Source organism: Drosophila serrata, unplaced genomic scaffold (genome assembly GCF_035046125.1).
Source record: "Drosophila serrata isolate PLE 108 unplaced genomic scaffold, ASM3504612v1 contig_359, whole genome shotgun sequence".
Classification (NCBI taxonomy): Eukaryota; Metazoa; Arthropoda; class Insecta; order Diptera; family Drosophilidae; genus Drosophila; species Drosophila serrata.
Genome location: NW_028257257.1, coordinates 2,281,214 through 2,549,696, shown reverse-complemented (window position 1 = coordinate 2,549,696; position 268,483 = coordinate 2,281,214). Strand labels below are relative to the sequence as shown.

Below are 268,483 nucleotides of genomic sequence, written 5' to 3'. Positions count from 1 at the left end.
CAAAATAATTCTGCATTGCAAAGAACTGTAGTTAAATAAAATAATGAATAAAAGAATAATTAAATAAATACGGAAGAGATAACAAATTTCTATTCAAAACAAAAGTATTATTGTTTGGACTTCGGAATGTCTGTTCCCATCTAGTATTTTATAGCAAAAACAGGGTATTCTCATCTTAGTCGGGACATTAAAACACATCGAAGGAGTCATTTCCGACCCTATAAACCATATATATTCTTGATCAGCACAAAAAACTACGTCGATCTAGATTGCTCCGGACGAAAAAAAATTTTTTCAGAATTTGGCCAAAAATTGAAAAAACGATAAGGGGTTACATCATTAAAATTTGCAAAAATTGACAGAAAATTGAAAATTTTTACATGTATAACTAAGTATGCAGATTTGTTAACATTGTAAAAACTAGCACAGAACAGCTTTCCGAATTGAATTTAATGCATTTTTGGCTGAGCTATGAGTTTTTTAAAATTTGATTTGTCAACAAATTTGTCATTTTTTTAATATTAATAAGAATCCATTCAAATTATGTTGGTTTTTGGTTCGAATTTGACTACAAAATAATTCTGCATTGCAAAGAACTGTAATTTCATAAAATAATGAATAAAAGAATAATAAAATAAATACGGAAAAGATAACAAATTTATATTCAAAACAAAAGTATTATTATTCGGACTTCAGAATGTCTGTTCCCATCTAGTATTTTATAGCAAAAACAGGGTATTCTCATCTTAGTCGGGACATTAAAACACATCGAAGGAGTCATTTCCGACCCTATAAACCATATATATTCTTGATCAGCACAAAAAACTACGTCGATCTAGATTGCTTCGGACGAAAAAAATTTTTTTCAGAATTTGGCCAAAAATTGAAAAAACGATAAGGGGTTACATCATTAAAATTTGCAAAAATTGACAGAAAATTGAACATTTTTACATGTATAACTAAGTATGCAGATTTGTTAACATTGTAAAAACTAGCACAGAACAGCTTTCCGAATTGAATTTAATGCATTTTTGGCTGAGCTATGAGTTTTTTAAAATTTGATTTGTCGTCAAGTTTGTCATTTTTTTAAATATTAATAAGAATCCATTCAAATTATGTTGGTTTTTGGTTCGAATTAGACTACAAAATAATTCTGCATTGCAAAGAACTGTAATTTCATAAAATAATGAATAAAAGAATAATTAAATAAATACGGAAGAGATAACAAATTTCTATTCAAAACAAAAGTATTATTATTTGGACTTCGGAATGTCTGTTCCCATCTATTATTTTATAGCAAAAACAGGGTATTCTCATCTTAGTCGGGACATTAAAACATATCGAAGGAGTCATTTCCGACCCTATAAACCATATATATTCTTGATCAGCACAAAAAACTACGTCGATCTAGATTGCTCCGGACGAAAAAAATTTTTTTCAGAATTTGGCCAAAAATTGAAAAAACGATAAGGGGTTACATCATTAAAATTTGCAAAAATTGGCAAAAAATTGAAAATTTTTACATGTATAACTAAGTATGCAGATTTGTTAACATTGTAAAAACTAGCACAGAACAGCTTTCCGAATTAAATTTAATGCATTTTTGGCTGAGCTATGAGTTTTTTAAAATTTGATTTGTCGACAAATTTGTAATTAATAAGAATCCATTAAAATTATGTTGGTTTTTGATTCGAATTTGACTTCAAAATAATTCTGCATTGCAAAGAACTGTAATTTCATAAAATAATGAATTAAAGAATAATTTAATAAATACAGAAGAGATAACAAATTTCTATTCACAACAAAAGTATTATTATTCGGACTTCGGAATGTCTGTTCCCATCTAGTATTTTATAGCAAAAACAGGGTATTCTCATCTTAGTCGGGACATTAAAACACATCGAAGGAGTCATTTCCGACCCTATAAACCATATATATTCTTGATCAGCACAAAAAACTACGTCGATCTAGATTGCTCCGGACGAAAAAAATTTTTTTCAGAATTTGGCCAAAACTTGAAAAAACGATAAGGGGTTACATCATTAAAATTTGCAAAAATTGGCAAAAAATTGAAAATTTTTACATGTATAACTAAGTATGCAGATTTGTTAACATTGTAAAAACTAGAACAGAACAGCTTTCCGAATTGAATTTAATGCATTTTTGGCTGAGCTATGAGTTTTTTAAAATTTGATTTGTCGACAAATTTGTCATTTTTTTAATATTAATAAGAATCCATTAAAATTATGTTGGTTTTTGGTTCGAATTGGACTACAAAATAATTCTGCATTGCAAAGAACTGTTATTTTATAAAATAATGAATAAAAGAATAATTTAATAAATACGGAAGAGATAACAAATTTCTATTCAAAACAAAAGTATTATTGTTTGGACTTCGGAATGTCTGTTCCCATCTAGTATTTTATAGCCAACACAGGGTATTCTCATCTTAGTCGGGACATTAAAACACATCGAAGGAGTCATTTCCGACCCTATAAACCATATATATTCTTGATCAGCACAAAAAACTACGTCGATCTAGATTGCTCCGGACGAAAATTTTTTTTTTCAGAATTTGGCCAAAAATTGAAAAAACGATAAGGGGTTACATCATTAAAATTTGCAAAAATTGGCAAAAAATTGAAAATTTTTACATGTATAACTAAGTATGCAGATTTGTTAACATTGTAAAAACTAGCACAGAACAGCTTTCCGAATTGAATTTAATGCATTTTTGGCTGAGCTATGAGTTTTTTAAAATTTGATTTGTCAACAAATTTGTCATTTTTTTAATATTAATAAGAATCCATTCAAATTATGTTGGTTTTTGGTTCGAATTTGACTACAAAATAATTCTGCATTGCAAAGAACTGTAATTTCATAAAATAATGAATAAAAGAATAATTAAATAAATACGGAAAAGATAACAAATTTATATTCAAAACAAAAGTATTATTATTCGGACTTCAGAATGTCTGTTCCCATCTAGTATTTTATAGCAAAAACAGGGTATTCTCATCTTAGTCGGGACATTAAAACACATCGAAGGAGTCATTTCCGACCCTATAAACCATATATATTCTTGATCAGCACAAAAAACTAAGTCGATCTAGATTGCTCCGGACGAAAAAAAAATTTTTCAGAATTTGGCCAAAAATTGAAAAACGATAAGGGGTTACATCATTAAAATTTGCAAAAATTGGCAAAAAATTGAAAATTTTTACATGTATAACTAAGTATGCAGATTTGTTAACATTGTAAAAACTAGCACAGAACAGCTTTCCGAATTGAATTTAATGCATTTTTGGCTGAGCTATGAGTTTTTTAAAATTTTATTTGTCGTCAAGTTTGTCATTTTTTTAAATATTAATAAGAATCCATTCAAATTATGTTGGTTTTTGGTTCGAATTTGACTACAAAATAATTCTGCATTGCAAAGAACTGTAATTTCATAAAATAATGAATAAAAGAATAATTTAATAAATACGGAAGAGATAACAAATTTCTATTCAAAACAAAAGTATTATTGTTTGGACTTCGGAATGTCTGTTCCCATCTAGTATTTTATAGCAAAAACAGGGTATTCTCATCTTAGTCGGGACATTAAAACACATCGAAGGAGTCATTTCCGACCCTATAAACCATATATATTCTTGATCAGCACAAAAAACTACGTCGATCTAGATTGCTCCGGACGAAAAAAAAATTTTTCAGAATTTGGCCAAAAATTGAAAAAACGATAAGGGGTTAAATCATTAAAATTTGCAAAAATTGGCAAAAAATTGAAAATTTTTACATGTATAACTAAGTATGCAGATTTGTTAACATTGTAAAAACTAGCACAGAACAGCTTTCCGAATTGAATTTAATGCATTTTTGGCTGAGCTATGAGTTTTTTAAAATTTGATTTGTCGACAAATTTGTCATTTTTTTAATATTAATAAGAATCCATTAAAATTATGTTGGTTTTTGGTTCGAATTTGACTACAAAATAATTCTGCATTGCAAAGAACTGTAATTTCATAAAATAATGAATAAAAGAATAATTTAATAAATACGGAAGAGATAACAAATTTCTATTCAAAACAAAAGTATTATTATTTGGACTTCAGAATGTCTGTTCCCATCTAGTATTTTATAGCAAAAACAGGGTATTCTCATCTTAGTCGGGACATTAAAACACATCGAAGGAGTCATTTCCGACCCTATAAACCATATATATTCTTGATCAGCACAAAAAACTACGTCGATCTAGATTGCTCCGGACGAAAAAAAAATTTTTCAGAATTTGGCCAAAAATTGAAAAACGATAAGGGGTTACATCATTAAAATTTGCAAAAATTGGCAAAAAATTGAAAATTTTTACATGTATAACTAAGTATGCAGATTTGTTAACATTGTAAAAACTAGCACAGAACAGCTTTCCGAATTGAATTTAATGCATTTTTGGCTGAGCTATGAGTTTTTTAAAATTTGATTTGTCGACAAATTTGTCATTTTTTTAATATTAATAAGAATCCATTAAAATTATGTTGGTTTTTGGTTCGAATTTGACTACAAAATAATTCTGCATTGCAAAGAACTGTAATTTCATAAAATAATGAATAAAAGAATAATTTAATAAATACGGAAGAGATAACAAATTTCTATTCAAAACAAAAGTATTATTATTTGGACTTCGGGATGTCTGTTCCCATCTAGTATTTTATAGCAAAAACAGGGTATTCTCATCTTAGTCGGGACATTAAAACACATCGAAGGAGTCATTTCCGACCCTATAAACCATATATATTCTTGATCAGCACAAAAAACTACGTCGATCTAGATTGCTCCGGACGAAAAAAAATTTTTCAGAATTTGGCCAAAAATTTAAAAACGATAAGGGGTTACATCATTAAAATTTGCAAAAATTGGCAAAAAATTGAAAATTTTTACATGTATAACTAAGTATGCAGATTTGTTAACATTGTAAAAACTAGAACAGAACAGCTTTCCGAATTGAATTTAATGCATTTTTGGCTGAGCTATGAGATTTTTAAAATTTTATTTGTCGTCAAGTTTGTCATTTTTTTAAATATTAATAAGAATCCATTCAAATTATGTTGGTTTTTGGTTCGAATTTGACTACAAAATAATTCTGCATTGCAAAGAACTGTAATTTCATAAAATAATGAATAAAAGAATAATTTAATAAATACGGAAGAGATAACAAATTTCTATTCAAAACAAAAGTATTATTATTTGGACTTCGGAATGTCTGTTCCCATCTATTATTTTATAGCAAAAACAGGGTATTCTCATCTTAGTCGGGACATTAAAACACATCGAAGGAGTCATTTCCGACCCTATAAACCATATATATTCTTGATCAGCACAAAAAACTACGTCGATCTAGATTGCTCCGGACGAAAAAAAAATTTTTCAGAATTTGGCCAAAAATTGAAAAACGATAAGGGGTTACATCATTAAAATTTGCAAAAATTGGCAAAAAATTGAAAATTTTTACATGTATAACTAAGTATGCAGATTTGTTAACATTGTAAAAACTAGCACAGAACAGCTTTCCGAATTGAATTTAATGCATTTTTGGCTGAGCTATGAGTTTTTTAAAATTTGATTTGTCGTCAAGTTTGTCATTTTTTTAAATATTAATAAGAATCCATTAAAATTATGTTGGTTTTTGGTTCGAATTTGACTACAAAATAATTCTGCATTGCAAAGAACTGTAATTTCATAAAATAATGAATAAAAGAATAATTTAATAAATACGGAAGAGATAACAAATTTCTATTCAAAACAAAAGTATTATTATTTGGACTTCGGAATGTCTGTTCCCATCTAGTATTTTATAGCAAACACAGGGTATTCCCATCTTAGTCGGGACAGTAAAACACATCGAAGGAGTCATTTCCGACCCTATAAACCATATATATTCTTGATCAGCACAAAAAACTACGTCGATCTAGATTGCTCCGGACGAAAAATTTTTTTTCAGAATTTGGCCAAAAATTGAAAAAACGATAAGGGGTTACATCATTAAAATTTGCAAAAATTGGCAAAAAATTGAAAATTTTTACATGTATAACTAAGTATGCAGATTTGTTAACATTGTAAAAACTAGCACAGAACAGCTTTCCGAATTGAATTTAATGCATTTTTGGCTGAGCTATGAGTTTTTTAAAATTTGATTTGTCAACAAATTTGTAATTTTTTTAATATTAATAAGAATCCATTCAAATTATGTTTGTTTTTGGTTCGAATTTGACTACAAAATAATTCTGCATTGCAAAGAACTGTAATTTCATAAAATAATGAATAAAAGAATAATTAAATAAATACGGAAAAGATAACAAATTTATATTCAAAACAAAAGTATTATTATTCGGACTTCAGAATGTCTGTTCCCATCTAGTATTTTATAGCAAAAACAGGGTATTCTCATCTTAGTCGGGACATTAAAACACATCGAAGGAGTCATTTCCGACCCTATAAACCATATATATTCTTGATCAGCACAAAAAACTACGTCGATCTAGATTGCTCCGGACGAAAAATTTTTTTTCAGAATTTGGCCAAAAATTGAAAAAACGATAAGGGGTTACATCATTAAAATTTGCAAAAATTGGCAAAAAATTGAAAATTTTTACATGTATAACTAAGTATGCAGATTTGTTAACATTGTAAAAACTAGCACAGAACAGCTTTCCGAATTGAATTTAATGCATTTTTGGCTGAGCTATGAGTTTTTTAAAATTTGATTTGTCAACAAATTTGTCATTTTTTTAATATTAATAAGAATCCATTCAAATTATGTTGGTTTTTGGTTCGAATTTGACTACAAAATAATTCTGCATTGCAAAGAACTGTAATTTCATAAAATAATGAATAAAAGAATAATTAAATAAATACGGAAAAGATAACAAATTTATATTCAAAACAAAAGTATTATTATTCGGACTTCAGAATGTCTGTTCCCATCTAGTATTTTATAGCAAAAACAGGGTATTCTCATCTTAGTCGGGACATTAAAACACATCGAAGGAGTCATTTCCGACCCTATAAACCATATATATTCTTGATCAGCACAAAAAACTACGTCGATCTAGATTGCTCCGGACGAAAAATTTTTTTTCAGAATTTGGCCAAAAATTGAAAAAACGATAAGGGGTTACATCATTAAAATTTGCAAAAATTGGCAAAAAATTGAAAATTTTTACATGTATAACTAAGTATGCAGATTTGTTAACATTGTAAAAACTAGCACAGAACAGCTTTCCGAATTGAATTTAATGCATTTTTGGCTGAGCTATGAGTTTTTTAAAATTTAATTTGTCAACAAATTTGTCATTTTTTTAATATTAATAAGAATCCATTCAAATTATGTTGGTTTTTGGTTCGAATTTGACTACAAAATAATTCTGCATTGCAAAGAACTGTAATTTCATAAAATAATGAATAAAAGAATAATTAAATAAATACGGAAAAGATAACAAATTTATATTCAAAACAAAAGTATTATTATTCGGACTTCAGAATGTCTGTTCCCATCTAGTATTTTATAGCAAAAACAGGGTATTCTCATCTTAGTCGGGACATTAAAACACATCGAAGGAGTCATTTCCGACCCTATAAACCATATATATTCTTGATCAGCACAAAAAACTACGTCGATCTAGATTGCTCCGGACGAAAAAAAAATTTTTCAGAATTTGGCCAAATATTGAATAAACGATAAGGGGTTACATCATTAAAATTTGCAAAAATTGGCAAAAAATTGAAAATTTTTACATGCTTTACTAAGTATGCAGATTTGTTAACATTGTAAAAACTAGCACAGAACACCTTTCCGAATTGAATTTAATGCCTTTTTGGCTGAGTTATGATCAATTGCGTGTTCGCAAAGTTAGCTTCCGTTTTTATTAAAATTTATATTGAACAGATTTGCAATTGAACTCAATTTCGAAGGTATCATTACATCGGCCCTCCTTCGTTGCCCAAAACAGTATGCTAGCATTGAACACCATCATAATATTTTATGCACCGCAAAAGTATGCAATTAGAAACGAAAGAACGGCCAAATTGTTTGGTCATATAATGGTGCATCTTTTAGGCTGAATTAAATAGCAATAGGCGGAAGTGCCAATACATACTATTGTAACGAGCTTTACATTTTTTTTTTAGAATTATAATTTTTCACCGTGTGGATCATAGATTCCGCCACTCCATGGCAATATCCAAACAATGATAAACCTCAGGAGCCGCTCACTCGTGATGTGAAGAGGACATTGACAGAGTCTCGACAGGGGCTCATTTGTAATTCAACTCGGCCGGGACATTGATGTGTGAGTGGCAGCCTTGCACTTGGCATTTTCCTGAGTGTGAGTGCATCTGTGAGCGGTAAATATCCTTGCAATCCCTTGTCAGCGAACAGCACGTGCCACCGAGTAGCTAGTCTAGTTCTTCGTTGCACAGAGAAACCTAATGGCTGTGGCGCTGGCTGGCTCTGTTTCAGCTCGGCAAGGATGCAGTGCCTGCTTAGCATGTGACCGACCAGGACCCAGTCATGCATAATGGCTCTCGATTCCTCAAATCCTTGGGAGACCATTATTCCCCTCCCAACCTGAACTTGCGGTCGTTTCAATTCGTTGCAATTACCTTCGGCTGCCGTTTCGCATAAATTAATTGCACCCGTACCATACGTACTTGATATATGCGACGTATTAAGGCCTCGTTGCCACGTAATTAAAATTCTGCAATAGTAAATCAAGCTGATGTGCGATGTCGGAGCGTATAACTGTCGCTACGTGGAAGTGTAAATGTGTACAAGGCAATTTAAGTGACATTAATGGGTTGCATGTATAAGATTGATTTTAGTTGAGGCTTTGCCAGGCCTTGGCTCGGTTACATTTCCAATTTAAATATAAAGGTATATATTAAAATAATGCTTATTACCTGGGAGGATATATAAAAACTTGCAAACAAATAAATTCTTTAGATTTCACACAGAAAAAAAAGAATGGTTAATAAATGTACAGAGACATGAGGTTTTTTTATAATAGGTATATGTACCACTTTCTTGATTATGTTAAATTCAAATAAATATATATAAAAAATTTACAATCGTTAATTATATAAAAAACATTACACATTTCCTCTCTGTACACTCCCTTTTGCTGGCCCCAATTGGCATTTGGCTGAAAGCGAATTTCCATTGACGCCAAATGTCAAATGAATAACCAAACAGCTTAACAAATAAATTCCAAGAACTGCAAATAAAGAAAGAAATAAATAAACAAACAGGGCGAGGGCCAGGGCGGCGTAAAAAAAATAGTCCCGTAAAAATAGAAGATTTCCTCAGACCAGGCAACATGTGGAGCTGCAAGCTGAAAGGCAAATAAAAAGCGGTAAGCTCTCTCTGTAAGCTGAAATCAGAAAGTGAAAAGTTGTAAACAAAATGCGTTGTATTAACGGGAAACAGCGCCCACTTACCCAGCAAAAATCGAAGGGGACAGATTCGTCTTCTATGGGTGCCAAGGCACATATGTATGTACGCACACTCCCCGAAATTTATGTGCAATCAACCCGACACGTATGTGCTACGTGAGTGTGCCTTTGCTCCTGCCACGCCCCTCCAACGTCCTGTTCGACATTGACACCCGCAAAGAAACGGCCAACAACAGCGAATGCCACTAAAACCAAAAACCCAAAAATGCCAGTGGAAAAAACAACAAACATCGGCCCCAGACTGACCTTTACAACTAAGATGGTGGGCGTGGGTGGAGGCGAACTGGGCGGAGAAAGGGGCGTGTGTGAAGTGTGCGAGTGGAATTGTTAGGCATACATACCAGCGGACCATTCCATTTGTCATGTGTTTGTGTTTATTTTAGCAAACGCACATTACACTGGACAGCAGGTGATGCGGTATTTGATATATTTCAATAAATATTTTAATACTCCGTATTTTAATATTCAGATAGCAGGAATATTTAGAAATCAACAATGTTCTTAACTAGATTGAACTGAAATGGATGAATTATCTGTAGAATATTAAAGAGTACATATACATATATACATTCTTCAGAACTTAGTATAGAACTGGTATAAAAGCTGTGCAAAATAATCGGCGTTAGGATTAAAAAATCCATAAATTCTACACCATTTCAAGTAATATATTTTCTAAAATCAGTTCAACATCCTGCAGTTCAGTGTCTCTATAGAATTTGGTTGGCGCCTTTTTGCTCAGGCCATTAATACAATTTTTATGGTTTTTTGCTCTGGTTTTCGTTGCTGTTTCCATTGTTGTTGTGGGTACTTTTACCCCAAAAGCTGTTTGCTAATGTGCTCGGCATACTCGTGTGTGTATATGACAGGACCCTTAAAAGTGCGTTCTTTGGCCCTGTTCGCCGCCTTCTATCACGTTTAATACGTTCTCCATTTCGGCGTGCAATTAGCAATGTTTAAAACCTTGCGAACATTACGCATACGCACCGTGGACGGCCTGATATGCCGAATGGTAATTAAACAACCGCAAGCTGCCGCTTACCCGCACACCCACACACGTCATATCGAGGTCCTCCATTTACAGTCAATTATGCAAAATAAGCACATCAATATACACACACACATACACATAAACACACCACCTCCCTGAACTACTGAGCTCTGGCCGCGTGAATGTGTAAGCGAGTTCTCCCCCCAGCCGCACTCCTCCCGCTGCTCGAGAGCCTGTGAAATTGGTTTGTCCATAATGCAATTGGAAAGCCAACCTTGTTGGCCTACAGGGTTGGCGGGAATGGCGGGGCTTGATCTTTGTATTAACGCCCATAATTAATGAACCTGCTGGGAGCAGATATGAAAATCGATTAGTCGTTCCAATCTCCTTAATCGTTACATTTTCTTAAGTTTTTAATTACTAAGCAGCCTGGGGGAAAGGTCTTTAAGTTCTGATGACTCGTTTTAATTCTGTTCTTATTATTATTTACATTAAGAGCTATTTTATTTATATTCTTTTGTGTACTTTGGTTTTAACAAACCACTCTTCTTGAGCTACCCATTTAAAGATTCCCTTTTTAAAATTTAATATCTCTTTACACCATCCCTTGGCCCATGAAATAATTATGGTAGAAACAGTACTCAAGCTTAAGTCAACCTCAGCCACCTCCTGTCTGTCTCCTGAGTTTTCATTTATTCATTTATGGGCCATGGCTGAAGCTCGTTTATTCAAAAATGCTCACTGGCCTGCAGTTGAGTTTGGGTTCCCCAGAACACCTGGGGAATGCAAGTAATGTCCGGCAAACAATGCGAACAATGGGACCCACCTTTGCATAAATAAAGTAGGAGGCAAGGAGAAGGGCGAATGCTGAATTTAACATCGCAGAGCGAAATGTGGTTGGGCCAGGACATTCAGGACATTCCCCACCATGCGTGTGCGTGGGCAAACATTTCACTATTTGAAAATTAAATGGATTTCTATTTGGCTTCGCTGTCAGGGCGAGCCAACTACTTGATGTCTGCCTCTTTGGCCAAACACTCAACCACTTTCCGGCACTTCCTCCCGGTATGGGGATGGGTTAGAGTGCGGTGACATATAGTATAGTATGTGCCCCATTTTTTTCGAGGGTTTCTCTCCCCAGATAAACCCTATGACAGCAACAGAGCTACTATCTAAGTATACCAGGAGTATGTATCCTGGGGCCTGGTTCTTAAGTGTTCGTAATGATTGTGGCAAGTTCAGCTTGCAAACTGAACTAAACTAAACTAAACCCAACTCGACTCGACTCGACTTGACTTGACTGGGAGCCAGTTGTCAGTGTCATCGTTGGTTTAACTCCGGGCAATGCCACCCCAAAGTAAGTTGCCCTGCCCGCAGGCTCTCCCTGGCATCGTCATTTTGAAGCACCGCCTAGGGAAAATAGTGTTAATGATGCTGATCTCGGAGCACACGCGCCGCATCCTCGAGTGCTTTAATGGCACTACCCAGACCACTTTACTCCTCCGTCCTTGTTTCGCGTGGACTCTTTTTGTAGTTTTAAATTTTTATGACCATGTTGCGCACTTCAACTGGCAATTGTGTCCTCCTCGTGGTCGCAGCCAAAGCGAAAGTTTTGTGGTCACATGAAACCGAATGGTCTTCATCAGACTGCGGCCAGCTGGAATGGCTTTCGTTTCAAAGGGTTAAGGCTTTGCCAAATTGGCCAAATATACATTAAATCTCTGGGAGACAAGCTTAGCCGACAGTGCTGGAGCAAAAGTGGAACTTTGTGCTGAGAATTAATAATATATATTATAATAATAATAATATTTATTATTTGGAATTCGGAATGCCTGTTCCCATCTATTATTTTATACCCAAAACATGGATTCTCATTTCAGTCAGAAGCTTAAAACACATCGAAGGAGTCATTTCCGACCCTAAAAACCATATATATTCTTGATCAGCACAAAAAACTACGTCGATCTAGATTAGTCCGGAAGAAAATTTTTTTTTTCAGAATTTGGCCAAAAATTGAAAAAACGATAAGGGGTTACATCATTAAAATTTGCAAAAATTGGCAAAAAATTGAATTTTCCTAAATTTTATTTTCAGTATGCAGATTTATTAACCTAATAAAAACTAGCTCAGAAACTCTTTCCGAATCAAAATTATTTGATTTTTGGCCAAGTTATGAATTTTTTAAATCGTGTTTTCCTTATTAAATTATCTGATTTAGATATTTATTAAAAGCTAATGCCAATATTTCAATTCATCTTGATGGCTTTAGATGATCAAAGAGGACATTTATTATCGTAAAACAAAACAAAAAAAACAGCTCTCCGTATTGTAATTAATGCTTTTTTTATCAGTCTCCCAAAATTAGCTTCCTTTTTTGATTTTTTATTGAGGCTTGTATTGTAAAGTTCCAAAAATAAAGAGTCGCCCTACCCATCTCTAGAATCTGATTAAATATATATACACAATGCATGGCTTTAATTTTGCCATATGTTTGCTTGGCCAACAACCTTTTCCATCGATTACGCCGCATCCTTCCCTGCTGACTACGGCATTGTAATAAATTGCTTTTGTGGAACTTAATTGATTAGCCCTGATCAGCTGCGCTCCAGGAGCAGGACATCGTGGGAGGAGCGACAGGAGTCGGCAAACACCTCGAAAGTGGCAGTGGCCTCCAGTTGGTCAGTTGCCCGCGCCTCCAATCTATTTATTCATTCCCATGTTTGCTCGGTCGCCCTGCCCGGCCGTTGACTGATGGTTTATTACTCCCAATATATGCTATACATATAAATATATATACATATATATATCTCGAGGTGGCCAGGATGGAATAAACAAGAAGACATGGACGCGAATCGGCTCATTTTGCTAATAGTAAAAGTAATCACATAAGCGGAACGAGTCCGGCAAGGTGGCGACTCCCTGGGGCTGTGATTAAGTAAATTGGCAGGGAATATATATTGCAGAAAATGCTCACCTGAATAAAGTAATATATTTCCCAGAATTCCTTGACTTATGATGGTTTTACTAATCTTTATATAATTATCAAGAGTTAATTATAGGTTGTGAGAGAAGTTCTACAGGAAAATAGGTTTAGGAATATTCAAGGAAATTTCATTTACTTTGTTACCTGCCAAATTAAATTTTGTTTATTTCAACCAATTCAATCAAAAAGATTATTAACTTAAGCTTGGGGAAACTTAGTTTCCTTCTAATTGCAAACTACTTAATCATTTATCCAATCACAGTCAATGGACATAACAATTGTTAAGATACTGCGATGGTGGATGAAGATCCCAGTGACTTCCGTCTCCATTCAATTAAAGTAGTTTCTGCTGATGCTGCGACTTTGTCCATTGCCCTAATGCAATTGAGCCACATTGGAGCTGAGTCCGTTTAACTAGAGCACAGAACGGAAATATATTGTTAAGAATTTAATATTAAAATAATAGAGAAACAATTCACGAAGTTAACTCTCATAACTTGTACCTAAAATAGCTCATTAAGAAGTTTGTTTAATCGCCAATCTTGATTACTTTGGAGCTGAGAATTCCTATAAATAGTTAATATTTTTCTCACAGTGCACTGGTATCTCTGGCCATGTCCATCGACCTCGACTGGGGAGCATTTGACAAGCGTGTCGTGTTGCCAGCGCCTTATGCCTGTCGCTCTGTGTGCTGCATTAGCCTGGCTTTATCCAAGCCACTCACTCCGAGACACATATGCTGATGGCGAGTGTGAGATGTACGAAGATGTAGACGAGGATGAAGAAGGCCAGCCTGGAAAAGCTGGAAAAGTCGGGCAGCCATTGCCAGCCTTGTCACTTATGCAAAATCCCCTAATGGAGGCATGCCGAGGTGTAAGAAAAACAACAAAAAACGAAGCATGGCAATGCAGGCAGGATGCTGTTGCTGCTTTTCACTTCCTTTTTTTGTTCGTTTTCTTGCCATTACATACAAATGCTCTTTAAGCGGATTTCGTAGCGTTTTACTTGTTTGCCATTGTTAAACTGAGTGCTCAGCATAAGGCTGTGACTCCCTGACGACCGCCGGACCAGCAGGGATACTCGTTAAAGCTGAGCTCCGCCTGCGCTTCTCTACTCTCCTCTGGTTTCGGGCTCTTTGGGGATGTGTGCTCACAGATGGGCAACGGAAGAGATTAGGATTGGGGAGGGTTTCAGGGGATATAGATACCATATAAAAAATTAATATACAAAGCATAAAAAACTACAATTTCTAGAGTTCTTTGAAGAACATTAAGTCCTTTCAAATGTTTACAAATGAAATACAACCCACCTTTTATAGGATATCTTTCAAGTCTATCAGAAGGACTCTCAAAATGACAAATTGGATTAAAAAAAAATCAAAATTCGACCAAAAGTGCTTAGGTATATTTTTCTTTTCCATTTTCTTTTTGGGTCCTTGTGGGCCGGAAAAAAAGACAGAGGGGAACACAGTTGACAAACCCTTTTAATTATGCCAGAACATGCGCAAATATTTTCCTTATGGCCGCTTCGCATTAATTAATTCTCAGCTTAGGAAGGACTCAAGTGTGTGTGGATATTTGGCCTGCTAACTTGGCAACCGGAAAAGTCAACGCTAAAGTTTTTAATTAAATTATACAAAGTATATTTGCCTTATTTCATAAGGACGGGAAATTCAAAAAAGTAAAGTCTAGAACTGTTTAAGATATATTTCCGTTTCAAAAATCTATATTTCTATAACCATAATTTTATTGTTTGCTGTTTATACTTAAACTTATGTGGCTTGGCGTCTGCTACGCGTTAAGGATTCTTATGCCCAACAAGCCTATGAATTATTCCCCATGTTGATCCCTGTGCTTCTTCATCAATAAGTGGCGCAAATCAGGCGTCAACTTCCACCCATGGAAATCAATCAAGTATGAGGAGCAGACGTTTGCGATTTTACGAGCATCGTAACGGCATCAGAATCAACGCAGAAAAAATAACAACAAAAGAAATGTCATAAAACTTATTTACTTAGCACCAGCAAAATGGTCCTTGCAGAAGTCGAGTCCCGTCCTTAAACAAAAGGCGGACATAAAGCGAAAGCTGCATAAAATCAAGTTGAGGAAAAGCAAAAGAACTGAAGGAAACCAGCGGAAAGCAAAGTCAAGTCAAAGAAAATGGGGCTGTCAATAATCATAAAATTCGTGGCGGAGTGGGTGAAAAGCAGGAGGAAATGTACTAAATAGGAGAAAGGAAAACCGATGAGAAATGAGATTCAAGGCGATGCTGTGGGAATTTGTTAAATTGCCTGTGAATGACAAATATTGTGTTATAATTTCTATTAAGAAAATTAAGCAGCGGGACCACATTGCGTATGCGCATTATTTAATTTGTCTAAGTGTCGTCGCCATGAAATTCATGCTTTTCTTACGATTTAAACACAACACAATTCTGTGAAAAAAGAGAGAAGATGAAAACAGGAGAGATCTTAAAGGCCTCCAACGGCGTCTAATGGACAGTGACATAAGACACAGACTGACAGCCGGGCTCAGACAGCTTTCAGCCCAATCCCTCTTACCAGCGCCTGCTGCCCTCAGCAGTGCCAACTTGGCCGAGATGGCCTAACGTGTTTGGACATGGCCAAGGAGCGTAGACAATGGCCGACACAAAGCGGCGTCAAGTGGGTGGCACAACATAAAAATGGTTTTCTTTAATTTCATGTGGCTCGACGACACTTTCCCCTCCGCAAAGCTTTATGAATTTTATATACAGTCCGAAAAGTGCGCTACACGAAACTCGAGATGTTGTGGCCGAAAATCAAAATGGCAAAGTTCGGTTGCGACACAAAACGAATGGCCAACCCTCAGGCTGAAGCTCTAAATGAAATTGATTCTACATCAGATTGCCACCTAAGTGATAATAAATGCTAAGAATAGTTTGTGTCACGAAAGATTTTATTTGTCATCATCAGTCAAGCCATTCCCTTGGGGCCAAAAACTCTAAAATGTGACAGAGTGACTTATTACTTGCTTGGCTTTAAAGTTTCTCAACACATTTTCATGTCTCAGTTTTACAGCCTCTAAAAGTGAGAAGGGAATGTAGATAATCCAAGGATTTTCCAGCTTTAAAGTTAAATATTACCTTTTTGAAACCTTCTAACCACTCACTGAGCTTCTCTATAAATTTAATAAAAAATTCTTGATAATACTTCTAAAGTACTCAACAATTTAAAAATTTCTTGTAAAATATATACTGTAACTAGAAATTTTAATTACACATTTTTCTATATTTTACTGGCTGCAAAAAAATGGAGAATAATATGAAATCAAGAGTCCGCAATGAATGGCCCTATGGTTCGTTGGCTGTTCGTCGTCCCGACTCATCAAAATGAGCAGCGGATACTTAATCTGATTTACTTGCCTCAGTCGAGTCGAGTCAGAGCCAGAACAGGATGGCAGGCGAAGCTCTGGCAAACCGAGCAAACAAGCGTCTTCATAAAAGGCGACATCTCGGCCAGGCCAAGAGGAATGGCCCTGGGAGGATGAGGTAGGACCTGGAACAGGAGCAGGAGCAGGAGCAGGAGCGGCGAGGAGACTGGTGGCGGGGACCCAGGACTTTGGCTGCCACAGGCTTCTCATAGTTGGCGTTCTACGGCGTTGTGTACATCATAAAAGTGCGATAAGATAACCATACCCAGCGACGACCGACCGTGGCACTTGACTGCTCCAAAGCCCTCAGTGCCCGATGCTCTCCCTGCCTTCATTAGACAGCGTTTAGATACTCTATATTTGCAGACTCGAATTGAGGCTGTTTAAATAAATAAGAGATGGCTTAATTTTATATTAAACAGAGTCATGTTACTTTAAATTAAATATAAAGGTAGAACCCGTTAAAGAATAATTAAGTGTCAAAGATTAATGTAATTAAATTACATTTTGTTACTATTTAAAATGTTTTCTAACGGCCTATGGTATTTTAATGATAATATCTTTAAGAAACATTATTAATTCTTGTACACTTCCTTCAATAAACAAAGAGTATTTCAAGATTAGTGACTATTTCAAGTAGCTCTATGTATTTGATTTTCATTGCCCAACGGCCTTGGCCCAACAAGGACCAAGCAAACAACAACTGCCTCCTCCTCCTCCCTTTCATCTCCTTCCATGAGTCCTGTTTCCAGTTCGTCCTGCTCCTCATCTCTGGCTTCCTCTTCCAGTTTGGTTTGGTTTCTGAGCTGCCTGCCAGCATCTTTAGTGTGATTTATTTTGGCAGAGCACAATGTACTTTCGTTTCAAATAAATCATAAATTTCAACGCATTGCCATGCAGTACACAATTGTTGTTGTTGTTGAGGAGGAGATGCCCCAGATACAGCTCCAACCCATACTCCCCGATTTTCCTCTGTTTTTTTTCTTTTGGGGGTCTATGGCCGCCTTGTGACAGCAATTGAGTTATCCAACAAAACAAAAAAAGGCTATCTAAACAGAGAGGAAGATGTATATGCGTATAGATATTTCACATTATATTTATTGTATTTTTATGGCACTTGGGCATTTGGCCTAAGCCGCCCAGCGTTTTGTTTGTCCTGTTGAAAAATGTAAAACGGATCTCGGCCCTCTGCAGGGCCGCAGGGAGAATTATGAGCTAAACGCGACACGCATTGCTAAAGGACATGGAAGTGGGTAAAAGTGGGTAAAAGTGGGTGAAAGTGGCTAGGACTGGGTGGTGTTTCTAACCCACTGAACTGACCAAGCTTGGTCCAAACGCATGATTTGTGAGCGCTTTTGTTAAGCCAACAAATCAAGTGAGATTTACTTGGTAAGGTTTAAAGTCTTTAACATACTTACTACTTTAAATCTCTTCAATTATTTTTAAATTCTTGTAATATATTACTTTATAAATTTAACTACATTTTCTTTTATTAAATTTATCACAATTCTTTGCTACTAACACTCTCGGCAGGTCACTCAAATGCGAGTGATTTCCTTCTCCTTGTTGACCTCATCGATTTGAACCTGAATGGGTGTGCGGTAGGCACTCTGAACCATCATGGAAACCAGGACCATTTCCACCAGAATCAGAATGTTGATGATAGCTGAAGTTACCAAATAAACAACCATTAAAATATAATAATATTGTATATACAAGATACACGACTCACTTTGCTTGTAAACAGTATGATTGATGGGATACTCCCCACCCATCTTGATGCCATCCAGCTGATCGTAGAGGACAAGATACTGCAGTTTGCACAGCATCACCACCAGCTGGAGGCAGAACATCTTCTTCCTCAGCTGGTAATCCCCTCGCAGTTTTGTGATCATTCTCACAGTGATCTGCAGTGACCACGCACCCAAAACAATTGAACAAACGATGAATGGGATAAAGAAGTACATGACCTGCCGATATAGCTGAATGTCACGATAATAAAGGATATTCATAACCAGCATAATGGAACCCTGCCAGAAGGGCATCTGCCAGACCATGTACCGCGAGATGCACAGCTTCGCCTTGGTGGGAATCACCATCGGCAGGCACACACAGCAGCAGCAGCACGGAGGCGTATTCAGCTGCACAGCCTCCATGCTCGTCTCCTTCACGTAATTCTGCTCAGAGATCACGTAGCGGAAGAGCAGAGTGCGGAATACAGGTCCACCCACCATGAACATCACGTGCATGACCGTGTGGCAGATGAACCAGGAGTAGGGCACCAGAATGGTCACCAGGGCGGCCACCGAGATAATGGGATACAGCGACACCATTATAATTGAGGGGCCAAGCAGGGGCTTGTTCAGGTGACGCCTCAGCCGCGAAACTGTCGTCGAGAAGATGGCGATGTTCAGGATGGTCAGCAGACTGGCCACGAAAATGGCCAGGCTAAGGAAGGCAGTCATGTCTGCGGGAGAGAGATTCGGAAAAAATATCATTAGAGGAAAGCAAGTTACAGAAACTTTAAGCCAGGATATAAATTGTATAAAAGATATAATGCTATCTCTTAAATTCATCATAAAAATTCTTCAAAGTCTCTAGAGTAAGGCGTGCTAGTTAATATAGAGATGTTAATCATTTCAGGTAACACCATTTGTTGTTATAAGTAAGCTCACTTTTCGTTGTGAAATATTCAAAGGTGATAACCCATAGGAAACTCTAGAGTTTACTTGTTACAAATATGTTTGCAGATTATAAATTATAGTTCTTAACCTTTTCAGTAAACTCACTTTCATAATACTCGGCCACAGTGGGGTGTGTCCGTAGGTTCATTGTGTTGTTCTTCTTTAGATCCAGGACCTGTGATATCTCCTCCGTCGTATCCATGGATAAATAGTCCTCGTTGGCATTCATGATGCGTCCTTTATACTTATGGTGTTAAAAATTTAAAACTGGTGGCAAGTTGGTGCAATACTTCCTGGTTTCCTCCGCTATCTCGCTATTTTTCACTTCACATCTTTATCATTGTTCACACTGTGCCAGTTAACAGACTTTGCAGTTTATTAGCACTCATAAATGTATCTTAAAGTTTGCCAAAGCAGTTACACGTATCTTTTGTTGGGGGTGCTGGTCAAGGGAAATAGGGAGATACTTTGTTTACAAAGCCAGGTGAAAGTGCGAGAAGTGTGTAGTATTTTTTATGTTATATATTTTAGTTAGAAACGTATTTTAATTTTTGCAATGCACTTGGCGGCTTGTTTGAAGAAATGAGTGGTTAATATAACTTAATTCATGCTAACCAAAAGTCTAGACGAAGTGTTAAATACCCTAAAGCACGATCACAGGAATCCGTTAGCTAATTACTGGGGAAAGGAGCTTGTGATGAGACATCTTTAAAGGCAGATTTACCCAAGAGACTATCAACCTTGAAAGTTTCAAAACTAACTGAGAAGAGATAGGCGTTTCACTTGATTTTTATATCAAAGCACTCACGTGACAGCAAACTCAATCAAAGCAATAAAAAATACTCAATGATCTGCACATAATTCGTAGACAATATTCAAATGAACAACTATGGGACACTGACACAGACAGTCACCGATCTTCTGCAGGGCATTAATAATTCATAAAAAACAAGAAAGTATATTAATTCAGGGGAACTGAAGTTTATATACCCTTGCCGATTGGAATTGGATTATAAGATCAAACTGGGAATCCATCATAACTAAATATTCGCGTTCCTTAAATTGATAATTAACAATATTTGTATATGACAAGAGAATAAAAACAACACACAACAAAAGATGAGAAATTTTATAATAGACAGGCAACAGAAAACTGTAGTTAAATGTGTCCTTACTTCATTATATATTTTATTATTTAATTTCATAATTTACCTTACAAAACGTACTTAAAAATAAGGTAAGTCTAAAGTCTATATATTCAGCTTTACTTTATAATTTTTAATTTTTCCAAATAACCCATTATTTAGTTTTGCTTCACCTGCTTCGCTTCGTTTCTGTCCACTTATTTTAACTATTATTTGCAATTATCATTATAAAATTACCCAACAAATTACGCTTTATTTAGACCAACAAGAGAGCATAGAAAAATCGTTTGGCCGAAACCAAAAACCAACATAAATCAACTTAAAGGTTCGCAACGATTCCGAGGAGACGAGCACGTGACTGAGGCCTTTGGCGACTGAAGAGAGCTTGGCCACTTTTTCAGTATTTTTAACTACAAAGCGAATCCCAAATAAAAAACAGGTTTTCGAAAGCATAGGCAGGTAAGAGTCCGACGTCCGACTACCGACCGGCCATACTAAAGCAATATTTTACGGGTAGCTTGCCTCATTGCATTGCATTATGTAAGCTCTTTTGTTATTGTTTATTCCCAAACCAGTTTCGTATATGTATATTTTTGCACAGTAATGTCGTATGTTGCAAGTGCCTGTAAAAGGTATGTACTATAAACATGATTCCACATCTCTTAGCGCCAACGGGGGCGACCTTCAGATCTGCTCCGAAAACGTGTCAAAGTCCCCTCAAAGTCTCTGACCTCAATTAAGTCACCGAGTACTTCCGAAGTAAAACCCGTACTCGAACATGTCTTATCACCAGAAAAGCCAGAGATCACAATTCACCATTCGCCGATCCAATTTCATCAGATGGGAAGCAAATTCATAATTTTATTTACAAAACCGCCAGAAACCATTTCTTTCCAGTAATTAGCAGCAAATTCGCGGATTCGTTTTTTGTATTTAGCACATTCTAAGGTGCGTAAAACAAACCGCGAAAATAAGCGTCATAAATATTATAAACGAATATTCATGAAGCATATTGAAATTGTTGAGCTTGATTTTTTAACGGCTCGCAAATGGGTTTAGCACGTTATAAATAAATTAAAACAAAAAAGCAAATGCAAATAGCTTCAAATTATTAAGAACAGTTGAAACGTGCTCTGAAGGAATCTGGAGCGGAATCTTAAGTATCAGAAATATTACCAAAGTTATAATGAGATAGGTTTAAATATATTTTTTAAGGCGGGGTATTTCCCTCTTTAATAATTTCATTATTTTTTGCTGATTCACAGTAACTCTGCTAAAAATAATAATTCATTTAAACTCCTTTCCCACTGAAATTGCCACAAAGACTTGCCGAAATGAAATGTAAACATTGGCCAAAAGTGAATCAAGTTGTGCATTTTGATGTTGGCACATTTTTTATTTTGATGTGGAAACAATGTTAAATGTTGTTGGTACTTTTTCTTCGCATTTTCATTCATTCATATTTTTGGTTGAGGTTTGGTTTTTTTCTTTCTGCAGACTTTGTCAAAGCAGCTGCCCAGTCATCGTTCGAACGGCCCTGACTCTTCGATAAATTCGTCTGCCAAGTTATTTCCGAGCTTTTTGCGGCTAACAAAATTTAAATAATTCGGCAAAAGACACGACCTTACGCAATGCGAACATATTGAGTAAAAGCGGAAAATGCTTGCAAAACCAAAAATAAAACAAAATAACAGCGATAAGCAAATGTAAATGTGAGTGCAATGCCTGGGCAAAAATCAAAATCAGAGCTCGGACCGCAAAATGTAATTTGCTTTTCTGGTCGAACATAGAAAATCATTTTCCATCTGTGAAATTCCCAGGGAGAGGAATTTGCCCCAAAGTGAGCTGTGAGCAGATTCAAAGAAATTTTCTTCGCTCAAGATACCAAGCAATTCATTAGACAATGTGTCAACACAAGCAACCAGGAAAGACAAGACAAGACATTTTGGAATGCCAGCTAACTAGATAAAAGTTTAATTAAATTCCCTGTACGATATCAAGGTTGAACTCTCAATTATCACATATTTTACAAATGAATTGAATCAAAACAATGTAAGCCTTTGAAAGACAGTTTAAAGTCCATTAAGGTTGAGTTATTATCTGATGAACTGTTAAGAAACATGTCAGATAAGCTCAACCCAAGGAAAGTTCAATGTTTATCAATAAATTCAGCGGGATCTCAATGAGTTTTTAATTACCGAAGAGTACACTAATTAAAATCGTTTTAAAAAAAATTTTGATAAAATCTATTTGAAACATTGCAACCAGAAACACTTATTTCCTTGGCCTTGGCCTTGCACTTGACTGAATAGTTTGTAAGCATTTCAATTAATATCATATGCATTTCATTCATTTAATTCCTTTTGATTGCCTTCACATCAACGAATGAATACAAGTAATTATTCATTAGATGTTCACACTGTCACTCATACATATTGAATGGCTATTGTATAATGCAAAGGGATCGATCACAAGTTAAGCAATTTAAGCGGTAGAAATCAATGGGTAATTTTTAGGCATTGCACTTGAATAGTTGTATTTATTTTGACACTTTTCTCTTGGCTTTTCATTAGCTTGCTTACACTTTTCACTCTCCCTCTCTTTCTCTTTAATTTTCTCTGAGTTTTTCGTATTTTTCTCAATATTTTGTGCACTTTTTAACCGCGAGTGTCTTATACGTTCGCGCTCCGTTCAACAACTGAAACTGAAACTCAAAATATTGTAGTGCCCATGCCGATCACGAACATGAATGCGCCCATCTCGGGCTATATGGCTATAGGTCTGTCTATATATTCAAGTGTGCACAGGTGTTTGTGTGGGTATCTGTGTGTTTGTTGGCCCAAACAGAAAATAGCAGTAGCAATGGCCACAACCAGCTGACGATGCGATGTGCTAATCGTCATTTGTCGATTTCAAGCGCCGATGCCGGGAAAAGTTTTTCATTTTGCTTGGTCTTTGCGGAAGTCGGTTAACTCGTATTTGCCGATCAAAAGTGTTTACTATGGTCAATTGAAATGGCAAACAGAAAGACAGAGAGATACAGAGGTGGTCTTGATGTGCTAACACGGTGGTAAAAGAGTTCCGAAATGGGAAAAATCAACTATTAATGTCAATGACATAAAAGAATATATTAAATTATAATTATTCTTTGACTGCAGGATATTATTAAACACTTTTCTTATTCTTCAAAACTTAAATAATTACCTTTAAAACCCTTAGACACACTTTCTTTCTCCTACATAGTAATTCAAGTCACGTTATACATACTATTTTTCACACACTTTAATTCCCTCTTCACCCACAGTGCAATTGAGAAAATTACAATCCTGTCTTCCGGCTTGACCAACCCAATTTTCATCGGCATTTAGCCCTAGCACTTAGGCTAAAAGCCAATTTGTTTAAAGATGTTCCATCAGTTTATTGGAAAGTCCAGAACTTATGGTTTCCATAGCAAAAAAACCAATTACCATGTCTAAGCAGGGTATAATTTATATCCAGCTATTCCAATACAATCCCCAGAGACTCTAAGTTAGGGAGTGTAGCGTGTTCAAGTGCTCATCAATCAACTTTTAATTTCCATGCCCTCCAGCGCATAACTTAAGGTGCGATTAAGCTAATCAAACACCAAAATTTCCACATGTAATTTGATATTCAAATTACAACTCATTAAAAATACCATTTTGTTCAAGTGGACTTTATCGCAGACCGAGTACATATAAAAAAAAGCGTAAATCTAAGGCACATCCGCTCACTAATTTAATGAGCCGCTCAATGAACTTTTTTTGGGGTTTTCGCTATCTTTTTCGTAAGCAATTTAAAATTAAATGCTAATTATTCAACCCAAAAATTATGCAATAAATTATGTCTCGAGTGCGAACTGCCAAGTTGGTACGTTTTTATTGCATAAGCTGCGGCGGTGCGGTCATAAAAAAAAATTATGATGGCCGGCTGCTCCCTTCCGCCGCCCTGCAATTCAACTTATAATTTGCAAATAAATCTAATTGTGTAAAGAGGGTCAGAAGTGATAAGGCCAATTAGAGAGGGGAATATTGAGCGGTGAAGGAGGGTAATAAATAAATGAAAAAAAAACAGAAGAAAAGGCAGTGAAAAACCGAAAGAAGGCAAAGTTTGCCAACTGGTTTAATGTAACAAGTTGAAAGTTGTGGCAGTATTATTATTTGCATTCAGTTCAGGATATATCTTGGAAAGACAAAAATAAGAAAGACTTTAATTGAATCATAAATTCAGAAGCAGATTTTAAATTCAACAAATATAGAACAATTTACATTATATTCCCAATTATGGTATATGTATAGTCATATTATTATTTATATTAAAAGACATTCCAAGCCTGATTTAATATCTAAATATCCCAAACCTTTATGAGTTCCTTGAAGAAACCTCAAGAAAACCCCTCATTTAACTCCTTATTTGCTTATGTCAGTGATGATTGCTTGTCTGTTATTTCTTACCTGCAAGCTCGGCTCAAACCTCCATGTCTCCTTCAAGCTGGTCTCCTTTGAATCCAGCCTCCTTTGAAATGAAGGCCAGCGGCTAAGCCGCATCCTCTCGCCTTTTTTTCAAGAAAAAAGAAAAGATAAAAATTTTGTCGGGTGCCCGAGGGTGATGCCGCCTTTGAAGGCACCGTCGCGAATTCAGCGCCTTGCCGGTGTGGTTTTCCCCTGTCTGTTTTCATTTTCTCGCCGCTGTTTATTCGCCGCCTTTGGTGTTTTTATGTTTTCTTATTTTGCTCATTTTTTCGCGCTTTCGCTTCTCTCAAAATAAGGCAACAATGCAGCCGCCATTTGAATACGAGCAGAAAAGGACGTGGCCCAGGGCTGACTTAGCGTTCATTTCTTGGGTCCTTTATGCCGTCCTGATTCATTCAACTGTCGCTGTTGTTTCAATTCCAGTCGGCGCCTTCATCCCGCCGCTTTTCGTCAGTGTTGTTTGCTGTTTAACGAAGCAAATCAACAAATTGTAATGATGCCAAAGTCCTTTTCTGCGCTGCTTGCACTTTTCCACCGACATCCTTTAAAGCACAAATTTGTATACCCTTGCAGGGTATGATAATTTCAGTTAGAAGTTTGCAATGCAGTACACAGAGTATATATATTCTTGATCGTAACATAAGATATTTTTCTTATCTTATTTAATTAATATTATAGAATTTCAATTATTTAAGTTTTATGACAATCAGAATACTATATAATATAACTGCTAGAGAAACGGCTGTTAAATGAAAGTAAGTATCTATTATCTGTAATTAACTATGAGCAGTAAATAAATCTTAACAGTAAGTATATATGACCAGAAAGTAACTATGATCAGTAAGTATCTAAGACCACTAAGTATCTATGACCAGTAAGTTACTAACTTTGAACACTAATAAACAATGACTTGCAACTTTTGTAACACAACACATATCTGAGACTTGGCTGGCAGCAGTCACTTCGTTCCGGGGATGTTAGAACTAGTTGAGAATCATATGCACAGTGTGCGAAATAACTATGAGCAGTAAGTAACTCTGATCAGTCACAATCAATGAACATTAATTAACTATAATCAGTAAATAACTATGATCAAGAATTAACTATGAGCTATATGTAACTCTGAACAGTATGTATCTATGACCAGAAGTAACTATGATCAGTAAGAATCAATGAACATTAAGTAAGTATGATCACTAAGTAAGTATGATCACTAAGTATCTATGACCAGTAAGTAGGCATGATCGGTTTCTAACTTTGAACACTAATAAACAATGACTTGCAACTTTGATAACACAACACATATCTGAGACCTGGCCGGCAGCAGTCACTTCGTTCCGGGGATGTGAGAACTAGTTGAGAATTATATGCATATGTGCGAGATGTTTTTTGGGACAAATTTAAGAGCAAGCTATTTGAACGAAAACAGGCACTACTTGATTGTTTTGTAACATAAATATATATAATTTATATTGCATTAATTCCCAGTGATCGAAGGGTATACAAACTTCAGCGTGCCGAACTTAGATTCCTTTCTTTTTTGCTTTGTTTTATATATTTTTTTGTTGTCCCAAAATGGAGGTCCCAAACCCATTCAGATCAAGAAGGATGATAGAGTTGGAAGATTCGAATGTGAGATACCCGGTAATCAGAGCAAAATAATTTGCATGAACTTTGCCATAACATCTTACTTCAAAATATTTATAAAAGTCTACACCCCTAGGAGAAGTTAGTCTCTCCCATTAAACAAGCAATAAAAAGCTGAATATTTGAAGACTTCTTTTTAGAACTAACATAAATATAATTACCTTTCTAGAAACACATCAAGCTCTTTCATTCTTAAGCATACCGACCATAGAAACCCATGGCCCAAAACCCGCATTGGCAGCCCTTTTTTGCATGGCGCGCTCCACTTGAGGCGCAGTGTGGCGTAAAATGAATTGAGACATTCAGTCCTCGCATAGGAGAGAGACAGGATTCGGATTCATGGCCCCCATAACCCCACCAAAACCGCAGAGGTCGGGCCCGTCTGTCCGTCGGTGGGTTGGTCCTTTAGCAACAACTTTTGGGGCTCTGCACCGCACTGAATGCAAAAGTGGCAAAAGTTTTTGCACCACTCGGCCTGGCCCCTCTCTCTGCTGTGCATTCAGGTGTTAAGTTTTTGGCCGGCGCACCAAAGTATGCTACAAATAATTAAATCATGCAAAGGTTATTGTGCAAGTGTTGGTGCTGGTGGTGGGTAGGAAGAATTGGCCGGAAACAAGACTCGCCCCTTCCTACTCTCGGCTAGACAAGTTCAATGCCGCCTTGAGGTCCTTGTCAGCCTGTCAGCTAGTTTGATATTAACAAATCGATACTTGTATTCCCTGCTCCTCTTGCGTTTACCTTAGGTTTCTTTTTGTTTTTTTTTCCACGTGAATTGGAATTTGCATATGACACAGGCATAGTGGACAAACAAGACGAGAAGGGAAGTAAGAACATTGCTAGCGAGGCTGATACGAAGCGATATTGCCAGTGGCAAAACACGCTGGCCTCTTCCATCATGTCGGTTTACTTTTTGCAATGGCCATTGCGACTGCCGGGCATTTCCGTTTCCGCTTCGAAGGCACACTGAAATGCCACTTAAATAATTTGTAACATACGAACTGAACTTTTCATTGTTATGTTAACTATTTCAAATGAACTAAAATTAAGCTATTGGTTTTGAGGAACAAGTAAGATATATTTATACATTTGAAGGGTATTTTAACATATTTTCAGTGAAATATTCATTTCCGGCCCTATGAAGCGTATATATTTATGTTTAGCACAAAAAACTGCGTCGATCTAGATTTCTCCGGATGAAAAAAAATTTTCAAATTTTGGCCAAAAATTGAAAAAAAAAAAAAAAAAAAAAAAAAACGGTAAGGGGTTACATCATTAAAATTTGAAAAAATTGGGAAAAAACTAAAAAAATTTTACATGTTTAACTAAGTATGTAGAATTGTTAACCTTGTAAAAACTTGCACAGAACAGTTTTCCGAATTCAATTTAATGAATTTTTGGCTAAGTTATGCTATTTGTTAACTTTGAGTTGTCAAGAAAAATGTCATATAATAAAATTAAATGACGAACAAGTCACTTATCAGAATCAAATGTCCACTATCAGAATTTTAATTATTTAAACCCAAAATATTGTGTATAATTTAATTTCTCAGTGCAATCTCTCCGTGTCATAAGATTTTGTAAAAAACATTCCTTCTCTAGATAACTCTAAGCCCCTTCCGGTAGAGTATAAAAATCGTATCGCGGCTCAAACGCTCGGCCATCGCAACTACCAATAAAGAACAGCCAAAAAACCAAAACTCACGTCGAGATAAATTGAAGTTGATTTGCTCGACTGCTGCTGGCTACTGCAGTTTTTCAGCATTTCCCTCGCTTTTCCTGCTGCAATACAACGTGGAGCTCGTCTCAGCTGCATAATTTATGAGCGGGAAATGATTTGCATGCAGTTTTTCTTGCACCTTTGCTTCTTGTGTTTGCCTTCCTGAACTCTGCTTTCCTTTCTATTCGCATCCTGCAGGATGAGACATAAACCTCAAACTGGCAAGAATGTGAAATGTTTGTGTTTGCATTTGGCTTCGATATATTGCACTTAAAACAATTGACAGCAAACTGAGAGACGAAGGTAAAGGGAAAGGACTCTGTCGATTTTTGGTCGAAACTCATGTGAAACTGGTCGAAATGTGCCTCTCTTTTTTCACATTTTCCTACTCTCAGTGAGGAAAAGCTTTGGCGGGAAAAGCTCCGCTCGGATTTTCCTTATAAACGCAACGCACTGATAAAACCTCGACAGTTACCGTTTCGGACGCGTAACGATAGCAGCCCCAAGGCGAAAGCTGCTAACGTGGCTAAAATTCAAACACAATACTAACAACAATCGCTGAAAAATAATACTTCAGCAGAGACACGAAAATTGCCGGTAAAGTGTGCGAATAAACAAATAGCGAATATAATTATTTGTGTACCAGAAAAACCCAAAGAGAAGAAATAAAAAAGTGCAAGCAAACGGAAAGGTGTTTTTCCAGTGAAAAGTGTGAAACGAAAACAAACTTTGTAATTGATGAATTAATAAATTAGAAGCCAAGGCATAAGGTAAGAGCAAAGTGCACTTAAGAACTGTAATTAATACAGACAGTTAAGGATTAAGGGGAATAAGGCAACAACAAAAAATTAGCTTACAAAAAAGGCTAATTACAAAAGGTTTAATTTAATGAAGGCAACAACAAAGCATAAAAAAGTTTTAATGCTGCACATTGAGATAAAATCAAACAGATATGTTAAAGGTAAACAAAAAAAGGAGTAAGCTAAAGAAACGCTTTAAAATAAGTTTAGGAGTGTGCTAAAGGTCCGTAAATAAAAGTTAAAATTTATTTAATTAACAATATGTTTATATTTATGAATAAAACCATTATAACCACGTAGCCAACGTTATATAATTTATGTTAGATTAGTTTTGTAAATTAATCAGTAGAATATATTCTTCATGTGCAGTAATAAAATTTAAAACAAATCCCTTCAAATATATACAAGGAAATGCATACGTTCAATATAATGTACTACTTTTGAACAATACTTCAACAACATCAACTCCAGCCTCTTTCCAATTTCCAGGACACTGCACTCTTGTCATTTTGATTTTATTTATTTATTATATCAAATACCTGTATCATTCAAATGCTGATATTATTGCCTCCAAGGAATCCAACCCTTGATTCACCTTCAAAAATCTTCGAAGCACACCAGACGACACACACCTGCTGAAATCACTCAAAAATGTTTTATTTCGTCTGTGTCGCTTGACAAAAAAAAAGGGGAAAAAAAAAAAAAAATATACTTATATATATATGAGAAGCTCACAAAACTCCCGAGGGCTGTGGCCATTTAGCGGCATTTTGTACTCAGACAACCTTTAAAGCCCTGTTACAGACTGTTTTTTCGCCCACCCAAAAAAATTAGTCGTTCGAATTTTCCACCTACACAGAGTTTGTGGAACGTCTGGGCTTAGGTTAAGCATACACAGGAGCAACGTTGGGTTGAAAAAAAAATATATATATATATAATAAGAAAGCGAGATACCTACGAGAATTCGAAGTTTGTATACCCTTGCAGTTACTTCCTGGCTATCCAGATGTATTTCATTGGCCACGTCATATTTTTGAGGCCGAAGATTAGTCACTATCACTATCACCATCGATCTTATCATGGGATCGAAGAAATCTTCCTGGTCATCATCCGGATGTATTCCATTGGCCACGTCATATTTTTGAGGCCGAAGATTAGTCACTTTCACTATCACCATCGATGTTATCATGGGATCGAAGAAATCTTCCTGGTCATCATCCGGATGTATTCCATTGGCCACGTCATATTTTTGTGGTTCTAGAGTAATCACTATCACTATCACCATCGATGTTAACACCAGGTACCCCACGGACAGACTGAGGCGCGCGGGCCGATAGCGCCTCTATTTATACTTCCCGAGCCAAGAGAACAGAGAAAGTGAGAGCGAGAGTGGGAGGGAGGGTTAGAGAGCAAGAGATGTCTCTATAGAGAAAGGCATGGAGTATTAGGCATACCAAAAAAAGAGAAAGCGAGAGAGAGGGAGGGAGAGGGAGGGAGAGTCTGAGTTTAGAGAGGGGGAGAGAGAGAAAGCTATTATATTTCTATTAATGCTGATCAAAAATATATATGTTTAATATGATCGGAAATGACTCCTTCACTGTGTTACAAACTTATGACTAAAATTATAATACCCTGCAAGGGTATACAAAAGGAGGAAGGGAAAAATAAACCAGAATTTCAGAAGAAGAAAAATAAAAGCGATGCTCAAGTGGCTCAGCGCTTAACACAAATTAGACGCACTTAATTACAGCGCAAACAGTCACAAGGAGAGCTCGTAAAATATGCACAAAAAATATAATAAGAGCCCACAACCGAGTCAACCTCAGGCATAAAAAAAAATATATATTTCTATATATTTAAGCAGTTGGCTCTCCAAAAGACATGGCCGGCCGAGTGGTTGGAGGCGACTTTCAATTTTGGGCATTCAAAAGTTGCGGCTTAAAACTCAATTAAACGAATTGGCAAAAATTTAATTACAATTTCAGTTTCATTTTCATTTTAAAGGAGAGAAGGAGACAGAAGGGGAGAGAAGGGTCAAAAATGGAATAAGAGTAGAACGAGTAAAGAGTGTGAGAGGAGAATTGTTTTGCCAGCTGTTGGGCAAACTTTATAGAAAACTAATATTAATTTAAAGCAAAAATAATGAGCTGCTTTTATGAAATGAAAATATAAAACTTAAAGTAAATCATAAAATGGAATATTTAGATAATAGAAAAATAGTTTGAATGTGATGATTATAGTTTGAATTTAAAGCGGAAAATGAGTAGATAACTCTACAAGTATTTGGTTCGTTGGAAATATGCGAACTGGAAGTTCGGCAAAGGATATTCCACGGTTAATAATAAAGGCTAATACAATAAGAAATATAATTCCTAGAAAACTGTCCAGTTCACAAAATTATAGCCAAGACCCAGCTAGAGCTACCAACTAATTCTAATTTCATAGAAATGCCTGCAACTTCTCAATCGTCCCACGTACACTCCACGCCTCCAAAACTTTTGCATGCCCCCGGGGGCTGAACCCTTTCCTAATGCCAGCAACAACAGCAGCTATTTCCTGTTCCTGTTCTGGGACCTCCCTCCCGTCCAGAACTTGGCCACGTTTTATCTGCCAAACAATAGGCTCATTAGTGGAGCAGCCCACCGAATGCCACGCCTCTTGAGCAAACTTTTCCTAATATCAACGTTTGGCTCCCAACGAATACAAAAAATACATACATAAAATAATATTTTTGTTTGCAGCAACTTTTAGGGGCAATTAACTCGGGGGCGCGGAAAACTTTAATGGCCAGGAAAATCCCCAGAAAATCTACGCCATTTGCCATAACTGGAAATGAAAATATTTATTGAATTATTCAAAAGGGCGAAAATGTAATACGCCAGATATTACTACAATTTCCGCAATGAACCTCTTATTAAGGCAGAAATTAATTGAAAGCGAGTCTAAGGCTTGGAAACTATTTTCGCCGAGAAGGGTTAGCTCTCTCAGGGTCCTTGGACCGAAAACTTTTCCATCAACTCAAGAGTTTGGCCCCGTCAATCGCAATTTTCAAGTGGCGACAAAGTAGCGCTGAATGAATATGCAAAATGCTCCTTTGGAATAGACTCGACTGTCAACTCTGGGCAAGTCCTTGCCATTACCTACTCCTCCCTGCTGTTCCTGAAACAAGTAATTCCACTTTATTTAAGTTTTTTTTTTCTTCCTTTTGCCATAAACCGCTTGCGACCAGAAACGGATGCCAATGCGTTTAAGTTTAAGTTCAGTTCAGTTCAGTTCAGTTCAAAAAAGTAAAATAAAATAAAGGAGCGAGTCAAGACTGCACAAAAATGGAAATCAAGAAAAATGCTCGGCGCACTTCCAACTTTACTTTTCCCACTTTGGGCCACTAATAAAAATAGCGAGCAAAAGTTTCATCTGCTGCATTGCTTTGCACTGAAGTGCAAATCTTTTTCGGAGGTCTTACAGCATCCGAAAACAATGTAAAGGGATTTGAGAATCCTTGGCAGGCAATACGAAACGAGTTCGAGCCAAGAAATACAAAAATGGAGCAGGCTAAGGAGTATTAATCGACAAGTTAGCTGAATGATATATATATTGGGTTGCTGATAAAGTAATTAAATCACTAAGGAAATCATTTAACATCTCAGTAGTTTATATGATTATTGGTATTGAAATGCCTTACTTCAATACCACTTTAAACAAACCCAATAAGTTTATTCACAGTGCTCTTTCCTACCCTTACTTTATCTTTAGCAAAAATAGCTCAAAAAAACTATAAAAAAGCACTGCAGCTGCAATCTATAGAGCGAAAGTGTCGGGATCTCAACTTTTGACAGCACTTTGCACACTTAACTTTGCCCCAAACTCGGGCAGTGCTAAGAACGTTACGCATACGCCGCGTGTGCCAAACTAGGGGGCACAAGGAGCAATAAACATAAAAGCCCTGGCGATGAAATGCAAAACAATAAATAATGAAATAAAAAGCTAGCCAGGGCTGGGGAAGGATGGCCACCCCACCGAATAGAGTCCTCCAAAATTAAGGAAATTAAATATTTACGTATGAAAGCAGTCAAGGAAATTACGCATAGTAAATTATAAAGAGAGGAAAACAAAAAGAAAAGCCAACACGCTGCCCAAAGGGGAAGTGAGTCCATGGGTCTTGGCTTATTACAAACACCCCCTAAGGCAAGGCGAGGCATTACTTTGTCCTTGTGCTCCTCACAATCACACACACACACACACACGCCTTGGCCATTAATTTATTTTTATGCCAGGCATAATCTTTTCTGCTTGCGGTATTTTGTTTGTATTCATTTGCATCTTCTACCCAACTCTCATTCCCAAGAGCTGAGTGTGCCACACACAACACACAACACCACCCCATCGATAGTGTGCCAAATATCTTGCGTGGCGACAAACCAGAGAAACACAAACAAAAGGCAAATAAGGGGCCAAAGGTGCACTGAAAGAAGGATGTATATAAAAAATATATTGATAAAAAGGTGGGATTTTTATTCCAAAGGTTTATTAATTGAAAAGAATAATTCAATATATTTTTAACATCATCTCTGACCTAAAATGTATTTATAATATTCAAAACCTCATATATTAGATTGCAAAACATCAGCTTTGCAGTTAGTCTCTTATCAAAACTAATGACTACACTTATTATAGTCTTATCGTCATGTTTGTGGATCAAACTGATTTACGATAAGTAGTCAGACGAGAGATAATGTTTTTGATAGAACTGATAATATTTGTTAAATATTCACTCAATATATTATTTCTCACTGTGCCCTAACGAGTCCATGAGGAGATGTGAGGATGGGAATCGACGTCTTTAATGATTTGCCTTTGCCCACAAAGAAGCTGGAGTGGCTGAAATCGTCAAAGGACAAGGGCGGTATTGGGAGGTGTGGAACTGGAAAAAAACCAAAAATCTCTCTCTTGGGCATACACCGCCAGCCCGACTTTCAATATCTCTGTGTATATTTCGGCTTGTGAGCCATTTGAATACGTATGCATACTTAATTTGCCACGGCTTTGCCTCTGGTCCAGGCTCAAAGGGCGACGGGCTCCGGCAGAGACCGGGGATAGCCGGATACGCCGAATGGCATACTACATTATTGATTGAATATTTGTGCGGGAATTTAATAAAATATGCAAATTCCCCTCTTTTTTCGGCCGCACTCAATCGGAAGACGAGACGAGCCTCCGTCAACGATTGAGTGGCTCTTCAGCTGGAGAGGATTGAGAAGGTCTCAAATGTGGAAGGATGTGCCAGTTGAAGAGTTTTGGGATTAATTAAGAATCACTCGGGGGATATCGAAACGAAGAAAAGGTCAAGATTATGGGCTACTCAAAAATCGAAAAGGGAAATTTAAGTGCTAACGAAATCAATCAATTGAAACTCTGCCTAATATCATTTGAATTTTCTTTGTCTTCCAAGAAATTGGTTCAAATATAGATTTCTATGAAATAAAAACCCTTTTCCTGGACTTTTATAATTCCCAAACTTCCAATCAAAGGAAATTTCCATTGAAGTCCCATCAAACCGCTGATGGATCGATGACATCGCTTTTCGCTGGAAATCCAATGAGCATCGCCCATTACGTATGCGGAAATAATTCAATTTTCTTGCCGAAAAATTTCCACCAACAGATGCGAAGCATTTCCATTTCAAAAGCCGACCAAATCTAGGCAGGCATCTCATTCTTTTAGATTTTCTGCGGGCCGCTCATAAAACAAACCCATTTCTCCGACAAGGTCATCAAATCAGGCGGCGGACCCGCAAACAAACAAGGCTAAAAAAAAAAAAGTAAAATACGCCGCAATTGTTTCACAGCAACATCAAAAGAAGACGTCAAATACACCGAAATGTCTTCAACAGCCGAAACAGAAACGGAAATAGCAACAAAAATGGCAACAGAAAAGATGGCCAACTTGGGTGACCGATGGCTAAGATGCTCTTTGTCTTTAAATAAAATTTGGTAACCACACTTTATGGTTTTAAAGCAGAGTTATTCTGTTAAATATACAAAAGGAAAGGCTTAGATGTTATTAAGAGATTAATTAAATAAAATATCTTGCTTGTACATTAAAGAAGCTTAAAAATATTAAATAGTACGGGCTCATAGGATTTATGTAATGTTATTAATTTGTTGTCTTACCCACACAACTAGTTCAAAGTTAGCTCAAAACCCTTTCATTTGGAAATGTGTAAATAAGATTGTTAGTCACATAATTAAAAATAATTTCAACATAATACATTTAGTATTCACAAAACTTAGATGGAAGAAACAAAGTTTCAGGCAGCATAAGTCCCATGTTGTCTTTGTCTCAGAGTATCGGGGGTATCAAAACATCAAGCAAAAGTAACAATAAAAGCAACGAGGCTAAGAGAACAGGCAACTGAACAACACGTGGCCTACATAAAAAAAACAACAAAACTTTTGAGCCAAAAGCTGAGCAAAACTTTCGGGTAGACGACAATTGCCTGCAGCTGCAGTGCCAGGCAGGGGAATATTTACTTGTACATATAATATATATATATATATATTTATGTTATAGGATCGTAAAGAAGGGAAATCAAATACTCACCCACTTGACTCGACTCGACTTCATCGCACTTAATCAGTCAAATTTTTCCGCTGCGAGGAAAAGCAGCAGCTGACGGCGAACAACTTTAATTGGCTTTAGCTCTCTGAAATTCAAATGTTAGCTATGCATAAATTAAAGCATAATCCAAATTTATGCAGAATAAGGTTCGCTTTTTTTTGTACTACGGTTTTATGCTTTTGCAATTAGTCTAAGTGGACTTTAATATGTCAGTTCTGGGGGAAAAAGCGCTTCAAGTCATTTTTGCGGCTAACGAAAAGTTCCCCAGAACTCAACTCAACTCGACTGACTAAGCCCAACTTTGCATTTGGCCCCCGGAAAAGTTGGCAAGTACAGGGACACAGAGGGTTAAGGCTGCAGGGGGCTGAAAACATCGGTTGACAGTTTCATGAGCCGGCGCGTCCTTGTCATTCTCTAGTTTTGTGGCAAATTATTTTGGCTCTGCTTAGGCCCAACTTTTTGTCTTGTCTCAGAGTTTTTCTTTTCTTTTTTTTATTTTTTGTAGTTTTTCTTGCCCTTTTCTTTTTCTAGCCGTGCTCAAGTACATAAATTTGCGGCTTAAGTTGAGGCTAAATTTGATTTGAAGATGATGAGGCAGGTGATTTTTGTTCAGCTTCTTGTCCACAACTCTCCCAAGAAATTTAATTAGATTTTGTGGGGTCAAGCTGCTGTGGATTAAGGAGCCATTATCTTATTGGATTTCGAGAAAAGGTATCAACTTGTTGGTTAGGTCAATGCAAAACCACTTGGCCTATGACCAGTAAGTAACTATGATCAGTAAGAATCAATGAACATTAAGTAACTATGATCAGTAAGTATCTATGACCAGTTAGTATGTATGATCACTTACTAACTTTGAACACTAATAAACAATGACTTGCAACTTTTGTAACACAACACATCCCCGAGACTTGGCCGGCAGCAGTCACTTCGTTCCGGGGATATTATAACTAGTTGAGAATCATATGCTCAGATGTGCGAGATTTGTTTTGGAACTTAAATGGAATTTAACAGCAAGATATTGGAATGAAACTATGGAGTTATTCGTCTATATAAATTTACTAATATATACATAAGTCGGAGCATAGCGAATCGGTGGACTATATATAAATATTTATTCTGATTATTCTTTTAGTAACCAACTTTGCCTAAAAGATTTAATCAAATTTACTTAAGATAGAAGTAATTTCCTTAGATCACTGCAAGCCCATCAAATTATTATCTCCCTACCCCCTACCCCCTACCTGTTGCTATTACCAATTTCACTCTTGAGCTTACCCATTCCCACCGAGCTCAATTTGTCAACAATACCGTTTACCTTCTTACCTTTTCTTCTCATTTTTTCATCTTATTTTCTTATTTGCCCAAAAAAACCCACACAAGCACAAACATATATTGTACAAGGCATGCGGCTTATGTGGCGTATGCGCAATTTACTAACTCAGACAGCCTGGCTGGCCTAAATGATAGCAATGTGCTTGGCTCGCCGGCGAATTATGCAAATGCTGTCTTACGAACATCGTGGCATATGAGCAAGGAATATTACGCATACGCCGAGTGTGCCATTAAACGCCCAAGAGGAGCGGTGTGAGTTACACGACGGCCCAGGTTGGGGCGTGCCTAATCGCAATTGCTCTGAAGAATGGTACAAGAACTTGCACACATTTTAGATTTGTTTTTTTGTTTTTTTTTTTCATTTACCAGGCAATCAATTCGAATTTTTAAGAGCTTCAATTTAATATATTGTAAACGAAGGTTTTACTTTCATCTAAGTTTCATTGAAGCTACAATACTGTTTCTTATCATAAGCCATTTTGGTTTACTACTTATTTAATTATATAGCAGATTCCTTAATTATGTTGAGCCGATTAAATAGCTTCCTTGTCAAATAAAAATATCGAATCAAAGCATTCGAATAATTTTAGCATAGTTTTGATGAATTTCCCATTATTTAATTGCAAACTTCAAGTATTTACAAATTTGGGTTCTCAAAGATAGTTTCCTTTCATGTTTTTAATTCAATTAGAACGAAATATTAAATTCTAAAAAAATAAAATTTTTAATAGGCTGCCTATTGCAAATATTGTATAGTATTGGTTTTTATTTTCTATATTTAAGCAAATCAATTTTTTAATTAAATTTGCTGCAATGTATTCCTCCTTTTTCTACCACCCTTTAATGCCTAGAAAACTCTAAACAAAATTGTTTAATTAAAATGCTTCTCACTTTTATTTATACATTACATATTCCCATTTAGCATAGCAAATTTAATTTATTTATCTTTTAAAATCTGCTTCCTTCGCGCCAGCAAATTATCCTTTGGCATTTTTTCCCCCTGTCTAGGGATAGTATACATGTCCCACGTTGTTTATTTTGTTTGGCTGTTTGTGCGAAAAAAAATTCCTAAAATTGCCGGATTTCCTGTTACCCACACCCACACACACACACACACACCACCCCCCCGGTGACCTTAGTGCACCCTTACACCGCCCCTTGGGCCCATCACCTAATCGAGTGTGCGTGCGACGGCAAATCGCAAAATGGCGAATGGCGAATGGCAAACGGCGAATGTTAAATGGCAACCGGCAGAGGAGCACAGTCAGCGATGGCGTCTAGCGAGTGTTTGGCTTCATTTTGTTAACTTTCACTCGTTTGCCGTGCTTACAAATTTAAAAATTTGTTTGTGTTTACTTGCCCTTGCGTCCTGTTTTGGGGGGGGGGAGTGCTGTGGCTTCTGTCTGGAGGGAGTTTTCCACGTCCCATCATAACTCGTGTGCCAGGACTTTTAAGGAAATTGTTTTTTCTTGCAAAAACCCGCGGATGGCGGCCACATTAACCTCTGAGAGAGAGAGGTGTCATGACATTGTCTTTACCTTGCCTAATAAATGGTTTCATTTAATCAAAGGGCCTTTATGGAGCACGCATCCTAGGATTTATGCCTGTTTATCTAAGATGACGGCGGGCAAACTGGCTGGCAACCGCAAGGAAACTTCCATGACTGTTGATGATCCAAGGATTTGCGTTGGATAAACTTTTGGCCCTTTTTTTTTTGGTTGGGATTTTGGGGCCGTGCGTCTGCGGTTGACATAAATCAGCATTAAAGCTTGATGAAAAGTATTTTTGGCTCATCTGTATAATAGGTTATATCCCAGGGTTGGCTCTTAATGGGTCTTAAAACTTTCGTTGCTCGCTTAAATTCTGGTAATTATATTTTACACAAATTAAATGAACAGGGGACGTTTAAACTAATTAATTAGCAATTTGTAGCCGTTTCCTATATATAATTATTATATTTTAAATATTACGATTCTCCTGCTCTCTCCAATCAGCTTCACTTAATTAAATCCCTCTTTCCTCCAAATTTTAATTCATCTTAGCCTTATTCCCTCATCTAAGCCATAAAGCTTTTTATGCTTTCCCTTAAACCAGCAGCTTATTTCATTTCCATTACGTTGCCTTGTTCTATTTAATTTTTCTTCAATTTTAAAGGAATTATCTTATATACAGTCGTATCAAAATGAAGCTAATAACATCAGAAGAAGGAAATAATCAAGGCCATAGCTGACTTTATCTGGCAGTTGGCCAATGTTTGCCCAACTATCTGCGGCTATTTTGGATTTGGCTTTGGGGTCTAGAGTTTGAGAGAGACTATCTCGGTTTTTGTGTGTTTCTGTTTTGTGTATTTTGGGTGAAATTTTTGTTTGCCATTTTAAGGCTGTGAACCAAATGAGATTTTTCTCACATTTGCTTCTGTCACTTTTGCCAGCCTTCTGCCTCTTGCCTTGTGTGTTTGCCTATCGCCTTTGGCTTTCAAATAGTAATTTTCAGAGGGTCATCGTCGGCTTTTCCAGTGTGTCCAGTGATTACATTCCCAGCCTGGTCCTGCAAGGGTCCATAAGTAATAATCAAGTTCTGGGGAAGCCAGCGGAAAAGGTTTCTTATGACAGTTCTTTTAGCAGAGTTCCGAGCACAAGAAAAACAAACAGAAAACTTCAATTACAGGGAACAGAAATGGTTGGAAAATTGAAAGCAACAACGAAGAGAGGAAAATGTGAGGCATCTCAATAAATGAAAACTTTCATTTCAGGCCGGGGAAAATAATGTTTAAGGGAAAATAACACAGCACAGAATAACAGAAATGCTGTAAGCCGAGTGAAATATATACTAATAAAACAGAATAGATGAATTCTTAGGCTCATATTTCATTAAAATTATCAATTAATGTAAATTTAAGTGTTCAAAAATAATGGCTTCTTACTAAAATAAAAACTTTTCCTTAAGTCCTTCCTCTTTTCCATCCACTTAAACTAAGTTAATCCTTTGCCATGGCATTCCATTGCCTGTCCGGATTACAAGACCAAAGGCTTGCCAATCTGTTCCATTATAATTCCCTTCTGTATCTTTTCATAACCGGGCTAAGAGCCAAACCTTTTGGCTCGGACATGCCATGTCTAAATGCTGAAACATTAACTCAACTAAAGAACTTCATTATTGGGCCCGGTGGCAATAAATCTTTTGAGTCGTTCTACCTTTTGACTCCTTTGCAACCGACAATGAATCATAATGAGTGCTCGACCCGGCTGTAAGACAAAGGGCCCCCCCAAGAAATCAACATTCACACAATCATACGCCCCGTTGTACTACCAAAGGAGGAAAGAGCCGAGCCAAACAAAAGTCGGCTAAGAAAGCTAAGCTGCGGCCAAGTCGTAACATTATGGCGTGACGGCAAAGTAAGCAATAAGGCGTAGCATAAATTAGCCAAATAAACAGAAATGAAACAAAAGGGGGCGCAAAACAACTTTAATGTTTGTTAAGCAAATATTATACCCCTCCTATGTTTTGGCTCGTGGCATGGGAACCTATTAGAAGTTAGCCCCTCTGGCTATTGTCCCACACGTATTTGCTGTTCCCACTGCCCAGCCCCTAACAAACAATGAAATGTCTTTATGTGACGATTATCTGAACATAACCCAGGCCCAATGTGCAATTAACTTTGCCATCCCGATGTCAATGGGCCTGAGGCCTTTATCCATTCCCGAATATGACACAGACGGAAATATATGGCCAGAGATTTACGACAATGAGTTTGAGGAATATGAGGGAGAGTCTGTATTTCGAAAAGAGTTTGGCTGTTACACCAAACATTTGAAGAGGTTTAGAGGTCAAGTTGGGTCGGGAAAATGTTATATTTATAAGCATATATACAAAAAATACAAAATAAAGGAAGCTAACTTCGATAAGCCAAAGGGTGTATATCCTTCAGTTACCAATAGAATAAATAATATTTTTTTAAGAATATCAATGTTTTTCAAATATCATAACTAAGCCAAATATGCATTCATTTCAATTCGGAAAGCTGTTCTGTGCTAGTTTTTATAAGGTTAACAAATCTGCATAATTAGTTTATCATGTAAAAATTTTAAAATTTTTAGGCAATTTTTGCAAATTTTAATGATGTAACCCCTTATCGTTTTTTCAATTTTTGGCCAAATTCTGAAAAAATTTTTTTCCTCCGGAGTAATCTAGATCGACGTAGTTTTTTGTGCTGATCAAGAATATATATGGTTTATAGGGTCGGAAATGACTCCTTCGATGTGTTTTAAACTTCAGACTGAAATTAAAATACTCTGCTAGGGTATAAAATAATGTTAAAAATATAACATTATTTATTATTTTGTAAGCTGTTTATGGAAACTAACTCCAAAATCACATAATAGTCAATCCCTTCAATAAAATATCAATTAAATTCCGACACAAAACACACACATTACACACACTACACCCAAGGACACAATATAATGTCAAAAATGCAAAACCAATTTCGTGTGTCGCACACAATCTCTCAATTATTTCTAATTTATGGGCATTTTATGAACAGCATATGGACCGAATGCAGTAGATCTCAAACACCAAAACCCAAACCCCAAAAAAAAAAACAACCCCACCCACATAAACCCCATGGAAATCGAAATATCTCCCACACATATGGAGATTGTAATGCGCTTAAAGGGAAGCCAACAACCGACATAGTCGAGTCATTTCTATGCATATAGGCTTCGCCTGAGAGGCTTATACCTCCCCCCGATTTCCACTGAAAATGCCGAAAACGAGACTATTTTCTCTTTTTTTTTTGAATTGGTGGAGAGGAGGAAAAAAGTAAATATGATGTGAGACGCTTATTGAATCGAATTTGTTGACTAGAGTTTCAGTGGAGCGCCTCTACCCACCACAAAAATCCTTCAACGCTGTCACAGCTGCTGTCGCACACTGCAACGCGAGTGTGTGTATATTTTTTGTTCAATTTTTTGTTGTTTACTGACTGTGCTACGTGTAGTTATGCAACAATTTTCGTGCCTAGAAGGACGTTACGTTGCGTGTGTCCCGAAATCAATCATACGCCAAAATCGACACAAACAAAAGAGAAAATAAAAACAAAACAAAAAATCAACCGAAACAAAGCCCGGCAAAGTAATGCGATATTTTTTATTGATTTTCATTGTGTGTGTGTGTGTCTGTCTCCCCTGGGCATTGGTACCACGCTTTTCGCGGGGGTTTCCCGGCAGTGCCGTTATGAAAAGCACTTGATGTTGGCAATATGCGTGCCCACTTGACTCCGAGCCAATGCCTTTCAAATGCAAAATGCAAAAAGCTTTTTTAAATTGCAAGGCCCTGGCGCTTACAGTTCCATTAACAAGTGGCTTAAAAAAGTGTAATAACTGGATCTGGCCATAAAGCCAAGAAGCGAAGATAAAGGCCAATTTTAAAAGGCCATTAAAAAATGTTAATATACATTTTATATAGCTAACCATTTTTGTATTAACCAAGAACAATATATATGATATTTATAAGGTATTTTTATTAAAAAGATGTGGCTTTAAATGCAATCAAAACAAAGATGTTCCCATCACTTCTTTAAATACTTTTATGGATATGCAAGAAAGAAAACGCATCGTTTTCTGCATTGTTCTCTTATTGTTTCTGTTGGCCTGTTTTCTTAGCTTTTTTCGACTTTTATGCGTGACCTTTGTGTGTGCCACTGGTTTCCCATTTGTTACTGATATTTTATGACACTGTAAACATTTTACAATACGAACTCAGTTTCTGTGGAATGAGTTCTAGTTGGTACACTGGCTGGCTGTGTGCGCGGTTCTGTGGGTGTGTGTGTATGAGTTATCCTTTCAATATGCTCAGCAGAGCATTACATGTTTCTATGGCGCTGTGTCCTTGCAAGTCCTTTTTCGACCCGCAAATGGAAACGGAATGTGTGCTTACACGAAGTGAAATGCGGGCGCAAAACTGAAAATTTTTCTATTTTTGAGGTCAATTAAAAGAGGCTTGGTAGCATTTTCAGGGACCTTCTAGCAAACTATCAATCATAGTTCGTGTCTTTCTTCTTTTTTTTTCCTGCGTCTCCTGTGTAATTAGTTAAGCAGCAACTAATTGAAAACATCTTAGAGATTTGTTTTGGCGTTGATTAAGTGAGATTTTGGACAGGCCATCAAGTGATATTTGTCCAAGAACTGACAATAATGTGGCGGCCCTTGCGTGTCTTCCTTTTCCATCATTAATTACCCAAAAGAAGCTCGACGAGAATGGCTTGAGTTTCTCATGTTTGGCCTGTCAGTTTCATCGGACAAGTGATGGCGAATCACTCGTGAGTCCAACGAACACGAAAACATTTGCTGGAAATGCTGAAAACTTTGCCACAATGAACGCCGGCAACTTAAGTGCCATTGAGAGAAGAAAAATTCATAAAAATCAATAGTTTGATGATTGAGAAGATTGTTTTAAAGTGGTTATGCTACAAGTATTTATAGTATATAGTCTAGAAATATATGATAGATTGGGGAGCAGTATACCAAAGAATTTATTGGTGGCCTTAAATTTTATTCTTGCTTGATAGATGGTTCAATAATGAGGATAATGTTTGTATACTTTGTATGGCTTTAGTTTAATTTTTTACCCTTTAAAATATACGTATGTTGTATCCTTTAAATTCAATTTTTTTGCTTTAAAATTTTACCCTTAAACACAAACTTACACAGCTTAACGCTTTTTGCATGCCACATTCAACCAACTATTTATTTTTTTGTGCTTTGAAACGAACACAAAGTCCTTTGCATGCAATCATGAGATATTTACACTGCCACAGCCATTCAAGTCGAGCAAATTGTCACACATAAAATGCAGAAATAAAATCATATACAAAAAAAAAATAAAAGTGCTCAATATTTAACGATTGATTGCATTTTTGGGGCAAAAGCGGAGAATAAATAAATGCCTTGCTGCATACGAAAACATTGCTCACACAATTTATGCGAATGACTTTTAAAATTTTCAATTTATCTGGCTATTTTTTCAGGCGGACTATTTTTTAATGGAAGCCTCCAGAGCCGCAATAATAATAACAAGCCCGGGGGAAGCAGGAAAAGCAGCAGCAGGAGCCTCGACATCATCATGATCGCCACCATGTTGTCAACGTAATGAAAACGAGACCCAAAAGCTTGTTGTGCCATTGCTGAGCGGAAAAACCAACCGAAAAAGAAAAAATATTATAAAATTGGGAACATAAAATGAAGTCTGTCATCCTATATCCATATGGACCGCTAACCGGCGGCACACGTTGCTGTCGCATGTTGCATGCCAAAAATTTGGCCATAACAAGTGCAATTTACACAATTGTAAGTGTTTGCGGGAAATAAGAGGCGGTCCCATGGGGCGTATACGCAATGTGGACAAGTATATAATTTTGTTCTCGTTAGTTTGAAACAAGGGGAAAAAAAGAACAAGAAATTCACGAATAAAAACAGCAGCACGAAATCAGTAGTTGTTGCCGCGGTATTATATTCGCCTGTTAATTGTGGCATAATTAATAGACAAGTGTCGTTGGAGAGAGTTTTTCTGCAGTCTGTTCTGAATGGGCCATGGCATACCTCTCAACCTCATTATTGTAATGAAGGACGCGGAGAGCGGGAAGGCAACCGCAAAAAAAAAAATATACCCCCTTTCCTAGCGAGGTGTATTCAGGGGGTTTTGAGAAATTGAAGAAGGCCTAGAAAGCACATACACGTAAATAATTAGATCAATCAAACTTTAGCTTTAAGCAATTAATAACGAAAAAGGAAAAGAAACTATTTAGGGGAGACAACGTTTATATATCCTTGCAGTTTGCCATTGATTTAAAGGATCGAATTGGGAATCGCTCATAACTAAGCTCAAAGTATTCCCATTATTCATATCGATATGAAAATTGTATTGAAATTTGTTCCATAAATCAAAATTTTTAAAGTTTATAACTAAGCCAAAAATGCATTAATTTTAATTCGGAAAGCTGTTCTGTGCTATTTTTCATTAGGCTGACAAATCTGCATACTTAGTTAAACATGTAAAAAATTTCGATATTTTTTGCTAATTTTTACAAATTTTAATGATGTAACCCCTTATCGTTTTTTAAATTTTTGGCCAAATTATAAAAAAAAAATTTTTTTGTCCGGAGTAATCTAGATCGAAGCAGGTTTTTGTGCTGATCAAGAATATATATGGTTTATAGGGTCGGAAATGATTTATTTACAGTTTTTTATGAAGACTTTTAGCAACTCAGCTCTTTTGTTAAATCACTGGCAACCCTGTGATATCAAGCAAGCCAGTTTAATTAACATTTTGACAGCTCATTTTTTATGTCATTAAATAAATACATTTACCTGAGAAATCAGCAAATATAGAAATAGAAAGTAAAAACGGCATAGAAATGGTAAACACCGGGAAACAAAACATGCAAAAGCCGATATTATACTTCTTCATTCTTATAGAAAATACAAGTCAAGAAAAAAGGGCAATCGGCGCCAAAACGAACAAAAAAGAGCACTGGAACCTCAGCCAACCAACTGAAGAAGCTAATAACTAATTCAGAAAAGATTCCAGGTGCAGCTCAATCTCTAAGCGTATCAAATGGTTTGAAGAGATTCCCCACTCTACCCTTCAAAAGGATTAATTCAAATGGAGTTGGAAAGAAGACGGAAACCATCTGGCATATGAGAAATGTGAAACAGACTTTGAAAGTTGATACTAAAAAGATAACTCCAGAAGATACGGAACGCTCGCGAACTATCAAAGCGATCAGTATGCGTCTCCAAGATATTGATGTGCCGGAAATTACTGGTATCATACAGAATCCAGTCTCCTTTGATGAAATCTTTGATGTCCTGGGTCTAGATGAAGCGGGGGAAGAACGAAAGGAAAACCAGTTGGATACCAATGTCTCAGAAGTTAAAGTAGACTTACCAGACTTAAATGTGCCAGAGGAATCCCTATCTTCCGATACTTCACTGAAGTTCAAGAACTAAGAAGAGAACCTAAAGTTCTCCAAATAAATAACGATCAAACAAAGTACTGCTGATTTTCTCACTTTAATAATTTCTTAAGTAATTTTTTAATCAACCCTCGGAGCGAGCTCTATAATTTCGCCAACCCCTAGGAGCCTTTGCCAAATGGATAGACAAACCGAGAACGACTTGCACTCGTTCCTCTCATCTTTCGACTTGTGGCATGTATAAATTGCAATTACATGATGCTCGTTATGGCTTTTAATTTATGTTAATGGCAAAATCGTGCTCGGGGTATTTTTTTTGTGTTGTACAATTTTTGTATACTACTTATGAGGACAATGCAGGGCTGAGGACAATTACGAGCATAAGAAGTATATAACGCAATGCAACTTGGTGGCAAGACAATAGACACATTATGTCCGTTACCAACTTGTGGCAAGTAAATTAGTTTTTGTTTTAAGGACGAGAACTTAAGTGTTTTGGCTTCTGCAATTAGTGCCACATTTTATGGCAGTTTCGGGGATAAGAGGAGCAGCCAAAGCTTACGTGTTTAGCATAAACCTGACCTGACCTGGCTAACTTAGAGGGGTTATAGCTGGGCTTGGGGTTGGGGTTTGGGGTTCAAGGGACTCGGGAGAAGTTACACCTGGGAGTGCAGTCACGAGACATAATGGATGTATCTTAAAAGCACGCCATTTTGCATTTATTTATCGTCGTTGTTGCTTATTTGCTAAATACCTGGGGGAAATGTTCTTCTGGAAATTAGTTTCTCAGTTATTTATAAGCTTTCCTAAGGCAAAGTTAAATTCGCTGCAACGGACTTTAATAAATTATTAACATAATTTTAGTTTGTTTTCTGGAATCTGATTTATAAAATGCAAAATTTCTGAATTACCTAAATGAGTCATTAAATGGAAAGCGAATTTCCCAAGTTTAGTACCCATTTCCGCAGAGCAGCAAAACGACAACCGACACGAAAACATTTTCACGGATTAATTAGCAACAAAAATCCCCAGCCAACACCTCAGACCCTAAAATCAAATTGAGTTCAGACCCGTTTAAAAGTAAAACCATGTTATGAAAAAAAAACGAGAGACGGAAGGGGTTAAGAGTTGGCCATAAAAGCGAAGGAAGTGGCGGAGGAGAAACATGAGGGCGGAAGTGGATGTGAATGATGACCCCACGAGTTTATATACGGGTGCACACTGCGTATGCGTGTTATGTACATTTCCCATTTCCCTCTGGTGGCTTATTTTATCTGTCTTTTTTTTCCTTCTTTTTAATCCCATGTCACTCGTAGAATATATCGCTTTTAATCGTCCTGATATACTCTTGGCGCATCAATGTCAATATGCACAAGTCGGCCGACCTGCAGGATGTCTACTACGGTAAGTTCAAAGTTCAGGCCAATTTTGGGCTGCTAATTAAACTCACTCACACATCGAGCCAAAGCCCAAAGCGGCAATAAACCCGAAAGCCGGGAAACCCAAAACGACAAGCAGCCACATAATAAATAAAGCCATTTTAATAAATAAATTAAATGTGAATGAGGCTGGAGCTGCCCACAAAGGAAGTTGAATGTATGAGCTCTGTTTGCCAGAATTTTGACTGCAACAGAAGCTTAATACTTTATATTTTTGCTTAATGATATCCAAATGAAACCCAAAGTGGTATTATTTTACGTTCAAATTACATTTTTAATTACTGGCTTATATCATAAATTTTAATATTAAATGGCAACTAATTTATGTGAGGCATAGTCTGGGTTTTCATTAAACACAAGCATGAACAAGCTTTACATATTAAATAAAATATATTTATATTGATATTCTGACTCAAATTTTCATATATCTTCTAGATATTAAGTAAAATTTCAATATAAAATCCTCTTTACATATTTACAGGTGTACAAATAGCCTATTTTGCCATAATCGGCACACAAATGTCCATGATATTGCTGAGCATTGTGTTAATTTTTGGAATTTGTCGGGTGAGTTTTCCTGTTTGATTAAAGACTCTACGCATTTAGCAATATTAAGCGAAGCTATCTCCTCCCTTCACCACCCATTCTATACACACACACACACTCCCACACCCGGAATCGAACAACTCAAAGTCAAATATCCGCAAATTATGCGCATTGTGCCTGAGCCTCTGAGCCCCGGAAATGTTTACGGAGAAAGCCAAACAAAGCACAATTCAAATGTAAATTACGTAAAGCGCTCATACCGCGTGGTTGCCTTCTGAAAATTTGAAAAAAAAAAAAAAAAAAAAACATACAAATTCTCTTCTCTGTTTTTTTGGAGTGCGAAATTTGACACGTGGAGATAGCAAAAAATGTGCACTACGAAAAGTTGTTTTTAGGTAAAAAAAAAAAGCAAGAAAGGAAGCTTATTTTGTCAAGACGAAGTTTGTATACCTTTTCACGGAAAATAGACCAGAACTCCGCCAAAAATGCATTAAATTCAATTCGGAAAGCTGTTATGTGCTAGTTTTTACAAGGTAAACAAATCTGCATACTTAGTTAAACATGTAAAAATTATCAATTTTTTTGCCAATTTTTGCAAATTTTAATGATGTAACCCCTTATCGTTTTTTCAATTTTTGGCCAAATTCTGAAAATTTTTTTTTTCGTCCGCAGTAATCTAGATCAACGTAGTTTTTTGTGCTGATCAAGAATATATATGGTTTATAGGGTCGGAAATGACTCCTTCGATGTGATTTTAGCTTCGGACTGAAATGAGAGTCCCTAATTTGGGTGAAAAATAGCTTCTGATCAAAATTAAAATAGCCTACAAGGGTATAAAAATGATAACGATAACGTACAAATTTTGGAGTAAAAAGCATAAAATGAAAATTTATTACATTTATTTATTATTCTTTTTAGTTACAAATATTCATGTTTATTCATTTTAAAATGAAAATATATGATTGTATTTACCTTAAAAATGTATAAAGTTTTGTTAAATAAACGAGTTGGGGCACATTTACTACACGGTGCAGTGTGGTTCTCTTCCTTTTTTGTAGTCAGCTGAGTTGCTATACTATACAGTTTTGAATTTTTAATAAAATTAGTATAATCAAAATGTAAATTAATTTAATTTAAAAAATGTATATGTTCCAATATGAATAATCTAGGGTGCTGTCAAAAATCACTAGAGTTTATAAAACTCTTCAAAAGTTGCAGCTTTTGAGGAACCCAACTCAGTGTAAATTTGTTCACCCAGAATTTATAATTATTTGTATATTTATATTATCAGAATTCCACCCATATGAAGAGTATATAAAACTCGGACTTTCCAAAGCTACCACCAACCATTGTTTGTTTATTATTCTAACATATCTCGAACATATGTATGAAAAAGAGCCCCTCTAAGCCCCCTCTTAAAAAAAAACCTCCCATTGACAGCGGCATAAAAATGTAGACAATTTGTCACACAATTGGGAACCCCAAAAGCGAAAAGCAAGGACACACTGTATGGCGGACTAAACTGAACCGGAATGAGCTGGCAGGACACATGCCGAGGATTACAGAGCCCCAATACAATTCGGGTTTATGTTTGCTGAGCAATTGTGCCAGCTACATTTTGTGGAATTTTTTAATTTCCACAAGCTGAAACGCGATTTTTGTGCCAGAATTTTCCCCGTACAGTCGGGGCAAAATGGATATGTTTCCTAGTCTCCATATATTGGTCAAATTCATTGCAGTTGCGCTAATAGGCGATGCCCCCATCCTTGGCTTGGCTCCTTGGCTCCTCGAGCTGAGAGCGCCGGCAGCTGATGTCCATTAAATAATGTATAGAGCATTGGTTCTTAATTAGGCTAAACGAGTATTTAGACAACGAATGTGTGAGTTTTGTGTGTGGAGAAACATGCGAAAGTTGGTTGGCAGCAATTGAGACTGATGGCTTATACAACAGATAAATACATTTCATTGTTTTATGTATACACATTAGTTTCTGCCTATTTTGGTCTCTTAATATGGACAGTAGTTCATTGCTAATGGTGTTTAATTTAAAGAAATAATTTGTGATTAAAATAGCATGTTATAAAATGTTTCTCCTCTACAAAATTAAGTGAAACTTTATACCGCAGAGTTATTTCCATGAAATGAAATGTTTATTATGGGATTATATACATATTCATAAATTAGACAAGCATCATAGCCCAAATTAGAATGTAATCCGCGGTGGAAAAATACATTTTCCATGGCCTCCACTGGGAAATTGCCATGCAAAAACGCTGCGGCCAACAAACTGTCAGCTGCACATCAGGAATTCCCAACATGCGCTCAGCACACAGTTTTTCTCTCTTCTTTTTTTTGGCTAACAAAAAATCCAATCAGAGGTTTTACCACCATGGCGAGATAAATTACACCGCACACCTCACACCTCCGCTCACCTGTTCACCTGTCCACACCCTCCATATTTTATGGTGCGACCATGAAATCAATAGCTTCAATTCGCGGCCCTTTTTCCTTAATTTCTCTAATGGTGGAATTTTATTTCTTTTGCGTTATTTCCATAGGAGAACCCCGGTTTAATTGTACCCTGGATAATTGGCTATATAACATTTATGGCCCTGGAAGCTGTCGCCATGGTTTACTCTAATGTTTTGCGAGATCATGTTAATAAGGTGAGTACTACATTTGTGCCATCCTCCCAAAAGGTTCAATGGAATCCCTGGTGTCGGGAAAAAGTGTTTTTAATGCATATTTAAGATTGTTTCACTTCGATCTCTGCTGTGGGGAACCATTTGTTTAATGAAAAACATCACCCACAAAGGATTCCAGTCCTTGTGGAATATCAGCGGAATATCAATTGTGCCGCTGCACGGCATAAATCAATGGGCAACGACAAACAAATAAATTACAAAAAAACCCTCTACGACAACAAATCAAACTGAATCCGTTACATATGTAAAAAGTTGCCTCAGCCTTCCTTTATGCTAAAATCAAACAAAAGTAGTGGGTTGTGTGCGGCAGCCATGGTCGGAAGTTGGCGACAGTTGGATGCATTGCCATTCCTGCCACTGGGAACAAAGGATGGAGTTGCCAAGTAAATGTAAACACAAACCGACGTGCAACAGGCTGGGAATTAAAAGAGAGGTTCTAGGGGATACTACAAAGATAGAAAAGTATATAATCTAAGGTTCCGGAGAGAGGGGGAAAATGATTACACAACGGACCACAGATGTTCAATTTAGGAAAAAATCAAAAGAAAAACTCAATGATTAAAAGTTGGATAGATGCAGGTGGGAGTTGGGGGGTTTTTAGGGTTTGAAGTGTAGATTTTGTAACTTTAAATAGGATTTTAAATACGTAAATAATAAAAGGTATGTTTTCAAGTTCATGGGTCATATTAAATGCTAATAATAATATGAAATTAAAGCGAGTCTAAATTCAACAGATTTTCTAGATGTATTATATACTTTTATTTTAGCCAAATTAATTCAACTTTCCTGCATATTCCACAAGCTTAATCTTTATAATTTTTATAATAGGTCTCCTTATAAATTAATAAACCCAATAAAACTCATGAAAATATATACTCACAACTTCCATGTTTACCTTTGAGAACCCTCAAACCTTCCTCTTGACTCGCTAACTCCTTTTTTAGCCCAATTCTGCCGCAACCAAAGTGCCTTCTTCAAACAAATGAAGCGCAGAAGGCCCAGGATACAAAAAAAAAAAAATGGAAATAGAAAACGAAAACGAAGGATATAAACAGCGAGGGGCTCACAGGACACACAGACAGCCAGGACCAGACAAGGACCCACTGCACACACGCACTCAAAAAACAAGCGACAAAGTCAAAGCGGCACAAAGGACGTGGGTCCAGCGGGAGGGAAAAGAGCGGAAAAGCTGCCTGAATCGGAAAACTCAAAGACCAGACTCCCACACTCACACTCAAACACACAAAACGTATCTACATTTAGGCTGGGGATATGGAATATAGGGGGGATCTAGTTCGTCTACACATATGCAATGAGTTGGGCATTTTTCTGCACCATTTTCCCCCTAGAATTTTACATTTGTCTATGTCGTTGCTTTGCCTTTTTCTATTACGAACGTGTTTCTGCTTTTCCATGCTTTTGTTTTGTTCCGTTTGTTTTTCCGCCCTTAGCCGGGGGACATGGAACAACGAACGAACGAACGACGGCTTTCTTTTTTCCTCCCGGAAAATTGTCACCTCATGCATAATTTATTGCAATTCAGAAGGTAAAAAAATTCATTTTTCTCTTTTAGTTTTTTGGGCTTCAGAAACTTTTTCGCTGTGGATTGGTATGGAGATTTTTATTAATTTGTTCGTCATGAAACTTTGGCGACGCTTCCCCAACGTTTGAATTCATTTTTCTTTAAAATATATAATTGATTATTGTTTTGTAAAGCCAAGTTAATTTGTTAGCAATTAAAAATAGCTCAGAATGGTTTCCACAGTAAATCTAATTTATCTCGTGACCCTGGGTAAACCGCCTGAATTAATTCAATCTGGTTTGCTTCCAAGTCGAAACTTTCCATTTTCATGCGGAAAAACTTTCCCTTCACCCTGGCAAATTGCTTTCCAAAACAGAAGGCAGCTAACAATTTACCAACTTTATTAGTAGTTGTTTGTTTGGTTTTTGCAGACCAACTACTCGTGAAAATAATTTAAGTATAATTCATATTTAAACAATAACATAAAGTATGCATTTTAAAATTGTTTATTTTCAGCAATTTGATGCCATGTGCAAGGCAGAGGTGGCTTTCTTTATCGCAAGAGCTTTAATTAATGTAAGTTTAACAATATATTTATATATAAAGTTCTATAGAAATTGCATAAAAATAAATTCACACACAAGTATTTATGCATTATTGCTTATCTTTTGACACTTTGTAATTTGTTTAAAGATTGTTGCAAGGTTTAGTTTGTATGTTTGAATGAAAACGAAAAAATAGAACAATTAACAAATATTTATTGTATTTAATACATGATAGCTCCATATACTGGCTTATCCTTTTTCTGAGCAGTGAATACTGCCTGAATGGCCTTATGAATGATACAGGTGTTTAGGGCATGAAAGGTTAGATTTAACATGGTCCCATAACGTGATCCATCCGAAAATCCCAGAATAAAGTTTTTAATGGCACCGATCACTTTTAAGATCATTAAAAAACCCTGTACCAAGAGCCAGGGATACATGTGAGATGGTGATTTCTACAAAAAATAGAATACATAAATCACTAAGATTACAAAATCTATCTAAAATATTTATAAAATAACTTACAAAGATAGCAGCATATATTAAAAGAGCCCAGGCATTGGCTTGCAGAAAACGCTTCAACAAATCGAATCTTCTGACCAATGGCGGTGGAATTGGAAAGAATCTTAGATTATCCCAACGGGAAGGTGGATTTACCTCTTTCGAGAAGTAAATCAACTTAAATTGATATATATTGTACATCTAGGGGGAACCCATGAAATTATCATAAATAGCTTTCCTCATTTCTCTTGACTTACCAAACCAATTAATCCTAATATCAAGACGAACCATAAGTAATAGAAGCTATCGGCATAGCCACACCAGAGTTTACTCCATGGCAGTCGAAAATCCATAAAGGTGCACTCTTTATCCTTACGTCCACAGGCATTTGCTATAAAATCGTAAGAACTTCCAAGATCACAGAGACGTCTCTCAATTGGTATTAGTCTAAACATGACTGCATTTACTTCTTATAAAATCCGCATGGATAGAAAATACAAATACAGTCGTATACTGTAAATTTTAGAAATTATATGTGAACCAATTTGTCACAATTTGATTAGAGAAGCAAAGCTTAGAAGCTACAAGCCTGTTCAGCTTTTATCCCCCAATCGAGGCTAATTGGTTTTTGCGCACATCCCATCCCGGCCGGGGCCTAATCGATATATGTAATAAATAATTTAATTACTAGCTAAGTCCATTAGTCCCTTTACGCAGCATAAAAATGTTAGCTCGTGTTTCTACAGAAAAGAAAACTGAATGTGTGTGTGTTTCTGGAGTGGCATTTTATCTAATGGAAATTTATGATTCTCCAATTTTTTCTCCCTCGAACTCGAACAGGTGCTAGCCATGTGGGGAGTCCTCCGCTTCTACAATTTGGTACGTTCAGGCATTACATGGCGCGGCCCAGAGGTAAGTCAATTAATCATCACCTTATGGCCAAATGGGGAGTGCTAATGGGAATTATGATTTATTTTAGTTTGATCCAGACTACACAAAAAAAGGCATAGAAAACTTTACAAACGAAGCCTGAAATGTATGCGTATTTTTATTAGATTTATTGTAAAAGAAGTAAAAAAGACTTAAGGACACATCAAGGCAAGCCATAATAAAGCCAAAATATAACCATTACAATTTCAGTCAGAAGCTTTAAACTCGGTCAAGGAAGCATTTCCAACCCTATAAACTATATATATTCTTGATCAGCACAGAAAACTGCGTCGATCTAGATTTCTCCGGACAAAAAAAAAATTGTTCACAATTTGGCCAAAAATTGAAAAAAAGCGATAAGGGGTTACAGCATCATTAAAATTTGCAAAAATTATCAAAAAATGAAGTTCTTTTTAGTGTTAAATTGAATATGCAGATTTATTAACCGTAAAAAATCGAACACAGAACAGCTTTCCGAACTAAAATTAATGTATTTTTGGCTAAGTTATGAGATTTTTAAGCTTTGATTTGTTTAAAAAATTGTCATATAAATATTGGTTTAAAGAATACAAGTATTTTCAGCGTTTTTATCTGATTTGCTCCATTTCTTTTCTATATTAATATAAGGGGGAATTGAATATTAATCTTATATATTTCACACAAATTTACTTCATTCCCTAATTAATATGGTTATTATCAATTATCAATAAAATGTGTTAATTAAATACCTTCTTTCCTTTTCTATCCACCTTCAGGCCAAAACCGCCATTTTTGCGCCCATGTACAAGAGTGTTAGTGGCCACAAGCCGCACACATACACCTACAGCAAGAGATCAAGGCGTCGTCATAGCATCGATTCCACTTCCGGCGGATGCTGCGCCATCTTCGACTTTGACTTTGAGTACGATGATGATAACGATGATGATGACGACGATGAGGCTGCCTTCGGCGATGGTTTGGACACGGAGGACGAAGTGGGTTACGATTATGATGACTACTATGATTATTACGATGATGACGAGCTGACGGAGCAGCAGCAGCTGGGAGCGCAGCAGGATGATGCTGATTGCAGCATGTTGGGAGCGCCAAAGACCTCGAGGTCCCGGCCAAAGCCCCGATCGGCGGTGGTCAAGGTCAAGGGTCAGCGTGGTAGTGGTCGCAGAGGCCGTCATTATAACAATATCCGGAGCGTGCTGATCAATAAGCGTCACAATAAATACAAAATCGCAAGGCCCCAGACCCAATTGGAGGTTATCAATGAGTCGGAGAGGAGTGCGGGGAGTGGCAGCGATGAGAACGATTCACTTTTGGTGGCCTATGACAGCAGTTCGTCGCTAGCGTCGGTTTGACATTGGCCGCCATGCAAATCGGGGGCCGGAAATGGAAATGCAGCCATTGCGGTTGCCGGAAAAAGTGATAAGTCCAGTGGTGGCAGCCACTGCAACTGCAACTGCAACGGCAGCCATGCCACCGGAAGCGGAAGTGACGGCAACACCAACGACAATGACGACGACGACGACGGCGATCCTGACGAGAGCCAGCATCTGGAACCAAAGTGGACGAAGTGTTGTGGTCAGCGTCAACGCCGACGTCCACTGCGACGCGTCTACTGCGCTGTGAATCTGTCCATAATGGGTATCCTCGTGGCCGTGGAGATATATGCACAGATCGCCATATTCCTGTAGATCTCTGAGATGAAACCGGGGTTCTTCCAAGGCCAAGCGAATGTAGTTTTTAAACACCGAAAAAATTCCGAAACAACATCTCAAATGCCAACAAAAGATTACAGCTTTAAATGTACATAAAATACCAAGAATTAATAATTAACAAGGTGGAATTTAAACAGCTAAAAAATACAAGCAAAAATAGATTCTCTAAGGCTTGAACTAACTCTTCAAATAACTTTAAGCAAACTCATATCGCTACTCAGATATTAAAGAAAATGTATAAATAATTCGGTCTTAAAATAAATTCGAAATTTCACGAATTTTTAAGTATTAAATTTAAATACTTTTCTTTGAAGAGGATATTTCCTCTGTTCGTTTATGTTTTACCTTATTTTAAAACCTGTTCTTTGGTTTTATACTAATTTCTTCTTTGATTTCAATATAGATTTTTTGGAAATGTAAAAATTCAGCCAACTTATTAAAATAAACATTTCAGTACCAATAAGAACAATAATAGCAATAAATGTAAATGTAAAACTCAAATAAATAGTATTCTTTTCTATTCAAAATTAAATCAATACAAATGTAGCTCTCAAAGAGTTTAGAAACAAGAATTTTGTGTTCCAAAACCAAAAAAAAGCTTTAAAATTAATAAAAGATTAAAGTCGTAATAAATCGCTTGTCTAACCAAAAACAAAAGCCCAACAAATGTAATAGCAACAATACAAAATAATCGCAAAAAAATGCTTACCAATAAACGTTTAAAATGTTTATTAAGTGCTTAGGAGATTACTTTGTAAATACTTCCAGCCAAATCAAGTTGTTATCGGTGACGTAAATATGAATGAGAAAAAATAAATATAAATAACAATAACCATATCTATAAATGTTGTATGTGTACATATAGTAGGTAATCTTAAGTACAGTTGCGCCAAAAACAAAACAACCCGAAAACCAGCCAGTTAAAAACTAACCAATAAATGTGAGTTTGATGTATACCTTACCATAAAACCAATAATAATAAACAATTGATATTTGTGAGAAAAGAAAAGAAAACAGCAAATGATCATTTCGTAGATAGCAAAACGTGCCGGGCACGTGAAGGAGGAAGAAGGGTCTTCATCCGGTTCCAGAGCATTTAATTTGGCGCTCCACTCAACCACACGGGAGCAGAGCCTAATCACGGCTGGCCAAAAACTAATTAAATGATAATGCTGGGAACGGAGCACCCGAAACTTGGAGGGGACACGTGAAGCAATCAAAGCATCAACAAGTGGCGATACCAACCACTCCAAACATGGCCACAATCAGGGGAATCTAATCAGAAATCGATGGGGGTTTATAAGCACTGGCCCTCCATATGGGGCCAAGCAGTTGCAAAACATGAAGGGTCTAGTGTTGATTGCCTTGAGCGGCCTGATCTTGGCCAGTGTCCAGGCCAGGATTCTGCCGCAGGAGGAGGATCCTCTCCTTTGGGAGTTGCCCGAAGCTCCGGAAGAAATTAATGTGATTGAGCCCAAAGCAGGTAAGTTGTCCTGGTGTAAGACAAGGGGCTCCTTACGAGATTCATTCCTTTCTTAGCTGGCTGCTCGATCAAAATCCGTAGCTCTGAGCTGAAGGATCCCCAGCCACTGTTGATCAAGACCGGAACCTCTGAGATCATTGGCTTCTCCGACACCGGCTATGTGGACGTGGCTTACGACAAGGACCTTGAGTTCCATTGCACCAGCAGCCTGGCCTCGCCTCTGTCCGGGAAATCGGTGACTGCCAAGTGTGTTGGCGGCACCACCTTCAAGATCAATGGCAAGGACCATGATCTGTCTGCCATTAAGTGCACATCCTGGCCAGCCTTTGTGGGCAAGAAGTCCGGTTCCAGCTGCAATGGCGGCACCACTCTGATCAATGTGGGCTTTGAACTCTCTGGCTCCCGTTTTGCCAAGCAGTACGAAGTGTGCTTCAATGAGGATGAGGAGGTGACCCGGTATGTGTACCATCGCCTAGAGCCCGGTAACAACTACTATGCCACTGGAGTGGACAGGATTACGTTCGGTGCCGGCGGTTACTTTGCGGGCAAGAACGTTGATAAGCTGTACACGCAGGCTGTCCAGAAGGAGACCATTGACAAGGAGCTGGACATGGACTCTTCCCGCTACTTTAACTCGGCAAAGAACGTCTTCCTTGCCCGCGGTCATATGGGTGCCAAGGCTGACTTTGTGTTCGCTCCGGAGCAGAGGGCCACCTTCCTGTTCATCAATGCCGCTCCCCAGTGGCAGACCTTCAATGCCGGCAACTGGGCCCGTGTGGAGGATGGAGTCCGTGCCTGGGTGGCCAAGGAGAAGAAGCATGTGGAGTGCTGGACGGGAGTCTGGGGTGTGACCACGCTGCCCAATAAGAATGGAGAACAGAGGGCGCTGTATCTGTCTCACGATAACAACGGCAATGGTCTGATCCCCGTGCCCAAACTTTACTTCCGCGTTGTCATCGAGCCATCGACCAAGAAGGGCATCGTACTGATCGGTGTGAACAACCCCCATCTGAGTCTGGAGGAGATCAAGCGTGACTATATCCTCTGCACGGATGTCAGCGACAAGATCAACTGGATTAGCTGGAAGAAGACCGATATCACCGCCGGCTACTCCTATGCCTGCGAGGTGCCCGAGTTCCGCAAGAAGGTCGATCATCTGCCCCAGTTCTCGGTCAGCGGCCTACTGGTCTAAGTAACTCTTTGACATAGAAAATAAATACAATGAAATTATACACCATCTCGATTTAGAAAAATAGTTTTTGCCAAAACTGTCATGGAACATATAAATATCTTAAGTTTGCTACTCCTTTTGCTAGTCACCTGTGCAGCAAATCGCTTTCAGAATGAATCGGAATTATCCCTCAACCGGACTCGTCGCCTATCCTTTGGCATGTTTAACGAAGATACCCTTCGCCTGGCCAAATTTATGGTGTCTATAAGGACCCGATCAGTCCGTTATTTTTATGGAGAAAATCACTTTTGTGGAGGCGTCATCATTGCGCCACGATACGTCTTGACATCGGCACACTGCCTTATTATCCGAAGCACGAGAGTCATTTATCCCGCCTATGTGCTCCTCATTGTAGCCGCGACACCCAATAGGCTCAGATACCAGTCGGGAATCAGTTTCCACTCGGGAGTGGAACGAATTTACGTTCCCGATAACTTTACGCTCCGGAATGAGCAGGATATTGGAGTCTTGTTATTAACAACTAAGTTTCCCAGAGATAACAAAAACATCGCCATTGCCAAATTGCCCTACAGACCCGTCCAAATGGGTGCCATGTGCAATGTCATGGGTTGGGGTCGAATGTACAAAGTAAGTAGATCAAACCAAAGGGATCTATTATATTCCACAAAGCTTCATTTGTGCTTACAGAACGGACCGATTAGCGCAACAATCCTACATGCTCACATAAGAATACAAAATCCAAAAGTTTGTACCGACCTGCTGGGTATCACGAAAAAGGATTTGCTCTGCGGAACGGATGAAGACAAGGATGTGCAGCAGCATCCGTGCGGTGGTGACCGTGGCTCTCCATTGATGTATAATGACCTGATCTTTGGGATTGTGAGTTATCTGGTAGATTGCGGTGGCTACGATTTGCCATCTGTGTATACCGATGTATACCAGAGCATTGGTTGGATCCGAAGGATATTAATGAATAATAGCAATGTATGCCATGTTTCTCTTGTACTACTTTATGGTGCTATAGTGTTAAATTTCTTGTTAATTAATTAACGTTTGGCAAAACAATTTCGTATACAATTTGTAAATTAATATAAATGAAATAAATAAACGTAAAATAACTCTGGAGCAAAACGTAGCTAAGATATACTGAAAGCATAAACTGTCAAATTATTGAATTTCTCTAGAATGGTACAAATTAAATATAATGTATTTGGAAACTATAGCAGGTTGCTCTGGCTTGTGCTGCTTCTCCTGCCAATCCCCGATGCTGGAAATCCTATTGAAGTAAACCCATATCACCGTCGGCGGATGAAGCGCCTCTCCAGTCCTCGTCTCGAACAGAAAACCTTCGAACTTGCCAAATATGTGGTCTCCCTTCGATCCCGCACACCCAGTCTTTGCTTCGGGGATAACCATTACTGCGGCGGTGTTATTATCTCGCCCATCTTTGTCCTGACCTCCGCCCACTGTGTCATGGAGTAGGTATTGCTCTCTATATAGAAACTATCTTAAAATGGATGTACTTATCCGAAAACTCTCTTCTGATCCAAAGTCAGCGCAAGATCTTGCATCGGAATCGGTATTTGGTCATTGTGGCTGGTGGATTCAATCGTCTGGATCATAGAAATGCGCATGTGGTTAACTTGACTGTAGCTGGGATCTTTGTGCCAACCGATTTTACGGCTTACAATACCCACAATATTGCTTTAATAAAGTTGGGCAAACGCCTGCCCCTCGACAATCCAAATGTGGGTATTATCAACCTGCCAAAGGCCGAACCCGAACCGGGTCTCAACTATACGGTTTTAGGCTGGGGCCGGATGTTTAAGGTGAGTTCTCATACCTAGTTCCCAATTAAATTCGATAAGTAATAGGTCCTTATTTACAGGACGGTTTCATGGCCGCCCAATTAATGAGCATCGATTTGAAACTACTAACCCAAGAGAGCTGTAAAAAGAAACTAAACACTTACATAGATGAGATGATGTGTGCCGGAAATGAAGATGTGGATGAGAATGCATGTGCTGGTGACACCGGTAGTCCCCTGATTCTCCAGGAGACTGTCTACGGCGTGGTGAGCTATAGGATCGGATGCGGATCCAAAGCCCTGCCTTCGGTTTTCACCAATGTCTTTAAACACTTGGAATGGATCAATGAGGTTATGCAAAAGAATGGAGCGAATCAACTGAAATCTCTGATACACCTTTTTGTGATGACTCCCATTGGCTTGCTCATTGGAAATAAAATTCTGAAAGGTTTTACACTTTATTTGATCACCATTTAGACGAGGAGACCTCCCTTGGCGGTCAGAGCAGGCAAATGCTTGACGGTCTTCAGGAAGTCGGCAACCTCGCAGGCGTAAGACCAACCGGCCTTAATGTCCGTCTTTTTCCAGTTAATGTAGGTAACCTGGTCGCTCACATCCGTGCAGACAACATAGTCCCGCTTGATCTGCTCCTCGGTAAGATGGGGATTATTGACGCCAACAAACACAATGCCCTTATGGCTAGTGGGTTCGATGACCACACGGAAGTAGATCTTGGGCACAGGGATAAGTCCGTTGTTATTACCATCCTTGGCCAAATACAGGGGAGTCTCCACACCCTGCTTGTTGGGCAAAGTGGTCACACCATAGACACCAGTGTAGCAGTTCACATTGATCTTGTTCTTGGAAACCCAGGCCCTCAGACCATCCTCGACGCGAGCCCAGTTGCCGGCATTGAAGGTCTGCCACTGAGGAGCGGCATTGATGAACAGGAAGGTGGCCCTCTGCTCGGGAGCGTAATCAAAGTCAGCCTTGGCACCCAAATGACCGCGAGCCAGATACACATTAGTGGCAGTGTCAAAGTACTTCTCCGCATCACCGCCAAGATCATTGTTAATGGTCTCCAGTTGGGTGGCCTGGGTGTACAGCTTGTCCACATTCTTGCCATTGAAGTAGCCGGCGGTCTGGAAAGTGATCCTGGCCACTCCAGTCTCGTAGTAGTTGCTACCGGGCTCCAGAGTGTGGCGAGTATAGCGGGTCACCTCCTCCTCCTCGTTGAAACAAATCTTCATCTGTTCGGCGAAGCGCGATGAAGTGATCTCGAAGCCAACGCGGATCTCAATACCACCATTGCAGGTGCCACCGGTCTTGACAGCCTTGAAGCCCGGCCAGGACTTGCAGTACAGATCCTTGAACTCAAAGTGGGTTCCACCCACGCTGAAGGTAGTGCCGCTCACGCAGTTCGCCGTAATCAGATTCTCCGAATGAGTATTAAAGCCCGAAGGACACCACAGCTGCAGGCTGCCACCCGACTCAAATTCCATGGCACCGACATCCGAGAAGGGATAAAAGTCCTCGGAGTTAGTCTTCAGATACACGGGCTGGGGACTGGGAAGACCACCGCGAATCGTCACACTGCAGGCTATAAAAAAATCAAGGTTTATGTGAAGATCAGGAGCAGTACTTGGTAACACACTCACCTCCTGCACGGCCAACGGGTTGGGGAGCAACAATGATGGGTTGCTCGATGATCTCATCCTCATGGACAAGTGGCGGTAACTCCACCTCAATGGGATAGGGCACACGACCCCAGGCAGCCGGAGCTGCCAGGAGGCCAATGAGCAGGAGCAATGGCAATCGGACGCACTTCATTTCAGTTTTAACACCCTAATTGCTCCAGAGGCATCTTTAAATAGTCCCTCCCGGCCATATCGCGCCAAATTAATGAAAAATGGTTAATACAAAAAAAAAAAACCTTCCCTAGTCCTATTATCTTTGTCACAACAATAAAGTATCAGGAGGCATCTTATCTATTTTTACGTGGAGTGGCGAAGTGTGCGGATTCGATGTCGTCTTACGTGGGTTCTCTCATTCATTCGATCTTAATTGGTTCCGAGGCACTTCGTTTAGATTAGTTTGTGGACGAGTGGGAAATATACGGGAATTACCCAGTCAGGCGATAATTCTGTTCAACAAAAATAGAATGTGTTCGTCCGTGGTTTATCCAAATAATGTATCTTTAACGCACTTATGATAGAACTAATTGTATCTTATCCGAACATGTTAAAAGATAAAAGGGTTCAGTTTGGATTTTATGATATTTATTTCTAAAAACCGAATAATGCAATATAAATAATTTTGTTTGTTACAGGATATATTTTAAAATTCCTGTACCATAATTGTAGTCTTATTCAAAATTGTTAAAAATTACCCTAAACATTTGTTTCACTACCTCAAAAATTGCTTTGCTTATTGTTTTTTTTTTAAAGGTTTTATAAACCCAAGTGATTCCTGAAGCTCCCTAGTTAGTCTCTCTTATGATATTCTAAGACAACGTAGTATCTACTCATAGATTCATTATAAATGCCTAGTCAGCTCTCCATATTCACCCATCCCATCCTCTGCTCCAATCAACACTCATTTGTGTATATATTTCCCATCCAAACTAGTAGTTGATGAGCTGCGTAGACTGGCAGGAGGCCTGCTTTCCGTCTAATTGAGTTATTTAATCAGCTGCCTAGTCGAGTGGCCGCCCATTGCCGCTCGAAGCTGGCTATAATTTATAATCAACAAGTAATTAAGGCTTATGGCCGCAGCAGGATTCAAATTTCTAGTGGCGATGGGAGTTGAGTTCCCGGGGCCTAACCATGGACACCGGCAGCAATTAGAAAGTATGAAATAGAATGCCCGGAAATGGCCATGACCACGAATCCTTGTGTCCACAAAACCCTTAGGAAAGGGCTCATTAATCATTTATCTAGCGCCCTTTGGGGTCATTTATCTATATCGAATCAATTAGCGAACACCTTGAGGCCTGCGTTGGCGGAAAATAACTGAAGGAAAACGGCATGGAAACACCTTGCTTCCTTCACCTTTGTTCGGATTTCCTTTTTTCGTCCTTTGCTACGTGCCAATTTGGTTCGTTTTTATGCGCTCATTCGTAAATCTAAACAAATCATCAATTTTCACAAATTATACGCGATAGCCATCGCCATCGCCATCGCCACCCCACCGAGCTGTGTGTCCTTCGCATCCGTATCCGGCTAAGATCCTGCTCCTTTGAGCTTTCGACCTAATTGCCCGACTATCTGCTTTCCTGCTGCTGTTCCACCACTGTTCATTTTACATTCCATTAATTAATGTCAATGGCCGGCGAACTTTGACATATTGAGCTTTACTTTACAATCGGAAAAAAAGGAAATTTTGTGGTTTAATCTAATGGCGCATTAGGGAAAGTAAGGGAAATTAAGGTAAGTATTATGGGTTGTTGGAAATCAATGGGATTACATATTTTCGGGTCATTTGTGGACCTCTTATCAAAGCGGATTAAGTTGTCAAATTTTAAAAGGATATAAAGAGTTTGAAGTGCATTTAATGTTTGTAAAATCAATTGAAATAATTCCGTATAATATAAATAAAGCTCAAAAATTTCAATTGCCAAATATTTATTACTTCTTTTGATTCCATTCCTAAAAATCCCTTTAAAATACCCAGTAATTCCTTTAATTAACTCAAAAGTACATACATTCGGGTCTCAATCAAAAGGATACCCATAGATTTATCTTCATTTCCACACAACATAAATTATCCCACCAAATTTATGAGTTGCCAATCAATATTAATTGCCTGTGATACACATCGCAGCCCATTTCATTAGCCACCTGACACGCCTGGAGAAACGATTTAACTTAAATCGCTTTCACCACACTCCACAGGACCTCCGTCTAGCACGACAAACGACCATAAAATACTTAAATAAAAAATATTAAGGGGAGACAGAGAAAATCGTGCAAATAAAATAAAAATGAACAGGAGGCGCACAATTTAATCCGAATTTGACTCGATCAGACACATTGCATTGAGGAGCTTCGCGCCATTCAAGGATTCAACGGGTCCCGGCCCTTGATAAATGGCACCCCATATTAATAACATATGTGTGGGCGTGTCCTTTATCTCTGTATCTTCTTCCGTCGTGGGTGTGTTCTCCAGTCCATATACATACACTGAGATACCTTTGATTGATAAGGCTGCCTAAGCGTGTTTGCTCAACAAGGGCAGGACTAAGGACGACGAGGGCTAAGGGTAAACGGAGGACGAGCTAACGAATGAATGAGCGATTTTGCACCTTTTCAACAGGTTTCTCGGGGCTCTCTTATGTTCAGGCAAATTGAAAACGGGGAGTCAATAAAGCTGTAGACAGTCAGACATGGCCAAGGGCTAGGCCGGTATCCTTTTGAATGGATATATGTTACATTAGGGTGGCTAACAGGATTTTCTGACACGTGCTCGTGTATTATTATAAAATATTTATTACAAAAAATATGATTTAAATATATAAAATGATCCATTTTATATTCGCTTGCTTTTAGTATTACTTCTTTATCTTTATTTTATGTATTTTATTTAACTGGTTGTATAAATAAACACACAATTACCAAGGCTTACGTGTCGTATACGTAATATTCATGATTTTAGTATATACAATTATTTATTTGTTTAATAAAATTCGATACATATCCATTTATTTGTACCTATTTTTTTTATTTTGTATGCTTTATTTAAATGATTCTAAAAATAAAAATAAAACTACCAAGGCTTACGTGTCGTATACGTAATATTTATAATTTAAATATATATAATTATTTATTTGTTCAATGAAAGCTTATATATTTGTTTTATTTTTGGTAACTCTATTTTGTATTCTTTACTTAACTGATTTTAGAAATAAACATATAATTAGCACAGCTTATGTGTCGTATACGTAATATTTATGATTTAAATATAAAAAATTACTTAATTGTTTAATAAAATTCTATATAGTTGCATTTATTTGATCCTATTTTTCTTTATTTTGTTTGCTTTTGTTAACTGATTGTAGAAAAAAAGCATACAATTACCAAGGCTTACGTGTCGTATACGTAATATTCATGTATTTAACTTTATTTCAGCTTTTAAGAGACCCATCTTAACCCTAGAAGGTCCATCCTATTTCACATTCTGCACGTGTGTCTGTCCAATGATGGATTAAATGTATTTCAAAGGCGTGAAAGCCAAAAGGTAGCACAAAGTAGCACATTGTGGTTGCATAATAAACATCAAGCATACTTCAATTTAGCTTAGCCAAAGGCTACACAAAATACGACACAACAAAGAATAACAGGACCCTCTTAGGGATGCCGACAAAAAAAGGGTAGCAAAGGTTACAAAAAACCCTCTATAAATACTTACACTAATTGTCAAAGGTTTTTCGGCCTTTTGTACCTTATGCAAATCACACATAACTCGCCGCAAAACTTGTGCAGTCAAGTGAAAGATCTCCGATAATTGCAATGCCTTCAAAGGATAATCCCAATGGGGATAAATGGGTCACCAAAACCCCTTTCCGATTCTACCTACAGATTTGCATTAATTTACGCTCAATAAACCCGACAAACAGCAATTTGAAGTACAGGATGAAAGCGAAAACTCACTTCATGTGCGAGAAGCAATCATAAACTTTTTCATCCCCATACGGATTACACGAGTACCAAAACCCGCAAGTACTACAAGTAAAGTTATAAAAAATTAACTGACCAAGCAAACACACAGCATAAAAATTATAAAAGTAGTTCAACATGACAGCCGCACGTCCAGAAACATGAACAAAATGATTAATGGCCAGGCCATCATCTAACAACGGCAAATTACTCACTGCAAAGTGAAAAAAGAATGTTCCTTATTTTCAAGTTTAGGTAAGTCTTAGCGCCACAGGATAACATACTAAAAAATTACAGGATTTAGGAAATAAAGGGTATTAAAAACACATTAAAAGGGTGCTAAATTTGTAGTAATATTAATTTGCATTAAGTTAAACCATAACCATAAATTAATTGAATGGTATGATTTTGTAATGCTTCTAGAAATAAAATACTTATTTATTTCTTATTATATATATATTCTCTAATGTAGTTCTCACACCCTTTACATTGATTTCTTTTACATAACTTGTATTACAGATATATTCCCTCGACCCAATTAGTATCGAATATACTTATTATATATATTCTCTAATGCAGTTCTCACACCCTTTACATTGATTTATTTTACATAACTTGTATTACAGATATATTCCCTCGACCCAATTAGTAAATCAATCTAAAATTCAGCTACCCTCTTCTAAATTATCTTCAGTTTCCTTTTCAAACTTTAATTGATCCGGAAAATGTTTTCAGAGTGGAAAAACTAGCTTGTTCCTGCTCGTTTTCGGTGGATGAATGATTAGAGTTGGCCGGCAAAAACCCCCTAAATCTTGATTCGTCCTTGGCATGTCTCGCCACTCGCCGAAATCTGTGTGCGATAATCTGGTGTTGCAATCAGCGCTACATATAGTCCGGGTCCAATGCCACTAATGGCTGCCACTTTGTACGGCCATTTTGCAGGGCCTTCCTTTCCGGTCTGCCTTCCCTGTCCTCTTATTTCCGCTTTTCCGGCCATTTGTTTTTCCTGTTGTTATTCTCCGACGGTTTTTTCCTTCTGGCTGCGCTACGCTTCAATAACTTTTATCACTTTTAATTGGATTTTTCTTTATAGTCAACGCATGTCTTAGGAGACTAACACATGTTCAGATTGTAATTGTGTTAATGTCGTATGTGTGGGCCATACGTGTTCTAGCCATTGTTTTTGTTATTGTTATTGTCCTTGTGACATCAGGCTAATACCAGTTTCTTTTTGCCGGCGTAATGTGTGAGTGTGTTCATACATATGTATGTATGTGTTTCGGCCCCAAAGTTTGGTTAAATTTGCTTACTTTTTTTGTTCTCTTATTTCCTATTCAATTTTCTTAATTGCTTCTTAATGCTTGTGCTTTCGGCTGAAACTTTTGCTCTTTAACTGATTTTCTTCTGCTTATTTAAAGTTGGTTTTTAAGCCGGAAAGAAGATTTTGTATGCACAATTTAACCCGAGGAGAGAGTTTGTTTAAAAGTAGTTTGAGTGAATGTAGCATGAGTTGAAAATTTGTTAGCGAAGGAGGAAAATGAGAACAATTTGGTAAGTTATATGCTAAAATTTTAAGGCCTTTATGCTGAAATATGTAATTTCCAAAAACCTTTCTAGAATTTAAACAATTAAGCTAAAGTCATACCTCAATCCTAAAATATATGCATTTTTATATGACAATTTATTTGGCAAATTACATTTTAAAAAACTCATAACTAGGCCAAAAATGGATTAATTTTAATTTGGAAACCGGTGTTTCGTTAATTTTAATTAGGTTAATAAATTTGCATAGTGTATTTAAAATTAAAATTTTTATCAATTTTAACAATGTAACCCCTTATAAAATTTCAAAAAATTTGTAAAAAAATTTCTTTCCAAAGAGGCCTAGAAAGATTCGCCTGCTCATTCTGATCAAGATCCTTCAAACCATTACAAGCTCCTGACTAAAATTATAATACCCTGCTTGGATATAAAAAAATAAAACCAAAAAACCCATCGAATACAGAGAAACTTTCGAAATCCGTTCACTAGTCTCAAGACACATCCGCAACCTGGCGACCATGAAAGTTACGAGTAGGTGATTATCCGAAAGCCAAAGCCAAGTCCTGAAACTCTCTGCCGACTTTCTCCATTCCCCGGTTGTCGTTGACACGTAATTGACTTTGTCCGCACTTTCCACGAGGACAATTTGTGCGCCACTTGCTTGGACCAATTAAACGCCATCGATGACCAATTGCAGTTGTCGCGAAATTGCTCGCGAAGATTGCCCAACGTAATGACAGCAGATGGGGGGATTGGATTTCCAGCACCGAACAGTGTCCAGTGAACCGTAATCAATGCATAATTTTTAATGCAATTTCTTGAATGCAATTACAGTCGTGAATGTCTTTTGGCTATAAAAGAGAACAGAACGGGACCAGAGCGACAAAAAAATACGAGTCCTGCCGTGCTGGGGAAAATGCAAAAGCGAATGGACAGCAACTCGTTAATATTCGGAGTGATGAAAGTTCAAGTTATCCTCCTGCTCCGTTGGCTACCCCTGCTATTTTTCGTCGCTGCCATCAGTGCGGCGGGGCCACGTGTCACTGGCAGCTGGCGGAGCGAATATTCCCTGGAGGATCCGGGTCCAAGCTCGAAAACACCGTGGGGCAATCAGTTGCCGGATATGCTAGTCGCTTACTATCGCCACCACGGCGTTCACAGTCTGATGCTGGTCGTTTGTCACACGGACATTGGTGAATTAACCCACTGCATGCAATGTGCTTTTCGCACAAATTTATGACCCAACAATGCACTGGAAAAAAATACAAGAATAATAAGAGATATATTTTTAAGAATTCTGCAAAATATTTCATTTTAAAGAGAGTGTGTGCTTGTTGTTTTTAAGCCTTTAAAGCTCTATACAAATTCTTCAAATTAATATTTATATCATGCACTAGGAATACTCACAAGTTTTGTTCTCTATTGTCCTGTTTTTTTCCTTTCTCAGCGGATGCTCGCCTTTGGACGCTGTGGCAGCACTTCAACCTCAATGATTTCTATGTGCAGGTCAGTACAGAGACATCGTTGAGGGACCTGCAATATGTCGATGTCCTGGATGAACTGGAGGACGCTCCACCCCCTCAGACTTTCCAACCCAACAACTCCACCCACTGGGCCACATCGTTTATACTTCCCAAGTCGTCCTACAAATTGGGTATCCTTTTGTTGGAATTCCGCAGCGAGTGTGCCTTGAACCTGCTCCGTTGGTCAGCGGCATCGGAACACAATTACTTCACCACCAATCGGTTTTGGTTACTTCTCACTGAGGATGAGGCAGACATTGATCTACTGGAGGATCCTGAGATATTTATACCGCCGGATAGCGAATTGAGAGTACTCCACCATGAGACCACAGATGGTAACTTTTCTTCGAGCCTGATTGATCTGTATAAGGTGGCTGTCTGGAAGCCCCTGAAGAGAACCTTGGTGGGTAAGAATATCCGAAATCCGAGGCATATTATCCATGCCCTGCAGCACTTTGGTTCGGCAATAACCTATAGGCAAAATCTTGAGGGGATTGTCTTCAATACGGCCATAGTTATTGCCTTTCCTGATCTCTTTACCAACATTGAGGACTTGTCGCTTCGGCATATTGATACCATATCCAAGGTTAATCATCGGTTGATGCTGGAACTGGCCAACAGGTTGAATATGAGGTGGGAGAACATACAATTATACAACTATAAATTATTTAAATTAATCAATCCCATTTCAGTTACAATACTTATCAAACCATCAACTATGGCTGGCGACAAGCCAATGGTTCGTTTGATGGCTTGATGGGTCGCTTTCAGCGATACGAACTGGACTTTGCTCAGCTGGCCATCTTTATGAGATTGGATCGTATTGCTCTAGTCGATTTTGTGGCTGAGACTTATCGCGTACGAGCTGGAATTATGTTTCGACAGCCTCCGCTATCGGCTGTGGCCAATATATTTGCCATGCCCTTTGAGAATGATGTGTGGGTCTCGATCCTAATGCTGCTCATCATAACTACGATTGTCTTGGTCGTGGAACTACTCTTTTCACCGCATACCCATGATATGTCCTATATGGATACGTTGAACTTTGTTTGGGGAGCTATGTGCCAGCAGGGATTTTATGTGGAGGTTCGGAATCGATCAGCTAGGATCATAGTCTTCACTACATTTGTGGCAGCCCTTTTCTTATTTACCTCCTTCTCGGCTAATATAGTCGCTCTGCTGCAGAGTCCCTCGGATGCGATTAGATCGCTTACTGATCTGGGCCAGTCGCCCCTTGAGATAGGTGTTCAGGATACGCAGTACAATAAGATATACTTTACAGAGTCCACTGATCCTGTGACCAAGAATTTGTATCACAAGAAAATTGCCTCCAAGGGCGACAATGTCTATATGCGCCCGGTTTTGGGAATGGAAAGAATGCGAACTGGGTTATTCGCATATCAAGTTGAACTGCAGGCTGGCTATCAAATCGTCAGCGACACCTTCAGTGAGCCAGAAAAGTGTGGATTGATGGAGTTGGAGCCATTTCAGTTGCCCATGTTGGCCGTTCCCACCAGGAAGAATTTTCCCTACAAGGAACTCATACGAAGACAGTAAGTAAGAATCCCAAAATAGCCGCAAGATTTACGCACTTTTCTCCCCCAGATTACGTTGGCAACGGGAGGTGAGCCTGGTGAATCGCGAGGAACGGAAATGGATACCACAGAAGCCGAAATGCGAAGGCGGAGTGGGTGGCTTTGTCTCCATTGGCATCACCGAATGCCGCTATGCCCTGGGCATCTTTGGCTGCGGAGCTGCCGCCAGCTTTGGTCTCTTTCTCTGCGAGTTAATCTTCAAGCACTTTAAGTTAGTCTATGGCATTCTTAAAGGATATCGAGAGATGCAGCGCTAAGACTGCACAAGACAATATATATTTTATAAAATAAAAAAAGAAACTTAGCTTAGATAGGGATGGACAGTTCCCGGACAACAGCGCGCAGCGTCTCCGGTGTTTTGAACTGCCAATTTTGGATGTTCTTGCTGACGCGACACCATGACTCGCCGTGCGTTGGTTCTGCGGCAATACAGCGATCCAGGACTTCCTTCTGTTGCTGCTCCGTGCCGTGAAGCAATTCAAACTTGTAAAAATACGCCCAAGCATCACCTAGATCTGGATCAATTTTAACCTGTAACAAACCAGCGGTTAGATTGACTTATACTTTATAAGAAACTATATATCATTACTTACCGTTCGATTGAACCAATCCCTGCACTTTGAGAACTTGTGTTCCGACCAGAAAAGCTTCGACACAGCCAACAGCACATGGGGATCGTGCTCGCACTTCTTGAGCGCATCCACAGACTTGGTCTTGCGCTGAGGTTTCGTTTCCATAAAGATGGCCTCTGCCCAGAGTTCCCCAGCATTGGGGCATTCCTGCAGTGCTCGAGCCATCATGGTGCTGGCTATCTCCTTTAGACCTGCACGCAGTTCTACCCGTATGGCCTCCAGCCATAGAACAGCCACCTTGGGATTACGTAAACGACCTCGCTCAAGGATGGAACGCGCCTTGGTCAACACTCCCTTGCGCTCCTCCAGATTCGCAGACAAAATCCACAGCGGAATGGACGTTGGGCACTTCTTCAGGCCCAGCGTGTAGGTGGCAGCCGCATCATCTGTTCGCCGCTGTTGCTCCTCAATCTGACCCTTCATCATCCAAAGTTTTGGGAAATCGGGGAATACTTCCACAGCCTCTTCAAGCAACCGCAGTGCTTCGTCAAATCGCTCCAACGCCCATTCCAAACGAGCTGACTTCATCATCACTCTTGGCGTGGGAGCCGATCCTCTGGCCTTGGCTAGCAAACGCCGCGCACGTTCGTATTCTGAATTCTCCGACTCCAGCTTAACGGCAGCCAACCAAATGTCCTCTGAATTGGGATTGGCCTGGAAGGCCAACGAGAGAATCCCTCTTGCCGCAGGCACATCACCGGCCATCCATTTAGATTTCGCGCCCATCAGCCACAGAATCTCTGATTTGGGACAATGAGCAACAGCACGTTGCAGCAATGCTTCCAGGGATTCGCGTGTGCCGTGGTTCTTCTCGAAGTAAGCAGCTCGTAGCCAAATACTCTTCTTGGAGGGAAACACCTGCAGGGCATGAGCGAAGACTGCCCGGGCACATTCAAAAGCATTCTCCTTGGCGCACTACAAGATGGATAAATATTATTATATAGGAAATATAGAATATATAATATAAAATATTTTTACTTACAAAGTCCGCATCATCAATCCAAGTCTGCTTGCGATCCTCCTCCTCTACTCCTATGCCAATTACTGCCTTCACAATGGCCTGACAGCAGTTGACGGCTCCCGATTTCTCCGACTCGATGGCCTCCTGGAACCAGTGATCGCGATTGATTTCCACCCCATTGACGGTAAGCGAAGTCAGCGAACGATCAATGATTTTCTCCACCATGTGAATGTTTCCATTGGCTTCCTCTAACTTGGCAGCTGTTGTCCAAATCTGCCGATCCGTTGGTATATTCTCACGAGCTTTGTTCAAAACCTTTCGGGCATTTTCGTAGGTTTCCAAACGGGCAAGGGCCAACCAGAGTTCCACACTGGTGTTACAGCATTCCACAGCTCGGGAAAGTAGAATGCGGGCATCATCTGGATTCTCCAGCTCCACGGCAGCTTTCCACAGACGGACAGAGTTAGGGATGTGCTCCAAAGCCTTGCGAAATACGCGGCGCTTGGCTTTTGTTTCTGTCTCCAAATCGGCAGCCTTTATCCAAATTCTAACAGATGTTGGAATATGACGAGCAGCTTGTGCTATGACCGCCTTTGCCGTATCCGGGGGCTGAAGGCGTGCTGCCTCCAGCCAAAGATCCTCCGACTGGGGATTCATTTCGCAACCTCGCATTATTAGATTTCTTGCCATCTGAACCTTGCCAGTGACCTCCTCCAACCGGGCAGAGGCTATCCAAGCGGGCGGATGGTTGGGATTCGTTTCCCGAACACTCTTCAGCAGCAAGCGGGCCTTCTTAATGTCATTGATATCGCCGCCATAGGTGGGAATCATACTCTGCAGGTCGGTGAGGTAGCCCTTAGGATCCACCACCGTTTGGCCAGTTACGGAATCAGAAACCTGTGATAACTTCACATTCATCAGGGTATTACGAGCCTGGCCAATCTTTCGCAAATCCAAATCTCCTGTGGGTGTTAGCATGCCTGGTGTGGCTACTCCAGGTACCATAGAGGCTAAGCCAGACGAGGGATCCAACGTGGAGGATGATTCGCCGCCCAGACTCCTCGATAGCACACTGTCCGGCAAGGGAGTAAACTTCTCCGCCCGGGGATTCCTTTGCTTTCGGTTGCGACTGTCACCTACCTCTGGTATGGTGGACCATTCCTCTGAAGTGACGCTGGCCAGGGAGCGTTTGAGGTCACTAAATTGCTGCTGGATCTTTGGTCGCTCCTGGCGATAACGCTCCAGATCCTCACGCAGCCTCCTGTCACGATACTCCTTACGCTTCTCGTCCATGCGCTTGTCTATCGAATCGTAGATGGCATCCGCCTCCTCGTCATCCTTGTCGTACGGATCCTTGGAGAACAGGGAGCCGCTGTAACCACTAAACTCGTCATAGTTTGAGTCGTTCAAGTCTTCGTCCTCCTCTTCTTCTTCGTCTTTTTTCTTACGTTTGGTGGCCGGCGGAGCGTGCCGATCGTCGGACACATCGTTGGCATCACGGGCTGGACCAATATCGGATCGGGTGGTGAAGCCAGTTGCTCTGAAATTATATAGAAACCATTAGCAAAGTTTGTTGGTGAAGAACGCACAATTTTCGGAACTTACCCGCGACCAACACCGGCCACATAGCCCAAGGGAGCGGGAACGCCCAGGAAATGCTTCTTATTACGGTTGGCTATTACCGCTGCCGTTATGTTCGACATATTGATATGGTTTTATTTTTATACTTCTACCGTTTTATTTACTTTATTTCACAAACAATTGAAAGTTTATCACTGCGTTGTGCCCGTCTTCTTCTTCTTGTCTCTGGGAAAACAGTGTTTGAAAGTACTGGTAGATATCGATGCAGTCAGCTAAGGGTGACCAAACAAAGTCACAGTTACGAAAACTGTGATTTTGTGCTCTCTTCTTATGTTATTTATTTATTAAATATATTTTTTTAGAGTTTTATTTCAAAGTCTACATAAAACTATTTTGAACAGTTTTTTATAAGTACACAAAATAAAGATAAAACTAATATTGGTATTTGAGAGTTGAATATACTTTTTCTCGTGACTCCGATTGTCCCATCTCCAACTCGTGCCGGTATCGATGCGAAAAATTGGAATCATTTGCAAATCGGAACAAATAAATTGACGGAACGAGAACTTAAGAGAATTTTTATACGCAAATCGCCGCAAGATGCCCGTCCTGCCGATTCCGCCACTTATGCAGGTGAGAATAGTCATCAGACTACGCCATAGATCGGTTATTTCATTACTGACAATTGTGTATTTTGCAAACAACAGAACGCTGTGGAGCCGATGCAAGTGGATGCGCCGCCCAACGAGGACAATGAGAACAATGAGGAGCAGCAGATTGTGGTGGAGAATCCGAGCATCGATTTAGAAGTTTACGCCAATCAATACTCGGGAATCGTGCGGCTTGATCGTCTGATTTACGTTGCGGACGTTTGCCCAGTCTTGGCAGTGGAGGCCCTGAAAATGGCCATTACCTATGTCCAGAGTACCTACAACGTCAATCTCTACCAGGGGCTCCACAAGCGATTGGCCGATCTGAATGCCGGAAATGCACCTGCTCCGCCGGCTGTCAGTGATCAGCAAGCTGCCGCTGCTGCAGCAGCTCCGGCCGCTGCTCCCTTGCCGGATATAGCCGCTCAGCCAGTGGCCCAGGCCCAGGGACAGGCTCAGCCCGCCGGCGAGAAGGATGCCTTCGCCTATGACGCCGTTTGGGTGGACACTAAGATGAAGAAGGCTGCTCTAAAGCTGGAGAAACTGGACTCTGATCTGAAGAATTACAAGTCCAATTCGATCAAGGAGAGCATACGTCGTGGTCACGATGATCTGGCCGATCATTATCTTAGCTGCGGCGACCTTACCAACGCCCTCAAATGCTACTCCCGGGCCAGGGATTACTGCACCAGTGGCAAGCATGTGGTTAACATGTGCCTGAACGTCATCAAAGTGTCCATCTATCTGCAAAACTGGGCCCACGTCATGAGCTACATTTCCAAAGCGGAGAGCACTCCCGATTTCGCCGAGGGCTCCAAGGAAGCCAACGCCCAGGTGCACACTCGGTTGGAGTGCGCCGCCGGACTGGCTGAGTTGCAGATGAAGAAGTACAAGGTGGCTGCCAAGCACTTTCTCAACGCCAACTTTGATCACTGCGATTTCCCCGAGATGATCTCCACCAGCAATGTTGCAGTCTATGGTGGACTTTGCGCCTTGGCCACCTTCGATCGACCAGAGCTAAAGCGCTTGGTCATTGCCTCCACATCGTTCAAACTCTTCTTGGAACTGGAGCCGCAGCTGCGGGATATTATATTCAAGTTCTATGAAAGCAAGTATGCCTCGTGCTTGACTCTGCTGGATGAAATCCGAGACAATCTGCTGATAGACATGTATATAGCGCCCCATGTCTCCGCTCTCTACACCAAGATACGTAATCGGGCGCTGATCCAATACTTTAGTCCCTATATGTCCGCAGACATGCACAAAATGGCCATGGCCTTTAATTCATCGGTTGGGGATTTGGAGAACGAGGTCATGCAGCTGATATTGGACGGACAGATCCAGGCGCGCATCGATTCGCACAACAAGATCCTGTACGCCAAGGAGGCGGACCAGAGGAACAGCACCTTCGAGCGAGCTCTGATTATGGGTAAGCAGTATCAACGCCACGCCAGGATGCTCATCCTAAGGGCTGCCATGCTCAAGAGCCACATCCATGTAAAGAGCATCTCTCGCGAGGGAGGAAGCAATCATGGCGCCGAGCTCTGCGTCTCCGCTGGATCCTCTACAACAGCTCAGCTGGCCAGGATCTAATTTCGTGACCAAGGATTTTATAAAATGTCAGTTTTGAAGAGGATATAAAAAATGATTAATTAGTTTATTGGTGGATTGATTTCACGAGGAAAGTCTCATCGCCTGGCATGATAATTCCGGCCGTCTCTCTCCCTTCTCCTATCTCTGCTGACGGAACGAGAGCGTTCTCTGGACCGAGAACGATCCCTGCGATTCCTTTGCTCATCCCTTCGTCGGTGGTGACGGTCCTCAGCATCCCTGGATCTATGTTGACAGCTTCTCTTGTCAACTTTGTGATTACTTCTGCCATTGTCTTCACTATCCGAGGATGAGGACGATGAAGACGAGCTACTGTCACCAACTGAAGATTTCCGCTCCTTTTTTCCTGATTTTTCACTCTTAGATTTTCGTTTCTTTCCATCCTTCTCATCTTTATGCTTTTTGGCCTTTTTCTTTGAAGATTTCTTGATGGCTTGGTCGCCCTTACGCTTCATGCGCTCAATCTTCTCCAGCTTTTTCAAGAGCTTCAATTTTTGCTTCTTCGAAAGCGATTTAAGAAAGAGAAGCTCTGGGTTCTGTGGTTGAGAGCTGGCTGCCTCCTCCTCGCCATCGCTGGGCACTAGTTGATGCTGCTGGCGGATAGCGTGAATGCTCTGTAGTTCCATTGCCGATCGCTTCATCATGAAACCGTCCTCTTTCATCTGCTCTTCAAGGACGTTCTTGGACATTATATCGGTGGCCTCGCTCTCTGCGTGTAATTTTCTAGCTTCGCTCATCGAGATGCTGTACATACTGCACTCTTTGTCTGTGTTGATGTGGCCCCACTTGTGGCACTTCAAGCAACGAACATTGCGCACTTGGATACCGAAGGGCTGGTCCCGGATCTCTGTGTCACCCTTGCAATATGACTCTCGGGGAGCATTGTATTTTCGCTGCCACTCAAACTTGTACTCAGGCTCGTTGTCGTCCTTTTCACGTTCTTTTCGCACTCCTGGAGGTGGCTCGTACATGAAGTTAACACTCAGCTTATCCTTGCTGTCCTTGCTCAGCATAGCCTTGTTCTCGTGCAGATTCTGTTCCTTTTCATACTGATTTCGCAGCTCCTCCTGCTTCTTTTTGTACGCCTCCGCCTGCTGCTCTGCCATCCATACCTGCAAGAGGATTCCGTATCATCATATTGCAACTTCATTGAAGAAAATCTCAATTTCATCAGAGGAATTAGTACATACCCTTTTCAGATTGTCCCTGGAGGCGGGGTGAAAGAATTTCTTGCACATGTAGTTGTTGAATCCCTTGCCCATCTTGCTGCCGTTCTTCTGAAGCTAGTAAAATGAATAAAAATTATTTATTTCACTTTTTTTATAAATATTTTTCACAGCTGCGATGTTTATAGATAGATAGCAGTGCTGGTCAACGGCTACAACAAAAAAAAAACTAGAGATGAACGCTGGGGCACGCTATGCAATACTTTAAATAAATATCGTTTGATGCAACATTGAAAGATGCAAGTTCAATGAAAGTAAAATTAAGTAATACACAATTTAGGAAAAGCAATTTATAATTTTCACAGAATATAAATGCCCAGATAAGAAATATTTGTTTCACACGTGACAACTATCAGACGGCTATTAACATTTAATAGCACTAGAATTCCAAGTTCGTTCGCTTACCAACACTTTATCTGCAAGAAGCGCGAGGCATAAACAAAAAAACAGCAACGCGAGATTCGCATCTATTTTATTATTAAGCATGGACTGCGATGAATCAGATATGGTATACTGCCCGTACAACAACGAGCACAAAATGCTGCGCAAGAAACTGCAACAGCACATTCTGAAATGCCGTGAGTTATACAAGGACCAGGTGAATCTAATGGTCTGCCCCTTCAATAAGGGGCATTTGATCCCAGAACCAGAATACTATGTAAGTTAACCCGAATATATTAAGCATACTGCTCCTAAACCCCATTATTTTTATAGTCACATCTCAAAACCTGTGACGACCGCAAGATAATAGTCCAGTATCAGACCAGTGCGGCTGCCGTTTTGAGCGAAGACACTAAGCACGCCAAGATCGAGTGCGAGGAGAACTGGGATGACGACGACACACCCGATTACGATCCTCAGGCCTATTGTGCCAGCGCCAACATAGTTAGGGAGCCCCCTGGAATGTTCCCATCGCAGCGAAAGGCATTCATTAAGGAGGAAAAGCAGCGCAAGTTGGGCGAGGACTACGAGGAGAAGCCGAAACCGGCGAAGGGCAAGAACCGCGAGGTGAATCGTCCCGGTCCGTACGATTCCAACAAGCAGCGCTCCGGACGCCGTTACTGAGGATGTATTTGATCTTGCTAATGCACAACACAAAAACCAAAGCCATAAAGTGTCTTCTTATATATAATAGATATACATATCTGATAAAAAAGCTCGAATACAAACAATAAATTTATGTTAATTTTCCTAAATCATACAATCCCTGTTCGTTAAGAATCTTTAATTGTTTATAGAAATGGAAAAAACTATTTAACGATTTAATTTAAGACAATCAAGCATGAAAATATAGGCAAGGCTGAAAGCCCAGAAGTGAAGATTTAGAATTTCACGAACTAATCCTACACTTTTCTTTCACAATTTTATGTTTATCAAGAAATCTTTTCAACCAAAACAATTGAGAAAACAATACAAAACAATTCACTTGCTTATCAACAAAATAATGCAAAGCACACTAGACTCCTAGGTCGCCAAGTCAGTTCTTAAACAGCTCAAAGATTGATACATTTAAAAGGAAACGAAACATTGTCAATTTTTTGCGAAAAATCAACTGTTCTTTATTGTAAAGAATAGCGCCATTTTCACACGCGATTTTTAGTTGTTTTTTACACTAATCGTTACGGTAAAAACAGTAAACAGTGACGTCACAGAGGCGATTGCGATCCAAACTGTTTGCCGGTAATTTACGCGGTCTCCATAGGCTGGGCAGCGGCGGTCTCCTCAGTGTACTTGCCCTTGTCCTTGCCGAGAGCAGCCAGACGTCCCTTGCCACGACGCTCCAGGATGGCCTTGCGGTCCTTGTCGAGCTTCAGCTTGACAATCAGCACGTTGCTGGGGTGGATGCCCACGTAGACGTTGGTGCCGTTGGCGTTCTCGCGCTGGATCTTCTCAATGTAGACGACGAACTTCTTGCGGTAGGCCTGGACAACCTTGCCCACCTGGTTAGTCTTTAAGTGGCCGCGGATGACCTGGACCTCATCGTCCCGACGAATGGGCATCGAGCGCACGTTGTACTTCTGGCGCAGCTCCTTCGACAGCGGGGCGGACATGAGCCGACGACGGATGTGGGAGGGAGCCTGGAAGTGGCGCTTGCGGTTCTTCCTGCGCGACGACGACACGAACTTGTTCAGTTTCATCTTGCTTGTGCTGCGAACTGTAAACAAAATGGGTGCACTGCATTAGTTTACGTTTCTCGGAAATTCGAAATATTTACTTTATCGAGTCTGGCCATGCCTTGCCTCCCGTTTTTCATTGTTTATATGCAATAATATGCAAGGATGGCAGGCCAAAAACGAAATTAACCACGAAAACGCACTTACCGTCGAAAAACAACGAAAAGAAAGAAATTTGACAGCTTAGTGGTGGCAAAACATTGGGCGCTATCGATATTTTGCACTATCGATGTTTTGATATTTTTCTTTTTTAGTAATTCAAGGTTCAAAATACAAATTTTTTCATAATTTTTATTTCGATTTTTAGTCTTTAATATTAAGATAATAAAATATAATTTCTAAATGTAGGATTTTAGGTTTTATATTTGCAATCCGATTAGTATCGATAACAACAAAACTTACCAACACTTGATGTCAGTAATAAATGTCAAACAGGTCTGGTAAGATTTAGTATTTAAATTTGAATGCTTGTATTTTACATATGATTTTAAAAAATATATATCTAAACTCATTAAATACTTTATAAATATATATCTAAACTCATTTAATAATTTATAAATATTAATTGATATATATATATATATATATATATATATATATATATATATATATATAATATTTATTGCTCCTGTGCTAATTTGTACCCTTGCAGGAGATTATAATTTTATTAAGAAGCTTGTAATCATATGAAGGAGTCATATATATTCTTGGTCAGCATTAACAGTAGAATCGATCCAGCCATGTAAAAAATTAAATTTTCATCTTTTTATTCAACATTTTATAAGGGGTTACATCTTAAATCTTTAAATAAGTTTGCACAATTATTTACCTAAAAAAAAACTAACATAGAACAGCTTTCTGAATTGAAATTAATGCGTTTTTGGCTTAGTTATGGAATTAAACAAAGCTAAAAAGCTTTGGTTTGTCTGAAAATAATGCAATTAACAGACCTTAGGAGTTTTCTCATAGATTCAATATACCTAGGGCCGGACCAACTAATCTTTGATACAGATAAGTTAAAAAAAAGCCACAACAAGAATCCAATCAGCAACTCAGCTTGCTGTGTTGAACTCAACTGGTGTGGTGAAAAGCTTGCATTTGAAAATCTTCTTGCTCTTCGGTGATCGCCGCTGCTGCTGGAGAATGGAAATTTCAGTCGCGTTTGAGCAACTGGTTGCCGTTGTGTTGTGGATCCGGTCCTAAAAACTTAAGAAAAGTCCAGTTTGGCCACTTGATTAAATTAATATTGCCACCACACAATCAAGATGATGAACAGCCTGAAGAAACTGCCTGTGCGCATGGTGAGTGTGTGCCACGCCCCCTCAAAGCGACACTTTAACTATATTAATTTGTGCTTCAATTTTATATTATTTTTTTGATGTTAGCTGGTTAATGCTGCGGCACGTCAGCAAAATGCAGCAATGTCCTCGGCGACTGGTCTTCCTCCCCCGCTCACCTTCCTCACCGACGACGAGAAGATGATGAAGGAGACTGGTGAGTTACCCTATGAACTATATAGATGTGAACTCTACATATAACCCCAATTTGATAAGCGTTTTTTACTACCTATACTGAAATTTTGAGATATTTTTTTTATGGTGTTTAGTTTGTCTTGGTTGTTACGTAACTCCGAGCATCGCATATTGATGCTGCCTCTGTTGTTATTTATTATTTATTTTCAATTTTCCTTTATAAAATGGACTACACTGATATAATGTAGGTAATACTATTTTTCGAGTATTTATTCTTTTTTTTCTGCTGATAAAGCGTGTTTAGTTAGGGAGCCAGAGAGTGGAGGGACAGTTTGCTTGCCAGATAAGCACATTTTTATTTTGATAGTGGAAGTAAAATGTCATTTAATATCAGTCGCGGCAGGTTTAGAGGATTTTCTTTCTGATATTGGTATATATATTAATTTCTGGAAATTTTATTTGTTACTTGTATATGATTTTCTTTATTATATGCCCTTCATTGATTTGACTGGTTTTTGGGCAAAAAGTTAATTGAATTAACTTGTCTGGTGTGTGCACAAAAATTATATAATATATGTTATCGTATTTAGACAAACTCATGTACATATTAAGGAAATAAAATAGGCTTTAAGGATAATGTTATCCTTCTAAAATTAAAACTAAAGTAGTACTAATAAAATGTAAATTTTTCAAAGGTTTTAATTACTCATTTAAATAATAATTTTGATTTTTTAGAGAGAATTAAAAATATAAGAGTGAAAATAATTTGTTTTTAACTAAAAACATAATTTAAAAACATATAAGAAATATTACATATTTTATTCTATTTTATAGAGTGAAAACAATTCAAATATAATAGCTCTGAGGGAGGTCAGATTGTGAAAGAAGAAAGTTCATAAAGAAAGTATTGGCTTCCAAAGATATTAAAGATATTTAAAAATATTATATGTTCTTTAAAAGCTTTATAATTATCACCTTAAAATGCTGCCAACTAAGCAAGTTCAAGGTCTACCTTTATCATAAGCTTTTACTTGACACCTAAATTTTTCCATTGCTCTGTTTTACTTTTCTCCAATTTGATTTATTTTATACTTTATTAGGCAGTTTTTAAATTATACAAAAAATCGTTTTCATAAAATAATTTCCACTAAAAAAGGGGGTGGGTGGCGTGCACACACACCCGTACAGGAGCGAGCATACACACACACGTGGTCTAAAAATAGCTTTTTTGCTGCCGCCACCGCTCAACCACGATTTTCGTTGCTGCCTATGCTTGCCAGGCGTTGGCGTTGCTCGTTGAGCTGCCGGTAAATTAAAGAAATATAAAGAAATACTCCCCAAAGAGCGAGTTCGAAGCCTGGCTTATTTCTCCAATGATTTCCAGTCCTTAAAAAAAAATATAAAAAAATATTAATATTAAAAAAAAATTGATTTAAATTCCCTCTCCGAATTTTCACAAGTCAGTCAGCTGTTCGGTTTTGGTTTTCGAATGTCAACCGGAAAGCGTTACACTTGTGATAGAGCATTTAAATGCCACTGTTTCACGCCCTCCGCCCACCTGTGATCACTGTTCTAGTGATCATACCGGGCAACCGGGGGCGTGTCTCTTGGTGGCGCCCTTCCCTAGAGAGTTGAATTGTCTGAGCGGAAAGGACTCACCTCCTTATCGCAAATCCAGACAATTCCTAGTTGGGAAGGTTACATTTTTACCTCAAATTTTAACATTTTTAAATTCTGGCAAATAAATATTCCTTTGTCCCCGCTGCCTATCAATCATTAAGTTGGTCTCAATCTATATGGTTTCCTATATATATGTATAGAAATAATTCCAGGTGAGAGTGTGTGTGTGTCTATATGGTCCGATGGTTGCGTAATCTGAGCTGAATGCAAAGTGGCTAAGTGCATAAGGTTTAACTGGTTTTTATATATATATTATTTCAAAAACACTTTTAAGTAGAGGTACAGAGCAAATGAGGAATTATCTATTTTAGGATTTTACAAGAATTTTTAAATTTAAATAATCAATTTATTAAAACTGGAAACAGAAAATGGTACAGTTTCCCACAAAATATTCCATTAACTAGTACAGTCTTCTCCCTTTATAAAAGTTAATCAATTCAGCAAAATACTAAAAAAAAAATTTACTTAAAAATTCAGCTAACTTTCCTTTGAATAAAGCAAGGACTTTTCCATTTTGCCAAAACTAGGACATATAAATTGTAACATTGTATCCCTTGGAACACGTCACACCTGTCTGAAAATATTCATGTCCATCGCACATATGGCCAAGAAAACTAAGTGAATATATAAACTAAATAAATTATTAAAGTACTTCCCATGATAGAGGAAGAATGCAAAAAGCAGGAAGGTTTGTAAATATATAAGGAGACAAAAAAAGGACCATGAGGGTGTGAGAAATTTAGAGGGTGTGCCAGTTGGTGGCCTTTTAGACAGACAAAAAAAAACAGCTCAGGAAAAAATAAATGCTTTAAAAAAGATCAATAATAAACGCGCTGCTAGAATAATAGAAATTGAAAGAAAAAATTGGCTGAGAGAGCCCCACGCGATCAGAGAATAACTTTGAGGAGAATCTGCTGATAAAAAGACACACACTTAGCACCCACACATGGAATTTGTATCCAATATATGTACAGCCACATAGGAACATGTTTATATAGAGACATACCCCAACTTATACAGACATAACCCCCTAACAGCAAAGACATCGGGCCCCTTAGAAGAAAAAAAGGCAGAACAGAGTAAAAAATAAATAAAAAAAAAGCTCTTAGACTTGTTTTTTGAGCGATTTGTAGTCAAGAAAACGTGCAGTTAAAAGTTTTTTAAAGCTTTCGAAGAAACTTAAGTTAAAGCTTTTACTTAATGATCATGATCATGATTTATACCAACAGAACTTTTAAGCTTTTAAGCTTTACACTTTAACAAATTTTTCTAATAATTTTTTTCTATATATTTATAAACTAAATAAACAATTTTCTTTAAATTTCAGTTGCCAAACTGGCTCAGGATCAGATCCAGCCTCTGGTCAAGAAAATGGACTTTGAGCACAAATTTGATCCCTCTGTGGTTAAGGCCGTCTTTGAGAATGGCCTGATGGGTATTGAGATCGACACTGAGCTGGGCGGCAGTGGTTGCAACTTCATGACCAACATCATTGTGGTTGAGGAGCTCTCCAAGATCGATCCCGCCGTGGCCGCCTTTGTGGATATCCATAACACACTGGTCAACTCGCTGATGATCAAGTTTGGTAATGCCGAGCAGAAGGCCAAATATCTGCCCAAATTGGCCCAGGAGTATGCTGGTAGCTTTGCCCTCACCGAGCCCGGAGCAGGATCGGATGCCTTCTCCCTGAAGACGGTGGCCAAGAAGGATGGTAACCATTATGTGATCAATGGCACCAAGATGTGGATCTCCAACTCTGATGTGGCTGGAGTTTTCCTGGTCTTTGCCAATGCCAAGCCAGAGGATGTAAGTAGCACAGAGTATTCGATATTACAAAGTATTTTAGAGTTATAGTTTGTTTTCGATAAGTCAAGGTGATCTATAATCAGATTTAACTGCTCATATTATTTTTCTGAGCCTAGTTTTTACTTTTTCACATCACCTTATCTCGATCTTATAATATTTTCCATAGCTAATCTTTATGTGGGTTTAAATAATTGCCATCTTATCGCTATCAGATCAAAGTTCAATCTGTAGATTATTAATTCAAGAAGTGTGCAAATGTTTTATAGTAGCCAAATCTGGAACAAGGAAAATTACCTTTCAAAACTAATTATAGATGTTTTTAAAATTTCTTTCAGAAATACCGTGGCATCACCACCTTCATTGTGGATCGCGAGACACCTGGTCTGATTGTGAACAAGCCTGAGGATAAGCTGGGCATCCGGGCATCTGGCACCTGCATGCTCACCTTTGACAATGTCCGTGTGCCCGAGGAGAATATCCTGGGAACCTTTGGTCATGGCTACAAGTACGCCGCTGGCTTCCTGAACGAGGGACGCATTGGCATTGCCGCCCAGATGGTGGGTCTGGCCCAGGGCACCTTCGATGCCACCATTCCGTATCTGCTGGAGCGCAAGCAGTTCGGTGATGCCATCTATAACTTCCAGTCGATGCAGCATCAGATCGCCACCGTGGCCACAGAGATCGAGGCTGCCCGCCTGATGACCTACAATGCCGCCCGTCTGCAGGAGCAGGGTGTTCCCTTCCAGAAGGAGGCCGCCATGGCCAAGTACTATGCCTCCGAGGTGGCCCAGAGGGCGGCCATCAAGTGCGTCGACTGGATGGGTGGTGTGGGCTTCACCCGCGATTTCCCCCAGGAGAAGTACTACCGTGACGTTAAGATTGGAGCCATCTATGAGGGCACCACCAACATGCAACTGAGCACCATTGCCAAGTGCATCAAGAAGGATTACTCGGGCTAGGAATATTAATCCCTTAAACTAATCCAAGTCCCCCACACAAGCTGAGATATCGTACGTCAGATACGTCAAGTGCATTTATGTGTGAGAGCCGCTGGAAATATTTGAACGATCGTTCGATTAAAGGTTCTCTCCGTGTTACCTTAGCATTTACCACATAGTTCTTTCTGTTATATTGTATCAAATACAATTTTAAATATATATGTATAAATATACTTTGAATATAATTATTAATTGTTCCTTTAATGGGCATTGCCATCGGTTGTGGTAAAGGCTGCCAGCATTATATTGATCACTGTGATCATGAAAACTCCCATTACAAGAAGATCATTTGTTCTCTCGTAACTTTGGCTCTTGATTCTCTTAAGGCGTCTCTGGTGGTTAGATTTTATATATAATATTATATAATTTTTATTTGGGATAATGTCTTACCTTAAAGATCAGCATTATGCCAACTAGAAGTTGAAGGACCAGGGAAAGTATCACCATTATCATGCTGTATATATAAGTGGAGGCCTTGTCGTTGTAGGTTATCAAAAATCGCAACTGATTTGCATTGGCTGAGAGTAAAGCTATATCCATAAGACCTGTAAAAAAGTAGGATTAAATTAAAGCTTAAATTAGGTAATTTTAAATTAAATTCCTACCTTCAGCCACATTTTTGTTTGTGGCATAACTATTTCCTCCTGAAAGTTGGCTGGAGCATTTCTTCTTTGTATTCTTAGATGTCTGCAAATCACTGGAGCTTCTCGAGGACATGTGTTCCTGTGGCTTATCCTCCTGCTCCATTTCCAAATCGCTGGCTAAGCCACAACATGGTCCACTTGTGGTACTGGCGAAGCTCCCCTCGGAGCTCGGGGAATCCTCCAAAGATATTTTCACCTCACGGCTGTCCATAGTTCGAGTGTTAACCAAACAATAAGCACTTAAAGTATTCTTCTTTTGAAGAATGCAAAAAGCTTTTCATGTTTTTAAGTAAACATTTAAACTTTTGCGGCTTGCGGTTCACAAAATACGATAAAAAAAGAAAGAATGACACTGACCCCACTGGACAAGGCAGTCCCTTTGAAAATAAAAAAAAACTGGGGCAACAACTGACCCGAAAAGTATCTGACGGTTGAGATACTCACTATTATGAGGTAGCCTCAAAGTATGCTCAATGAAAATTTAAAAAAATATGCTATGTAAAATGAAATATTTAAGTTTACATTAAATTTTTAAAGAGTTTTCACTCAGTTTTGTTTGGTTGTTTGCCCTCAGAACCCCTTTTGACTTTATGCTCTTTATGGGAAGTCATAAAAAAGCCACAAAACCTGAATAAACAAGGCCCACACCAACTCTTAAATGTATCTCTGAGATACGTAACCACAATTTGCAGTTACTTTCAGCTGATTCACCTAATTACATGTATTACACCTTTCTTTGCTCCTCCCTCATTCTATATTTAAAGGACTTTAAAGACTAAAAAATTGACAGGTAAATCGAATTAACCTTTTACAAGTACATATGTAATTATAGATTCTTCGACAATAAACTTTTTAGCTCGACAGACAGCTGTCGTTGTGGACAGAAATAATATGGCAGTCTTTTGCTGCCTCAAAAGGACGAGGGTTGTTTTAAAAATTAGCGCAAAATAAATTAAAAAGGATTTTAATTTTATTAAAAGTGTCTTTGAAATATTTAATAAAAAACTAGGGTTCCAACTTGATAAGTTTTTTAGCATATTTCAAGAAAAATAAAATCTATTCTAAATCTCTAATGATTTTTGTGTACTCTCTAATGAGTTTAAAATATTTTAGATTTGTTATGCATGCATTTTCAATATTGTAAAAATATCTATATATTATTATTAAATTGAAGTTTCAAAATCATCAATTTTTCGTAATGGAAACTTGCTTAAATTAATCAAATTTATTAGTAACAACATGTCCTATGGTTATTTATATTTTTATTCAATTTATTTCCATGATATAATTTAAAATATATAAGAAATTAATAACAAAAATTATTTTCGAACTAAAAATTTCTCCTTACAAGTGTTTAAAATATCTTAAAATGGCATGAAACGTATAGATCCTTTAAAGTCTTGTGTCCTCCCTCGCAAAACATGTCGCATTGCAGGACCTTATGGAGCAAGTGCGTCACGCGAGGCAAACCGCTTGTCCCTCTCCCCTTGTCGTTGCTCCTGGCCATAAAAAGTCAGCCGTTTGTCTGCCGCTTCCCAAGTTCCCTGGCACCTCCTTGCCCCCCCCTTTTCCCCCCCTGGAACTGTTATAAGAACAACCAACCAGACACAATTGCAGGCTCCCACGCTCGCTCGCTCGCTCTCACTCTCTCTCTTAGCAGCCGGCTTTGGGGCCTAGCGAGCACCTTGCGCTCTCTGCCACACCCTCGCCCCACCGCTTCCCCTCTCCCGCTGACAGATTTATATAGCACGTGTAGTTTGTTTGCCATTTTGGCCGTTGTTTGTTATGACTGGAGCTCGGTACTCTCTCCCACATGGGGCCTCTCTCACAATGGAGCTCTCGAACACTGTAAGAAAAAGTAATTCAAATTTATATATAAAATCTAAAAAATAAATATTTTTAAATTAACTGAGATCTAAAAGCAATGTTTGTTAGTTTCACTTTAGTTAATTTTAGTAAATTATATTAAATAAAAATCTCAAATAGTATATAGTTTTCTCCAAGTGTACTATAGAAAGCTCTCTGGCTCTCTCTTCAACTTTTCCCTGGTCTCTCTCCATGGCTTCATTCATGCGATTACTGTTGTTGTTGTTGTTGTTGTTGCTGTTGTTGTTGTTGTTGTTGCACGCATGCTCAAAACGGAGACTCAAACGGCAACGGCAACTGAGGGACTGGACTCTGTTTCCAAGTTCCATCGCCTGGCAGTTCTGTTTGGAACGTTCGGCCGCAAAGTTTTGTAGTAATTTTTTCAGTTTTCAGTTTTTTGATGTTCCGTGCTCGGTTCTAAGACTATTTCCTCGCTCTCTTTTCGAGCCCCCCTCCGTCTGTCCGCCGCCGTAGCCGTCGCCGCCGCCGCCCCCCACAACGACCCGGTAAAAAAAAAGAAAACACAAGAGAAGAGGAACCCGCGAGTGCCGAAACGTAAACTTTTCATTGATTTTCCCAGGCTAATTTAAGTGTATGCCTAAAATATATAAATACATATACCCGACAAATGTGTTTCATCTACAAGTAGTCCAGATTTTGTGGTAAGATCATGTGTATATAAGTAGTAAAAATCAATGACCAAAAAAGAAAAAAATGCATGTGTGCCCGCCTTGACCTCCGTAGGCTTCATTTTGATTCTATCTCGCTCTTTTACTATCCCCCTTTCGGTGCCCCATCTTCTACATCCTCCTTTTTATTCTCCTTTATCGTCACCTCTTTCTCATCCTGTACCTCTTCTCATTTGGGCAAAACCTGATTTGACCCGGCATATAAGAAAACTGTCTATAAAATCAATATATGGCCTAAACTCACTTATATTGTTGCATAATGTAAGCACGTTTCCCTTTTTGTTTTTTGGGACACACACAAAGGAGCTGAATTTATATATTATATTTCGATTTTTCTGACCCTAAAAAGTAGGCTACACCAAAAAAACAACCTGCATATGATGGCAAGATGAAAATCACCTTGAACTGAAGATATAAAATAAAATCAGGTAGAATTGTTTGATTTTTAAAAAGAAATTTTTTAAAATAGTGTTTCGAAAAAGTATTTGTTGTTATAATTAGTTGAGAATTTTGGCATCTACTTAGGCGGTATTACTCATAGGGATGCTGTGGAGCCTAATGTACTTATTTATACAAACTATGTTTGCTTTGTGTACAAAAGTAAGATAATGTGATAACGTTTTAACAAAAACAACTATTTATCTACCACAAGTAAAAGAATTTGGATGACGGCATTAAATGATTTGAATTATATAAAAAAGGTTCAAAGATAACCCAGAAGACAATGCTTTCTTTGTTCATAGAGCAATTTTGAAAGAGTTTCTTTGTAATTTGTTGATTTTTTTATACTATTAATTTAATTTATTTGTTTAATTTATTTTCCCTCAAACAAACATAATTAATATCAAACATATTTGACATAAAATCATGTTCTATAAACGAAACTGTGCTAAGATCGGATTTAAACACTTTGGTAGCATGGCATAACGCTAAAAACTATGCAACATTTTTACTATTAACGTTACAAATGGCCGAGTATTTAAAAGTCGGTTAATTTTTGCATTGTCCAAAGAGTAATAATCTGCTTAGTGAGACGCCGATGGCCTCGACCAGATGTCTGGGTGCAAAGTTTCACTCCCGGACTGATAAAGGCTTCCCTGTTCTTGTTGCCTCTTCTTCTGGTTGCGCCGTCCAAGTCTTATCAGCCATCCAAAAGCTCTGTGGATGCGCTCCACTGGCCCCTTGTGCATGTGGGTGAAGTGGGTCGGTCTGTTTGGTTCGGCTTTTCCACAAAAGTAGTCGGGAAAATGCTCAAGTGGCAAAACAAATCGGATTAAGAACTCTCAGTGATGTAAATATTATTTTCTTCAGTTCAGACAAGCCATAAAAGTCATATGTTTAATATATCAATATGGTAAATATTAGTATTTACTAGCTTTAGTTTCTATGGTGACATGGACATAAAAATTATAAATATAAAGATATTTGCATAAAACAATAGCTCTATATGACCTCCAACAACAAGTTTTTTATGTCGGGATAAACCGACATTGAACAAATCTCACTTATGATAATTTTAATCACAACAATTTCCCAATATAGAATGAGAATATTCTCATGCAATTGAAAACCAGTTTTGGAATACTCTCTAGCATTGCCGGGAAATTCCCTGCTAGTTTTGTGCTTCGAAAAACTAAAGCAATGTATTTACATTTCTAAATGGGAAATTCTAGAATTAAATATTCAATGTTAGGAAACCAGTTTGTGTATCCAAAAGAATGCAGTTTATAAGGCAAGGGCTTGTGCCTGAAGTTAAGTAAGATTACAAATCAAAGTCAGCCAGCTGACGGAAGCGCCTTCATTCCATAATTTATAAGTCAATGGGAAATGTTAACTTGAAAATAAATAGATAGAGCTAAAGTCCAGCTTTTACATAAACAATTTTCTTTCACGTTTTAATTGCTTAAGGTTTCATGAATGAGTTAAACATATGAACTTTGACTCGTATAAAAATAAGGTTGTGTGGGTCATAGAGCTTGTGATAAATATGAAAAATATTTACTAAAGCATGTATTAACAAAAAAGTGAAGTAAACAATTAAAAATTAAAGCGCATAAAAAAGTCTTTAGTGCCAACCTTAATCTGTTTTTACTGCTCGGTTTTCAATTGCAGTTCTCAGTTGGTTTTTTTTGCAAGTGACTGATAAGACGCCTTTAAAACATAGCAGATAAAGCCATAATCACTGATGGACAAGTGTTTCTCTGTCTGTCCGAAATCGTTGTATATATATTGTACAATTATCAGACCTAAATTCTATATAGAAATTGATCAGTGAACTTTGACAAATGATTTTCGTTGCATACATTACCCTTCTCATATCTCATCCGTTCAATCTACCCCAAAAAAATATGTAGAACTAATGTAAGCCAATTTAAATAATCATTCTACAGTGAAGGCAATTTAATTGTTGTCACTTGACTTGTCAAGGGGGCCCAATGGCATTTATCTATCGATAAAGATACCCATATCATATATATATTTATGTGTAGTTACGTGCCTCTAATTAAGCAGAAAATTGAGGGTGTACTTTGTGGTTTTGGCCCATGGTTCAGCTTGATTGCAGTCTGTGAGCATGGGAACTGAGAAATATTTACAAAAACAAGTGCATTGTTTCTCAAAACAAACCTACAATTACAAAATCTATATCTACTTGTGTAATATAAATACCAAACAGAAAAAAAAAAACAAACTGATGTTTGCACTTTTATTGATTATTTTCCAGGCTATCTTTTGCGGGCAATCATTAAGCTAAACACGTAACATTCACTCAGGTAGCAAAGAATAACTACAACAACTACAACTGCAACAACAACACCAATATAACAACAATAATATTAGTTAAAAAGAACGAACAGAAAAACGATGACGCCGGAGAAATCGGTTATGGCCTACGTCAATCATTTGATAGTCAGCAATTTTTCATATTTCTGTAAGTATTCTGTTTCACCTTGAATTCGAAAATTGTTTTAAGTTTTACATATTTTTAATGGCTTTGGTTTAATGGTTGATGAGCTACATTTAATATTATATATATAATATATTTAATTGCTAACATTAAAATGTACTTTGAAAATATCAAAAATAATATAAATGCTAATGGATATTTTGTTTACCATTTTAATGTCAAAATATTAAGTTAATTGGTGAGGTAGTGAAAATAATAACTTATACTTGATGATTATTTAGCTTTGATGGAGATTTATATTAAATATTTAACAAATGTATTTACTAACAACTCATAATGTACTTAAAATTTCAAGTTTAATGATTATTTTTTATTGAAAAATTCTATATTATGAACTATATTAAATATTTATTCTTTAAAGATGGGTATAGATTGCTTTAAAATATTTTCAAAATATTTATTTAAGTAAATGTTATCATTAATGATTTATTTCTTTGTTTTTTTTTTTATTTAAATACTATCCTTTTTAATACTATCCTAGTTATTATTTTAATCTGATAACCAGTTAAACCTGGTTTTCTGGTAAATTCCTTTAATTATAGCTGTTTTTCCTACTTGTTTTTCTACTATATTAACAATTTATATTTTCTTTTCTTGAAGGGGATGAGATCGATGGCTATCTGTACTATCTGGGAGGCACTTTGGGCACCTTAACCCTCAGCAGCCTGGCAGCAAGTGTTGCATATTATTTTGCAACGAGACCCGTGCCGGAACGACCGTTAGTGCCTCTGGAAAACCAGTCTCCGATGCTGGAGGTACGTTTTTCTTAATTATTCAATTTCAATTTCATCAATTGCATCATTGGGGAATTGTTTGTCTTAAGAATTCTTGTTTTCTTTCCGCGTTTTTCTCGTTTTTTTTCTTTGGGCCTGTTCAGGTTTGTTCTATTTGAGGCAGAACAGCATCCCGTGAAAAAGAAAAAATGAAAAACCTTTGATGTGCACATGTCCACAATCACGCTGAGTGCGATTACGATTCGGATTCCCAGATACTAATTCTGTTTCGTTGTTGTCGTCACATGATTTTCACACATTTTCACAATTTTTCCCCCAATTTTCGGTATTCATTCTCGCCTTTGTTCTTTCTCGGACTTTTAGCAATGACGTCTTCGCCACAGTGGTGCAGAAATGATCAGAAATAGAAACGAAACGAGCCTCATGCTCTAATTGAGTGGCCACAATATATGTATATTTTCCTCTTGCCAAAAAGTGCAACATTCTCTTGCTGATAAATTATCGAATGACAGCGGCACGACAATAATAAATCTTGTCATGGCTCGATTGGCATTTTCCCCTAATTAGTCGACCTGCTCTCTCTCTCTCTCTCCCTCTTTCAATTTCAATCTATGCAAAAATGCTTTCCACCCGCACAATTGTCAGGAGCAGTTTTTGGCATTTCGTTTGTTAACATTTTCTCCGATGAATTTTCCCCAGAGGCTGGTGTAACGAACTTTTCCTTTTGTGTATTGATGTCATGTAAATAAACAAATATTATTGACACAATACCATATTTTGTTGGCCAATATTTGGCATTGCCAAAATGGCAAGTGTAATTTTTCATTGGGGTTGAAGGTTGCGATGGCACAGTGGTGTTTGAGCTAATTTAAATTGTTAATTAAATCATACTAATTCAATTAAAAATTCAAAAATTCAAGTAAAAAGTAAAATCTACTCATTATTGGTTAAAATTCGGACACCCTTTGGTTCGGATTATATAGCTTTACAGGATATAATCAATTTTGAAACCAATCTATGTAGAAATAGCATGGAAAATTAAGGATATCGTCAGAAATATTTATTTAATAATAAAAATAATTATTTTAAATGTGTGAAACTAAAAAGGAATACTTTAATGTACATATATGTTGACATTTTAAAACAATATTATAAAATAATTTAGAGAAGGTAGGCTTCTTTTTAGAATTACCTGAACTTCTCAAAGTATTAAAAAATGATTAGTTTTATTGTAGAAGTTGGGTAATTTATATATTATTTCTAAATTCGAAAATGTGTAATACATAAAATACCTAATTTGCTCACCTAAAAATACAAATTCATGAAAATAATGTTCAATAAAAATAACAAACAATGAAAGAACAACAAAACAATAAGGAAATGTCAAACTAGTGACATGACAGGGACAACCTGTCTGCTTCTGAGCAGGTACATGTGCATACTATATATATATTTATATATATATTATAGTTTACATAATATATTTTGTGTGTGCTTGTAATTATGCAGTTCTCTATGTTAGTCAATGTTTTGTGTGTTTGTTTATTTAGTCTGCTCAGCAAAACGCATTTGTAAGTGCACCAACAAGTATTTGGCAGACTGTATATTGAGTGTTTTCCAATATAACATTTATACTATAAACACTAAAATTTGCTAATGAGTGCAAATGGAGGTGCAAATGACATGATGAATATGCGAGAAGGTAAACTAAGCTAATGTTTAATGCATTTATTATGTCTAAATAATGTGGTGGCAATGAAATATTTAATTTAACTAACATAAACTCTATTGCAAATGATTGGGATTAGTTTAAAAGTAGAAATTAAACTAGCTTTGATTGTAATTATAAATGGTTTTAGTTTGTTTTGGATTTTTACAAGAAATTTTAATGCATTTGCTAGTTTATTCTTTCCTTTAATTTAATATAACCTAAAAAATCAACAAGTTTTTTAAACAATTTATATTTTAAACCAGCTAAAATTGTTAGTTAAATAATGTGTTTATGTATTATAAGTATCCTTTGGTTGAAATTATTAATTTTATTTTAAATTATGAATTGATTATTTATATTTCCCTTGGTTTAGTGCCTTCATATTTTTGTTAGTCATAACTTAAGTGGTTTCCTTTTTAATTTCATCACCTACCCAAAATTTTTCGGTTATATCCCAAAAAGTAAACAAATGTTTTCTATTTTCATGGCATCAAAAAAGTGGGCGCGGTTTTGGCATATGAATCATAAATCATGTTGGTTATTAAAGAGTTGAAATTTAGCTGTCTTCCCAATCAAGAAATTCCCTCCAAAAAAAAAAATAGATATAGTCACATGCCGTTTTAGATCGCGTGTAATTACAGCAGGAAAAGGCGGGGGAGGTGGATTTTCCGACAGGCGGACAACTTGATCGGGGAAAACGAGAAAAAAAATTAGAGCAAAGCTGTAGAAGAATGGGCAAAAGACGAGAAACCGTTTAATATCAAAATAAGAAAGTATAAACGAATAAAATTCCTAGCCGAGCGAGCCTGCATTCCTCCTCGTGCCTCCCCCGAAAGTCCTCAGAAGAATTCTTCTCTCATCTGAGCAGTCTCTCTCTTTCTCCCCGAAGAAAATGAAGATTCTTCGGGCCGGCCAGAAGAATCATTTTTAGCCACCTCCAATATTTTTACTTGTGCCATTCAGTTCGAAATTAAACATCGTGTCGCGAAGATCGCGGCGCGCTCAAATCCCCTCTCAAAAAAATATATATTTCAAATTAGAATAATCCCAAAAAGCAAATAACGAAAAAAAAGAAACCAACAACAGCAAGCAGGAGCAGCATAATGTACATATCGCAGATTTATATATCTTTGAAACAAACGTATTTTTTATAAATAATAGCTCGTGTCTATATACTAAACAAAGCGAAAAAAACGCACGACAATTTGCAACAAATTGACAAAAATACAAGCGTTTAATCTCATTACGTAAAGCACAAAACCGACAAAAAAAAGAAAACTCAAAATGCTACGAAAAAGTGGAAAGAATATATCACTAAGAATATATTAAAATAAAACATTTTCCCATGGAAATCGATTTGCCAAAGTGTCAAAGTGCCGTTGCCTTCGTCGTCGTTGTGAACTCAGCCCCTCAAGTTCAAGTTCAAACATTTTCTATACATAAAAAAGCAGACATCTTAAGAAAACTACTTATAAAATTAATTTTGACATGATTTTGTTTCTAATTTGGTCTGATGAATGTATTCGGTTTGATTGGTTTTTATTTCCCCATTGTAAACAGCTTAACTTGAGTTGATTTTTACGATGTTTTCCCCTCAATGGCTATAACATTTTATAGTTGTTTTTGTGTTTAAAGAGATTGAGTTGTTTCTGTGATTTTTGCTACCACAAGAATTTTTTTTGGGCCATGTGGACTTTTATAATTGTAAATTTCCGTACTTGTTCTATACTAAAACTAATTGATTTTTGTAATAGATTTAGAAAGCAATGATTATTAAAATAGTTCCAAAATAAATAGTATCTCATTAGGTAATATTGTAATTGAATTCATTGATCCTTAAATATATTATTATAGTAACAATATAATTTTAATAAAATTACTCTCTTTAAGTTCTAAAAAAAGTATATATTTTCTGTGATATACTTAATATATATCAACTAGTTCTCAATCTTAATCAGTCAAGCTAAATGTCAGGAAGCAAAAACCAATTACATCAACAAAGTTAAATATAGTATGTGTTGCTGTCTTTAAACAATTCTATATTATTGTTATTCTTTCTTCAAATTTTCCTGATCAAATCAGATGGCTTATACTTTCAGTTTAAATAAGAATCATAATAAATGTCAAGATAAATGAAGGGGGGATAACTATAGAGTTGTGCGAATTTTAAAAGTGAAAACTTAAAATAAAATGTAAAAACTAAAATATAACAAAAAATGTGAAAGACACCTGGAAAATAATAGAGAAAAACCAATTCCCAGACGACCTTGAAATTCCCGCATATTTTGCCTGGGTTTCTATTATTTTAAAGAACAAAAGAAACTAAAAAATGATGCAGATCCTAGGGAAATTCTTCCACCATTTCAATTCATTTAGATTTTTATCCAACCTTTTCTCTGGCCAATAGTTTATGACCGATTTTATGGCAACCACAATTACCATAACTCAAAGATGAATTGCTCATTGAGGAAAATGCTAGCCAATTGCCTCAAGGCATTCGAGAAAAGCGTTTCCCCATGAGTCAGTTGTCGAAAAAAAAACAGAGAGAAATTTCCCAACATTTACCTAACATTTGATTTGCAAAAAAATCATGTTCAATGTATGAGAATATTTCTTTCTCTAATTCTCTGATGTGTGAGAATATGTTTTGTTTTTTGCTTAATTTTTATTTCGTGGTCGGTCTTCTACATAGATAACAACAGAGTGGAACGTTTTTACCCCCAAACGAACTATTTATAAATTAATTTGGGGCAGGCCAAGCGAAAAGCAACGAAGACGCCTTGTCGATATTATTTGTTGGTAACAAATTCTCTCTTCTCATTTCTTGGTCTTTTGTGCCACCTTTTTACACACATAACCCGTTCTCTTAGCCCATTCTGGGGCAGCAGCTGCCAATATTGAAAAATTATAAACAAAATTGAATGGGACTGCAGTTGCCAAAAGTATGTAAGGCGTCATAATTATGCTTTGGTTTATTTTGAAAGCGGAATTTTGAAAATGTTTTTGGGGAATTGGGAAAATTTTTGGTTTTTGGGTCTCATTAGGGTTTCATAAAATGCAAAGTGATTTAAATAATTGAAAGCTAGAAATATTTAATTTGGTTTCTGTTTGATATTCATTTAAAGAGAACATATTATTTGGTAATAAAAATAATTAAATACGTAGAACTCTCTGTAAATAAAATGCTTCTTTGTTTGGGTTTAATTACAAATTGTTTAAGCGAGGAAAAATAAACAAATAATAGATATTGAACAAGAAAATGTATAAATATTAAATGGCTACGCTATCTAAATATTTATAAACAGTATACAGTTCCTAAAATTAAAGCAAACACACCCTTCAATTACAAATCGAAAAGTATTTATTTTCGTACCCGCTAATTAGCATTTAAGCGATTTTCAAACGATTATGAAATGCTTCTAATGGAAATAATTAAAATAAGCAAATATATATATAAATCGAACGACAAACGGCAGAGACATTAAATGCAAAATGGCCAATGAAATGTGTGAAAAAATCAAGATAGTGTTTGTGTTTTTACAGTCGCTTGGAAAATGTGCATATTAAATGCCAGATGAAATCTGAACGATCCATAAAGGAAACCAAGAGTGAAAAGAGTGTCCAATAATCTGCACATAAAAATTAACAAACCAGAAAATAATAGAATTTAAAAAGGAAATCATGTCCTGTTGCGGCCAAATAACCAGTATACGAGTACCCATCGAGCTAAGCAATCAAAGTGATGTGCTGAAGGTAACTCTCGAAGAGGAAAAATCCAAAAACCTAGAACCTTAAATAAGAGTCCACCTATTAACTAACCCGTGACTTAACTAAGCAATAAATACTAATACAAACTTTATTTTTTTGCTTCTTCTTTTTTGTTTACTGTCTCTTACATTTGCCGGTGGGGGATAGATCAAATACGATCATCATCTAGATATCCACCACAGGGTAGGCCTCCTCCTCCTCCTTATCCTCCTCTTAAAAAATTATTCCTCCTTTAGATTTGCGTCATAAAAAAAGATCCATTTAAAATATAAACAAAAATTGATTTGGCAAAAGCACTTTAAATTGCGGAACAATTATTTATGAAAATACATTTCTGCATTTTGCTCATTAAAATCTATGGACAGCGAAAATAAACAAACTAACTTTTAAGATTTCCATATACATACACTGTACAAAAATATATTTTTTCCCCTACCCATTGTCGAGCGTATTTTGATATTCGTTTTCGTACATCAACACTCTTGGCCATTGCGGGAATTTCTTTTGGCAGCTGTTTACCATAAAGGAAGTGCTCTAATGGCTATATCGAATCGATTCCCATTGCTATCTACTCTTGGGCGCCAAAAAAGTAAAAAAAGAAATTCCAAAGAGTGATAGGTTTATGTCTTCAGCCCCCAAAATAAACAATATATCATAAATTCAAAAGGTTATTGATTTTAATCTTAGAATTGGGTGTGATTTATTGTTCGAGAAGCCCAAAATAAACACACAGGATAAGTAAATATGGATAGATTGATGGCTGACCAAAGGCTAAAGGAAAGAGGCTTTTAAAGTTTACCAATTTAATAATACATTTAATTAGTTCCACGCTTTTGTGTGCTTTTTAAATGGAATAAACACAAATAAAGCTTTGATCTTTACAAGCAAATTGGGAATTTTTTAAGAAATTTATTCAAAACCATCAATAAGTTATAATAATTAGTATTTACTGACTTCAAAACCCCTTTAATTTCACAGCTCAAGACAAACAATTCATAAAAAGCATTCATATATATGTATGTGTAATATTCCCAAATAAATCGGCTTACTTACCTCATTGATAAACTTGATTGTACATATATATACTATATATCAACGTCTCCACTCATTGCATGTCCTCGATTTCTATCTCTCTCTCTGTTTCTTTTGGGGTCACTTCACTCGCATTGCAGGGTCCAGAACAAATACACGTCTCCAAGTTCTACAAGGAGTCCAAGAATGGCAAATTCGTGTCCTATATCACAGAGAACGTAAGGACTTTATACCAGACGTTCCGTGAAGGTGCCTATGCCTCCAATAATGGACCATGTCTGGGCTGGCGTGAGACATTGACATCGCCTTACCAGGTGAGAAAAAGAAATTACTCTTACAAAGTTTTCTTATAAAATATATAATATATCTACCTTCTTTAGTGGATCAACTATGACGAGGCCCTGCTGCGTGCCAAGAACTTTGGTGCCGGCATGTTGGCTCTGGGTGCCAGGCCCAAACAATTGATTGGCATCTATTCGCAGAACCGACCAGAATGGATCCTTTACGAGCAGGGTTGCTACTCCTTCTGCTTGGTTGTGGTTCCTTTGTACGATACTTTGGGTCCCGATGCCTGTGCCTTCATCATCCGCCAGACAGAAATGTCCATTGTGGTCGTTGAGGATGATGGCAAGGCGGCCATGTTGCTGGAGAAGGCACCTCGGAGCCTAAAGATCATTGTGGCCATTAAACCCATCCGCCAGACGACTCTGGAACGAGCACGCAGTCGAGGCATTCAGATATTCTCCTTCATTGATGTGGAGAAGCTGGGCGCCAAGGGTAACCATCCGGAAGTGCCACCAACGGCGGAGGATTTGTGCACAGTGTGCTATACCTCTGGAACGACAGGGAATCCCAAGGGCGTTATGCTCACCCACGGGAATGTGGTGGCCGGCGTCTGTTCTGTGATCCTGCAGATGGGCGATCATCGTATCCGGGCGGGTGATGTAATGGTTTCCTTCCTGCCATTGGCTCACATGTTTGAACGGTGCTGCGAGAATGGAATGTACTATGTGGGCGGCTGTGTGGGTTTCTATTCAGGCGATATCAAAGAACTAACGAATGACTTGAAGATGCTGAAGCCCACGGTTATGCCGGCGGTGCCTAGACTCCTGAATCGCGTCTACGATAAGATTCAAAATGATATATCTGCTTCGGGATTAAAGAGGGGCCTGTTCAACATGGCCATGAGGGCCAAGGAGAAGGAGATCGCACGGGGTGTCCTGCGAAGAAATGGTTGCTGGGACAAGCTGGTCTTCAAGAAGGTACATCAGGCCTTTGGCGGTAACCTGCGTCTCATGGTCGTCGGTTCAGCTCCACTGGCGGGAAATGTCCTCACCTTTATGCGCTGTGCCTTGGGCTGCCTGGTTCTCGAGGGATATGGCCAGACGGAGTGTACGGGAGCCATTACCCTAACAGTTCAGGGAGATCATGTGCCCAATCATGTGGGTCCGCCGGTGTCCTGCAATGCTGTAAAACTGGTGGATGTGCCAGAGATGGAGTACTTTGCCAATCAAAATACGGGGGAGGTGTGTGTGCGAGGATCAAATGTGTTCCATGGGTAAGTCACAAGTTTTAACCTTAGGAATGGAATTTTAATCTTGATTTATATTTGCAGTTACTATAAGGATCCCGAGAAGACGGCAGAGGCCATCGATTCCGAGGGCTGGCATCATACTGGAGATGTGGGCATGTGGCTTCCCAATGGAACCCTGCGAATTATCGATCGGCGCAAGCACATCTTCAAGCTTAGCCAGGGAGAGTATATAGTTCCGGAGAAAATCGAGAATATCTATACACTCAGTCAATATGTTAATCAAGTTTATGTTTATGGAGAGAGCTTAAAGGTGAGTGTTTAATATAATATTATTTATATGAACAATATTTATTTACATTAATGCGTTTAAGTTTGGTTCTTTGGCTTCAAAGTTTATTACTTATACGCACTGTTGTAGTTAAAAAATAATCGTGTGACTGCAAATATATATATATATATATATATTTTATTTATTTAGCTTTTGTTTTTTTTATAGAAAATAAATTCATAAATTTAAAATAGACATTTTTTAAAAAACAATTTTACAATGGCTTACATGTCGTATGAGTAATATATAACAACTTAAAAACTTTGAGATCGGAAATTAGTTTTTTAAATTATATAGTAAAATATAACATAATTTAGTCCACATTAGAATTAAGTAACGATTTTCTGGAGTTCAATTTGAAATAGCTTACGTGGCGTATGAGTAATATATCAAGAAACTTAAGCACTTAAAAATTACTATAAAAATAAACAAAAAAAGAAATTAACTTTGAGAATCGTTGTTCGTTATTGATTAAAATTTTAATTGCAAATAGTCCAAAATTAAGTTAAAATGTACTGGAATAAAATTCGTACTGACTTACGTGGCGTATGAGTAATATTTCAAGAAACTTAAGCACCTAAGAATCATAACTATAAACAAAAACAGGAAGCTTACTTCGGGAATCTTTTATTCTTTATTGACTAAGATTTTAATTGCAAATATAAATATTTATGACTTTTAGCATATATGTACATATGTATATTCTAGATATATTAAATCGATATTTTTATATGCTATTTTTTTTGGGTAAATCAAAGTTTTTCAAATATCATAACTCAGCCAAAAATGCATTAATTTTAATTCAGAAAACATTACTGTGCTAGTTTTTCTTAGGTTAACATATCTGGATACTGAGATTTAGAATTTAAAAAATTCAATTTTTTGTAATTGATTTTACAATCTTAACATCTCAAAAAATGTGGAAAAAAATTATGAAACAATTTTTTCTGCCAGACATAGCTAGATCGATTCGGCTTTTCCTGCTGATCACGAATATATATGATTTATAGGGTCGGAAATTACTCCTTCGATGTGTTTTAAGCTATTAACTGAAGTTATACCCTGCCAAGGGTCTTATAATATAGCAAGAGTTGGGTCAGTTTTGAAAATATACATAATTAAGTCAGGCTGTTAACTTTGAGTTCATAAATATCATTAATACAAATTACTTTATAACTTTAAATTAAAATTAAGCATTGGGTCCGTGGCAATAAATGAATAATTCGAAAATAAGTGAAGAGCTAGCACATCTTATTCTACACCTAGCCCTGATCACTCCTATTTATGTATATAATTCTAGACCTAGCCCTGATCATTCCTATAGCATCTGTTTATCTATATGATATAATATTCATGATTAAGACTTACCGCTGTAGGGGACTTCTTCGTCATTGCTTAATTCCTTCCAATTGTGGTGACATCAATTAGAGTTGTCATGGCATCGGAGAAATCTTCCTGGTCATCATCCGGATATATTTCATTGGCCACGTCATGTTTTTGAGGCTGAAGAGTAGTCACTATCACTATCACCATCGATGTTATCATGGGATCGAAGAAATCTTCCTGGTCATCATCCGGATGTATTCCATTGGCCACGTCATATTTTTGAGGCCGAAGAGTAGTCACTATCACTATCACCATCGATGTTAACACCAGGTACCCCACGGACCGACTGAGGCGCGCGGGCCGATAGCGCCTCTATTTATACTTCCCGAGCCAAGAGAACAGAGAAAGTGAGAGCGAGAGCGCAAGGGAGAGTGAGAGTTAGAGATGGAGGGCAGAGGCATAGAAATAGAGAAAGCTCTTACTCTCGCTACAGTCAGAGAGTAAGGGAGTTTTGCATGTTTCTCCGATCGTTTCTCTGCAAGCTATATGTTATATTGGTCTGATCCTATAAAATTTAAAACTGAAATTATAAAATAATACAAAAATATCTATAATTAAATTATGCAAAATTTATTAAAAACTGCAAGAGTTATTATTTGCTTTCTTAAAATTGCCCCCAACGTTCCCATGACAGATATATGATATATAGCTTATATAGTCATTCGATCCGCTTTCGGATTTATTTATTTATTTTAAAAAATAACTTCATTTAAATAATATTAAGAAATAAGCAAAGATTTTCTAGAAGAAAATGTTGAATAGATTACGTGGCGTATGAGTTATTTGTATGTATCTTAAAAGAAAATGTTTTAATTGATAATTAAATGAATTGCACCTCTAAATCTACTATGAATATAGGAAATTTTGATTTAATCTTAACAAAAATTGAATATTATATTTTTTAAAATGTTTTTAGAGCTGCATTATCGCTGTCGTTGTACCTGATGTCGATGTACTGAAGCAATGGGCCACGGAGAACAATGTACGCGGCACACTCTCCGTCCTGTGCAATAATAAGAATGTCAAGGAACTGATCATGAACGACATGCTCAACTGGGGCAAGCAGAGCGGACTCAAGTCATTCGAACAGGTAGCTATTAAGCCTAATATTTATAAAATTATCCCATTAAAAATATGGTTAAATTTAGGTAAAAGATGTCTATCTGCATCCGGATCCCTTCTCTGTGCAAAATGGACTGCTAACACCCACATTCAAAGCCAAGAGACCGCAACTAAAGAGCTACTTCAAACCTCAACTGGAGGATATGTATAAACATCTGGATTAAAGCAATATATACATACATATACAACGAATCGAACTCAAGAATCGGGGGGAAAGCATTCATTCAAAAATAAAATATGCCTATACCATTTTTTAAACTGATGATGATAACAAAGACTACAGATACAGAAATACAGATATGAGAGAACAAACTGGAATAACAGTCTAATTTTGTAGTTTCGTCAATTCTTAGCAAGTAAGAGAAGCGCAAGATACAGATACAAGATACCATTTACCAGATACAGATCAATTTCACACTCAAAACTGACAAGGATAATGAACCTTTTGACAGCCGCATTTTTTTATTAAATAATTTAATCGAGAAGCGAGCCCTAACCAGAATATGTTAACTATATAGTTCCCTTACACACTTATGATCTAGTTCAAAGCGAATATAGAATGGCGTAGTCTGAACCAAAACATATATAACTAACATATTGAGCAAAAAATATTGAATAAAAAATGAAAGCTTTAATGAACTATCGTATGTATACTACACTCAGCGTTAGTTTGGATAACCGAATTGAAGAGTAAACTTTTAAAAATATATTTATTAGAAACGCTAAACTAAATTAATGGGAACGCAATTCGCTGAGGGAATACAATAATAATAAAAATAAAACCTAAACCGAGAAGATCAAACTTAACAATAAATATGATATAAAGATCCACTTCTTTGGACTGCACTGTCTGCCTTACAAACAAAAAGAATACCAAAATGAAAATTTATCAAACAACAAATAAATTGCTAAACCAAATTCATTCTTAAGTGCTAAATACATAAAGGTAAAGCAGCAGCATTATAATAAAATTATAAAATAATTTCTTTATGTAGATACACACAAACAAAAATAAAATTCAAATTATAATTTGAAATAAAAACTAAAATAAAACACTGTCTTGATGTGTCTTGGAATATTTCAAAACCTTTAAATCCTTTTTATAATTTTTTCTCTTGCTTAATAAGTAGCAACTACTGACCCCCAATAAATATTTGCAATATTAATTTTAATTACTATTTACTCCACAGCTTTTAATACATTTCAAAGAACTTTTAACTTAAAGGCGCATTCTGCTTTATGACATTTTACATATTTTCAGCTTAATTCAATTAGTGGCCATAGAGCGCTTGGAATGCAAGACAAGAAAACGAAATCAAAAAGACAATTTTCAGACTTCTTTAGTGAGTCGATATTTGTGAGTAGATTCTAATTAAAATGTACAATTATGTGTCGAGGGATGGGGCGGGGGGTGTCTTAGCTAAAGTAGTAATCAAGTTGTGTTGATATCCGGACTTAAATTCACTAAAACTCGTTTGATTTAACTACGGGCGTGGATCACAGCTCGCCGTGTTTGGGCTCATGCGAAGGCGTCACCGTGGTGACCTCCAGCGGATCTTGCACTATTGGATCATCATCGTTGCTATCCCTACTGCCATGCGTATTCTCATGGTCCTCGATGCGAGCCATTAAAGTCTTCAGCTCACCATCGTAGTCCTTCCACTCGGGCACAATCCTCTGGGCGGCCGTCAGTTTGGCCTCCTTGGTTTGCGGATTATTGCACAGATCGATCACCTTGGCAGTCTTGAAGGAGGTGTCGCTGCACCATGTCTGACACCAGAGCCAATCGTCGGGCAGTGACTTGATGGCCACCTGGTGGATCATATTATTGGGCAAATCCTGATCCAAATTGGACAAGCTGTTGGGATCCTGGCTGAGAGCCTGGTATTGACCTCTCAACCTGTCTCCAGCTGCAATTTTCCTAAACCTCTTCAAGTCGACCACATACAATGCTGAAATGTGGTAGCGTCGTCCCATCAGGTGACTTCTCCAGTATCCTTGCTTCCAGAACCGGAAGCCCTCCATCTCCTTGCGGGAATCACAGAATGGTGTATAGGCATAGGGCGCTCCTCCGAGATCCAGGTCATACAGTTCCTTGATATCAGTTCGTACAATGGCATCGGCATCCACGAAAATAATCTTCCTCACATTCAGCGGGAACAGTACGTCCAAAAAGAGGATCTTGTAGCCCCAAATGGTACGCTGTTTCTCCGTCTGCTGATGAAGCCAACGTGGCCACTTGTACTGGACTAATTCATACTGGAAGTTATACTCGCTGGCCATGTGCGGCAGGAAATCTGTGAACTGAGGCGAAAGGTAGTTCTTTAGGAACCAAAACTTCACCGGGGACTTCGTGTGCTTCAGCAGCGACACCATCATAATCCTCAGCAGACGTTCATACAGATGTCCCGAAGCCACAGAGAAGATATTAATGGTTTCCGTGTCCTCATCAGTAACCGCTTGGTTGCCATTGCTACCGCCAAAGCTGCTGGCGATGCTGTTCCAAATGCCCGATTGTGCCGCCGGTTCGTTGTCATCGGCGAGGAGTTCCGCTTGCTGCATGCCCGGTTTCTTGGCCACTCTCAGCTTGATGACATGGGATTGCAGAGATGTGATTAAAACCTGAACTTCCGATGATCCAGCCGTGTGATGGGTATTGGTGCCCTCAATGTGACTTATTCCATAGATATCCGAGGATTTTCCATCACGAAGTCGCAGGGACCAAGCTCCGGGATTGGCCTTCAGCTGGAAGTAACCCAAATTTGCCATCACAATGGTGTCCACCAGCGACGGTTGACTCTGAGTACCCAAAACCAACTGCAATCCTCTGGGCGGAGCTCCACTGGCAGCATCGAAGCAGTGTCCCTCCAATAGCAGGTACTCCAAATCGAATTCACTGTGCACGGGTCCACCGATATCGGTCAGCTTGATGTTATCCAAATCGTAAACAGCTCTTACAGCCTCCACCAGCCAGTTTTCGGGAACCTGCAACTGTTGGGTGAGCAAAGGATTGGCGGGCAATCCGCTGAACTTGGCCAAAGGTCCCTCCGATCGACTGCCACTTGATTCGAATTGAACTTCAGGCTCCACCACATATCTGTAGAAGTTCTTCACGGGCATATCGCTATGCTGGGGCACGGGAATCAAATAGAGATTCAATTGGCAGTTCAAAACCTGACGAAGGAGTATCAGGATAGGTGTTAGCTTCTGAGCTGCTCGCGATGCGGGATCCAAAACAGCTGCAATATCGAAGTGTGGAAGTTTCTCCTGCTTGGGTGGCAGCTTCACGACCGAGTGATCCGATCTCAGGTCCGTGGGTAACTTGAAACGCGTCTTAGTCTGCCGAGGAAGTAGGCTAGCGTATAGCTTGAGCAGGGTGTCGCTGGTGAATTCCTCCCGGACATCTTGAGCCGATTCCTTGAGCACTTGACGCACTTTATCGCCATATTGCAGGGAACTGAAACGGGCCAGCAAGGCAAAGTCGGCGCTATCAAAGGTCTCCTCGGCGGCCAGAGGTCCGTACAGACGTCCATTGCCAATAACCAAGCGCTGGGACTTGGTCAGACCAAGAACACGCTGCGAATACACTCTCAACATCTTCAGGTGAAGCTCCGTGGAACCAAGTATATCCTCCAGCTGCGCGGGTATCTCAATCTTCTCCTTCGGCTTCTTCAGCCACTTGAGAACCAGCTCCGTGGCTTGACTGGGCTCTGGCAGGCTCTGCACGGCGGCCCAGGCCAAACGATTGAGGTTCTTCTTGTCGGACTTGGCGGAGACGCTTTCTGTATTAGGAATAAAAGCCAAGCGGACACTTTCGCTGCTTTGAACATACTCGAGGGCGTGCGTGAGCAGGGATCGGCCCTCTTCTGTATCCAAGTCAGCAAATACCCAAATCGTGAGGAACTGCAGCGATGAGCGACCAATTTGCTCCGTGGACTTCTTGCCACCAAAGTACTTGAGATTCTCCATCAACGTGGCGGTCATATCCCGATTGGAGAGACGATTCAAGGCACCAACATTCCCCAGATTCTTGTAGGCGACACCATTAATGTCCAAATATCTCACATCCTCCTGGCTAAGAATCCTTTGATTCAATCTGGGCATTACGTGTGGCTGATTCATTAGATAGTCAATGGCCACATCGCTGTCGGTCATTTCACCTTTGTATACGGCCTTTTGCAGGTTGGTGGTATGACTCATAATTTCCGTAAAGATGGCCTCTTCAAAGTCACTATCGGCGGTCACAATGTTGCTAGGCATGGGAACACCATTGAGCAGGGCTTGCGGCTGTCCCTTGTTGTCGGAGAAGCCCAAACGTTGAATGAACTCAGCGGCCAACTCTCGGCCATAATCGTAGGTTCCATCCTCCTCCAAGAACTCCTCCGCCCTGCTGGCGCTGAGAGTGGTGAACTCCTTGGTGAGCTGTTTCACAATATCCTTTTTCGTTACGACCTTCGTCTCGCCAACGGATGCATAGATGTCCGTGAGGAAACTCAGAGCAGCACGGGCATCCTTCTTTTGACTCACATAGTTAAAGGCACAACTGATGGCTATGTAATCCTCTCGATTATCCTCACTGGCATCCCTGGCATCGAAGACCAGGCCCAAGCGAATGGGAGCTTGATGAATGACAAACGATTCGGATAGCTTAATCACGCTTCTGGCTGTCGGCTGCAGGGGATCGACCACCAACACCAAGTTGAATACATTTTTTCGGATGTTTCTCAGCATACCAGGGAATGTGGGCCGCAGAAGATCCATCACAGACGATGGCCATCGCCGGTACTGTGCATCGTTCTCGATATCATTTACCCACTGCACTGCCGTGTCACGGATGTCGATGGCAAACTCCTTTTTGCTGGATGCGGTGAGATCCAAAGCCAGTAGGGAGCTAGCCAAATTACCCCTCACGTTATTGCTGTGCAGGCTTTCAAGGACGCGCATTTCCGACCGCAGCGTCTCAATTAGGGAGTACAAATCCATGGTATCCGCGTCGAAGAAGAGTCCGTTGATAAACAGAGCACCATCTGGTGGCGCCACGTTCAAGCTTCGGCCAAACGCCTCGGTGTTGTGCTTTACCTCCGCCCTCAGCGCATCCGTCACTTTGTGGGCCAACAGAGTTCTGGCCAACATGGGGAAATTGTGTGCAGTGTACTGCAGAATTTGCAAGGTCTCATCACCTTGAATCTCGGCTATAGCAGCGGCTGCCTGAAGACCCAGATCCTGGAATTCCCAGGCTTTCAGCTGCGCAATCTCGTCATTGCCCTGCAGGAGTCTTTGACGCAACTGATCCAGCGCCCTCTTCAGCGTGGGATGCTTCTGCTTTAGCACTTTGAAATCGAAACCTTGAACATCCGATTCATTGGCCAAATCCTCGTCAGAAGATGCGCCCGCCTCAGGCTTGGGTGCATCATCTTGGCTCTTGTATTCCGTGGACTTCAGGTGGAGTTCCACGCCGTAGCCAGAAAGACGCACCGGTCTCGTTTCTTTCTTAGCCAACTGATGACGTAGAATATATCGAATCTTACCGTTATTCGCTTCCTTCTCCAGCAGCTTGTGATAGGTACGGAACTGAGAGCTGCCCAGGTCTCCATACAACACCACGGTCCGTGTATTGTTCTCACTGCCGGGGAAGATGTGATCAAAGCTGTAGGTTACCACCGGAGCATCCAAACTGTCCTTGGCCAGCGGCAAATTCAACTTTTTCTGCAACTCATTGAAACTGCAAGCCAATTCAGTGCCCACCTGGACAAAGGTGTAGCCCTGGCAGGAGCCACCGCTGCGCAGTTCCTCGGCCAGTTGGAAATGCGTCTGAATTCGGGGCGTCAGGCTGTGCATGGACACGACCAGCTTAAGCAGCGGCAACTGGGGCGAACTCACGTGGCTCTTGACCAGCTCCAAGGCGGCATTATACTGCTGCGATTCGGTATCTGCAAAGGGAAACTGTATATATAGGGAATATCTATATTTTAAAGAGGTAAACACGAACCGTATTCATTCAATGCCGTGTCCAATTTGGTCACTCCCTGTACGTAGTCCCAGAACAGGCCCGCCTGCTCATCGGCCAGATATTCGGCCACCTCCAGGTATAGCGGTGTCTGTGTCCATTTGGCATTGATCAGTGTGGTGATTGGATAGCTCTGACTCGATTCGGCGGAAAACGACGGAGCCGCAAGTAACCCCAGGAGCCCCAACACAGACACACACAAAGTTGCGGCACGTAACATTGTTGTTTGGCACTTTACGTTTTGCTACGAGATTCTGGCTACGCACATAACGGTTGCGCCAACACAAAGAAGAACCTCCTTAAGAGGTTTGCACTTTTCCACCAAAGTTTTAGCTGGTTTTAGCCCACTTTTATTGTTAATTAAGTTTAGAACTGATGTGGCGTTCGACCGGCCTGCCGTGCACAGTGTGACCAGGCAGCGAGTGGAATACTATCGATCAACTACGGTATTTAAAAATACCAAATGATATTTTTGGTGAGCGATATTTCCCCCATCGGTCACTCTAATCGGTTTGTTTACAAATTTAGCGCGAATTCTTGTTGCCGACACATTCTGTGAATAATTTGCCAATGAAATATACCTTAGAAGGCAGCAATGCAAGGGGTAAACCTATCATACACTTTAAAGACCTATGTTTTAAGTATATCTCATCAAATTGCAGTCATCGCCAAAGCCGTACAATCCCTGTCCAAAGTGGGCAAGGAAATGTTCATTGAGATCGATACAGAAGGATTACAAATGAGGGCTATAAATGCCACTCAGTCGGCTGTGGGGAGCATATTCTTTAAGCGTTCCATGTTCGAGATCTTCGATACGCCAGCCAACTCGGGTTTCTATTGCAAAATCTCCATGAAGGGTTGCTTGGCCGTTTTCCGGAACATGACCGAGGTAAGGTTGTGGCAGCTGTTTCACCATTCGGGTTAACTGATGGGAAATCCTCATTCCAGGTGGAGTACTGTGAGCTTAACATACTGGACGATCAAACCAATTTGCAGGTTAATCTACGCTGCAAGCTAGAGACGACCAAAGAGGCCACCATTTCCATAATAGATGATCAAAACATCAATACAAACATCGACACCGACCAAATGCCAAATGTGTAAGTTTCATGGATCTAAGACTTACAAGGTCTAACATGTCATATCCTTTCAGAATCCGCGGCGATCACAAACTATTCATGGACATTTCCAACAATTTTAACACCACAGAGGAGGAGCTTACCTTGGAGGCCAACTCTGGCAGCTTGGTGGCCAAGAACTATATAGAAGGAGCCCGAGTGAATGATAAGTTCATGCGGACGCAACTGAAACTTAAGCCCAATGAATTCGACCAGTACCAGGTGACCAAGGAAACTATTATTACGTTTTGCATCAAGGAGTTTCGGGCCTTTCTCCTCTTCGCCGAGTGTCTGAATGCATCTCTAAACCTGGAGTTCGATGATGGCGGTCGCCCATTTCTACTGAAAGTCAAGAAACACGGTGAGATTGAGTGTTTGCTTATTATGTCCACGCTGTCACCGGACGACGTAAGTTTCTCGGATGATTACTGTCAACGGGAGTTGAGTGCTCAGGAAGAAGATGTGCAAAACGCAACGTCGGCGGAGACAGCTCCGACCTCAAAGCGAAAGAGCAGCACTCCCGGACCAAGTGTAGCCAGCAAACGCAAGAGCAAGCAATCGGAACCGGCTGTAGTGCAGCGAAAGCGAAGATTCCTGGAAGAGACCCAGCCGCCGGAGAGCAGCTTGGAAACTCCTCTTTTCCAGTTCCGACATTCTGAGGCACAGCAGGCTTCTGTGCAGCAGCCACGAAACCTAGCGGAGGTGGACACTGTGGTTCTGATTGAGGACGAGGCAGATGAGGAGGCTATGATGCTGGCAGCTGCAGATGCCTTAGAGGGGAGTATAGCTCCGGTTACGGCGCCAGCCAGCACGGAGGTGTGCTTTTACAACTCTGAAGATACGCCGACCCCGGCGATGCCCTCCGATGAGGATGAAACCATACCACCATCGCCGGAGCGTCCCACGAAAATGCGAACCATCTTTTCCAGATGCTTTCAGAACACCTACGTTCCTCGAGAGCCTTCGCCCAATAGTCAGGCCTATGCGCCGAATTCCGATACTGAAGATTAACATACACTTTGTTCGTTTATCTCGGCAAATACAAATAATAGGATAGAATAGTCAGACAGCCTTCTCGACGTTGTTAATGTGTGGCAGAAAGCTGCTCGTCATCACGGCACACATCCTTGCCTGCAGTTCCTGAGCATTCCTTTGGGCCTGTTGCAGGGAGGTGTGTGCTGACTGCAGATTAAGTTGAGATTTGATGAGCATCTGATCCGTGGTCACCAGCTGCTTGGAGGCATTCAATACGAAACTGCGGGTGAAGGCAGTAAGAGATCTCCAAATGGCAATGTTATTTTCAACTGGAAAACGGTGAATATAAATTAATATATTTATTTAAGTAGTTTAGGGAAATGTAGGTTGAATATACTTAGTTTCCGCTGGAGCAAGTTGTTCCGGTAAATGGAGGCCGTGGTGCTGTTAACCTGGTTGCTCCTGCGCTGTTCATAGATGTCCTCGTCATCGTCGTCCTCCTCTGAAGCCTCTCCAGGAACTTCAGCAGCGAAAATCTGCCATAAAAGCGTAATTACCATTATGGGAACCATTAAATTATTGTTTTTTGCCTTTACCTTGTGCTTGTCCTGTAGCTCATCATCAGATTCGGAAGCCTCTCCGCTTACTAAAATCGACATTTATGGAATTATTTAATTAAGTTCGGGAGTTTGCTCCCTATATGGGATAAATTAAACAAACAAATATTAATAACAAGACAACTGTTGTGTTAGATTTCTAAACAGCTGTTTTTAACAAAGTTATCGATAGATTTTTAAAATCATAATGAAATTCAAGTTTACATGACTCCCTTTCAATTATAAAAAGATGACAACTCTGTAAAACAGCTGTTTCTATAGCTTCATGGAATAATATATATTTAAATACGATTTTCTTATATAAATTCTGATCATGCCATGAATTTAGATTTATAAACCACTATATTATAAGAATCTTAAATACTGCATCTATTTAAAACCCCTCAAAACTCACCTCCTAATTTCCCGTGACTCCCTAGGAACTACTATTTACATTTACTTTTGGTGGTCCTATAAGCAGACTCAATTTAAAATTTTAAAAGAATTTATTTAGGACTTTGAACATTTAACTAGATAAAATGTGCTCTAACCTTTTGATAAATAAAAAGGAGCTTCATGCAGACTATGCTTAAGGACCTCTACATTTACTGGAAGTACTTTTGCAAGGCTCCCGTTTCAAACATTCGCTTAATGTCTGTGCCACCTCCAATGAATTTGCCATCGATGAAGACCCGGGGAACCGTCCTAGCGCCCGTGATCTCGCCGAGAACCGCTTGAATCTCATTCCCATCCGGATTGCCGTCAAGCTCTATGATTGTCGCCTCCACGTTCAACTTCTTGAAAGGCTGCAACCACAATTAGATTAGATTAATCATGTTAGGCGACCTTTGAAGGTCTCGATCCACTCACTTCCTTGGCCATAGTGCAATAGGGACAATAGGTTTTGCTGAAGATAACCACTTTGTTGCTGGCCACCGTGTTCTCAACGAATTTCGCTTGCTTGGAAGACATGTCGACGAGTTTTGGTCTCAGCGCTGATCCAACTGCTCCCATAAGCTCGAGCTCACCAAGGAGGGGGTACGGAAACTTGGCGGGTAGAGCGGGATGATACGAAAGCTGCGACAGGTGTATGCTGCGTGGAATTAAGCCTTTTTTATTGATGTTTTTTAATCGCCCCCAATGTTGTTGTTCTTGTAGAACCAGAGTTGCCAACATGCGCGAACTAACCATCGCGTAATCGAAAACATCGCGGTATATACTTTGATGATTTAAATATATGTATATCTTCATAAAAATATGTAGATACAGGTCATCTAATTTGTAAGTTTGTATACAATAAAAACGAGTAGACTATAATGTAATAAAAATTTATAAAACGAAGAGGCTGTCAGCAGCTGCTGTGCCATATTGATGACGTTGCCAGACTGTTTTTAACGTTTTAAATTGCACTTAAAGGCACAAATGGGAGGAGTCTTTCGACTTAAAAGCCCTAACAACCGATCAACCGTTTAGGAACTGCTCCAAAGCATCCTTTGTCTCCACCTCGTTGGGTTCCAGAACCACTTCCTCCAAGGCCAACTTGTTGCCGCTCGTTTGAATTTCTGCAAACAAAGAAATAGCTTTAAATATTGGCTGTTGAAGGATTTCAATTCACATTACTTGTAAGCTGGCCGTGCTGCTTGTACTCCTCCATATCATTGCGGAAGGCATCATCAAAGACCGCCTGTCGCTCCCTTTGCAGCTTCAATAGCCGCTGCTCCTGATCCTTGATCTTGGATTGATGCTGAGACGCAACCTTCTGGCGGTACTGCTCCAGTTCGTTGAGCTTCTTTTGCTTGTGTCGGGATAGCTGGAATTGCTGCTCCAGCATGAACTCCTGCAGCTCGCACTCCTCGCACAGATCCTCCAGCTTCTCCAGTTCCATTTCCAGCTGCTTGCCCATTTCCTCCAGGGATTGCAGCACCTTCGAACTCTCCTTCAGCTGAGCAACTAGCGTTGGAATCCCTGCCAGACTGGCGTTCAGCTCACTAACGACCCGGCGCTGATTGCTGGCCTTCTGTTGAACTCCGGCGATTTGTGTTGCAATCGCAGCCGCCTGCTCAGCATTCTCCTCATTGGCCACATGGATGTGCTGCCAGTCATCCTCGTACTTCGCCAGCAAACTGCAGCCTGCCGCCACATTCAGGTGCGTTGGTATCCCGTCTGTTAGCTGAAAGGCAGTGCTCAGGGAGAGATTGCTGCTTCTGCTGGAGGATAGGCTCTCGTTGAGACTCAGCGGCGGGATTCCAGTCGGGGAGGTGGGAGTCGTAACACTACTGGCCTGGCCACTTTCCGCGTTCCCGGAACTGACACGCTGGCGATATTGCTGCTGCAGATTCTCCGATATAACCAGTCCCTCCTGAAGGGCGCTGCTCAGTTTCTTCTTCAGACTCCCGAACATCCTGTGGCTGTGGACTAATTATTATTGTTTCCTAATTGACGTCTTTTTCCTGCCGTTTTCCATAGAAAATGAAATAAATAAAGAATCAGCTGTTTTTGCAGGTGGCGAGAGAGAGCGAGACTGGGAGAAAGAGAAATCGGTCAGAGAGAGCAACAGTTTGACGTGATACCCAGCAAAAACGGGGCGTTTGATTTTTCACAGGAGTTTGGTAATGAATTATTTAATTGTTATTCATATAAGAATATAATCTTAATTTCTGGTAGTATTCAATTTAGGTTTATCATGATTTTTAAGTACTACTAATTCAATTTAATCTCAATCTCTTGACATTTTTCTTGTACAATCATTTAACAAGCTTTTTAATCAGTCTCTTTGACTTAATTAATGTAAGGGGAAACTAACATAAAAAAATAATGGCATGAGCTTATAACATATTTCTATAACATTATTATATACATTTAAATCAAATTAATAAGATGGCAGCATACCTCAAAGAATTCATATACTATATATGCTGTGATGTTGGGAAAAAAATAATTATTCTAATAAAATCCAAGCTACTTAATCTCCAGTCAGGTCCACAGAGTCGAGCCCGGGATTTTCCCTCACATGTTGCTTTTTATTAACGGCCTCAGGTACCTTCTTTTCCTTATCATAAGGGCATTCAATTATCTCTATATCACTATTATTGTTATCCATTTGATCCAGAGCTATACAGCTGCCAGCGCTGGAAGCGGCTGTATCCGAACTTTCTGTTGAGGAATCGCTGTCGGACGCGGAGTTCGAGCTTACATCGAAGGTAAGGACATTATCTCCTATGTCGTTCGATGAAATTGAGAGGACGTCAATTGGACCTGGGTTCTCATCCTCTCCATCGGACATGAGCTCCTTGATTATATCGCTCATGGGCGAAGATTCACGTTCTTTGGCTGTAGCCTTTAGGCTATTTGCTTTTAAGACCTGGCCATAGGCCATGGCCACGGCCAAAGCCATTTGCTTGGAATGTTCCAAGTACACATCCGTGGGTGTAGAAACGGCGGTGGGTATATGAACTCTTGGTGAAGAGTTCCGATCGCGACTACTGCTGCTGCTGCTGCGACGCCTGCTCTTGTGATGAGATTTTCTATGTTTTCTCGTCTTCTTTTTGTTCTTCTTTCGATGGGAACGGCTGCGACTGCGACTGCGACTAGGGCTTTTGCTGCTTCGGCTGCTGCTTCTCTTTCTGCTACGTCGCTTTTTGGACTTCTTGACGCGACGTCGACTACGGCTTCTACTGGCAGTGCGGCTGCTGCTGGAACTACGACTTGTGCTCCGGGTTCTGCGCGAGTTCCTGCTGGCTTCTTGGTTGTAAAAGTAGTTGGACTTTCTTCTCTCGTGTATATCATCCAGATCCTTAAGCTTCTGACGGCAATTCGCCTGTGTTCGCTCTTTCTCCCGTCTATTATGGCGAATGGCCGTAATAATGGTGCGGCCCAAAAAGCGTTTGTTGGTTTTGCCCAGAGGATTTACCTTGCGTTCGCTTTGCTTGAAGCTACTGTATGTGGATTTTGGGGCCTCGATCTCGAGCATTAACTCGGCAATGGCCTGGCTAGTGATTTAATATTGTTTATTTATAATTATAATTATTATTGTATTTTATTAAAGATATTTACTTTGTAAGAGCGGATTCTTCCATTTATGGCTTTTCGTTTTGTTGTTAAGAAGTGTGACCAGGTGTGACTTAAAGAATATAACCATACCGCACAGAAAAAAATATAATGAAAATATAAACACAAGTATTTCTTCCAATATGTTCATAAAATAAACATTACTCATTTATTCTTCCATGTTTTAATTTTTTAAAGAGTCAGTTAAAATATCTAAACCTGATTTAACTCATCAAAAGTCACTTTGAATTAAATACTAAATAAATACTAAATACCAAAAAGAAATCGCAGAGGAATCGATTGTCTTACCAATCGATAACTCTGAAAATGGCGGTTGTGAAAGAAAAGCGTTGGATCAGTGCAAACTTTATTAACAAAATCACAGTTTAAAACAACTAATATCACAGTTGAATCACAATAATTGATTGCCCCGTTGCTGAGTAACTATTTCCTGCCCCCAATCACATTCTGCATCCAGGCCACGTATTTGCTGACACGCGTGTAGATTCCTGGCAATCCTGGCCGTGCACAACCAATTCCAGTGGACACTACGCCCACCAGATGATGCTCCTTGGACATAAGCGGTCCACCGGAATCCGCCTGTAAGTGCAAGTAAGCCGAAAACATAACATTTGTGCATTGTCCTCCTGTTGGATACTCACCCAACACGAGTCGATTTGACCGTTTTCATAGCCAGCGCACAATTGGGTGTCTCCAATTGTGTTGCTCTTGCCCAGCGCTCTGTAGGATCTTTCGCAGGCCTCGTTGTTCCAGATCTTGACGGTGGCCTTACGTAGAACGTCAGAGCGATCGTTTTCCGCTTGGTTCTCGTGCGTCCAGCCCCAACCGGACACGGTGCCATATTCCTGCTCCAGGCTGCGATGTCCCTTGTCGGAACCCACGCAACTGGGCTGAATTTGGGCTGTGAATTGGATTGGCTGCACCAATTCCAACAAGGCTATAGGATAAGAGAACACTTACTAGGTTTGAATAACTGAGAGATATGTATCTAAATTTCTCAGAAGTTGTAGATAAGTAAAGATCGGTAAATATCTGTTATTACGTACCTATATCATGTTTAACATCATTGCAGTCATATTTCGGATGGGGCACGATATTCTTAAAGTCCACTCTCAATGCATCTGGACCGTTGCCAATCCCATTGAGATACTCTTTAATGCTGTGCAGGCCCACAACTCCCTGGATTTGAGCGGGCTTCATGAACTGCTGCAGCCCGTTGCAGATGCAGTGTCCTGCTGTAAGGACCCACCGCTCTGAGATAATGGTGCCGCCACAAAAGTGACCGCCACGACGCATTAGACTGACCATAAAGGGCATTTCATTGCGTTCCGCCTCACTACCGCCCACGATCTTGGGATTTCTCACCGTGCAAGGCTGATTGGTAACTAAGGAAATATGGCAGTGAGTGGGATAATTACTCAGGTGAGTTTGGTATGGATTTTATAATAGATTTGCAAACTATATTTCAAATCTTTTCAACTGTTACATTATTGTTTCTTGTTCTACACACACATTAAACGTGATAGAAGTTTAGGTATTAATCCAATCACAATAGAAGAGTACTTCTTGAGTTTAATCAATTATCTCTATCAACTCACAAGCTATTTGGGACCGACCGCATCTCACTAACCACAGAAGTACGGCTAGGAATATGAGTTTAGACATTTTCTTTGCACACAAACTATAGGTTGTTCTGAGCACCAACAAAACCCGTTAAGCACGGTACTATTTAACGGACTGTCGCAAATATTCTGTGCGCCAATTAATTTATATATAGGTGCCTCTAAGCGGCGCCTCAGTTCCCATTGACATATTTTTTGTTTTCGTCCGCTGTTCTATGCGGGGATTAGCCGGAAAGCTCAATACCTTCTCGCTCTCTGCCATTGTTGGCTCTCTTGGCCTGATAACAGACGGAAGTCGGGCATGTGCGTTATATGGCATAATGGCACCTGTTGCTCTGAGCTTTTTTTTGAGCGTTGCACTGGCTGTCTCATCGCTTCCCCTTTATAGAGTGTGTAGAGTGTTTGTGTGGGTGTCATGTGCACACGTTTTGGCATTTCAATTGGCGGTGTGGTTCGTCTGTAGAATTAAGGAGCTGCCGAAAACAAAACCCGAAAGGTAAACAAATAGCCGAAAATAAAGTTGTATATGTTTTAGCGTTTTTATGACCCAACACGAAGTTCATGACATTGAATATAGAGTACAACAAAAGGTGTGACAATATTTATGCTGGAATTGTGTGTGGTAGCAGCCCAGTTTATTGCCCCATTATCGGCATTTCGAGTATCTTATATATGCAATTAATAAACACGTACTTAAGGTGTTATTGAGATTGTTGTAAGATGAATGAATTTACTCTGAAGTTTGTTGACTCACAAGGGGAAATATAATATTGTTTCTTTCTTGCTTAACATCTGTTATGCAATAATTGCGAAAGGATATGAGTTTTATTATAAAGCTGTGTTTTTATTTCAAGCTTGTTTAGTTATTTATTAAACGTTTTGTTCTTCTTTAAATGTTTTGTGTCATATTTTTTAGTTCTAGACCTAGTTAAAGGATATTTCTACTGGAAAAGCTATTTTATTTACGGAAAAACACTATTTCCTTAATTATTCATACACAAAATCCAAACTCATTAACTACCCTGAAATCTTCCCTAGTTCTCGTTATCATTTTACATTTTTCATTGCCTGCATTTGTGCATAATTAGGTTCTCACATTGTAAAATAACCTTCAGCGTCATATTTCCATCAACAGTTTGGACTTGGTCTAATCATTGGGCTGGCTTTTATTATGCAAATGAGGATGTCCGCGAAGCATTTGAATTGCGATTGGAACCAAACTAATAATTGAAATTCAATGTCGCGACAATCAATGTAATGTCGGCAGTCACTTTGGCATTAACATTGCCCTTAAAATTACGACAAACATGGCTAACACAAACGCACACATAGACATCACTCAATGCAATTGCTGAGGTCGTATTTAAATGTCCCATTTACTCTGGGATGCAGATGGAAGCTGTCTTTTATTTAAATAATTATAAAGTTGCTTAAAATAAGGAATTGAAACTGAAAGTCAGACTATAAATAATTCATAGTCATAGTTCGCATTCGAAGCAGACAAATCAGTTCAGTAGATCACCCAAAAACACGCTTTAAGAATTGTTAATAGTTCTTGACTTTGGTTCCTTAAAAAGCGTAAACCAAAAACCCGATCCCAAATCCATCGAGTTCACTGATCGCAGCAGTTTCGCACTAAAAATGCTAATTCACAAACGCAAATTGGCTATTAAAACCTATCGCTTGTGGCCATTGTGTGTCGAATATACCGAAACCGAATATAAATAATAATAACAAAACACAAAACTTGTTCGCTTTGTCAGGTGCATTGACACTCGTCGACTCTTAGACGCATTCAATGTGAAGGTCGCTTCGATTTGTGGGTGCTTTTTATGGGTACTTTCCGTGCGTTTGACAATTGTTTTTTAGTTGAACAAAGTTCAACGACGCTCTGGTTTCTGGTGACTAATTGCAAGGGGGAAGTCGTCTTTGGTTTGTTGTCAATGCGGGCGAGTTCAGAGAAATAGGAAATGTTTATTTTTCGGGGCACAATGAACCAAGCGAAAAAAAAAACTATTTCTGTTTAGATTGAGATATCTATTCGATGCTGTGGTAATGCTTTATTTATATACTAAATAGTTTTAACTACCTTCCTATAATTTATATGATTAATATCTACCAGTTAAATATTTTTAAACTCTCGCAGGGTATTATAATATTGGTCAGAAGCTTGTAAATCATAAAGGAGTCATTTCCGACGCTATAAATTATATATATTCGTGATTAGCATGAAAAGCGGAGTCAATCTAGCTATCTTCAGCAAGAAAAAAAATGTTTGGAATTTTTGACAATTTTTTTTTAAGGAATTACATTTGTTAAATTGTTAAAATTTTGAACAAAAATTTTTTTTTTTAACATTTTAAACTGAGTACGCAGATTTATTAACCTAGAAAAAATAAGCATAGAAATGCTTTCCGATTTAAAATTAATGGCTTTTTGGCTTAGTTATGCGTTTGTTAAACTTTGATTTGTAGAAAAAATTGTAATGTAAAAATATTGATAAATTCTACTAAAAATATGGTATTATAATTTTGGTCAAAGCTTTTTACTCTGTGAAGGAGTAATTTCCGACCCTATAATCCATATATATTCTTGATCAGCATCATCAGGCGAATATTTCTAGGCATGTCGGAAAGGATAAAAATTTTTCCAAATATTTTAAGGAATTTTTTCATTGTTAAAACTTTTAAAAATTGATAAAAATTTTAATTTTTTTTAATTTTAAATTGAGTACGCAGATTTATTAAGGTAACAAAAACTTACATAGGAAAGCTATCCGAATTAAAATAAATGATTTTTTGGCGGAGTTATGAGATTTTAAACTTTAATTAACCTTTACATTTTAATATCAAGATATCTACAAATGTAGAATCAAAAGAATGCGAATAATAATATTATTTAATTATTTAATAATTACTTTTAGTCTAAAAAGATTAATTAGGCCTAATTATTTAGCTTACTTTAGCAAATACAAGTTAATTTAAAGAATCACTTACCATTTAACAAACTAGATCGCACTTCAATTGATGTCGGGATCACTTATTTGGTTTCAATTATTGCTCGAAAGCCGCCTGATAAATAAAGGGCTTTCTGAGCAACAATCAAAATTATATAAGTGTCCATTTCCAGGAACTCTTATATAAAAAACCAAAAATTCAGCCAAAGGATTGTTAAACTTTTTGAGATTTACACACAAGTTATTTGGTGGGGATTAAGTAATTGTTATTATTTTATTAGGCAGGCCAACACGTCTGCACGGTGTGAGAGCCGCACCGGAACTGCAATACGGTTGTCCAGTCGCTGACGTTGTATCCTTGTGATCCTGGCAAAACCTGCCAGCCTGCCAGGTCATGCCACACGAACGCACAAGTTCCGGACGTGCAACGAAGTCCTGTCGCGAGTCGAACGAAAGCTCGAACAAGGAAGCAACATCCCTCGTTGACGGCGGCTTTTATCCTTTAAGCCTATGCGGCGTATGCGTGTTATGCAAACGATTTCCGCTCGGCTTTCGTTCGGCTTCCTGTCTGCCGACGACCAATGAGCGTGTCCCAAAGCCGATTATTATGTCCTCGGAAAATTGCGTTTTCATTTTGCGCAGGCGTAAATTATGTAAAAAATTTGGAATTTTCATTTATAGTTATTTTCTTTTCTTTATTGTTTATTATAAATAGTTGAAACGCCCCCTAAAGGCAGGGGTAAATGGTAGTTAGCATTAAGCATTATAGCCTTATTAAATCGGGTTTTAATTGTTTAAAAGGGTTTTATATATATATTTTTTATGACGTGTATTTTAAAAGACTCGCTGACCGATATATATGAATATGTATGAGCTTGGGAGGGAAACTGTTATGTCTTTAGGTCCTAAAAAACAGCCTGATTATTTTATATTTCGGATTATTATAATTAGTTCAAGTCAACTTTTATAGAGACACTTTTAAAAAGTTAATAAATACATTAGCTTTAATAAAAGTATCTCAAAGGGTTGATTAAAGTATATTTAATTGAAGAAATTCTGTTTCGAAATGTTCATGATATTTTAGCAATTTATAAAAAAGAGTATTAACCAACTTAAATCGGTTTGAAGTCTAGAAAACATTTAAGTTTTCTTGATTTATTTTTCTAAATAACCAGTGATAATCTAGGAATTTATATGTACTGAAGATTTCCTTCTCTCTCAACTCTCACAATATATTGAAATATTTTTTCTCAAACTCAAATCGATTAGATTGGGGCTTTCCCTAGAGAATATCCCACATCAATCTATGTAAACCCACACCTCTTCAATTATTCGCGACCACAAACTTAAAACACAATCAGCACACTTGCCAAACTAAATTTCACCATGAATTCTGTGTGACATTTACATTTTATTTAGGAAATTGTGATTGACAAGATGTTGACACGCTTTTAAGTGAAGTCAAGAGGAGATACAGATATACATGGATACTGGGGAAAAGATAACCGCCCAATTTAACCCCTTTTGTTCGCGCAACCAAATAGATTTTTCCCCAATTAAATATTAAATACAACATGCAACACGCAACATGGCAAAGAAGTGGGGAAAATGCAGCGATTGCAAGTGCATCAAATATGCTGTCTAAATAATTCAGCGAGATGTTTCGGAACACGGGAGGCCTTCACAAACATTTCAATATGCTAATTACTTTCTGACTTTTGCCCGGGGAGATGCACAAGTTGGGCGCCCCAAAAAAGAGAGAAAATGGTGGCAGAAAGGCTGCTAATCATTGCAAGATGCCTGCCACGATTTCCCAGGTGAATGCTAGTTGCGCTCTGTAACAAATGCCAAAATCTATCGAAGGCGACACTTCCTTCCCACCAAGAAAGAAAACACACTGAAGTCAGGAAAATGTGTCTAAAATTTGGGGGGGAAAAGGAAACTTAACAGACGACCGTCCTGACATCATCTCCTCCAGGTGGGGTTTATACCCAGGAAAACCCTTATCCATCTATTTTCCGCGGCATTGTTTTTGCGTGACAATTGGGCCAATTTATTATTCATTAGGTTAAAAAGTCACAGAACAGAAGCAAAACAGGAAAATAACAAAACAACAAACAAACAGCGAACTGAAACCCGAAACTGACAGCCAGCCAAGACTCTCAGCCATTTGTAATTCCGTGCCAAGTGGTTGGCTTCCATCGGATGGGATGCATTGATGGATCTCGGGGAAAAACGGCAAACACATTTTGCCAACAATTTAACCCGCAAGTTTTCAGGGTAAATTTCCACTAATTGATTTGCCAGGGAAAAATCTTGTTTACCTTTTCGACTTGTTCGATTTACATTTTTTTTTGGTTCAAGTTTAATTCAGACATTTTGGGGTATTTAAAATTCGTTATTTTGGCTAATTGTGATTGTGTGTTGAGAAAATACAGATAAGATTGCAGGAAAGTTAGGATAAAGGCTATAATTTAAGGGTTTATGGTCAAGTTTAAGTAATCTTTGATAAGTTTTTGAATATAAAGAGTTCAGAAAGGGAAGGATTTTGATTTTATTGCTGTGAATAGTATTAAAAAGATATTTTGAAATGGTTTAAACACGGCAAGAGGATTTAATTGAGTTTGGGAAGCTGTTAAATATTTCGTTTTTAGTATTTTAATAGTTTGTTTATTGAATTTGTTTAGATTTCTAAGAAAATTATTGTTTAAATATGCTTTGGTTTGTTGGTTAAAAGTTTTGAATTTATATATGATGTAGATGTAAATCTTTTTAATGGTAGTTTTAGATCTATTCATCATTAGTGGTTCAAATTGCTTTATAAATTATAAATAAGTATAAACTTTAGAGTGCTCTTTAATAACAGTAGCTTTATATTAATTATGTCAGCCTTAATTTAATGTAAATTAAAAACCATCAATCCTCTTGGAAATGTTGCAATGCCATAATTTATTTTTTATACTCGACCGAGTGAGTATCAAGGACTAATGGACATAAATGGAAATTCTATTAAGGTTATTCCTTCGCACTTGACACATCCTGCCCAGGCAGCAGGCACTCGTCAATTAAATCTGGGAGGAAAAAAAAGAGAGAGAAAATATATCCAGCATCCATTTGAATCTAGGAATGGGGCTACCTATGGACTTGTGGCTTTTTTGCCTGCCTGACTTCGACTTTCAACCTTTTCGTTGATTGTTACGCAAAAGAAGGGATATATACGTATATATATATATATGGTGATGTGCTGAGAGTGTGTGTGCGGCAACTCAGGTGTCACTTTGACACCTGTGGGGGGGTTGGCGGTAAAAACTGTCAAGCGAAATAATGTCTCTGTTGATACGAAATATTTCCACACTTGCCGCAGAGCAATTTGGTCAGCATGGGAAGAGCTTTTCCCACCTCCTTCCGCCTGTTTGCCCGCTCGGGATAATATTTTCCGCTCTTTTTGCCTACTTTTCTGCATATTTAATGCCGCAATTAAGCAATTTGAATAGCAGCTAACATGGAAAATGCATTTTCATGACTTCCAATTTGAAATGGAACAGGAATGGGCAATTTATAGGGGGACAGCATTTCGTGGCAAAGTTCAGGTGTACGCAGGTGTGACGGACACTCGCTCTTAATTGCTGGAAAGTATCTCGCAATGCATATTCCTCTATTTATAGATTTATTTGATCCGAAATCGGAGTTCGAATCAGGGAGGGAAATTTTTGTGATTTTTAAATGGGGGGGTGGTTTTTGTGAAAAAGTTTTGTTGCCAAGGCTATTAGTAAAGAGTTATTTATGGATTTGTTAAAGATGAAAGATAGAGTGAATGAATAGATTAAGTTTTATAATGTAATTGTTATGTGAATTGTGTGAAATCTTGAGTGTATGCAGAATAGATTATTTTTTATGAGTTCTCATTTTGTCTGTAAGCAAAATAGGGATATTATTTTTACGAATTGTATAATTTTCTCAGAATTTATTAAGGCATAATATTAAATCCATTTTGTAACCTAGATATCTTTAATTAGATCCGAAATAGTATATTGTTATAAAATTTCTTGCCTTTATCCAGTAAAAGGATATTTTATTATAAATCTTCTATCGATATGTGTGGACCGATTCTGTAAATTTGTATGATTTATGACACTCACGATAATGATTATTATTTTATTTTTAATACGCTAACTTCTGATGTTGATCAAGAATATATATAGAAGGATTTATCAGTTTTTTTATATACCAAAATCTGGGTATATTTAAATGCTACTAAATCACCGAATCAGAGAAATTGTAAAACAAGTTTAATTTAAATTTTAAATATGTAGGAGAAGAAAAGAGAAGCTACTTCACAGATTACAGATTTCAAAACAAAAAATGTTTCTAATTTTTAGGCTCTTGTTACTTATTAAATTTTATATATGAAAAGTAAATGTTTGAAAAATTGTTGATATTTTCTATAAGAAATGCTTTAGAACTGTCTTCTCCATGGATTCTATGCTCTCCTGCATCCTTAATCCCTTAGATATTTTAAATGTAAATGTATTATAAACTTTAAAAGTGACAAATAATTGGGAAAGTAAATTGAATTGCAAATTCAATGCTAACCAAGTGTAACCAAAGTCCATTAAAATCATGAGCTCACTCTGACGTATTTATAGATCATTCCTCATACTCATTAAAAACATTTAAATATTCAAATAGTTTTCCCAGGCATTATTCTGCACTTAACTGCATCATGTTTCTGTGTCTCAACTTTGCCATTTTGTTACCTTACCCATTGGCCATTGGCCAGTTTAGTTTTCTACCTTTACTGACCAGCACAAGGTCTTTCCACACACACACACAACACACAGCACAACACTATATGGCAATTACCCTCCTTTTTTCCCTGACTGACTACCACTATAGTGTTATTGTTGCTTTTTGGCATAATTCATTCCGGTTGACCATTCCATTCGATTATTGTTGAGTTCTGGTTGCGATGTTTGGTGGTGGCTACTATACTCTATACATATATATATATATCATACCACTCCTAGGGGTTGTTCCCATCACACACTCGGAGTGTGTGTGTGTGTGTGGCTTGGCATGGTCAGTCAGTGAGTCGGACAGGATGTCCTGTCCAGCCTATTCCACCGATCTACTTGCTAGTAACCACCAGGGGTGGGTTCTAGTTTTGTTCATTGTTTTCATTTTTGGTGACTTAAAATGGCGTTTGTTAATCAGAAAATTATTTGTGATTCAAATATTACAAGTTGTATCTATATTTTAGTATATTGAAACTCGAAAATATTGTTAGTTTTAATAAAAGCACATCAGAAACGAAATTTTAGAATCATACTTTGGAGGAAAATTTGATGAAAAGCTGTTATGTTATTCTGTGTTGATTTAAAAATGGTTTTCTTATTGTTTATGAAGGTTAAGCAATGTGAGTTTATTCAAAATATTCCATAAATAAGTATAGGGTCATATATAATAAATGAGTATTATTTTAAAAGAACTAAAGAAATATTATTCAACCGATTAAATGTTTTAGCTTGATATATACTCAAAAAAAAAAAAAGAAAAAGAATATTTGACAGCACCAAGGAAGTAATCTATATGAATTTGCTCATTTTTAAGTCATATATAAAATTGAACCAAATCTATAATTCCCTATCAATTACATAAAACCCCTTTTTCCTTTTAATTAATTTACATATGATCCTGGAATATGATTTCTTTGAAAAATGATTTTGTTTGTATTTTCAAATATTTAAATAAACCTATATAAATGGAATTAATTTTATTTTATTTTATACATATTTGTTGCATTAATGTTTCCACATTTCAAAAGAATGCAATAAGTTTTTGTAAGCCTCAAATTAAGTGTTACATTAACTCTTAGGATCTTTTATTTTATAGTTTTATTTTTGTGGGCTTAAAGGAAAAAACAATTTATAATTTTAGCATAGTTCCTAAAACTATTTCAATATCAAAAACAATTTCTGTAACAAATATCTCTCTTTTGAATTTATTTAAATGGATTATTTCATATTCAACAAGCAAGGAAACTAACTTCAGAAGGCCGATGCTTGTATACCCTTGCAGTTTGCAATATAAATTAATCATAAGTAAGCCAAAAATACATTAATTTTAATTCAGAAAGCTTGCCTATGTTATTTTTTGATAGGTTATTAAATCTGCAAACTCAATTTAAAATGTTTAAAAATTTCAATTTTTATTTGATTTTTGTTAATTTTAGCGATGTAAACCCCCCATAAAATTTTGAAAATGTTTTTACATTTTTTTTCTCTCCCAGAGATGGCTAGATCGATTCGGCTGTTGATGCTGATTAAGAATATATATGATTTATAGGGTCGGAAATGACTCCTTCATGATTTGCAAGCTTCTGACTTAAATTATAAGATTAAATTAGAAGATTAGCACAAGTAAAAAAATATTTATATATTTTTAATTTAATTGCAATTTTTAATGATGTTTTGGAGGTTTTTTTTTCATCTGTTTCAAAATATTTTTAGGTTATCAAAAATATAAATATGACAAAAATAGTACAGAAAAAATCTTGGAAACTAAGCACTTTTTGTGCATTGCCAAAATAGTAAACAATTCCATTTAATTAGGTTTATTTCGCAATAAAAAAATGAGCAACAGCCCTTAGCACACCCCCCCCTCTCCTCACACCCAGCGGGCTGAGCCACCCCCCTTCACCGCTGCCGCCACCGCCTCGCTCTCACTCCCAGCGGCCATCTTTGAAAAAGCGTCTGCTGTCTCTACACACGCACACATACATATATAGCAAAAAATGCCTTAATTTCGATTTGAATTTAGAAACTATTTCCACTTGCATAGTTTCAATTTGTTTAAACAATTTCACATAGTTTCTCCTTTTCTTTTCAATCCAATGCGTTTTGCCAATTTTTGTTGTTAATTTTGCAATCGAAAAAGCTTACCAAAAAATGAATTGATTCACCAATTTAGCTTTAAGTTAAATTTTGTTTTCTATTTTTTGTAGATTTTGGTAAACTTGTCTTCGTTTTCTGTTTAATTTTGGTTGTTAACAATTTTGTTGAATTTTGTAGTGCAAGGTTTTGTTTTAAACAAATGATTTGTGGAGCCCAGAATTAAATGCGAGCTTGATTTTCATGAGTTTTCCTTTTGCTATATTATTTTGTCGGCATTTTTCACACTTTTCTCCACGCGGCGTCTGCTTTGGGTTTTTGGTTCGCTTTCGCTCTCTCCCATTTCTCTCATTTTCACAAAGTTTAAAGTTTCAAATGCGCAAAATCGAAAATATTCACCAGGACCACGTGCTTTGCATCAGTTTTTAGTCGTTTTATATTTTGTATTTAAATTTGCCGCGCACTTTTTGAATTTTCTAAGATGTATTTTGATTATAGAATTAATTTTGGAGTTGAATTTGTAAAGTTTCCTTTTAATTTTAGCTTGGTAAATGATTTTTGTTTAAGTTCCTTTGGTGTTTTATTTTCTTTGAATTTATTTTAAGGAAATAAAATTGTAATATAGGAAATATCAAAAGTCTAACATATTTTATTTTTAAACAAAAGAAGTCTTTAGACTAATATTATATAATATTATATAATATTTATAGTAATTCTTAAAATGTTTGTTTGGCAAAAAACTAAGTATAATATTTTAAATATATCAAACAATTTATTAAACGATTCTCAAAAATTTTGATATTACTTTAAAGAAAGTATGCTCTTTTGTAAAATATTTACTCATTAAATAAAGTCTTGTAGAATTTTTCAAAAAGTCTCAACACCATTTACCAAATCTTATTGTTTATCTTGTTTAAAAAAAACTTGAGAAATTTGTCTTGGTTTTTGAAGAAATCTTAAGGAACTTGAGGAACTTTTAAGAGTTTTTTAAGAATTTTGTTCTCGGAGCGATGCTGCTTATCCGGCCACGCACTTTTCACGACTAATGCCCCGTCCAAATGCGCCGAAAATAATTTTTTAAAAATTTCCGTGGCCTGACAGCGGTTGCTGCGAAAAAAGCGAAAAAGCAAAGCGATCGCTCTCGCCTCTTTTTTCATTTTAGAGTTTTTTACAAAGGGGTGAAACGTAATTTGGCTTGGCAGAAGGGCAAAGGCGGTATAGAGGATGAGGCTGATGTTCATCCCCTTGGCGGGCTGTTTTGTTGGGTTTTGGGAACCCTTAAAAAACGGGTTGCCTTTGCCTTTAGCCTCTCTCTCCCTATTGTTTCCAATTGTTGTGTGTGTGTGAGTGTGTGTGCCTGCAAATTGTGCAAACACAGCAGACTCGGCATTATCATTATCATCATTATCCCAATCGTCATGATCCTGCGCTCTTGCGTCATCATGAAGTTGTCCTTGCCCAATAATCCCAGACAGTCGAGCAACTCGGATTTCGGTTCCGTGCTCCTGCGATCTCCTTGGGTCTCGTTCTGTCCTTTGTTTCGCTTTATTTTTCCTTGTTTTTTTTTATAAAGTATATAGAATATATGTTATATAGAGAAATCTGCGTTTGGCGCGCTTTTTTGTGTGTTTCCTTAAAGGACATTTGGTTTGCAGTTTCTTTGGTTTTTGTTTGATCCTCTAGCTGTCTTGTCAGAGGTTTTATTTTTTTATAATTCTTCTGCTCATTTGCATTTTGTTATTTAAAAATCGTTTGAGTCGAGAGTGAGAGAGAGGTTCTCTCTAGGAATAAATTTAAATAAAATTAGTGTTGAAAGCAAAGGATTAGCAAATTATTACGATCATTTGCTGAAATGTGATACATATAAAGCCAATTAAATGTAGCTTTTAATGGGGCTTTAAAAAAAAAACATTAAAGCCAGAACATTCTTATTAATTTGTTTGCTTCTTGAATAAAAATTAACAGAATACAGATGAACTCTCAATATTATAAACTGAATGTATTTTTATACACTTCTAGGGTATTATAATTTTAGTCAAAAGCTTGCATAGCATAAAGGAGTCATTTCCGACCCTATAAATCATATATATTCTTGATCAGCATCAACAGCCGAATCGATCTAGCCATGTTCAGTCAAAACAAAAAATTCAAAATTTTTTCAAAAATTTTTAGTTAAAATTTTGATTTCCGAATTAAAATTAATGCATTTTTGGCTGAGCTTTTAAACTTTGATTTGTCAATAAAAATGTTATATAAAAATCTCAATAATTTGTTATTCAAACTATAACTTAGTTATGATCGATTTCGGATTCGATTCTATTACTAGGAGTTATATTTAAAATGTAATGTACTCCCGAAGCCATAAATAAAATATTTATTATAGTTTATAAAACTATAAATAAATGTTCTACTATCAAGAATTTTTTCTTTTCTCATACTCAAAGTGTTATTCTTTCATTATTCCAAAACGAATTAATTCAGCAACTGTCCCATGGACAATCCATTTTACCAGCTTAGGTCCCTTAACCCTTTCTATAATATTAAAAGAAAACACATTATTCCCTGACTGATCCGACAGACTGAACCTAATCTTTGAGGCTGATGCAACGCCCAAAACATCATCATGATCTCTTGGCCTCAGCCAAGGTGAATGAACTGTAAGGAATACTGTAGATATATATATGGGAAAATGTCAGGGGCCAGGTAACAAAAAAAAAAAAGAAATCTTCCTCCCCTCTTTGCCAAAAGGCGCCTTGTTAAGAACCGTAGATTTTTTACAGGATTTTGTCGTCCCTTTTTTCCTTTGTCAATCTTAAAAAATAATAGGTAAAAAGACAAGGCGACAGGAGGGAACCCGGACAAGATGCGCAACTAATTTGAGACTTTAAAGGAGGGACAAATGAATTGGGAACAGGAGGATCAACCCCTAATTTGCATGGAGTAAAACTCTAAAGATCTGTCTAGGATCTAGGATTGATTATAAATCCAATGCTCCTCCACACTCAATCAAACAATTTCTCCATTTAAAGAAGGCGGAGAGAGAGAGATTGCCATTAAAGTTCAAATTTCGTTTCCCGATCATTGCGCAATCACGCTCCTCATCTAGCCTTTTTTGCACACTGAACCCGAGAACCTTTTCTCTTTTCTATTCCTCTTGCTTTTTTAATTACAAACGAGGGGAGGGTTACCTATAATTTTTTTAGCAAAAAAAACTGTAGGGTTTTTTAGAAAATATTTGCACGGATATCCCGGCAATTACTTACGGTTTTTTGAACACCACTTCCCTTGGGTCTAACCAAAAAAAAAATAGTACAGGAAAACGAAGGGGGGAGGAGGAGTGATAGATGGAAGTTCATCACTCTTTTTGGACTTTTCAGACTTTCCAGATTTTCCTGGAATTGTAGAAAGCTAATTTTTGCTTCCCCCCATTGATCTTCAACACCTACACTTCTCTCTCTGAACGATAAAGTCGAATTTGGAGTGGTTTTTCCCACATCAAGTGGCGATCAACTTACACGGCAATTCACAAAAAAAAAACCGTAAAACCCCGAAAGCAGCTGCGCTAAAAAAAAGAAAACTATTCAACCCGCTGGTAAAAAATCTCCGCTGAGGACAAAACAAAAACAAATGCGAGACCAAGGCCTACAAAAAAAAGGGGGAAATTCAATGCCGTGAAAAGGGTAGACGGACTGAGTGAGGGTTTTCGATGCCCGGGACTCGCAGAGTTCGTTATCCTTGCCGGGAATCGAAGTCGCAGTCGAAGGGGCTCACACAATGCAGCATCATCATCATCATCATCATCTGACAGCAGCATGAGTTCCTAGTGGAGTTATATATATTTTTATTTTATATAGGGTTGCGATTTTTTGGGGTTTACTCGCTCGCTCTATCCCTTTCTCTTCAAAAAGAAAAGGAAGGAAGTCTGGCATGGGTGTTAACGGTCGGCGACAGCGGATGCGCATGCGCCTGATCCCTGTGCCAGCTTGCTCATCATCATCATCAGGATGACTGGGCGAAAGATTGATCTCGTTGCAAATCAAAATAATGAAATTTACTTCCGTTTCGTCTGGTTCTCCCTCCTCGAAATTTAATATGGCCTGTTAATGAACATATTTTTTTTCACAATTTTTGAGGAACTGCTGTTGATCAACAAGGGAAAAATGTTTAATCATTTAGTTGGAGTGTTTTTTTTTTTTGTATAACTAGGTTCGTTTTCTTTATAACAAATTTTCAAATAAGCACTTTACTTTCGATTTGGTTTCATTTCCGATACAAACTTTATTTTTATAATAAATGTATATTCAAGAATGCTAAAAGATATATTACAAATTTTTTATTGTCAAAATCAAGAAGAACACCTCGTGTTTCAGTAGGAAGCAACCAGTATTTAAATAGTATATAAATAATATATACAATAAATAAATACACATAAATAAGTCTTAAAACAGTTTCTATAAAATTGTTACAGTACTATTTTAATGGTAATTTTAACAACATAAATTAAATAATTATGTATAGTATTTACTATCTGAAAGGTTATTAAAATTCTATTCAAAGGTAGATATTTCTTAGGAAATAAGTAAATGCATAAGTATATTTTTAAAAAATATAAATATATGCTTTTGTAATTGTTTTATAATATTATATATTTTCCTCAACTGATATATAACCTAGAGGTCGCTAGAGAGCGTCAAAATCATGTAGATTAATATGTCAAAATGTACCAAAATGTATATATCTTTTTTACGGTTCTTGTAAAGTGCTAAAAGATACGAAACAAAAGATACAGATACGTAAAAAAGCTGGCAGCTGTAAAACTTGTATCTGTGATATTTCGTTTAAATTCAAATTACCCTTGAAGGATATTAAAATTTGAATTAGAAATCTAAAATCTATAAATATCCATAAATCATAGATATTCTTTAAAAGCATTAAAAACTAAGATTAATCTGATTTATATATTTATTTTAAAGTCGAAGTCCAAGTTTAACTTAAATAATATAACTTTCCTAAATATATGGAAATTAGGTGATGAAACACGAATGAAAATTTGACTTAAAAGAGCCATAGAAAGCTTAATATTCCTGATCAGCATCTGCTTCTATAGAAATCCAGAAATTTACCTTAATCTAACTTCTCCGAACATAATTTCACCAAATTTATTTACCTTTACGTCTAATCTTTCGTCTTCTCTGAATTTGAGAGCAAAAAACGCAAAACACGAGATTAACGTTTCCCCAGGAAAAACTTTCATCATTTAGCGGCTAATGACAACAAGTCGTAAAAGCCAAAGATAAATAGCACGATGCCAGGTGACGTCACACATTTCGTTTTCCATGAATGGACTTTCATCACCGGTGGGGGGGGAGGGGAGGGGAAATGCAGGGAGAGGGGAAAAACTACAATGAACGAGTATATTGCATGCCAGGCGAGTGGTTTAAGGTCAATGCGAGAGTTGTGAGAGGGAAGGTCAGGTCACGACCACCAGTGGTTGTTGCTGCTCACAGGCAACCCCAACAACACGAATGTCCACAATTTCCAATAGCTCTACAGTGGAGCCTCTGATAAGTTTAAATTGGGAGTTGGGAAAATACCATATAATATAATATTTTAAAGTTTTAAAATTGCTTACTTAGTAATACAAAAATACCTTCAATATTGTTTTGCTTTGCTCGTTTATTGTGTCTCAATTTTGTTACTGGGTTCCAAGCTTGATGTTGAGGTGTTCCACCTGTTGTACAGGTTAGACAAGTGGCCAAGATTCTAATAAACAGTTTTTACAATCAGATCTCATTAGGAATGAAATTATAAAGTTCTTAAAGAATTGTTTAAATTACATAAAAATCTCTTTCAACATTTATTACAAATATGAAATAGAAGAAAGTCTTTAAAGAATTGTTAAAATAAAATGGAAAGGGTTTCAAGGGGTTTCATATAATTTTTACATTAATTTAAAAACCTTTTAATGTAATTCCTAATGTAAGTAACTATCTCCGATCTTAGAAATTTGCTAACATCCATTTGGCCTTAGGTAATATCCTGCAAAATGTCTCAAAAAAATGTTAGAATTTAAGGTTTAATCTCTGGTAATTAATACTCCAGTTAATCCATCTCTCCGAGGCTCTACTGTACGCACTCCATTCTCGCTCATTCGATGAGTAACCATCGTTAGTATTTGCACTCTCACACTCGCCTCGCCGGGTCTCTTGTCTCCGGTCTTCGGTCTGCGGTCTCTATCTCTCGCGCTCGGTAAAAACAAACACTTATCAGATATTTTCTTTTGTCCAGGGCTTTAATAGAGAGAGAGAGAGAGAGGAGAGCGGGGAATGCTAAAGAAAATCGGATTCGGTTTTTTGTAGCATTCGCAAATTAGTCGTCGAACGCTGAGCAACATATTCATAAATAAAAGAAACGTTGTCTACAGAAAAAAAATAGACGTTTCAGTCGTCGGCGGGAATTGGAAATTATGAAATAATCGTTTCGCGGTTGTGCTTAGAGACACCCAGCAATTCTTCAGATATCCAAAAGACTATATAGCAAATATATATTGAGACATGGCTACCGAAACTACAAAGATGGTGAGTTTTTGATATCAGATTTTTTGGTAATTACCAGGGATTAGAAGGGTGATTAAGGCATTTCCCTTTTGAGATATTGAAAACGTGGCAAAGTGTGGTCTTTTTTTTAAGAATTTATTGCTTTTTGTGTTGACCTTGAACCTGGTTTAATGACAGGCCAAGCCCCTAGGGATTTTAAGGGGTTTTCGGTAACGTAACTTTCATTTGGCGACAAAGCACAGGTTTTGAACTTCCGAAGAGCGCGTGGCACTCGAGTTAGGTAAGAGCGAGCAGCGGCAGTGTGTTATGTAAACAATATAATATATACACCTGTATTATTAAATAAATATCAAGTATTGAGTGATAATAATGTAGCAAGGGGTGTCCGTTGTAATTTATAGATTTTACATTGATAATTAGTTCGTGACTGCTGCTGACTCAATTGAATTTATAAATATTTTCCACTCGTGAGAGATCGTACTTACTTGTATCTATAACAATTTCTCCCTTAATTGAGTGTTCAAGTATCACTCACTCTGTTTACACAGATACTTAACAACCCATGACCAATGTTCTGGGTAAATCTCACTGTTATCTAACTCTGAAGATATACATTTTTTGTGCAAAATCTTCGGAAGTGACGTCGGTTTCTACGCCATAATACAACACATACTATATAGTATCTCACTCTCTCTCGTGTCTGGCCAACCACCTGACCGAGGGACAAAAAAAAAAATTAAGTGACGACACCGCCAGATAACAATATGTACGAAATTATTTGGATTCAGCAAAAATAATTACCATATCGCTGGTTTCTCAAGGCAATTAACAAAAAGGCTTTAAAAGGCTTACATTTTTATAATTTTTTGGCGAAACTTTTATTGAAAAGCAAATTGAAACACGTGCGATAAGGTTGAGTCTGGAATTTTCAGAGGCGCGAGGATTGTAAATGGATTTTATAGTAGCTGGAAATTCCAGTTGCTAAGATTAATGGATTTTATGGATCTAAATTAGGGCGTTTTTCCTGGGTTTTATATTATTTTCCTCTTAAAGAATTGTAAATATTTTAAATAAATATTTACATTAATTTATATGATAATTTTCTTTGAAAAGAGAGTAATCTTTAATATTATTTCCATTATTTTCTCAGTAAGAATTGTTAATAAATTAAATAAATATTTCCTACGAATCTAGATCACGATTTTTTGTGTATTTGCCCCATAAATCATTTTTCTGTGACCTTCTATGTAACCGAGAAATTTGATTAGTCTGATATTTGCTTTATCTCATTCTCTGATAGCTCCTATCTCATACGATATGTAAACAATGTTTTATTGAATGAACAAAAAAATAATATCTATTATATGAGTGTGAAGGAAACAGATAATATTATATCCCTCCCAAAAATAAACAGGGTCCAAAGATCTGTCAATTACTATATATTACTATATAATATATAGAGTTCAAAATCCAAAATCCATGTCCTAAAATCCTAAAAGACAAATGCAGACATTCGAATTCTGAGTACATTTCTTGATATTTTTAGATACAAGAAGCTCAAGCATTTTGTTTATTCACATTTTGGCGTATAATCTCCATGTTACCTTGAAGGAAAACGCTTTTCTTTTTCTTTTTTTTTTGGGGCCCCGCCCCCACACGTGACATGGAATGACGCAAAAGGGTAAAAACAATTGCAGACGTAGATCTGAAAAGTATATTTCAATATATTTGGCTATACATCTAAATATAAAATACGCAAATTTTTGGTTTGAACTTTGTATTGGTTCTGAATTTTTTCAGTTACCTAATGAGACGCATTAAAATAATTTTTATTCTCCTTAAATAATATCTTTTTTTAACATTTATTTACCTGTTCTTTTAAAGAGTGATTAAATGTGGGTCAACGTAATCGCCGACGCCTTGATATTCGCTTTGTTTTGTTTTAAACAACGAGCAAAAAGAAAAAACAAACCAAAACAAGTTGCAAAAACAAAAAATCTTGAAACCAAAATTTATTGGCCACAAAGATAAACTGGTTTCTCGGTGTTAAACGTTTGTTTAAACTTCAACTTCAACTTGCACGTTGTTTCAGTTCAATTAATAACCAAATATGGTACATGGATTCCAGATTTAAAAAGGTTTTCTAATTATTCAGTTTTTTCTCCAGTATTTTGTAATTAAAGAATTCACTTAATGGTTTGCTATTTTAATTGTTAAACAGGCAGCTCATTCTTAATGTTACCCAAGTTAATGAACAACTGTTTAACTTTTGCTAGTTTGTATAACAAGTATGATTAAGGGCATTAGTAGCTGAACTAAGTATATTTATATACGTTTCACTACTAGACTTTTCCAGTAACTAAATTTTATATATTATTTCCGGTTCTACTTGATTATGTTTCACATGAATTTCCTTTGCATTTCATTATCGCCTCAATTAAATAACATTTTATGGCAATGCACTAACATGAGTACTGCACTAACAAGTACTCAGATACAGATATATATATGCCTTTCAATTTATGATTCATATAGTAATATATAGCATGTTTATACTGCAAAGATCAAAGAATTCTGTGGTGTGTCGCTTTGCTTTTGATGCAATTATCTCGCTTTCCTGGCGTAATTCAATAGGTACTCTTTATTATTTATAAAAATTTCTTTATTTTCTGTCAGTTTCATGATTCTCTTATTGATTCTCACTGAAAACTCAATGCATATTAAATGTCTGAGCGAATCGTTGTCCTTGTTCTCAATTGTGTCGATCTAATCAAAAATTTATGGTCAGTTTCTAGTTCGACTTTGAAATTTGGTTAGCATATTGATTTTTTTGAAAAGCGTGGGCTTGATGTGTAGTGAAGGAAAGGTTAATACAGATAGAGAGAGAGTATCTATTATATTTGAAAGCTTTAAGATACTTTTATTGATTTGTAGATACTTCTAAACTTTTCCATTATTTCCTATATGTACTTATGCCTTGGCAACAGTAAAGAGTTTCTAAAAATATAAAATAATTTCACCACCTCACTCGATAATTCAGGCATCTTAAAGTATCTAAATAAAGTATATTCCTATCTTAGCAGGTCACTTTTTTTATTCCTTATCAGCTCTAGGGAAACCCCAAAAAGTGGAGCATGCCATGCGAAGATGATAGAACATTTACACAATGCATGAACAGCAGGGAACTCCTCAAGTTTAAAGCACTTGTCATTACAATCATATCTTTTGTGCTTTATGTAAGCGACTTCAGGAAATTTCTACGTGCAAACAAGTTTCTGTTTGAGTTGTTGTCAAGTGCTTCCAGTTGATTCTGGACCTGTTGACGACTTTCTCCCGGAGAGAGGTTGGGATGTTCCACCTCCCCAATCGAGAAAGTTGCAAGGCAATTACAATGATATCTTGGGGCATAATTACTGATTATTAATGTATTATGGCTTAAACTATAAAGTCGAGATGTTATTATGGATTTTGTTAGTGAAATACCGACAGTAGTTCCTTTTAGTTGTAAAGATAGATTAACTATTGATCATTTGTTTTACCTTGTATTTGCTTTAAACATAAAATCAGTATGTATGGATTCTCTTCTTAATTTATGGAATGAAGTCTTTAGAAATACTTGATTTATTAAATATTATAAAATAGAAATACTACGATAAGTATATTGCTATTTTTACATTTTTAAAATCTAGAATACATTTAAATTCATCACCAAAATCGGTAAATATTTTTTAGGCTCTATCAGGGTATTTTAATTTTTTCAGATGCTTGCAAATCATAAAGGAGTCATTTCCGACCCTATAAAACATATTTATTCTTGATCAGCATCAATAGCAGAATCGATTTAGCCATGTTTAGTCAAAAAAAAATTTTTGATTTTTTTTTTTTTTTTCAATTTTTATCATTAAAATTTTCATCATTACATTTTTAAAAATTTGACAAAAATTTAAATTTCTTGAAATTTTAAATTGAGTATGCAGATTTGTTGACCTAAAAAAAACTAGCATAGTAAACCTTTCCGAATCAAAATTGATGGCTTTTTGGCTGAGCTATGCGTTTTTTAAACTTTAATTTATAGAACAAATTGTAATAAATAAATGTAGCTTAATATGTACTAAAGAAATGGTATTATAATTTTAGTCAAAAACTTATTACTCTATGAAGCAGTCATTTCCGGACCTATAATCCATATATATTCTTGATCAGCATCATCAGGCAAATCTTTCTAGACATGTCGGAAAGAAAAGAATATTTTGAAATTTTTTAAGGGATTTTTACATGTTTAAAATTTTCAAAAATTGCCAAAAATTTAAATATTTTAAAATGTTAAATTGAGTATGCAGATTTGTTAAAAGATTAAAAACTAACATAGAACTGCTTTTTGAATAAAAATTAATGCATTTTTGGCTTAGCTATGAGTTTTTTAAGCTTTGATTCGGTTGAATATTTATCCCATAAAAGTTTTTGATAAATATTAGTTGAAATTTTATTATTGTATTTATTATTGATATTTTTAGCTTACTTATAATCGATTCCTGATGATCTTATAATTTAATTTCAAACTGAAATAGTATTATATACTATATATGTATATACATATATATATATATATTTGAGCTTCCCAAAGTTGGTTTCCATTGACTTAAAGCTATGCCAAAACTAAAGTACCATTTTTTATTGAATATTTTTTAGGTGTCCTATAAATTAAAGTTACACAGTTTCGAAATTAATTTAAAGGGTACTGAAGAAACCACTTTACATAAGAGCTGCTGATAAGGGGGCGGATGGTGTTGAATCTTTTTGCCATGGTGGACTTGCCTGACGTGCAACAGGTGTTGCTCATGCAATGTGCTTCGCTTCTCCTGGCGGTGTGTCACGAGGCTAATTAGCCGGGATGGAGGGAACGGGGGAGCTGCATTGCAGCCAGTCAAGTCTGGCTTTGGAATTGTTCAACATTTCCCGTTTGTACGGTCTAATGCTCGTTGTTTCCATTTCCATTTGTTTTTCTGCCTCGGTTTCTGTTTCTGGTATCTAGCTCGACTTTGTTTTGCTTGAACCTGCACATGGCAGCGGGTTCCTCCTCCTCCGATTGCCTCCTCCTTTCAACCAGGCTCATGTGTCTGCTCTCACGTCTTTTTTCTTTGGCATTTCTAATCGGTTTTCCCCTTTGCTCTTGTTTTGGTTCCTGTTGCTTCTCGACTATTTGCTTGAGTTTTGTTTTGAGATCATCTTCGTCTGTCTGCTTGGTATTTGGTGGATTAGGGATGAACACGTGACATAAACCTGGAAGGATTGTTAAGGATGAGGTGTTAGAAGCTGATTATATTATATAATTTATAAAAAAATATTAACCACTGGAATTTTAATACCGGAAATTCTTGTAAATCAAACTAATCAATTACTTTTGAAGTTACATTTTAATGTAAATCTGGTTTCGTATCTAAATGTAAATATTTTTATTTCCAAATTAATACTTTTTGTGCTTAAAGTTGTTACCTGAAGATATAGAAGAAGTAGGTCTGTGCTTGAATTTATCATTTTGGAGAAGGATGCTGTGTTAGAAAATATACTAAAATCATTGAATGAGCTTCTGGATTATTGCTAGTATTGAAAATGTTAGGGAAATGCCTGAGATTTTCTCTCAAAAGTAATTAGCAGACCCATTCTTTGGAACACTTTCTCTAAAATCCCATTCGCTCTATATGGGATCATAATAAAGCAAGAGATTTAGCTGTATCTATAAAAGTTTCAACATTTTCCCCGATATCCTGACTAGACCATTAGTGCATTCTTAAGGATCATTTTTTGAAGTCCTAATGTAACCATCAAAACTCAACCTAAGCTACCAACTTTCCCTAGCTTACTTAGTTTGAAAATACCTCCCACGTGCACTACGATAGTATCTGTTAAATCTCACAATCTATAACTAAGTAAATAAATCGAATCCCTTTGGGATCCGCACTAGACTCACGATGGCATCACTAGCTACCAGCTCTTCACACGCTCTGCCGGCTCTCTCCACAAACGCTCTCCTCTGGCTGCGCCGCCTGCTCATGCCAGCACGTACACACACTCACACACACTCTAACACACACACACACACTCCAACACACACACACACACACACACCCGGGTGTAAGGCCCTACTACACCTACGTAGCAGCTAACCAACACAGGGGAATATCGGACCGAGTGGGTCTGCCGCGGCGTGAATTCAGTTTCAGTCGTTTTTACTTTTCCGAATCGGACGAATCGTCGTCGTGCTCCTCCTCTCTTTCCTGCTCTCGAGCTCTCCTGCTCACGGAAACCGAGTCCTCCGATAAGGATAATACCCGAATCCGGCCCAAAAGGCTCCTAAAAAGTAATTAACAGTGTGTTATCATTAAGAACTTTACACAAACAAACAACTGGCATAAGGTTTCTCCTTTAGAACTTATCAAAAAAAAACGGACATTTCAAGAATCGCCATGTGCGTTGTGGTCCTCTCTCTCTTACTCTCTTTTTTTAGTTCTTTCTCAAAGCGATAAAAATACCGCGTTGCTTATTTTGTGTTTTTATTTTCAAAATACAAAAAAAAAAAACAATAATTTTTTGGTTAGGAAGTGAACTCGAATTCGTGACGTTTGCATTTTCTTTGCATAGAGAAAAGAAAATGAAGAAAAACCCCATCAGAAACCGTTGACCGAGTGACAAAGTGAAGGTCTGGTGTGGCACAAAGAACCTCGCTTTTCAAAGAATAACAACAAAAAAAGCAAGAATGGTCTCTAGAAATGCATTTCTTTCCAATATTTACTTGTCCAACGCGTTGCTTTAACATCGGCTTCTTTGTTCGATACAGAAATTCTTTCCCGTTTTTATATACATATATTCCCCCGGTTCCATGGGTCTGTTTTCTTCGATTCTGCCTCTATCCTATCCAGAATGCACCTGGACAGGAGTACGGGTGAACTTCGATAAGTCGAATATGAAACCTCAAAAAATCTTGTTTTTTAAATCCTTTTCCTGGACTTTCGAAAAAGCTGTATTTAATAAGCAGAATTGTTTTAAAACTTTGAATATTTATTAGACTGAAATTCTCAAGAAAACAAAGTTGAAAAACTTTGAAGATTTACAAGTCTGGAAATAATAAAAATTCACAGAATTCTGATAAGGATATATATTTTTTACTGTAACTCAAAATACCCCATAATTCAAAACACATATTTTCAGTTCAATTTGTTGAGGATCGTCTGTATCTTCACTCATTTGGAAAATTTGTGTGAATGCATTGACGTTTCCTGCTCTATTTTTGTTGACCCTGTGGACTGTTTGTAATTAAAGTTTTCCCTAAAATTTGTTTACAATTATTGGTCAGATGTTTGTTTGCCTTAAAAAGTGAAGAATTTTTGTGCTGCGTGGGTGAGAAAATTCGCCTTAATTTTGGCAAGCTCTTTTCCATTTTCTGGGAAACAGATTTAATTGTTTTCAAGAGCTTTAAGATAATTGAAATTTAAATTAAATAAGAATTGTGATTCAATTATATAGAAATTACTTTATACTGGAGAAAAATTAAACCAAAAATAAAGTGGGTTTGTTACTTTTAGACCAATTAATTTATTAATTACCATATGATCTTTTCTCAATCTTGTAATTAAGAGCAATTGATCTGAACAATAGTTAAAAATACAAACTTTTAATTGCAGTTCAATAACAATAATCATTTATTTCGGTTATTTTCCTATTGTCTGTATTTTTTCTGAGTTTGTCTAGTGATCATGCTATTGCATAATGTATCATGATTCATTATCAGATCATTTCTTATCAATAGAATAGTAGAACACGCATCCCCTAATCAAAGAAATTATGGACACGCGCTCGGAGCAGCTGTGAAAGTGAAACCTATATCAGGTGACACCAAAAATTAATTAAACATTAAAATAATTTTAAAATGTTCCTTTGGCATAAACAGTTTTATTTGCTTTTTTAATTAAGTTCATTTCAATTTAAAATCTTAATTGAAAAATCTGTTTTTAAATACAAAAAGTTATTGTTTTTGTATAATAATTATTTTGTATTTAATGTTTAATATTTAACCTTTTAAAAATCAAGGCTCTTATGTTATCTTACACTGCCATTCCAAGGCCAATAAAAACACCTGATAAGGAAATGAAATCGACTAAAAAATTAAGGTGTTGTGCAAAAAACTAGAGAAATAAATAAATACAGAAAAATGTGATTTATTTATTAGAATTGTTGGAAAAACCAGTTTGGCACGTTTATAGAATGCAATCAATAAGTAAACTCAAGCAAAACATTGCAATAATTTAAATGTTGCACATTTGTTTCTTATTACTTATTTAAGGTACACCAGACTTCATTAAAAATACAGATGTTTTAAGAAAAATTAAATAAAATATAAAAACTTTCCTTTAGTAATTATATAAAAAGATTCCTACTCATTATTTTCTGATTTCCTAATCAATCCCTAAATGAGGCATTCTAAAGCCACTAATTATTTGCTTAAATATTTGTCTGCCAAGTTCACACCTTTACTTTTTATTGGGCAAGAGAATAAGTAAGAGATAACGTGATTTTATTGTTGTGTTTCTGTTTATTAATTCACACCTAATAGGCAGCGTAATCAAATACCCAACTAATATATCAAAAATATCATAGAAGTTGACGTAGGAATTGGGGGTTTCGTATATAGAACAGATAAAGTGATATCAGTGGGGAAAAGAGATGTTGTTTTATGTGGTCATTGAACGTTTGTTTTTTGGCTAAACTGGAGCAAATAGATAAAGATTATTTTTGGGGGTATTCCATATAGGTATTTGCTTACTTAATTATTTAATCTGTTAATAAGTTAAGAGATAGTATTGATTTGACACCTTCTTTGGGGTTATGTAGGAACTCATCTTTACCTTTGTTTATATTTATTTTGCACAACTGTTTTTTTTTCTATCTCCAAGCTATTCTCTATGAATACTCGAACTACCACCGGGGGGTTTTTTTTAAATAAAAACTTGACATCTACTCTTGCCTCAGTTAATTATGCAAATTTTTCTACCGCCTTTGTTTGACTTTGTTTTCATTTTGCCAACAATGCCCCAATGTCAAGTTCAAAGTTCTACAGCACACTGACATATTGAATTGTTGAAACAATAATTATATTATGTACAATTCGAACAGCAGTAGCTTTTCAAACCATATTTGGTTAGATTACAATCAATCTGGGTATTAGCTAATAGTATAGAAAAAATAATGGAAAAACGAGGGTTATTTGTAATTGATATGCCGAACATTTGTTGGGGAAGGTGGAAGTGGAAGTGGAACTGGAAGTTCAAGTCTCTCGAAGGTGAATGAATTTCCAGAGATACATTTAATGAATTTCAATTACGTACTGATACCTCGGGTACATTAAACCCTGGGATCAGTGTTAGTGAGTCAAGAACCCATTGATGATAATTATAATATGTTCGGACAGCAGTTTCCGTCCGCAAATTATTCCTCAATTTGTGTGTTGTAAAAATAAACCACAAAACCTGAAATGTGCATATTAATTAACCAGTGCAGTTTGTAAATAATATATATATTTCGCTGACAATTCTCTCAAGTTCTCTAGCGATAACCCCGCCATTTAACCTCATCCGAAATTCGAGAACGAAAACCCACTTGTTGCCATGTGCCTTGGCTTTGAGTGACTGAACTGAAAGAGGAAAAAAAAAAGGAAAAGTGGAATGAAATCAGTGCAATTTCCATATTAAATATATGCAAAAGTCGTAAGGTGATTTTTTGTCTGCTTCTCGGCTTTATTTTAATGAGTAATTGTGGTGCCTTAAGTACAGTCTTGCAAAGAACTTAAAAGCTACCAAGTTTTGTTAACCCAATTACCAAAGAGTTAACAGCAATAACTGTTTAATTTTAGCCTTATATATTTGTACTTTGGATCAACTTAATCGGTCTGCCTCCGATTAGAGTCTAAAGTACTCATCTCTGACTTTGTATGGGGTTAGGAATATATATATGTTATAGACGAACACTTGAACTAGAAACTGAAAATTCCTTATCAAGAGTTTGACTTGAGCTCTCTCTATGTATTTCTATAAATAATCGCAGAATGCTTACAAAGTGCGTAATTATTTTAGCTTTATTTGTTTTGTAATTAAATATTTTATTTCAATTTTGGTTTTATTTAATATAACTTCTGTTATTTTTGATGCCTCAACTTATTTTCCGTAGTGCAATTCACTTGGTTTTATTTTTTATGGCTTTGTTTATATCTTTATGGCAACTAAATGGCCAACTGGATTTCTTTTTTTAATGGACTGGTTATTTCTTATCAACAGTTGAAACTGTAAAAAAATTGCGAATATTGTTATTTTTTCTAATAAAGTAGCAGCAGGCGGAAATTATTTGCATGAATAATTCGCAAAGTGATCTGATTACATTAGTTTGTTTTTATAATCAAAACACAAATAAGATTTTCCTGTGAATTCGCATTCAATTTTCATTATAATGATATATTAATATTATTTAAATTACTTCTTCCTCTATTAATTACTTCCATTCTTCCTTAATATTTAAACTACATCTATTGTCTGAATTTAAATAAAGTCACTTACATTTCCCTGTTTGTTTTTGTTACATCAAACAATTCCCTAATTAATTTGCTTACACATTTCATTGATGTTAATTTTGTATTAAACTCTTTTAACGCTTTCTCGGCCAGTCAGCCGTGTGTTTACTCATCATCCGTAAATGGTAATTTCGTAACATAAATTTCCACTTAACTTCCGCATTTAAGCATTTTTAAAGTGCACTCAAGCTGAAATTTGTATATAATATATGTATATAAGGAGTCCCTATATATAGCCTGTTTATTGATACGCTAATTTACGCAAATACGTGAGCATTTGAGGGTTTAATAAATAAAGTTTTATACAGCTGGTTACACTTTGTTGTTGGAATGTGTGACTGCTCTCCCCATGACCCATTATTTCAATTAACTTGTAAACACTTTACTCCACTTATCGAGAAGGCATACGACATCTATGTATGTCTATGTCTATGTCTGGTGACTATATCTATTTGCAATTAAAGTGCAGGTCTCTATCTTTGAATCTGTCGAGTCTATGTGTACCCCAAACAAAAGGCATTTGGTAAATTGTTTGTAAATGGGGCCATTAATTTATTTACTGCGAAAACAGAACAATGACAATTTAAGAGAAACAACATACATTTCGTTTTTGTTTTGCCTTCAATTATTCTTAAGGGGATTCCCCTACTGCTCTATGGACAAAAATAAAGCGAGAACTTTTAGTGTTTCGTGTGTGTGGGAAGAGTGTGCTTAACTATTATTAGTATATTACCCACATTATAGTTTGTAAGCTGTCAGAAGCTGGTCTAGTACCTAGACATTATAATATAATTGAGGTTTAGGGGGCTATAATTCGATTTGGGGATTGATACTTAATATTGATTCAATCAAGCATGAAGTATATATAGGATATATCTTAATTTCAATTGAGGTAATAGGTTTGTTAATTAAAAGCTTGAAAATAGGTACTAATATATTATATATCAAAGACCTTATACAAGATATATCTTCTGTTTACTATCTATCTCTACAAAATTTTCTAAAGAACTCTTCTACCCTTTCTTTGCTCAACCATTCTGTATTATTGTGTACTCTTCAGTCTCTCACTTTACTAAAAAAATTCCACTCTCCAGATAGGCATATATACACATATTCTGATTACAGTATAAAGATGTAATAATATATAGTATATAACCATATATGTACCTTTTGAAAGCGTGTCGGTATATATGTTTTTTCAATTTTGATTGATACTCAGGGTGTTCGCTGACGTCCACAATGGGCAATTCTCAATTGATAGCCCAGTGGTCTCGGATCGTAAATATATATATGTATCAATATTGGTTCCACTTTATCAATTTTCTGTTTTGCATCTCAATCGCTATCTCTGTCGAGGCAATCTACCATCTCATTCTCGCTATCAGGAGACAGCACAGCAACAGGAGATAGAATTTCCATGTTCCAATATTATAGTATATAAAACTATAAAGGGGGCGTGGAACTACAGTCTCTATACTATTCGGTGCTCGTGTTAGAATTTGTAAACAACAAAAAATACTTTTAATTGCCGTGAGGAAATATTCTTCAATTAATAATGACTGACTTTTGACTTTACGATCAGAGTGAGATCACAATTTTCAATAGAACTCTTTACACAATTGCCTGTATTTCACTACATTTTACTATTTTAGATAATTCTTACTATTTAAAATGAGTAAAAATTGCAATATAGTACTATTTTTATTGATTAAAACTAATAGTTTTACTATTCTTTATTATTAAAGATTCACATCTGAATGCAATCTTCACAACTATTCGTAAATCATTAAAAATAAACTTTAATAATAGACTTTTTAATGATGGCTGATATAGATGTTAGGGGCGGATTGTCTATCTCGCGATCTCGTGGCAATAATAAAAATTGCAGTGTGAAATTAAATGCCATCGTTCGTCGCCTATAAACAAAAGCAGATCTCCAATTACGTCTGATTGAGGCACACGAACATTCAGCAGCCAGTCATCGACAACAAAAGCGATGTAAACAATATATATATAAACAAAATAATAATAGTAATCAACAAACGTAATAACAATAGCGGTAAAATAAATAACAAGCGCAGATAAGCGTAGTAAAACGCTACACAAAAGGCGACAACTTGTTAAATAAGCTAATTAATTTTATTTAATTTCACATGCCTTTGTTATTAATTTTGTTGGATAAATATAACAGTTGACAATATGGGAAAAACACGAAAAAATGGTATATATAATATCTAGTTAGAAATAAATCAGGGAACATGAAGACAAAAAGAAAGAAAATGGAGTAAAAGTTAAGATATAAAATCTTATGAAAGCCATATGATGATTATGATTATGATTTTACAAAATCTTTGCCTTAAGATTTATGGTACTTAAAACTATATTTATTCAGGAATGCCACAAAAATAGTAACAGATTCGATATACCTTAATTTAATCATTATTATTTATGTGATGGCACTTTAAAGACCATCCTTATTATACAAAAGAATAAATATAATAAAAATAATGCTTTAGGACTACATTTCACTTGACGTTGTTGGCAGTCAATGGCCTCTTTAGAGGTTTGCATGTGGCACGCCACAGATCCATTTCAACAGTTCTTTGTTGGTCTTTCAGTCGCTGAGGAAAAGCTCTTACTTACATATTTTCTATGCTCATATCATTGGCATTGACATTGCTGCGATCTATAATTAGTGGGGGTGCCTTCATTCAGATGTATCTACAAAGCCATAAAATACGTGGATACACACACTATTGTGTGTATTGTCTATTGTCACAAAGGGTACAGAATAAGAGTGAATGACGGTCCCTGTTATTATATTTGTCTGGAGCTTAATGGCTTGATTGATTGTTAGTTTTATGCCGATAAGGGACGTATTTTTTTTGTGCCGGAATCAGTGATTAGGCCGTGCCTCCTCCTAACCCAGAACGTGAGGACTACACTGATACATATGTGTGTTTTATTTATGTTTGAACAACTTACGCATAGATTACCTAACAACCGGAGAAGGAGGAGTGTCAGGAGCATGGGGTTGTGACGCTCGTGATATAGATATAGAGGCCAACTGTCGTCATGAATATGCGAGCAAAAGTATATAGAATATATTCACACCAGACAGTCACCAAATTTCTGGCACACGCACACACTCGTTCTTCGTTCCATTCTATTTAATTTCCATTTTACTAAAAGTCTTTGGTTTTTTTTTAGCTTTTTGCAAAAAAGAAATTATATCACGCGCCTGATTTCCATATTTATTTTGTTTCGGGTGTAATGGTGTGTGGTTTTGTGCCCGTTTCAAATGATTTTCAATTGGTTATATATTGATGGATGGCATTTTAATGAAGCGTGAAGCGATGACAACCGATTCCCCCTGGGTTCGGTTCGGGGTTCACTTTACTTTTGGGTACAACACTTGGCAACAAGTGCTTCAAGGGGGCTCGTTCTTGATTCTTCAACACTTTAATTGATTTATTTTTTCTATTTGCTCTATTTGTTTATAGATCCTAAGGCCACCGCTGGACATCAAAATGGAAGTGTAAGTATATTATGAAATATGATAATTGCTTTTTTTTTTAATAATTGATGACAACCCGAGGCAATGATTGATTTCTTTTGATTTTTTGAATGAAAATAAATATAAATAGAGGAAAGTTTTGATGCTCAATTATGGCTTATAGTGATGTATGATTTATCTAGATTTTTTTTGATGTTATTTTTATGATATTTTATTAAATGGAATGCGAAAAAGAAATCGCTTTGATTTTAAAAGTCTTTTAAAGGCATTTAGAAGTATGTCATAAAATGATGGGTTGTCTTTGAAGGCTTTATATATTTTATATTATATATTTCTTTACTCATTTTATTTATTTTTAATGCATTTTTATTTACAGTGAAATTGGTGAACCACCGCAACCGCCGGTAAAGTGTTCCAACTTCTTTGCCAATCATTGGAAAGGCCTGGTGGTCTTCCTAGTGCCCCTGCTATGCCTGCCCGTCATGCTCCTGAACAACACTCCCGTAAGATTTGAAGTTCTTTAAAAACTATATAAAAATAATTATAATATATAAACTAATAATATAATTAATTTTACAGGAATATCGTTGCATGTACCTGCTGTTGGTAATGGCCGTGTTTTGGGTCACAGAAGCCTTGCCTCTATATGTGACCTCCATGATACCAATTGTGGCATTCCCTGTAATGGGAATAATGGTGAGTTATTAATTAAAAAGCCAAAAATATTTATACTAATATTTTATTGCATTTCTAGAGCTCCAATCAAACCTGCCAGCTGTATTTCAAGGACACCCTGGTCATGTTCATGGGTGGCATTATGGTGGCCCTTGCCGTGGAATACTGTAATCTGCACAAGCGTCTTGCCTTGCGTGTAATCCAGATCGTGGGCTGCAGTCCCCGAAGGTAAGAGGGATTTTCTTTACTAAAATTTAACTTTGTTTAATAATATTTCTTATTCTTGTTTAGATTACACTTTGGCCTGATTATGGTCACCATGTTCCTTTCCATGTGGATCTCGAATGCCGCCTGCACGGCCATGATGTGTCCCATTATCCAAGCCGTGCTCGAGGAGCTGCAGGCTCAGGGTGTGTGCAAGATTAACCATGAACCCGAGTACCAAATTGTTGGCAACAACAAGAAGAACAATGAGGATGAGTGAGTTTATTATTATTATTATTTTATATATCAAATTAAAACATATCATGAAATTTTGTATTTATTTTATTTAGACCACCATATCCCACAAAGATCACGCTTTGCTATTATTTGGGTATCGCCTATGCCTCGTCTTTGGGCGGCTGTGGAACCATTATTGGAACTGCCACCAATTTAACTTTCAAGGGTATCTACGATGCTCGTTTCGCCAACTCCACCGAACAGATGGATTTCCCCACATTCATGTTCTACTCGGTGCCCTCGATGCTGGTATATACAGTGCTCACCTTCCTTTTCCTGCAATGGCACTTTATGGGTCTGTGGCGTCCCAACAGCAAGGAGGCCCAGGAAGTGCAGCGTGGCAAGGAGGGTGCTCATGTGGCTAAGAAGGTTATCGATCAGCGTTACAAGGAGCTGGGACCCATGTCCATTCACGAGATCCAAGTGATGATCCTGTTCATCTTTATGGTGATCATGTACTTTACCCGCAAGCCTGGCATCTTTTTGGGCTGGGCCGATTGGCTTAATACCAAGTGAGTGGAATTGTTGACATATATATATTAAGAAATTTCTATTAATAATTGAATTATATCTTTCAGGGATATTCGCAACTCAATGCCCACCATTTTCGTTGTCATCATGTGCTTCGTTCTGCCCGCCAACTATGCTTTCCTGCGTTATTGCTCTCGTCGCGGTGGCCCTGTGCCCACGGGACCCACTCCCTCGCTTATTACCTGGAAGTTCATTCAGACGAAAGTGCCATGGGGTCTGGTATTCCTGCTCGGCGGTGGCTTCGCTCTGGCCGAAGGCAGCAAGGTGAGTGGTATGGCCACGTTGATTGGCAATGCCTTGATTGGCTTGAAAGTCCTGCCCAATGCTGTCCTCCTGCTGGTGGTCATTTTGGTGGCTGTTTTCCTAACGGCCTTCAGCTCCAATGTGGCCATTGCCAACATTATTGTGCCCGTGCTGGCGGAAATGGCCCTGGCCATTGAGATTCATCCACTGTACCTGATCCTGCCCGCCGGCCTGGCCTGCAGCATGGCCTTCCACTTGCCCGTGAGCACACCGCCCAACGCTTTGGTTGCCGGCTATGCCAACATTAGGACCAAGGATATGGCCATTGCCGGTATTGGACCGACTATTATTACAATTGTTGTCCTGTTTGTGTTCTGTCAGACCTGGGGCCTGGTCGTGTATCCCAACCTTAACTCGTTCCCCGAATGGGCGCAAGTGTATGCTCATGAAGCTCTGATGAAGGCGAATCGGACGATTTAGGAGTAGTTAGGAAATCCTTAAGGGTAAAATCAATCACAACAGACAGCAATGGAAATCAATATTGAATATGTTAGGGAACACTGTACAAGATGAAGTGCCTTTTGTGTGGAACCATGTTTTACTATATAATATGAAGAGATGCATTTGCGGAAAACTTTTTTATATACAACATTAATTATTGTGTAGCGAAATACTTTAAAAAAAAATCGAGCATAGCTAAGCAATTAAACCACAATTAATGTTACTTAAGCGTTGCATTTAGCATAATGAATATTAATGAGAAAACACGGGGTAAATATCTTTCAATTATATTTTTAATAACTAGACTGAGAGAACGTACACATATTCGTGAATGAAAATTGAAATAAACAACTTACTCAACTTATTTGCGATTGCGAAACGAGAGCACACACACAAAATAGCCTTTAGTGTAAGCTTAAATGATACTGTGTACATTTGCAAATGATTTATGTTTTATATAGTTCGTAAAAGAAAATATCAAATACAAATAAAAAGCTCAAAACAATCAATTTTCAATGATTTTCTTAAATTCATTCATTAACTCATTTTAAAATTTTAAATGGTTTCTTTAAATTCATTCATTACTTCATAATTCATTTTAAAATCAACAGTTGGGCCCATATGTTTTTAAATTATCACCATTTTTGAGGGGCGACCTGTTTACATTGTATTTTATAAAATATCAAATTTTAAATTTAATTAGAACTAAGCCAAAAAAGCATTTATTTCAATTCGGACAGGATTTTTGTGCTTATTAAAATTAATTTAAAAAAACAGTATATGAATTTTAATCTGTACGAAAATTTAAAATTTTCTCAATTTTTTGACAATTTGAACGATGTAACCCCTTATAAAATTTTCGAAAAAATTGATAAATAATTTTTTGCTTCAGTAAAGTCCTAGATCGACTCGCCTGTTGATGCTGATCAAGAATATATATGGTTAATAGGGTCGGAAATAACTCCTTCACAGCGTTAGAAGCTTTTGACTAAAATTAGAATACGCTTCATGGATCTAAATTTCGAATTTCTGTATCCTATAATAATATAAATTCAAAAGGTGTGCGCCAATTAGATTTAATATCGATAACTATAAAAGCTTTTCTTTTAGAGATGATAAATGAACGATTACTTTACTACTTTAACAATCGATAAACCTTTACAGTTTTAGAGTAATTGATTCGGGAAACCTGTTGCTTAAAATTTGAATTTTTGTTTATCTATTTATTTAAATATTCCCTTTCATGAAAGTGTTAAACTGTAATTCTAAATTTTAAAAAATATATTTTTGATTTTTAATTTAACACTCAAAACGAATATCATTCTCCTCTTCAAATTAAACCATCAAATATATATTTTAGTATCAAAATATAGTTTATTGTATATGTGCATCCATTTGCATATAATTGTATTTCGTGTATAAACTAAGACAATTTTGAATATCAAAACAAGATACAAGCACAATAATTAATTAATTAATTTGATTTTAGCCCGCAACCAAGGTAGCCGATAAGCAAATATGCTTCTTGTTGTTAGTCAGAGTCGTCGGAATTGGGTGTTGTTGTTTGTAGTTGTTGGAATCGTTAAGTTCCAAATAGGGTTAAACCGTAATTAAGGCCAAGAAAAACCAGATCTGGTAGATATCCATGCTTAGAACTTGGAGGATTTGGCCAGATTAAGAGCTTCGGTCAACATGCGTCCGAAATCGGCATGAACCAGGGTGAAGTTCTTCACCGCACGCTCCTGCAAGAACTGGCTGGCATTGTTCAAATGATCGGCAATGTTCTGCACCAGACGCTTCTTGGCGCACTTGTCGAGCACATGCACCCAGAAATCGGTGACCTGGCCATAGTTATCCTCAGTATCACCACTGCTGTAGCGATAGACATCGCCAGTGACGGGGCAGCAGGTGGACAGAGCCCTGGCCCTAGGGCATTCCTGGGGTCCATTGAAGGAGTTGGGATAATAGTTGGGAGCACCGTCCTGGTTGTCGGTGACATTCATGGCGCCATCACGCTGGAAGTTGGCGACCTTCACCTTGTAGGGACAATTGACGGGAATCTGCAGATAGTTTGGTCCCAGACGATGACGATGGGTGTCCGAGTAGGAGAACAGGCGACCCTGGAGCATCTTATCCGGAGATGGCTCAATTCCGGGCACCAAGTGAGCAGGACTGAAGGCGATTTGCTCCACCTAAAAACAATAATTAATAATTTATTAGTTTAAAAGCTAGTATCCATAGATAAAGCACATACCTCGGCAAAGTAATTCTTGGGATTGCGATCCAGCACCAACTTGCCAACAGGAATCAAAGGATACTCCTTGTGCGGCCAGATCTTGGTCACATCGAACGGATTGTACTTGAACTTCTTGGCCTCATCGAAGGTCATCACCTGAATGTACATCGTCCAGCTGGGGAACTTGCAGGTCTTGATCCTGTTGTACAGATCCCTAATGCTATAGTCCGGATCGCTGCTGGCCAACTGATCGGCCGCCTTCACATCCAGATTCTTGATGCCCTGATCCGTCTTCATGTGGAACTTGGCATAGATGGGCTCACCCTTGGCATTGACCAACTTGAAGGTGTGCGAGCCATAGCCGTTCATGTGGCAATAGCCATCGGGAGTTCCACGATCGCTGAACAGGAAGCTCACCTGATGCGTCGACTCTGGACGCAGGGTGAGGAAATCCCAGAACATATCGGGATCCTTCAGATGCGTCTGCGGATTACGCTTCTGGGTGTGAATGAAGCTGGGGAACAGGATGGGATCGCGGATGAAGAAGATAGGAGTGTTGTTGCCAACCAAATCCCAGACACCATCCTCCGTGTAAAACTTGACGGCGAATCCACGAGGATCACGAGCAGTATCGGCAGATCCACTCTCACCGCCCACCGTGGAGAAACGGATGGCCAAGGGAGTGCGCTTCTTAACCTTGTCGAACATCTTGGCGGCACAGTACTTGGTGATATCGTGGGTAACCTCAAAGTAACCAAAGGCACCAGCTCCCTTGGCATGCACCACACGCTCGGGAATCCTTTCGCGATCAAAGTGCGACATCTCATCCAGGAAGTTCACATCCTGCAGGAGCACAGGTCCACGGGGACCCACCGTCTGTGTGGCATCCTTAATGCCAACGGGTGCACCATGACCAGTGGTGATGGCTCCGGGTGAGACCTGCAAATAGAAATACAGGTAAGTGCTATTAGTTATAAGTTCCTTTATAATTTACCATGTAAATGGTTTATTAATAAATTCTTGTTAATTATTTTTTTCAGCTTAATTAAAAATGTATTTACCGGCTACATTGCAAAGTGCAATTCTCTTAATATTTTGTTATATAATATTACCAGTTCAAAGTGTCCCCTAATCTTATCAAAGCTTTAAGGCGATAATTCTTTTTTTGGGCCAGCGGACTTTCATATTTCTTTTTAATAATCTATGGACACTGTCATGAAGAAAAACATAAACATAAAGATTATAGAACTTTATCACTTCCTAGGGGGTCACTTTGAAAGGTGTTCTAGTGCAAAAGTATATATATTTTCATGGTTTTTTAGTTAAGTGGGAAAATAATGAGGTTTTAAGGAAGTTTTAAACGATTACAAAATAAAATTGATTGAGACTAAATACCAATTAACATTTTTAAAGTAAACCCCTTAAATTCCCTGCTTTTGTATAATAATTAATAACACCTTTTTGTAAAATAATAACAATAAATTATTAATTCTCATCGAATATCGCTGTCTCTGGTCAGACCTGAATAATCAATTAGCTTTGCTAAATGTCCCTCATTTATCAAACGGAGATATTTTTTTGTATTATATCAAGTGTCTTTCCATTTCATTATCATCTTCCTGTGTTTTCAATTAATTTCCCTGGAGACATACCACACCTTCTGTGGATGTTTTAATCATTTATTTCGCATGCAAGCCAGCTACTCATTATAGAATTAACTCAAGTCAATTCGCAAAAATGCACACTGTTTCGCTAATGTTATTGCGAAATTCAAATGTGAAAGCATTTCTAGAACACACTGTGTGTACATATATTAAAGAGTTGCATGGGTTAAATAGAGGTGATATCTTTATATATCAAAAGTTAACCCCCCTGTGGAGATATAACAAATAATTAAAGCTGCAGTTTAGATTTCGCAACAATGTCGTTTAGTTGTCGTGAATTACTTAGGGAATTATATACTTTTAAGTGCTCTACTGTGGTTATCTATTTTATCTGATTTTAATTCTTTGAAGTAGGATGACTAAAGGGGAATGATTTATACTTAGAAGTACAAGAAACGTGTTAAAGTTTGTGCAGATTAACTGAATCTTCAAAGAATATTTAATTTAGACTACATTTTTTGCTAGAATTAAAGTGGAAAGTTAGTTGCATCCATAGTACACAGGAACCTCTATTTAATAATAGAAATATATAATATATTTTATATATTATTTGATTTCAAGACCCTCCTCAATAATTGCGTTGCAATCAGTAGCTAATTTTAAATTCAAAGCAGCTTTCCAGCTCTGAATTATACATCTTGTTTTGTTAACTCTCCCTATAAATTCTTTATTTGATTTTGTTGTTCTTTTTTCAAGACACTTCTATATATGTATGTATTTTTATGGCTTATAAGTATACACTCTGCACTCCTGTCTTTCTATATTTTTTTCATCTGCTTTGATTTAATCAGTATTGTTTGCACTTTGAGACAACAATGTGGATCCACTTTCTGGAGGGGACAGAGATACGAAGAAGTGAAGCAAAACCGGGAATGGTAATGGAACTCGATTCACGCCCCAACAAGTCAATCTGGTTCGTATCGGGCCTCCAATATAAATATGTGTATGTATTCCCAGCAAGAACTGTGATAAGAAAACCTCGTACGATCTCGAAAAAAAGAATGCAAAAATACCTAGACTACTGAAAAAGTCTGTTTTTTAATTGCAGCATGTCAGCGAAGTGAACAAACAAAATGTTAATGAGGGCAAAGGCTTAAAAAGATCCCTGTGCATCTGATAAAAATTATAAGAGAGACAACATTTTCTACTAGATATCATTTATCACAAGAAACTGAGTCATTTGAAGGGCAGCAAATACGGCAGATGATTAATTCTGATATTACAATGAAGATTTCAAGTGATGAGTTGTGAAATTATAGCTTTAAGTAGATTCATTTATAGATAAGAATACAGAAAACTGCTGAAATTCTTTTATATATCGAAGAAATATTGTAAAAAATTAATTTATTAAAGCAATTAAGTTAAAGGAATTAAGTTTTGTGTTTAGACTTCAATCCATTCATCAATATTATATTTTTTTTCAAGTTTACCAAGATTTTTACGATACTCTTCTTAGTTTTTCCCTTCGATCAACTTATTTTACGACCTTCCCCAATAGATTTGGTTTCAAAACTTTGCTATTCTAGAATTTTTTCCAAATTCTTGGTTAATCGCGTCAAGGTATTATTATACGATTCTCCCACTATATGTGGAAACAAAGAACCCCAACTAGTTGCCATGATTATTTAGCGAAACAAAGGCAAACATTTAATTGCCTGATAGAATGCAGTTTTCACAGTTTCGTCATAGAAGGTTAAAATCGTTTAAAACAACACGAACCAAATGCAACCAACCAAGTAAACTGAGCAACAGCTTTTTGGCTCTCTTCTCTGGGTCACTGCGAAAAATATTTACACATACTCGCTTGTTGCATAACCAAATTGGAGAAGGAAAATTTACGAAACGCATTTTCCCTCCCAAGTGTGGAAAGGCTCGAACCCAAAACGGGTTTCTTTTAGCCGGGTTCGTTGTCTCGTGATCGACGCGGCAGCCAACAAGCCCATTGCAACCAGTTTATGCAACATTGAGCCGGTCGCAGCAAAGTCCATTGACTTTCCAGACATTTTCCAACCACAAACAAGTCGTATATATGCATTTATACACATATATATGTATATAGAAAATATAATTGCAATTGTTTGCTTTGTGGTATAATAAAGTAGGGGCGTAAGTCGGTAACTTTTTTAATTGATTTCTTTGACTCATCCATTTAATGCGGTCATAATTTTGTTTACGTGAGATATATGTATATTGTTTGATATATAATTATATTATTTTTCAGTCCGTAAAATAGAAATAATTAGTGTTCTTGAGTAGAACCCTTCTTTTAATTATCGCCCTTTAAACACAATTAAAGTATTTCGCTTCAATAAGTCAATAAAGATAATTGCATTTCCTTTCCACAATTTACTAAAAATAATTGGTTCTTTGTATAACTTTATAATTAAGCTATATAAGTATATATATATATAATATAAGTATAATTTAATAATGTTTTTAAAAGGTTTTTCAAAGTTAATTCTAACTATATTGTTGCTATATCAAAATTCCTACCAAATAGGTATATATTACTGATAAATATAATCTATTTGGGCCAATTACTTAGCAGGTTTTTTGATGCTTATCAAGGTGACTGGCATATAGCTCAACTCTAAATATTTGAGTTTCATTTATCGATTTATGGGGTACATGCAAAAAAGGGGGAAAAAACAATGTATAATATAAAGAAATACCCTTCAGAGGTATTATAATTTCAGTCAGAAGCCTCAAAATCAGTAAAGGAATCATTTCCGACCCTATAAATCATATATATTCTTGATCAGCATCAAAAGTTGAATCGATCTAGCTATGCCCGGCCGAAAAAAAAAATTTCGGAAATTTTTCCAATTTTTATATAATTTACACTTTTAAAGTGTTGAAAAATTGATAAAATTTTAAATTTTTTAAAAAGGTAAATTTAGTATGCAGATTTATTAACCTTACAAAAACTAACATAGGAAAGCTTACCGAATTAAAATTAATACATTTTTGGCTTAGTTATGATATTTCAAAAACTTTGATTTACGCACAAAATTGCCCAATAAAAATATCGATATTTTAAGATACAATTTTTAATTCTTTTCTGTGCATTCTTTTACGATTCTTCCATTAATTACATTTGAAATACTTTTCCAAAATCTGCCCTGTGTACTTTGTGCATTTTGCGAGCGTCACGATTTTTCAATTTTAAATCATTAAGCGAACACAAATACCAAAGTGTATTCGAAACGAAAGCGAACACTTAGCACGAAAGTGCAAACAAATTCGAATAAATAAAATATAATGAACATGCAGCGACTAGTGCCAAATGAAATTGAAAATGGCAAAAAGAAACGGAAAGCAAAACAAAAGCCAAAGGTTGCCTAAGGTTAGAGGTGGAAAATAGGGGGAAAAAAACGTTGGATTAGGCCCTCCAAATCCATCGAGGAATATTTATTGGTAAACTGATAACTCTTATCAGTTTTGATAAGAGAGGTATAAATAAACAGGCAGAGAGCCGGAAAGAGAGGGAAAGGAAGAGAGCAGAGAACGCGATAGCGACCGCTCTTGAACTTTGAACTGTTCGCTTGCGAAATGCACGATCTCTGTGGCTTTTTGCATTTTTTAATTATTAACGATTATTCCTATATAGAAAAGTACAGCATTATAGCCATCGCCTTTGTTTTGCCTTTGTTGTCTTATTTTTGTTTATTTTATTTTGAACATTTCGTTTCTGCTGCCCTTCCTCTTTGCCTTTCTCTTTTTTCCTACTTTCGGGCCGGCACACACACACGCACACATGAAAACAATCGCACACAGATTCTTGGTCGCACACTGACAACACCAACACACTCACCGTTTGAGAGTTTTTGTAGTCAATCAACTGATTCGATGCGGCATCGCGGTCAGCCATTTTATCCAGAAATTTTGCGTTTATTTCTCGTCTTTAATAAAACCAGAATTTTGATTTGTGCTTGGAGCAGATTTTGTTCCTTTGAGTTTGCTTGCGCCGAGAATTGTGTCGATTTTGTTTATATAGCCCCTGCTAGTGTTGCCAGTTTAGCTTTAGCTTTAATTCAGGCTAAATCTGGCATGTTTGAAAATGGTTAAGCTTTTAAAGCTTGCAACTAGCTAATGGCTTTTAAAAAAGCTTTGTCAATGTCAATAAACGATTTGTTTTATGGTTTTGTCTATAAAAAATAGTTTTAGAATAAAAAAAATACTATAATCATATTAAAGTTAAATTCTCACCTCAATTTGCTCTTGAAATTTAACAGCCCCGTTTTTAGATTTACATTTTACACGTGTACAGAAAAATTTTACACGCTTACAGATACATGGTGTCGAATTTGGAGTAAAATTCTCTTACATAGGCGTCAAACCCTTTAGTAAAAAGTAAAATTAATTAACAGATCTTTCATACAGGGCTGTCGAGTGCTTGCAATACAGATTGTATTTTTTAATCTATTATTTTATATATTAATGGTAACTTCGCTGGTTCATATAATTTTATTTCGATTACTAGGAATAAATGCAATATAATCTATATAGATTTATGTTTAAAAACAATGAAGTAATGCCTGCTTTTATTTCATTCACCTACACAAATAATAGAGTTTTACATTCCCAGTTTTGCATTTTCCTTTATATCTAACGATCGTTTGAATGGCAAATATATGATATACTCCGATTTTAATAATATTAAAAATTCTAGAATAATATAAAAAAGCTATATCCGAAATTATATGCAAATCTGGTGAAAATTGGAATAGTTAGATTTTTTTTTTCTAAAAAATCTTTTGATCGTTCCTATGGCAGCTATATAATATAGTCGTCCGATCCGACTTATATACGAGTGATAGATAGATAGAGTGATATAGAAGACTAACTGCAAAGTTTCATTCCGATAGCTTTAAACCTAAGACTAGATTGCTTAGGAACGGACAGACGGACATGGCTAAATCGACTCAGCTATTGATCCTGATCAAGAATATATATACTTTATATGGTTGGAGGTGACTCCTTCAATGCGTTGCAAACTTCTGAAATTATAATATCCTACCCTGCAAGGGTATAAGACAATCTTTTTTGTACAACTAATTTTTTTCATTTAAATAATACAATATTTTCTGGGCTATTGGTAATAACTTAAATATTAAGTTGTTAATTGCTTCATTCATTTATTTTTGTTTCTTTTAATTCTAGAATATTTAAAATATTTCTTTTAAAAATTATTATTTTCAAAAAGGGTAACATTAACTAATTGGGCATTTTCCATTCCATTTTTTTAAAATTATATTTAAACTAAAGTATTTTCATAAAAGGTAACGTTCTTTCTGTTTATAAATCACTTATTAGATATTTTAAAAGCATGATGCAGATCTCATAGGTAAATAATCAGAACTGCTTAAACACTTAACATTAATTTATTTAAAATTTTAGAAAGACGACAAATATTTAAACTATTTAGCCTACAAATCGTTCATTCTTGCTATATCTTCTTATTAGAAAGTTACATTAAATTGTTTGGTGTTTACAAGGATCTCCCAATGATATACATTTTTAGTTTATATTTTTCAATTATATTTAAACTAAAATATTATTTCTTTTTAATAAATTGCATACTTATATATATATAAATATTGTGTCGGGACTGATTTATACACTTAGTAAAATTAAGAATAAGCGTTAATATTGTTAATATGAAGATAATAATTTCACTAAGTTTATTCTGGCTCATCACGGGACTTATTAAATACGACTCCAAGCGGATCCTTCCAGAAGAATCCGCTTTGAACAACAACAATAAATATAAGGGATAGATTGAAGTGCAGTTGGACAACTTTACCCGCTGGCTACCCCCCTGTTGTCCCAGCCAGATATATATCCATAGCAGTCTTATTTATATGCACAAATTGACGCCTCTTGGGAATAGGCTGAATGTGGGGCAAACGCGTACCATTCACCGCATTAAGGCTGAGGTTGGAGTTGGCATCGTCGTCGTCGCTGATATAAGATGTGCTCCTTGCCGTTGGCGCTTGCGGTGAACGTCCACGTCTCTGATTTTTCTTGGCTGCCGCTGCAGCACTCGTCCTGGTCCTGTCGTCGCTTGAGGTGCTTGAGTCTAGTGAGGAAGGCGGTGTTATAGTTATACTTGGCACTGTCCTACGCATCGTCACCGTACCAGCCTGGGGTGGATTTAATATACTCGGATCGGAGCTGGTTCGCTGGCTGTTGCTCACATCCGAAATGCTGTTGGTAGAGGCCTGACGCTTGTCATGGTGCTTCCGGGCATTGGACATCTTCATGCGGTATAGCTTCATCAGATTCTGATAGCATTCGAGGCACAAGGTGCATCCCAAGCGCATATCAGGGTTAACGCGTTGTGCGAACCGCAGCAGGTTTGGATCGTTAATGCTGCGATTCGGCGTCTTCAGCAGATGCGGCCCTATTGCGCACCTCTTTCGCGGACCCTGCGGCGGGTCTTGGGAGGATGACGGCGCCATCTCTGCAACTGTTTCTTTTTAGTTTATAGTTTGTGATTTAAGTTTTAAATAGCTTACCTTTGATTTGTTGTTCCTTGTCACAAAATTTTCCCGCTTATGCGACGCCAGAGAAGGGAAAACATCGATGACCTCACAACGAAACAGCACAAAAACATCGATATGTAAAACGTCACACAGAAAGGTGTAAAACATTGATGGAAAGATTTGGAACATTGCTAATGCTGTTGGGAAAAATGTATAGTTATATTATTAGAAAGTTATAAGTTGTAATGAAAAGCATAACTTGCCATACTAGATAAAATTAGCTGTAGAGCTGGTAAAAGCTTATAAATATAAACAAAGAATTAACATCCGGGGCAACAGCTGTTAGGCAGGTCCAGACGAGTTAGCAGACCCACATGTTAAGTTCGTAAAATATGCGGTTAACAGTGGCTCAACATACAATTGGGTGTAAATTCAATTTTTCAACTGAGAAACCTAATAAATTTGTGTGTTGAACATGTAAATATTATGTATCACGAGAATGACAAAGCAACAAATGGGATAAGAAAAACACATCTTTATTCGATACATCGATTCCATCGATAATATCTACACCTTTCGATAGTACTTGTTCGATATCTGTATACCATCACTAGCAAAACAAAGTTTCATTGTTCATACGTTCGTCTCGTCTGATTTTCTTTTTATACAACAATAAAATTAAAATTTCAAACATATACACATAATGTTTATAAATATAATGTAGTGCAACACATATATGTATATATACATATATATAATAGCTAAATACCAAGTGCAATCCCCAAACAAACCGAAATAACTTCAAATGGCAATCTAATTTACGTAAAAAAGAGACTACGAAAAAAAGAAACGGCGCGTGTGAAATTTTTTCGAAGCAAAGAGAAGTTGGAGCAACAAAAAATGAAATAAAAGCAAGAGAGAAAAAGCAAATACAACAACAACACATACACAAAGTAGGCCAACAACAACAACAACGATAAAGAGAAGAAGCAAGCAAGCAAGCGGCAACAACAACAGACGCAAGAAGCAGAAACCTTGTAATTGTGTCAATAAAAATGTTTTAAATTATATTTCCTTTGGGGAAATGTGCGAGTCTCCGTGTCTATGAGAGTGTGAGTGTGTGTGCCAGCGTGTGTGTGTTCGAGACAAGTGAAATTTTCTTTGTTTCCCTTTGCGGGGGAGGAAAAAAGAGTCAAGAAATGAAGTTGCCTTGAAACAGAAAGAAAAAAACCGCCCCCCTTAGCCCCCCCAAAAAAAACATCGTATATGTATGCGTGTGTGTCTGACTCGTTGTCTGCTCGTCGATGTCTTTGTGTGTGTGCGTGTGTGGCAATGAACGTTGAGCAACAACAATAATTGTATATTTTGTTGGAATTTTTGCCTTATTTATTATATATGTACACACGCTGTTTGCTTGCTTTTTCACCTATAAAAAAAGAAACAAAATGCAAAAATGATTAAATATAAAATGTCTGAAGTGTTTTCTCTAGAGCATTGCTATGAAAATGTGCGGCCGAAAAATGAAAAGCAACAAAAACAGCGGCTTTAAGGCTGCTGGACAGGTTTCCCACGGCTAAAACAACAACAACAACAATTGAAAGAAAAAGGAGCAACAAGACGAAGCCGAAGAAGAAGAAGCAGCAGCAATGCGTGAAACGCGAAAGCAAAGTGAAATTCATGACAACAACAACAGCGAAAAGAGCGTAGCGGCTAACAGAAACCGTTATTCAACAATTTCTTGAATAAAAAAATCATACAAGTGAAAGAAGGCACAAAAATACTGGTTTACACAAAAAATATATATATAAAAAGAAAGAAAGAAAGCAAAGAAAAGAAAAGAAAAGAAAAGAGAGAAAAAGTTGCAGCACGAGAAATTTTGTACGTGTATCGTGTCTCTCGCTCTCTACATATGTGTCTCCCTGTGTGTGTGAGTGAAGTAAAGTGAAAAGCAATGCTGAAAGGAATTAAAACAACAACAACAACATCAGCACCGAGTTTACAATAAATATAACAGTAAACGGATTTAAGGGCCACGCGTGGGAGGTAACCACAAAGAAAGGAAACCTTTAATATTGGAACATCTCAAGGTGAGTGGTTTTTTGTGAATATTTTTTTTATAAAAGCTTAAAGTTTTTCTATAAAAAATCATGGCTTTAGTTATGCTGTTGCCATGGAGTGTTAACAAAAAAAAATAAGAAAAAGAGGGAGGGAGATAGAAGGGCAACTGTGTTGTGTTTGTTTCACTTTTTTTTGGAGCATGCGAAACGGCTACAGGTGGCTTATTTACAGTTACTTTCTTGATAACAGCTGCTGCTGCTGATGTTGGCTCTTCTTTGCTTTCTTTTCTTTTGCTCTTCATCTTCTTGTCTTCACGCTTGTTCTTCTCACATTAAGCTCTTTTTTCAAGCTTCTCACGCTCTCCAAAGAATTTTGGGGTTTTATATTGCTTTTATTTGTAATCGCCATCAAATTAACGGTAAAATCCCATCGATAATGGATGAAACTGGAACTGCTTTTCATTTTCATTCATTATAAGGATGAAATGGTGATTGGGAAATGATAATATTATATTATAAGAATTGTAAAATTTAGTTTTAGATAATAATATAGGACTATCAGTGAATAATACAAATCAATTAAAATATTACCAAGGTCTGATAATAATTTAGTAATTCCGGAAATAAAATTACATATAAAATATATGTTTACTAAATACATTTTTAATTTATTTAAACAACTAATTATTATTCTTAAAGATTTTATCTTTGACTAGTAGCTAATTATGTAAAACATTTGTATTGTTTGTTGAGCTTGAATCTGAAATTGAATTGAATCGTAAAGAATTATTAAAAACGATTTAAATGTTAAATTAAACTTAAAAAATTTACAATTCATGAAGTTTTTCGTTTTTTTTTCGATAGTTTGAGCTTAGTATTTATTAGTATTTACATTTTTTGTTTTGCTAAATATTTATTTTTGCTTTAGCATACTTTTTGAGATTTATAAACATCAGCTTAGTGTTGATGCCTTGACAACTTTATTCACATGACGAACAGCGCCTGTCATGGATTTATCAACAATTAATTGAATGTTTAATGACCTTAACATTCTACTGAATTCGTATTTTTAGCAACTCATATGCACTCGTGCATCACCCAAATGCCTATGTTTGCATTGCTTGATCAAATAGTTGGAATACCCAGTTCTCTGGATTTACAGACCCGCTTCAAGTCACGTTTCTCTGTTCAATTTTGTTATCAGCTTGTAAAGCGATACTGGATGCGAACATATGTATGTACATATGTATGTATGCCTATGTGCTATATGTACATACATGTGTGTTGTGTATATTTATTCCTCTCTCTGGAAATAGTCCAACCGATTCATAAATTACTCAACGCAAACCAAACAGAACATGGAAAGCTTAGGGAAAATGAGCAAACATGTAACGAGTAAATAGAGTAATACAGTCAAACATCTATAAAGTCAACTTTTGTTTATTATCGCTATAAATACAGGGTATTATACTTTAGTTAGAAGCGTAAAATAAAGTGAAGGAGTCATTTCCGACCCTATAAATCATATATATTCTTGATCAGCATGAGAAGTAGAGTTGATCTAGCCATGTCCGAAGAAAATTTAAATTTTTCAAAATTTTCAAATTTTTTAAGGGGTTACATCATTAAAATTATCGAAAAAATGAACAAAATTTAACATTTTTAATGAAGTATGCTGATTTTTTAACCTAACAAAAATAAACATAAGACTGCTTTCCGAATTAAAATTAATGCTTTTTTGGCCTAGTTATGACTTTTTTAAACTTTGATTTGCCTATAAAATTGTCATATAAAAAGCTAATAATTTAAACTTATTCGATCTTATAATTTAATTGCAAACTGCAAGGGTATATAATCTCCGGCTTTCTAAAATTAGTTTTCTCTCTTGTTTTATGTATAATACATATTGTTTATTTTACTGAATACTACTACTATTCCTGCGTTTGAAATAAACTAAGCTAAGCTAATTTATTTGATTTACTTTGAAACGTTTAAAACATATATTTAATACCTGCAAATTTATTTGATTTAATGTACTATATAAAGTACTATAGTATCATCTGATTATCTTGTATGTTCTTTATTCTTATGCATTACATTTTAACCTTTTTTAAGGTCAAAGCTAGCTCGATTCGTTCTGTGAATTTTCTTTTGTTACACTTGAAAAACACTCTTAAAATAAGTCTGTTTAACCATTTTAATTTACATATTATAAATTTATTTTTAATGTATAGCATATGTTAGTTAAATTTATCAAGCAATTTGACTGTATTTGTTTCAGGGTTTCCCTCATTTTCTGCCTAATCTGTAAATCGAAATCGGGCAAAAAATAGAATTTTTCCCAAAACTGATAACTGATAACGTAGACCAAAAACAATTTGTGCTCGTAATGTTTACAATGTTTGGGGGCCACCACCAAATGTTTGATTTGTTGATAAATCGTTATGGTTTAGGAGGGGGGAAAATAGAAATCAAACGATTGATTTGAAACGAATTCAACTGCGTTTGTTTGCTCTGTACAGCTGTGCGCGATTCGTTGAGGTTGATAATTAGTTGTAGTCAATCCCCTTCCGATCCCCGTAACTTCCCCTCTGTACTTTAACCAACTACGCCCATTGTACGCTTAAACGGTTTCTGTTTTATTTTTTTATTTAGTTTTATGTGTGCTGTTCTTTCTTGCTGCTTTTCGCTGAAAGCTAAAAAGCTAAAAGCGTTTAACCGGTTTGTTTCGAAACAAACAGAGAAAACCGAAAACAGAACAAGCCAAGACTGTGTTGGCTTGGCTATCTGTTTGCATGTGTGTTTGCCGAGTTGGCTCTGATGAATAACGTTAACTTTGAAGAGATATCTTGGTTGGTAGATATATTTTGTATATACATATATATCTCCGGTGTGGAATCAGTTGGGTAGAATAGTTATGAGCGGATGACACTCGCGAGAAAAGTTCTGACACATCGTTAATGGTCATAAAAAATGAGGGAATACTTTGTGGTTTATATTTATTTTTTGCTTAACCTTTTTAGGGTTTTTTTTTCTGAAGGTTTCCCAAACATAATTAGTCAATTAGTACATTCAATTTATTATAAACTATTTACTTATGAACATTTGTTTTTGCTTTATATGTAATTAAAGTTTGAATACATTTATCAAAGACATTTAATAGAACTTGTTTAGTTTGTTCATTAAATAAACTTTAAGGGGTTTTAGTTTTAGTTTTGCTAAAGTAGAGATGACCTTTAAAGCTTAAATACAAACTAAAATGAAGAAATACTAACCATTACTCTTGCTATGTATCTCTAAAAATGGGTTTTATTTCAAAATATAATAAATATTTAATCTCTGAATGCCCTATAATTTCAAACTCACTTTCCTGCCACTCAAAGATATATACAAAACAAAGAAGAAAGTTAACTATCTTGGCACTTTGGAGCCTTATCTAAGAGATAACGCATATCAAGTAATTTCCTAATGGCATGAAATTAAGAAATTGTATCAAATTTCTGTCAACTTGCAGTTGGGATTATCTGGTACTTAATCAAATTTCGAAATACATATAATTAATCCGTGCTATAAATAAAGTTTTGTATAAAAAGAAGAGTCTGCAAAAAAAGCCAGTTTAAAACGTGTTTGGCATATAAATCCGTTACTGTCACAAGCTTCTGGCCATTTTGCCAATAATAAAATTTCACCAAGACCATGAATTGCTGCTTTATGGCCAAGCTTCTTTGCTCAGATAAGAACTTGGAGTCTTTTTGGCCCGTTAAAAAACTAAACTCCCATCAATTTGAACTTTGGCCTGAGAACTTTTCGTGGATATAGAAGTACTCATAAATTCAAGTTGGAACCCCTTTCTATTTGCTGCTTCATTTCACCTCTATAAACATGGCTAAGCTCCCCTAACACCTCCCCCATCTCGTAATGTTTTTCACACAGATTTTCCCTTCGCCTTATTTTGTGTGTACTTTTTTTTCCGTGGCATCCAACTATAAATTTACTTTGTCTGCCCTTTTTGCCAACTTTATTGTTTACTTGGTTTATTTTTAGTGAGTGTGTATACACACATACACATACATATACTTTGCTGAGAAATCTAACAATTTACCCACTCATTTGCTGACTAGACAAGATTGGGAAAATAAATACAAATCCACACTTAAACTTCCTCGCATTTCGCTGTCATATTCAATTTGTTTTTTAGTCAGTAAACTTGCATTGTGTGCAATATTCATTTTAGAAAACATTTCATGAATCAAGCGTAAAGTATTTTTGCTTTTATTTACTTTTTTAGAGGACCCTTACCAGCTTTGACCACTTTCAGTTTAATTATTCTCAAACTTGTTTTTTATCATTTTGTATTATATGAATACATTTTGTTCTGTTCAATTTGACACCTGTTGAAGTGTGAAATGAATTTTTAAAGTTACAAAACTCGTGTTACAAAGTTGAATGAATGAAATATAAAAAAAAAAGGTAAATGAACTTTGATAAAGTATTTTGAATTGAAATTTAAATGGTTTCAGTTGTTATTATATAAATTAAAAACAAGTACAGGCTGTAAATCAAATTTAAATAAATATTAAAGAGTAAGTTGTTTATGTTTATTAATAACATTTTAAAGTAATCTCTTCCCGTTTAAATTATATTACTTTCAATGCTAAAATCCAACTAAATAATAGCTAGATTATCTAGTAAAGTTAAATATAGAATTTCTCAACTTGTTTCCCAATCGCTTTTAACATAAAGAAACGCCCATAAAACTGTCCTCCTTTTTCACAATTCATTCTGTCACTCAACAAAAGCCATCTCAATGCCTCATTTATCATATTATTTTTCATTTTTCCCCTCTCTACTAACTCTCCTACTATCTTCTCTTTGGCCCCTGGTTTTCCCTATGCAATTTCATAATTTTCCTTGATTAGTTGTTAAGTAGAAAGCAGAACGGAACTGAAGTAATACCAAATGACAATAATCAGAAACACACATGCGAACAAACGATGCCATGCAAATGGTATTTGTGTCACTCATTTGCCGTGATCTAATTTCATATAATAATGGCATTTTTGTTACCTTATAAATTGAATCGAATGATAGAGGGGATAGAGGAGTGATAGAGAGATGGTGTGAAATTTAGGTTAAATAATAACGATTCATTTGAATTAATATGAGAAGTTTCATGGCGAATTATAGGCAAATGTTGGAATATTTCACAGTTGTTATTGCGTTCAACGGTGCATGGTAAATAAATATTTTATTTGTGATTTCTATAATATTTAAATATGAATATAAATAATGTAAAATAATAAAGACTTTATTCGTGATATAAAAACATACTTTTACATTTTAAGAGTGATGAATCAGAGAGCATTTATTCTTATGTGTGTGATTTATTAGGCATAAATGCAAATATTTATTTGTATACCAAGATCCGACTTTCTATTTGCTTTTGCTGCCAAACTTAAGCAAATAAATGTGAATTAATTATAATCTAATTTAACAAAGTGAAGTTTTTCAAGTGTTAGTATATTTTGAATAATAATAATTAACCATTACTACATATATTATATGCTTAAATAAGTTTACAAGCTTTAATAAAGTATATCAAACACTTGATGAGTATTTAGTTTTTTTCAAGTAAAATCATAATTAGGGAACAAGAATTTTATAAGGAAAAAACTTGTAGAGTTAAAAAAAATTTTCTTTAAAAAGAAGCAATTGTAATTAGTCAAATTAATTCTGGGAAATTTCATTGTTATATAAAATGAATTAATAATACCTTTTACAATCTCTAGAAATTATTGAATACGTTCTACTTTTTTTTGAAACTGTAATTGAATTATCATTGTTAATTATTATAACCTGGTTTCTGTTATAAGATATTTCTTTATTATTTTTGTATATATAATTTTTGTTGTATTACATAACAAATTCATTTCCTTTGTCGCAAAAGTTAGCTATCTCTTTTTAAATCTCTTTCTTCAACTAAACTTTCCTTAATTATTTGAAGTTTTTCTTCTCCATCTCTTTTAAAGCTTTTTCACTTGTTTCTTTTTCTTTATGCTTTATAACTATTTTTTGCCTTACCTCTTCCTCTACATACATACATACATGTCTACTTACATATGTACATATTTCACAAACTCATAATTTCGAGCAATTAAATCATTGTTCATGATGACAAATTGACTTCAAAAAGCAATGAAAAAGTACACCATCACCTAAGCAACATCAACAACAACTACAACTACAAACAATAAACAATTTACAACAAAATAAAACGAAACTTTTGCGGCAATGAAAAAAAAAGCAACAACTGCAAATAAAATGCTAATAAATTGAAATTAACAAAAACAACAAAAGGGAAGCACGACAACTGCCGCATTTGTTGTTATTGTTGATTTTTATTGCTTTTGCTTTGATATTGAATGAGAAATGAGAGAAAGAAGACAGCAAGACAGATGGCGGAACAGAGGGACAGAGAGAGAGAGAGCAAAAATAAAACGTGTGCACATCGCATTAGAAAGAGAAAGACGCGCGGCGAGGTAATGTGCGAAAGAGAAGGGGCCAGTCGTTGACATTGTTGTTATCTTAAATTGTCCCGCTTACTTGCTGTTTTCTCATCGTTGTTGTTGTTGTTGTTCCTTTTAACTTCTGTTTATTTGATTTTGTCATCATCTCACAATGCTGCAAAACAGCGAGTGCCAGAGGGAGATGGCAAATCGTAACGAACGGGGCATCACGCCATCTTTGTCGCTCCTTGCGTTTTTTTTTTCTACTTCTTTTTTCATGTGTATTACAACATTTTTTTTTTGTGTTCTGTTTTGTTTTTGCTTTTGCGGCGGCGGCGACGACATAAATTCTACAGATACAGATACAGATACAAGCACACATTTCGAGATACAGATACAACGAGTAAGTGTGTTGTTGGCCCCCAAAGGAGCACAACAACAACTACAAAATAATGTTCTCAATGATCTTTCTCGTATCTGTCATCATTATCTCCATTTATACGAATGATCATCTTTTGCTCGCATTTTGGCGCGCTCATTTTCATTCTCTCACAAAAGTATCTCATCAGTTTCAGCTTTTCATCTCAATTATATGCAAATATATATATATGTATATTTTCGAACAAAAACAAATGAAAACAAAAACAAAACGAAGTGATTTCTGTATTTATTAAACATGAATCAGTCTCAATGATCTCGTTCAGGTTTTTATTGTTATTTAATTGGTAATTGAGGAATTTGTAGGCAAGTCTGGATTTCATATTTACAAGATTCAACTTTAATGCTGGAAAATTGTAAATATTTGGATATTATTATTCAGTTGCTTTATAGCTTTATTTTCTTTAGTTTACGAGAAATATTTGATATATTAATTTCCGATGCGGGGAAAATGGGATTCCCATAAATTCATTTGAAAAAGGGAAAATACCAGAAGCTGAGAATTATTTATAATGAGACTTGGGTAGCTATAAATTATATTTAATAATTGCACCGAATTCCTAACTTGATATTAAAAAATGTAAATATTTACTTGAATATTTATCAAGTAATTTATTGTATTTCTTTGATTCCTTATAATTAATTAGCATGGTAAATAAGGAGATATTTTACAACTATAAATCTGAAATATTATATAACTGGTATTAAGCTTTAATAAGTTTATATAAAACAAGATAGAAAACTAACTAACTAACGGGAAGCCAAAGTTTATAAATCCCTGGCAGTTTGAAATTGAATTAAAGGATTAAATTGAAAATCGATTATAACTAAGCTTAAAATATACGCATTATTTGAATATTTTTATATGACAATTTTTTGCAACAAATCAAAATTTAAAAAACGTATAACTAAGTCAAAAAAGCATTAATTTAAATTCGGAAAGCAGCCGTATGCTTATTTTTAGTAGGTTAATAAATCTGCATACCCAGTCTCAAATGTAAAAATAATAAATTTTTTGCCATTTTTTTTTTTTACCATTTTAACGATTATAAAATTTTCAAAATTTTGAAAAAAATTAATTTTTGTCGAATATAGCTAGATTGATTCGGCTGTTCATGCTGATCAAGAATATATATGGTTTATAGGGTCGGAAATGACTTCTTCGCAGTGTAAAAGCAACTGAAATACCCTAAAATGGTATAAAAATGTTTAAATAAATGCAAAAACAATATATTTACTTATTCACACGTTTTTGAGCAGCAAAACTGATCTTAAGTGCAGAGTTCATAGGAAAAATATTAACCTTAAGAAGAACAAGTCTTTTATAATGTAAATACGATCTGGTATACATTTATTTATATAGGAAATAAAAAGGTACATATATGACTAAGACATAAAAGTATAGAATATTTAACAATTGATTAGGACCTTAAAGCATTATTAAACATTCAAAAAGATATATTAATTATATAACTATGAAGCTATTATGCCAGATAACTTAACAATATGCTTGTTACTAATACTTTTGAATGAAAATGTCCATAAACTTTCCCTTGGCAAAAGTGTTTTACTTCTAGAATAATATATGTATTCACATTATTCTCACACGAAAACTTTGCCCCTCTGCACAAAAATGTTTCAATTAAGTTTCTGGCAATGCAAACCCAACCAAAAAAAAAAAAACCATATAAAATACAAGAAAAAAAAATAAAGAGAGAACATTTTTTATACACATTGTGTGTAGATTGTGTAGGGGTCAAGGCTATAAATGCTATAATGCTTAGCGCTTGCGAGAGTCTCTGATACGAATAACCGACAGCAAAAGTGCAAATAAATTTGTGACGCATTTTTATTTTGTTATTGCAAATGATATAAATAAAAACCACACACTCACACAGTTAAGCGGAATGAATTAAAGAAAGAAAGCAACAAAAACAAAAGCGAAATGTGAGCGTCGTAAGAGCACAACGAACTTTTGTGAAATGTGAAATTATAAAACAAAGCAAGCGGCGTGCACTCACACCACAACACACCACAGCAACTACAACAACAGTCAAAACACCAACACCTAAAACTACAACAACACCAACACCTAAACAACAACAACAATAGCTGCTTTAGCAGGCTCAACAAATGCCAAATTAAAATGCTAAATAAACGCTAAAAACAAAACAAGCGGCAATGTTTGCTATTTGCACTTGTCCACCTCTCTCTCTCTCTTTCTCTACCTTTTTCTCTTTCTATTTTTCACTGAATTTAAATTGTTATTGTTGTTTTTTATGATTGGTTGTTGCCATTTTTTTTGTTTGTTTTAAGCCAAGGCCAAACTCTGGGAATTTTTTCCATCGTCGTTTTTTTTCTTCTACGATTTTTTTTCGAATACAAACCATTGGCAGCTGTAAAAATTAAAATTTTGAATTGCAAATACTGTAAAAAAAAGAAAATAAAAATGTTAAAACAACAGAAAATAAAAGATAAGAAACACAAACACACACAATTATATTATAAGATATTTGTTTTAACACGAAGGGGAAAGCTTTTTATGGTTGATTAGGATAGATTGTGAAGGTCTTAATGAGATACAAAGTTCATTCACTTGCAGAAATCGAAAGGAATCTTTTTAAATCTTTTTTTTTTTTTGTTGAGATTTATTATTAATTGGTTTAAATAATGCCAAAAATAAATGAAGGAAAATAATGGTAAAAGGGAATAGTTTATTTGAGAAAAGTATTGCTATATATGGTTAATATAATATTCTGAAGGAGTTCCAGATGGAATTTCACAAAAATACAAAACTAAACACACAAATTAATGTACAATAAATATTGTAAAAGATATTAATTTTAAAAAATGCATAAATAAAAAGCTATTATATTCTTTTTTATTTAGCTAATTTTATTTATATGAATATGTACATATATTTATAGTTATTCAGGAATATATCCTTTAATTTACACATCAATAAACAAAAAACACATTTTAAAATATTATAAAAGCATTTACCTACTTTTATTTTAATCTTCTATTCACATAACTCTTTTATTTTAAGTTCACCTGACATTCACATGTCCAACAAATATTTCTCAAATTAATATTAATATTTCAAAATTAAACAACTATTACAAACTTTTACTTTTCTACACCATTTGTTGAATCGTTTAAAATCTATGTGCATCAAGTTAGCAGGGCAACTTTGGAAAATCAAATTTTTGGCTATACCATAATTTGCCGTTAATTATTCGTTAATTATTCGTGAAAGAAAAAAATTTGCCGTTCAATTTTTTAACTTAATTTTTTAATGTCCTGCTAAGTTGATATCAAGTTAGCAGGGCAACTTTGAGTTTTTAAAAAATAAAAAAAAATATAAAAAATTGAGCGACAAATTTGATTATTTCACGAATAATTAACGAATAATTAACGGCAAATTCTGGCGTAAAAAGTTTTTGGAAATGTGAAGGATTTCAGGAGTTGTCCTGCTAACTTGATATCAACTTAGCAGGGCAACTTTGAGTTTTTAAAAAATAAAAAAAAAATATAAAAAATTGAGCGACAAATTTGATTCTTTCACGAATAATTAACGAATAATGAACGGCAAATTCTGGCGTAAAAAGTTTTTGGAAATGTGAAGGATTTCAGGAGTTGTCCTGCTAACTTGATATCAACTTAGCAGGGCAACTTTGAGTTTTTAAAAAATAAAAAAAAAATATAAAAAATTGAGCGACAAATTTGATTCTTTCACGAATAATTAACGAATAATGAACGGCAAATTCTGGCGTAAAAAGTTTTTGGAAATGTGAAGGATTTCAGGAGTTGTCCTGCTAACTTGATATCAACTTAGCAGGGCAACTTTGAGTTTTTAAAAAATAAAAAAAAATATAAAAAATTGAGCGACAAATTTGATTCTTTCACGAATAATTAACGAATAATTAACGGCAAATTCTGGCGTAAAAAGTTTTTGGAAATGTGAAGGATTTCAGGAGTTGTCCTGCTAACTTGATATCAACTTAGCAGGGCAACTTTGAGTTTTTAAAAAATAAAAAAAAAATATAAAAAATTGAGCGACAAATTTGATTCTTTCACGAATAATTAACGAATTAATTAATAAGTTTTTGGAAATGTGAAGGATTTCAGGAGTTGTCCTGCTAACTTGATATCAACTTAGCAGGGCAACTTTGAGTTTTTAAAAAATTAAAAAAAAATGTGTAAAAAATTGAGCGACAAATTTGATTCTTTCACGAATAATTAACCAATAATTAACGGCAAATTCTGAGTAAAAAAGTTTTTGGAAATATTAAAGTTTTCAGAAGTTGCCCTGCTAACTTGATATCAACTTAGCAGGACATTAAAAAATTAAGTTAAAAAATTGAACGGCAAATTTTTTTCTTTCACGAATAATTAACGAATAATTAACGGCAAATTATGGTATAGTCAAAAATTTGATTTTCCAAAGTTGCCCTGCTAACTTGATGCACATTTAAAATCTGCCATTAGTTTATTTATAGTTTCAGTTTATGCTCTGCTTTAAACAAATTAACAGGTCTGCCAATGCTTGAACAGATACAGAAATATTTACGTATTCGAATACATATATATATAGAAAATGACAATTAACAATGTCGAACACGCCCACAACATTGTGAGCATCCACCAAAAACAACAATAGAAGTGAATTTTGTTGAATAACTTTTTGACGGAGCTCTGTTCGTCAGCAAATCGAAAAAAAAGATTTCTTATTTTGTGTTTCTCCCACTACAATTTATTTGTTTTCCTTTATTTTTAGTATTTGTTTTTGTTTATAATAGATATGATTGCCCGTGGCCTTATTCCCTCTAATGTTTTTATCTCTGGCATAATATTTCTGTGATAAATGTATTTGATGTTGTCCATTATTTTACTATTTATTTATTCTATTTTGCTTGCCATTTAATCGCCAGACACGTGAGTAAAGTGTTCACTTGGGCTCTGTCATTCCGTTTGATTATAATCCCCCAGAGATTTTGATAAGAACGATTAGGAACAGTTTAAATAGTATTAAGTGCACTGCTGTTCGCACTTCTCTCTGAACTTTTTGTACTTTTGAAAAACAAAATAATGCGAACACGCGAATGAACTCTGGCAAAGGCAAATCCATGGCTGTTGGGGTCTTATCTCTTATAGCATATGGTTTATATTCGAAAATTCCGACACTGAACACGAGTCCAGAGAACTTGAGATGGTCTTATCTGTATTTATTTCTGTTTCTTTTTAAGCTTGAAGCAATATTAAAGTTTTAAATTATAAACAGACAGGTTTTATGTACAATTCTTTGAGGGAAAAGGTTTTAAAACTGGTAGAGTTGGTATAGTTTATATAATTATACTTTATAAAGAGTATTTCTGGTTGAAATATAAGTCATTTATTGATGTATAAAAAGAAAGTTACTGTTGGGTGATTAAATAATTAAAAGTAATTAGTACAAAATTCTTGCATAAATTGAAATTAATTTATTATCTGCTATATAAAAAGCATATTTATTTTTATGCGAATATATTTCAATGACCTTTAATTGGTTTTGAATGAAAAAGAGGAATATAATTATTTTTAATTAACAAATAAACAGAAAATACTATAAAAAAAACCTTTTTCCATTTAATTTAATTACTTTATTTAATCTTTCTCTTTTATGTCATTTATTTTACCTCAATTTAAATACAAATACTTTGATTTAAATCAAATTCTTGCGATCTATTCTTAGCCAAACTCCAAGAGTATATAATTTTAAGGTTATAGCCATATTTTCGTGTCCAATTTCTCTCTCATTTTGGCCATAAATGAATCAGTTTTTTTTGGGGGCATTTTTGTGCTGTGCTCGGTTCATTGGAAAGTCAGTTTATTTTTGTGCACGTTCTTTAGAAAGTCGTTGAACTGTTTGCATTTCCCTCTCGCCCACTCCGGTCTGCCTCTTGTTATCTCTCTCTGTCTTCTTTCTTCTACGAACATGAATATATATTATATATATATTGTAAAAGGCGAAGAGCAAATTTTTAAGTTTATTTGTTTTTAGCAATTTCATCATCGCTCATTGGAATTTGTTCATATTTGCATGACTTTAACTTTTAATAGCCACAATAAATATTCCGAAAAAAAGGCTTAAACTTTGGCTTCGGCTTATTTCCTTAGTTTATTTATACATTTTTATTTTATTGCTCTCATAAAAAGGGTTAAGTCTGTTTTTATGGCTTTAACAGTTTGTTAAATTGGAGACTATCTTTGAGATACATTCCACAATAGGAAGTCGTGACTTGAAGCATAATCTAATTGCTGTGATTGAACTGGAATTTCTGCAGTAAAAATCATTTCAATTAGTTTAATTATTTTTGATTCAGTAAATCTTTAAAATGAATCATTTTCAGAGGGTTCTTAATTTTATAATTAAATAGAATGGTATTTGTAATTAAATTTTAAATGTAAATCTTTTATGTTCTATTTAATTATGTTAATTTGATTCAATTTTTCTAGCTAGATTAGATCTAAATTTTATCGTTTTTATTTCTATTCTATAAAGTTTAGAGTTTATAGTTTTAATAAGTTGAAAAACTAAGAGTTTAAGCTAGAGATAATTATAAGGAAATTATATAATGGGAATATCAATTTGTTGTTTTATTTTAGGGAATATTATTATTAATTAGGTGATGTTGATTGCTTTGGAACGTTAAATTTTGTGTAAATTACTTTTTAATATTCAGTTGTTCAAGCTTTTTAACTTCTTTATTAATCATTTAATACGATCTTAATGCTATTTTATTGTTAAATAATTCTCTATATAAAGTGATAATGAAAAGTTGAATAAAATTGACCTTAATTAATCGAAAACGTTTTCATTTCCGTTCCATTTCCAGACCAACCACCATGGAACCCAATAGACATCACGAATATCAGACGCATCATCAGCCGCATCATCCGTCGATGCAGCAGCATCATCCAACGCATCCGCATCACTCGCAAGCAACGCACCACCAGCAGCCGATCCACCAGCACCACCCGCCACCACCGCCACCACCACAGCAGCAGCCAATCCACCAGCAGCATCCACATCACTACCAGCAGCAGCAGCAGCAGCTGCACCACCATCCCACCAGCTCCACAACAGTGGGGAGTTCCTCCTCGTCCTCGTCCTCCTCCTATGGCAATCATCATCATCCTGAGGATCAGCGATCCAGGACAACGATGTACATGAACAGGAGCACTCAACCGGGTCAACCTGGAGGCCTGCAGGGACCAGGATCTACGGCGACCGGTGGCAGTGATCCCCACCTGCAGTACTACACCTCAAACCAAAATTTAGCAGTGAAAAAGATGCCCGATCCGCATCCCAGTTGGAGTTACAAGAGCCAGGCTGTGCCAGCTCCTGCGCCGGCGCCTGGTCTGCGTCATCATGGGAATCCTGCCATTTATACAACGGGTAGCTCAGCCTATTGGCCGCCAGCCGATGAGCAGCTGCATCATCACCAGCAGCCGGCTAGATACTCTTACGGCAAGCCACCGCCAGGAGGAGGAGGAGGAGGAGGAGCTGGTTCCAGAGCAATGCCAGGACCTTTGCCGGGACCAAACAACCAGCGATATTATAGTGAGGACATCAAGTACTCCACTGTACCTGCAGCAACCAAGGTGCTTACCTATGCACCGCCCGCCGCAAGCTCCTCCTCATCCTCGTCATCGATACCCACCGCCAGCTCAGCGCCAACCAGTTCCAATTCCTCATCCGTCCGTCACTATGAACTGGAGCATGTTGTGAATCCTAGTAATCCCAGCAATGAGCACCAGCAACCGAGTCCCAATTATGCGAGGAAATGTCCACCACACTATGAGACACCGCCAGAGCAAAGGAGTGCCGGAGCCACGCCCACATCAACGGGAACGCCGCCCACATCCGGAACCACATCCACATCCGCAACGCATCACCATCAGAGTCTTTATATGCCGATGCCGACATTTAGTACGGAAAAATTCCAAAATACCGTGCACAATGCCATCGAGAAGTATGTGAGAGAGGCCCCCGGACCCAGTTTGGAGTATCCCCGAGGAGGAGCAACCACTTATGGACGTGCTGCTGGATCCTACTACAGCCAGCAGCCGGTGAAGACTTCCAAAGCGACACCAGCTGCAACCTCTAGTTATGTTAAACTAGAACCAGAACATGCATCCCTCGCAGGCGGTAGTTTGCCGCAGCCTACAAGATCCTCGCTATATCACAATCCCTACAATGTGGAGAGCCGTGAAAGGGATACATCGCCGGCAATGCTGGCCACAGTACCAGCATCTGCGCCCCATGGTTATCCCACCAAGTACGGGAAGCTCATACAGCAACAGCAGCATGGAGCTGGAGTGGGAACGAGTAGCAGTTCAACGCCTTATACAAGTTACTATCACCAGGGAACACCGTCGCCAGCAGCTGGAGCGGTGGCCTCACCCACGCCAGCACCGCCACCGGCAGGAGTTCCTGGAACGATCTTAGGTCCAGGAAGCAACAGTCATCAACAGCCTGCACCATCTTCATCCTCATCAGCCTCCAGTAGTGCAAATTACTCCACTTTGCAAGTGTATCCCCATGGACCGGATATATGCTATCACCAGCCTGGTAGTCAATCCCAAAGCCAGAGTCATCCTGCCAATAATCCTGCCAAGAAAGCACCAGCTGCAGCCAAACCCAACTATCGAGCACTGATCAATGATATGCTTAAGCGAAGTACGGCCAGTGAACAGGAATTGAATTTGCAAATCATTAAGAAGACTCTCAATATGGAGGCGCCGCCAAGGAATCATCAATCAGCGCCATCGAGTAGAGTCATCCAGCCACAACAGGCACCTCCTTCCCAACCTGTTACCTCAGCACCTCCACCACCACCACCGTCAGCTCTTCATTCGCCGCTGGATTTATCCATGCGAACGGTGAAGCAGACGGCGGATTCCACCGAGTACACGTATCACCAGAGGCCAAGCACAACGGATCACAAGGTGCCACTCGGTGGTGGCCTGGGATTGCCCAGATTCGATATAACACCAAATTTCTCGGCAGCAACAAGGACAGGAGGAGCATCCACCGCAGTGATAAGACAAGCGCCAGCTCCTTCTCTTCCACCCACGGTCTCTTCAGTTCCTCATCCTCCGCCCGTGCCAGTGGCTGCTCCAGCTTTGGTGATCAAAACACTGCAACAAATGCGTCCCAGTGTTTTGGAAACGAATCCATATGCCAAGCGACAGCCACCAGAGAATAGTATCGTTCAAGTGAACAAGCCACCAGCGGAACTAATACCACCCACACCCTCACCCAGTCCCCACAATAGCAGCAATCCCAACTATTTGGGCAGGAAGAGGCATCTCCAGGAGTACAATCAAGCGGCAGCCAAGCAGGCCAGACTGGAGGCAGAATCTCTGGGAAATGCATCACTCATTCCTGCTCCTCCAGCTGCTGCCTCTGCACCCACTTCGGTGGTTGTGGTGGCTCCAGTACCTGTGATTGCTGTCAACGAACAGGCGCTGGCCGCCAAGCGAGAAAGGGAAAAGCAACCCGAATCAACTTCCTCCATAACCATAAATCCAATGCCCAAAATGGAACCCAGAATAAGGACCAAGGCTGAGCTCAAAGGTTTCACATTTACACCTCCGCCTGTCCTTGTAACTTCCACAACGACCACTAGGACAGCATCACCGCCCAGGACACCACCTAACCATCAGATAACCAATAATATTCAAATCAAATTAGAGCCAGCGCCAACGCCAATACCAAAAGCTGCTGACTTGGGCCTGGAAGATGAACCCGGTGCCAGTTTGGGTAACCTACTAGACTGGGGCAGTACCTGCAATAATCTCGTAGAGCAGCTGCTCACCAAAGTGGTGGTGACAGTGCCTCCAACCAGTATTAAGTTGGAGATTAGTGAAGATGATCTGCCAGTGGCACGCATACTCAAACGTCAACCGGAACCCATTCCACCCATTGCGGATGCCGAGATGTCTGCCACAACACAACTGACCACCACCACGAATGGTGTCTCCTCATCCTTGGGCAATGGCAGTGCCCAGAAGAAGCTCAGCAAAGTGGAGCGAGAGAAGAAGCGATTGCAGCAGGAGCAAAGAATAGCGGCACGATTGGCACCCAAACAGGGACAGAGCAGCTCCTCGGAAAGTGATACCACAGAGCTGCATAAGAGGAACACAGCCAGGCAGAAGAAACCTATGCTAAGGAAAGGAAGAACTCGGCAGAGATCACCCGAAGCAGAAGCAGCCAGTAGCGATGATGAGGACGAAAAGGATAAGCAGAAGCAGCAGCAGCAAAAGAAGAAGGTTAATCTACGTCCTAGTCGCAGTCAGACCTCCGGCGAGGAGAACAAAACCAAAGCAGTTAGCTCCTCCACCAAGAAGGAAGCTAAAAAGGAGGCCAAGACACCCAATAACAAGGTCAACAATAACACTTCAGTGACCAAGACCAACAAAAAGCAGACAGAGGTAACCTCAGGACAACCAAAGGTCAAAGTTGAGGAGAACCAAGAGAGCAGTTCCTCAGACAGTCACGAAGAAGATGAGGAAGAGGACGAGGAAGACGAAGAGGAGGAGGAGGAGGAGGAGGAGGAAGAAGAGGAGGAGTCCGAAGAAGACGAAAAGGAGCAGAACAAGGACAAGGACAAGAAGAAGGAGAAACCCCGTGTGGGTCGTCGTCCTGGTCATACCCTGGTCAATAAGCGCATTGCCCACAAACTCAACACAATGACACGCTCCAAACATCGCAAGGAACTTGAACTCCAGTTGGCCAACAGCAAAGTCCTTCGCAACGATAAGATCATTCGTAATTCCACCACAAAAATCAAAAGGAAATATGTCCGTAAAGTGGTGGACAGCAAAAAGGATCTAATGATGGTCACTCGTTTGAGAAACAAACGTGGCTTGAACTCTGAGCATCTGGGATTAAACGGTCGTAATGCCAAACTAAAGGGCAACAACAAGGGTAATCCTGGTAAGCCGGCCAAAACCTCGCCCCAACAGCAATTGTACCTGGAGGAATATCGCTACAAGTTGGCCCTGAAGATACCCCATCGCCTGATCTCCATAAATAAACTCAACAAAGTGGCTGCCTCGCTGCCAGATCTAGAGCGACGTGATCTCGGCCAGGAATTGGCATGTTTCAAGAGGAATAAACCCAAAACAAAGGCAGCCAGCAAGCAAATGGAATCCTCCAATCAGCCCAAGTCCATCATTGATGTACTCCATTTGAGGGTAACCAATGGCAGTAGTACTCCTCGTAAGACCTCCGTCTCGGCACCAGCTTCCACGAATCTTCAAATCCATAGTGAAACCTCACAAACCTCCGTCTCAACATCGCTCTATGAGCATCCCCAGCAGCAACAGCAACAGCAGCAGGAATCTGGAGCCGGGGATAGCCAATCCTTGGATGATCCCAGTCGCAGGCACTTTAGTATCTTCGACACAAAGGTCTTGCAGAGTAAAACCCGTACGGAATCCAAATTGCAGCAGCGCCGAGAGATTATTCGTGAGATTTTTGTGGGTCCCGAGCGTCCGGCTTCAGCGCCACCGGAATGCGCCCAGAACGAGGCAGCTGGAGATGGTGACGATGATGCCATTAGCTATCAGAAATATGAGGAATTTCTACAGCAAATGAACAGCATTGTGAGTGCCAATGACAACAAGCTGGCCAGGAGATCCCTCATGGAGGATCATTCATCGCTCACAGCACCGCAGTGTCCGCACAAGAGGAAATATATGCGAAGGAAGGGCAGCTCCGGCTTTGATTACATACGAAAAAAGAAGCGACCAACGCAGCAAAACAATAATCAAAGCCAGCAGAACCACAGTCAAGCTCAAAGTCAATCCTCCAGCAGTCAATTGACTCAACATCTCCTCGAGAACAATCAAAGTGCAGCGGATGAGAGGCTGGATGATACGGATAGCACCATTGCCGGCAGTAGTTCCCATTTGCCTCTGAAGATCAAAACGGAGATGGATGTGTGCCGGGAAATTCAGAAATGGGTGCTCAACAAGGGTGTGGGTCAGAGTACCATGCACAAGGCCGCTCGCCAGGGATTAATCGATGTGGTTGTCTATTGCTTGGATCGCATGAATATGAACCCAGATCAAAAGGATAACGCTGGTTATACACCACTCCATGAGGCTTGCACTCAGGGCTGGCTGGAGATTGCCCGGATACTGCTCCAATTTGGTGCCAATCATTCGGAGGCTGCCCAATCCGGGATTAGGCCCCTGCATGGTGCCATCGAGAATGATCATGAGGAGGTGGTGCGTCTATTGCTGTCCTATGGTGCCGATCCGTTGCTGGCAACGTACTCAGGTGGGTTTTTAATAAATTTTTAATGAAGATTTTTGTACTAATTTGTTAATTTTAATGCACAATTCCAGGTCAAACCCCGCTAATGTTAGCTTCAAGCAAGTTAATGCGAGGCATACTGCGTGCTCATCTCAGCGATGCTCAAAGTGCCGCTGCTGACATCAAGCCAATGCGATTCCATGGCCCTTGGGAGATCTTTGGTGAGACTGGAATTAGTAATAAACTGCCATAAAACTTGTTATAACTTATTCTATATATCTCTTGCAGATGCTAAGGAGTATGGTTATGATATATTCGATAATGTACCGAACACAGCTTGTGATATGAGCAGAGCTCTACGTAGAGAAAGGAAGGATAAGGCCATGAAGCAGGAGCAGGCGCCTAGGATGATGAGCACCAGTCATAGTAATTTGCCAAATGCCAATGGCAATAGTAATAATAATGGCTTATTACCAACCAAAAAGGAAGAGCACGACCAGGAGCCAAATGGTTTAACGATCAAGCAGAATGGCGAGACCACGGGGAGATCAACAACGACAATGCTGGTTAAATTGGAGCCAGGAATCGAAGAAGATAGCAATAATAATAAGAACAACGATGAGCTGAATGCTGGAAATATTGAAAATAATTTAGTAACAAGCGTTGTGAATGTCAAGAATGAAGTGAAAAAGGAGTTGCTGGTGGATGCTGAAATGGTAGCGGAAACGGAAGCGAATAGGAATAGGAGTAAAAGTAGGCTAGACGACGATCAGATGACGGACAACGAGACAATGGATAATGAATTGAATGGTGATATTTTTGAATTTGAAGAGGCCGATGTGCCATTGCCACCACTGTACTTGCTCAAAGACGAGGGCAGTGATAAATGGGTATTACTCAACGATTTGTGCAATTTACTTAAAGTTAAATCCAAGGATACGTTGCTCAACAAGGTAATACTTGAAGTTATAAAAATATACAGTTGAAGAAATCTCCACAAAGGTTGCTAAAGATTTAAAATCAATTTAAATGGTGCTTTAAAGTAAGCAGAACATCAACTCTGAGAGAGATTTCTTTAACTATCCTTGTGTTTCATGAATATTATGTATATTTTGAATATTTTAATAATTTGATTCCCTTTCTATATCTTCCCCCTAGCTCTGTCCAAACAACAACAACAATGCACTGGCAGTTAGCAGTCAAAAGCATCTACTTCGGGAGTTCAAAATCGATGATTTCCTGGAGAAGGCCACCTGCCTGCAGCTACTTTGTGCTGGCGAAAAGCTGAACATGTTCAGCTCCTCGAAGGTTGTGCTAATCAAATACAACGATAGTGTGCGGAACTTGTTGGGCGTCAAATCCATTTTAATGAAATTTTAACCAAGATATGGAAGAAGGAGAAGGATACCTTAGACAAATGATGAACAGATAATGAAATAGATTTGTAAAGTGCAAAAGAATGATGGAGAAAACTATTAGTACGAATATAATTATAGATTTATATATTACTATACATGCATATATGTATATTTTAGCTAGTAACTAGTTTATACTCTCCCCGTAACCCTCAACCCATCCCTACCGTCTTTGTCTTTGGAAGATAAAGTCGTTTTTTAAAAAGGAAAAAAATCAATTTAGAGCTAAGTGAGCAAAGTGATACAAAGGTGCTATACACACTCAAAACGAAGAAAAACGAAGAAACGGAAACGGAAATGAATGGGGAAATTTTAAAGAAAATGAGAGAGAATATTGAGAAAATCTGGAATCCTTTCGAGTGATTGGCTGCAACAATTAAATGCAATTAAAATGTAGAACAAACGGTAGCGGAAACGGAACAGAGAATGTATGCCAGCCAAGCAGCTAAATAAATCGATATATATATATACATACATTTAGATATATATCTAGGGATAACGTGTAATCTATGGTTTTTAAAAAAACAAAGCAAAACAAATAGCAAAAAGTATAAACTAAATAATAATTATTATCGTAATAATATAAAATAAAGCAGCAAGCAACAAAGGCGTATTTATGTATTATGTATTTTTAAATGAAATTATTACAAATAATAATATATTTAAAAAAATATATATTAAATATATATGTATACACACAATATGATCCAACTATATTATGTAAATCAATTTTCAGATAGGTTTGTAATTTTCTATGTAATTGTACGTGTATGTAAGTAAGTTTTGTGCAACTATAAAAAGGAAAACACAAAAAAAAAACAAAACGCAAAAAACAACTGAAATTAAAGAAAAAACTAAAAACGATGAGAAACTAAAAATAAATGCAATGTGAAATTTTGGCAATTTAAAAATGTGTCCTATGTTTATTTAAATATGGAAACTTTCTAGTAGCATTACTAATAATATTTTTGAGTCATTATTTGTTTATTGAAATAACTTCCTTAAAAACCCAACATTAAATTCAGAATTTCAAATTTCGCGCAACGATCTATCCCAACAAGCAACCACAGATGGCGCCATGAAACATTTCCCAGCTTTGCGGCAGGTGTCGCCAGCTGTGTGCCCATGAAAAGCTCTCAGTGCGTGCCTGTGTGCGAGTGCTTTCAGCTGAAAGCTTCCCTGTTTTCATATGATTGCCGTCCTTGTTCTTCAAACGTTAAAGGCCAAGAATGCTGCCTCTGTCCTTGGCCCCGCTCCCCGGAGATCCAAACACGCCTCTGTATGTGTGCATGTGTGTGAGGCGAGGGCTTTCCGTCTTCTTCTACCTACGCCAACAACTTTTTACTGTGTTCCCGTTTGCGTTGGCCTACAGACCTAATTTTTTGCGTGCGTTGGTTGTGCGCGGAATAGTTTTTCCCGAAAAAAAAGAAACCCACAGGAAATAAACAAATAGCGAGGAAAGCGAAAGTGCGAAGCGAAAGAAAGTAAACAAGCGCAAAAAGAACTCGCCGAAACTGCTATCCGGTGTGTACGTGTGCGTGTGTGTGTGTTTCTGTGTATTTAATATTTTCAATGCGTCCATAACGGGAGTCTGTTTTCCGTTCTGCTCCCCCCCCCAACTCCGCCCCCGCCGCCAGTCGTTCGCTAATTCCAATGTGCACTATTTCGTTGAAATTAACACATAAAAAGTGGGAAGCGTTGTGTCATAGAATTGGAGCAATGGCAGAAAAGCAACACGAAAATTAGCAAAAGAGCAAAATTTCAACAAAAAACAACAACAAGAAATCCCAAGTAGAACGAAGCACACACAGCCGTATGTATGTATGTGTATATACGTGGTGCGCGCCCATGTGTGTGTGTAGTAGGAATTGCAATTTATAGTTGTTGTTGCCCCGCGGAGAGCTTTCGCTTGTTGCGCGCGTGTGACGATTGTGCAAGAAGTTTTTTCGCGTAAAAATCGGGATAAGGAAATCGAAAGAATTGCGAGAATAACATAAGCAGAAATACAAAAAAAAGCATACATATACGTATGTATGTACATATATAACGCCAAATGCGTTCGGCGTCGCGTGTGTGTGCGAGGGGGAAACTGTTGCTGAGCGCCAGAGAGAGAGAGAGCACGCGAGAGCCAGCAGCAGAGAGAGAGCAACAACGATCGGCGAAATGAATCACACGCTAGCTTTGTTTTGCGAATTATAAATTCGCGTTCTCCACATATGCGAATTCCCACCGAACGACAGGGAGAGAGCGAGAGTGGAAAACCAACAACAAGACCCAAGACATAATAATAGAACTTTTGCTTTCGGTTCCAACTGGTTTTTGTATACATAAAACCGCCAGCCAGCGAGAGACAGAGAAGGAGACACAACGAGAGTGAGCAGAGAGGAAACAAAGAGGCGGCGGCAGCTTCCAGCTCTTCTCCTTCTCCTTCTTCCTTTCCAGCGATCTTCGTCTTGGAATTCATGGAAACCGGGCGCATGCGCAAAACAACAAGAACTACAAAAAGGAAATACAACGACGTCAGCTGCATGAAAGGTAAACTTTTCGATTCTCCCAACTTATCAGCTCCCCTTACCGTTCCGCTTCCTCTTTTTTTATTCCATTTTCCTTATTCCCCCAAATCCCCGTTTGCATATACATATTTTATCCAATAGTTTCCCATTTACATGGAAAATAGCATGCACTGAAAGGAATAGGGAAGAGAGAGATAATTTCTATATTTAAAAATTAGTTATTAGGAATTTAAGAAAGGAAAGCTTTTTTGGTTGTTTTTTTATAACTTCCTTATTTATTTTTGTTTATAATTGCCGGAAATGTGTATTTTGAAATTGATTTATTTGAAAATAACGTTTAATAAAAATATTCGGTACATATGTAATATTTTATTTAAAAATATCAAGCTTAGTAAATCATAACAAATTTAAATAAATAAAATTTTGCATCCATATTTTTTATGAAATTAATTATATAAACTAGAATATTTAAACCATTTTTAACAGTGAAACCCACTGGGGTTGATGAGTGAGATTCGACAACAAAAAAAGAAAATATCAAGAACTTGGAGTCGAATGAAGTTAATTAAAGTCTCAACAAAAAGGGGGATATAAGCAAAGAGTGGGGGCACATTTCCAGTTTTTAGTTTAGCAAAAATGAATTTTTGTTGTTTCTTTTGCAACAGAAAAAGTATTTTTTTAATAATGTTTAATGGATTTACATTGGTAAACTGGTTACAAAGAGGGGTTTATATCAAAAGTTATGTATATGTATGTACCAAAATGTCGTAGGGTTAATATTCTAGGAGCAGGTAAACATATTTATAATGTTTTAAAAAGATAACACTAAAAAATTGTTTACAAAAATAGTTTTTAGTAAAGGGGGTCCTTTTTATTTATTTTTAATAGAAAAGCACGCAATGATAAACTTTCTTTATTTATTTGTTTTTAACCAAAAATAAAATGTATAATTAATAAACAATCTCAAAATCGATAACTTCGAGTGTTCAAATGTTATCCAGAGAGCTTTTCAAGCTTTTCCTACTCCTGACTCTGTAAAGAGTTGACCTTGGCCCGCTTTGGTATACCATTAGGCTCGTCCTTGGCCCACATTTGCAGTGAAGCGACCTTCAACCTGACCTTGCCTCGTTGACCTGTACTTGTAATATCCTTGTTCCACTTTCCTCAACCCTTTTAAATATTAAAGTTTAATGCTAATGATTGATTTTATTTTTTTTGCAGGTCCTTAAAAACAGGAAAGCAATTCCAAAAAAAAACCTACGAATACTATCGTTACCTGCCATCACCATCACCTTACACACTCACACACACATCACAACGAAACGTACAAAAGATTAGGAAACTAGTTGTTACAACCTAAATAGCAATAAAATGGATACCTTCAATGTACCTTCAATGCTGGCGGAAAGCAACGGCACCAACTATGCAACAGAAGCTACCAGCAACCATCACCACCTGCAACAGCAGCAGCAGCAGCAACAGCAGCAGCAGCAGCAACATCAGTCCCTGTTGCTGCCCCATCATCACAAGGATCAAATGCTAGCCGCTGGCAGTACACCAATGCTACCATTTTACTCCCACCTGCAGATGCAGCAAAAGGATGCAACTGGGACACCAACGGCAGCATCAGCAGCACCAGCAGCATCTGCAGCAGATAACTTTAGCACGTTGCAGGCAATCGATGCCAGTCAATTGGATGGCGGCATATCCTTGAGCGGACTCTGCGAACGCTTCTTTGTGGCCAGTCCAAATCCACATAGCAACAGTAATAATATGACCCTAATGGGCACTGCGTCAGCGGCAGCAACTACCACTGCAACGGCTACTACAACTACCAATAATAATAATACTACTAATAATAACAATAATAACATCACCAGTAACAACAACAACAACAACAATGTGGAGGCTAAGGCAGTGAGACCATCAAATTCGGTGATTATTGAATCCGTGACGATGCCATCTTTTGCCAACATTCTCTTTCCCAATCATCGCACCAATCACACCAACAATGAGTGCATCGATCCAACTTTGCTGCAAAAGAATCCTCAGAATAATAATAATAATAATAATATTGTACCACCCGTGGAGTATCATCAATTGAAACCCCTCGAGGTGGTCAACTCCTCTTCAACTTCCGGTTCTGTGTCAACCAGCAATTTCCTCTCCTCCACCACAGCCCAGTTGCTGGACTTTGAGGTGCAAGTGGGCAAGGATGATAGTCACATTATCAGTACCACAACCACAACGGCTACGGGATCGGGATCGGGATCTGGTTCCGGATCAGGATCAGGATCAGCAACATCCACAACGACCACTGCCAATCCGACGAGGAGCTCGTTGCACAGTATTGAGGAATTGGCTGCCAGTTCATGTGTCCCAAAAGTCACATCGCCCAATAATAGCAATAATAGCAGCAATGCCAGTACAACACCACAGCAGCAACATCTCCAGCAGCAGCAGCAGCAACATCACATGCAAAGTGGCAACAATAGTGGCTCTAATCTCAGCACCGATGATGAGTCCATGTCCGAGGATGAATTCGGTCTAGAAATCGATGATAATGGGGGTAAGTCAGACATATCTTATCTATATATTCTTATAATCCCGCGTTAATTAGCTTGGCAAAATGTATTTGACTATATTCTTGTTGTTGCTGGAAAAGTGCAAACTGAATCAAAAGGAGAAAGGAAATACTTTATAAAGATATAAAATGATAAATAAATAAACGAAACTTCAAGGAAACATGAACAAAAACGGAAGTGAACAACAAACGAAATAAGAAACTGATAACAAAAATAAATAAACCTATAGAAAATGATACACCAAATGCTTCGAAATGTAATAATACCAAATAATAATAATTAACGATTATTTTTAATATGACTGTTTAGTGTTTAAATAAATAAAAACTAAATAAATATAACAATAATAGCATAAAATATACTTACCAATAATAATAAAAATATAAATACAAACAAAAACTAATACTTTCCGGATGCTATAAAAAAAAAACCATAATTAAAACATAAAACAACTCAAAAACTAATTTTGAAACTTTCGATAGAAACTATAAAAGGATAAACAAAAAGATAACAATTACTATATTAAATTATTGTGGAACAAATAATAGCTTTTTTGTCATATTTATAATTTATGCCATATTTTTTCATTATTATATGATATAGCAATAGCCTTTTGTTTATAAACCTCTTCTTGGCCTTGAACAAAAATAGGATTTTGTATGAACAAACCTTAGAAATAATTGCAAATCAATTAAAATGCAATCATTCTTTCACGTATTTCATGTTTATAGTTTAATCTACAGACTTTTCCATTACATTTAATACACTTTTTTTTCAATTTAAATCGATTTAAACCTTGATATATTCACGAAACTTGTCATTACTTTGGCGTGCCCGCCCCACCAGCAAAAATCCAGTCTGTCAGACAGACATTCTGTTGTCGGTCGGTCGGCGGGTCGTCTGTCTTAAATCTTTGTGTGCCAAGTGCAATGCTAAGTTTAAATATGCACAGAGTGTATAAATATGTACCTCTGGGTTGGTTCCCCCCTTTTCCCCAGTTAGCCTCGCACAACTTAGCTCCATGCCGGCGTCGGATGCAGCCATAAAAATCCATTTGAAATGTCTATAAAAATGCAACTAACCTACTTTTGGAGGTTGTGTTTTATTTTTTATTATTGTTTGGTTTTTCAATAAGACGAAATTTAAATGCTCTTTTGTTTGGCGAAATTATTTATGGCAATTATATTTGCATAGTCACACATCTGAATAACTTATAAGTAATTGTTTATAAACTTTAGAGCTTAAGGTTAGGCTATTCCTTTTTTCAATTCCTTGGTTTCCGAAAGTTCTTTCTTCAATATTTTGGAATTGATTCGGTTTTTAAATGAAGACTTAAACTCTTAAATTAATTCATGAAGGTATTTTAAACTTGTATATGATATTATTAAAAATATAATTTTATTTAGCTTAATTTTTTAATTTATTTAAATAACACAAGTACCCCAACGAGTATGAGAAAATGTAAATTGAGGGAAAAATTCGCTCGATAAGTTTGTCGATGCGTGAATAGCAATTAAATGAGCAAACTGACTATGTATGTAAGACAGCGGCCTGTCAACTAAATGTCTATGATGTATGATCAAACATTGCAAAATTCACGTAATGTTGTGTGTTTTTATTTTTTATTTTTCTGTCAGCAAGTTGGTTGCAATTGTTTTATTTCCATTTTAGCGGCACGCATTGTGCTGAAAATCCGTTTTATTGACATTCAACAATGTCAAAACGCCTTTAATTGCGTACTAAATACGTTTGGCCACACTGCAGCAACCTTGGGGCAGAGAAAGCCCATAAAGTGCAGCTTACTTTTTCCCTCTTGCTTTAATGATTCGTCCCTAGGAAAGGGAAAAAGAGATAGGGAGAAAGATAGAGAGAGAGGCAAAATGGAGCAAGGTCGCCGGCAGCGGCATTAGAATTTGGGTCAAGCGCAAACGAATCGCTGTTGCGCTCGCTCGCTTGCGTTTTCTAATATTGGAGATTGGGCCCAAGGATGCGAGACGAAAACAAAAACAAAAACAAATGCAAAAAGCGAAATTGCATAGAAATTTGAAGGTCATTGTGTGCATCAGCCGCAGCCGAAGCCGCAGCCCCGGCGTCTCAGTCGCAGTCGCAGTCGCGTCGCTGTTGCTTTGTTGCTTTGCCCCCTCTCTTTCGCTCTCTATGGTACACTCTCCCCAGTTACACGGAGAAATATTAGGATGATTATTTATGCTCTTAAATTATTTCCATTAATTACCCTTGCAAGGGTACCATAGTTTTAGTCAGAAGCTTGTAAATATGTGAAGGAGTCATTTTCGACCCTATAAATCATATATATTCTTGATCAGCATCAAAAGCTGAATCGATCTAGGCATCTTAGAAAAAAACATTTTTTTTTTTTTTAATTTTTTCAAATTTTGTTTTATCAAAATTTGACAAAATTTAAACAAAAAATTAATTTTTTTACATTTTTAACTGAGTATGCAGATATATCCCCATAGTAAAAACTAACATAGGACTGTTTTCCGATCTGAAATTAATGTTTTTTTGGCTTAGTTATGAGTTTTTTAAAACTTAATTTTATTGAAAAAATTGTCATATAAAAATATAGACTCAAATAATGGTATTATCATTTTAGTCAGAAGCTTATAACTGTGGGAAGGAGTCTTTTCCGACCCTATAAGTCATATATATTCTTGATCAGAATCAACAGCTGAATCGATTTCTGTATGTTTTTTTAAGAAAAAATGTGACAAATTTTTTCAACATTTTATAGGGCTTGAAATTTATAAAATTTGACAAAAAATTTAAATTTTTTTACATTTTAAATGGAGTATGGAGATTTATTACCCTAATAAAAAATAAAATTGGAGTGCTTTCCGAATTAAAATCAATGAATTTTTGGTTTAGTTATGAGTTTTTTTTAACTTGGATTTGTTGAAAAAAAGCTCATATAAAAATATCGAATAATATATGTACATATATATATTTTCATCTTTTATGAGATTTTGTATCCCTTTTTCCCTTTTCTTATAGAATTCATTATATTTTAATAAGTTTGTTTAATTAAATACTTCTTTGTAATGGAAAAAATAAGTTATTTCTGTAAGTTCTAAAATTTAATGCACACAATATTGGGTACTTCTCAGTCGAGCATACTCCTGGCATAGCTTTCTTACTAGTTTCTTTTTTGTGTTCAAGTTTTAAAAGATATAAACATTTTCTTATAAAAGTCAAAATTTCTTCAATGAAATTGTTTAAATTAAAACCAAATACTTTAATATTTTATGATAACGATTTTGTACATAATTGTGCATTATTTTTCTCTGTGCATCTGTTGTGGCGGCTACTTTTGTTGCCGTTGCTGCTGCTGCTGCTGCTGTTGCTGTTGCGAGTGTTCTGCCTCAGTTGGTTTTATTTGCCGCCGCCGCAACCGCCCGCAATGCCGGCTGACATTGACATAGATTGCATCGCCGTTGCCGCCGTCGCACTCGTCGTGCGTCTATGCTCACCTCAAAGGATTTAAATGGGTCAAAGTCAGCTAGCAGCTTGTTGCATTTTCAAAAAGTGCGCAAAAAGACAGCGCGAAATAGCAGCGACGAATTGGGGCATGACATTGACTATGCATATGGCATATAGATACTATTATATACATATATATATGTATGTATATGCTACATATGCTATATGCTGGGGTTCTAGCGACGAATGCATTTCAAGGTCTTTCAATTGGACCTCGAAGGCTGTTGTGGTGGTGCTCTGTTCCAAGGATAATGCCGCCAACCCGTTGAGTCCTTGGTTTATACTCAAGGTCATTCTATATGCAAATTATGTCTGCCACATCGTCTGACTTAAGCTGCAACCTTGCCTTTTTGTGGGTGTGTGTGTATGACTTTGAAAAAGGATTTTGGGTGGAAAGCAGTGTTTGGCATTGGGAAATGTTTAAAGATTTAAAGAGTGTCAGAGAAAATATAGATTGACCTGGTTTCAAATAGTCTTTAAGCCCTTAAAGAGGTCAGAAGAAGGGTTTTAAATTAAATTAAAATTGCAAATAGTAAAAGGGATCCTAACTAAACCATTTTAAATTATATTAAAGAAGAAAGAAATAAACAAGATAAATATATAAAGATTAAAACTAAACAATTTTTAATAACATTATTGAAGTAATAATTAAACAACTTAAATATAAAAAAATGGAGACTGAACATATTTAAAATAAATTAAAGAAGAAAGGTATTAACAAACTTAATATAAAGGGATTGGAACTAAACAATATTAAATTAAGAAGAACATATAAAAGAAGTATACAAAAAAATTTAATATATTTATTAAAATATATTTTAGAGTTAATTGCAGTATAACTTTGAAATATATTTAACAAATTCCATATTTTGGATCTTCATACTTAAGTATGTATATTTATTAAAATGTTGGTTACATTACCTTAGTTCTCTCCAAAACATATAGCATATATAATTTTTCCTTTATTTTTTTTCCCTTAGATTAAGTAAATTAACCAAAAACCTAAACTAAATATTTAGTAATTCCCTTTTAATTTATGCCTGACTTGGTCTTTAAAATAATGCTTATAGCAATTAGTTAACAATTAATTGAAGCAAATGGTAAAAAATCCCTCACATTCTATCCTCCACATTGGTCATTCACACCTGCATTAATTTCGATGTCTTTCTCACGATTTGCCATTGGCAAACCGCAAATTGGTAATTGAACCCAATAACTAAACACACACTAACATTTAGAATAGGGTTTAGTCAAGCGATCAGAAAACAGAAATCTTGTAAATGCAATCAAGGATGGAACATTGAAAAAACTCTACCAACGAATGTATAAAATATCAAGTTTAATTTGGTCACCCTGAATATAAAGAGTTAAAAGCAAAAAATCAAAACCAAGGCATTCAATTGTAGCAACTAAACAATAGTAATTAGAGCCCAGGTAAATCGCTAATCGGTAATCGGAAAGGGGTAGGTTTCATTTGTTTTGTTTGCAAATTGTTTAACTAAATAAGCATAGTAATTGGTTTATTAAAGGAATGTATTCTTTTCACTGCATCTTGGGGAATTCTGAAGCGAGTAATTAAGGTTTTTATTTCAAGTTTTAAATGGATCGTTGAACCCTTCAGGGTTTCACATTGAAATACGGGAATAATATTGTGTTTTACGAGGGTATGGTTGTTCATATTCAATATTTCTCAAGGTGTATGAATTATTATTATATATTTATGCATACAATATATGCAGCATATTCTAGGTGTGGAAAATGTTTATTTAAACAAATAGTGGGGTATATTTTGTAGACTTTAAAGATTTTTAAATGCGAATACATGGTTAAGGTATAATTTATAAAATATAATATAAAAAGTAATAAATTTTAATTAATAAATGAACCCATTTATAAATATGTTGCATTATAAAAGCTGGACTCCATATTAAAGAAATTCAAATAACAATCTTCAAATTTCCTTTTTTAGTTTTTTTTATGTAAACATTAGGGTTTATTTTCCACCTTTAAATATAAATTATTTGCCATCTTGTAAATGTTATAAATACGTTGTATTCATTTTAGTGTATTCATTTACTTGTATTCATTTTACTATATTCATTTTTTTCCAATGATGCAAATGGTTAAATGTTTTCGTGTTTTATTTGTTGTTTCGTATTATTTATTCTGTGTTTTTTCCCCCCTCTCTCTCTCTCTCTCTTTCTATCTCTATAATGTTGTTATTATCATTGCGTTTTCGTTGACCATTTTATTGTTGTTAACCTTAAGCTCGAGAAAAAAGGCCATTTGCCATTGAGAAGTGACTCTCTGTCTGTCTAGCAATGTCTGGTTGTCTGTCTCCTATGGGGATATATATACTATGTCTGCTATATATAGTATCTAATATATAATATTACATAGTATATGGATGCAGTCATACCCCTTAACCCGCCGCACTTGGGGTTGGAAAAGTGTGCTAATGGGTCGCCATGTTGACCCTGTGCCACATTCAACGCCGGCAACGCTGCTTGCACTAATTTTGCAATGCCAAATGGGGTGTAGTTGGGGCGGGAAAAGGGGGTTTGGGTGGGATTTTATGCAGCGGCAGATGCAATCAGTGGGAAAGAGAGAGAGAGAGAGAGAGAGAGCGGGAGAGAATGCGCATTGATTTTTCTTTCTTTTTTTTTGCGCTGCACAATTCTCATTTTCTCTGGCCATCTTTGTCGCTCATTGTGAGTGCAACATCTCGCTCTCACCTCTGAATTGCACCCTGACCTACTTACATTGCATTTTGCATTCTTTATGTTCTTTGTTTATTTATTTTATTGCTTGTTTTGTTTTTTCGGGGTTTTCTTCTTTTAATTGAATTGATGACATTTTGGGGATTTAAATGATTATTTAGTGACATGTTTAGATGTTTTATAAGCGTGGTTTTCTTTTAGAAATCTTTGGAAAATTTAAATAATATTATTTATGTTTTATAGGAATACTTGGAACTAGTTTTAATTGATTTTGGAACTGTAGAAACACGTCTTTATCAATTTTAAATATTTAATTGATTTCTAGACATTATTTTCTAAGGTTTTTAGTTATTTATTTAATTCCTATTCATTTTTTTTTGTTATTCTAAATTTAATTATTAATTTATTTATGTATTTCTCATTTATTTTTTATCTTTTTATTTCTGAATTATTACATTTAAAATCCTCTTCCACCTCTTTCTAAAATTGTCCATACAATGTGTTTCTTTTTTATCTATGCTTTATGTAAGTCAATTTTTTTATTGTCATCATTTGGTTATTTATTGCTTTATTTGTTGACAGCGTAACTCGTTCGATTTGGTTCGTTTTTTATTGTTGTTTCTATTTTTTTATTTTTGCTATGAGCTCTACCTTCTTTCTGCGGGAAATTGCGCTTTTACATTTACCAGGAGGAGTGTGGGCATTACTACAGCGCGTTTCTTATCTTTGCTTATCGCTGCGTATACGTAATGTCGACGTTTTTTTCATTTCAAATTACGTATACGTCATGTGCGAGCTTCAGTGATTGAGTATTATCAATAAAAAAAAAGAAAATTAAGCGTCGGAAAAGAGTAAAGAGTATACTTAACCCAAATTTCAACAATTTACAGTTACTTAGCCTTGATGGAATTATAATAGAATTGTTTGTTGAACAATCCAAGCGTCAATGATAAATGTTTAAGTGAAAATTGATTATTTGATCACAAGGAAAATGTTTGCTGGTTATTTGTTTGGAAGAAAATGTATTAGATTTAGTGGGAATATAAAATTTAAGTTAAAGGAATAGTTTACTGGGTAAATATATTATTTATATCGCAATTTAAAGCGAAGAAAACTAAGATATAGTCAAAAATAGGTAATAAGCTCGGTAATTTACAAATTTAAGTAGTTTTAATACCACACAGAATATTTTGTAACCTTAAAATAAGAAAGGTATTTTAATATAAATAATTCCTCATCCCTTTAATTTCCTATTTTTCTCTCCATTTCCCATTCTTCTCTATTCGCGTTTTGACAAAGCGCATTCAGCAATCGTCAAAGTTGAACCAGTTTTGTTTTTAATCTTCCAGTCACAAATACACTCGCAAATACATAGTTTATTCTCGAGAAGAAAAAAGAAGACAACAAAACAAAATAAGCAAAAAAGAAAACTTAAAATTTGCTTTTGCAGCAGGCGGCGGCACACACTCGCACACACACAGAGACACATTCGCACTTCTGTTGGGGCTCACGCACACACAAGCACACGCGTAGATAAAGAACCCCCATACTAGCGCCAATTCCAAAGCTTTTTGCTGCCGGTTGCCGGGGGAGCTTTTGCAGTTTGCACATGTGTGCGTGTGCATAGTTGAGTGGCGCCAACTGCAAACACACACACAAGACAGAATTGCAAATAAAACGGAAACCTAAAAGATCCTCAAAACACAGCCAAGAAATACAAGAAGATATAAAGATACAAAGATACAGATGCAGAGGGAGAAGAAGAAGGGGAAAAGGAAATAAAAAAGAAACACACGCGCCATAAAGAAACTTTAAGCTTTTGCGGAACGGCATGCAAGGCGCAATGCAAACTAAAAAAAAAAGAAATAACGAAATTATAAAAAACACATGTGAGCTTTTTGGCTGCAAAGCTCAAATGTATAAAAAATAAACACAAAAAAGTGAAGGAAAATAAATAAAATAAAAATATACACGATTAATTCTAATTGTAGCTTATCTTTAATATTATGACTTATTTTATATTAAGCTTATCATATTTAAACAATTAGAAATTTACATTTGTTTACGTAAATTATACAATAAGAAAATAGTTACGTCTCTAAATTTAGTATATTAAGTATAAACAAACAGCTTAAAATACAGTTTTAAAATATTTACTCATTATAAATATTATTAAAAAATCGAGTAAAATTTAAAACCATAAGTAAAAGAAACGTTTAAATATTGGTAGACCTAAAACGATAACTGATTAAATCTTAGTTATATATTTTTTTAGTTAAATGGGCCAACAAAACGCACTTTTAGTGATAAGCTTGCTTGCAAAAAGTGTACGAAAACTGCAAAAAATACTGCCTGACTCTTATCAGTCTTAAGCTTATCGCACAATTGCATTTTTGTTGTTGTATTTTTCCTTCATTACTTTCTTGAAATAAAAAAATGTTGTATTCCACCTTACTGCAATTTTTGTTGACACTTCCCGCTTTTGCGTTTTTGCATATATTTTTTTGTTTGCATTTTTATTTATTGTCTGTACGCTTAATGTTTTTTTTCAGTTTTGCCTTTTGAAATTGTTGCGGCAGGTCTTGGTTTTTATTTTTTTGGGTTTTTGCGTTTACTTGGATGATTTTACTTGTTATTTTTCTGTTTTAAGGTACATTTTTAGTAACAGACAATGAAGTTATTTATGCGGCAATTATGTTTATTTATGATTTTTGTCATTGTAAATTTTAAACGCTTTCAAATGCTGCAATTGCTTTAAGGGAGGGGTGTTGTAGGTAGGAGGATTATTACTTAAGAGTTTTGTGGAACTTCCTTCCTTTTCAAGTAAAACAAAACGGTTATGCTTGAAATTTTATATTAGTTTGAATTTCATACAGTAAATATTAAGTGTAAAACGGGTACTTATTATTTACTTTTGAATAAGTTGTGTAAATACAGAAAGAAAACCATTTTAAAGTGGTATTTTATACCTTTGGAAAGTATTACAATTACAGTCAGAAGCTTATAAATATATGAAGGAATCATTTCCGACCCTATAAGTCATATATATTCTTGATCAGCATTAACAGCCGAGTCGATCTAGCCATCTTTGAAGAAAAAAAAAACTCAAATTTTTTTCAACATCCTTTTTTGTTAAAATTTGAAAAGAAATTAAAAAAAAAATTGAATTTTTTTACATTTTAAACTATGTATGCAGATTTATTACCCTAATAAAAACTAACACAGGACTGCTTTCCGATTTAAAATTAATGCTTTTTTGGCTTAGTTATGAGTTTTTTAAACATTGATTTGTTGCAAAAAGTTGTCAAATAAAAATATTGAAAATATCGATTTACAGGATGCGAATAAGCTTAAGCTTAGTAATTATCTTTTTCCAATTTGATTCTATAATTCAATTGGAAATTTCTGCTTCCGAAGTTAGCTTCATATCTGTTTTTTTTTTATATAAAAGTAATATAATAAATTATTAATAAACCTCTTTCTTCATCTATTAATCCATCTACTCGATTATTTACGTAAATTTCCAAAACATAAAGCTCAAATCACGTGAACAAATACCACACCATCCAAGGTCTTTAATTTATTATAAACATATTTAATCACACATCCAGCTAGACACAAAAAAATTACCCTACAACATTTCGTAATCAAAGACCTTTAAACAAATATAAAAATACAAAAATTGTTACAGCAAATAATATGAAATAATTTACACCTTGGATTGCCATATGATGTAACTCTTATTGTTGTTGTTGTTGTTGTTATTATTGTTGTTGCTTGTCACTCTTCTCATATTTAAATAAACAAGAAATATGTTTTTTGGGAGGTTTTTGTGTGTGTGTGAACGTGTTGCGTTTTATTTATATTTATAATTTGCTTACAATTCGTGTTTTGGGGCTTATCTGATACGAAAGAAAAAAGAAATAAAGAAAACCCGAAGAAGGAACGAGAGGCAAGCCGAAGCTTTTCGGCAACTGCTAGTGTGTGTGTGTGTGTGTGTGTGTGTGTGCGAGTGTGTATATGTGAGTCTCAGCCGATGTGTGTTGATATAGCTTTAGCTTTTGATAGCTGCTGACCCACTTTGACTATTTGCATGGCCTACTGCACTTGGCCAAGTTTTTGTCTCGCTTTCGCTCTCACACATCACCGAAAATGCGAACGTTTGCGAGAGTGAGTGAGAGAGAGAGAGCGATTAAGATTTGGAAAAATATTAAGGTGGCAGCGATATGAAACACTAATAGTTGCGGTCAAATATTTATGTCTACCTGGAGTATATTTGTAATACATTTTTTGTAGAAGTATAAATTGCATTTTGGAACTTTAAAGTATTGATATTGAGTTTAAAATACCACATTTTTAAATTAAAAAATAAAATTATTATTTTAAAAATTGTATTTTAAATTCAAAAATTTTATTTTTTAATTTAAAATACAATTTTTAAAACAAAAATAAGCATATTAATGTAAAATACAATAAAGGAATTACTTTATTCTACTTAAAATGCTTTATGAAAACATATTTATAAGCATTCTTAGGAAAAAGTAATAAGTTAATTAAATTTTAGTTTAAAATTCGAGTTATGTCATTTAAAGTATTTTAAGTTCCGAAAAAATAGTCGCTTTTTAATGAATATTACAATATTTGAAAATCCAGCAATATTTTATCATTACATATATTACGTATACGTAATATAATTATAAAGGTTATCATTTCGTTAATTAAAATAAAAAAAAAGAATTATTTCTATGTAAATAAAATAAACTAGGTTACTTTTAAAAAAAGAAACTAGTCTCTTTTATTTTTTAATAATAACAGTTTCATAATTATATTACGTATACGCCCTGTTATCCTAGGTTATCATTCCCTTTAGTTAAAATTAAAATATAAAAATTATTTGTTTGCAAATAAAACAATAAACAAATAACTAGCTTAATTACCTAACAAAATAATTTTAATAAAATAGTAGTTGTAATAATTGAAAATATTACGTATACGACATGTAAACCTAGGTAATTATTTCTTTTAGCTAAAATCAAGTATTCTTTCATTGAAAATAAATAAAACTAGCTTAAATATAGAAAGGGAAATTAAAGTCAGTTCAATATTTTAACAAAATCTGAATAATTAAAGATATTACGTATACGTATTATTCACCCTTGTTGATCATTAATCAATTATAATGATATAATACTAAAATATACAAAAATACCAAGTTTTACTACTATTATTTCCACCGCAACTGTAATGTAATATACATATATATACATATATATATGTATATATATAATTTTAATAAATTACTCATACGCATTTTGCATATCGCATCCAACCGTCTGACATTTTGTCGCAATAATTAGTTGGGAAATTTAGATCATGGCAGCCATATAACATTGTAATAATAATTGCAGCTAGGCAAACAGTAGAAACCATAAACAATAAGCAGACATTGAAACCGTTTTTCCAACCCTCCCCCTCCCCCTCCCTCTCCATGTTTTGTATTATTATTATTCGTATATATATATATATTGCTTTTCACGTGAACTTACATAATACCCAGCGAACTATTAGTGTGCGTTTGTGAGTGGTGACTACTGTACAGGCAATAAAGACAAAACAATTGCGTAGTTTCTTTTTGTTTTACTATAGTTTTTGGCTTCTTGTGCGTTTATTTTCGAAATACATTTTAATTTCGTTTCGTTTTGGGTTTTGTAAATTGATTATTGCTTGAGTTTAATTTTTTTGGCAGTCAATTTGTTTATTGTGTAAATTAGTTAAATTGTATATAAATGATTGGGAAATATATACAAAGTTGGGGAATTTATAAAAATTTATAAACTATACAATAATTTCGAAAATATATAAAATTTAGGAAAGCGTTACAATCTTAGAATGCAAGAAAAATAATATATATCATAAACTCCTCATATTAGAATTAATAGATCCCCAAGGGATTATTTATGTTATTTTCTAATATATAATTTATTATTAATACTATTATTTTATAGTACACATTTTATAACGTAATAAATGTTATTCTAAAACCTAGTTTTTCGAATCAAACCCCCTTTACTCCTTAACATAACTTATAATTTAAAAAAAACTCTGATAATTACAGTGCCAAAATTCATCTTTAGTCAATGTCTAAATTCTTTTCTTAATCGTAGGCATAAAACCCTTCACTTGGCTAAATAAATTAATTAGTTTCAACATCGTTTAACTTTAACCCAAAGAGCTGTTGACACCATCCGATTCATTTGTCATTCGTCATTCCATTCCATTGTCAACTTGCATATTTGTTTGTCCTTCACTTGAATTAACATTTGCAATGCACAAAAAACATGAAAAATAAGAAAGAAGCAATTCAATGGTTGTTGGTTTTATGACTTACAATAAAATGCAGCACAAAAAAATAAAAAGAAATATTAACAAATGAAATTGTAAATGAAAACCTTAAGAGCCGAGGCACTTAATTGCCACAAAACTCGAGCTCAAAGGACACATTTCGTTGCAATTGTGATTTTTCTGTTTCGGTTTTTGGTTTTTGGTTTCGGATAACTGTTTTTTTTTTATTTTTTGACCCTCCCCACTTGTAAACTGGGTCAATGCAATTTGGGTCACCTAGATTTGATTACCAAACCAGCCAAGAGTCGTCGGCGTCATCGGTTCAAGCCGAGTGCCATTCTCTCTCTCACTCTCTTGCCGGTTTCTATATCTCTCTCCTTCTCTATTTGTACATAAAAAAATACATATATATATATATATATATATATATATATATGTATATATATAAGGTATATAAAAATCTAGTACATGGCTACAGCTGCGTGTGACTGATGGGTGGGAAAATGGTCTCTCAGTGGGTGGTGCATATATGTATGTTATGTATATAACATTATACCATCATACCCTACATATGTTTTTAAATCCCTACAGAATCTGATTCCTTTCTTCTCAATGGCTGGACTTAAGGGAAAATGGATGAAAATGTTTTCGGGGTTTTAAGGGGGAAATTAGGAAGATGAATCGACAAATGGCGGAAAAGTGTCAGGAAAAAGATAACATATCGATTAGTGGAAGGAGGGAGGAGGCAAGGAGGGTTTGGAAAAGAATACTGTGCCAATAAAATGGTGGAAAGATTCAAAGGGAACGAAAGATGTTTAATTAAACATTAAGAAAAACTAACGAAAATGGTTGAAAGGAAAGAATTTATATACAATTTTAAGATAAATAAATTAAAACAAAATAAAATTGGTGGAGTAGTTTGGTATTTTAAATAGTATCGAACTGTTTGTATGTAAAATCCTTAAAAGAGTACACTAAAATAATGATTTTTTTTATTAAGAAGTTCTTTAAAATATAAAAGAATTTGCAAACAGTTAAGGAAATCTTAGATTTAAGGCTCGACTCAACCATATGTTTATGATTTAGTAAAACAGTTAAAAAAGATATTAATTTCCATGTTACACAACAAATAGGATCTTAAAAAGTGTCCTAAAAAGTGTCCTAAACTCGAACCTATCCCAGCCTGACAATAGAACTCACTCCACTGAACTCAAAAAACCAACAAAAAAATGCCCCGAAATAGGCCAAATTCAGTATTCACTTCCAGCACATGCCAAAAAATCCAATCCCAAATTCAACCATATGGCGATGGATACAATGGGACTTTCCCTTACAAAAAACAATAAAATAAAAACGAAACACCAAAAGGAAATCGAACGAATGACGAACCGAATCGATGAAAAAACTTAACGTAAATTGATGAAATTGATTGGAAAAACGTATACAGTCACCAACAACAACAACAACAACAACAACAACAACAGCAACTCCAACGAAATATACCCAAAATATATTTCAAAATACAAAACGAAACAAAACCCGAAAAAAAACGAAAGTGCGTGCGATGAATGAGCAAAATTGCGCAAACGATCGTGAATGCTTCACATTGATGATTGTTTCAGTATTTTATGTTTAAATATTTATATACTCTTTAGTAAGTGTATTTTAACTGGGTTATGAGCTTTAAATTTTTTTTTTTTGAGAACCATTAAAAGTAGTTTACCTGAAAACTAAAAGATTTTATAGAAGTTCTCTGGATTTTATAAAATATATATAAGAGGATATTAATATTATTATTACATCATTATTTTCAATCCTTTTATTAAATAATACTAAAATATATAATTGCTTTAAATAGTTTCAAGCAAAATTAATTCAAAATTATAATGAATTTGGTAGACAGATTTTAAGACTACTAAATTATTTTCTATTTCTATTAAATAATATAACAAATTCAAAATGACCTTACATTATTTAGTTCAGAATTATTTCACTATTTTAATAAATTGTAGTCTTGATTAAATTTCCCTAAAATTAGAAATTAAAGTGTATTTACAGATTCCCCATTCCCCCATTCCCTTCTAGTTCCTTTTGTTTTTTCCCCCTTACGCACAAAACCATAAAAAAAAGCTGCCAAAAATATCAGCCAGTTGCCAAGGAAAGAGATGGGAACTGTTTGAGAGATAGAGATAGAAAGAGAGTGAGTGAGTGGGGGGAACTGAAGCATAATAACAAAGTGCGTGAGCTTTTTTTTTAGGTTTCGTTTTTGTGGCATTTTGAGCATTTTTTGTTGGGTTAGGTTCAATATTGAATAGTTTTTGTTGTAGTATTTTTTTTGGTTGGAAGCTTCAGTGCGTGTGAGGCGTGAATTGTTATTGCGTGTGCTTTTTTTGTGTTATTTTTTTGTGTGCTTGTGTGTGAGGCAGTGAAGCGTTTTTTGTTGTTGTGTGGGAATCTCTTGTGGTTTCGATTATTTTTGTTTTTTATTTGTTTTTGTGTTTAGTAAAAAACTAAAGCTCCATGAGACGTCTCTCTCTCTCCCTCTCTTTGTGCTTCCTCACGCACTCACACACTCTTGTAACATGCTCCTCTCTACGCGTTTTCATTTTCATTATTTCTGCTTTTTTTTTTTTTGTTTCTGTGTCGATTGCGTTGTTGAATATTTCCACTTTGTTTATATAATTTTAATAAAAAAAAAAATAAATGGGGAAAACACAGAACCCGAAGAATTAATACCCTTAAAGAACATACAAAATATACATTTTAGAAACACTTAATTTAAGTTAAGAGTTTGAAAAATATATAGGAAATATGTGTATATATTGCAGTCTTTTAAAGTATAAAAATTATTAAAGTACACATATTTATTTATTTATTTTTATCTGCAAAACATTTTGTGCTAACTGCGAAAAACCCCATTGACGGACACACGGACAAGCGGACAACTGACAGAAATTATTTGTTTAAAAATATATAAAAATGATTTTTTATATAAATTATGATATATGTATGTATTTATAATATTTAATAGAGCAAACATATTTACAAATTTGTATTTGCAAATATTTTGTTCTTAGTGAGTGAAATCCTATTGACGGACAAGCGGACAATCGACAGAAATTAATCCCCTAAATATATACAAAATATATATTTATAAAATAAATAAATAATTATATAATTATAATATTTAATAGAGCAAACCTATTTACAAATTTTTATTTGCTAATAATTTTTACTAACTGTGAAAATCACATTTTATTAAATTGACGGACAGACGGACAAGCGTAGTCTTTTCTATATTGCTATATTCTAGCTCCTTGTCTTTGTTATACCCTTTCGAAAGGGTATACAAATAACGTGCGGGTGTCTGTGTGTGTGTGCGTATGTTTGTACGTAAAGAGCTTGAACGTTTTCAGAAAAAGTAGGTTAGTAGGTCACCATATCTAACAACGAGGCGACGCGACAGCGCTGCAGCGGCGACGTTGATGTTGAAGTCGATGCCGACGTCTTTTTGACAGCAGCCAGACGAAGCAAAAAAAATTTTGTATTTTATATTTACACACACACATACGTAATTATATATATTCAGCTTCTTCATCTGATTTTTTTTTGAATGCTTCTTTCGATTTGTGTTATCTTGTGTCTGCTGTTGGTTTCGCCTTTCCTTTGGTTTTATTTTGCTTAAACTTGTCTCTGTTCTTTTTTCCAAAAAGAAAAAAACGCCATTAAAAATAGTTTTGGCATTTTAATCGCCGCGATTTCGCATTTTGGTGGCTGGTTTTTGGGATGCTCTTAAGTAAATATTTATTTGTTTACTATTTAGATTGGCAAGATGAAACGGATTTGTGGACTTTTAAATCGGAAAATGTAACAGAAATTGCGGTATTTTGGGTTTTGGAAAATATAAAGCTTGCTTTGATTTTTATTTATGAAATTTTGAACGTGTAAACAGAGGTTTAGCTCTGGAAAATAACCTCTTTAATATCTTCATACATTTTAAAACAAAGCAAAGTAGATCCAATATAATTTTTATTATTTTAAATTAACCCTCTCTCGCTTTTTAATTTTTAAAAGTAGAGTAACTCTCGTAAATTATAATGAATCATAAATAATGGTTTAGTATAAGGTAGGTTATGCATATTAGCAATTTTTGCGATTCATAAATCTGTTTTCGGCTTGCTCAGCATTGGAATCTCAACGATTTTGGTGTGCCAAAAACCCAAAAAACCGCAGCAACAATGTTTATGAAAAACCGCAGCAGCAATAAAGAAAAAGCAAAGCAGAGATACACACACACACACCACCAGCAAACTATTCAAATGTGAATTAAAAACGTAAAATTGTTGGTTTGTTAATTATTGTTGTTTAAGGCTCAAGGTGGCCGCAGTCCAAATTCAACAACAATAATCAGAGAAAAATCCAACTCATGTCTGCCTAATTGGGCAGATTTTCCTTTTTGCCGCTGTCAAACAATTAACATTAAACATATACATAAATAATGTACAGCTTAGCTTGTCCATCGCCTTTACCATTTATTAACATTTTTTTTTTTTGTATAATAAATACAACAAATATGCAGACATTGTACACAACACAACACACAAGACATTAATAAAATATATACACAAATGTTTGATTCAAAGATAAAAGACCGATGTCTCTACACACCCAGCATGATGGTTAGTTTATTTTTTTTAGCTTTATTTATTTTATTTATTTTGTTAACCTTTTTTGTATATATATTTATTGATTTTTGCATTAAAATAAGCGGGTTTCTGAGAGTGGTCATAACTTAGGATAAATGGGTTGGGATATTTATATTTATTAGATCAGATATTTACATATTGTAATATTTATGCATGAGCTAAACATTTGGTGAACGCCATAAAAAATTTAAATTAGATTGGTTAAATTAAAATGATACCTTTTACAAAAGTTACCTTAAAATGTTTTTAATATTTTAGGTTAAAAAAAGGAGTTTAGTTGAAACCAATTGTTGTTTGGTAAAGTTGTTAAAGAAGTATTAAAAACTATTAAACTTGCAAAAATATTAATAATATGATTTTTATATGACAATTTTTGAGATTTTTTCAAGATTCAAAATTTCATAACTCAGCCAAAAAAGCAAATATTTGAATTCGGAAAGCAATCCTATGTTAGTTTAAATTATGTTAATAATTCTACATACTCCATTTAAATTCTAAAAAAATTGAATTTTTTATCATATGTTTCAGTTTATAAATTTTAAAATTTTGAAAAAATACATTTTTCTTTCCAACATGTCTAGAAAGATTTGCCTAATTATGCTAATCAAGAATATATATGATTTATAGGGTCGGAAATGATCCCTTCACAATAGGTGTTCTTATTTTTTGAATCAATATTTATAGATTTTCTTATATAGGATTTTTTCCGTCAAATCAAATTTTGAAAATATCATAAGTAAGCCAAAAATTCATTAATTTTATTTCGGAAAGCAGTCTTATGTTAGTTTTTAATAGGGTAATAAATCTGCATACTCAATTTAAAATGTAAAAAAAATAAAATTTGTATCATGTTTTCTTGCATTTTAATGATAACCCCTTATAAAATTTTACAATAAATTTTAAAATTTTTTTTTCTTACCAACATAGCTAGATAGATTCCACAGATGATGCTGATCAAGAATATATATGGTTTCTAGGGTCGGAAATGATTGGTTACAGAGTTACAAGCTTCTGACTACAATTAAAATTGACTGCAAGGTTATAAAAATAATATTTAAAGCACAGAAAAATGTTTAAAAAATATCAGAAAGCATTTAAAATGTAATATATTTTAAATTACTTTATTTAATTTGTAAAGAGCAAAAAGCCTGCCACAAAAAAGCATGCTAAAATGTTGTTTTATTTTGTTTTTTAATTTAATTTTTTTTTTTTTTTTAATTAGTCAAGTTTCCTTTTGGCTGACCCAAATTGCAAGCAGCTAGAAACAAGTCCTGTCCCTCCCCCTTTTTTTTCCCTAAGGGGGGGCTTACTCCCCCCTTTGGAAGCTCTGCTTCCCCACCCCTTTTGCCTCATTTCATTCGCAGGCAAATGCAACTCATTTGTTTTCTACGCAACGGGCGGAGGCTTGAAGGACCCGAAACCCGCCCAGAAAAGCGTCGCCCACCCTCGCTTTGAAAGCAGAGGAGAAGTAGAAAAAAAAAGCAAACGCCCGACGCCAAGCAAAAAACCCCCTTTCCCCTCCCCCCTTGTTATTTTTTTTTTTTTGCTTGCTGGCTGCAATTGTTTTTGTGGCCTCGTGACCTAGTTTCGAGCTTCGTCAACTGCAACGACAGCAGGCAGAGGCGTCGGCCGGGAGGGGGCGGGCATCGTTTTAAATGAATTGCAGTCTCTGTTTCATTTTCTTTTTCGCTTTCTGTTTCTGTTATTGTACTTTTTCCTTTTTTTTTTTTGCACAAACAAGCCAAAGCAGAAGAAGAACCACCAAAATCGTTACCATAAAATCGAGTAAGTCAAACAAACACACGAATTGCATTGAGAAATGTCGAAAATGGAAAATATAAAATGCAATTTTTACAACCATCCAAAGTTTTGCAGTTTATTGCAATTGAAATTCCAGTTGGGAATTAGTCAGCAATTAGCACGTGGTCAAGTCAGAAAAATAAATACATAAATAAATAAAGGGAAGTAGAGAAACCTGATGAGACATGAATAAGAAACAAAGGGTATTTTTTATGCAATAAGGGAAAGGATTAAGTGTACGTATTGTACAGAAAAATTTATTTTAAATTTGGTTCGCAAAAAAATAAACAGAAACAAGTTTTAGTGGCAATATTAATATGCATATTTTCTTATATTTGTTTATAAAATATTTTAAAACATTTGCTGAGTTAAATAAATAGAGATTTATTAGTTACAATAAGGCAATAAGGCAAATAAATAATATTTATCATAAAATAAGTAACTCTCTTATATTATATTTACATAATATACCATAATCTTAATCCTCAATTTCTAACTTAACCCCATTCTCCTCAAAATTAAAGCTTCAGCAAAAAAACTTCTACTCATATTAACCTACTAAAATGATTGATTATAATAAATAAATAAATAAATAAAGCAATGGCAATCGAAAACCACAACGGGCCACACCTGTTCCACCGCACTGTTTTTTTTTATATATTTTTTTTGTGCGATTTGTGATGATATTCATTCCACACGACAGACAAGACTATAGACAGACGCGGCAGAGACGTCGACTTCGTCGTCGATCTACAAAAATAACAAAAAAAAAAAGAAACAACATTCAGTTGACCTCATTACAAATATGCTATATAATATATATAAATAAATAATAGCTAATGGAATGAACAAAGCGAATTCAAAAGAAGCAAATAAAGTATTAAATATTGTATAATTTAATTGCGTTAATTAATATAATTTACCCAAAGGGTTGGAGAGGGGAGGGGAGAGAGAGAGAGAGAGAGGACATAAAAGGAGAGAGAGAGAGAGCGATTGGGCGCGGGTGTACAACGTGTGGTATGCGTAATTTATTGCGCATTGAAAAAATGCACTCTGGCTAAATGTGTATTACGAATTAATTTTTTTTTATATAAAATGCACTGAAAATATTAAATATTTGAAAAATAAAATATTAAGTATACGTTAGAAAATATTAAGTATACGTAGAATATCAAGTATACGTAGAAAAAATATAAGGTATACGTAAAATAGCAAGTATACGTAAAATATAAAGTATACCTATAATATTAAGTATACGTAGAAAAAAATATTAAGTATAAGCAGAAAATATTAAGTATACGCGGGATAAGTAAATATATATTGAAAATCATAAAGTAAAATATACTAATTAGAATAATTTACAAAAAAATACTTTTAAAAATATAACTAATTAAATTAAATTAAAAATTTGTATCAAATTTTACAAGCATTAAAAAATGCATTTTCTTAAGTGTACTGAATACACTTTATATATAGAAATACACAATTATACAAATCTACATTAAGCTGACCTCCTCCTCAAGCGGCAAAGCTTCGTCGACTGCTACGCTGGCAGAGGCAGTGGCAGCGGCAGCGGCAGCGGCAGAAGCAGCGACGAATTGCGGTCGAAACCGTCCCTGGGCGAATCTATCTGTATCTGTATCTGTGCCTCTGCCTGTATCTGTGTGAGTGCTAGTGCTCGTGTGGCGCGTGCTTGTGTCTGTGCGGCATATGAAAAGTGTGTCAAGGTTTTTTGAATAATATTTTGTGCAGCGTTAACGCGACGTCAGCGCGGAGCAGAGAAAACGACGTCGCCACCTCCCCACCCTTTCCACCTCGTGGTATTTTTTTTCTTTTTGTTTTTGCTTCTCGTATAATTTTGATACCCTTTATTAAGATGGGATTTACAATATTTATCCAAAGTTTACATTGCGATAAGGTATCTCTATGATTTGTTTATTACGTAACCGCGTTTAAACATATTTTTGTTAGCTTATCTAGGGTGATAATAATCAATGGGTGAAGTAAATAAAGGGTAATTTATGTTTTCTGCAGGATTATAATATATTAATTTTTGAAGTAAAAATCTATGATTTATTAAGAATACAATTTTGATCTTATAAATTAAGTTTACTTTCCTTTTTTTTAACGTACAAAAATATAACCAAATCTTTATAGCATACATTATTGAGTAAAAAAATTAAAATTTAATTTGTTCTTTGTGAAAATAAATACATCCATTCCCAGGCTATGTAAAGATCTGAAGCGAAAGGGTATATTAGGGTACGGCTTTCTTTTGGTTTCACTTTCCTTCTTTATTGTTGCTGCTCTCGATTGTTGTTGTTGCCTTTGTGGCTGGCATTTTGTTGTAATCGCCGTTGTTGCTATGTTTGCTCTTTCCATTGTCTGTCTCTGTCTCGCTTTGTCCACCTATTTCCCTCTCTATCTCCCTCCACTTTTTTTTTTTTGTTGTTTGCTCATTTTTCGCTGTCATCGTTTTCTTCGTTCTTTTTCTTCTTGTGGCGATTTATTTTTATTTAATTGTGCTTTGTCTACTTTATATGTATACTATTTAAGTTATTATTTATTGTTTACTTTTAAGTGGTGACTTCTTTATATTCAATTTAATTGAGCTTCGCGCCTTTTTGCATTTAATTGGGTTTATTTGTCAATCAGCGGATTTCTTTCTTGCTTTTCATGTGAATAAGAAAAAAGGGAGCGTCTGATAAGAAAAGCAAAGTGGAAAAGTGACTGTTGCTGTGTAATCGGAATGTGCACATGTAACACACATACATATATTTTCCGGGTACTTTCCCTTCGTTTTTCCGAGCTTAATTCATCGGAAAGTTCCTGGGATTGACATAACCCAAATTTTTTGGAGTCTTGCCAAACCATTACTGTTTTTCCCACCTCTCCCAATTAGCGTTTGAAGGAAAGTGTAGGCCAAAAACAACCGCAAACAGATGTTTGCCTAAGCCGTTTATTTATGGCAACAAAGTTACCTAAATTTACCACCGCTTAGCAACTGACTGTAAGCCGGTACAAAAAATGAATACGTTTTACATAAGAAAGGTTTTTAGGTACAAAAAAAAAACTTCAGGAAGTCATTAATTTGGGGTTTACAAATGAGAATAGGGAAAATATATTGATATTTTTATACAGCCAAGGTTTTTACTAAGTTTAATTCTCAATTATTTTTTATCAATTCTTTTTAAACTACTGATCCATAGCACTGTTTTCTGTAAGGGGAAAATAAATAATTTAAATTATCATTTACAAAAATATTTTATTTCATTCAATTATTAAGCTTTTTTTTGTGTTTAGAAGGTACTAAAAATATTCACTTTCAAAAAATCAAGCTTTGTTCCTTTCGAGGACTCACTGTGCTGAAATATAGGCCCTATTTCCGCTCTTTTGCGATTCCAACAAAAACACCAACAACACCAACACACAACACGCCCCACAAAATTTCCCATTGACCCATTAACATGGAGACCAGGCCAAAGAAGCAGAAGAAAAAGTAAGAGAAACTGATAGCGAAACAGAAGCACAAAAGACACACACACACACATACACACTTTCATAACAAAAATAGAGTTTGGAACCTATCCTAAGGCATTTGTTGTTATTTTTCCCCATTTTGGCTCAGGAGCAGCAACAGCAACTACAACAACAACAACATTAATAAGAGCAATGGCAACCTACACCAACATGGCAACAGTTTTCCATTACAACGAACAGCGGGTCCAAAAGGAGAAAGAGCAAAAGAGAGAGAGAGAGTCAACACCCAAGGCATTCTACCATTCAGGCTGTAAAGGGAACTAGCAAAAGGGGGGAGGGAGGAGGAGGAGGGTGAGAGGAGGGTGAGAGGAGATGTAGGCCTGAAAACGAAATCGAAATTAATCTCTCTAACATAGACCTGAATCTGTACAACAAAAAAGTAGGTCAACTGCGGCAGCGACGCGTCGTCGTCGGGCACACACACAGCCATGCATGGCGACAACACACACTTTCACTTATTACATTATTCAGGCCCCAAGAGCTGAGAGAGCTTGCTGTTGGAGCTGAGTGAGTAGCAGTGGCAGCAGCAGAGAGCGAGCGAGTGCTTGTGGGCGAAACTTGTTCATGCTGCTAACGTCGACGGCGACGGCGCTGCCTCTGTCGATTATTTCATATTGAAAGCAAAAGTGATCTGAGGCAACCGACAAAGAGAGAGAGAGAGAGAGCGGCAGAGAGAGAGCGGCAGAAAGCGCCTCTCTCAAGCGCACTTAACCCCCCAATGGCCCCCCACTTCGTAGCCGGCTTGTGGGGGAAAAATGTTACAAGGTTTCGTTTCAGGTTAAGACGAGTTTTTTGTTTCTTTTTTTTTCACATTTTGTTTTAGTTTTTTTGTTGTTGTTTTTGATTTTTTTTTTTTTAAGATTTATAATTTTTTTTGTCAGCGTTTGTATGAACAAATTTTGTATTTTCTAAATTTAGCTGTTGCGTGTATGAGTGTGTGTCGGTGTGTTTACTTGCGATGACGACAGCAGAAAAAAAATCACAAGAGAGAAGAAAAAACGAGGAGAAAGAGAAGAGGCGGAGGAGAAGCGGTGGGTGGAAGTGGGCCAAGGGGGGGAAGCAATTTTGTTGTTGCTTTTTATTTTTTTTCCCAGTGCGTCGTCGAAATAAGTGACCTGCCTCATTTGAAATTTGTTTGCGGCATTTCGTTTATTTTTTTCTCCACCTCTCTTCTCTTTTTTTTTTTCATTCGTATGTCTTGGGATGCAATTGAAAAGGTCGGAGGTTAAGCGACGCAAGGGGTGGGGGGTGACAGAGGGTTAAGCGTGAGCGGAAAAGGGGTGGCGATCGTAAATTGGGAAATTCTGATATTGCGAGGGGAATTTGCGTGGGATTATGGAAATTATTACTATATTATTAATATTTATATGGATTCTCTCACGACCCCATTTCTTGACGTCCAGTTAAAGTGGGAATTAATTGTCAGGTCATTTTAACTGCCGGTTAAGCAGGTTTAAAAGGTTTTAAAATCCCCATTGCAGAATCAAAGGATTCTTATAAGAAAATGTTGTGTCTTTCCTTTTTTGTTTTCTTTTATTTTTGGTAATACAAAAAGTATTATAATCTTTTTTTGTGTGTTATGCTGACCCATTTCATTATCTTAAAATTGTTTAAACGTTTTTTTTTTTTTTAATATTTTACAATAACAGAAACATCATATTAATGTTTTAACCCTGCATTGCACCTCCGACCTGTCAAAATCTTGCCACATCAAACACGCTGCCAGTACAGTACAGCCCAAAAGTCAGCCAACACTGACCCATGCACTAACCCCAATATATGATCAAAAAAAGTGCTTACAAAACTTTAGCTTTGCGCCTTAAAGTTGCCGAAACCCAGGGGGAAAAAAACCCAAAACATTTGGCAATCGACACATAAATTAAAATGTCCAACAACCACCCCCGCTGATCCTCCAGGTTTGTTTTTGTTTTTTTTTTTAAATGTTCAGAATTAAGTCGCGGACAAGAAATAAATGAAAATTAACTGTAGATTGCGTAAAGACAAGACCCGTGAAACGGCCAGCAATAAAAAAAATAAAAACAAATAAACAAAACCTTCAAGTCCGAATCCAAATCGGATTCCAAATCTGATTCAGTGACCAAAATAAAAACAACAACACAATGGCCTCAAATAAAGAAAATGCAGTTGAAACGAGCAACAATTGAAGACAATTTTTTGGTGACTTTTCGTATGCGGTGCACGTTTTCGAATACATTTTATATACGTTTAATGTTTTATTATGAAATTAAACGAAGGCAGCCAGCCGTCAGTCAGACGGTCAGTCAATCCCTCTGCCATTCCGTCAGTCAATCAGCCGGTGTCCAGTCATCGCAAAAAGGGAAATAGGAAAAAAAAATCAGGAAAGGAAACTAACTTGGGAAAGCCGAAGTTTATACACCCTTGCAATTTGCATTTAAATTATAGGATCAAATCGGAAATCTATCATAATAATTTATCAATATTTTACATGACAATTTTTTCGCCTAATCAAAGCCTAAAAAACTCATAACTAAGCCAAAAATGCATTAATTTTTATTCGGAAAGCGTTCTTATGTTAGTTTTTATTGGGTTAATAAATCTGCATACTTATTTTACAATTTTTTAAAATTTAAAATATTGTCATTTTTTTGCTGACGATTTTAACGATTTCATCCTTTTAAAAATTGAAAAAAAAAATTAAAACTTTTTTGTTAGCCTAAAATAGCTAGATCGATTCGGCTGTTCATGCTGATCAAGAATATATATGCTTTATAGGGTCGGAAATGACTCCTTCACACCGTTACAAGCTCTTGACAAAAATTATGGTACCCTAAAAGGGTATAAAAACAAATGAAAACGCCAAAAAATAACAAAACAGAATACTGTTAAAGTCGACAGTTAAAACAGTTGAAAAATTCGCTGTGCTTCGTTTTTTTTTTTTTTGGCATTTTTATTTTTCCTACCACACGACATTAACATTTGTGCCACCAGCGCAGGCGACAAATCGCCAGAGATCGGGGGATTTCAGGGGTTATATAGCTCCTTAATGCTTTGTTTTCTTGTATTTTGGCAGTCAAGCGCGAACTTTAAGCACACTTTTTGGCCATTTTTCATGCATTGTACAAGGAGACCAACAAAAATTAACATTGTAATATCAAAATGTCATTTAGGAATAAAAAAATGTAGTTTTGTTTATTTTTTATGTCATAAGTTAAATACTATACTTTAAAATATATAAAAGAATTTAATTTTGAAATTTTCATTGCAAAAATTAAGTGGAATCGATTAGGCAAATGATTTTTAAAGGAGTTACTATTACTTATTATAGTTAAATTTTTTTTTATTATTTGTTCAATACTTTGTACATCTTGTCCCTTGACATTTTAGCCGCCTGTGCCCACTGTGTGTGTACAGTGGGGCACTTTGTGCAGTCAATTGGTGTGCCGTTGATGTTTTTTCCGTTTGCCGTTTTCTGTGGCCGAGTCTCGAAACTCAGTCAGCCAGCGGATTGACAAACAACTGTCGAAAAAGTCATTGCGCATGCGCACAAGTCAAAAGGCAACGTAAATGCAGACGCAGAAACGAAGCAAAACGAGAACCAACGCCAAGCAGGCCCCAAAAAAAAAGTAATACCCCCAAAAACAGTTAACAGATCTTTTTTAGTGCATATATACATACATATTTGTATATGTGTGTATATAGAGGGGCATATTTGGACAACGGTTACACGGAGCCATTTAAATGGAGTAGCGAAGTGGAAGCTGAGGTGCTGTTGCTTTTTCTCTTAATATATATATATATATGTATATATATATTTTTTTAGTTTCTGCCGCTGATGCAGAAGTAGGTCTCCTCTCGCAGTCGTATCTCCACTTTGCTATCAGCCGAAATTCAAGACCCAAAACTCAAACCTGTTTGCCGCTGGCATGAATCAAACAAAACCGAGAGTGAGAGTGAAACGGTGCCACAGTGGTGGGTAAAATAATAGCAGCAAAAAATCGAATAAGTTTTTAATATATTGGGAGCTGAGAAATCTTGGAATTAATTCATTTTTAAAGTAAAAAAAAAATATGGAATACATAAAGTCTATAATAAAAAATTTTGTATTTAAAATATACTTCTCTGAACACACAAAATATAAAATATATAATATTAAATATATATTGTGAAATATATAATATTCATGTTTAAATCTCATAAAGTAAAGGTATGGCCTTAGTTTTGAAATCTTTTAAGATAGATAGAAATCAAAAGATTATTAAGTTCAGGTAGTTATTATATATTTTTTTTTAAATAAACACCTTAAACTACATATCACTGATTCTAAAAAACAGTTTTAATTATACTTTAATGTTATAATCATGGAAACCGGAAAAATATCAGAAGGACTACAAATCCTTCAAATGGTTCCGATAAGTAGGCTACAAAAAATGCTATTGGTGGCTATAAAATCCGCAGTCGATTTTAGCACTTTTATTATTGATATTATTAAATCAAATACGTTCCCTATATTTATTAATAAATATAATTATATTATATATTTAACGGTGCCACATATATATATATACTTTGTTTTTTAATATTAAAAAATATTGTTAAGAATCGCCTGCTATTCTTGTATCCCCAATTGTACGTACATATAAGTCTGCATAGGTGTGTGTATTTTGTCATTACCTGCTGTCCATATGATCAGAGATCCCAAAGTCTTGTTGGCTACGGTCACGAACATTTTTCCGTTTTTTTATTTATAAACTTTTTCTTCTTTTTTGTTTTTTGGGAAGGAAATGAAAATTTGCCTTAGTCTTTGTTTTCTGTTTCTGTACTTTTTTTTTCTTGGGTAAACTTTTGAGTGCGTTTTGGGGTATTTCGTAAGATCAGCATACACACACACATACACACATGTGAGTGTTGAGAAGACGAGAAAGAAGAAGAAGCAGCAGAAGACAGAGCCAAGTCTCTGAAGACTCCAAGTTGCGTCTTCTTTCATCTTTGGTAATTGAGCGTTGAAATGTTGTAATCTCCCCGCAACCTACATGAAGGTGGCAAACGTGTTTAACTTGGTTTTGTTATTTTTTTTTTTTGTTGTTACCTTTGCGTCATACGCAAACAGAAGGGAGTGGAAAAGGGAGGGAGTTGAAAGGTGAGAGAGAGAGAGAGAGAGAGATAGGGCAACGTTTTCACGTGCATCACGTTGAAAGTTGCCTTTTTTAACTGCATTTTATGCGGTTTTCTTCTCGTATTTTTTGGGAATTTCGGGTTTTCCCCTATGAGAGATTTTAAGGTTCCTCCTTTTATGGTCTTGTTTTTTATGAATTTTGTTGCAGTTTTTATGGTGCATATTGGAATTAATTTTGGAGATTTCTTTAATTGCTATATATTAAATATAGTTTATAATATTGCATTGATTCTAAAAATTTTTGGATTTCAATAACATAATTTTTGAAATTGAAATAATATTTTTCAGATTGTTGTACATCCTTTTATTAGACAATTACACTCCTGAACTTTTGAAAAAAATTTTTCTTAATTTAATTTCACTAACAATTTTCTTATTATTCCATTTATTATTATTTCTTTTAAGATTTTTAAAATGTTTTTTTTATTATGATTCAATTTCCTATTATTCTATTTAATATTGTTCTATATTTATTATCCTCTTTTGTTAAGCAGAGATCATCTCCATTATTGCATTTATTACTACAAGTTTATAAAGTATGTGCATTTTTTTCTTCTTAAATATTTTCTTCACTTTTGTTATTTATGAACTCTCCTAAATAACTTTTTAAAACACTTTTTAATGGGTGATGATGGGGGCCCTTGTTTTGTTTCTCCGCTTTGTAGTTCCGTTTTTGGTTAGTTAAGGAATTGGACTTGGGGCTCAGGCTTGGGACTTGGACTCCGACTCGGACTCTGGGGAGTGAAAGTTTATTTTGTGACCACGTTTTTGTATTTTTTTTTTTTTTTTTTTTTTTTTTTACTATATGGTATATATACTACACATGTATTTTTTTATGCTCCTTTCGGCGGAATCTTATGCAATCTTTTGGGTTTTCTGTTGGGCTTTTTAATGGGCTCTCCATCGACGCAGGGCTTTTTGCATCCTTATTTGGGTTACACTCTTTGCGGAGTTGTTAATATTTTGGCTTTCTTAGTCTCTTTTTTTTGGGAGACAAACTTCACTGTTTTTTGTTTTTTTTTGGGGTACGTTAATTACCCGTAAAATATTACGTATACGCAACGCTAATTGATTTTTTGGAAGATTGGAAAGGAAGAAGAATTTGTAAAAAAAAATATATATTAATTAGTTTAAAGAAGCCATAAAACAACTATAACAATTAACTGTAACATTATGTTGTATTAAATAAAAATTATAATAATGGGGTAAAGCAAGCATTAATAAAATTGTTTATCAAATCGTGAATCACATACCTATAAACTTTAATAAATTCTGATTGTTCCTATGGCAGCTATATATATATCTATATATATATAGTCCACCGATTCGCCATCCCTCGACTTATATACTGGTAAAATTATTTAGAATAATAAATCCATAGTTTCATACAAATAGCTTGCTCTTTGAAATAAAACACATCTCGCACACTGTGCATATAATTCTCAACTGGTTCTAACATCCCCGGAACGAAGTGACTTTTGCCGGCCAAGTCTTAGGAATGTGTTGTGTTACAAAAGTTGCAAGTCATTGTTTATTAGTGTTCAAAGTTAGTAACTGATCATACATACTTACTGGTCATAGATACTTACTGATCATAGTTACTTTGTTAATTACTTATCATAGTTACTTACTGTTGCATTCTTACTGTTGGTATCCTACTTTCAAAAGATATATACTGATTCCCTATATTTAAAAACCGCTTTACTTATATTATTATTCGATTTTCATAAAACTAAGAACGAAATTCTATAATATTGATAGAAATTATAATACCCTCCAAGGGTATAAAAATTTCCTTAAAATTAAATATAAAACTAAACAACCTAAAAAATTACAAATTACCCAATAAGCAAATTTCAAAAGAATGACAAATAAGCTTAACAAAATTCCCCAACAGCTTAATAACTGTATTTTAATAACCAAAATACCCCCAGAAACCCAAAAGACACAATAACTTTATATTAAACTAGCAAAAAGCCCAAAGCAATGCTTATTAAAAAATAAAGAAATAAGAAAAGAAAAAAACGTGAATAAGCGAAACAATAACAATAACAAAAAACATAGAAATAGGAAACGAAAACGCGCCACATGAAAACCGTGTCATGAACAAATGCAACAAAACCAGCAAAAACAACAATGAGAAACCCACAAAACTAATTGAGACCAAAACACAGACACAAAACGGAAAGAAAAACGAAGAAACTAAACCAAGCAGCAGCTGCAGTGCCAGCAACAAAACCCAAATAAAATCAAAGGAAACAAAAAAAAAATAGTAATAATAAAAAAAAACCGAAAATGCTGAAGAAGAGTCGAAAAATTCCCAGTTTATTTGAGTGAGTAAGAAATTACAAAATAGCCACTTGAAAAGTTAAGGCTTAAAGGCTTTCATAATGCCGTTGCTTTTTGGCCATCATCCCAAACAGTTGAGGAAGAAAGTTTAGGAACTTTCTTTGATTTTGAATCGAATTTTTTTTTATTGTAAAAACAAATGTTAGAAAATAATAAAACTGTAAGCTTTTGATTGATATTATTTATATATATTTTTTTTAAATAGATGAAAAAGATATGCCCTTAAACGAGTAAAATAAATAAAAGTATAATAGCTTGCACTAATAAGTTAATAAAGAATATATTTTAATTTTGAAGAGGTTTTTGTGATTTGTAATTATATAAAATTGAAATTTTTAACATACAAAAATAAAGAATCGTAAAATTAAAGAAGTTGTACTCTGAAAAATATTAATAAATAATGTATAATATTTTTATATTTATTTTGAAATGTTTTACCACTCTTTTTGTGAGTTCAAAATAATGTAGATTTTAGTTTTAGTACATAAAAAAATAGTAATTAACTTAAAATTAAAGTTTTCATTATTATTATCAATTGATTTTCATTGATTTTATTTTCTTGCCCCAAATTGTATTTCCGAAAGAATGACTTACTGTTGTTGCCTCGCACAGTGGTTTACAGTGGGCCCAAAGTTATGCCAAAAGGTTTCACTTTCGCTTTCCGTTTTGCCTTTGAGTTGGCGCTTGTATTTGCGCTTGTGTGTTTGTGTTTCGAGTCAGAGTTTGAATTTCAACAGCAAAGCAACAAAAACAAAGGCCCCAAAAAAAAGGGGGGCACTAAGTCAAGCCAGGCAGCGCTGCCTTTGCGAGAGAGAGGGAGAGAATATGAGAGAGCGGCCCCACAAGCTGCATCGAAAGTGAAACGAACAAGCGCGCGAACGAGTGAGCAAATAAACGAACGACCCACCGAGCGTATACGTAATACCCGAAACTGCCGAGTGAGAGCGAGAGTGTAACGCCGACTGCGACCGAGGCAGTGCTGCCAGCCAAGGCAGCGACGCTGGCAGCGACAGCGGGCAGCACTATAGTGTATTGCGGTATCCTCGACGTTTATACTTGGGTTTTAGTCAATCGAGATACGTGGTTGATGTTGGTCGTGTTTTTCGCACAGCACAGTCTATATAACTTACACACTCACACACACCCATATACGCAACCGACAAAACACACACACACACAGGGGCACGCAAAAAGTTACAGCTAACGAAATATTATTAACAAGAAAAATGTGCGCGTGTGAGCGGTGACCCGAATATCGTCGATATCGAAACAACAACAACAACAAAAAAATAAACAAAGCAGCAGCCAACACCGTTGCGAAATACCATAGATAAAAAGTATAACCAATGCAAAGTTGCAATTCGCAAATATATCTGCTAAAATATATATAAATAAATATATAATCCAGCGTGTAAAATTAAAGCTGCACACCTCACTCACACACAGCAGAAAACAGCCCCAGGATTATGTTCTCTTGCTGCGTTGCGTGAGTGTATGCTTAAAGTTTTAAAGTTTCAACAACAAACCACACCAACAACATCAACAACAACAAGAAAAGTTTGTGTTTTCCACAAATCCAAGCAAATCGAAAGAAAATTCAATAAAATATGTGCACAAAAAGTGTATATAGAGTGCAATTAGATCCGTGACCCACTTTCAATCAATCAACGAAAATAATCAAAATAAAAGAAGCAAAAAGAATACAACACAACGTACGAATGCAAAAAAAGTGAAATAAATAAAAATACTACAACAAAAATCGAGTGTTTTGCCAATCGTTTCAATTCAACAACGCACACAATCAATAAATATATATATAGTACAGTTTATAAACAACAAAAATCATCCTTTTTTGCCTGTCAACTCTACATATAAATATATATCTCACTCACCTCGTCAAAGTACCTGCAAAATAACACTTAAACAAAAACAATTTCTTCAAAGGAATAATCGTTAAAAATTTAATAATTAATATAAATACATTTCTTATAAAGAATAATTCATAATATAAAACAAACAAAAAATTGTATATAATACATTTTTTCTTCTTCTAAAGAAACCCCGCGTAACAATTCCAAAATATTTCTTGCAAAGAAATTAAAAAAACCCCAAAATTTAAAACCAATATTTACTATTAAAATATGTCAAGATATTATGATACATTTTAATAAGAAGCACTGTTAAAGCACACGCACTCTTTAAAATGTTGCAAATATTCAAAAATAATGTTCAAATATTGAGTGCAAAAACCAGACCACCGTACAAGGATTACAAGGATCTATTTTACTATCAAATTTAACTAAAAACCGAAAGAGAAAGTAAATAAAACTATATATAACATAAACAAAATTTAAGCTTCCGTCCAGGAAATAAAAATTAAAAAAAAAAGGAAAAGGAATACACATAAATTAAAAATTAAATTTACCTTTCCGAATTCAAGGGTATAAAACTTACATGAAATGTTATTAGAAATGGATCAGCAACAGGCGACCGTACAGTTTATATCGTCGCTGAATATATCGCCGTTCAGCATGCAACTGGAGCAGCAGCAGCCCTCCAGTCCAGCTTTGGCCACGGGTGGCAACACCAACAATAACAACAATAGTGGCAATACCAACAACAACAACAACAACAATACCAATACCAGCAGCAGCAACAACAACAATAATAATAACAACAACAATGATAATGTCTTGACCAAATTCGAGCATGAATATAATGCGTATACGTTGCAATTGGCGGGAAGTAACAGTGGTGGAAATCAACAACACCACAATGCACACCACCAGCAACAACAACAACAACAGCAGCAGCAACACCAACATCAACAACAACAACAGCAGGAGCACTATCAACAACAACAACAACAGAATATAGCCAACAATGCCAATCAATTCAATGCGTCATCCTACTCGTATATATACAATTTCGATTCACAGTATATATTTCCGACAGGCTATCAGGACACCACCTCCTCGCATTCCCAACAAAGTGCTGGCGGCGGCGGCGGAGGTGGCGGTGGCAATGGTGGCAACCTCCTCAACGGCAGCTCCGGCGGCTCATCCGTCGGCGGTGGCTATATGCTCCTCCCCCAAGCGGCCAGCTCCAGTGGCAATAATAATAACACTGGCGGCGGTGGTCACATGTCCTCCGGTTCGGTGGGCAATGGCGGTGGCAATGGTGGAGGCGGCGGAGGAGCTGGTGGCAACTCTGGCGGTCCCGGTAACTCGATGGGCGGAACAAGTGCCACGCCAGGACATGGCGGTGAAGTGATCGACTTTAAGCATTTGTTCGAGGAACTGTGCCCCGTTTGCGGTGACAAGGTCAGTGGCTATCACTATGGCCTGCTCACCTGCGAGTCCTGCAAGGGTTTCTTCAAGCGGACCGTGCAGAATAAGAAGGTCTATACCTGTGTGGCGGAACGATCCTGCCACATTGACAAGACGCAGCGGAAGCGGTGTCCTTACTGCAGGTTCCAGAAGTGCCTCGAAGTCGGCATGAAATTGGAGGGTGAGTTTGAAAATTTTGTATATTTTTTATTAATTTATTAAATATGCTAAGAACTCCTAAGATTATTGGTTGGAATAGGAAAGGGTATCAGAAGTTTAAATTATATATTTAATTATATCAATGTTGGATAAACTATTTACTTTTTACTATTAGTAAATTAGTTTTTCCAGCTCTTTACTTTACTATCTTCTCAATTTGAACTCTTTATAACAAGTTTAAACCTATTTATTCTTTTCCTAACTCTTCCCTTGTTCAAATACCTTCTAGATATTTCTTGAAAGTACCTAAAAGGCATCTCCCTAACCATTGTCACGTATTTTCAAGTGACCCTCAATCAAAAGTTATTTACAACATTGCGTATGAGTGATGTCCATCCGTTAACCTTGTGGCAGTAATCAAAAACATAGTTTAGAATTGGAAACTTCTGGGAATCAGATATTTATTTCAGTTATTTAGCCATTTCATTTCTTAATCACGAACTGGGTTTGATTTTAAAATGCAAAACAATCAAGTGAATCAAGGAGCTATTATTTTAATAGTTTTGAAACAAGAGATGCATGTTTCATGAAATGAGTAATGTAAGACTAATGAATAGAATTCAAAAGAATCGAATTTCGAAAGGAAATTAAAGTTGTTGCGTTGTTATTTAAGATCTTGCAGTTAGTCAGGTTTGTTTAGTAATACAAGAACCATTCTGTTGAGGAAATTTAAGTAGAAGTCTTTTAAAACAAAGGAAATATTAAGTATACAAGTAAACTTTTAAAATTAAAGAAATATTAAGTATACGCAAGGTAAACAGAAGGAGCTCTTAAAAACTATACAAAATATTAAGTATACGCCAGGTAGGATATCATTTTTACAAATACAGAGATCTACTTATATATGAAGATTTGTATTTTTCAAAATTTATTTGTTTATAACGTATACTTAATATTTGTTTAGTTATTAAATTCATTTTCTTTAAATGTTAAATCCCTTGTTGGGAGGAGTCTTTTACAATTAACAATAATAATAAAGGATCTTTTGGTTTTAACAATTTATAACTTACCTTGCGTATACGTAATATTTTATTGGGTTTTAAATAAATCTATTGAATATTATAATTGAATTATTTAAAAACTAACAAAGGTATTTTTGTTAAAGTCTTGTTTTTATAATAATAATAATGGATCTTTTTGTTCAACAAATTTAAAAGATGCCTTACGTATACGTAATATTTATTTATATATTTTATTAAGGAAGTTTCCTTTGAGCTGTAAATGTTTAATTGGAAGTGTTTTATTTGGTAGGTATGTTTATAGTTCATAATAATAATAATAATGCATATATTTATTAAACGAATTTATAAGTTACCTTGCGTATACGTAATATTTCTTGAGTTTTCAAAGAAATTGCATATTTAAATGTGAAACATATTGTTGGAAATATCTTGTTTATTTTATAATAATTTCCTTGTACTTCCAATCAGACTTCATAGTTTCTGTAAGGCTTTTCTAAGGATTTTTAAAGGCTTTTCCTGTTTCTACAATTCCTTTGAGTTTCTTTTCCCCCAAAAATTTGGCAAAAGACAAGAGCCACAAAATTCCAACTATTATTGGCAGTCAGCCTCAAAACCATGACCCCTTTTTATTTATCCCAAATACAACATTTGCTTTGTATATTAAATAATACGAAATGGAATGTAATGAAATGGGTGGTCCCCCCCTTGTTTGCAGTTTTTGGGGCGCCCCTGCAGTCGTTGTTGTAATGAAATTAAATCGATATTTCTTATTATTTATAAATGCGCAGCAAAACACACACAGACTAACATTGAAATTCTTTAGGGAAATTCTGAAACTTAAAACTTGAAATGTGTGTCCTTCCTTCTGTCCCGAAAGGAATTCACCAGGGAGTTATTTTAGAATCATGAGTAATTAAACGCAGATTATGTAAATTTGCATTACTGATGGGGGAATGTGTGACCCCATTTCGGTTATATGGCATTAAAAATGTATTAATAAAGTTTATTTCCGTGCCTGTATATCCCAGACCTATCCCAATTATTTATTTCGCTTCCTCAGCTTGTTATTATTATTGTTATTTTCTCCTTTTTTTTTATTTTATTTTGTCATCGTCGGGTAGATCGGTCAGTCTGCGGTTTTCGTTTTATTCGTTGTTGTTCTTGGCTCTGTCACGTCTTAATGACGCCAGCTTTTTGTCATTGTTGTCACTGCGTCAACATTTTATTTTCCTTCTTTTTTTTTGCTTTTGTTTATTACAAAAACTGCTGTTGTTCTCTTTTACCTTGTTCTCATTTACCTTTCGCTCTTTTTTGGGGTTTGTTTTCTTTTTAACTTTGTGGTTTATTTTATTGTTGCAAGCGTTTCTTTGAGTAAATAATTTGAAATTATCATTATTTTTGTATAAATTAAAGTATTTTTATTGATGCTAAACTATTGCCTAAGGGTTGTTTGTGGCTTTTAATATTATAAATGCCTTTTAAAGAAGATATATTAGATTTTCATATATTTTTGGGGTTTATTAAGCCTGTTAAATGTTTTTATTCGAATTTAAATCGTTAAATCGATTTATTTAGATTTTTCAAATCTATAAATATTAGAATTACCTTGAATATTATACTATGTATTTTATTATTATATTATTTATTGTTTAAAATAATTAAAATATTGAAGTGTTTGCACGGGAATGTATATAAATATATTTATATACTTCTTATCTCTTCGTATTTACAAAATATTATATCTTTAACAAATCTTAAAGTATACAAAACCCATTCTAGATTTCCTATTAACTCATTTTTAATAATTAGGTTGACCTTTAAACTTAACTCTGGCTTAAGCGGATATTAATTTAACTTGCTTCTTTTTTCCTCTTTTCTTTTTGAAATGTAATCTCTTTCCTCTTATTATTTTTGGCTTTGCCTTATTACTTGCATAATTATTTTTCGTTTTGCAAAAAATAGTACCTCATTTTTTTACCCTATAGTTTTATTTATTTATTTTTTTTTTTTGCGTAAGTCAAAGGGGAAAATAATAATAAAAAACTTTTCCTTTTTCGCTTCTGGCACACAAGTTGAGAGGGCGCCCTACAAAAAACAAGCATGTGCTTTGGTATATAGTACACAGACATGTACAGTTATATCTACACTGAGGGAAATCGATTGAATATGAAAATATATATAACAATAACAAATATATTTTTAACAATATTGTATATATATTTTTATTATTAAACAAGCTAGAAATATGGGATAATAATAATAATCTTTAACTTAAATATAAAATTAATTTCTGTTTGATTGTTAAACCTTAGAAAGAGGAATAAAATCTATTAATTAAATACCACCTTATTTTTTAGTTTAAATCAATCACAAGGTTGATTTTTTAATAATAGTTCCAAGATAAAGTAAACATTAAATTACATACAACTTTTCTCCTTTTTAGTATTTCTCTGTCTGTTTTTGTATACAAAGTTAGTATATAGTTTTTTCTATATACAACCTGTGTTGTGTATATAGAGCAAAAATACATATATATATACAACATATATATACTTATTCAGAGTCAGTGCAGCATGCACCGGCGGCCCCAAAAGAATTCCACGCCCTCGCCCGCAAGATACGCTCGCTGTCGGCGTTCCTCGGTCGCGAGAGAAGCAAGAGAGCTTTCGAAAAAGAGGTCGTGCTGAGAGCGAAACAAACTTAAAAAGCGGCTACTGAGAGCAGCAGAGAGACTCTTGCTTTCGCTCTCATTTGAAAATGTTTTGAATTTTGTAATAGGTTTTTTTTTTATTTCGTCTTTGGTTTTTCCTGACTGACTGCTTTTCTGAACTGGATTCAAACTAGCGCGCGCAATTTTTTTTCTCTATTTTGTATTTGTATTTTTTTGTTTGTTTTTGTTTGTTACTTATCATTTGCAACGCTCACTTGCTTGCCACATGCTTTTTTTGCTCAAACAAACTCTGCAAATTATTATGCAAAGTGTGAAAAGTGTGAAAATTGTGATTGCCAAAAGAAACATTTTCGTTTGTTTAGTGGCTAGAGTTTTTTTCTGACACATAAATAAATTGTCAATTTTTTTTTAACAAAAATGTGTGAACTTATGGGATTTTTGATTGCAAACAATTTACAGTTGTGTAATGGGAAATATTCATTAAACATTTTTGTTAAGGAAACTATTAATAAATTAATCTTTTGACATTAATAACATCTTTTTTTAAATATTGTTTCGATTTCTTAAATCAAGTTATTATTTATAAATATTTTTTAATGTGCCCAATTGATGTTTTTTTAATTATTTCCAAATGGTTATAGTTATTCAAAAATTTTTCTTTTGAAATGTAAATATTACAAATAATCATTTAGTGTTGCTTAAAAATGTTTAATTACAAAAGTGAAGTTTTTCTGAAACATATTTTCTATATTTTTTATTTTTTGAATATATTATTTGTAATTCTGTTTAATAATTATATTTTTTTTTTCAGTAATAAACAGTATTCTTTTAGAAATATATAATTATTTAGTTTAAGCATCCTTTAGAAATGAGTAAATTTCTTGAAAATTAATATTACCTAGATAGTTTTATTATTTTGTAAATTTTTGTAATATTTTAGAAATGATTTTTACTATTTTACAATGATTTTGATTATTTTACAAAGATTTAAGAGCAATTATTTACTTTTTAGCTATGCCATAAAAGCCATTCGTTGATTTTCTTTTGGATTAGTGTACTTCCTGTTGTTAAGCCATATTTAATCACTCTTAACTTTTTTTTCTTAATTATTTTGGGTATGCATAAAATTTACGAAAAAATCGAATAAAAATCATTTTTCATTTGAGTTTTATTTGTTGTCTTTTTTGGCGGAACGCTCTCTGCGGACCCACCGCTCTCCCACTCACTTACACACACACACACACACACACATGCAAACACTCTTGAGTCAGCCGGGGCAGCGACGCCGACAGCGTTGCCGGCAGCGAGAGCAAAAACAAAAGTGTATGCAATATAACTCAGGCGTACACGTACATATATCAATGTATTGCCATCTCAGTTCCGCTTTTGTGTACTTGGCCCATAGTGCCATCTCTTGCGCTCGTGACCTAGATTCCAATAGTGTGTTGGTGTGAGTGCACGTGATATGGCAAATTGTTTGTGTCTCTCTCTCTCTCGGTGGACTGAGTGTGTGTAATCAATGCAACATGTAGCGTGAGTGTGTGCGTGTATTTTATTTTTAATACTCACTGAATTATTACGAACATTTTCTCGTTTCTTGCTGTTCGTTCCGTTCCGTTCCGTCTCGTTCCGTCCTTCCGTTGTTGTTGTTGTTGTTGGCTCTGTTGAAATCTCTTTCGTCAGTGTAGCTCCCCTTTCCCTCCCACCGTTGCACACACACATCCAACTTTTTATATCTCTCTCTCTTTCCCCTTCAGTCAGGCTTTATAATTGCGGCAATTTTTAGCCGCTTTTGGATTTTGTGACTTTAGTTTTTTTTGTTTTGTCTCTTTTTTTCTTTTTTTTACCATAAAAGCTAAGCCGAAAGTCTTGCTGTTGGATATTATGCAGTGTGACTCACACGACTCACATGCCATATGTTTTTTTCGGGTTTTTCAGAGGTCGGAACAATAGGGATTTGAGCCCTTTTTGTATCCTCAATTTATTTGGCAATCGCGTTTGGGTTAATTTAACAAACAGGTAACAAATTGAGATTGTGGGGGATTAGCGATGTTTCTGTTTTTCACTGTTACTTAATCCTTAGTTAAGGTTAACGGTATTATACCGTTTTCAGGGTATTAAAATTATAGTCCGAAGCTTATAAAACAGCGAAGGAGTCATTTCCGACCCTATAAATCATATATATTCTTGATCAGCATCAACAGCCAAATCGATCTAGCCATCTCAGAAGGAAAAATATTTTTACTAATTTTTTCCAAATTTTCTAAGCCATAAAATTGTCAAAAAATAACATAAAAATTTAATTTTTTTTTTCAATTTTAATTGAGTATGCAGATTTATTAATCTTATAAAAACTAACACAGGTGTGCTTTCCGAATCGAAATTAATGGATTTTTGGCTTAGTTATGAGTTTTTTAAACTTTTATTTGTCGATAAAATTGTCATATAAAATTATCTAAATCTCTAAATCTAAATTATCGATAAAAATGCAAATATTTTAAGCTAAGTTTTAATCGATTTCCGATTCGATATAATGTATTTTTGTGTCTTCAATATTGTTCAAAACCTATTTAAGGTACACACTGCGTATACGTAATGTCTATGGAATCCTATGAAGAATATTTATAAAGCATTATTTCTTTAATCAATTGAATAATTAATAACTGCACCAATTATTACAAAATTCTTTAAAATATAGAGATTTTAATCGGGTTTCCCATAAAAACCCACGCCTCGTATACGTAATATTATGCCCAATTGATTTTTCAAAATCAATACTCTATTTTTAAGTGACAAGATATTGTGCAAGGCATGTTCTCATACAAACTAGTTAAAGAATCGTTGGCCATTTAAATCGTTAAATTAAATGAAACTCGATGACAACATCCGCTACGGAAACTAAGCTTAAAACTTTGCCCAAAAAATCACTCATACGCACCAGTGACCCAAATTAGCGGCAAACAAATTGTAAACGACTTAAAACACAAAAAATACAAACACAAACAGTTTTAAATGGCTTGAACCTCGGAAAAAAAAAGACGCCTACGATAAAAAAAAAGCAAACTGACAGGCCGTATTTATTGATTTCCCGGCTGACTTTGTGAGAAAATCAAAAAAAAAGGGGGACATTTTGGGAAAAGAGAGGGAAAGGTCGTAAAGGAAGAGCTGTCGGTTGAGAATAACTTTCAACAAAACATTTTTGTATGTGACGCTTACAAATTGAACCACTTTAACCCCCCACACACAAAAAACATAGTCGAAAAAAGGTGAAAATCTAAATAAAAACCCAGGTTGAAAGTGAAAAAATGTCGCTAGGAAATTATGTAAGTCAAGTACACTCGAAGAAAATGTTAGTCGGCATTTAAATAATGGTAAAAAACTAAAATATACCCAACTATTAAAGTGTTTAAAATATTTTAAATACTTAAAATACTTCAAATATTTAAAATACTTGAAATTTTTCAAATACTTTAAATTTTTAAAATACCATAAATACTTTAAATACTCTACATAAACCTATTAATACATAATCCGAAATTTTAAATATGGATTTTAATTTATCTGGCTTTACAAATAGTTTTTAAGAAATTAGTAGGTTTATATCTGAAATATCATTAAGAAAAATTTGAAATTAACATGAAGAAAACCTAAATTTTTATTGGTAAAAAATTAAGATCAAGCTAATTCAGAAAAAAAGTATTATATCAATTCGATAAACCTGAAATCGATAGTATTTGTTGTATTTATTGAATTTTACCTTGCCCAACATAAATAGTCTTGATACCAAGCCGGAAAAAGTCGTAAAAAGAAAAGAAATAAAAACGGCGCCCACAAATACAAACAACTTTCCCAAGAGAGAGAGTGGAGCATGCGAAGCGAGTGAGAGTGTGGAGAGAGAGAGAGAGAGAGAGCGAGTGAGTTTTTCTTCATTTTGGGAGAGTTGGCAGGCAACAACAATGGCCATGTTGTCCCAGTTTTCACACACACTGTCCTTGACCTACTCCACTCAACAAAGTTGTCTAATGCGGAAAGCCTCTCTGTCTAATGGGGCTCGCTCTCCCTCTCCCTCTCGCTCGAAATGTCGTAATAGAAAGCTCTTTCGCGTTGCCAAGCCAAAATAACCATAATCGAAGGAGAGCGAGAGAGAGAGAGAGAGTGGTGGGGCCACCGAGAGCGAAAGCGGCGTGAGAGTAGAGAGAGAGCGTAGCGGTTGGCGTTTGAGAGAGCTAAAGCCCCAACACTTGGCCACCACCACCTGCATGTGTTTGTATGTGTGTATGTATGTATGTTGATTATTTGTAAACAATACGCTTGACCTAAATTACAGTTACTTGTTCAGCGCACTAAAATTGCATATATCAAAAAGCTGCGGTGTGTGTGTGTGGGAGAGTGTGTTTGCATCTGTTTGTGTCTTAATTTTTCTCCGTTTTGCCTTTTGGATTTGAAATGCATATTTTATGGTGGCCACCACCTGCCGCCACCCATTGCCGCCCTTGCGTTTCTCCTTTTTGCATTTTTTGTATCTTTTCTTTTTCCTTTTTGTTTTTTATTGCGCGAAAACAACCCCCGAGAATTGCATCTTGTAAATGTACACGGCGCTAGCTGCAATTGCAATCTGTTTTTGGACTCAAGCCACCCTCGCAGTTCTCACTCTTACAGAGCAAAAAATTACACAATAAAACATTGATTTATATTAATTTATTACCTTTTGGCTTGATAAAATAAGCATTAAATGTTTTTGAAACAAATAATTGTGAAATTGAGTTTTTAAAAGATATATTTTAGAAGTCAAGTATTTATGAATACATATCATTTTTAGTTCAAAATACTAATTTCAAAATGCTATAGTTGAATACATAGTTTTTCGTTAAATTTTAAATAGTTTATAGCTTTTCTCTCTTAAAAAACCACCTAAATTAACAATTTAATATATAAATAAATAGCATAAATAATAGCATAATTTCCTTTTTTATTAAATGTATTTTCTATTAATCATACCTTTATATACCCATTTTTATTAGATTTATCAATATTAATAACTCATAAAATACTTTTTATTGAAATATAAATTGTCAAAAATTAAAAAGAGTATGTATTTTTGAATATTCAAACTGCAAGAGTATACAAATTTCGACTTGATAAACTCAAAGCACCTAAAAACCTGTGAAAATAGTAATCTAGTTTTTTCTAAATTTAATTCAATTAAATATTTACTTATTGTTAAATATATATTTTTATATTTAACCAAGTTATTGAAAATTCTATATTTAATCTTTTAGTATTTATTGCATACCTTTTGAACTATTTTTCTTTCCGTGCACCCTTTACGCTCTTTTTCCGTGCTGCGCCATAAGAAGCGCATTTTATTGCGTTTCATTTAGCGTGTTCCCACATATGTATAAACATACAAACGCACAATCGCACGGCCTTACACACATACATACATATGTATGAGTGTTGTATAGTTTTTGTTTTGATGCCGCGGTACAATGTGGCGTATGCGCAATATACGTAAATATGTAACTACAATTTCCATGTGCGTGAGCTTGTTTGTGCGCCTTTGCCAGTGCTTTGTTTTTGTTAAGCGACATTATGAGTTGGCTTTTTTAATGAGAAATATATACATATATAAAAAAGGTATAGGATTTTCCACAGGGAGAAAGAGAGAGGGTGTATTTTGGGTCACTTAAAAGAAGGGAGTTTTAAAATAAATTCTAAAATAATTACATGTCTTTGCTAGTTCAGAGAATACTTAATAATAAAAGCATTATAAATTTTGGATATTAAAAAGAGTCATATTTAATAATTCTAAGGATACTGACATTAATACTGGTAGATATATATTCTATGCCTTTTCTTTTTGTTATAAAATTGACTTTTACTCTCTTTTTTGTTCTATAAATACGAATGATAAACTGATAATTATAATCCAACCAATAAATACTATTAAATATTAAAACTAATCCAAAATTCCCTATATTTTCCTTTCCAGCTGTTCGAGCGGATCGAATGCGGGGTGGCAGGAACAAATTTGGACCGATGTACAAACGAGATCGGGCGCGGAAGCTGCAAGTGATGAGGCAACGACAGTTGGCACTCCAAGCGCTTCGCAACTCAATGGGTCCGGATATAAAGCCAACGCCGATCTCGCCGGGCTACCAGCAAGCATATCCAAATATGAACATTAAGCAGGAAATTCAAATACCTCAGGTGAGTGGAAATTAAACCATCAAATTGATATTAAATTTATAATCTAACCTTTCCTTAAACAGGTATCCTCACTCACCCAATCGCCGGACTCATCGCCCAGTCCCATTGCCATTGCGCTGGGACAGGTGAATGCCAGCACGGGCGGTGTGATAACCACGCCCATGAATGCCGGCAACGGTGGCAGTGGCAACGGTGGCAATGGTGGGGGTCTCAATGGTCCCAATTCCGTGGGCAATGGCAATAGCAGCAACGGCAGCAGCAGCAGTACCGGCGGCGGCAATAATAATGGCAGCAGCACGGGCAATGGAGCGTCCGCCGGTGGTGGAGGAGGAGGAGGAGGAGGTGGCGGCGGCAACAATGCAGGCGGCGGCGGAGGAGGCGGCGGCGGTGGCGGCAATAACTCCGGAGATGGCCTGCATCGTAATGGTGGCCACGAGGCTGGAATTGGATCTCTGCAGAATACGGCCGACTCGAAATTGTGGTATTTAGCCAAGAAAAGAAATGTCAACCGAGAACAGAACGCTAAAGTTATATTCAAAACTTTCGAAAACTACAAATTCTCGTTATATATTATATGAAATTCTATGGAAAATGATTCAAAATGATTATGTGCAGCAAATAATGGAAATGAGAAAGGCAGTTATATTGTTTAGAGTTGATTTTTATAGTTGATAGATCATTTTAAAGATATTCCTTGGATAAATCCTTGATTTTTTCGATTTAAGAAGACTCTGATATGATATAAAGGATTTGAATATGTTTTTGTTTAGGAAATAGTTTTAAACTTATCAATTCTTTACTTAAATTTTGTCTTAAAATAATGTTAGTTGTCTGCCTTTCTTCGATTTGCTGCAAATGTCACTTGATGAGCGCTCCTTCATCTTGAAGATATTTAAACATTTATAAACACCAATTCTTTTATATTCTTTTCTCTCTAAAACAAACTAAAGCTTTGATTCCGGCACACATCCATCGAGCACAGCCGATGCGCTTATTGAGCCATTAAGGTGAGTTTCAGCAAATCAATTTATTATGTACCCGAATTAACATTAATTCTTTTAAATTAAATTCCCGCAGAGTCTCACCAATGATTCGTGAATTTGTGCAATCAATCGACGATCGGGAATGGCAGACGCAATTGTTTGCTTTGCTGCAAAAGCAGACCTACAACCAGGTGGAAGTGGATCTCTTCGAGCTAATGTGCAAAGTGCTCGACCAGAACTTGTTCTCGCAAGTGGACTGGGCACGGAATACGGTCTTCTTCAAGGACCTCAAGGTATTCACTAATGTCCTTCCCTGTACCCGTACCCGTTTTCAACCACAAATCAGAGTAAATCAGTTGATCAGAAACAGCAGCAGACAACACAGATACCAGCAGACAGCGGCCGCAAATACATGGTTCAAAGCCAGAAACCAGTTTAGTTTTTTTTTTTTTTTTTGTGAAGCTATAGGGGCCAAGTCTGCGGCATGTTATGTAAAAAAAAAACCAGAGACGACGACTTCGACAGCGACGCTGGCAGAGAATCTCTGCATTGAATTTCGATTTCATTTGGCGTCTGACCTACTTAGCCAGCAAAGCCGAACCAGTCAGTCAGTCATTCAGTCAGCCAGCCCAGCGACCGCGTCTCTCGCTCAGTGACGCAACTGATGTGATGTGCTCACCCATACCAGCAACAGCACCAAAGAGCGGCAGAGAGACTGAGTCAGTGGGGGAGAGAAACTGAGAGAAACCGAGCGCTACCAGGAGCGACAAAAAGAGAGGGCGTGTCGTAATACCAAAGCATCCAAAAAGCTAGGCCTTAACCATATATCTTCATACCACAATATCATCATACAAAAAAACGTATCTATTAAATCCAATGCAAAAGCGGTTGCCACCTGAAAACTGGTCAACATTCTTTATTTTATTGAAATTTTATAGATTTTGTTATAAAATAATGGTATATTATTAGTATACCGCTAAGAAAAGAGATAAGAACCTCCTAAAATTAACTAAATATAATGAATCTTCAAAAGAATGATCAAGTTTCTAGTGGCAACTGTTCAGTCTTTCTCTTATAACACCATTAAACTTATATATTTCTTCAATTATTAATGAAATATTATCATTTAATTTCTTGATACCAGGTCGATGATCAAATGAAGCTACTGCAACATTCGTGGTCAGACATGTTGGTCCTGGATCACCTGCATCATCGCATTCACAATGGCCTGCCCGATGAGACGCAGCTGAATAATGGTCAGGTCTTCAATCTGCTCAGTCTGGGCTTGTTGGGTGTACCACAATTGGGCGATTATTTCAACGAGCTGCAGAATAAGCTGCAGGATTTGAAATTCGATATGGGCGACTATGTCTGCATGAAATTCCTAATCCTCTTGAATCCAAGTAAGGCCGTATAAGACCCTCCCTAGCAGATGGTCAACCTTCTTATGTTCTTCCGTTTTTTGGTGTTTCAGATGTGCGGGGTATTGTCAACCGGAAGACTGTTTCCGAGGGACATGATAATGTGCAAGCCGCTTTGCTGGACTACACCCTCACCTGTTATCCGTCAGTTAATGTAAGTAGAATGTTAATATATATATTAAATACATAATTAACTCGCTTTTTTTTTCGATAATCTGCAGGACAAATTCAGTAGGCTAGTGAACATCTTACCGGAAATCCATGCCATGGCCGCACGCGGTGAGGAGCACCTATACTCCAAGCATTGTGCCGGCAGTGCACCAACCCAAACGCTGCTCATGGAGATGCTACACGCCAAGCGGAAGGTGTAGAATATTGGGGAAACCTCAACATATGACACGGAATACTTAATCATTTATGAAATGTAAATAACGAGGCGAGCGGAGGGAATCCCCGAGGCAACCGGAGCGAACGGAGAAAGGATACAGAATTCCATATTTGATATGGAGAATGCATCATCACTACTACCACTACCACCACCACCAACCACCAACCACCAACAACAACAACTATCACACACATACACACCACACACACAAACACACATTTGTTGATTCAATGTTTAATTATTATTACGTTTACGGTTAGGTCTAGTTTAACGTTAAACTAATTAATTAATTTTCGTCTTAAATTAATGCGTGTTTTTAATTTGTGTAGAGTCGCGTCCCCCGATAAAGCAATTTTGAGAAGCGAGAATATATTGTAGCATGTATGGTTAGAAATTTAAAAGGGAACGATCAACCCCTTCCCAAAACTTTCAAAAGAGAAGCATGAGAAATTTTATTTTTATATATATTGTACCTCTACATATACGATACTTATGGATAAAATCTATATATATATATTCGTATATATATATATATATATTTTTATGTAAATTGGCGTTACTTTTTAAGCGTCCTGCAGCAAAACACTTTTAACACTAGTATTTTCGGTTTTTAATCTATAGTTGTTTTATTTTTTTCCAATTATCTGTCGTTTTTTTGTAACTTTTCGCGCGCGCCAAGTGTCTTGCATAGTATTTGCGTCTAATCTAAATATTATAAAGATGAAAAATCGAGGGAAAATCCATACAAAGCAAAAATTATAGGTGTTCATAATGGTATGAATGTAGTATGTGTATATTATTAAATGTAATTTCAATTTAAGTGTGTAAGAAAACAATGCAAACAACTACCTACAACAAAACAAGAGGATGAAGAAGATGAAGGCAAGAAATTATATATATATACATTATATATTAATAAAGATCATGTTTAAAACTGCATACATATATAGTAAAGATATATATATATATATATTTAAATTTAGCTGCAACTGTTTCAACTGTTTGTAAATTTCAACCAAAAAAACGTAATTGTTTCAAAGTGTCAGCAGCAGCAGCAGCATCCCAGAAAGTGTGTAAAGCTATTATCTAAATGAAAAACATAATACACTTATTTTGTGCAAAGCAGCAAAATTATAAATAATAAAAATACCTACTTTATGAACAAGTAAAAAAGTAACATAGATGCTTAGTCAGTAATTTGGGCAATGAGAGCGGAACAGAAATCGAATTAAACACAAAAACCAGAAGAATATATATTGTAAAAAAATCAAAACAAAAGATCGAAATAAACAAACCAAATAAACTGTATTTAATAAAATGAAAACGATTAATGGACACATTTTCAATTCGAATACTAAGTTAATTAAATTAATTCATATTCTTGGATATCGTTTCGTTTCTGCTTCATTGCCTTCATTTTTGCCTAGGCATTTTGCGCTTAAACAAAACGTACCTTATAAACTTAAACAAAAATATTTGAAATGAACTTCAGATTCAGTAAAAAAAGAACACACACACACACCACACATTTCAAATTTAAAACAAAGATTGTTTAATAATGTTTCACGAATATTACATTAGAAAATATGCTGGCAGACGCAAGATAATTGTTATGGGGACAAAAAGGCAAAAGGAAAATACAAAACGAAAAGCACGACGACATCTACTATATAGGTTTGCCCTAGGTATACACATTATATATATATATATTTAGGTCTCTGTATGTATTATAAAAATGTAAAAAAAAGTAAACAAAAATTATGGGTAAATAACGTGTACAAGTTGGCAATGCGGAGAGTTAGTGTTGAGGTTTTAGGCATAATAGGCGGCAAGTGGATCAGTTATATATTTAAAAGATGTGTAAGTAAAGTAAAGGCAAGGCAAATTGTTGACGTCTAACGTTGTAGTAGAGGAAGAAGAAGGGAACGATCGATATATACACTTGCAACATATATTTAAATGTATATTCTTCAGGCGTGTGTGAATGGCGTTTAGGTATTTGTTTATTGTGTAAAATTGATTACGATGTGAACCTGTTATTGCAAATGAAAAGTGATTTTAACTATTAAGAAAAATCTATATATACATATTATATAAACCCATAAAAAATACAAAAAAAAGAAGGATCTAACAGTTATATATATAATATACATTAAATGATTAATTATAAATGCAAGCAACACACACACACACACAACACAACAACACACACATTTTAAGTTTGAAAAACTGTTAAAAAGAAGGAAATCATTTAACTAGAAACAAAACTACCTAAAACAAAACTACAATGCATATTTGGATCAATTTGATTTAAAATATGCTTTATTATTAATTATGTTAACATACAATTTTCATCTCAGAGATGTTTCAAACATGCAACCAACAAAAGCAAAGTGAAATAAAAAGTAATTATAAAAACGAAAGGCGATTTCTTTTTAGCCGAAGCACTTTATTCTGCAGAGACATAAGCGTTTTAAATTAATTTTTCTTGAATTAAGACATATTAAAGTTCTGCGTAAAGTCGTATTCGATGGTCGGTATGACGGTCTGAACGAATTTCAGGAATATTATCAAATATAAATGCACGCCCAGCTGGCCACCTCCCTCCTCCACGGTCTGTATGATCTTTTTCATGATGTCTGCATGTCGACACGGATGCACTGAGGCCATATTGGGGCCTGGAAGATGCGGATGCGACTCCATGGTTACCGTCTTCTTGGCATGATCTTGAGATACATCCTCGTACATCTGTTCGACGGTCAGGGGCTTGCGCTGCTCATCGTAGCCCACCACCCAGAGGCGTGGCGTCTGATAGTACTTGTCGTAGCTGATGTGCAGGTCGTAGGTGCGCGTGTGGAGCACGGCTGAGTCACCACCACCGCTGGCTTCGCCACCTGCCGCTGCCGCCGCCGACGACGGTGCGCCAGCGGCCTTTGTTTCCGTCTCGGGCTTTCGTGTGGTAGTGGCCACGGCCGGATCGACTAGGTCCAGCATGCCGCTCTCCTCGAAATCATCCATATCAATGGCCTCGTCATCATCCTCATCCTCGTCCTCGGCTCCGGCTGCAGTGCCTGGTGCGGATTTATCGCTATCTGGAGTGTGCATTTCATCCTGCAAGAGAAATACAATTTTGTTTGGATAAAGATAAACTTGGTAAATATTAACGCTTTACTCACCTTTGTCTCCTCCATTGTCAGTTCACAGATCTTGTCCTCCAGCTGCGTGGTGCCATCATCATTGAGCTGATGGGTCTCAACCCAACCGCCATCACCAGATTCCTCCTCCACCAGCGTCTCCTCGCCAACATATTCCATCTGCTTGCAGCGTCGATAGCATGGCACATTGCGCGTTATCAGAAATTGCTTATCTGGATTGGGGATTGATGATGAAAAAATGATTTTAATTAATTTTAATGGACTTAAATTGGTAAACTCACCCTTTGGTAGGTATGGTTTCGTCTTGGTCTCATCCCCGGCAGCCCATTGCCAGGTGGGGCAATGATGCACCAGATGATCGCCGGCGGCCACAAACTCCTCGGGGGTCAGGACGCCCGTCTCCCGGAACTTAGATTCCTAATAAAAAGAAAGGGGAAATTTAAGTGCTGTGAAAAATTAATTCGGCGACAGTCTGGCGACGAATCCGGTTTTATGGTCATTAGGGAATGGGAAATCGTTGGGGGAAAACGGGCGAATCAATATACACATAGCACAGAGAGTGCAGGGCTCTTATCTTTGCTGGTTTTCCTTTGAACAGATGCTGGCTTGTATATATACGCTTTTGTAGGTCTGCTTTTCATTTAATCACAGCGATAGTAACAAAGTTTTTCTTTTTAGTTTGTTGTTGCACTTCTATCAATTACCTTGAGCACGGGCGTTAGATATTCGGCAACATTGAGCGCCGTGCCTTTTACGGTGTTGAGTACGCTTTGCATTTCGTCGTCCCGGTGAGTATTGTTCTCTAGTCTAAACGCCTAAACTTAATAAATACAATTAACGTTGATCTCTCTCAATTGACTTGCAAATTGTTTTTGTTGCTCGCGACAACAACAGTACGCTGCGGGCACACTAGGTCAATCGGCAATCGATTATTTTTTATAGTATTAAATATTTCAGTATTGATAAGTGCACTTTCAGTATTTTTTTGCTCCGGTCACTCTGCCCCGATTCGCGCACATTGTTTTCAACATTTTCAAGACAATCGAAATGGGTGAACAGATTAAGCCAAAATTTGTACTGCCATCGCCCAAATTTGACAAGCCAAATGCGCGAACCACACCCTCGCACCACTACCTGACCCCCAGCGGGATGACGCTGCTGCCTAGGGCCAAGCAACCGCCGCCCATGTACGGGGCACGAGGATCCACAGTGCCTGCACAGTACCTGGCCAGGGAAAAGGTTGGTGTCCCTAAAAAAACACAGTTTCACTCTTTAAATTGATCTTATTTATATAACAGGATAGCTACAGTGGTGTGCCGGCAACTCCTGTTTACAAATCTCCGCCGCGGCCCGAGTATTGTCACACTTGCGGCATGCAGTTGGCCAATTCACAGGACATGAAGCTTCACCTGGACAAGCACGAAGATTGTCCCGCCGATGACTGCGATTTTGCTGCCCTTCACAACATTCTGGAGCGACATATAGAAGCTAATCACATTACGGGAGACTATAAAAGGGTGAAGAAAGTGTGGACAGAGGAAGAGCTGGCTGTTTGGAGGGCAGAACGACGAAAAAGGTCAGTTGACAATTCTAATTGTACACCTTATTAACATTTTTCTTCTAGATTTCCCACGGCAGCCAATGTGGAGCAAGCCAGGCTGGCCAAGGAGCAGCGAATAAAACGCGGTGAGCGCTTAGAGGCCTCCAAGGCTCGTTTTGGAAACCGTGAAGATCGTCAAAGAACGCGTCCCACGAAAGATCGCCAAGAGCGTGCCAAGCCCACAAAGAAAAAGAAAAGGAGAGGACAGAGAAAGCCATATGAAGGGCCAAAGAAAGAAGGAACTAATAATGATGCAAAGACATCTACTTCTGAGAAGAAAAACGTGGAAGGAACACCAAAAGATGATGAAACGAATCTCTCCTCGGGCAAATTCCAGGGCACAGGACAAATGACAGATTACAAGCACTTCAAGGACAAAGTTTCCAAAAAGGAGAACGCTTTAATTGGCCTCGTCGGGATGTATGGCTCAGATAGCGAAGAGGTAAGTGGATCAGAGAATGATTTAATGGAAGAGGATCTACATGCTAACAGAACTGCGTCAGGAGATTCTAAAGTTCACACGGAAAGCATACAAATTGAAAGTTTAGAACTTGAAGAAAGAGATTTAAGCAAAAACCTAATTAACAACAGGGAACTTGCAATTGAAAGTACACTTTTAGAACCCACAAAAGACGCTTCCAAGTCTGATATTCCAACTCCTGCAGCTGTTGAACCTTCATCTTCTTTACCTGTAAAAGATGAACCTTTGTCAAAATCAACTCCTCTAGATAAGGAAAATAATTCCTCTTCCGATGAGGCACCCGATGAAGAGCCTTTCCAACGCGTAACCGAAACCATAGTGCAGGCAGATCCTCCCAAGCCGCAACCTAAGGAGGAGTGTGTAGCCAAAATAGCTCCCAAACGAGCTGCACCAAAGCGTGTCTATGGCTTGAACTTCAAGAAAGCTCGCAAGACAACGCCACAGAATACCTTGTTGTCCAAACTCTTGGAAACTGACATACGGCATGAAAGGAATGTCTTATTGCAGTGCGTACGTTTTGTTTGTGAAAGGAATTTCTTTGGCATTGGGCAAAGTAGAGAACCTGCTAAAAGCTCTGATGCTGCACCTAATGATGAAGAAGCAACTGAGCTAGCTTCCACTTGTGATAAACCAGAGGGTAAAACCTCAGATTTGTGACCATTTTAGTTGAAATAGTTTTAAGCCATTACAAGTACACATTTAAGTTGCAAATTGAGATCTTGTTTATTCAAATTGGCATTTTTTTTTTATAGAAACTTACATACTCTTAAAATTAATTGGTGGACATTGAGGAATCACTGCTTCCCATGGGATGTTCTCCACTGCCAGCGGCTCCCCCTCCGCTTCCAGGTCCAGCCTGCTGTTGTTGTTGCTGCTGCTGAGCAGCTTGCTGTTGTTGTTGTTGTTGTTGTTGCTGCTGTTGTTGGGCGGCTGCGGCGTGCTCCTGCTGACGTTTCTGCTGCTGACGGGCAGCATGCGAATGTTTTGCCTTGGTCTCCTCTAGCTCACGAACTCGGGATCGTGCATGCTGGATGCGGTGCCAGGCCATTTGGAGGACCTTGGCTGACGCATAGCCGGAACCTTCGTGCGGCTGACCTGTGGACACTTGGGTTAAATAGTTGATTTGCTCCGATAGCTTTGACTCCACGCTAGACAAGCTCTTGAGGAACTGCTGTGACTGGGTTTCGGCATTTTTCTGTGACGACTTCTCTTTGCCCAATTCCTGCAGTGCTTGGCCTGTGAAGATTGGCGAATATAAACCAATGCTGGTGATGTTTTCGCATCTCCCACTCACCTGCACTCTGCATGCAAAGGATTATATCCTTCTCGATCTCGTCCAGAGCATGTATCTTATCCAGTGGATTCATTTTATTTCGCCGGCTTCTGCAGATTCAACAAATGTTTAATGTTTGCTTAATTTTATCGATACTACTATCCGGACGCGATAGACGGCAACTGGTCTCACTTAAACAAATCAAAAATGATAATGGCGTTGCCAGACTAATTATGCCAGAAATAAGATGGCATACTTGATTTTCCCTCCCAACGAAAATTCAAATATATGTATTATACGCTTTTAGTTTTATCGTATAGGTTTTCTTTTACTATCTATATAGGGATAAAATTTATACATTCAAAACTTCGCAATGTTTATGAATGTTTATCTTTTATTTACTAATTATATTTATAGTTTTGTCCATACTAATTCGCATTTATAGTTTTGTCAGAAGCTTCAAAATCAGTGAAGGAGGGCTTTCCGACCCTATAAACCATATATATTCTTGATCAGCATCAACAGCCAAGTCGAACTAGCCATTTCCGGTAGAAAAATAAATTTTCGAAATTTTTTCCAAATTTTAAAAGGGGTTACATCGTTAAAATTGTCAAAAAAATTTGCCAAAAATTGATTTTTTTAATATTCTAAAAGGAGTATGCAGATTTATTAAGCTTCTAAAAACTAGCATAAAACTGCTTTCCGAATTGAAATTATTTAATTTTTCATATAGTTATGATATTTTTAAAATTGAATTTGACCAAAAAAATTAGAAAATAAAAATATGGAATAAATTCCTGAGAAAGCACAAATTTTAAATCTTCTTGTTCGAATAAAAATGCCCTTTTCTGATTGCCAAGAGCCATATATTTCAATTTGCATTAGGATCTTAATTAATTAAAAGTAAAATACTCGATATTATTGACTATTTTCGCTTGCTGGCCAGGCCAATCCATTCGTATTTGAAGTATTCCTTCGGTAAGGGTATACAGTTCTCATGTAGCTCGATGGCGTCCTTGTCCATATTCCACACCATAAAATTCCGGCCACAGTCTATCTGCTTGTGGAGAGCAAAGTGTACTCGATCCACGAAATGCGACTGACACTTACGACACTCGAAGACCCGATCCTGGATATCCGTTCGCAGGAACTTCCTTATATTCCTGATCTCTAGAAGACCTCGAAAACCACCCACCACGTCCGTTTGCAGGACAAAAGTGGGTGTGTTTTCCACATCCTCTCCACGTAGGAGATAGGGAACCGTATACAATTCCTTGGTGGTGGTGCAAACTCGAAAGCAGTAGATATTAATGTTTAAGGAAGCAGGAATAGGTCGTCCTTTGTCCCCATGCTTGAGGTAATTCTCAGCAACCAATGCCAAGTCAGTGGATGATTCTTTAACACCACGTTCAAGGCAACCGGCTGCGTTCTTCACCCGATATTGTAGGGGAAGCTTGGAGACACAAGTGGCATTCGGTGGATAGCAGTGCCGCTTGGCAGTCACCTTCATCCTTTTAATCACACATGCCTCCAAGGGAACCCTTTGATGGAGCAGCACATAGTTGCTAATCTTCTCCAGCAGCATAGAGAATATCATGTCCACCGCTTCGCCAATATCCAAATGATGTTCAATATTCAAGGGACTACTCTCGTAGAACATTCGCTCCGTCTTTACGTCCACGTAGAATCCAACACTGACCTCCAGTTTTTCGGTGCCAAAAATAAGGAATCGTAATAATTGAGGCACTGCATCCATGCCTGCGTCCAGCAGAAAGTCATTCGTCCTTGCTGTGATGCTTCCATCGCACAGCATAAACACTTCGATGTCCTGATCCTCGATTGTTTTCAGGATCTTTCGCTCCTCCGTACCGATTTTAATATGGTGACTTCGGTTATTTGCGATATCGTTATGCCAGTGATGACTGTACGGCTCACTCACAGGTGTGCGACTCTCGCAGGTGGGACAATCCGCTCTCCGGGAACCATTTACAAATCGCTGATGGCGGAAAATTCGCATGCTCTCCGCGGTCTCGAAGATGTATCGGGATTGTGTACGCCTGGCCATGATTGGGGAGTTACTGATACTGGATGGAAAGCCTCAGGACACTATATATAACGGGTAATAGAGCATCAGGTAGGAATTAACAAGGAGTTAGAACCTCAGGTATAGGTAATAGGTGCAACCTCTCCTTAAATCCCCAGCTGGTATTCATAGAAACCTGCTACGCAGCAGGTAAAAGTATCCTTAAAAGTAACATATGGCTAAGCTTCACTGTATCTAGAAATACAATTGGGTGAATGAAAATATCCCCTTATATAATCACAAAGGATACACAATTAGGATAAACCTGGCTCTTAGTTCTATGGCAAGTCTGTAAAAATATAGATAGTTCTAAACTATAAAACATTAAAGTATCTAAAATTTCTTACTCCGTATGCCAGTGTTCTTATTTACACTGGCTTAATAATATTTTATTTAAATTTAATTCAGAAGCTTTCTAAATCTGAAAAGAAAATATCTTAAGATCATTTTCGGAGTTAAACCGTTTTTTTTTCACTCAGTATGCTCAATAATTATACATTGCTTAGCTTTTTGTCTACTTTTACTTTACTTTTTACTTTTTTTGTCTAATTTTAAATTATTGCAGAAGGATTTTTCTACTATAACAGTATCCTTATGGTTACCTTGACATAACTATAAAGCTAAATTTATATGCGTCCCTTTACCGTAAATTCCAAGACACATACCTGAAAGGAATTATAGGAATTATATACCCTTAAAGAGATTATAGCTAAGAAATGAAACTTGACTTAACCTTCTGCTTAGCATTTCCCCATTAACAATAACCAATGAAGAAATCATGAGAAATCCTTAGGATTTCTAGGTGTCCTATATAACCAATATTTTAACTGATGCCAAAAAAATGGTTCATATGTTATTAACATAACAATGCTTAACATCCAGCAGTTTTAATGTTAACATGAAGGACATTTTAACATGATGTAAACCCGAAAAAATACCCTTGTTTTGAATCCCACTTTGGTTAACATGCTGCACTTTAACATTTTGGCATAAAGGAGAATGCACAAGATATCCTTACAACATTTCAATGTTAAAATTGACCGACTTTTTAACACTTCCGGTTGCTGAACCGGCTTTTCCCCTGCAACTCCAACATTAAACCAGAGCTAATATCCAACCCGAACCTGGACTTTCCGAAAGGATGTGTTCCCAGGCCGGTGGAATTCGGCTCGGTGGCTGTTGCAAGGAAAAGTGAGCGATGAAGTGGCGGTGGCAACAGAGCGTCGCTGGCTTATTCCTGCGGTGGCCTGTTTTGCCTGCTTTTGGCCGTTTGGCTGATGGCTGATGGCTGATGGTTGTTGGCTGTTGGCTGTTGCTTTATGGCTTCTTTAGTAGTTGGAGCATATTTAAGGCGTTTCGTGCGTCCTTCACACGCACAGGGGCTGCATATGTATATTTATACTATATGTGGACACAGACACACATACATATATACATACTTTGTGTTTTTGTCGCTGAGAAACCTCACGTGTCCCTTGCAGCTTATGTGGGTGAACTACAACAACAAAATAAGGAAAATAAAAATAGAGTAAAAATATACATATATATATGAAAAATAGAAACAAACGAAAAAGCCGACAGTAAAAGTAACAGGGGGGGAAAACTGCTGGCTGGCATCTTTTTACGTTTTTCGGTTGTTGATTTTCCTATTTTACTCCTTGCCGTTGTCGTTGCCGTTGAATTTCGCTTTTGGCCGTGGAATTATGAGAGCTCCTCTCTTCCCATTTTCTGTTACTTTTCGGCTTCGCTGTTTCTGCTGCTTCTTCCATGTCCTTTGGCGTGTCTTTGTCCTTTGGTGTCTTGGCATCCTGACGCTCCGTTTTCCCTGTTATTTTGTTTGTAAGTATTTTCGCTCGTTTTGTTTTGGTCTGATTAAAAGTAAAGTTTTGGCGCGGGTTTTCCTTAGTTTTTTTGTATCGCGAATTACATTTTAATTTGGGACCCAGACGGCTAAAAAACAAAATTTTGGCCATACATTTTGGTTATTATTGAGGCCTCAAGGTAAATTTAGTAAATGTCTGAATAAGCTCCGTCCTTGAACCCTTTCTTTGGAAAATCCAGGTATTTATATATAGTATTTATGACCTTTTCAGCAAAGCTCTTTAAATTGCCGTTGCCTTAACTAATTTATAGGTAAAAAACTGTTCAAATTAATCAGATTATATGCCTAAAAAATAGACTTTAAATCTTTGTGTAAATTGTTTCGAATTACATTTAAATCAATCACAATTTATCCCTTACTCAAACCATTTAAAGTATTTAATTATGCGACTACTTTTTCATTAGTTCAATTCGAACTACCTTTGGTTTTTATTTTATTTGACCCACTTAAATGCAGGCCTCGAGTAACAACTATCAATTACAAAATTATTGATGAATATAAATGGCTCTTGAATAAGCTACAAATGTGCTTTTATTTATATATTTTTCTATTTTAACCCGATAAAATGTCCTGGCTTTAATGGAGTAAACAAGAGGGTTAAAGGCACTGGGTCAAGTTGGGGGAGAAGTTTTCCCCCCAGCTTATTCCTTATTATGGCTCTGTGTACATATTGTTGTGCCAGGACTTTTACTTTTTTTTTTGGGGCCCATCTTTCTCTTTGACGCCGTCCTTCGCCATCACCTTGCTTTCTACCTTACCTCTGGTAATTAACACTTTGTCAAGCTCATAAATCTTTAAACATTGATTTTTAATGGTGGCATTTTAACGCTTCGTCGAGCAGTGGGTTTCTCTCAGCCCCAGCACCCAAGGATACGTGCAAACGGCCGGATGGAAGGACATCCGAAGGGGCTCAATACCCGTGGGAAAATTAATAAATTATTGGGTATCCTGGGGGGGGGGGAGAGGGTAAGCACGTGATTGTTTGTTTTTTCCCCCTCTTAGATCTTCCCTGTCGGTGGCTGCATAAATTTGGTTACCGAAAAATGGCTGTGTTAAGCCTGTGTAAATCTTGGATAAGAACATGTCACTCAAATTTTTTGTACAGTTCTTTATTTTTTAAATATTTGTCTTTAAGAATGTTTTGAAGTTGTTTAAAATTGATGTATATTATTGAGGAAATTCTTGTTGCGTAAATAGAACAATTTTCCTCGACAAAAAGTGAATTAAAAAAGTGTTCGAATGCAAACTAAAACCAATATTCCATCTATACCAAAAAATCCAATTTTATATATATTTAAAAAATATATGTATATGTATTTTAGCATTTCTCTTTGAAGCTTTTTGGCATTAAATGCATTTAGTGCAGTTTCGACACAAGCAAACCCCTAGAAATGGTAAAGGAAAAAAGGAAGCCCGACCAATGTCCGCTCAGAATTTATATATATGTATATATAAAGACACAAGCACACAAATAAATGTTGTGTGTTCGAGTGTGTGGAAGGGGGGGGGGGGGGGCTGTGTGTCAACGAATTATGTCCCCCAGATGTCAGTGCAATACAAGCGAGAAACATGACAATCCCGCCTGCGACCGCCCACTAGAAAATCCAGCAGAAGCACTAGCTCCTGATGCACTGGGAGAACCATATCCATAAGTATTCATGCATTTGTGCAGGGCGGGTCAAAAGGCCACCGCCTCAACCTCAACCACCACAGCCACCCACACAGCAGCCACCACAGTCGCCTTTTTCTCTCTGAGAAGCGAGAGCTCATGTGCGTCTGTTTCTTTTCTTGTATAAATCTGAAATCCTGTCAGAGTTGGCTATTTGTATTTTTTTTAGAATCTATGATTTATTTCAGATTAAAACAATATAAAACATATACTAATATCTTTGGTAAATTCAAGTTTTTCAATTATCATAACTAAGCCAAAAATGCATTAATTTTAATTCGGAAAACTGTCCTGTGCTAGTTTTTATTTGAAAAACAAATCTGCATACTTAGTTTTTTAATTTAAAGAATTCAATTTTTTGCCAAATTTTGACAATTTTAATGATGTAAGCCCTTATAAAATTTGGAAAAAAATTTATGAAAATTTTTTTTCTTTGAAACATACCTAGATCGACTCGGCTGTTCATGCTGATCAAGAATATATATGATTTATAGGGTCGGAAACGACTTCTTCAATGCGTTTGACTAAAATTTCTATAAGTAAGGGAATAAAAATGTGTATATAAATAGAAAAATATCCCGAAAATGTAAAATTCTATTTGCCAAATCCTTTAGGTTCTAGAGACCTGAAGATGAACATTACAAATAGTATCTAACAGATACAAGCTACGAGAAGTCCCTGACGGATACAATCCACTTTATTAATGGATCGTGTTTACAGGCGAGCCCCCGAAAAAGTGGAGCCAATTTGTCAGTGGAAGTGAAAGCTCGATCTCATTTGCAAATATCGGCCAACAGCTGAGAGAGAGAGTGCCGCTCTCTCGCCAAGTCCGTCATTCTTCTTTCATCGCTCCCGAACTACAGTCGCTAAAAAGTTGCTGCTCGTGAAGTGCAATATTAATCAATCGAAATTCGCAGGTTGCGCGTCTTAATTTTAGTGTAAAACGTGTGTTTAATTAGTGGGCACTACTAAATAATACATATATCATAAAATAAACTCAGGCAAATAACGCAATCAATAGTTTTCGGCAAAAGAAAAAACGGAGCCCTGGCTGGCGACCGGAGGAGCTTTGAAGCCAGTGGATGGGATCTATACGGTACTTAAAGCTCCAAGTTCGGTCGTGAGCGAAAGAAGCGATGAAAAAGTTCGGAAAAAGTGCCGGTAAATCGAAAGGAATATCCCTCCAAAGGGATCAGATCCGGAAAACGGGCGAAAATCCGGAAAATCTACGGGCCGTGTTTGTGTGAATGTAAAGGTGGAAATTATTTTTTGTTTTTTTATGTGCTTCAAATTTATTGTCACTGGCCCGTATTAAAATGTTTCTGTGCATTGTGAATTGCTTGTGTACATTTGTGAATTTCCAAGGAAGAGGCAAGAAGAGCTTTCGTCGTTTTGACTTGCTGCACAAAAATACCAAGGATGAGACAAGAAGAGCTTTCGCTGTTTTGACTTGCGGCACAAAAATACCGAGTGAGTGACGATCATTTATTGTTTTTTGTTCTTGTTCCCCTTTTCGGTATTTTCTTTTTGACCTCAATAATTCGCCGTTAGTATGTGCTTGCCCCTGAAAATCATATGTAAACAAACGAAATGCAGCTGCTTTCTTACGGGGAGTAGATCTCGGAATAGGATCCACATTTGTGGATTGCAAATATCTATTTTCTCCCACAATCAAATTTTGAGTTGTATACATTTTTTAAAGGTTAATATGATCGGTAATAATTATTATTTAAAATATTATTTATTTTTATTTTTTATTTTTAAAAAACCTATTAATATTTTTGTATATCATTTCACTTGGCATCACTGGCCTCTTCTCCTTTCATTTTCCCAAGGAAATGTGGGGTCGATTTGAGGTGGGTGTGGCCGAATATATTCACATTTGTCAACAACAGCTGGGAGCAGGGGGTAGCGGGGGGTGGCATGCACCATCACTGGGTAGGAGAAGCAACAACTCGGTGGACGTGGCAGCCAAAAGACCAGAGAAGGAATGAGGCTTCGGTGCGGATCCTGCTCCTGATTCTGGCACATCAGCAGCTTTATTATTATGCAAATACATACAAAATATGAATTATGTTAATACCCAGTGTACACACACGCACATACAGCTCTGTCCAGAGTGCAACTTCTTGCAAAGCCGTCAAGTTGTGTCGCTAAAGTGTGGGTGGTGGGAAAATCCCCCATTCTTGGAAAATGCTCCAGAGCTCGTGTGAAAGTTTTTTGTTTTTCTGGCTTAACCATTTTTATTGAACGTGCTGGTGGAGAGCTAAATCCTTTTGCTAGATGAGGAGGCTTCCGTTGGCTTTGGCGGCAAAACAATCTCTCAGATCAAGTGGCTTGTCGGCGGAGATATATTTCACAGTTTCTGTGTTAAATAAACTTTTTCAAAATATGTTTTATTTATGCCACATTTGTGCTTTAGGCATTCTTAATTTATTGGCATCGCTGACCTTTTAAAGCAGGCATTGAAACCATACAAAATAATGTTAAGAATCCTTATTAAATTCCATAAAATACAATTTTTTTGTTATATTTTCTTCAAATTATTGCATTGATACATTTTTCAACTCTTCTTTTATTTTTTAATAATTCCATTTCAATGGCTTTGCTTTTAATTAAAGCATTCGGCCATTGGCATTCTTATTATTGAAAAGCAATTCCTCGAATTCCAATTTCCATTTAATAGTAATAATGATTTGCTATTATAATTGCTTATCTGTGCATTAAGATTTGCATTTCCATTACATTAATTACATAATTGGGACAGTAAACTTTACCCCACACACACTTTCCCTTAACTCACCGTTGAACATTCAAGGTTTCTCCGATTCTCCGATAGTGTTCAATCAAAGAGATTGAGAAACATTGCGGCTTTTCATGGGGCATAATATTGCTCCTTTTGTCATGTGACCCAAGTGCGATTGCTTCCCATAGGTGGTATTCCTTCGATGCTGAAACACTTGGCAAATGCAATCAATCTTCAACGATAAAGGCATAACAGCAGCGAAAGGTGAAATGTAATAATTTAAGCATATCTAAATGCAATCGCATGGGTTGCCCTGCTTCTATCAGTGCACTGAGGAAAATGTTAACTTGGAAAATTATTATTAATAAGCTTTGGTAAATAATTATTTAAAGGGGTTTAAAGTAGGTTACTCTGGGATTATATACTTAAAGAATGGCAGAAATTCAGATGATTAGTTAGGGAAATTGAGTACCTAGGCATCATGATGATTTTTAGGGAATAAATTCTCTAAAAACAATATTCATAAATAAATCAGCTTAAAGGGAGTATGTTTGAGGTATAAATTCTTAAACAAAGATTAATTAATAAACCATCTTACAAGTCTATAATTAAATACTTGGGATCTACTATTCATAGAGTCCCATGTTTACCTGATATTGTCTCCTTTGAATTTATTCTTTAACCAAAAACTTGAACACTCTCCACAGTTTCTTACTATGGTTCTGTTAAAAGACATTTTAAAGGCTTTGATATAGAAGTACTTATATTTATATATTAAATATATCAACTGATATGTAAATTTTCCCCCGTGTATATCCATTTCGTTGCCATTTTGCTTCTTTGAGGTCTACAAAATGGCATCGCATAAGGCGATAAGTGCAGCTGCGGCAGGAACAGTGATGCTGCAGCCATTGCCAAGAGGAAACAATACTTTTATGCCTCGGCTTAGGATCTGAGTGTCTTCGTTTCTGGTGCCCCCGTAATAAATTGTTTTTGCATAAAATTTCTAAGAATAATGCCTGACAGGTGAGGCCAAGGCTAGAAAGCATACAGAGACTGACTCTGAGACAGAGATGGCGACGGCGACATAGAGAGAGAGAGAGAGCTCGGGGAAAATGCATATAAAAATTCTTCACCTTTGCCTCGATTGCATATTTATCATTTCCAGCTGCCAGAAGGTATGGCTGATGGTGGGTTTTGAGGATTTTATGCTAGTGGAAAGCAGGACACATTGGGAAAATGCACGCATGGATTGTCAACACTTTGAACTGAGTCCAACCTGTGTATCCCCCATCTCTCCAAAGAGCCATTGAAATAGCTAATGCATTCAACAGCTCTGTGAAATACCTCAGCTGTATGTGAACAAGTGTGTATATTTATATATATTTTATATGTGAGGGAATGAAATATATATCTATGGCAAAATCAATGCTCTCCATATAAATATGCTGAGTTTGCTGTAACAATTTTACACAATTTCCCATTTGCCACTCGTTATTGCCTAATGCGCTTATGAAAGTGGCCTATTACGATAATGCCAAAACGTTTGCCGTTTTCTATATAAACGTATATATAATCTGATCCCACTTGTTAGTTGGTTTCATTATGAATTTTGATTTAGGGGGGGAGTAAGGTAGGGGAATTTAACAATAAAGCCATTGTAAAAAGAGTTCTGAATATAATGAGCAAAATTGGGGTTTTCTTATAAAGGGAATGCTTCTCTTTAGATATAAAATATTGTGTTTATTTTTAAGGATGGAAAATAATATTGAAAATCAAAGGAATATTTAATATTGTAAGTTTAGCAAATAAAAATACTATTTAACAATAGAAAGTTATTTCCTTTAATCCTTTCCAATTGTTTTCTCAGCCATTGCATTATTATTTAGTGTTGAGTTTCTTATTTCTTCCTTATTTTCACTATAAAATATAATATACATTTTCAAGAAAGAGCATTCATTGGCTTACTCCTAACTATATCAACATATTTTCCCTTTCCGTTGTCATGGCGAAGGACAAAAGCATGCTTGATAAAACAATTGCAATTTGTTTACACATGCACCGGGGCTCCTATGGTCCCCACTCTCCTCTGGCCCGTATTTGCTGAGTTAATAGTTTATTATGTGATATTATTATTATTTTGCCGTGCGGATAGAAGCATAAGGATGGGCATTATCGATGAGAATTTGCTGCCAAAAGGGTTTTTGTTGCCACTATTGTTTTGTGCCATTTTGTGCCCTTAATTATAATTGCGATTGTGATGATTTAACAATGACAATAGACAATGCCCATTACTTGCCACCAGAGTGTCTTTGAGTTGCAATTCGAGCTGAACCATTTGAGTTATTAAATGGTTAAAATGTGCATTGTATTAGCAAGTACATAGCCCAAGGCTTAAATATCTGTCAATGTGGCAGATATATCGTAATTCGTAGAGGGTCAGTGGCATGTGGCATAATGGCTTTAATTCGCACTGAGAGCTTGTTTGCTTACAACAATGTGTCATTATAAATGCCTTTTCAGTTTGTTGCAAAAGGATTAATTTGTTTTAGTATGGAAAATATTATATGAGCTGGTAATTATTACTAGGAATATTTGTATAAAATCTATGGGAATTTGCTTAAGTTATGCAAGGAATATGTCTTTGATTAAAAGTTATTTTCTCCTTTTGTTTAAGGAATAAGTAAATACAAACAAAGTACACTTGATTCCTGACGATTTAAAAAAACGTTTAAGGTCGTCTTTTGATCGAAGAACTTTATGTGTGTGTAAGTTGAAAACACCCCACAAAGTATGCTATAGAAAATTGTACAAATTGAATTCAATTGAAATTACTACATTGCACATTTCTTCACACACACACACACACACACACACACACATGTGTGGCACCCTCCTAAGCTAACTAGCCAGATTTTCCCCCTTATCTTTTGGGATTTCCAACCTGTTGATCTTCACTTTGCAGCTGCTGCAATGCCCCATTTTTGCGGCACGTTCTCTGGGCGAGCGAGCGTCCTTCGTCCTTCGTCCTTCGTCCTTCGTTCTCCCTCCAGGAAACGTACCTTTCAATGGCTCCTAATATGCGCTCAACGCTGCCACAATTCGCAATACACAACATGGTTTTCCACCTTCCCTCGCAATTGCATTCGCCGTGTCAGTTTTTCCTTTCCGTTCGTAATGTTTGTACTGCTGCTTTTCCGCATGCAATTTTACGGGCATCTAAGCAGCGGCAACAAATTTCCGCAGTCCGTCCGCATTGATCCCCGAAAATCCCCCCTGTAACATTTTCATTTTGCATTTTGTGAAATTGATTTGGTCAGCAGTTTGTTGCAATTCCAATGGAAATGAAAATCTATACATACATACATATATTTCTGGCCAACATAAAAAAAAGGGATAAAGGATAAAGGGAAATTGGGCAAGTTTTAGCTTTCGGTTGCGGCTTATCTCCGGCCAGGAGTTTAATTACAATATGTGCTTGGATTTTGTATTTTATAAGGCGATTTTCGGGTTGCCTATTTTTATGAATTTGACCTAGATTTTGGGCACTTGTTTAATGTGTAAAATAGTTGTAAAATCTGTAACATATTTGTAAAAAAAATGAGGCTAGGAACTTACCAATTAATAAAACTATTTAGGACATTCTGCAAATACTTGATAAATTTGTTGTGTTGTGTAATTTTATTTAACACTAAATTAAATTGAAACTGCAACAATTTGTATACTTAAATTCCGTAAAATTGAAAGGATATTAAGTACACAATCTTCCCATTCCCGTTCCACCTAAGACCAGTTTATGCACATCCATTTATTTCTTTTTCTAACGCATTTCACCTGTGCAGCATGTGTTTGGCATTTAGTTTGGTTTTTTTAATTTTTGTTTTCACTAGAAGTACCCAAAAAATAAAAAAAACAACCCAGTTTCGTTTGTTGCTGGGCAATCGTGCGATATAAATGGAGATATATTCGTATGTATATCTATCATCTGAACAATTTCCATGTCGCGCTTTTAGAGCTCGTCACTGCAGTTTTGTTTTCTCTTTGTTTTTTTTTTATTTGTGCACCATCGACGACAGTATTGTTATCCTTACGTTGCGCTAGTTTACCTATCGGTCATATCCATCGATAACAGCCCAAAAATGGCGATATTTCCAACCCGCAATCAATAAACAAATAAATCTGCGCCCTCCCTGTGGCAGTGGTATATGGAAAAAAATTTAATAAAAATAACTGAAGCAGTTGGAGAATTTTAAAACTATTCAATCTTTAAACTTTATTTAATAATAAAAGCGTTATACTATGTAATAAAGCTTGCAAAATGAATAGTTATTGTTTAAACCTTGTTAAAAATATTTATTTATTTATAATAATATATTTAATTCACTTAAATAACAATAATTAAAGATATATTTCTCTAAATATTATAGGGGTACAGTTTAGCTGTTTAGGCTTTAAATCTTAATAATATAAAAAACCATAATATAAATTTGTTATAAAAAATTTCTAAATATATTAAAATTAATTCTCAAGCTGAAAAATTATAAACAAAGGCAATTTTAAATTGTTAAATATTTTTGTATTAGTTATTTTGTAAAAGGAGCACTTATTAATATTTCTATTTGTACTTTTAGCGTTAGATAAATATTAAGTTTTTAATGAGACAAATATGCAATTAAATGCAATTACAAAAATATTCAATTATATTCAATTAGAGAAATATTAAATCGAAAAAATATTAAACTATTTGCCATGCAATTTAAATTCAATGTTCTATAAATACCATTGAGTTATTTGCCTTATATTCAAATGCTTTACTGTATTTTATCGGTGGAAGCAGCTCCCCACCAACCTCGCAAAACCTTGTTTGCATTTTTACCTAGCTATTAGGTAAACAACAAAAAAAAGTGGAATAAAATTTGTTTGCCAGGTTAGGGCCAGGGCTTTTTCACGGAATGAAAATATACTATTTTTTTTATTGTGCCCCGATTTTGTTTATTTTCAGTTGCATTGCATAAAATCCCAAGCGCTTGCATATTTGTTGCTCTGCTTTTTTTTTTGTTTTTTTTTATTTTCCATTTTCTATTTTATTTTTGTTTTGTTTTTAGGATCTGCAAGAATCCGTAGCTTTCGGCAGTTGGTCACTTTTTTGGCCCCTGCTCGGTCTGTCCCCGTATTTGCTTGGGGTTCTCTCATTTTGCTGGGTCGTTCGAAAAAAAGTTTTTTGCCAATTTGTTGCATTTTGTTGACAATCCATGTGACATGGCTGTGACCTCCACACAGTACTCGAAACCCTTCTTCCACGGCTCCCTTTTGGGCTGTCTGAAGGGTCCGGGTCCTGTTGACTTTGAGTAGCTGGGCAAAGTTCGGTTCCAAAGTTGGTTAAACAGTGGGGCGTGTAGGTGAATCAGTCTCTGAAACTGTGGACTCTGGGCGTGGCATGTCAGCAGCTCGGTTTTTGTTTTTCAAAAAACAGAACGACCAGAGCTTCAATGCAGAGTCCCTTTCGCCCTCCAACATTTGCTGACTAATTTTACGGTGCAGGTTGTCGAGTCAGTGGGTCGTGGAAAAAGTACATTTTGTAGCTGACTTTTGGCTTTAAGGTATGTTTTTGAGGGGGGAGAATAATATTTGCCAGGGTTTATCCTTTAAATAAGATTATTCTTTTTGCTTTGATGGGGTAATATAATTTAAATTAGAATGTTGTAATGCAATGGAAATATAAATCTATAAAGGTAAATAATTAAACCTGAGATATAGAGGTTTTTAAGCGACTTACAAATGTTTTAAATTGGAGAAAAATGTAAATATTATATCATGCAGGTGTCATGGTCACGGAAAATTACATATAAATGTGTTTTAATTGCCCGAATTTAAGCTATTCCCCATAATCCAATTACAAACTGCAAGAATCTGTCAAAATTAGCTTTCTTTCTCGTTTTTATTTTCATTTAAATAGTTTGCTCTTTAATATAGCTAAATAAATTGTATATTAAGGGCTAAATTCCCTCTTTAAATTTACCAACTTCCCTTAATTTTTCACCAAAAAACTAGTCTAGTTTCCAGTTCATTCGCTAATTTACTACCGACATCCCCTAATTAATCACCAATCTGGCGACCATAAAGGGCTATGCAAATATCACGCATACGCCGTGGGCGCCCAGGCAGCAGCGCCATCTGTCGTCCATTTCTGGGCAGGCATTGAGGCGTGAAGCCAGAACTACCCACGTCACATTCCCATTCACATTCACATTCAGAGCCACATCCACGTCCATGGTCTAATGCCGCAGCAGCCGGCGGCATAGAGAGAGAAGAGAGAGATTTTCCGATTTGTGGGAATGACTTATGGAGCACTTTTGGGGTGCCACGAAGGGAGGGGCAAAGGTATATCCCTTTTTAAGGCACCTTAATCATGGCAAGGAACTTTTGTAGGTAGGGGCCCTGGGAGCCTTTTAGCTTTTTGTTTGTAATGAAAATTGACATGCCCTTCGTCGAATTGTTGCACTGACAGACGTGCCATAGTCCTGGGCTCTCTCTCTCTTTGGGCTCCTCCTTGCTCTTAGGGCTCTTCCTTTCCCTAACTTCCCTTTCCAGTGTGAGCTTTAGTTTGCTTTTGTTTGGTCCCGACGCTTTGTCTTCGCGCTGTTCATTTACCGTGGGCCATTCACAAAAGGGCCGAGGGCACAAATCTACCCTCAGTGTTGGCATATCCCTCAATGCAGCCCGGAGCTCGGAGGAGGCACCTTTATGACGAAGATGTATCGGCCTGTTGGAATCCCAAGTTTGTGAGTGAGAGCACACACACGACACGAGCTTCATTCCCATCTCTACTCCCAACTTGTTGATGAATTAAAAATCAGCAAACACCGGGACGAAATGCGCTTTCCTTTCCTGCGGAGCCCTTAAGTGGAGGGGCTTTAATGGATCATGCCAGTAATTGTGAGATTAATTTTAATGTTCCAGTACAGTCAAGTGGTTGCGCATATTTTAGGATAATCTGAATTGTTTGCTTAATGGAAAAGGATATGGGATTATATGTACAATTCATTTATTTGCTAATTATAAGACTTGAAAGCCAAGGAATTTGCTTAAGAAACTATATATTTCAAGAGGTAATTGTTAAGCTAAAGTTATTTGATCTAAGTAATTCCTTTAATATCTCTCTCTGCAATCTTTTTTTTTTCTTTTGAAATTCTTTTAATATTTGCTAATTCCTTGGACCTTGCGTTGGGAATTTTTTTTTTTTTCATCACCTAATGAAGCCAGAGTGGAGGGCTCATTAACCCATGCTCGGACCTCCGTCGTCCTTTATGTCCTTTCAGCTCCCAGCACTATTATCTGCGTGTTATAAAGTTATCTGGCCATCGCATCTCTTTCTCTTTTTGCTCGCTCTTCGGCCGGCGTCTGTGCCGCGGACAGTTCTCTTAATTGCTTGCCGCGTAATTAATTTAATTTCGGAAAACTTAAAACTGGCTCCGACTCCGGCAAGTCGCCATGTCTCCTGTCTTCTGCATAATTAAAACAAAGCATCGGCTTGCCCCGGTCTTCTAATGAACTTTATTAAAGCAAAGCGTCCAAGAAAGAACAACTTTTAAATAAAGTTTAAGGAACAAAAAAAAAAAAATTAATATGCCAATTTGTGTTACTCTTTTTTTTTGTTTTCACCCAGCATTTTCCTTCAAATCCTTTGTTGTTTCTCTTGTTGGCATAACGGACAAAAATTTTATTACACGGTTCAGTTAACAAAGTCTGCTATTGATTTCCTCTCCGCCGGATAGGTGAAAAGAATCCTCCGACAGAGCGGCAGCGAAAAAGCTGAAAAAAAAACAAGAAAAGGTTTTTGGTTTTTAATAAAAATTAATTGAAAAGGAAATGGGTTTAAAAAAAGTTGGCCCGAACACCGGGTTCGCGGAGGGGGGGGGGGGGGAATGTCTGAAAAGTTTGATTTTTCCTCATGATGATGGAACGGAAACTCACTCCAAAAGCTGTGGAATTGAGCGTGCTATTAAATTGATTAATTGGTTGGGATACATATATATATATATATATTTATAGCAATCAGATTTAAGTTAAGAAAGAGTTTTCATTTAATTGCCATTTGAACAGGGGGAAAGGTGCAAAGAGAAAAGTTTATTCAATCCAATTGGATTTGTATCTTTAAAAAAAATATAAATACATTTGTTGCAACTCTCACGGGACTTTGTCAATCGTCGTCGAATTACCTCAAAGCAAAATCCAGCTTTAACATAATTAAATTGCGGGACTTACAGGATACCTTTTGATGACACCTTTTGATGTGATTCCCCCTGACGATGGACAGACCTGCAGCGCCAGCAACTTCATAATTTCAGACAGCCCTTCACTCCGAGGCTTTTGCCATCCGTTTTCCCCGTCTGTCAATCCTGTCAAATCCTTTGCCACCGTTTGTCGTCCCAGCACTTACATCGGATTGCAGACATTCGTCGTTGCCCCTTCTGGCAACTGGAAGCTCCTCGGTTTTATCAAAAATTAATATGACGAACTACTCAGACTCAGACAAGGCTCCCCTTGCGTCTGTGGAATGTTTTTGCACAAAGGGCATAAAGATTTGCTGGCGCCTTTTGCATTCAATTTTGCAAGGAAATCCAGAAAGTATGGATAGAGGGGTTAGGGGGGTTGATATATTCATCCATATAAAGGTTTGAAAGAGTGAAAGAGAGAGAGTGGAATGGAGGCGAGATAGACAATGCCTTTCTGTGTGCAAACGTTCTCATTAAGTCGGAGGACTCAGGCGCCTTGTCAAGTCAGCGTAATGAAGCGATAAGCTGCTGACATATTGCCAAGTGCAACCTCAATCCATACATAGCCTGTGCAGTTGCTCCTACATCCTCCCACACTCCCTTTCCTCCAACCTGCTCCTCCGTCTCCCTGCTGGTGCAGCAATTACCAGACAAACAACAATAACAGTTTGCCATGCAAAAATCAACGTCGAAAGTTCAACTGTTTGCAAATAATTTGCAAAAATCGTTTGAGCTTTGACTTGATGTTCCAGTCCCCCCTGTTTGTCAGAGTTCCTCCTCCTTAACCCCCTACTGGCGGATAGTTCATCTGCAACTACATTGTTTGGCACACATATGTACCTATGTAGATCTATGTGAAGTCTTGCACTGAGCGAGAAATCTATCTAACGAATAAATAAAGTTTGTTTTCGAACAGGCATCAAAAGCTAATTATATGTTATAGTCAATAGAAATATATAAAACTATTTAAAACATTTTATTTTACCACCTAAATAATTCTGGCGCAGGGAATTAAGTCAAGAGTTTAAAACAAAGTGAAGGAATCGTTTCCGACCCTATAAATTATATATATTCTTGATCAGCATCAACAGCTGAATCGATCTAGACATCTTCCGAAACAAAAATTAATTTTTAATTTTTTTTTTTCTAAATTTCAAAAAAGGTAAGATGGTTAAAATTGTCAAAATTTAACAAAAAATAAAAAATTAAACTCAGTATGCATATTTGTTAACCTAACAAAAACTAACACAGGACAACTTTCCGAATTAAATTTAGTGAATTTTTGGCTTAGTTATAATATTTGTAAAACTTCGTTTTATCTAAAAAAAATTTCATATAAAAATATAAATATAAAATACACATATTTCATATAAAAATATAAATATAAAATACTCATATTTTAGATTTTTGGGCATGTATACGAAGGCCAAAAAGGCAATGACTGCCAAAAGTCATATAAATTTCTATTTGCAATCAAAATCTTAATCAATAAAGATTACATCGCTTTGTTCAACAAGTTTGAAGCCATCTTTATGCAATATTTTCGTAAGAATAGCACTATTTGTATTCAGTGTCTAAGCCATATTCACACAAATACCAAAAAGCAGAGAGGCAGAGTCTTATCGGCAGCTGAAAATACCGTTCGCGTTTTGCCTTCTTGTCCGACCTCGCCACGCAACGCTAAGCATTTTGACTATGCCATATTTCACAAACGTACCAACAAATATATTCAGACATATGGATGCATTCACATCATTGGTATAGCTATCTCTATACAGAAGTATATATACATATACGAATCCGTTTATATATATAGCCAAGGCACAATGCCAATGCTGGGTATCATGGTTATTGAAAGGAATGATAAAATACTTTACGCATTGTTGCAAACTCTTTGAAAATCTTTTTTAAATTTGGTTTCCCTTGAAAGTAGAAATTATTATAAATTATTTAAACGTCTAACATTTATACGTTTCCCTTAAAATTAATAAATTAAAGTTTACAATCATCTCTTGGATATTTTACTTAATCAATAAAGTACATGCTAGGTTAAAGCAACTTCCTTTTCCTGCCTGCGGCTGAGTAAGAGGTATGAATAGTGGAAAATGTTCCGGTTTTAACCGACATGCCCTCGCATCGACTTGGCATTTTTGCATCAAAAAAAGGATGCCTAAGGATCCCCCGCATCTTTTCAGTCGCAGTTTCAGTTTCAGGTCGAAGTTGAGTTCGAGTTGCGCACAGCTTCACGGCTTGTTTATGGCAGCAGCATGTACATATGACAGTTGCATTCAATCAATATGCAGGCAGACGCATCCAGAGATACAAGCCCAGTCCACTTGGGCCTGATTCTGAGGGCCGGAAAAGGGTTTTCTGGGTTGTAGGATGTCGGTGCCAGGGCCTTCCTTCTATGCATTTCGAGTTGCATACTTTTGTGCTGGCGCCTGCGACTCGGATTGGCATTCGCAATCGCATTCATATTCACGTTTCGCATTGAACATTGCATATTGATCTCGATAGGGATGAGAATTGGGTAGGTAATAGCTGGAAAAGTATAAGAAATACTAAGGATTAGAGAAATCATAAGAGAAATATGCTGCTAGATGTTTTAGAGGTGTATTATATCAATTTCTGAATGAGTTTTTAAGAATATCACATCATACAACTAACCCTTTTTCATGTAAAGGTTTTCAATTCCAATGAAAGAACCCGTTTCATTATTCATTTAATTTTTAAACTGTATTCTTAGGTATTTAGCATCACTGTTGGTTGAAGCAGAGTCGTCATACTTTGCATTGTACGAGTATCCAGGGGCTTCGTTTCGCTCCTTTTGTGCTGGAATTTATCAATATGCATTCCGTTCGGTTCGGCGTTTGGCCGGCGATTTTGCATACTTGTGAGGCACCTTACAGCAGCGTTATTATTAATTTCCCAGGATCCTCTTTTAAGGGTCCTTCGATGCCATCCCCTTTCGTGTCGTGCCGGGGCGTGTTCGTGCTTAATGTTTGTCCAGTGCCACATGCTTGTAATGTCTCCTTTTTTCTGGCTGATATCCTTGTTTCTCCGATATTTTTCTCTTTGCTCCTTTTTGAGCAGCTTTTTTCTGTTCTCCCCTCTGGCCACTTGACATTGTGTCTCGCATTACCCCGCCCATCCGACACTTGTCACCTCTGAAATACAATAAAAGTAACACTTCAAATGCCAAGACACACTCTCGGGGTCAAGGTGAAGTACAAGGAGTGCTCCTTGTTGTTTGGACATCGAGGGAAAAGGGAGCGGCGGCATTCCTTGGCATTGTGGCAATATTTGAGGTTGCGAAATAATTTCAAGGGAATTTTGGGATTTAATTGGAACTGGGAATTCCCGCAGGCGAAATCAAGCATTGTTTTTATTCCTCCAGTCAACCGAAAAATAACAAAAAAAAAATTCTAGGGATTATTGTAATAGAAAGTGAAATTCCCAAGAATTATTTATGGAGATAAAATATCAAGATTATTGACACTTTAATGATGGGGAAAAGTTTAGAAATCTTTTATATAACGTAGTAAATTGGGGTTTTTAAATACATATATAAATGAATTTAATTTGAGTGTTTTAATGAATGTATGTAGAAAAAATGGGGATCTTTGTAAATTAATCGATTGTATGTATAAGAAATGTATATTAAGTAAAGAAAAATACATATAACTACATTATTTGTTGTATTTTTTTTAAAACCTATCCTTGTTCCAGTTCCTTTGTATATTTAAGGCACTTATTTTTCGCAATTTACACCTCAATTAGATAGCCATCAATCTATATACCTTTCAAATTTCATTAACTTAACGACTAAGGACTGACTTAACCCTTAACCCGATCCTACTTACCCTTCTCTTAACCCTATTGTAAAGCCCAGTCATTTCTCATCTCTGGCTTTTCTTTTTTTTGGCTGCGTTAAAAGCTTTTTTAAGCCGCTTTTATCAGGTCTTTTATGGAGACCCACCTCATTTCTCGGGTTACGTATAGTATAGTACAACTCTTTTGTTTACTTAGGCATCCCTCGCATCCCTCACGCTTCCTTCAACATACATACATGTCATTACAAACAAATGCCACATCCTCGGGCTGAGGCCATTTGAGGTCTATAAATAAAGCCCAACAATGGGTCCTCCGTCTAACAGATTTCCTACGCACCCCCATGGAAAGCCCCCCTATTTCCCTGCAGGACGCGTTAACGTAAAAGATTAAATTCGTTACACGAGCAAAGCCCAAAAATAAAATAATAAAACACAAGAAGAAAGGATTTAGAGGAGTGGCTCGACTAAGGAATGCTGATTATGGATACCTTTTAAAATAAAAAGGATTTAAATAAGTATTTAAATAATTAATTAATCAATTAATCCTATGCCTTTTAAATATTAAATCACTTAAAATTTAAAAGAAGTTTCTGGCTTATTTTTCCTAAGAAAAATTTAGCATACTTTCCCGCGCCAGTTAGTCTTTTTCCCACAAACTCTATATAATATATACCCTTGTGTTTTACGAGTATCGAGTCTGAAAACTGGTAAACATGATGTGCCACGCCCCCCTTGGGGGCTGAAATTCTTGGGAATTCTTTTCTTCTTCGGTTGTTTTGGGTGGAAAACTTGCCTCTTTCTCTCATATATATTTTTTCTTTATATTGTTTCTTCTTCTTATTGTTTTTCCGCGTCAATTTCCTATTTGTATTTGTGACAATTTCTTTTCGCTTTGCACCGTTTCCTTGGCTTTATTGCTTTTCTTTTACTTTCTATTACACTTGATTCTTTCTCACAGTTTTTTCTTTATTTATTTTTTTCGGTTGGAGGTTTTTGTTTTCCTCATTTTCAATGTTTGTTTGACTTTCCGACTTGCTTTTGTTGCTTTCTATATTTATAAGTAAAAGTGTTTCTGTTTTTTTTTGGAAACAAAAGGTGAAAGTTTCAGTTGCTATTTGCTCTGGACTCTTTTTGGTATATATTTGCTCGTTTTTCGCATTCTGTTTCGTTGCCTATTTGGGGTTTGAGTTGAGACTTTGATTGGCATTAAAAGTGTTATATGAGCTACGCATAAGTTTTAATAGCCTTGCGGGAGCCGTCATCGTCACAGACAGACAGACTGCGCTCAGTGGCATATAATTTCTGGCTTTTCTTATGCCGATTTTCCATTTCCATTGCGAAACTGTCGTCTCGTTCTCGTAATTGCGCTTGCTTTCCCTTTTTTTCCCATACTTTCTGCAGCCCCTCTGGGCTGTGTGTATGTGACAAAGTTTCGGTTTGATGCTTGGACTTTAGTGTCGGCCATAAAATACTTAGTCTCTAGCGGGTGTGTGTGAGTGGCCACTGAGAAGAAAATAGGAGACTTTTAAATGCATAGTTAATAATTATACGAACATATTTTCTTAAAAAGTTGTAACAAAAATTCAAACAATATTGTACAAAATTGTTTCCATTAGAAGCTTTTCATTTTATAACTCCCCAATTTCTCCCACTGCAGTAGTTGAGTTTGGGAATGAAAACGCTTGTTTTTACACTCTTTCCTTGATGTTTATTGTTATGCCATCGCCATCAAGCATCAGTCGTAGCTTCATCATCATCAACGGAATTGTCATTGTCCTTGGCGGTATTCAATCAAAGCTCAAATAGCCAGGATTAGTAGAAGAATTCTATTCGTGTACTTTGTGTACGATTTTCATGGCCCTTTAATTGCTCCAGAATAGCTGATTTGATGGGGGATTTTGCAGTTATAGCCAGGTGATAAAAGCAGACGTAAATAAAATACTATTCTATTAATTGATTAATCCCCAATGATTCAATCGAAAAAGGAATTGAATTGAGTTATAATTCATTGTAATGTAAGGTAATGAGGGAGGAATATCTAAGGTTTATAGTTGTGGGTTGATTCATGTATTGTATTATTTCTTTAATTGGTTATTTATACTGAATAAGCATAATAAGCATATTGTACTAATAATTAATGAAGTTTTTCTTCTAGAATATTTATTATCCTTAAAAGAATCTTGATCTTGAATTCTATCTGAAAGTCAGAACGCTTAGTGATGGTAAAACGTTACTTTCACTCTCACTTATTTAGTACTCTTTCGAAATGCAAAGTAATTAACAAAATACACAAACCAATCACTTAAAAAACACTTGTATTTATTTTCCAATTCTACTATATACGTATTTGCTTGTAAGAAAGAAAACCCTCAACAAATTTTTGGCAAATCTAAAATGAAAGGCCCCCGAAATACACGAGTAAACTTTTCATATGACTTCAGCATTTCACACAATCAACAAATTTAGCTTTCATTGCTTTCTGCCAGGTACAATTTATCAGAAGTTTCATTTCAATTTCCCCCGGGTTCCTACGTTCTCCTCAACTATCCCTTACAGGTCTTAACCCAACTAAACAAGGAAAAACTTAAACGAGCAACAACTTCGCATTAAGCAAACAATTTGCTTCTCATCGTTCTGGTTGCTTTTGTGGTTCGAACAGAGTATATATAAATGTTTGGGATACTCTTTTCATTATTGGAAGATATATATATATTTTGTAGTAAAAATATTAATCTATAAGAATTTCCATTGAAATCAAGTAAGAACTCCGAAAATAGGGTTTTATGTGATAGGTCTTAAGTGGCTATTAAGTAAAAGTTGTAAACATTTAATATGTGGTTTTGAATATAAAAATATTTAAATACATTTCCGTATTCCAAGTTTCGAACAGCATTACCCTGTTCGGTGTTCGTTTAGCGAAACATTTTTCAAGTTGTTGTGTTTTCTTGTTTGAAAATTTAACCACAGCAGAACGAAAGTAACGGCAAATCTTACTTTGAATATTTCATGAGTTAAGTTTCCATTTCATTGTTTCCACAAAATTGTCTTCACTGCTCTTTTCCCGTGCCCTCTCTCAATGCGTAGCTTCAAATTGTTTTCGCTGCTTGTTTTCTTTTCATATATTTATTTTTTTGTTTTTTGTCAGGGATGGGAAAATATTACTGCGAATTTCAAATGCAATTTGCTGCACTTTAAAGTTGTCTTCCTTTGCCCCCGATAAACATCTCACTCGGTGCAGTTTTTTTTATTGTTTGTTTTGCCACTGCAGACACGTACGACGAGGAAAAGGAGCTCTCGAATGAAGTTGGGACACATGGCTGGAAAAAGAAAGAAAAAGTTTCCCATTTCTGCATTTTCCCTCATTTTCCCTGCTGCTGCTGCTGCTGCCTTTTCTCTTCTGGATATTTTTCTTTTATTATATGATTGCCATAAGTTTTTGTCGCGCTTGCTTTGCTTTGTGATGATGTGATTGCAAATATATAAACACGTTTAATGGCTCGAAATCTAATGGCTTTGGCTCAGAGAGTTCTTTTGAGCTTTGAGAGAAAGAGAAAGTTTAGAGGTTTATTAAATAAAAGTATTTGCTTTATATATTTCCCTTGATGATGATGTTTAAAGACCTCTTTTTGGTTAAAGAGATACTTGTTTACTATTAATTTAGAAGTTTGTTTAAATCAAGCTGGCCAGGTGTTAACTGGGACTCTTTCAATTCTTAGTCGAAATTCAATTTGTGGCAAATGAGTACCTCTCTCATCTATCTAGATTTTAAAAACTTCAATTTTATTTTATAAATTTCTTTTGGATTTTTAATGATTTAAGATTTTAGATAACTGATACGTGGTAACTTTAAAAAGTAAAACAGGAAGATCTTACGGTTTGTTGTCTTGTTTTAATTACAAACTAAGCAAGTGGAAGTATTACCCTAATTTTCCCCCCATTTTAGATGTCAAAAACTTACAATTCCGTCCACGTGGATAACGTGTGTTTTACGAAGCACCACCAGGGTCAGTGGTCACGCTTTCAGATCCTGGCCTGGATTACCTCCGAGTTAAACACGCATCTCTATAAAATTGAAGATCTCGGCACCGGTGCCATTTATTGCTGCCTCATGGAGAAGTTATTTCCGGGTATCATAGATATGCCGAAAGTGAAATGCCAAGCTAATCAGGAGTACGAGTTCTTGTATAACTTTCGACTCGTACAGAATGCCTTTGACCAGGTTCAGGTGGCAACACAAATACCAATGGCCGATCTTGTTAAGAGGCGCCTCTGTGATAATCTGGAATTTGGTTGCTGGTTTAGGCGACTCTACGAAAGGAACTATAAAAAGCTTGTCCGGCATGGATACGATCCTGTGGCCGCTCGCGGTAATCAGTTCATCGGATTGGGTCCTTACCGAGCTCCCACAAAGAACGCGTTGCAGGTTATGCGGGCTCATCGCCGTTCTGTCCGGGTCTTCCATAATCGGGATATGGTTCCGCTGCCGGATCACTCTGCAGGATCCAAGATCGGTGAAGGTGACCAGCTCGGGGTTGAGGGATCAACAAAATAGGCAAAATAATTTGTGTAAAAAAAATTGTATAAACTGAAACTGAAGTGACTTGAAAGCGTTTTTTATTCCATTTAACTTTTAACTTAATTTAACACAGTTATATTTTATATTTTCTCATTTTAAATAGGTATTGTATTGTATTTGAGTCAGAAAAAAAACTACATAGGTCCGGTATACATTTAATGGATGATTTTATTAATATTTAAAAAAATTAAAAATTTTTTGACAAATCATATTTTAAAAAACTCATAACTCAACCAAAAATGCATTAAATTCAATTCGGAAAGCTGTTCTGTGCTAGTTTTTACAAGTTCAATAAATCTGCCTACTTAGTTAATCATGTAACAATTTTAAATTTTTTGCCAACTTTAAACCCTTATCTTTTTTTTAAATTTTGACAACATTTTGACCAAATTTTAACAAAATTTTTTTTTCGTCCGGAGTTATCTAGATCGACGCAGTTTTTTGTGCTGATCAAGAATTTATATAGTTTATAGGGTCGGAAATGACTCCTTCGATACGTTTTAAGCTTCTGACTGAAATGAGAATCCCTGTTTTTGGTATAAAAAATAGATGGGAACAGACATTACGAAGTTCAAATAATATTACTCTTGTGTTGATTAGAAATTTGTCATCTCTTCCGTATTCATTGTATTATTCTTTTATTCATTATTTGATTTAATGATAGTATTTTCTAATGCAGAATTATTTTCTAGTTAATTTCTAACCACAACCCAATATAATTTTAATGGATTCTTATTAATATTTGAAAAAAAAAAGACAAATTTTTCGACAAATCCTATTTTAAAAAACTCATAACTCAACCAAAAATGCATTAAATTCAATTCGGAAAGCTGCTCTGTGTGTGTTTTTAAAAGGTCAACAAATCTGCATACTTAGTTAAACACGTTAAAATTGTCATTTTTTTTTTGAAATTTTAACGTTATCTTTTTTTTTCTTCAAATTTTGTCGAAATTGTTAAAAAAAAATTTTCGTCCGGAGTTATCTAGATCGACTCAGTTTTTTGTGCTGATCAAGAATATATATAGTTTATAGGGTCGGAAATGACTTGTTCATTGTGTTTTAAGCATCTGACTAAATGTATAATACCTTTTATCTCTATATTTATACTCTTGAAAATTAAATTCTTTATTTCATTAAAATCTTTAAATATGCACTCAAATTGGCCTGGCTTTTTGAGAGATATTGAAGATCCCCCATGTTTTTTAGAAGTATCTTTCTTTTTATTAACATAACTATAGTTAAGCCTAAATTGCAGTAGAATTTAATTGTAGATTTCCATATAGGCTAAAAAAAATCTTCTTACGCTTGCAATTTCCCAATTCTTCATGGCGGTCATCCATCAAGACATCAAGGAACCCCCACATCCTTTCCCCCCACTCACAAATACAGACTGAAATTTGCAATCACAGACTCACACACACACACACACACTGATGGGGGGGGGGGGTTGATGAGTATGGGGATGAAAATG

General features: G+C 36.3%; 34 protein-coding genes and 2 long non-coding RNA genes across 49 annotated transcripts; 17 read left to right on the top strand and 19 right to left on the bottom strand.

Moving 5' to 3' along the window:
• Window positions 1–18,345: 18,345 nt before the first annotated feature.
• Window positions 18,346–23,641, bottom strand: LOC110176684 (organic solute transporter alpha-like protein). Of its 2 annotated transcripts, none has more exons than XM_086838682.1 (4): window positions 23,297–23,641; window positions 19,675–20,011; window positions 18,618–19,352; window positions 18,346–18,551 (listed from the first exon to the last, which is right to left on the bottom strand). In XM_086838682.1, the coding sequence occupies exons 2-4, from the start codon at window positions 19,796–19,798 to the stop codon at window positions 18,424–18,426; spliced, it is 987 nt and encodes a 328-aa protein (XP_086694808.1). In that variant the 5' UTR covers window positions 19,799–20,011; window positions 23,297–23,641; the 3' UTR covers window positions 18,346–18,423. The 2 variants fall into 2 exon arrangements, with proteins under 2 accessions (XP_086694808.1, XP_086694809.1); XM_086838683.1 differs by lacking the exon at window positions 23,297–23,641 and adding an exon at window positions 20,294–20,335.
• A 5,380-nt stretch (window positions 23,642–29,021) lies between these two features.
• On the top strand, window positions 29,022–57,206 carry LOC110185222 (uncharacterized). Its single transcript, XM_086838681.1, has 8 exons — window positions 29,022–29,338; window positions 44,349–44,667; window positions 47,612–47,699; window positions 48,216–48,301; window positions 50,839–50,946; window positions 53,024–53,083; window positions 54,394–54,465; window positions 55,239–57,206. Exons 2-8 carry the CDS (start codon window positions 44,560–44,562, stop codon window positions 55,830–55,832), a joined length of 1,116 nt encoding a protein of 371 aa, XP_086694807.1. The 5' UTR covers window positions 29,022–29,338; window positions 44,349–44,559; the 3' UTR covers window positions 55,833–57,206.
• LOC110185220 (uncharacterized) lies at window positions 45,618–46,372 on the top strand. The gene is made up of 2 exons (XM_020953951.2): window positions 45,618–45,737; window positions 45,796–46,372. Exons 1-2 carry the CDS (start codon window positions 45,735–45,737, stop codon window positions 46,327–46,329), a joined length of 537 nt encoding a protein of 178 aa, XP_020809610.2. The 5' UTR covers window positions 45,618–45,734; the 3' UTR covers window positions 46,330–46,372.
• Window positions 53,246–54,302, bottom strand: LOC110185221 (uncharacterized). Its single transcript, XM_020953952.2, has 3 exons — window positions 53,811–54,302; window positions 53,578–53,754; window positions 53,246–53,507 (listed from the first exon to the last, which is right to left on the bottom strand). Exons 1-3 carry the CDS (start codon window positions 54,006–54,008, stop codon window positions 53,274–53,276), a joined length of 609 nt encoding a protein of 202 aa, XP_020809611.2. The 5' UTR covers window positions 54,009–54,302; the 3' UTR covers window positions 53,246–53,273.
• Window positions 57,207–57,514: 308 nt separating the features above from the next.
• LOC110185249 (salivary endonuclease) lies at window positions 57,515–58,907 on the top strand. The gene is made up of 2 exons (XM_020953985.2): window positions 57,515–57,675; window positions 57,732–58,907. Exons 1-2 carry the CDS (start codon window positions 57,534–57,536, stop codon window positions 58,865–58,867), a joined length of 1,278 nt encoding a protein of 425 aa, XP_020809644.2. The 5' UTR covers window positions 57,515–57,533; the 3' UTR covers window positions 58,868–58,907.
• A 41-nt stretch (window positions 58,908–58,948) lies between these two features.
• On the top strand, window positions 58,949–59,998 carry LOC110185251 (chymotrypsin-2-like). Its single transcript, XM_020953987.2, has 2 exons — window positions 58,949–59,494; window positions 59,555–59,998. Exons 1-2 carry the CDS (start codon window positions 58,949–58,951, stop codon window positions 59,915–59,917), a joined length of 909 nt encoding a protein of 302 aa, XP_020809646.1. The 3' UTR covers window positions 59,918–59,998.
• Window positions 59,999–60,052: 54 nt separating this feature from the next.
• Window positions 60,053–61,151, top strand: LOC110185250 (kallikrein-7). The gene is made up of 3 exons (XM_020953986.2): window positions 60,053–60,345; window positions 60,420–60,696; window positions 60,756–61,151. Exons 1-3 carry the CDS (start codon window positions 60,053–60,055, stop codon window positions 61,149–61,151), a joined length of 966 nt encoding a protein of 321 aa, XP_020809645.2.
• Window positions 61,109–62,504, bottom strand: LOC110185248 (salivary endonuclease). Its single transcript, XM_020953984.2, has 2 exons — window positions 62,333–62,504; window positions 61,109–62,274 (listed from the first exon to the last, which is right to left on the bottom strand). The coding sequence occupies exons 1-2, from the start codon at window positions 62,502–62,504 to the stop codon at window positions 61,148–61,150; spliced, it is 1,299 nt and encodes a 432-aa protein (XP_020809643.2). The 3' UTR covers window positions 61,109–61,147.
• Window positions 62,505–67,096: 4,592 nt separating this feature from the next.
• Ir75d (Ionotropic receptor 75d) lies at window positions 67,097–71,245 on the top strand. The gene is made up of 4 exons (XM_020953982.2): window positions 67,097–69,063; window positions 69,318–70,026; window positions 70,086–70,946; window positions 70,999–71,245. Exons 1-4 carry the CDS (start codon window positions 68,679–68,681, stop codon window positions 71,243–71,245), a joined length of 2,202 nt encoding a protein of 733 aa, XP_020809641.2. The 5' UTR covers window positions 67,097–68,678.
• Prp6 (pre-mRNA processing factor 6) lies at window positions 71,217–74,666 on the bottom strand. Of its 2 annotated transcripts, none has more exons than XM_020953975.2 (4): window positions 74,187–74,666; window positions 72,603–74,121; window positions 71,582–72,535; window positions 71,217–71,519 (listed from the first exon to the last, which is right to left on the bottom strand). In XM_020953975.2, exons 1-4 carry the CDS (start codon window positions 74,282–74,284, stop codon window positions 71,295–71,297), a joined length of 2,796 nt encoding a protein of 931 aa, XP_020809634.2. In that variant the 5' UTR covers window positions 74,285–74,666; the 3' UTR covers window positions 71,217–71,294. The 2 variants fall into 2 exon arrangements, with proteins under 2 accessions (XP_020809634.2, XP_086694804.1); XM_086838678.1 differs by lacking the exon at window positions 74,187–74,666 and having other exon boundaries at window positions 72,603–73,962; window positions 74,030–74,115.
• CSN1b (COP9 signalosome subunit 1b) lies at window positions 74,649–76,467 on the top strand. Its single transcript, XM_020953976.2, has 2 exons — window positions 74,649–74,795; window positions 74,870–76,467. Exons 1-2 carry the CDS (start codon window positions 74,763–74,765, stop codon window positions 76,403–76,405), a joined length of 1,569 nt encoding a protein of 522 aa, XP_020809635.2. The 5' UTR covers window positions 74,649–74,762; the 3' UTR covers window positions 76,406–76,467.
• On the bottom strand, window positions 76,437–78,027 carry LOC110185242 (corepressor of RBPJ and splicing regulator). Its single transcript, XM_020953978.2, has 2 exons — window positions 77,614–78,027; window positions 76,437–77,535 (listed from the first exon to the last, which is right to left on the bottom strand). The coding sequence occupies exons 1-2, from the start codon at window positions 77,683–77,685 to the stop codon at window positions 76,501–76,503; spliced, it is 1,107 nt and encodes a 368-aa protein (XP_020809637.2). The 5' UTR covers window positions 77,686–78,027; the 3' UTR covers window positions 76,437–76,500.
• arx (asterix) lies at window positions 77,831–79,802 on the top strand. Its single transcript, XM_020953980.2, has 2 exons — window positions 77,831–78,307; window positions 78,364–79,802. The coding sequence occupies exons 1-2, from the start codon at window positions 78,134–78,136 to the stop codon at window positions 78,712–78,714; spliced, it is 525 nt and encodes a 174-aa protein (XP_020809639.2). The 5' UTR covers window positions 77,831–78,133; the 3' UTR covers window positions 78,715–79,802.
• Window positions 79,184–79,994, bottom strand: RpL26 (ribosomal protein L26). Its single transcript, XM_086838679.1, has 2 exons — window positions 79,865–79,994; window positions 79,184–79,804 (listed from the first exon to the last, which is right to left on the bottom strand). Exon 2 carries the CDS (start codon window positions 79,785–79,787, stop codon window positions 79,335–79,337), a length of 453 nt encoding a protein of 150 aa, XP_086694805.1. The 5' UTR covers window positions 79,788–79,804; window positions 79,865–79,994; the 3' UTR covers window positions 79,184–79,334.
• A 923-nt stretch (window positions 79,995–80,917) lies between these two features.
• LOC110185241 (short/branched chain specific acyl-CoA dehydrogenase, mitochondrial) lies at window positions 80,918–85,964 on the top strand. The gene is made up of 4 exons (XM_020953977.2): window positions 80,918–81,124; window positions 81,209–81,317; window positions 84,303–84,781; window positions 85,117–85,964. Exons 1-4 carry the CDS (start codon window positions 81,089–81,091, stop codon window positions 85,738–85,740), a joined length of 1,248 nt encoding a protein of 415 aa, XP_020809636.2. The 5' UTR covers window positions 80,918–81,088; the 3' UTR covers window positions 85,741–85,964.
• NijB (Ninjurin B) lies at window positions 85,876–88,265 on the bottom strand. Its single transcript, XM_020953979.2, has 3 exons — window positions 86,385–88,265; window positions 86,170–86,324; window positions 85,876–86,111 (listed from the first exon to the last, which is right to left on the bottom strand). Exons 1-3 carry the CDS (start codon window positions 86,632–86,634, stop codon window positions 85,980–85,982), a joined length of 537 nt encoding a protein of 178 aa, XP_020809638.2. The 5' UTR covers window positions 86,635–88,265; the 3' UTR covers window positions 85,876–85,979.
• Window positions 88,266–88,584: 319 nt separating this feature from the next.
• LOC110185218 (long-chain-fatty-acid--CoA ligase 5) lies at window positions 88,585–104,611 on the top strand. Of its 7 annotated transcripts, none has more exons than XM_086838668.1 (8): window positions 88,585–88,951; window positions 91,701–91,907; window positions 92,544–92,698; window positions 99,329–99,502; window positions 99,569–100,746; window positions 100,804–101,032; window positions 103,353–103,526; window positions 103,585–104,611. In XM_086838668.1, exons 2-8 carry the CDS (start codon window positions 91,841–91,843, stop codon window positions 103,720–103,722), a joined length of 2,115 nt encoding a protein of 704 aa, XP_086694794.1. In that variant the 5' UTR covers window positions 88,585–88,951; window positions 91,701–91,840; the 3' UTR covers window positions 103,723–104,611. The 7 variants fall into 7 exon arrangements, with proteins under 7 accessions (XP_086694794.1, XP_086694796.1, XP_086694799.1 ...); XM_086838670.1 differs by lacking the exons at window positions 88,585–88,951; window positions 91,701–91,907; window positions 92,544–92,698 and adding exons at window positions 95,283–95,493; window positions 97,932–98,141; window positions 98,304–98,339; XM_086838671.1 differs by lacking the exons at window positions 88,585–88,951; window positions 91,701–91,907; window positions 92,544–92,698 and adding exons at window positions 95,337–95,635; window positions 97,932–98,141; window positions 98,304–98,339.
• LOC147642786 (uncharacterized) lies at window positions 102,227–103,049 on the bottom strand. Its single transcript, XR_015272955.1, has 2 exons — window positions 102,353–103,049; window positions 102,227–102,312 (listed from the first exon to the last, which is right to left on the bottom strand). It is a non-coding gene; the product is annotated as an uncharacterized LOC147642786 (long non-coding RNA).
• A 113-nt stretch (window positions 104,612–104,724) lies between the features above and the next one.
• Window positions 104,725–109,997, bottom strand: Uggt (UDP-glucose-glycoprotein glucosyltransferase). Its single transcript, XM_020953954.2, has 2 exons — window positions 109,548–109,997; window positions 104,725–109,488 (listed from the first exon to the last, which is right to left on the bottom strand). The coding sequence occupies exons 1-2, from the start codon at window positions 109,783–109,785 to the stop codon at window positions 105,056–105,058; spliced, it is 4,671 nt and encodes a 1,556-aa protein (XP_020809613.2). The 5' UTR covers window positions 109,786–109,997; the 3' UTR covers window positions 104,725–105,055.
• Window positions 109,945–111,752, top strand: Rad9 (cell cycle checkpoint control protein Rad9). The gene is made up of 4 exons (XM_020953941.2): window positions 109,945–110,169; window positions 110,228–110,454; window positions 110,514–110,665; window positions 110,719–111,752. Exons 1-4 carry the CDS (start codon window positions 110,136–110,138, stop codon window positions 111,692–111,694), a joined length of 1,389 nt encoding a protein of 462 aa, XP_020809600.2. The 5' UTR covers window positions 109,945–110,135; the 3' UTR covers window positions 111,695–111,752.
• Blos3 (Biogenesis of lysosome-related organelles complex 1, subunit 3) lies at window positions 111,685–112,725 on the bottom strand. The gene is made up of 3 exons (XM_020953942.2): window positions 112,255–112,725; window positions 112,056–112,194; window positions 111,685–111,987 (listed from the first exon to the last, which is right to left on the bottom strand). Exons 1-3 carry the CDS (start codon window positions 112,315–112,317, stop codon window positions 111,746–111,748), a joined length of 444 nt encoding a protein of 147 aa, XP_020809601.2. The 5' UTR covers window positions 112,318–112,725; the 3' UTR covers window positions 111,685–111,745.
• A 16-nt stretch (window positions 112,726–112,741) lies between these two features.
• Window positions 112,742–113,581, bottom strand: Grx1 (Glutaredoxin 1). 2 transcript variants are annotated; one of them, XM_086838677.1, is made up of 3 exons: window positions 113,443–113,581; window positions 113,125–113,347; window positions 112,742–113,060 (listed from the first exon to the last, which is right to left on the bottom strand). In XM_086838677.1, the coding sequence occupies exons 1-3, from the start codon at window positions 113,460–113,462 to the stop codon at window positions 112,860–112,862; spliced, it is 444 nt and encodes a 147-aa protein (XP_086694803.1). In that variant the 5' UTR covers window positions 113,463–113,581; the 3' UTR covers window positions 112,742–112,859. The 2 variants fall into 2 exon arrangements, with proteins under 2 accessions (XP_086694803.1, XP_086694802.1); XM_086838676.1 differs by lacking the exon at window positions 113,443–113,581 and having other exon boundaries at window positions 113,125–113,434.
• Dysb (dystrobrevin binding protein dysbindin) lies at window positions 113,472–114,797 on the bottom strand. Its single transcript, XM_020953944.2, has 2 exons — window positions 113,875–114,797; window positions 113,472–113,816 (listed from the first exon to the last, which is right to left on the bottom strand). The coding sequence occupies exons 1-2, from the start codon at window positions 114,653–114,655 to the stop codon at window positions 113,716–113,718; spliced, it is 882 nt and encodes a 293-aa protein (XP_020809603.2). The 5' UTR covers window positions 114,656–114,797; the 3' UTR covers window positions 113,472–113,715.
• A 44-nt stretch (window positions 114,798–114,841) lies between these two features.
• Window positions 114,842–116,393, bottom strand: LOC110185200 (uncharacterized). The gene is made up of 2 exons (XM_020953926.2): window positions 116,308–116,393; window positions 114,842–116,243 (listed from the first exon to the last, which is right to left on the bottom strand). Exons 1-2 carry the CDS (start codon window positions 116,328–116,330, stop codon window positions 115,217–115,219), a joined length of 1,050 nt encoding a protein of 349 aa, XP_020809585.2. The 5' UTR covers window positions 116,331–116,393; the 3' UTR covers window positions 114,842–115,216.
• A 322-nt stretch (window positions 116,394–116,715) lies between these two features.
• On the bottom strand, window positions 116,716–117,987 carry LOC110185260 (trypsin 3A1). Its single transcript, XM_086838794.1, has 4 exons — window positions 117,921–117,987; window positions 117,369–117,707; window positions 116,964–117,259; window positions 116,716–116,901 (listed from the first exon to the last, which is right to left on the bottom strand). Exons 1-4 carry the CDS (start codon window positions 117,985–117,987, stop codon window positions 116,746–116,748), a joined length of 858 nt encoding a protein of 285 aa, XP_086694920.1. The 3' UTR covers window positions 116,716–116,745.
• Window positions 117,988–133,972: 15,985 nt separating this feature from the next.
• Window positions 133,973–151,439, top strand: Indy (tricarboxylate transporter protein I'm not dead yet). 2 transcript variants are annotated; one of them, XM_086838666.1, is made up of 8 exons: window positions 133,973–134,368; window positions 148,466–148,500; window positions 148,856–148,982; window positions 149,059–149,175; window positions 149,234–149,382; window positions 149,446–149,634; window positions 149,709–150,167; window positions 150,234–151,439. In XM_086838666.1, the coding sequence occupies exons 1-8, from the start codon at window positions 134,345–134,347 to the stop codon at window positions 150,907–150,909; spliced, it is 1,776 nt and encodes a 591-aa protein (XP_086694792.1). In that variant the 5' UTR covers window positions 133,973–134,344; the 3' UTR covers window positions 150,910–151,439. The 2 variants fall into 2 exon arrangements, with proteins under 2 accessions (XP_086694792.1, XP_086694793.1); XM_086838667.1 differs by lacking the exon at window positions 133,973–134,368 and adding an exon at window positions 140,510–140,705.
• An 845-nt stretch (window positions 151,440–152,284) lies between these two features.
• Cat (Catalase) lies at window positions 152,285–158,790 on the bottom strand. Its single transcript, XM_020953968.2, has 3 exons — window positions 158,645–158,790; window positions 153,185–154,105; window positions 152,285–153,122 (listed from the first exon to the last, which is right to left on the bottom strand). Exons 1-3 carry the CDS (start codon window positions 158,699–158,701, stop codon window positions 152,580–152,582), a joined length of 1,521 nt encoding a protein of 506 aa, XP_020809627.2. The 5' UTR covers window positions 158,702–158,790; the 3' UTR covers window positions 152,285–152,579.
• Window positions 155,583–156,204, top strand: LOC147642785 (uncharacterized). Of its 2 annotated transcripts, none has more exons than XR_015272953.1 (2): window positions 155,583–155,773; window positions 155,879–156,204. It is a non-coding gene; the product is annotated as an uncharacterized LOC147642785 (long non-coding RNA). The 2 variants fall into 2 exon arrangements; XR_015272954.1 differs by having other exon boundaries at window positions 155,861–156,204.
• A 1,123-nt stretch (window positions 158,791–159,913) lies between the features above and the next one.
• Window positions 159,914–161,515, bottom strand: HipHop (HP1-HOAP-interacting protein). 2 transcript variants are annotated; one of them, XM_020953967.2, is made up of 3 exons: window positions 161,352–161,515; window positions 160,973–161,302; window positions 159,914–160,912 (listed from the first exon to the last, which is right to left on the bottom strand). In XM_020953967.2, exons 2-3 carry the CDS (start codon window positions 161,292–161,294, stop codon window positions 160,644–160,646), a joined length of 591 nt encoding a protein of 196 aa, XP_020809626.1. In that variant the 5' UTR covers window positions 161,295–161,302; window positions 161,352–161,515; the 3' UTR covers window positions 159,914–160,643. The 2 variants fall into 2 exon arrangements, with proteins under 2 accessions (XP_020809626.1, XP_020809625.1); XM_020953966.2 differs by having other exon boundaries at window positions 160,973–161,296; window positions 161,352–161,488.
• Window positions 161,516–161,877: 362 nt separating this feature from the next.
• Window positions 161,878–184,958, top strand: LOC110185186 (uncharacterized). 2 transcript variants are annotated; one of them, XM_086838664.1, is made up of 6 exons: window positions 161,878–162,271; window positions 162,797–163,405; window positions 177,198–182,656; window positions 182,725–182,853; window positions 182,921–183,585; window positions 183,791–184,958. In XM_086838664.1, the coding sequence occupies exons 3-6, from the start codon at window positions 177,208–177,210 to the stop codon at window positions 184,010–184,012; spliced, it is 6,465 nt and encodes a 2,154-aa protein (XP_086694790.1). In that variant the 5' UTR covers window positions 161,878–162,271; window positions 162,797–163,405; window positions 177,198–177,207; the 3' UTR covers window positions 184,013–184,958. The 2 variants fall into 2 exon arrangements, with proteins under 2 accessions (XP_086694790.1, XP_086694791.1); XM_086838665.1 differs by having other exon boundaries at window positions 161,890–162,271; window positions 162,809–163,405.
• Window positions 184,959–185,351: 393 nt separating this feature from the next.
• ftz-f1 (ftz transcription factor 1) lies at window positions 185,352–237,861 on the top strand. Its single transcript, XM_086838657.1, has 10 exons — window positions 185,352–186,582; window positions 187,782–189,129; window positions 222,211–222,765; window positions 232,429–232,646; window positions 232,709–233,127; window positions 233,597–233,653; window positions 233,724–233,922; window positions 234,774–235,032; window positions 235,104–235,204; window positions 235,272–237,861. The coding sequence occupies exons 2-10, from the start codon at window positions 187,932–187,934 to the stop codon at window positions 235,419–235,421; spliced, it is 3,156 nt and encodes a 1,051-aa protein (XP_086694783.1). The 5' UTR covers window positions 185,352–186,582; window positions 187,782–187,931; the 3' UTR covers window positions 235,422–237,861.
• Window positions 237,862–237,866: 5 nt separating this feature from the next.
• Atg3 (Autophagy-related protein 3) lies at window positions 237,867–239,538 on the bottom strand. The gene is made up of 4 exons (XM_020953963.2): window positions 239,298–239,538; window positions 238,875–239,010; window positions 238,615–238,805; window positions 237,867–238,549 (listed from the first exon to the last, which is right to left on the bottom strand). The coding sequence occupies exons 1-4, from the start codon at window positions 239,367–239,369 to the stop codon at window positions 237,932–237,934; spliced, it is 1,017 nt and encodes a 338-aa protein (XP_020809622.2). The 5' UTR covers window positions 239,370–239,538; the 3' UTR covers window positions 237,867–237,931.
• Nufip (nuclear FMR1 interacting protein 1) lies at window positions 239,347–241,389 on the top strand. The gene is made up of 3 exons (XM_086838658.1): window positions 239,347–239,832; window positions 239,892–240,169; window positions 240,218–241,389. Exons 1-3 carry the CDS (start codon window positions 239,641–239,643, stop codon window positions 241,329–241,331), a joined length of 1,584 nt encoding a protein of 527 aa, XP_086694784.1. The 5' UTR covers window positions 239,347–239,640; the 3' UTR covers window positions 241,332–241,389.
• MED11 (mediator complex subunit 11) lies at window positions 241,373–242,184 on the bottom strand. The gene is made up of 2 exons (XM_020953932.2): window positions 241,969–242,184; window positions 241,373–241,910 (listed from the first exon to the last, which is right to left on the bottom strand). The coding sequence occupies exons 1-2, from the start codon at window positions 242,039–242,041 to the stop codon at window positions 241,447–241,449; spliced, it is 537 nt and encodes a 178-aa protein (XP_020809591.2). The 5' UTR covers window positions 242,042–242,184; the 3' UTR covers window positions 241,373–241,446.
• A 574-nt stretch (window positions 242,185–242,758) lies between these two features.
• Window positions 242,759–246,762, bottom strand: LOC110185198 (protein terminus). The gene has a single exon (XM_086838660.1). It carries the CDS (start codon window positions 244,010–244,012, stop codon window positions 242,873–242,875), a length of 1,140 nt encoding a protein of 379 aa, XP_086694786.1. The 5' UTR covers window positions 244,013–246,762; the 3' UTR covers window positions 242,759–242,872.
• A 19,284-nt stretch (window positions 246,763–266,046) lies between these two features.
• On the top strand, window positions 266,047–267,036 carry LOC110185259 (microtubule-associated protein RP/EB family member 1-like). Its single transcript, XM_020953998.2, has 2 exons — window positions 266,047–266,310; window positions 266,380–267,036. Exon 2 carries the CDS (start codon window positions 266,380–266,382, stop codon window positions 266,986–266,988), a length of 609 nt encoding a protein of 202 aa, XP_020809657.2. The 5' UTR covers window positions 266,047–266,310; the 3' UTR covers window positions 266,989–267,036.
• The last annotated feature ends 1,447 nt before the right edge of the window (window positions 267,037–268,483 follow it).

What these genes read in the sequence shown, in the direction of transcription:
- NijB (XM_020953979.2), bottom strand. Translation starts at nt 86,634, where the DNA reads ATGGACAGCCGTGAGGTGAAAATATCTTTGGAGGATTCCCCGAGCTCC. An exon ending in AAACAAAAATGTGGCTGAAG is followed by an intron (nt 86,325 to 86,384) that starts GTAGGAATTTAA and finishes ACTTTTTTACAG; the next exon opens with GTCTTATGGATATAGCTTTA. An exon ending in GCATAATGCTGATCTTTAAG is followed by an intron (nt 86,112 to 86,169) that starts GTAAGACATTAT and finishes TCTAACCACCAG; the next exon opens with AGACGCCTTAAGAGAATCAA.
- Grx1 (XM_086838676.1), bottom strand. Translation starts at nt 113,430, where the DNA reads ATGTTGGCAACTCTGGTTCTACAAGAACAACAACATTGGGGGCGATTA. An exon ending in ATTGCACTATGGCCAAGGAA is followed by an intron (nt 113,061 to 113,124) that starts GTGAGTGGATCG and finishes TTGTGGTTGCAG; the next exon opens with CCTTTCAAGAAGTTGAACGT.
- Prp6 (XM_020953975.2), bottom strand. Translation starts at nt 74,284, where the DNA reads ATGTCGAACATAACGGCAGCGGTAATAGCCAACCGTAATAAGAAGCAT. An exon ending in GTGGCCGGTGTTGGTCGCGG is followed by an intron (nt 74,122 to 74,186) that starts GTAAGTTCCGAA and finishes ATATAATTTCAG; the next exon opens with AGCAACTGGCTTCACCACCC. An exon ending in GGGATTGGTTCAATCGAACG is followed by an intron (nt 71,520 to 71,581) that starts GTAAGTAATGAT and finishes GGTTTGTTACAG; the next exon opens with GTTAAAATTGATCCAGATCT.
- LOC110185242 (XM_020953978.2), bottom strand. Translation starts at nt 77,685, where the DNA reads ATGGGCAAGGGATTCAACAACTACATGTGCAAGAAATTCTTTCACCCC. An exon ending in CCAGGGACAATCTGAAAAGG is followed by an intron (nt 77,536 to 77,613) that starts GTATGTACTAAT and finishes ATCCTCTTGCAG; the next exon opens with GTATGGATGGCAGAGCAGCA.
- MED11 (XM_020953932.2), bottom strand. Translation starts at nt 242,041, where the DNA reads ATGAATCCACTGGATAAGATACATGCTCTGGACGAGATCGAGAAGGAT. An exon ending in CCTTTGCATGCAGAGTGCAG is followed by an intron (nt 241,911 to 241,968) that starts GTGAGTGGGAGA and finishes CAATCTTCACAG; the next exon opens with GCCAAGCACTGCAGGAATTG.
- arx (XM_020953980.2), top strand. Translation starts at nt 78,134, where the DNA reads ATGGACTGCGATGAATCAGATATGGTATACTGCCCGTACAACAACGAG. An exon ending in TCCCAGAACCAGAATACTAT is followed by an intron (nt 78,308 to 78,363) that starts GTAAGTTAACCC and finishes TTATTTTTATAG; the next exon opens with TCACATCTCAAAACCTGTGA.
- LOC110185260 (XM_086838794.1), bottom strand. Translation starts at nt 117,987, where the DNA reads ATGTCTAAACTCATATTCCTAGCCGTACTTCTGTGGTTAGTGAGATGC. An exon ending in TGATGTTAAACATGATATAG is followed by an intron (nt 117,260 to 117,368) that starts GTACGTAATAAC and finishes CTTATCCTATAG; the next exon opens with CCTTGTTGGAATTGGTGCAG. An exon ending in GTCAAATCGACTCGTGTTGG is followed by an intron (nt 116,902 to 116,963) that starts GTGAGTATCCAA and finishes TTGCACTTACAG; the next exon opens with GCGGATTCCGGTGGACCGCT.
- LOC110185200 (XM_020953926.2), bottom strand. Translation starts at nt 116,330, where the DNA reads ATGGAAGAATCCGCTCTTACAAA. An exon ending in GAAGAATCCGCTCTTACAAA is followed by an intron (nt 116,244 to 116,307) that starts GTAAATATCTTT and finishes TTAAATCACTAG; the next exon opens with CCAGGCCATTGCCGAGTTAA.
- LOC110185241 (XM_020953977.2), top strand. Translation starts at nt 81,089, where the DNA reads ATGATGAACAGCCTGAAGAAACTGCCTGTGCGCATG. An exon ending in AGAAACTGCCTGTGCGCATG is followed by an intron (nt 81,125 to 81,208) that starts GTGAGTGTGTGC and finishes TTTTGATGTTAG; the next exon opens with CTGGTTAATGCTGCGGCACG. An exon ending in CCAATGCCAAGCCAGAGGAT is followed by an intron (nt 84,782 to 85,116) that starts GTAAGTAGCACA and finishes AATTTCTTTCAG; the next exon opens with AAATACCGTGGCATCACCAC.
- CSN1b (XM_020953976.2), top strand. Translation starts at nt 74,763, where the DNA reads ATGCCCGTCCTGCCGATTCCGCCACTTATGCAG. An exon ending in CGATTCCGCCACTTATGCAG is followed by an intron (nt 74,796 to 74,869) that starts GTGAGAATAGTC and finishes TGCAAACAACAG; the next exon opens with AACGCTGTGGAGCCGATGCA.
- Nufip (XM_086838658.1), top strand. Translation starts at nt 239,641, where the DNA reads ATGGGTGAACAGATTAAGCCAAAATTTGTACTGCCATCGCCCAAATTT. An exon ending in AGTACCTGGCCAGGGAAAAG is followed by an intron (nt 239,833 to 239,891) that starts GTTGGTGTCCCT and finishes TTTATATAACAG; the next exon opens with GATAGCTACAGTGGTGTGCC. An exon ending in AGGGCAGAACGACGAAAAAG is followed by an intron (nt 240,170 to 240,217) that starts GTCAGTTGACAA and finishes TTTTTCTTCTAG; the next exon opens with ATTTCCCACGGCAGCCAATG.
- Atg3 (XM_020953963.2), bottom strand. Translation starts at nt 239,369, where the DNA reads ATGCAAAGCGTACTCAACACCGTAAAAGGCACGGCGCTCAATGTTGCC. An exon ending in ATCTAACGCCCGTGCTCAAG is followed by an intron (nt 239,011 to 239,297) that starts GTAATTGATAGA and finishes TCTTTTTATTAG; the next exon opens with GAATCTAAGTTCCGGGAGAC. An exon ending in TGACAATGGAGGAGACAAAG is followed by an intron (nt 238,550 to 238,614) that starts GTGAGTAAAGCG and finishes TTTCTCTTGCAG; the next exon opens with GATGAAATGCACACTCCAGA.
- Uggt (XM_020953954.2), bottom strand. Translation starts at nt 109,785, where the DNA reads ATGTTACGTGCCGCAACTTTGTGTGTGTCTGTGTTGGGGCTCCTGGGG. An exon ending in CACGGCATTGAATGAATACG is followed by an intron (nt 109,489 to 109,547) that starts GTTCGTGTTTAC and finishes TTCCCTTTGCAG; the next exon opens with ATACCGAATCGCAGCAGTAT.
- Blos3 (XM_020953942.2), bottom strand. Translation starts at nt 112,317, where the DNA reads ATGTCGATTTTAGTAAGCGGAGAGGCTTCCGAATCTGATGATGAGCTA. An exon ending in AGCTACAGGACAAGCACAAG is followed by an intron (nt 112,195 to 112,254) that starts GTAAAGGCAAAA and finishes CTTTTATGGCAG; the next exon opens with ATTTTCGCTGCTGAAGTTCC. An exon ending in CTTGCTCCAGCGGAAACTAA is followed by an intron (nt 111,988 to 112,055) that starts GTATATTCAACC and finishes ACCGTTTTCCAG; the next exon opens with TTGAAAATAACATTGCCATT.
- Dysb (XM_020953944.2), bottom strand. Translation starts at nt 114,655, where the DNA reads ATGTTCGGGAGTCTGAAGAAGAAACTGAGCAGCGCCCTTCAGGAGGGA. An exon ending in GCAGCACGGCCAGCTTACAA is followed by an intron (nt 113,817 to 113,874) that starts GTAATGTGAATT and finishes CTTTGTTTGCAG; the next exon opens with AAATTCAAACGAGCGGCAAC.
- LOC110185198 (XM_086838660.1), bottom strand. Translation starts at nt 244,012, where the DNA reads ATGGCCAGGCGTACACAATCCCGATACATCTTCGAGACCGCGGAGAGC.
- LOC110185186 (XM_086838664.1), top strand. Translation starts at nt 177,208, where the DNA reads ATGGAACCCAATAGACATCACGAATATCAGACGCATCATCAGCCGCAT. An exon ending in GTTGCTGGCAACGTACTCAG is followed by an intron (nt 182,657 to 182,724) that starts GTGGGTTTTTAA and finishes GCACAATTCCAG; the next exon opens with GTCAAACCCCGCTAATGTTA. An exon ending in TGGCCCTTGGGAGATCTTTG is followed by an intron (nt 182,854 to 182,920) that starts GTGAGACTGGAA and finishes TATCTCTTGCAG; the next exon opens with ATGCTAAGGAGTATGGTTAT.
- Cat (XM_020953968.2), bottom strand. Translation starts at nt 158,701, where the DNA reads ATGGCTGACCGCGATGCCGCATCGAATCAGTTGATTGACTACAAAAAC. An exon ending in ACTACAAAAACTCTCAAACG is followed by an intron (nt 154,106 to 158,644) that starts GTGAGTGTGTTG and finishes TTCTATTTGCAG; the next exon opens with GTCTCACCCGGAGCCATCAC. An exon ending in CCAAGAATTACTTTGCCGAG is followed by an intron (nt 153,123 to 153,184) that starts GTATGTGCTTTA and finishes TATTGTTTTTAG; the next exon opens with GTGGAGCAAATCGCCTTCAG.
- LOC110185222 (XM_086838681.1), top strand. Translation starts at nt 44,560, where the DNA reads ATGAAGTCTGTCATCCTATATCCATATGGACCGCTAACCGGCGGCACA. An exon ending in CCTGCAGGATGTCTACTACG is followed by an intron (nt 47,700 to 48,215) that starts GTAAGTTCAAAG and finishes ACATATTTACAG; the next exon opens with GTGTACAAATAGCCTATTTT. An exon ending in TAATTTTTGGAATTTGTCGG is followed by an intron (nt 48,302 to 50,838) that starts GTGAGTTTTCCT and finishes TTATTTCCATAG; the next exon opens with GAGAACCCCGGTTTAATTGT.
- RpL26 (XM_086838679.1), bottom strand. Translation starts at nt 79,787, where the DNA reads ATGAAACTGAACAAGTTCGTGTCGTCGTCGCGCAGGAAGAACCGCAAG.
- Ir75d (XM_020953982.2), top strand. Translation starts at nt 68,679, where the DNA reads ATGCAATTTCTTGAATGCAATTACAGTCGTGAATGTCTTTTGGCTATA. An exon ending in CGTTTGTCACACGGACATTG is followed by an intron (nt 69,064 to 69,317) that starts GTGAATTAACCC and finishes TTCCTTTCTCAG; the next exon opens with CGGATGCTCGCCTTTGGACG. An exon ending in GCCAACAGGTTGAATATGAG is followed by an intron (nt 70,027 to 70,085) that starts GTGGGAGAACAT and finishes ATCCCATTTCAG; the next exon opens with TTACAATACTTATCAAACCA.
- Rad9 (XM_020953941.2), top strand. Translation starts at nt 110,136, where the DNA reads ATGAAATATACCTTAGAAGGCAGCAATGCAAGGG. An exon ending in TTTTCCGGAACATGACCGAG is followed by an intron (nt 110,455 to 110,513) that starts GTAAGGTTGTGG and finishes TCCTCATTCCAG; the next exon opens with GTGGAGTACTGTGAGCTTAA. An exon ending in ACCGACCAAATGCCAAATGT is followed by an intron (nt 110,666 to 110,718) that starts GTAAGTTTCATG and finishes ATATCCTTTCAG; the next exon opens with AATCCGCGGCGATCACAAAC.
- LOC110185251 (XM_020953987.2), top strand. Translation starts at nt 58,949, where the DNA reads ATGGAACATATAAATATCTTAAGTTTGCTACTCCTTTTGCTAGTCACC. An exon ending in GTTGGGGTCGAATGTACAAA is followed by an intron (nt 59,495 to 59,554) that starts GTAAGTAGATCA and finishes TTGTGCTTACAG; the next exon opens with AACGGACCGATTAGCGCAAC.
- LOC110185259 (XM_020953998.2), top strand. Translation starts at nt 266,380, where the DNA reads ATGTCAAAAACTTACAATTCCGTCCACGTGGATAACGTGTGTTTTACG.
- LOC110185248 (XM_020953984.2), bottom strand. Translation starts at nt 62,504, where the DNA reads ATGAAGTGCGTCCGATTGCCATTGCTCCTGCTCATTGGCCTCCTGGCA. An exon ending in ACCCGTTGGCCGTGCAGGAG is followed by an intron (nt 62,275 to 62,332) that starts GTGAGTGTGTTA and finishes ATTTTTTTATAG; the next exon opens with CCTGCAGTGTGACGATTCGC.
- LOC110185221 (XM_020953952.2), bottom strand. Translation starts at nt 54,008, where the DNA reads ATGTTTAGACTAATACCAATTGAGAGACGTCTCTGTGATCTTGGAAGT. An exon ending in TATTAGGATTAATTGGTTTG is followed by an intron (nt 53,755 to 53,810) that starts GTAAGTCAAGAG and finishes GGTTCCCCCTAG; the next exon opens with ATGTACAATATATATCAATT. An exon ending in TAATATATGCTGCTATCTTT is followed by an intron (nt 53,508 to 53,577) that starts GTAAGTTATTTT and finishes TATTTTTTGTAG; the next exon opens with AAATCACCATCTCACATGTA.
- ftz-f1 (XM_086838657.1), top strand. Translation starts at nt 187,932, where the DNA reads ATGGATACCTTCAATGTACCTTCAATGCTGGCGGAAAGCAACGGCACC. An exon ending in AGAAATCGATGATAATGGGG is followed by an intron (nt 189,130 to 222,210) that starts GTAAGTCAGACA and finishes TATTTCCGACAG; the next exon opens with GCTATCAGGACACCACCTCC. An exon ending in AGTCGGCATGAAATTGGAGG is followed by an intron (nt 222,766 to 232,428) that starts GTGAGTTTGAAA and finishes TTTCCTTTCCAG; the next exon opens with CTGTTCGAGCGGATCGAATG.
- LOC110185250 (XM_020953986.2), top strand. Translation starts at nt 60,053, where the DNA reads ATGGTACAAATTAAATATAATGTATTTGGAAACTATAGCAGGTTGCTC. An exon ending in TCCGCCCACTGTGTCATGGA is followed by an intron (nt 60,346 to 60,419) that starts GTAGGTATTGCT and finishes TCTGATCCAAAG; the next exon opens with TCAGCGCAAGATCTTGCATC. An exon ending in GCTGGGGCCGGATGTTTAAG is followed by an intron (nt 60,697 to 60,755) that starts GTGAGTTCTCAT and finishes CCTTATTTACAG; the next exon opens with GACGGTTTCATGGCCGCCCA.
- LOC110176684 (XM_086838682.1), bottom strand. Translation starts at nt 19,798, where the DNA reads ATGAATGCCAACGAGGACTATTTATCCATGGATACGACGGAGGAGATA. An exon ending in TGTGGCCGAGTATTATGAAA is followed by an intron (nt 19,353 to 19,674) that starts GTGAGTTTACTG and finishes TCTCTCCCGCAG; the next exon opens with ACATGACTGCCTTCCTTAGC. An exon ending in TCATACTGTTTACAAGCAAA is followed by an intron (nt 18,552 to 18,617) that starts GTGAGTCGTGTA and finishes TGGTAACTTCAG; the next exon opens with CTATCATCAACATTCTGATT.
- Indy (XM_086838666.1), top strand. Translation starts at nt 134,345, where the DNA reads ATGGCTACCGAAACTACAAAGATG. An exon ending in CTGGACATCAAAATGGAAGT is followed by an intron (nt 148,501 to 148,855) that starts GTAAGTATATTA and finishes TTTTATTTACAG; the next exon opens with TGAAATTGGTGAACCACCGC. An exon ending in AAGAAGAACAATGAGGATGA is followed by an intron (nt 149,635 to 149,708) that starts GTGAGTTTATTA and finishes TATTTTATTTAG; the next exon opens with ACCACCATATCCCACAAAGA.
- LOC110185218 (XM_086838668.1), top strand. Translation starts at nt 91,841, where the DNA reads ATGACGCCGGAGAAATCGGTTATGGCCTACGTCAATCATTTGATAGTC. An exon ending in ACCAGTCTCCGATGCTGGAG is followed by an intron (nt 92,699 to 99,328) that starts GTACGTTTTTCT and finishes CTCGCATTGCAG; the next exon opens with GGTCCAGAACAAATACACGT. An exon ending in TTTATGGAGAGAGCTTAAAG is followed by an intron (nt 101,033 to 103,352) that starts GTGAGTGTTTAA and finishes AAATGTTTTTAG; the next exon opens with AGCTGCATTATCGCTGTCGT.
- HipHop (XM_020953967.2), bottom strand. Translation starts at nt 161,294, where the DNA reads ATGGCGCCGTCATCCTCCCAAGACCCGCCGCAGGGTCCGCGAAAGAGG. An exon ending in ATTAAATCCACCCCAGGCTG is followed by an intron (nt 160,913 to 160,972) that starts GTACGGTGACGA and finishes CTTCCTCACTAG; the next exon opens with ACTCAAGCACCTCAAGCGAC.
- LOC110185249 (XM_020953985.2), top strand. Translation starts at nt 57,534, where the DNA reads ATGAAGGGTCTAGTGTTGATTGCCTTGAGCGGCCTGATCTTGGCCAGT. An exon ending in TGTGATTGAGCCCAAAGCAG is followed by an intron (nt 57,676 to 57,731) that starts GTAAGTTGTCCT and finishes TTCCTTTCTTAG; the next exon opens with CTGGCTGCTCGATCAAAATC.